At 45.9% G+C, this 288,358-nt stretch overlaps 2 protein-coding genes across 5 annotated transcripts in view; one reads left to right on the top strand and one right to left on the bottom strand.

Annotated features, from left to right (window-relative positions):
• The window catches only part of FBH1 (F-box DNA helicase 1), a 134,628-nt gene extending 116,251 nt beyond the window's left edge, over window positions 1-18,377 (top strand). For both annotated transcript variants that reach the window (XM_075345329.1, XM_075345330.1), the window contains exons 16-21: window positions 2,809-2,884; window positions 3,339-3,533; window positions 5,705-5,827; window positions 10,228-10,334; window positions 14,500-14,631; window positions 17,945-18,377. In XM_075345329.1, the coding sequence (XP_075201444.1) occupies window positions 2,809-2,884; window positions 3,339-3,533; window positions 5,705-5,827; window positions 10,228-10,334; window positions 14,500-14,631; window positions 17,945-18,115 (804 nt within the window). In that variant the 3' untranslated portion in view covers window positions 18,116-18,377. The remainder of the gene's footprint in view (window positions 1-2,808; window positions 2,885-3,338; window positions 3,534-5,704; window positions 5,828-10,227; window positions 10,335-14,499; window positions 14,632-17,944) is intronic.
• A 47,311-nt stretch (window positions 18,378-65,688) lies between these two features.
• IL15RA (interleukin 15 receptor subunit alpha) lies at window positions 65,689-191,380 on the bottom strand. 3 transcript variants are annotated; one of them, XM_075342601.1, is made up of 9 exons: window positions 191,142-191,215; window positions 146,127-146,212; window positions 102,783-102,977; window positions 100,146-100,205; window positions 98,103-98,312; window positions 90,288-90,464; window positions 81,839-81,883; window positions 81,680-81,749; window positions 65,689-67,738 (listed from the first exon to the last, which is right to left on the bottom strand). In XM_075342601.1, the coding sequence occupies exons 3-9, from the start codon at window positions 102,940-102,942 to the stop codon at window positions 67,621-67,623; spliced, it is 840 nt and encodes a 279-aa protein (XP_075198716.1). In that variant the 5' UTR covers window positions 102,943-102,977; window positions 146,127-146,212; window positions 191,142-191,215; the 3' UTR covers window positions 65,689-67,620. The 3 variants fall into 3 exon arrangements, with proteins under 3 accessions (XP_075198716.1, XP_075198715.1, XP_075198717.1); XM_075342600.1 differs by lacking the exon at window positions 146,127-146,212 and having other exon boundaries at window positions 191,142-191,380; XM_075342602.1 differs by lacking the exons at window positions 98,103-98,312; window positions 146,127-146,212 and having other exon boundaries at window positions 65,690-67,738; window positions 191,142-191,380.
• Window positions 191,381-288,358: the final 96,978 nt, after the last annotated feature.

Below are 288,358 nucleotides of genomic sequence, written 5' to 3'. Positions count from 1 at the left end.
GGTGGGGTTTGACCGCTCGGACCCATATCAGTCTGCAGAAAGGGAGACTTTTATCATAGAATGGAGCGGCAGTGCAAATAGGATCTTTGCTCCATTCATTAGCTATGGATCTTTATTTTTTTTGTTTTTTATGGGACCAGACACAACCCTTCTCAATCAAACACTTTTAAGCATATGGCTCAGAGTAACCATATTGATATTGGTAGAGTTGACACTTGATCCACAGAACAGATGTGTGTTGTGGCACGCACCTGTAATCCTAGCTATATTGGAAGGCATGGGCTGTTGGATCACTGGAGCTTCTTCAGCAGTTCTAATCTGTTCTATGTTATGCGTATCAAGTGTCAATTCTCCCATGGTGACTCTGAGCCATCTGCTTAAAAGTAATTGATTGAGGAGAGTTGTGCCTGCCCCCCCCCACCCCAGAAAAAGGCAAAAAGCAACTAAAGATATTCGTTATGGATCTGCAGAGTGCTGTGCTCAACGTTTTCCTGTACTTTTTGTATCTAGGATTAAAGTTCCCCAATCTTCTGGTCAGGTCCCAGCAATGAGACACCCACCAAAAGGCAAGTTATTACCTGTTCCGTGGATAGGTTTAACTTGTTTCCACTAGACAAACCTTTAAGAACAATGACAGCCATTCAGAAAGGAGAAACTATGGGGCTCATTTATGATGACTGGTGTTTTGTGAACCCATCTTGATGAAGACTCCATGACACAAATGTAGCAAATTATTTGAGGCCTGCACCTCTTAATGAATCTGACACATTCTTCAGCTGCCATGCACCAGCGTAAAGAAGTGTATGCCACACTTTGCTGATGAATATACCAAACCATGCCCCTTCTTGTAAGATCCGCCTGCTTTTATGGAAAGTTATTGAGGCAAAACTAAAAAATGCCAACACTGCACACCGCTCCTACTCCTTGGCTGTAAACTTACATTGGCTGAGTCTAAGGCCTTGTGTTCTCGTTGCGTTTTTTACCGCGGTTTTGCTGCATTATTTGCTGCAGAAAATGTTCATAACCTTGCAGCAGCCCTTCCCCAGTAAAACCTATGGTAAAAAAAATGCTGTGCCCACACTGTGGTTTTTTTCTTCTATAGGTTTTGCTGCTGAATTTCTGCAGCAAAATGAATGTGCATGTCACTTCTTTTCCGCAGGTACCTGTGTTTTTTGCCATAGATAATGGTAAAAAACCGCAAGGGAGCAACCTTTTTCGGGTGCGGTTTGCTGCGTTTTTTTACCGCAGGTGCGGTAATCTTTCAGAGGGTGCAGAATTTTCTGAAGAAAATTCCATTTTCTAGTGCGCACAGGGCCTTAAAGTGAAAGCTACCAATATGAGGTCTGACTGATACCATCATGATCATCTGATGTATTCCATCATTCACCCCATCTGACAAAGGGTTTGTGACCCAAAATATTGTGCTCACAAAAGGAAATATTCATAAATGATAAAATGTGGTGTGTCTGGGGGAGAAAAAACCCAATAAATATGTTTTATGGCAGGCCTGCTTATTTCTGAGTGTTATTCATCTGTCTTTAGGTTCTGAAGGTTAGAAGTGGTCGGCTTCACTGGACCTTGCACCTTAGCTCTATACGCTCTAGGAGTTGTGCTGCCTGTACACACAATACGCAACATCTTTCACCATATCAGTTTTACACCAGATTTTTGAGGGATTGGCCACTATTATGTGAAACCTGTTATTAGAATCATTCCCCACAACCAGGGCAGCATGAATCCGAGCCTGTACGATTGCAGCCAGGTATGTCCCCTGCGGCTTGCAGCAGCGAACTAGTCAGGTTTCTCTCCATTCCCATCCAGCTTTTCCAACTATATTTTCTCTAAAACCTTGCAGTAGTTTGGAGAAAGCATTTCTGAGATAGACATTCCAGGCTGCAATACCACAGTCATGGTCTAATTCTATCTATCAGTGACGACAGGTTTTCATCTATAGTTTTCTACCCATAGTGGAATAAGAGGACTGGTCTGGAGCACAGGCAACATTTAGACATTTCATATCTTTCAGCGAATGTTCTGATTCTATATAAAATGTTAAGATTTTATCTGCAAAATGGGAATAATTGAACAGTAATACCATCGAACCAAATGGCGATGATAAACCCATAACAAATTTTGTCATTTTGAATGTACAGTATGTCTTTTTCTTTTATTCTCTGATGCGATTTATAACTGTTATTTCTAGCAGTAGTGGAGCCTGCCATTTACTTCTGAATTACCGTATCACTTGTATAACATTCCGTAGTGTATTGATGCTTGAAATGGCCCAATGTCTAAAGGAAAAGTTAAAGGGCAGCTGTCAGCAGCATTTTACTCTCCAAACTATTTATATGTGCATGTAGCTCTTTCACAGACAAGCCCAGACAAACCTTTACATGGGTAGTCCATTCCGACATTACTGAGAAATCAGAATTTGATTTGATAGAGCTGAAGTCTCTGTCACTCCAGCTCTATTCCCTGACTATCGACTACACCTCCTTTTTCTTGACTAACAACTCATTTGCCTGAAGTCGCACAGCTAAGAGGCTGTAAATCAAAGAGGAGGAAGCAACGCTTGGCAGAGAATAGAGCTGTAGTGACAGAGGCTTCAGATGTACAGATAGCTCTTCAGACTTTGAATATCAATTCAAACGCTGATTTCTCAGTAAGGAGGAATGGACTGGCTCGATTTGTGTTTGAAAGAGCTACATGCACATATACATAGTTTGGGGTGGGGAAGGGGGGAAATCCTGCTGAGAAATTCATTTTAGGAAAAAAATATCAAGTTTCTCCTTTACAATTCTGTTTCAGGGACCAGAAAACTTTGGACTGAGTAAAATTCATGATATTTGGGTATTACTTCAACCTGAATCTGAGAGGCAGAGAAGTAAGTTTCCTCATCTGTTTTAGCCCTTTGTTTTACCATAATGTAGTATATAGAAGCAGCATTTATGCTTAGTGCAATCTCTAGGCCTCCTTCAGACATCAGTGTTTTTCATGTACGCAATAATGGTAGAAATCTCATCAGTGTTTTGGATCCGTGTGTCGTCAGAGTTTCATCTTCTATCTTTTCTAAATCTGCAAATGGATTATACCGTGTGATTTCCGTGATTTCCATACTTGTCAGTTCTGAAAGGTATCAATACCTGTCTCCATGATTTTTGCACAGACACACGATCTACAAAAAACAGATATGTGAATATTGCCATAGACTCTAATGGGTATTTATTCCACCCATGAAAATTACAGATAAAACATTTTACGTGAAATAGGGACATTTGAATGAGGCCTTACCAGAACAATTTTTGTAATGCAGGCTTAATTTTCCCTCCTTTCAATAGAACAGTTGTATATTAAAGACGGATTCATTGCGACATGGAAAAAAAAGGGGTTTTCAGCATTAAAGGAGTATGCAGTAAACTCTGAAGACCGAGAGCTGGAAGGCAAAATTTGTATTGTTGAGAAGTACAATCAACGAATACCAGAGTTGGTGAAGAGGATAGAAAGTTGTCATACTCCTGACACAAAAAATGCAGGTACGGGCTTTGAACCCCTGATAATAGAATTTATTTACTGATATGCTGGAACATCCCTTTAAGGCTCTGCTCAAACTGCATTATGGCTCCTGCTCAAAACAGATGCTATGCTAGTTGGGGTATATGACTGATCCACATGGCAACCATTAGACTTCATTGGCATACAGCAGTTTCGGTTGGGTTCCATTGTGGTTTCTATTATCCACTTTATAACGCTAAACACGTCCTTCTTTCCCAAGTCAGGAATGAACCATTTGGCCGGGCATGCACAGTACTATGTTCTCTTTGTAGTTGAATTCTTCAATAAAATGTCGCAGGAGTGCGTAAACCACCATCTACAGCACCATTTTATTGACGACACTATCTCTGTAAATATCACCAATTTGTTTCAGATGATATTCGCAGACAGCATCTTCAATAAAATAACACTAGGGTTGGCGGTATATGCCTGTGCTGACTCCGGCCCCATTTTAGTGAAGAATTCCCCTACAGCGTGAACATAGCATGTTGCATATACCGGCCATAGGGATGATGGCCGTGGCTCAAAATTTAAAAAAAAAAGTTGAGAAAATCAGCCAGGGGAGAAATAGATAAAAAAGATCCCACCCACAAAGTCCCGCCCCGATGCTAAATCATCGACACTCGTTCGTAGTATGGGTTCAATAGCTAGGTAACTGTAAGACTGGAACTGCTTGTGGTTTTGTTTTGGCTGCTGGCAGGTTTCAGTTAGACTTTGATCACAGAGCGGTTCAGGCTCCAAGCCAGCTTTACTGGGAATGGGTCCCAAACTAGGGAATGTATTCTAGGATGACTATTAACAGTTATTCCTTTAACATGCTCAGAATTCTAAGTTCTGTCCAGATCAGAGAAGTAGTACCATAAAGGAGAGACATTTGTGGCATATACCCAGGGTTCTAAGACTTAAAAGCAATTTGCACCAGGTTTTTTCTACCTCATCTGAGAGCATTATAAGGGCTTGTGCGCATGTTGCGTAAATGCATGCGTCTATGTAGATTGTGCATAATCCATCCGCACGTTGATTTTTTGAACGCAGCGATTTGGATTCTAAAATTTTGACCCAAATCCGTTAGTTCAAAAAAGCAGCGTGTTAATTAATTTGTGCGCTTTGGATGGTGCTCCCACTCTGTGTATGGGAGAGGCAGCATCCAGAGTGCATGAAATCGCCATCTATTCTGCAGACACACTGCATCCATTATGCAGTGTTTCTACAGCGATTAGAAGCGCACATATGATGTCAAATCGCTGCAGAAATTTCAGCATGTATGTGCGCACACAGCCTAATTTAGGAAAAATGACCCTGAGTCCAATGATGTATCACTGATCTAGTGGGTGCAGCAGTTATGGTGTAATCAGAGTTAGGCCTAAGCCACACGGCGAGAAAATCGGTGCGAGTGGAGTGCGATAAAACATCGCATTCCCCTCGGACCAATTCTAGCCTGTGTGACAGCACACATGAGCGATTATTTTCTCAGCCCTAATCGGACCGAGAAAACAATCGCAGCATGCTGCGATTGTAATCCGAGACTCTTTCTCTCGCACCCATTCAAGTGAATGGGGCGAGAGAAAAATCGCACTGCGCTCGCGGTGCACCGGTGTACTGCCAGTGCAATGCGAGAATGTCTATAGCCGGCTACACAGGCGAGAGGGAGAGAAATCCCTCCCTCCCCTCCTGAGTGCCGGCCCGCCCCCCGCAGCTGAGGTCTGCTCGCACGAACGGACCTCAGTTGCAAGGACACAAGCATGAGACTCGGCTCTGCTGTACTGCCAGCACGAGCCGAGTCTCATGCAAGGGGATCGCAGTAGTCCCCGTGTGGCCCCGGCCTTATTAGATGTAGTATGAAGCAGAGCTCAGAAAGCTAACCCCGCCCAACACCAAGCTCTATGTACACTGTCTATGACAGTGATTGCTTATCAGAGGAGAGGGCATGGTTGGACGACTTGGCACGAGGCAGCTAGTCAGAGCAATGATAATGTCCTAGTGATAAAACCTTCGCTGTAAGTAAACAGATTAATAAATGACGCATCGCTGAAATCTGTGTTTCAGCCTCTTACTCCTGCTGTGAAACCTGCTGACTACTTGTTGGCCGAGTGCATCGTGGTGAGTTAAATATATGGCATAAATATGTTACTTTTATAAAATTCTCTTTCAGATTATACTTTAGGAACTGTACATAAAGCTAAAGGAATGGAGTTTGATATTGTGAAAGTTACAGACGATTTTGCAAAAGTTCCTTGTGCCAGACACAATATGGAAAGGCTTCAGATTCCAATTTGTGAGTAACAATCTCGTCACTTGCCTTATTGAATACTAAGATTTTTGCCATCTATTACATGTTACTTCTTTTACTTAATACTGGGTGCATAAAATGTGATATAGATTACTGCTGCAAAGCAAAGTTAATGAAGACACATCAAATTTGTGTTTTGCTTTTTAGATGAACACCTTTTATGGGCCTGAAATATAAAATGTTTACTAATAATGTAAAGGCTTATTCCAATCTCTAAGATCCTACCCTGATGTGTAATAGCTTTAAAAATAATAATATTAGCAAATATCTCCAATTGGAAATGTAGTATAGTTCTCCTGATTAAGTATGTCTCTTACCTCATGTACAGGACATTGCAGCTTAGGTAGCCATGGTTACGACAACAAGCAACTAACTTACTATTTCAGTGGTCATAACCATGGATACACCAACTACATATTGGGATAGGATCTTGGATTTGGGAATACCCTTGTAATCTTTGTACAGACCTTATACTGCACATTTGTACCCACCACCATTGAGAAACACTATATAGAGAGCCTCTCCCAGTCTGAAAAGGAAACCATACAAAAAACAATAGATTGTACTCAACTGTATAATGTACATGGTTTTCTTTTAGGCTGTTCCTACACAGTGATTTGAAGTTATCCACTCTAAGATCACAGTGTTGAGCCATAACATCACAACTAATAATGATGCTGAATGTGTTTGCCATGTGGATGAAAGTTACCGTGACCTGATGATCGGCAGAAAACCCCACCCTGCTGCAATTCCACTCCACTTTATTCACACAAATTGGGCAGCACAGCATTTGTGACTTTAATGTTATCATAGTATCATAGTTTTTAAGGTTGAAGGGAGACTCTAAGTCCATCTAGTTCAACCCGTAGCCTAACATGTTGATCCAGAGGAAGGCAAAAAAAAAACCCAATGTGACAAACAAGTTATACAAGTTATACAAGTGGTTATAGTACCACAAGTTGCTGTGTAGCCCTATCCCTAAAGTTTAGACCTCTGCTGAATCTCTATAGTGATGACCTATTCCTAGGAATGGAACACCACCGATCGATCACGCGGTTTAGTGGTTGCTTCGCATACTGCAGATCAGCGCTATTCCAAGGAAGCAATAGCTCTACTCCATTCACTGATTTACATCTGGCCACTATCTGACCTGAAAATAGCTCATCATGGGGGTGCCAGACCCCCATCATTCTGATATTGATGACGTATCCTAGGAAAAGGGCATATCCTTTTGGCAGAAGACCCCTTTAAGAGAACAGTCTCATTATTGTCATACAACAGAGAACGTGCTCTGTGAGAGGAGAGTGCATGGATCTCTATTAAAGACCTAATGAAAAGTGACGTTATAGGCGGTGAAGTACTGTGAGGCTGATTAAATATCTTTGCTCTACAGCTGAATAGTTTGGATTTCAGGTCCTCTATAAATCATATTTCAAGGTTTCCTTTTTAATCATTGCTGAGTGACTATAGCCAGTATATGCAGTATATATACATGTGTATTTTATGTCATAGGAGTATAGTTTTGTGTGGGTTTTTTTTTTAATGTTTTTTTCTGAACTTCCTTCTTTTTTTTGTTCCTTAAGCCCGCTACACGCGCTTCAATATATCTCACAATCCGTCGTTGGGGTCAAGTTGTAAGTGACGCACATCCGGCATCGTTTGTGAGGTATCTGCGTGTGACATCTACGTGCGATCAGGATTGAACGCAAAACCGTTGATCGCAAACACATCGTATCTTTGTCTAGAATTGAGCGTTTTGTTGCACGAACCTAGTCAATTGAAACGTGTGACATCCCTCATACGATTTTGATGTCTGAGGCTATGTGCGCAGGTGTGCGCTCTGCACCGCAGCTTAAAAAAGGTCCGCTTCAGAGCGCAGCTGAAAAGCTGCGTTCTGAAGCGCCTCACAATGTCTGTCATTCACTAATCTCTGTCAGTCGGTCACTATCTCTGTCCCTCACTCTCTGTCCATGTCAGTCTATCCCCCTCTCTCATATACTCACCGATCCCCGATCCCCAGCGCTTCACGGCGTTCACACTGCTCCGGCGGCTTTTACTGTTTTGAAAAAGCCGGCCGCCCATTAAACAATCTCGTATTCCCTGCTATCCTTTCCCACCGGCGCCTATGATTGGTTACAGTGAGACACGCCCCCACGCTGAGTGACAGGTGTCACACTGCACCCAATCACAGCAGCCGGTGGGCGTGTCTATACTGTGTAGTGAAATAAATAATTAAATAATTAAAAAAAACGGCGTGCGGTCCCCCCCAATTTTAAAACCAGCCAGATAAAGTCATACGGCTGAAGGCTGGTATTCTCAGGATGGGGAGCTCCACGTTATGGGGAGCCCCCCAGCCTAACAATATCAGCCAACAGCCGCCCAGAATTGCCGCATACATTAGATGCGACAGTTCTGGGACTGTACCCGGCTCTTCCCAATTTGCCCTGGTGCGTTGGCAAATCGGGATAATAAGGAGTTATTGGCAGCCCATAGCTGACAATAAGTCCTAGATTAATCATGTCAGGCGTCTATGAGACACCCTCCATGATTAATCTGTAAATTACAGTAAATAAACACACACACCCGAAAAAATCCTTTATTAGAAATAAAAAACACAAACATATACCCTGGTTAACCACTTTAATCAGCCCCAAAAAGCCCTCCTTGTCCGGCGTAATCCAGGATGCTCCAGCGTCGCTTCCAGCGCTGCTGCATGGAGAGGTGACAGGAGCTGCAGAAGACACCGCCGCTCCGGTCACCTCCACACAGCAACTGAAGACAGCCGTGCGATCAGCTGAGCTGTCACTGAGGTTACCCGCTGTCACTGGATCCAGCGGTGGCCGCGGGTAACCTCAGTGACAGCTCAGCTGATCGCGCTACTCACCTCAGTTGCTGCGTGGAGGTGAGAGGAGCGGCGGTGAGTAGCGCGATCAGCTGAGCTGTCACTGAGGTTACCCGCGGCCACCGCTGGATCCAGTGACAGCGGGTAACCTCAGTGACAGCTCAGCCGATCGCGCGGCTGTCTTCAGTTGCTGTGTGGAAGTGACCGGAGCGGCTGTGTATTCTGCAGCTCCGGTCACCTCCATGCAGCAGCGCTGGAAGCGACGCTGGAGCATCCTGGATTACGCCGGACATGGAGGGCTTTTTTGGGCTGATTAAAGTGGTTAACCAGGGTATATTTTTGTGTTTTTTATTTCTAATAAAGGATTTTTTCGGGTGTGTGTGTGTTTATTTACTGTAACTTACAGATTAATCATGGAGGGTGTCTCATAGACGCCTGACAGGATTAATCTAGGACTTATTGTCAGCTATGGGCTGCCAATAACTCCTTATTACCCCGATTTGCCAACGCACCAGGGCAAATCGGGAAGAGCCGGGTACAGTCCCAGAACTGTCGCATCTAATGTATGCGGCAATTCTGGGCGGCTGTTGGCTGATATTGTTAGGCTGGGGGGCTCCCCATAACGTGGAGCTCCCCATCCTGAGAATACCAGCCTTCAGCCGTATGGCTTTATCTGGCTGGTTTTAAAATTGGGGGGGACCGCACGCCGTTTTTTTTAATTATTTAATTATTTATTTCACTACGCAGTATAGACACGCCCACCGGCTGCTGTGATTGGGTGCAGTGTGACACCTGTCACTCAGCGTGGGGGCGTGTCTCACTGTAACCAATCATAGGCGCCGGTGGGCGGGGAAAGCAGGGAATACGAGATTGTTTAATGGGCGGCCGGCTTTTTCAAAACAGTAAAAGCCGCCGGAGCAGTGTGAATGCCGTGCAGCGCCGGACATCGGGGATCGGTGAGTATACGAGAGAGGGCTGCTCAATTCAGTTACTCAGGAGTTTAGCGGTCACCGGTGAGCCCTTCACAGGTGACCGCTAATCAGGACGCGACACAGACAGAGCCGCAGCGTGACCATGAAGTCGGGTGAAGTTCACCCGAGTTCATTCTGACAGTGCGGCTCTGTCTGTGTCTGCTGTCAGCGGCCATGTAGCAGAGCTGAATGGCAGATGACATAGTTAAAACGCATCCCTACACATTACACACGCTTGTCAAGTCAATAAATAAAAAAAAAAAAAAAAAAAAGGTGCCCAATGCATACGTCACAGAACACATGATCTAAAGGATCGCACACAAAATTGATCAATTTAACATAGACTACTAACGCTCGTGTGACAGCAAATGAACGACCTACGTGCAATCTCATAAGATCCCGTATGCAACCTGGGCGTGTCACATCGCAAATGCGATTGTACAACTAATTGCAACGTGTAAAGCAGGCTTTAGATGCATGCTATACATTGGTGAATGTATATAATAGTTGCTTACACTTCTGTTTCTTAATATCATTAGTCAATGCACCATTTCTATGCTACTTTCTTTCAGCTACTGTACCAGACGATGAGTGGAATTTGCTCTACGTGGCTGTTACTCGAGCCAAGAAACACCTCACAATATCAAAGTCTATAGAGACTATTTTGACCTTAGCAGGAGTGAGTATGATATAAGAAAATAGGTTTACTTTACTTGTTCTTACCTGAGTACCACTTTATCCTCTATGAATTCAACTAATAGGTCTATGGAGATCCAATTGATGAGACCACCACTGATCACCAGAGCAGTGTCCTGGCTTTTGAATGGAGCAGTGGTGTCACTCCATTCACAGTCTACAGAACTAGACAAAATACCCAACTGCATATGTGCTGCATCGGGATCTCTTTTCTCGCAGTAATTACTACATCTCTGGGGTCCCACAGCCAAAACTTGCATTGATCTAGTACTATCACCTAGTTAGTGGATAAGTTATAGTTATTATAGTAACAACAAATTAAGGATGTGGAATAAATACACCTTTAGTTGCTATGTAAAGCTTGGTAATAGGGATGATCGAATACCTCAAATATTCGGCTTCGCGAATACCCGACGAATAGGTCACCGCTATGCGAATATTCGATGAGCAATGTAAGTCTATGGGAAACCCGAATAGTTCCGAATACTAGTTATTCGGGTTTCCCATAGACTTACATTGCGCATCGAATAGCGGCAACCTATTCGGCAAATATTCGTGAAGCCGAATATTTGAGGTATTCGATCATCCCTACTTGTTAACTTTTCTCTTGATTTTACCTTTTTTCACATTTGTCAAGCAATCGGACCATGGCATTTTCCACTAAACCCTTCCAGACATCTGCTGTACATCTACGAGGTTGAATGTTGGGATCCAGCGCCTTGGAAAATGAAACCTTCCTACCTGCTGGTTTTCCCTCTGTCTCCTCTCCCTCCTCTTCTTTGATTGAAAGCCCTGGTTTTATGGTGCAGAGAAAGGTGGAGATAGAAAACAAGCAAGTGGGAAGGGGCACTTAAATATTGGCTGTACCATGACGCACCGAGCGTCTAGACTTGGTTTGAACAGTTTTTCTGTGCAGTTAGTCGCTTTAAATATATGGCTGATACCTACCATAGTGATGTAAGATGGCATGAGAAAAAGTCATCATAAAATTGCATCAATAGAAACATAAAACAGGAAAAAGTCGTCAGAATGCAGCAAGACCAAAATGAGATAAAAATTGTCCTAAATGCTATTATTCACAAGATCCTCAGACAGAGCTTCTGAGATTGCCAAACAGAGGTGTTGCCCAACACATTTATACAACTCACACTGGTAACGCCCTCTGTTATTCAAAATGTGCCCTGGAGGCAGATTTCCTACAGATCAGTGTCCAACCCACAGCCAGGAACAGCTCATTTACACATTAAAAAACCTGGATTTCTCTGTGTGGAGTAACACATTATCGTTTTATTTTTTTTTTTAATTCTTTATTTATAAACAGACCCTTACAATACAAAGGCTGACAGACATAAGCCAAATGTGTATAACGTTGAGATCAAACACAAACCACACACAGGAACACTTAAACTGTCCCTCCCAACCGATGAGATGGGTCCATACAATTTTTAAATTTTAACATGAAAAGTTCCCTTAGAAGGAAAGAGAGCATAACCAAGAATCCCCTAACAGCGGAGGGAAGAGACCCCCCCCAGGGAGAGAAAGGAGGAAAGCTGACAAACATGTAAAGGAGAAAGGGAGGAAACAGCTAGGGAGGGGGCTGACTCCTTCAGGGGCAGAATTACACAAGCCCGAAAGGCCAAAGCCTATGAATCCGTGAACAGGTTAGCATAGTCATCCGAGTACTTAAATTGCAGCCAGGGGAATCAAGTCCTATAGAAGAGCTTGTATCTGTCGTAGAGCGAGAAGGTTTGATCTTCCATTTGTAGGAGATCATTAACCCTAGAGGCCAAAAGTGCCAGGACGGGGGGAGCATCAGAATTCCATTTTAAAGGGATGGACGACCTAGCCGCCATCACCAGGAAGTGCAACAATGAGTGTTTATAGGTGGTGATTGAGGACTCCGACAGTTGTAACAAAAACAGTTCCGGACCCAACACCTGAGTCATACCTGTCACTCGTCTGATTACTTCCCCCACACCAGGTCCAGAACCGCTGCAAGGCCTGACAGGACCAGAAAACCTTTACAAACTCCCCCGCGTCCGCACCACACCTCCAACAGCAGGGATACACTCCGGGGAACATCTTATGTAATCTGATTGGGACCCTATACAACCTTGCCAGCAGCCTAAATTTAGACTCCTGAAGCCTGGAGCTTATTGAGGTTTTGCCCTGTGCGCAACTTACAGGGTGAGTCCCAGATCGCTCTCCCACTGCAGCAGATACCCCGGGGGAGGGGCATCCTCCGGGTTGGCTAACATTACATATACCAGGGAAAGGAAGTGCTGCAACACCCCCCTCCCCCAGGCACAAATTCTCAAATTCCATAGGGTGGCTAACAAAATGGGCAAAATCAGGAAGGGAGCTAAGGAAATGCCGCAGTTGCATGGATCTCCATCCTCCCAATGGGACCGGCACTGAACAATCTTCAATGGCGCTCAGGGAAGGCTAATCTCCTCCCGTTCCCAAGTGGCAAGCTCAATACCCCCCCTCCCCAAAATCCACCAGTGAAAAACAGGATCTGATAGGCCAGGGCGGAAATCTGAGGAGCCAATTATAGGCGAAAGCAGAGAAGGCATCGGGATTAGCATCAAGGTATCATTTTATTCAGCTTCTGTGACCTACATGCCCAGATTCCTTTTAAGTCCAAGTGGGTGGTGGTGTTAGTTAGTTAGTTAGTTTTCACTGAGGAGGTGTACATCTTCGGCATGTATGAGTTGTCCAATCATATGCAGGCTGAAACGTACTAAAGAGAGAACACCCCCCTATCATAGCTTCATTTTCTTAGTGTGTGAGATGTACGGATACAGATCTGACCTTCTTGTTTCACTTCCTACATGATTAGAAAGTGCTGAGAATAGAGCTGTCACATTGGAAGAATTTGAGAGGTCGGCTTAATCCTGTACTCCCTTGACTCCTCTTCAGCTTTGCTCACTTTGACATCTTGAAAAATTCCAAGCAGTGATTAGACAAGAATGGCTTGCCATCAGTTGGGATTTGTCCCAGAAGCGGATATCCAGCATGCAAAGGAGAATCGCAGAAATCTTGAAAAATAATTGTCAACTCTATAAATATTGAGTCTTTCCATAAACGTGATTTGTCAATAAAAGCTTATGAAATGCTGATAATTGTACTTGTGTAACCAAAGAAACTACCAATTAAAAGATCTAAAAACCCAGAAGTAGAGAACTCTGAAAACCAAATTTAGTATCCATCTCAAAAAGTCTCAAACAGTCTAGCCACATCTGTATATACAATACAGTGGAACCTTGGTTTACGAGAACAATCCGTTCTTGGAGTGTGCTTGTAAACCAAGTTACTCGTCTAGCAAAGCAAAATTTCTCACAGGAAATAATGCAAGCTCAGACAATTTGTTCCACAACTTGTTCAATGTCCCATCCTGGTCCCCTATTGTGCCATTCCACACATGCACAAACACACACACGCGCGCGCACGCACACACACATATTATGCTCACCTTAGCTTCCGTTCCATAGCCGGCCTCATGGTTCTTGTAGTCCGCAGGTACAGGATGTGTTTCGAGTAACCATCACGACCGATGCTGGAGCTTCCGCTGCCAGCGCGCTGATGTCAAAGGCATAAGCCGCTTGCCTCTGACTGCTCAGCGCACTGCCTTTGAGAAGCGGCTGACAGTGGAAGTTCCTCCATCGTCGCGATGATTACCCCATACACATCCTGTACCGGCGAACTACATTAACCAGGAGGCCGGCGAGGGAACAGAAGGTAAGTAGAGCATAATGTGTGGAGTATAATGTGTGTGTGTGTGTGTGTGTGTTTTGTGTGTTTGTGCGGACTACAAGAGCGGGTCAGAGCGCAGTGAAAGTACGGAACCAGAAGTGTGTGCGGTGAGTATTTGCTCATACAGCAAAGATTGCTTGTAAACTGAGTTACAAATTTACAGCAAGCTTTGCTCGTATAGCGAAATACTCGCACACCAAGTTACTCCTAAACCGAGGTTCCACTGTACTGTACAAAAGGTTTAGCCAAGCGTGTAGAAAATGTTACAAATTGAGAATGCTTTCACCAATTGTTGTCAATGATTTGTATTACTTTGCATTGAATCGTTAACCCTTTGTTTGCTAGGTATTTTATTCAAGTGTGCTGACCTGTTTAACGTTTTCCTACTTTAGGAATATTCCCTAAAAGCAGAGCTGTCAAGTCAGATGTTGAAAGACGGCCCAGTACATTGTGTTTTGTCGCATTGTAAGAATTCCATCCCTGAACAGACTGTCCTGACTATGAGAAAATTGCCAATCACTTACGTAAGAAATTGCACCATTTCTAATTACTCATATACGCTGCTTTCCACAGATTATGTGATAAAGAAGTTCCATAACCCGTTTTTTAATTCCACAGATATTACATTTCCTCTGGAAATCTTTATTTGGTGAGGCACATTATTCCCCAGTACCGGATTAGGAGGGATCATTTTGTGCTATGTTCTGCCAATTCTTAACTTTGTCATCTTCCTTACTCCAGCTGAGAGAAAGCTGCTGGTTAGAAGGTCCCTGAAGAATAGGAACTATTCATAATCCTCAGTATTTCAGGCATTACAGGTGCCAGGCTTTAGATGGGCTTTACTACAAAAGGGTTAATTCAACGTCTAATTGTATAGATAATCCATCTTTTTATCACTTTAAGGGCTCACTAACACATCAGCTTTTTATTTTTAACATTACGATGGCTAGAGAATAAAATTCTGATGGTAAAATATGACACTTACTAAACACTGATAGAAATCATTCTTTTGGTCATGTACAAGAATCCCTGTCATCTGAATGAGCCCTTAGAGACAAATGGTTAAAGGGGTAGTTCAGCTCCTTAAAAGTATTTTCTAAATATCCATCCTTACACACTAAGCTTTTCTGTATTTATTTTTATTATACAATTCTGCATAGCTGTTTTTTTTTTTTGTTTTTTTTACTGTACCTCCATTGACATTTCATTAGAGAGAAGTCTCAAACGTGACGTCACAGAAGGCAAGGGCTGCACTCACTCTCCGAGGCATCCATCACCCCTCCTGGAACATTGCGGCATTGCAGTTACTTACTAGATTCTTGCATTGCCGTCCCCTCTGAAGATGTTCTAGATCCTGGGTGATGAATGCTGTTGGAGAGGCGAGTGCAGCGCCGGCACTCTGTTTCTATCACCCCTTTAATTGTAGGAGTATTTTTAAATATCTTACATTTTGTGTTTGTGTTTCAAACACAGTTTAATATTTAAAAAGAAGCAATAAAGTGTGTGTCTAAAGGTAGTCTAAGATGGCCGCTGAACACGTCATGGAATGAAGATATGTGCCACAGAGGTGGTTATCGTCTGTGATGTAAGCCTGAAAGCTAGCTACAGTACATATACTGTAGTACTGAGAGGGTTAATGGAGCTGACACGGGCCAAGTTTATGAGCAGTCAGAGAGATGAGTGAAATTGGCTGCTCACGTATTCCCACCCCGCTTTGTGATATACTGGACATAAGAAAGACCAGGTGAATTCATTAGTGTTTTTGTATGGAGTTACACACGTGGTCAAAATTGTTGGTACCCCTCGTTTAATGAAAGAAAATGTTAAATCAAAGTGTGTCCACTAATTACCATCACGTGTTTACAATCTTGTAATCAGTCAGTGGGTTTGTATATAGGGTTACAGATACTCACTGTGCTGTTTGGTGACATGGTATGTACCACACTCAACATGGACCAGTAGAAGCAAAGGAAAGAGTTGTCTCAGGAGATTAGAAAGAAAATTTATAGACAAGCATGTTAAAGGTTATAAGACCATCTCCAAGCAGCTTGATGTTCCTGTGACTACAGTTGCACATGTTATTCAGAAATGTAAAATCCATGGAACTGTAGCCAACCTCCCTGCACGTGGCTGCAGGAGGAAAAATGATGACAAATCAAAGAGACGGATAATACAAATGGTAACAAAAGAGCCCAGAAAAACTTCTAAAGAGATTAAAGGTGAACTTCAGGCTCAAGGAACATCAGTGTCAGATCGCACCATTCGTCGTTGTTTGAGCCAAAGTGGACTTCATGGGAGACTACCAAGGAGGACTCCATTGTTGAAAAAAAAAAACATAAAAAAAACAGACTGCATTTTGCCAAACTATATGTTGACAAGCCACAAAGCATCTGGGAGAATGTCATATGAACAGATGAGACACCAATGGAACTTTTTGGCAAGGCACTTCAACTCTATGTTCACAGACGGAAAAATGAAGCATATCAAGAAAAGAACACTGTCCCTACTGTGAAACATGGAGGAGGCTCTGTTATGTTCTGGGCCTGCTTTGCTGCATCTGGCACAGGGTGTCTTGAATCTGTGCACGATACAATGAAATCTGAAAACTATCAAGTGATCCTAGAGAGAAATGTGCTGCCCAGTGTGAGAAAGAAAGCTTGGTCTTAGTCACAGGTTATGGGTCTTGCAACAGGACAATGACCCAAAACACACAGCTAAAAACACCCATGAATGGCTAAGAAGAAAACATTGGACTATTCTGAAGTGACCTTCTATGAGCCCTGACCTAAATCCTATTGACCATCTTTGAAAAGAGCTGAAACATGCCGTCTGAAAAAAGCAACCTTCAAACATGGGACAACTGGAGCAGTTTGCTCTTGAGGAGAGGGCCAAAATACCTGTCCAGAGGTGCAGAAGTCTCATTGACAGCTACAGGAATCATTTGCAGTGATTGCCTCAAAAGGTTGTGCAAGAAAATATTAAGTCAAGGAAGGAACCCTCATTTCTGTCCAACACTATTTCATGAGTCTTATTTTTTATTAAATTCTGTGGAAGCAGAAAAGCACTGTCTGACTTTCATTTGTTCATTTTCAAAGATTTTTTTTATTTATTATTACTTTTGTCAGATTTAAGTTATTTTTGGGACCATTGTGGGTTTTTCTTTCATTAAACGAGGGGTGCCAACAATTTTGACCATGTGTGTGCAGACCTCCAGTGTTTGTCTCTGTTAAGGAATAAGAAAGAGCTGGACGTTCTTCTGTGCTGGAGAACCTGCACTATTGTATGGACTATTTGCTTTATGTTTTCACTTTGTGCCAGAGAAGGCTGTTTTGATTTGTTATCCAGAGCAGTTTATGGAGTCTATATAATCCATCCCGGACGTTTTACTAAAACACTTGCCTGTGCCTAGCTCAACACGCAACCAAGTGAGCCGTATCCCTATAATTGATATATAGATTAGATAGGCTTTCCAAGAACTTTTTTTTTTTTTTTTTAAATATATTTATTTACACCTATCCTACCATGAGTATAACGGTTGATACTGACTTTCTGTAAATTTAGCCACACATTTTACTTTTCATAATAGTCAGTAAAGTCAAATGGTGATCTTTGGAAGCACAACTTGTGTCACGGCCAATGCCATATTCCTATGTTGCCCTAGCCTTGAGAAGAAGAAAAAAATATTAGATGTGTTAGTTTAAAGGTAGATTTACATGTGGAGCTTTTTAGCCCCCCCTTTTTTTGGGGGGGGGGAGCTGATGCAAGTTTAACTAATAAGCACACATTCATCTTCATGTTTGATTTCATAAACAAGACTTTTTTTTTTTTTCTGTGCAGAGTGACAAAAGTGAAGATAACGGAGGCTACATCTGCCATGCTTGTGCCCTGCAAAGAGTCGGTCCAATAACACAACTGATGATCTCTCCCGAGATTTTGAGAAATATAGATGTTAAACTGGAGACGATTTCTCTGCCCGGGCACTATGCCGCCCTTCTCCAAGTCATTTAAATGAGTCGCTGGTGCTGGCAACCTCGCTAACGAATGACTTGGCAAAAATTGGCCATCTGCTATATGCTTTTTAACATTGCGCTTCATGTATTTGTTGTTTCTTCGGTCACGCCGTTGACTTACTCTATCATATAGGAAAAAATTATGTGGATAGTTAGTTATTTTGATAAAATTAAAAGTGTAAATTTATTTTTATAAGTCCTAATAACCTATCATTGCCATGCACAGCCTGTCTTACTAAATTTGATTAAAAACCTGAATTAAGCTGAATTTACTCATGTGGTATTTGTTAGGTTTTTTTTTTTTTTTGGTTTTTTTTTTTCATTTGTTTAACTTGTTTAATTGAAAGAAAAATGTGTAGAGCTAAAACTAAACCACTAAGTGATGGTATTACGCAATACAAGAGAAAGAATAGACAAATTGTATTACTTAAAGGGATCTGTCAGCAGGTTTTTACCATCTTTACTGAGAGCAGCATAATTTAGGACACATGAGCCTGATTACAGGTATGTGTCACTTATTAGGCTGTGTGCTGTAGTTTCAATACAATCAGTATTTTATTAGCAGGAAATTATCACTGCAAGACTAGGTCTCACCTGCAGACCAGTCAGGGTAATCTGTGTAATCCTGCGCCCACCAATGACTAGCAGTTTGCTGACAATGCAGTGTACAGTGGAAGCTGTCAGTCAGGTGTGGACGGTGTCCTACACAGCTCCGAAATCTTAGCACTGCTACATATGTATCAGGCAAACAAGGAGTCTATCAAAACTACACCAAGCAGCCCAGTAAGTGATACATCGCTAGAATCAGGCTTTCTTGCCCTATATTATGCAGCCCTTGGATTATAAAGCAAAAATCTGCCGACCGATTTCCTTTTAAAGCCGTGTGTATACGTTGAGTATTTGGTGAGTTCTTACCTAAGTTTTTGAAAGCCAAACCAGGAGTGGCACAATCAGAAGAAAAGTATAATGGAAACAAGGGCACCACCTCTGCATTTTACCTACTCCTGGTTTTGGCTTACAAATACTGATGTAAAAAAAAAAACCTCATCAAATACTCAGTGTGCACATGGCCTAACATTGAAGTCACACTTTTTTTTCCACTTCCTCCTATCTGCGCTGCTGAAATTTGTCCATGAAGGGATACAGGGGAGACATGATTTTTGCAGTTTATTTTCTAAGTGTTTCAAGGTTTTCCAACCTCATCTTCAGGAAAAAAACACATTACAACATAGTAAGGCATAGGAGTCTATAAAAGGATTCCTTGATTGAAAAACATGTCACCTAACATGACCACACTACACAGAGAGAGATCACAATCTTGTTAATAAAAACATATAAGGTGGCCATAAAATAACTTAAGGTGTTTGAAGCCGTGTGCAGACTGAGCCAGTGGACAGAATTGACTGAAAATTGGTATGTATGCTATTCAAGGCATGGGGAAACAGAAGGCATCTTAAAAAAAAAATCTTATACCAAAACTCCCTACCAGGTGAAAAAGAGGCACTGTACAGTGAGCGACCAGCCCAAAAACAGTGTGCCGATAATTGGAGATGTCACAATTGTTCCACAGACTAGCATAACTGTTCAATATGGCTGCCATCATGCATGGTGATCATGTTCATCCTATGAAGAACATGCTCGATTCTTGCGTGTAACATGTCTAATTGGATGCTGCGCACCTCCAAAATGATGCGGTCTTTGAGGTCAGCAAGGGTGTCAACATTTCCGTCATGAACTCGCTCTTTCAAGTGTCCCCACAACCAAAATCACAATGATTGAGATCATGGCGGTGGCCATACATTAGGAAAGGAGCAGCTCAAAATCCTGTCATCGAGAAAATGTGCACGCAGAACGTTCTTCACACAATTTGCAATGTGAGGGGCTGCTTTATCATGCATGAAGGTGGTCGTTTCCAGCATTGTCTGGTATCTCGTTGCTGTCACGGAACAGGTAGCAACCCCAGTTGAGTTGACCTCATTTCTTCATAAAAGAATGGTCCGAGGATGAATGATGAGGTGAAGCCACATAAGTTACCTTTGGTGAATGCAGTGGAACCCGGTCTACCGCATGCGGATTTTCAGTAGCCCATATGCAACAATTTTGTGTGTTCACCGTTCCATTCAGGTAAAAATGCGCTTTATTTCACCACAGAACATTCCATGGGCAATTGCCATCCACTTCCACTCTCGCCAGAAACATGAATGCAAATGTCATGTAGGTATCATTGTCACGAGGCAGAAGTTGTTGATGATGGCTAATTTTGTATGGGTATGCCCGCAAGATCTTTCAGAGATCTTTACACACTGTGCTGTACGAGAGCCCCAATTGCCGGGAAACACTGCGTGCACTGCTGTTCCCGGCAGGGTTGTTTGCTCCCTGTTCCACGATGGCAGTGGCAATGTCCTCCACAATATCTTTGCTTACCAGTTCTCGCCCACGCCGTGGCTGAACACTCAGTAACATTGTTGCCTCAAAACGTGTCATCATCTGTCTCTGTGAATTGACAGCCATTGGACCGCTACGTGTGAGAAAGTCTTTCAAACGATGAAAAGTAAAACATACCGCACTAACAGCGCACTATCCAGTAAAGAGACAGGATCTTGCAGACTGAGTTGCAAGGTGCGCTCACTGTACAGCTCCACTTTTTCACCTGGTGGGGAGTTTTGGTATAAGATTTTTTTAAGATGCCTTCCGTTTCCCCATACCTTGAATAGCATGCATACTAATTATCATCTAATTCTGTCCACTAGGTCAGTCTGCACATGGCTCCAAACACCTTATTTTATGGCCACCTTGTATATGCATATACAAAAGTTCAGTTTGTTCTGTGGCTTGCTAAATTCGAATCCATGACCATAGTGAAACGTGAATATCAGCGCGTTTATAACGAAGCACTACCACATAGGAATAACGTTACTCGGTGGGATATGCAGTTGAAGGAAACCGGCAGTTTGGTGGAGAAACCCGTTCTGATAGGCCATCAGTCAGTGATAATTCTGTAGAGGCCATTACGGGGTAGCTACCCAAGGAGCCCTAAAAATTCTGTGCGTGCGTGTGCTCGACAGTTATACCTAAGCAAGACTACAGTTCATAAGGTGTTAAAGAAACTTCTCTGTTTTACGGGGTACAAATTGCGGCTGTTGCATGCTATCAAACCGGTGAATAGACCCAGACGATGCGCATTTACTACAGATATGCTTCATGAGATCAACAATTATGCAAGATTTTTGCAGAAGATTGTGCTTAGCGATGAGGAGACCTTCCATATCTGTGGACATGTTCATCGCCATAGTGTCCGAATATGGGCTGCTGAACATCCTCATGCCTACATTCAGTACGAACGTAACACCCATAAAGTGAACATGTGGTGTGTCCTGATGCATAAGGTGATAGGCCCATTTTTTTTTCTTCTTGCGGAGCAGTCTGTGACGGCAAACACCTATCTTAACATGTTGGAATTGTATGCAGTGCCACAATTTCCAGAAGGTGTCATCTTTCAACAAGACGGCGCTCCTCCACACTACGCCACCATTGTTCGTGAGTGTCTGCATAGAACATTCCCCAAGCGGTGGATAGGCAGGGGTTCTGTCAAGTCATGGCCACCACAATCCTCGGATTTGACGCCCTTAGACTTTGACTTTTGGAGTTATGTGAAGCAACATGTGTACATTGAACGTATCAACGACATTAATCACTTAAAACAGAGAATCATAGATGTCATTCACTCTGTTACACCAGACGTCCTTACCTGTGTGTTGCAAGAACTTCAATATTATTTGGATGTATATAGGGCAACAAATGAAGCCCACATCGGACTGCACTGAATAGGTATGAAACTGGGAGTTTTCCTTTTATTTGGTGCAGAGTTCACATTTCTATCTTCTTTTGTTGCTTTCTTGTGACCGGTCAAAAGTACACCATCACTTTACGGACACACTATTTGCTACAGCAAATAGATAGGAAAGAGAATAACAGCAATGTAAGGATAATGATTAGATTACACAGAAGCCACTAAAACATATCCTGGATAAGAAAGAATGGTAAGAAGGGAAGGGAGAAGGGGACTACAAGGTCAATTTTTTTAATGGTGTTAGTTAAATCAGGAGAAAGATAATATGGTAGGGTCAGATCCACAACTACGACTCCAAACACGCTGTAATTTCTTAAGACATTTTCTTTGTCTGAAAAACAATCTCTGATAGGAAGTATAAGTATTTGAGTTTTATCCAGGTATTTATTCTAGGTGACCTTCTATCCATCCATATTGTTTTCTAAGCTAAAAACATTTTTTAAGGAATATATGATGAAAAGAAATGGCCCCACAATAGACAAATTAACTGCTCTCTAGGATGAGATTGCTCCATTATTGTAGGCATAAAAATTATTACCTTAGACCAATATTCAGATATGACAGAGCATGCCCACATTATGTGCCAGAAATCAGCAGGACAAAAAAAAGACCTTTGAAGCAATTTGGACTTGTGGTCTTACCCATGGTATCCATCCTTACAGGAGTGTGATTGATGAATGAAATATTTGTTTCTCCTGCAATACATAAGCTGATTAAACTATGAGATTCTATAAGATCATCACATATCTCTTCTGCGAGGGGCAGGATAAATTGTTTCCACTTATCTAGGGCAGTAAGAACAGGTTGAAATTGCATTTGATCCTCACGTCAGTGGCTCAGTTGGGTCTTACCGTGAGTTCTGTCTGAGGCTTTTCGTCGGTATCCTCCTATTTCACCCCTTCATGACATTTGATGCATCTATTTGTAGTTTTCCATCACATATGGGGTATCTCTGTACTCAGGAGACATTGGAGAAAAAAGTTTACAGTGCAATTTCTCCTGTTACCCTTATGAAAATAAGATAATTGGGGCAAAAGCAACATTTTTGTGAGAATAATGTGATTTTATTTTTCACGACTCAATGTTATAAAATTCTGTGAAACACCTGGGGTGTTCAAAGTGCTCCCCACACATCTAGTTAAAATCCTTGTGGAGTCTTTTTTCCCAAATTAGGTCACTTGTGGGTGGTGGAGTTTCACTGTTTAGGCACATCAGGAGCTCTTCAAACATGACATGGCGTTCACTATTGATTCCAGCCAGCTTTGCGTTCCAAAAGCCAAATGGTGCTCCTTCTCATTCGAGCCCTGCCGTGCGCCCAAACAGTAGTTTTCCACCACATATGGAATATTTCTGTACTCAGGAGAAACTGCACAACAAATATATGGTGCATAAAACCCAACAGCTGGGGGCTGGTGTGCTATATACAGCAATGCCACGTCATTACTGTGTAAAGAGAAATCACGGTCTCTTATGAACACAAGCCACGAGCTGGCTTTCCTAGGAGAACCGTGATAACTAACACAGGGGTCTTCAGCAGACACTTGGCTGTCATGGCAACACCTCTGCGTCATGTGATCACTGTAAGAGCACTGATGAGAGAGATCGACGTGCCCCCCCTGTGCTGCACACATTAAATATGGCTGGATTGACTTTTAACAGCTACGCTCCTCCCGTGCTTTTTTGAGGCATATAGTTGCTGAATATCATAGCCATCATCTGCCAGGAAATATGCAGACTCCACTTGCGAGGCCACATCAAAAGCAGGGAGCAGACTTATGACAGACAAATTACGTCATATGTCATTAAAGGGTTAAACAACCACCAGGATCCAGATTTTTTCACTGAAGGTATCTAGTGAAAGAGTATAACAGCACCATTATGACCAGACATTTATTTTAATATGCATAATCCTGATGACCGGTTCTTTTTAAGAAATCTAGTAGTGGAGGGGGTAGCAAGAGGGTCTCTTGTCAATATATAAATTGTGGGTTATGGTTACGAATACAAGCAAAGATATGTTAAAAATGCCGTCACTTCAAAGATATGATATAAAACCGTCACGTTGTGTGCCTTGACAGATACAAATGCATCTCAATAAATTAGAATATCATCAAAAAGTTAATTTATTTCAGTAATTCAATACAAAAAGGGAAACGCATATATTATATAGAGTCATTACAGAGTGATCTATTTCAAGTGTTTATTTCTGTTAATGTTGATGATTCCAATGTAATCCACACAAGGTCGCATGAAAATCCGGGCTCTGCTACATACTGAAGTCGCAGCCAGCGAACACATTAAAAAAGTGACTTCTTACTGTGGCTTTAGACAGAGACTGACTGAGATGCAGCTGAAAGCGGTGATGTCAGTTTATCTGCGGTCACAGCTAGAGTTTCCCACGGTACCCCACCTGTGACCACAGGTAAACTGACCTCAGTTGACCTCATTGAATGCAGTGATCTCACCTCAGGTGAACTCATTCAATCAGACCTGCATTTCCTGGCAGAAAACTGCTTTTTTTTTCCAGAGATGCAGATGTGGTGCTACAGTTTATACACTAAATTCCTGCACCAAATCTGCATCGGCTGGCAAAAAAACGCATGTAAGCACGATGCGGTTTTGATACGATATTGATGCATTTTTTGCCATAAGATGCAGATTTGGTGCATCAATTTGATGTATACATTTGAGCACCAAATCTGCATCTTTTGGCAAAACAACGCACAGGTGCGGTTTTCTACCAGGAGACGTAAATTTGGTGCAGACATTTCAGCACCAAAGTTTAATCTCCAGGCAGAAATCCCGATCAGCATCACTTAAATCTTACCTTTCTGGCGATGACCTCAAATATACAAATCGTGCAGGAACTGATGATATAGAGACTAGAACAGGTTCGATGATCACAGGACTTATAACCAGACTTCAATGAATGAAACAACAAGCTCCTAATAAAAAAAAAAAAAAAAGACACTAGGAGCCTCCTGGTAATCAATCTGTCCACACATACCTTTTCTAATATACAGATCGAATTCTTTCCAAAGGGCTCTCCTTCTCAGAAACCAATTCATTCAATTTCTTTACAGCCATGAAGGACCTTTACATTTTTTTCCCAGAAGTTGGTGCTTAAGAAATGTCAAATTATCTAAGTAAGAAGGGCACCACCCATAGGGATCTCTTGGTATACTAAATAGACAATATAGAAGAGAAGGAAAAAGTATGCTGTATTGCACATTATTGTATGCTGAACATATGGGACACTTGTCCATCTGAGCTCATATATCATTTCTCTATGCATTAATTCTTTTTACCAATGAGATTTACCTGTCTTGTCCAATAGAAGGAGAGGAAGGGTATGTGATTACACAATAGGGGGAGAGAGAGGGAACGTGATAACAACTATATTTAGAAAGGAGTGTTTCATTTTTGTACCTACTTATATGTATAATACTATTATTGTGACATCCTTTCTGGACGCCGGTCTGTTGGGGATTGATGCCTCTTTGGCTTTTTAATTGTTTTTAAAGTTGTCCAACTGTGTGCTCCTGTCGCTCTTTGAGCCAGGATTTGTCCACCTTGTGTATACAAATAAAGTTTTTTCACTTTTCTAATTTGTGTGGTGATCCCTGTACGGTATACCTCTTTTTCCTTTGCTTAAGAAATGTCATAACAGAAATGTACCACTGCATGGCCATGACAGTTGTACTAAGAGGGAGGCCATTCAAACTTTGGAGGACCTTTTGTGCCGCCCCCGCGATAGCCGACTGGCTACTCGGATCTGGATCCGCAGTGGCTCAAGGGGTCTCCGGACCTGAGGCGGGGTCGCGCGGCCGCTCGAAATGAAAAAAAAGGAAAAATATTTACAAAAGGGGTGGAAAAATTGAGTAATGTTTGTGATGCCACCCACGGGTCGTGGTAAAAGTGAGATACCACCGCTGCTGCGTTTGGGTGAGAGCGCCCAGGACCGATGGGATGGCAGCTTGTGATGTTAACCCCTCCGTGGGCAGGTGGAAGGTGTCCCGGGGCTCGGTGTTGGAAGGCTGGGGACCCGTTGGGAGTAAAGGGGCACAACCTACTCACACAGTCCAGAGATGCTGACACTGACAACGGGTAAACCAAAGTCCTGAATGCCCTGTAGCCTTTTTGTTTTAACACGCCGGGTCCGTGGCAGTACCGTGCCCCCTGTCACTACCCCCTGCGACCGGGGTTCCAGCTCCTTCCAGGCCAGGCCAACGTCTGGCACCTGGGACGGGTACAGGAGCCCAGCTCCGCAGCGTAACCTTTTCCTGTCACGGCTCACTGACTACTCTCTGACTACTCCTAGACACTTCTGGTCCTCCTACCATCCCTCCAACTGGGCGGCCCTATTCCTCTTAGGCTGCCCAATGGGTGTCTGGTAGGTGTGGTACAGAGTGTTCCTCAGGATTTGTGTATACCTGTTCTTAGCAACACCAAAGGGACAGGACCCGTAACCAAGGAGGTCGGGTACCATGCAGAAGGGCAGATTGCACGGCACCCTTGTGACGACCTGATAGGCCAGGGCGTCACACTTCTATCTAAACAATTCACCAAAGCCCCCAAGTAGGTTTTCACCCTCTGTTATGCCTAGATAATGAGTATAAGTCACTAACAGGGACCTACTATATAGATACAAGGAATACCACTTTCCAAATTATTAATTGCACGACACAGTGGCTTTATTCCAAAACATGTAAATTTTTATTATTACCAAAAATAACACACATGATAAAAATAAGCAAGGTATGCACAACCGAGGTGGATACCACCAAGGGACACGATTGTAAAGTTAATAGTAGCAAACATAGCACAGCTGCATAGACCTAGCATGCTAGATTAGTTGTCCACCATGCGCCTGAATTCAGGAAGGTACCCCATAGGCAGTAAATTGGTAACCTTCCTTGGTTACCAATTTACTGCCTATGGGGTACCTTCCTGAATTCAGGGGCATGGTGGACAACTAATCTAGCATGCTAGGTCTATGCAGCTGTGCTATGTTTACTACTATTAACTTTACAATCGTGTCCCTTGGTGGTATCCACCTCGGTTGTGCATACCTTGCTTATTTTTATCATGTGTGTTATTTTTGGTAATAATAAAAATTTACATCTTTTGGAATAAAGCCACTGTGTCGTGCAATTAATATGCCTAGATAATGAAGTTTCTCCCCTTGTCCTTTTGACCGGCAGTAGAAATATTTACCAGACTTGTGCTGGAGGACTTCGCTCGGGTATTCACCAGACACAAGTTTGACAGTTCGAGTCGCCAACAAAGAATAACCCTTAGAGACCTTGAAAAAATGGATGTAGTGTTCAAATCGGTGGACAAGTGGGGAAACATCACGATCTTGTCTACGTGCAAATAATAGAAAGAGGGCTTTCTCTAGCTTAGGCCTGTTTTTCACATGTCAGTGATTCTGGTACGTATGTGCTAGTTTGTATACGTACCAGAATCACGGACATACGCAGACCCATTATAATCAACTAGAAGGTGGCCCGATTCTAACGCATCGAGTATTCTAGAATTTATTGTGTAGTTAATGTATGATTTTTGTTATATATATAGATGTTGTGTGTAGTTGGCAAGTGTTTGTGTAGGGCGCTGTAAATGTTCTGGGTGTGGGGGGTGTATGAGAGCGGTGTTTGTGTGTTGCGTTGTTTGTAGAGCGTTGTGTGTGTAGTGCTGTGTGTATTGTGTGGTATGTGTGGGTGTGTGTGTGTGTTTTGGGGGGAGGTATGTTTTGTGCAGTGTGTGTGTGTTGGAGGATTAGTCCTGGGGAGAGAGGAGTATAATAGGAGGAGTAGTCCTGGGGAGAGGGGAGGATAATAGGAGTAGTCGTCCTGGGGGGAGAGGAGTATAATAGGAGGAGTAGTCCTGGGGAGAGAGGAGGATAATAGGAGGAGGAGTCCTGGGCAGAGAGGAGGATAATAGGAGGAGCAGTCCTGGGGAGAGAGGAGGATAATAGGTGGAGTAGCCCTGGAGGTGAGGAGTATAATAGGAGGGGTAGTCCTGGGTGGAGAGGAGGATAATAGGTGGAGTAGTCCTGGGGGGAGGTGTCTAATAGGTGGAGTAATCCTGGGGGGAGATGTCTAATAGATGGAGTAGTCCTGGGGGGAGGTGTATAGGTGCCCAATGTGCGGGGGGCATGGCCGAGCGGGCAAAGTGTGCCGGGGGCGTGGCCAAGCGGTCAAAATGTGCAGGGGGCGTGGCCAAGCGGGCACAGTGTGTGGGGGTCGTGGCCGGGCCAAGGCGAGCGGCCAATGCATGTAGGGGCGGGGCCGAACCGAGCAGCCAATGCGACGGTTGTCACTATAAGTTGTTTCACTGACTGTGTCTCCGTGCAGCATACACGCGTGTCCGTGATTGCCGCACGGAGACATGTCCATTTATTTCTGGCATCACTGATGTCCCATTAACCACACTATGGTGTGGTCTGTGAAACACGTACCAGAAAAACATGGACATTGAAAATAAAAAAAACATTTTTAGCTCACCTTCTCCAGTGCTGCTTGTCTCTGGCCTCTGCTGCCTTTGCTTCAGAGCTGGCTACTTATTCTCATACATATTCATGTATGCAGCCACAGCCAACCTGGAAGTAGCTGCAGCGGGGGCGGAAACACAGTAGAGCTGAAGAGTTCAGCACCACGGACAGCAGGAGCAGTGACAGGTGAGTATATCTCCATGCTCCATGTGCAATCATGGGATAACGGATCACGGATTGCACATGGACAACCCACATGTGCCATGAATCATGGCACACGGAGGGACATATGTGTTTTTTACACGTCAGTGAAAAAGTCTGTGTTTTTCACAGACGTGTGAAACGCCTTGGGGAAAGAGAGACGTACACTAAACTTGACTTTAACCCTAAGGCCTCCTTTTCTTGGCAGCTTCAGGCCAGTTTTGATAGGGTATGATAAGGACATCATTGACAAGAAAATGTTGAAGGGACTCATGGTTAAATTCCCGAGGGTGCCCACTCTGTACTTGCTCCCCAAAATATATGAAGATGCCATCATCCCCCTGAGCTGTCCAATCGTGTCTGGCATGGAGAGTTTGTGTGATTGAGTATGTAAATGCATAGATTACTATCCAAAACCGTTGGTGGAAACACTGCCCTCCTACGTCAAGGACATGACTGACATGCGCAATAGGATTGACAGCATCTTTATGGAATCTGATATGATTATTGTGGCCGCTAATATTAAATCTTTACAGACATATCCGCCACGTGGACGGCTTGGGGTGGTCTGCGTGTTCCTGGGGGCCAGTGTCCGAGACAGCCTGATGTGTGATTGCATACTTGAGCTACTCTGCTTTATCCTTACCCATAATTTCTTTATTTCTAAGAAAATGTTTTACCTGCAGAGGCACAGCACTGCGATAGGTGCAGCTTGTGTGCCCTCATATGCTAATCTCTTCCTTTGTTTCTGAGAGAGATACTTGTTTGGCGATGGGGCGGGTAGGCCACGGACTATGTGCAATACTGGCTCAGGTATATAGATGATCTTTTGATTTTTGAGCAGGGTACACCGGAGCAGCTTAACTATTTTATGAGCTGCCTTTTTGGACATATGCATTGAGGTGGACACCAATCATTTCATCCAGACTGACTTCTTCTGTAAATCTACAGTACTTCAGTCAATGCACTGTTACACGCTTCGTCAGCCCACAATATTTCCACTGTCCATGCTATCCTGGTCGGTCAGTTACTTAAGGTGAGGTGGATTTGTTCATCTGACTCCAAGTTTGAGGAACGAGCGACCGATTTGAAATAATGATTCAGAGAGAAGGGGTTATAGTAATCGAAGTATTAAAAAGGGCTACCAGAGAGCCATGAACAACCCCCGTTCTGAATTCCTTATGACCAGGAACAGAAATACTATCCGTGATTAAAGAATAAGATTTATTACTAGTGATGGGAAGACCCGGACTGTAAAAGTCCAGATCCGCTGGGTTTCAAAGGTACCTGAGTGCCATACGCGGGCCCAAGATTCCAGATATTGATCCAGATCTGGCACTCAGGAAATTAAAAAAAAAAAAATGAAAGGAAAAATATATAAAATAAGAATGAAGCAAGTGCTTCATACTTATAAAGGGTCTGGCGCTGCTGTACACTGCTCCTGTGGCCTCTCCTTCACTTCGTGAGCCGCTCATTGCTGGGCCGCTCATCCATATGCCCTGCTTTCCCTACCTACCGGCCATCCTGGCATCTGTAATTGGGTGCAGTCAGACAAGCCCCCAGCCTGTGTGACAGCATCTGACTGCAACCTATCACAGGCACTGTCTGCGGGTCAGTATTGCATTGCAAAACTAAATAAAAAATTGGCGTGGAGTCCCTTCATATTATGATACCCAGCACAGATAAAGCCTATGGCTACAGGTTGCAGCCCCCAGCCGTTCGTCTAAATTGGCTGTGTATCAAAATTAGAGCAACTGCGTGTGGCTTTTTTTCATTTTTTAATTATTTAAATAAATAATTTAAAAAACAGTGTGCGGCCCCCCATAATTTTGATACCCAGCCGTGATAAAGCCGAACAGCTGGGGGCTGGTATGCTCAGCGTGGGGAGTTCCATGGTTATTGGGATCCCCCCAGTCTAAAAATAGGAGCCTACAGCCACCCTTATTGTCGCATCCATTAGATGCGACATCTTGGTGCTTTACCCAATTTCCCTGGTGTGGTGGCAATTGGGGTAATAGGGGATAATGACAGTGCACAACTGTCATCAAGCCCAGAATTAGTGATGGGTAGGGGTCTATGAGACCACCCCATCACTTATCCTATAAGTAAAAAGAAATAAACATAAAATCTGATTTACACAAAAAAATAGAAATAAACACAAAAAGAGAAAAATCCTTTTTTTGAAATAAAATACAGCACCCTCTTTATTAACCCAAAAAAGACCATTTAAGTTCTGCCGTAATCCACATGATGTCCCACGACGGTCCTGGCTCTGCTACATCCGAGACTGGAGAGACCGAAAACATGTCCGATCTCTCCAGGCTCCGGAAAGCACTGACAAGGGGGACTCGGCTGGCAGCAGTGACGTCACTCAGTTCACCGGAGGTCATACCTGGTGGTCGTTCCCGCAGTCTCATAGAGCCCTACCCATGACTAATTCTGGGCTTGATAACAGTTGTGCACTGTCATTACTCCTTATTACCCCGATTGCCACTGCACCAGGGCAATTGGTAAGAGTCCTAGGCTGAGAATACCAGCCCTCAGCTGGTCTTTATCATGGCTGGGTATCAAAATTGGGGGGAACCTCACACCATTTTTTAAAATTATTTATTTTAATAATAATTTAAAAAAGCCACATGCAGTGCCTTTTATTTTGATACACAACCAAGATAGATGCACAGCTGTGGGCTGCAGCCTGTAGCCATGGCTTTATCTGTGCTGGGTACCATAATGTGGGAGACCGTATGCCAAATATTTTATTCATTTTTACTGTATGATACTGACCCACAGACAGCGTCTATGATTGGAAGCAGCAGATAGGCTGTCACTCATCATGGGGGGCGTCTGACTGCAACCAATCACAGATGCCGGTGGGCGGGGAAAGCAGTGCATATGCAGTGAAGGTAAGTTATCGGCCCCGGAAGTGAATGCTCTTTCGTAAGAGCAGTGTACAGGCGACTCGGGGCTTCAGTAAGTACAGTGCGCTTGCTCCCATCCCCCTATTCCTTCAACCAACATTTTTAATCTCCGTATTCTGGTTCCCCTAGACTTCTATGGGGACTGGAATCTGTCCCGGAACCAGATTTTAGAAAACAGATAACACGGACCCGCCGGTTCCAGTTATCTGCGAGTCCACTCATCACTACAACCTTCAATCACAAATGGCACAGTATGCGGTCCATACTGAACAAATATTGAGCTGTTTTAAAAACTGATCCCATTTTGAAGAATTTGATTTCTGAATTCCCTCTAATAACCATCAGATGTGCTAGAAACCTTAGGGCTGCTTCTCACTTGCGAGTTTCTCGCAGTAGAGCAATGCGAGAAAAACTCGCATTGGAATCGGACACATGTTAGTGAATGATTCAGCTCTCATCTGCGATTTTTTTTCTCAGTCCAAATCGGACTGAGAAAAAAATCGCAGCATGCTGCTTTTTTACGAGTTTCTCACACCATTTTTCTCAATGATTTCCTATGGAAGCGTGTTTAAAGAAGGATCACACACGCACATCAGCGTTCCTATTTGCGAGTGTGGCAGTAACTTTGCTCATTCATTATTCAACAGGTGATTGTGACAGCACATTTCCAAAGGTTAATTAAATGACATGCGTAATCTCTTTTAGCTAATTAAGATGTTGCAGGAAACTAGCATCGCAAACGCGACACACACGCGTCGCACACGCGAGCAAAAAGGATCGCAATTGCGTTGAAATCGGTCCTAACGTGAACTAAAATCAGCCGAGTTTTTTTCAGCCCAGTCGGACCGATTTTACTCGCATAGATGTGTTTCCAGCCTTAGAGATGTACTTGTCAGAAGCTATTACGCTCCCCGTTTACTTAATCCCTTTCACTCTAGAGGTCCTCTTGTCGGGTGCTATCCTTATGGCAACTGTCTGGCCTGCAGCAATGTCCTTTACTTTCATGGACAACATTGAACATCAAAGAGTATATATACCGTGTAGCACTTCTAATGTCATTTATTATGCCAAATGTGGTTGTTCTCTTATATATGGTAGATTAAGATACAAAGAATTGCCTGTGCGTGTGAGGGAACATGTGAGGTACAGTGGATTATCTTGCCTCTTTGAAGCCATTGCCTCGTCATTTTAAAGTGCACCATGGAAGTGACCCAAGGACTTTACTTGTCAGAGGTATTGATGTCAGTTGTGGCATGATGGCAGTGTAAAAAAAATTGCTTGTTCAGTGCAAGACCAGGTGGATAGTTACATTGGGCACCATGATTCCCCTGGGTCTCAATGAGACGCTGAGCTTTGATCCATTTCTGTAAACCATCACCACCTTGTTTTCCTTGGGGATTATCAGTCCCTTTTTATTGTTATATATGTTATTATTTATTATTTGTGTTATTTGTTTGCTGGCATGTTTGCCATATTATTTTGTGTTGTTAATTCGGTGCCATGTCAAGTTTTTCTTCACAGTTGGATATTTTATATGACCGTTTGTATTACCTGTGGACACAGGTCTCTGTAGCTACTTGAATGGATCAATTTAATATGAGATAGATCTTAAATGTCCGTTTCAGACAATATCCAAAGTTTCAACCATTGTGATTCCATTCATTTATCTGTGATAATTTTCCTGGATCTTCAGTAGTTATATATGACTTATCTTTTTTGTAGACAGAATGTATCTGACCAAGGTCCATTTACTCATACTAAGAACTCTGCACAGTGGTGCTCTTGTGTTCCCCACTGGGTTTCCCTTGTTTTCCCCACTGGGTTTCCCTTGTTTATCCTGGCCGCCTCTGTGATGTCTGCACACGCTCGGAAGCTATGGAGACATGTCCCTGCTCCCAAGCCTGCACGGACCTTACATAACTGCCGCAGGGAGCCTGGGATATGTGCTATCAGGGAACGCATGCCCCACATCTCTTGACTCTACTAGGGAGTTGCAGATGTGGGTCGGAAGAACGGTATATATCCTTGTCATTATCATGTGCATCCTCATTGCCCTTGATGAAACAATAATCTAACCCTGTGAAATGTACGTTGGAGTCATTCATCTGAAGGAGCCGCTGGGAGCTCTGCCGAGGCTGGGGGTTGTAGTCATGACACCCCCAACCAGCTCACTCCATGAAAAAGGGATAATGTGTGTAGAGGTGGTAGAATAATGCAAATGTGACAGTGTCATTTTAACGGCAATCGCAGTCATCGAATACTCACAGACCACCACCGGAAGTCACGTGATGTGATCACATGGATCCGATGATTGTTATAGTAGCACAGGGTCATGTGATGACTCCTGTAGCTCCCATGACTAAGGTCCTGTAAGAAGCAGCCGAGTACTGCAGCTTATAAGAGATGATAATTTCTCCTGGTCTTAGCCGTGCTACTCTGATCAGGAGAAATTAATTTGCGATCAGACTGCTGATCCTTATAGCCCCCTAAGGATACTAGTAAAATAAAAAAAGTTTATAAAAAAGTTTTGAAAAATTAAACAAAAAAAACTAAAAGTTCAATTCACCCCCCCATTCACCCCATTGAAAATCAAAGGGTTAAAAAATTAAAAAATATACACACATTTGGCATCGCCGCGTTCAGAAATGCCCGCTCTATCAAAATATAAAATCAATTAAAAAATAAGCCATCACTGAGCCATAGATCCCAAAAAATGAGAACCCTCTGGGTCACAGAAAATGGCGCAAAACGTGCGCCACTTTTTGTGGACAAACTTCTGATTTTTTTAAACCCTTAGATAAAAGTAAACCTATTCATATTTGGTGTCTATGAACTCGCACCGACCTGAGGCATCACACCAATACATCAGTTTTACCATATAGTGAACACCGAATAAAATATCTCAAAAACAATTGTGCAATCGCACGTTGTTTGCAATTTTTTCCACAATTGGAATTTTTTTTGCCATTTTCCAGTACACTATATGTTAAAACTCATGGTTTAATTTAAAAGTACTGCTCGTTCCGCAAAAAACAAGGCTTCACATGACCAGATTGAAAATAAAAATGTTACGGCTTTCGGAAGAAGGTAGGCGGAAAAAAAACGGAAAGCGCAAAATCGGCCGTTCGTGAAGGGGTTAAGTGGCTATTTGGTTTGCAGACTGTTTTTCATAATTCCATTCAGGATAGCTAATTCCAGTTACTATATATCATTAATTTTAGGACCCAGCCATGAACTGATCTATGTTGCAACTTGCCCCTGTGGACTTGTGTATGTAGGCATGACCTCAAGGGAATTGAGAATTCGTATTCAGGAACACATTCGGAATATTAAGACAGCAAAACGCTACTCTGGCAAAACGCTGCAAGACAAACACCCTAAGACCTAGTGCACACTGCATTTGTGCCGCGTTTTTGTGTGCAGTTTTGGTACCAAAACTGCATCCATTTCCCTCACTAGCATAGTCTATGAGATTTAAGTTTTTCTGTCCACAAAGATGCAGCATGTCAATTCTTTCTGCATTTTTGCCAGCGTTTTTGAGCCCTTCCAGACACAGATTTCACTTATAAAACACATTGGACAAAAAGGCGGAAAAACCACGTTTTTTTTATATGCATTTTTGCTGCGGGTGCGTTTTTGGGTCAAAAATGCGAAGTTTTGTTGTCACCACAAAGATGCATCGTGCGGACATAGCCTAAAGACCACTTTACACGCAACGACATTGCTAACGAGATGTCGTTGGGGGTCACGGAATTCGTGACGCACATCCGGCCTCGTTAGCGACGTTGTGGTGTGTGAAACACAGGATCAACCGTTAACGATCAAAAATACTCATCATATCATTGCTCGTTGACACGTTATTCTAATCTCAAATATCGTTGCTACTGCAGGTACGATCTTGTTCGTTGTTCCTGCGGTAGCACACATCCCTATGTGTGACATCGCAGGAACGAGGAACAACATCGTACCTGCGGCCACCGCCAATGAGGAAGGAAGGAGGTGGGCGGGATATTCCGGCCGCTCATCTCCGCCCCTCCGCTTCTATTGGGCAGCCGCTTAGGGACGCCGCACGAACCGCCCCCTTAGAAAGGAGGTGGTTCGCCGGCCACAGCGATGTCGCTAGGCAGGTAAGTATGTGTGACGGGTGTTAGCGATGTTGTGCGCCACGGACAGCGATTTGCCCGTGAAGCACAACCGACGGGGGCGGGTGCTTTCACCAGCGACATCGCTAGTGATGTTGCTGTGTGTAAAGTGGCCTTAACTCCTGGTCTCAAATGGGTTCAATAGATTGATCACAAATCTTCTTTAATTTTTCATTTTTTCTAGATTTTATTTTATTTGCTACTTTTATACATTTTCTATTTTTCATATTTTTTATATACATTTTTCTTAATATACATATTTTTATTTATTTTAAATGTCATTGTTCCATATTTTTCTTCTTCTGCTCGTTTAATTTTTCCATTTTATTTTATTTCTTTTTTCTTTTAACAGCTTTTTATTCACTATATGTAAACTATAAAAATACTTTTTCACTTCTAGTCTTTTCACATACACTTCTCATTCACTTGGTACACTGTATGCACTCAATAATTATCTACATGGCATATATTTCTTTTTCACATAATGACTTTTTCTTTTCTCTTTCTTTTTTTACATACTCATTTACTCTTGTTTATGCACATACACTGGCCATACCTGTTTTTAACTTTTATTTTCATTATTTTTCTTATTTACTTTTTGTGTTTTTATTCATTTTTCTTACTAATCTCAGCATACAGTCATGCTCGAAAGTGTTGGCACTGTTCCAGAAAATGAAGTATTTCTCCCAAGAAATTATTGCAATTGCACCTGTTTTGTTATTTACTTGTTTATTTCCTTTGTGTGTATTGCAACAACACAAAAAAGAGACTAAAATGGCAAATTCAAGATAATTTAACACAAAAACGAAAAAATGGGCCATAAAATTTGTTAAACCTCTCCAAAATTGTTGGTAATCATTTTTGTTTCAAGCAAGTGATGATCGTTTAGACTCACCTGTGGCAAGTAACAGATGTAGTAATATGAAAATCACACCTGAAACCAGATAAAAGGGGAGAAGTTTTTTCAATCTGTGCGTTTTGTGTGTGTGTTTGTGTGCCACACTAAGCATGGAGAGCAGAAAGAGGAGAAGAAAACTGTCTGAGTACTTAAGAACCAAAAGTGTTGAAAAATATCAACAATCCCAAGGTTACAATCCATCTCCAGAGATCTTGAAGTTCCTTTGTTCATGGTGCACAACATAATCGAGACATTTACAACCTATGGCAATGAGCTAATCTCTCTGGTCATGGATGGCAGAGAAAAATTGATAAAAAATTGCAATGCAGGATAGTCCGCATGGTGGATAAGCAGCCCCACTCAAGTTCCAAAGAAATTCAAGCTGTCCTGCAGGATCAGTGTCAGTGCGAACGATCCATCAACATTTGAATGACATGAAAAGCTATGGTAGGAGACACAGGAGGACACCAATGCTAGAATGAAGTTTGCCAAAACGTAGTACGTGTAAATTCAACAAGTTTATATAGACTACAGATCCTCTCGTCCCTCGGTGTCAGAGACATTGCCCTCTCCTGGATCTCCTGATATTTTTCCAACTACCCCTTTAGTGTCTCACATTCCCACACCACCTCCTCATCTGGCCCACTCTCTGTCGGGGTTACTGAAGGCTCTGTCCTGGGACCCTTTCCCTTCTCCATCTATATTTTTAGCCTCAAAGAAGTTATAAAGTCCCATGGCTTTAAGTACCAGCTATATGCTGATGACACTCAGATCTACTTCTCTGGCCCAGAGGTGACCACCCTGCTGTCCAGAATACCAGAGTGTCTATCAGCCATTTCCTCATTGTTCTCCTCTTGCTTCCTAAAACTCAATGTGGGCAAAACTGAATTATTCATCTTTGCCCCCTCTCACTTCTCTCCCATACCTGAATCATCTATTACAATAAATAATGCCACACTCTCCCCAGTACCCAAAGTCCGCTGCCTCGGAGTAACCCTTGAGTCTGCCTTGTCATTCATACCACCCATCCAATCTAACACCACCCCCTGCTCTCTACAACTCAAAAATATTTCCAGAATCTGTCCTTACCTCAATTCCCAATCTATGAAAATACTATTGCATGCCTTCATAGTCTCTTGCCTCAATTACTGCAGCATCATCCTCTGTGGCCTCTCTGCTAATACTCTCACACCTCTCCAGTCCATCCTTAACTCTGCTGCCCAACTGATTCACATCTCTCATTGCTATTCCACCACTTCTCCTCTATGCAAATTCCTTCATTGGCTCCTGATTCCCCAGCGTATTCAATTCAAGCTGCTAACACTAACCTACAAAGTTGTCCATAATCTGTCTCTTCCATATATCTCTAAACTAATCTCTCAATATTCTCCAAAATGTAATCTCTGCTCTTTCCAAGACCTCCTTCTCTCCTTCATCCAACCGTCTCCAAGATTTCTCTCAAGTATCCCCTTTCCTCTTGAATTCTGTGCCTCAACACGCCAGATTATCTACTACCCTTGCAAGCTTCAAATGGAATATGAAAACCCATCTCTTAGGCCTGAAACACACTTCCGCAAAAAACACGTGCGTGTCTCGCGTTCCTTTTTCGGGTCCGTGTTCTGTTTTGATGTCCGTTTCGCTGGTACGTGTGACATCCGTGTGATGGCGTATGCTTGCCATGCGTGCGTGTTGAATGTTCGTGTATGCGTGAGATACGTACATGTCATGTCCGTGTGCAGTCCTTGTGTCTTGAGCTGTTTCACCATTTATTAAAAAAAACCCAAAAAACACACGGACCGTACGGAAAACACACGTCCGTGTCACGAATGTGCAGACACGGACCCATTGACTTTAGCGGGTCCGTGTCTGCGTGATGCCGGTGAAACGTGGGCATGTCATCCGTGTTAAGAAACGCACACACGTACAAACCACACGGGCACACGTTCCGTGTGGCTTTACGTGTTTGTGCCTGTTACCATAGGGTAACATTGGTGTACGTGTGTTCGTGATGCCGGTACGTGTCAAAAAGTCCAAAACAAGTACCGGCGGCACGGATGTGTGTTGCAGGCCTTAAAAAATGCCTATAATCTGCAATGACCCTGCTGCCTCTTCACTACTGACATAGCTTCTGCCTCACCACCACTGGAACTGTCTCAATCCCCGCCACACCTACTGTCTCCTCCCCATTTTTCTATAGAATGTAAGCTGGCAAGAGCAGGCCCCTCTCCCCTCTCTACCAGTTTGTCTACTGTAACTTACAAGTGCATCTCAATAAATTAGAATATCAGCAAAAAGTTAATTTATTTCAGTACTTCAATAAAAAAAGGAAAATGCATATATTATATAGAGTCATATAAATGATATACATTATTGGAATAAATTCCAAATTAACCTTCAAATTAAAAATTCACTAATAAATAAATAAAATATCAAAACAACCTAGAGTGATCTATTTCAAGTGTTTATTTCTGTTAATGTTAATGTTGATGATTATGGCTTACAGCCAATGAAAACTCAAAAGTCATTATCTCAGAACATTAGAATATTATATAAGACAAACTGAAAAAATGATTTTAAACTCAGAAATGTTGCCCTACTGAAAAGTATGTACAGTAAATGCACCCAATACTTAGTCGGAGCTCCTTTTGCATGAATTATTACATCAATGTGGCGTGGCATGGAAGCAAACAGTCTGCGGCACTGCAGTGCTGAGGTGTTATGAAAGCCCAGGTTGATTTGATAGCAGCCTTCAGTTTGTCTGCATTGATAGATCTGGTGTCTCTCATCTTCCTCTTGACCATACTCCATAGATTCTCTATGGGGTTTAGGTCAGGCAAGTTTGCTGGCCAATCTAGCACAGTGATACTATGGTTATTAAACCAGGTATTGGTACTTCTGGCAATGTGGACAGGTGTTAAGTCCTGCTGGAAAATGACATTTCCATCTCCAAAAAGCTTATCAGCAGAGAGAAGCATGCAGTGCTCTAAAATTTACAGGTAGACGCCTATGCTGACTTTGGTCTTGATAAAACACAGTGGACCTATACCAGCAGATGACATGGCTCCCCAAACCATCAATGATTGTGGAAACGTCACACTAGACCTCAAGCAGCTTGGATTGTGGCCTCTCCACTTTTCCTCCAGACTCTGGGACCTTGATTTTCAAATGAAATGCAGAATTTACTTTCATCTGAAAACAACACCTTGGACCACTGAGCAACAGTCAAGTTCTTTTTCTCCTTGGCCAAGATAAGACGCTTCTGGAGTTGTCTATTGGTCATGAGTGGCTTGACACAAGGAATGTGACAGTTGTAGCCCATGTCCTGGATTTGTCTGTGTGTGGTGGCTCTTGAAGCACTGACTCCAGCAGCAGTCCACTCCTTGTAAATCTCCCCCAAATTTTTGAATGGCCTTTTCTTAAAAATCCAATCAATGCTGCGGTTATTCCAGTTACTTGTGCACCTTTTCCTACCACTCTTTTTCCTTTCACTCAACTTTCCATTCATATGCTTGGATACAGCACTCTGTGAACAGCCAGCTTCTTTAGCAATGACATTTTGCTTACCCTCCTTGTGAAATGTGTCTGTGACTGCCTTCTGTCAAGTCAACAGTCTTCCCCATGATTGTGTAGCCTACTGAACCAGAATAAGGGACCATTTTAAATGCTTAGGAAGCCTTTTCAGTTGTTTTAAATTTTTGAGATAATGACTTCTGGGTTTTCATTGGCTATAAGCCATGATCATCAGCATTAACAGAAATAAACACTTGAAATAGATTACTCTGTGTGTAATGACTCTATATAATATATGCATTTCCCTTTTTGTGAAATAACTGAAATAACTTAACTTTTTAATGATTATCATATCTGTATTTTGTATGTAACCACTTCCCATGAAATCAATGGTGCTTTATAAATAGTGATGGGCGGTCCCCCCGATGATCGGGAGCCTTCCCCGATCGTTTTGTAAAGATGGGGATCGAGATAACACGATCTTGCGTCCAATTACTAATCTCGGGCTTTACAGTTATGGGATGGGGTGGGGGTGGCTGTAAAATAAAGAATATAGTTAATAAACATTGTCATTATACTTACAGGTCCCGCGACACGTCCTGCAGACTCTGTCTCCAAGCCGCTTTTGCTTGATTATTGCTGTGCCCTCGGGTTAAAAGACCTTCCGTGACATCATAGCCATGTGACCAGTCAGGTATGAATATTGTATTATCTCGCTGGTTACAGACTGGTCACATGACTATGACCTCATCAAAGGTCCTGTCCTGTGAACTGAACTTTGATTGTCACTGTGCGAGTGTCGCATCGTGTCACGGCGCACAATCTCCTGACAGCAGCGGTGAGCTGCATATATTTCCATGCAGCTGAGGCGCTCCTGTCCTGAGAGTGTCAGTCTTTGCGGGGTTATACATTGCGAGACGCAAGTGCAAGCATACCTTCACTGTCAGCTCTACTACATCGCTCTGTACAGAGCGATGTAGGAGAGCTGACAATGATCTCTGCTTCTCACTGTGTCTGTACAGAGTGATGAAGCAGAGCTGACATTGCTGTACCTGTGAATTATGTCGGACTAATGATTTTTTTTATAATAAAGATGGAGTCTCTAAAGGTTTTTTTTACTGTTTACTAGAAATTCACAGTGGCCACGTCTAATTTGGCGTGACACCATGAATGTCGGGCTTATTACCATCTGAGAATACAAAGCTGCGGAAAATCCCAGCCCCCAGCTGCCTAGTTTTACCTGCCTGGCGATCAAAATACGGCGGGAGCCCACAAATTTTTTTTAAATTATTTTTTTAAATAATTAAAAAAAATAAAAATAAATTTATGGACGCTGGGTAATAAAGGGGTTAATACCAGATTTGTGTTCTCAGATGGTACTAAGCCCGAAATTCATGGTGTCACGCCAAATTAGACATGGCCACCATGAATTTCTAGTAAACAGTAAAAGAAAAAACACAACACATAGAATTTTTTTTTATTAGAAATAAAGCAAAAAAAAACATTTAGAGATTCCATCTTTATTTTAAAAAAAGCATTAGTCCAACGTAATCCATAGGGACAGCAATGCCAACTCTATTTCATCACTCTGTACAGACACAGTCTATACACAGTGAAAAGCAAAGAGCATTGTGAACTCTGCTACATCGCTCTGTACAGAGCAAGAAACAGGCTGACAGTGAGGGTATGATTCCACCTTCTTGATTCCAGGACCTTCAATAACGTCATAGTCATGTGACCAGTCTGTAAGCCAGTGTCTGTACAACTTTCACATCAGACTGGTCACATGGCTATGACGTCATTCAAGATACTTTAGGTGGTGCTTATCAGGGGCACAGCAATGATCGGACGCGAAAGCAGCGGCCGGGAGATAGCGGGTTTGTAGGACGCGTCGCGGGACCTGAAAGTATGATCATAATGTTTTTTAATTTTTTTTTTTTTTTTTTTACAGCCTCTGGACCTGATCTGGACCCGATCTGTAACACGAGCTTCCCAGGAAAGCTCGTGATCGGGATCACGTACACGATCACTATGTGATCGGTACTATCCCCAATCTTTACAGTTCGGGATCACTCATCACTATTTATAAATAAATAATAATAATGATATAGTCAGATAGCTAATTGCATTATACAAATCAAGTTAATTAAATTCCAAACACGTGACAATTGAAAATCGCCAGCCAACAAAAGAGAAAAGTGGAAAAACAGTGTAAGGAACATACATATATGTACGACTATTAATTGACTTGTCTTGATTTGATACGTGATTATTTGTATCTAACTTTTTCTAGCATTTAAACCATGTGGTAATATGTTCCAAGATTATAGATCCAGAAGACTTCTTGAGTTAATAGAAATCTCTTCACATCACCTCCTCTGGTGGAGCATGCAATTCTTTCAATTCCTGTGATTTCGAAACTACAGTGTTGAGTTATTAAGTGCTTGGAAGCATGAGAATTAATTCTGGCTGCACTGGAAAAAGAAATTATGTCTGTTATATGTTCTGAAACACGTACTTTTAGTCTTCGACTCATACAACCTACATACATCTTCATGCATAAATTGCAGTAATAATATATACATTTTGAGAGTTGCAATTGATGTACTGTTTTATACCATATTGTTGAGAATTATGAAAGCTGGAGAAATTGCATTTTATTCCAGCATATTTGCACATTCTGCATTGGGCATTCCCGAATTTATAAAAAAACATTGTGTTTTAAGCAAATACATTTTTTGGGGTGGGATTGAAATAAACTTGGGGAGTTTAAATTCCCTGTTGTAATGGTATAGAATGGGATCCTCAAATAAAATAGGTATATATATCAAAATCGATGATTTAATGTTGTAAAATTGTGCACTAAATGAAAGGGGCATTACCAATAAATTGAGTTGTGTATTAGTTTTGGTATAATCATTAGATAGTACTTCACTGTGTTTTTTCCCCTACTATGTGATCTGCACGATCAAGTGTCCATTGAGGATATCCCTATTTTTTTTTATTTAATTGCCGAATTGTGTAATTCCTTAGATAAATTATTGGGGTTACTACAATTTCTCTTGATTGTCGTGAATTCAACAAAAAAGGAATAGATTGTATTCTATTTCTGGGATGACTGCTTTGTACATGTAAAATAGAATTACCTGACAAATGCTTTGAAGATGAATAAGTTGAAATAAACTGATTGAGTTTGCCCTCAAGTTGCAAATCTAAAAAAGATATACTTCTCCGATTGCTCTGAAAATAAAAGATAAATTACAGTGATTGACATTAATATAATCAATGAATTTCAGAGGGATAGATTCATTACCGCTCCATAAGATGAGTATATCATCTATGAATCTACCATACCAGAAAATGGAGGAAGCAAAAGGGTTATCTGCATACAAATAACGATGTTCCCAATAGGACATAACTAGGTTGGCTTATGACGGGAAAAGAGTTAAGATATTTTTTGACCTCAGAACTGGAGAAAGTAGAAGGAATGATGTGGCCAATAGGTTGAAACAAAAAAGTTTGTTTGATCTGCACATTGAAATTAATCTGCTGCAAATGTGCCAAGAGGCGGTGATGAATGAGGTGAAATTGAGATGGAATTCAGGTGAAATTAAAAGGGTTCGAAATTCATCTAGTGATGAAATTCAGGCATTAAAGAGCTTAAAGAAAGATGAAACAATTATTATAAAAAAGCGGATAAAGAAGGTGAAATTGTAGTCCATAATAATGACAAGTATAAAGAAAATGCCCTTAGGTAGTTGAGTGATGGCAATGTATCTAAAAAATTAAAAGGTGATCCAAACAAAATTGCAGGATGCGGTGGATATAGGTGTTATTGATAACTACGTGAAAAAATTGTTAACAAATGAAAATCCTAGGACACCAGTATTATACTTGGTGCCTAAGGTCCATAAGTGTTAGGTCAATCCCCTGGGCAGACTGATTGCATTTGCTGTAAATTTAGTTTTCCAGCAGACTGCTATCTTATGTCGATGGCTATTGTGCAAAAACTTCCAAATTGCCTCAAAGATACAAGTGATTTTCTTACTAGAATGGAGGAGGTTGACCTTTCACACATGATTTTTTTTTGCTTGTTCCATGTTTCATATTTATACACCAACATACCAAATGAGAAAGCAATTAGTGCAGTCAGAAATAGGCTTGTGGAAGATCCGGGATTGAGCAATGCTAAGATAAATTTCATATTGTCCCTTCTTGAAATCGTCTTGAGTAGAAATGACTTTAAATTTGGCAAAGATTTTTACCTTCAGCTGCAGGGGACTTCGATGGGGATGCAGCTCCAGGTTTTGCTAATATTTTCATGGCAGAGTTTAAAAATAGTTTTATTTTTTCTAGTCAGAGGTGTGTGATTTTGATAAATATATGAACAAGTGTCACCCACTGATAACATTCACAATGGATAAAAATGCTGCATTTATTGAAACTACGAGCAATAAAAATTATTCAATGTAGTACCGAACTATTGGGAAATATAATTCCGTCACGTGTTATGGTTCCATTAATCTATATACCATATAGCGCTGAGGCACATGGATGGAAACAAATTTACCCCTTCATGTTGGCAGGATTACATATCTGTATGCAACTCCCTGATCTGTTCCGATTTTCCCTGGAGCTTGTATGCTTGGGACTGATCAAAGAATATTTTTCCTCATGAACTGCTCATTGATAAATTGTAAAAAAAAAATTGTGTGAAGTTGTCAAAAGAAAAGTTAAAGAATATAAAAATATAAAGAAACTATTTGGTGCTGTTTTATTTCCCCTTTTTTTAAGTTACATATACAGTTGGAGGAAGAACTGTTTGTTAATGACATTGTTCTGTGATAAGTTTAATTTATAAAGTGTTATTGAAGCCCATATATTTTGATAAAGTGATTGGACCGCTGCCAGCCACCTAAATAGCCAGGTAATCACCCTAAAGGGCAACACCTGGAGGAAGCCCAGCCGGCGCAGTCCATCGTAAGGCTACAGAGCAATCCTCCATTTGCATTGGACCGGCCCAGCCTGCTCCAGTCCCAGATTGGGCTGCTATGCTGTTATTTAAAATCTTGACAGCCCAGCAAGCCTCTGCCACCTATTGGGCACCTGGGCTGTCACTGATAGCATCCTTATGACACAGGGAGTGGCAGATTCCTGACAGTACCTAGATTTCCAGCTGGAATCAAACATCTCTCCTTAGGTCTGTCAATGAACAAGATATTGTAAGACCCTCCAAGAATCCTCAATCCTCTGTACCTTGTACTCCTTACATTGACTGACACAAGAGGAGGTGGAGACCAGGGAGATACTACCAAAGGGATGAACACCTTTAATAGAGATCTATGGAACACTTAGGGATGTGAAAAGAAGGGTGAAGTTGCAATCTAAAATCCAACGGATTGACCACTGACAGAATCTTGTAGGGACCAATAAACTTCCTACCCAACTCCGATCGTATTTTAAGTTTAATATCCTTTAATGACAACCAAACCTTATCGCTTACTTTAAAGGTAGGACCAGTCAAATGTTTTCTATCAGCTTTCTGTTTTTAATGAACCTGAGCAGCCCCAATATTCTTTTGAACCTCCCTCCAAACATCCACCAGTCGAGCATACAAAGCTAATGTTTAAAAATTCACCAAAAGGGTGATGAAAACTGGGGCGATTCCAGTGGGCTGATTGACTTGAATGTTAAAGGCAAACTCAGCAAGAAGTAAATATAAAGACCACTCGTCATGCTGAGCTGCAATAAAATGTGTACTTTCTGTCTGACCATTGGTTTCAGGGTGGTAGGCGGAGGAAAATGACAAGTCAATTCCCAGTTTCTTACAAGAGACACTAGCAATTTTAATATAAGTTGCACTCCCCTTTTTGACATGTAGCACCCCTGAGGCTTCAGGCGCCACAGGGTACTGCACCTGATTTTAGGTGCTGTGTTCATCCCGGATTCCTAGGTGACCACAACACCACAAACTACACATTGCAGACTTCTCGCCCCAATGGAGACTGGGACCAGGGTCAGGTCACAAAGGGGGTCACCACAGCGGTTGGGTCTATAGAATGCCACCGCACTTAGGGACTCCCGATCCACTGGATCAGGGACTCAGGGTCAGGGAGGAGGAGTCACCGGGGAGTGGGATGAGCCATAGAACAGTTAGTGACAGTTGTAGTAGGGAGTCAGGAGGGACTTCGGTGGAGAGAGGAGCTGAACTAGTGATGTTGGTGGGACATAGGAGTTACGGTCGCCGGTGGGATATGGTGTCACTTCCCCTGAGACCGGCGCAGTCGGGGTATAGAGCCCTAGGTTAGGGGAGGATTCAAGCTTGCCTAATAAATCTACCAGGAGAGAAGATTTCACGTTTCTTCTCCCACCACAGTGTCCGGGGCACAGCAGCACATAGAGCCTGGGAGGGAATTGAGACTTAGAGCCAGCCCACTACAGGTTTGCGCTGCCTGTGAACGGACTGGGACTTTTTACACAAAAGAAGGGGACCCCAAGTAGCTTCAAGCCACGGGGACCCACCAACAACAGAGTGCATAGAGGATGGGCCCACCAGTCACAAGAGTTCAGGATCGCCTGGAGCCCATCTTGGTGGAGACCAGCACCCCGTGGGCAGAAAGGACAATCAGTGAGTAAACAACTTGAACCGCAGCTCCTGTGTCGTCTGTTTACTTGCCGTCGTCCTGTGCCTCAGTGACACCGTCACTACGACCACCATCATTCTCCCTAGGGCCTAGCTCTGCTTGCGGAGAGCTGAAACATCTTAGCTGCGTCACACCATCAGACCTAGCAGTGAGAGAGACAACACAGCGGCGGCTCCCTCTCATAGCCGCATGCCGCAAGTGGTGTCACATAACTCCCATCATCATCCCCTTCTTTTATTAAAAGACACCGCCAGGGTCAGGGAGCCAGAACCCACCACCGCTGACGTCCCGGACTAGTCCGGCCCGGTTTCGAGTACCCTAAGACCCTGGAGTCAGACACAATATTAGGAGGAATTCAATGCAATCTCACAACATCACAAATAAACAACCTGAAGAGTGTTTCTGTATTAGGTAACCCTGACAAATGAGTAAAATAAGCCTGTTTACTGAATCAGTTGTCCACCACTCAAATAACCGTTTACCTACCAGACAGGTAAATCAGTGATGAAATTCATTGAGAGATAAATCCGTGGTCTTTCTGGAATTTGCAATGGAGCCAATTCCCAGGCTGACTGGTGATGACAGACTTTAGCACTTGCACAAACTTCACAAGTGGATACACATAATGGACAACCACCAAAAGAACCTAGCAATAGCTCTCTGCGTAGCCATGACTCCTGGATGCCCACTCAAGATGGAACCATGGAACTCTTGTGACAGACGCAATCTTAGGTACACCGGTACACATAATTTGGACTCAGGAGTGGTGAGAGGGACCAACGACTAGGCTTTACTGATCTCCACTTCCAACTTAGAATATTGCAGAAATTATAATGACCTTTGGGAGAATGGAGATTCTCGAGCAGAAACTGAATTAAAACTGCATCATGATGCATCAATCAGCCTTAACATTTTTGGCCTAAGACAAACGGCATGAAAATCGGAGTGAGTGGAATGCGATAAAACATCGCATTTCACTAGGACCAATATTAACCTATGTCAGCACCCATGAGCGATTATTTTCTCAGCCCTAATCGGACCGAGAAAATAGTCGCAGCATGCTGCGGGTGCAATGTGATCCTTGTTTCTCTCGCACCCATTCAAGTCTATGGGGCGAGAGAAAAATGTCACTGCACTCGCATTACACCGGTGTACTGCGAGTGCAGAGCGAGAATGGAAATAGTATAAAAGAAAGTGGAGAGTTTCTCTAAGTGGTTGGTAATTTTTCATGGCAGGAAAATTACATGTTGGCCACAGTGGACGTCTAGAGCCTGTACACCCACGTAACTGATCAGCATCCATGGTTGCTTTTGGCCAGATTTGGGGCAGGAATATGGTGTATAAATTTCAGCATCAACCTGCATCTCTTGGCAAAAAAAACCTTGGTTTTCTGCCAGGAACTGCAGGTTTGTGAACTCAGTTCACCTGAGGTGAGGTCAATGAGATCACCTGAGGTCAGTTTACCTGTGGTCACAGGTGGGCTACCATGGGAACCTCCAGCTGTGACCGCAAATAAACTGAGTGATGTCACCACTCACAGCTGCAGCTCAGTCTCAGCCTGAAGCCACAGCGTGCAGACATGGTCTGTGCCTGCGCGCTCTGACTTTAGTATGTAGCAGAGCTGGAATCATCGTGGAACCTCATGTGGATTATGTCTGAACTGGATGTTTGGAGTTAATAAATTGGAAAAGAGGGTGTTTTCTTGTATTTTATTTCAAATAAATGATGTTTATTTCTTTTCACTTACAGATTAGTAATGGTGAGATGCCTCCCATTACTAATCTAGGGCTTAGTAGCAGCTATGAACTGTCATTAACCCCTTATATTATCCCGATTGCCACCGCACCAGGGCAATTGGAATGAGCAGGGTAAAGTGCCAGGATTAAATAGAAAAATTTCCAGCGTCTCCAGAAGATAAAATAACAATTTCTTTATTGATGTAAAAATCTTCTTACCATCCGATAAAATGACATATGAGGACATATGGACATGTGGATAGAGGAGCTCTTTCCTACGCGTTTCACCCTGTGAAGGGCTTAATCATGGAATGCGTACAAAAGGTCTCAAAGCAAGTATTTAAATACAATGCACGTCAAGAAACAGATGGTTCAATTACATGGAACACACCCTTGACATTCAGTATAAACAGCATTGAATTTGAAACAATGTGAAAAAACAAAAAAGAAGAAAAAATTAGAAAATACAGAGACCAACACACAAAAAGGGAAAGAAATTAACTAATCACTCCCCTTATGTATGAATACAGACAGATCAGAACAAAAACGAAAGTATGAATGTAACAGTTAAAAACAAACTTTTGATGCTAAAGAAAGCCATGATATATTTGTATTGAGTACAAAAAGGTATTTCTTTATAATATAGTTGTATGCAGACAGAGAAAAACGCATCTGCGATATAATCTTAGCGTAGAGAGGAAAAGACAAAAAATATGCAGTATTTCTCTGCACATATCAAAAAATACCACTAAAAAGTTGAACACTCAAAGAGCCCTCTATTAGTGGGAGACATGAAAGACTGTAGATTTCAATAGATATTAAAAACTCAAATGAAAAAAAGAAAAATTCAGACAGCTGTTGTCAGAAGAAACTCACATGTTACCACGGTAGTGGGGAGAAAGATCGCTATGAGTACTGCATGATCAGATCCCTCCTCTTGTTCATACCATGCGGTATTCTGGTGCCTAATTTGTATATCCAGTAAGACTCTCTGTTGAGAATCTTTCTTTGATGGTCCCCTCCCCTAACAGGTTTATAAACCCTTTCAATGCCAGTGAATGTGAGAGAATCTAGGCACCTATTATGAGCCGTAATAAAGTGCCTGGAGACTGCTGAGACATTCACTGCAGAAGGATTTAGTGTGTCAGACATGTGTCTGCGTATCCGTTGCTTTAAAGGACAACTTGTGCAACCCACATACTGAATTGAACACAAAGTACACTCAATTAAATACACAACATTAGGGGTATTACAATTTATAAAGTCCCTAATGTTGTATGACAACCGGTATGTGTGGAAATGAATGATTTGCACTTCCTGACATGTTTGCAGGAAATGCAAAAATTGTGTCCACATCCATAAAACCCAATACAGGATAGCCAGTTTTTTGTATTACTTGAACCATTATTACTGATTACAAGACTGGGTGACAGCATGTTAGCTAAACTGGGCGCTCTCTTGGCCACAAAATTGATCTTATATTTTTCAAGTATGTGATTCAATAGATCATCCTGTGAAAGGATAGGTAGATGGTTTTGTATTATTCTTACAATGTCCCGAAATTGTGGGGAAAAATTAGTAGTGAAAGTCACCTGATAATTAGTTTTATATTTATTTTTATGGTGATTTTTGAAAAGATCAGATCTATCAATTTGATTCACTATTTTATGGGCTCTATTTAAACTCCAATTGGAGTAACCCCTGTCTTTTAATTTGGCTAGAGCTTTGTTGGTTTCATGTGGGAGGAGATCAGATCTGGAGCAGTTACCTTTCAGTCTGATCAGCTCTCCGATAGGAATGTTTTTTACCGTATGTGGGGGGTGACATGAACTGGCTAGGAGTATTGAGTTGGAATCAGTTTCCTTGTGATAGGGAAGAATATCAATTGTATTGTGGTTGCCGATCAAAGTGCCAGGATTGTCGCATCTAATGGAATTCTGGGTGGCTGCAGGCTGCTATTTTTAGGCAGAGGGGGCCTAATAATTATGGGTCTCCCCAGCCTAAGAGTACCAGCCCACAACTGTAGGCTTTATCAAAATAAGAGGGACCCTGTTACGGGGGGCTGTCTGATAATAACTTAAAGGAGTATCAGACAGTCAGGGTCCACCGTGCAAAGACTCTGCTGCAGACTATGGCAGAGTGCAATACCTCTGTTAACTCACAGAAGGAAATAATAAGTAAAGCAATTCCTCCCTTACTTGGAGGGTGTGTGGAATGATCTCTGTTAATAATCACAGAGACAAAGGCAATGTGTGCGAAATGGCACCTACCTAGGTCCGCTCTTCTAGTGGTGCAAAAGAGACGAACAGCAGCGTAAGCCGCACAAAGCTCCTACCTGCGTTCGCTCCACTAGTGTGCGAGGACACGAACCACTAGATATGGCACCTGCCTATGTCCGCTCCCCTAAGAGGTAAGGATACGGACAGCAGCCGAAGCTGTAAGGTATAAGAACGCTACCCTGCCGGTAGCGCTCACCTAGCATAGACAGAGGAATGCCTAGAGGAACGTGCACAGGGCGTCTACCCTCATGCATGAACCAAGAGGACTGAGCGCCATGCGGCGTGTGTCAGGGTCTTATATAGACTCTGTGCCTCATCCAAGATGGAGGACACCAGAGCCAATCCGCTGCCAGAACGACAAGAGTGACATCATGCTGGCCTATCACCGAGCAAGGCGTCACAAGCACATGACCAGCGACCAATCGGCATAGAAGGTGTCAGAGACATGTGACCTCGTGTCAGCGATGATGTCACCCGCACATGTGCAATGGCTCCAAGATAGGACTTAGTCTCCAGCGCTCGCACATGTGCAGTGGCAAGAAATCTGGACTTAGTCTCCAGTGCTCGCACATGTGCAGTAGCAAGAAATCTGGACTTAGTCTCCAGCGCTCGCACATGTGCAGTAGCAAGAAATCTGGACATAGTCTCCAGTGCTCGCAGCAACCGTAACAGTACCTCCCCCTCAAGGGCCCCCCTCCCGGCGACGCAGGTAATCGGCAACTAAGTCGGGAGCATGGACAGCCTCCTCAGGCTCCCAAGAGCGATGTTCCGGGCCATAGCCCTCCCAATCTATCAAGAAGAACCTGCGCCCTCTAACCATCTTAGAACCAACTATGGCTCGTACCTCATAGCTAGAGCGAGAAGAATCAGAAGCAGGAGAGTGCACTTCACGAGCGTGAGGTAAAATTGCCGGCTTTAGCAGTGAAACATGGAATTTGTCATGGATCCTAAGATGGACGGGTAACTTCAATTGGTAGACTACAGGATTTACCTGTCGAAGAACCTCATAAGGACCCAGGAAGCGAGGAGCAAATTTGACAGAGCTCACTCTAAGTTTCACGTTTTTTGCAGAGAGCCACACAAAGTCCCCTGGAGAAAAGACAGGAGCCGGGCGACGAAACCGATCGGACACCGTCTTCATATGGTCCTTAGCTGCTTGGATTGACTCTTGAGTCCGATCCCAAACCTCTCTGGCATTAGTTGCCCAGTCGGCCACAAGAGGAGGAGGTGCAGCAGCGGGAAACGGTACCGGTACCCTAGGGTGTTGCCCATTATTGAGTACGAACGGTGTCTGCCCAGTGGCCTCAGCCAGCGAATTGTTAAGGGCAAATTCTGCCCAGGGTAGGAGGGAGGACCAGTTATCGTGGTTCTCAGCAACAAAGTGTCGAAGGTATATAATCATGGATTGATTGGTACGCTCAACCAAACCATTGGTCTCCGGATGGTATGCCGAAGATAGATTCAACTCAATTTGCAGAAGGCTACAAAGATCTCGCCAGAAACGGGAAGCAAATTGCGGGCCTCTATCACAAATGATACGATCTGGCATCCCGTGAAGCCTAAAGACATGCTTGAGGAATAGTTTGGCTAGTACCCTGGAAGATGGGATTCTCGATAACGGTACGAGATGAACCATCCGGGAGAAATGGTCCGTAATGACCCACACAAATCTATGTCCCTGTGAACATGGAAGATCACCCACAAAGTCCATGCCTACCACTTCCCATGGTCTATCTGGCACTGGTAAAGGATGCAAGAGCCCAGCCGGTCTCTGCCGTAATGGACGGTTGCGAGCACACGAGTAGCAAGAACCGACATATCTCTTGACGTGGCTGGCTAAGTGTGGCCACCAATACCACCTCTCCAGTAACTCTCGTGTCCGCCTAATACCAAAATGCCCACCCACCTTTGAGGTGTGGGCCCATGACAGTATATCATTCTGTCGATCAGGCGGAACAAAGGTCTTGCCCGGTGGGATTTGGTCTAACGTCACAGGGGAGAGCGTATGAAAAACCCTGGAGGGAAGGATAAGACGAGGTTCGTCAATCTCTTCCTGGGTAGAAAGCATAGAGCGAGACAGGGCGTCTGCCTTGCTATTCTTACTCCCAGACAGATAGTTGATGGAGAAGTGAAAGCGGGAGAAAAACAAGGACCAGCGGGCTTGGCGAGGATTCAGACGCTGAGCGGTTTGTAAGTACGTCAGATTCTTATGGTCTGTATAGACCTGGAAAGGATGTTTCGCTCCTTCCAGCAAGTGACGCCACTCCTCCAAGGCTAATCTCAAGGCGAGCAGTTCCCTATCCCCAATGGTATAGTTTCTCTCTGCCGGTGAAAAGGTTTTAGCAAAGAAGAAACATGGCCTTTTTCTACCTGCACCGTTCTTTTGATACAAGACCGCACCAGCACCCACTGAAGAGGCATCAACCTCTAAGAGGAAGGGCTTACTCTCATCGGGTCTTTGAAGAACGGGAGCAGTTGAAAAGTGTCTTTTTACTGCCTCAAAAGCCTGAGATGTCTCAGTAGACCAGGCTTTGGGATTAGCACCTTTCTTAGTCAAGGCCACCAAAGGGGCCACCAAAGTAGAAAAATGGGGTATGAACTGCCTGTAATAATTTATGAATCCTAAGAAGCGTTGCACCGCCTTCAAGGAATGAGGTTCGGACCATTTCAGGACAGCAGAGAGCTTCGCAGGATCCATAGCCAGGCCCTCTTTTGAGATAATGTAACCCAAAAAAGGCAATGAGGACTGCTCGAATACACATTTCTCGAGTTTAGCAAACAATGAGTGCTCCCTTAAATGGGAAAGGACACGAACGACATCCTGACGATGAGTCTCCAGATCAGGAGAAAAAATCAGGATGTCGTCCAGATACACCACTACTGAGGATAACAGTAAATCCCTGAACACATCGTTTACGAAGTCCTGAAATACTGCGGGTGCATTACATAACCCAAAAGGCATGACGAGGTATTCATAGTGACCGTCTCGGGTGTTAAAAGCGGTCTTCCATTCGTCACCCTTTCGAATTCGTACCAAGTTATACGCACCCCGCAGATCCAACTTCGTAAAAACTTGAGCTCCTCTCAGTCTGTCAAAGAGCTCCGAAATTAAAGGTAATGGGTATTTGTTCTTTATTGTGATTGCGTTGAGACCCCTGTAATCTATGCAGGGACGCAAATCACCCTCTTTCTTCCGAACAAAGAAAAACCCAGCTCCCGCGGGAGAGACAGACTTACGAATGAACCCCTTCTCTAAACTCTCTCTTATATAGGTCGACATGGCCTCCGACTCAGGTATCGACAGGGGGTAAACCCTGCCTTTAGGTGGAACCGAACCTGGGATAAGGTCTATGGCACAGTCATACGGCCTATGGGGTGGAAGAACCTCAGCACCCTGTTTGGAGAACACGTCAGCCAAATCCAGATAGGGTGTAGGTATGGGAGAGAGATCAGTAGATGCAACCGCAATGACCTTAGCTGGTAAGGGAAGACATTGGGACTGACATTTCGAACCCCAACTAATAATGCTGTCAGACTCCCAGTCAATGTGAGGAGCATGAGTCCGAAGCCATGGAAGACCCAGAAGGACGTCGTCTATACCCTCAGGCAAAACAAGAAAAGAAATCTCCTCTATGTGACCCTGAGACAGGGAAAGGCGCAAGGGAACTGTCCTCAATGTAATGGAGTCAGACAACATAGTTCCATTAACAACACGGACAGGAATAGGCGCCTCTAACATGATAGAGGGAATATTGTGTCCCTTTACAAATCCTGAGGACACAAAAGTCCCGTCAGCTCCGGAATCCACAAAAGCCATAATAGGCCATGTATTCTCAGATAACGAGAGCTGACCTGGGATACAACACTTAGAGGGTGCAGAAGACGTCTCTAGTAACCCCCCTCTAATGGTTACTAGGCCAGGGAGTTTCCCTGACGACTAGGACACTTGTTGGCATAGTGCCCAGCCTGACGACATACGTAACATATAGGAGGACCAGACTTGCGTAGTCTGGAGGACGTATGACCTAACTCCATAGGAGTGGGAGATGTTTCAGATGCTGAGGAAGATGGTAGTGGACCCTCAACAACTGGAATAGCCCGAGGCTTAGGGCGTGAGGAAGAGACCTCGAGTCTACGTTCCTTATGGCGTACATCGATCCTCGTTGCTACTGTGATCAAGTCCTCCAGAGAAGCAGGGACCTCACGAGTAGCAAGAGCATCCTTGACATAGCCTGCCAACCCTCTCCAGAAGATAGGAATCAACACCTTCTCTGGCCAATCTAGTTCTGCCACCAGAGTTCTAAAAGCAATGGCATAAGAACTAGTGGATAACGAACCCTGAGATAGATCTAACAGTCTCAGAGCCGCATCATGGGTAACCTGCGGACCCATGAATACCGCCTTAAGAGCATCAAGAAAGTCTTGATGTCTCAGAGTAACCACATCAGAGCGCTCCCATAGGGGAGTCGCCCATTCTAAGGCTTTGTCCTGAAGTAAGGAGATGATAAAGCCTACTCTGGACCTCTCAGTAGAGAAGCGAGAAGAGTTGACCTCTAGGTGTATCTGACACTGACTAATGAAACCACGACATGATCTGGCATCGCCAGAATATCTGTTTGGCAGAGCAAGTCGAGGATCATGTGCAGATGTCACCATGGTCTGAGGTTTATCCTCTATACTCTTGAGCCGTGACTCAAGTACTTGTATGTAACGGTGTAACTGCTGATATTCTGCCATAACTGCCAGACCCTTGGCTCAGTCCTAATGTTACGGGGGGCTGTCTGATAATAACTTAAAGGAGTATCAGACAGTCAGGGTCCACCGTGCAAAGACTCTGCTGCAGACTATGGCAGAGTGCAATACCTCTGTTAACTCACAGAAGGAAATAATAAGTAAAGCAATTCCTCCCTTACTTGGAGGGTGTGTGGAATGATCTCTGTTAATAATCACAGAGACAAAGGCAATGTGTGCGAAATGGCACCTACCTAGGTCCGCTCTTCTAGTGGTGCAAAAGAGACGAACAGCAGCGTAAGCCGCACAAAGCTCCTACCTGCGTTCGCTCCACTAGTGTGCGAGGACACGAACCACTAGATATGGCACCTGCCTATGTCCGCTCCCCTAAGAGGTAAGGATACGGACAGCAGCCGAAGCTGTAAGGTATAAGAACGCTACCCTGCCGGTAGCGCTCACCTAGCATAGACAGAGGAATGCCTAGAGGAACGTGCACAGGGCGTCTACCCTCATGCATGAACCAAGAGGACTGAGCGCCATGCGGCGTGTGTCAGGGTCTTATATAGACTCTGTGCCTCATCCAAGATGGAGGACACCAGAGCCAATCCGCTGCCAGAACGACAAGAGTGACATCATGCTGGCCTATCACCGAGCAAGGCGTCACAAGCACATGACCAGCGACCAATCGGCATAGAAGGTGTCAGAGACATGTGACCTCGTGTCAGCGATGATGTCACCCGCACATGTGCAATGGCTCCAAGATAGGACTTAGTCTCCAGCGCTCGCACATGTGCAGTGGCAAGAAATCTGGACTTAGTCTCCAGTGCTCGCACATGTGCAGTAGCAAGAAATCTGGACTTAGTCTCCAGCGCTCGCACATGTGCAGTAGCAAGAAATCTGGACATAGTCTCCAGTGCTCGCAGCAACCGTAACAGACCCCATGCAGATTTTTTTGCAATTATGTATTGCAAAAAAATCTGCATGGGGTCCCTCTTATTTTGATACACAGCCAAGATAAGCACATGGCTGGGGGTTGTATGCTTTATTTCTGCTGGGTATCATAATACTGGGGACCCTGCACCAATTTTTAATGTATTTTTACACCACTATAGATACGCAGACAGCATGTGTGATTCTAAGCAATAAGACACACTGTCACACAGGATTGAGGCGCGGTCTGACAGCAACCAATCAAAAATGCCAGGACTGTTGGTGGACGTGGGAAGCAGTGAACATGTGTACGAGTTAAAGAGCGGCCCCGGAAGTAGTGTTACAACTGCACGGAGACACGGTAAGTATAATGTTCCTGCTTTATTCCCTATTTTCTTTCTTTTTCCTTTCATTTTTTTAACTACCTCGGTGGCCGAATATGGATATTTACACGGAGTTCCCTGGGTCGGTGCACAGATTTAGGTATTTGGTATGGATCCCGAATTTTACACTCCTGGTTCGCCCATCACTTTTACGAACAGTGAAACTATACTGTAGCAATCATTTACTACAGTATTATTATTGAATATAGTCAGGGTTAGTTTCTGTTACGGGCACTCAGTACTTTTTTTTCTACTGATGTCCATTTAGAAAGTTTCTTTTTTATTTTACCGAACTTTTTTACCTTTATGTCGACCGACACATAAAAATACCATGGCACCTGGAATGTGACAATGAAAAATCATTGCTTTGTCGTAAAGACCCAAAATGGGCACAGGCTTAAGGTGTTAAGTGACAAGTGCACTCCACAAGCGAACACCCATGTTGCATACAACTCAATCTGTCTGCTTATTTGATACAGAGAATGTTAATTTGTGGTTTTTAATTTGTTCATACATTTCCAAGAGGAGTAACAGGAACAGTACAACACAGAATTCTAGGAATCTCTGCCTGTGGGCTCAATTGCATAACAAGAACAGTTAATAGTGTCAGTGTTGCCTATAGGCAAGAACATTGATTCCGCCTTTCTTTTTGGAGCAGGGTAGAAAATCCAAGTGATTTGATTATTTTTATGCAATGCTGACACTTTATTCATGTGCTTGTTTGTTTTTTACAGTAATGCTTGAACGTTTATGAACCTTTCAGAATTTTACTTATCTCTGCAAAAATTTGAACTAAAACCAAATCAGATTTTCACACAAGTCCTAAATTAAATTAACCAAGTAAAAGAAAAGAGTAAAAAATATTACACCCTTTTAACCCTTTCCCTACATAAGACATACTATTATAATACAGTATATGTCAGGTCCTTTTCTTTGATGCATCTTTCCAGGCAAATAATAGCGGCGATATACAACCATTATCTGCCTCTAACAGCAGCGTCTGTAGCTGAGCTCCACCAGCTGCTTTCTCCAAAAAGGGACTCTGTCAGCACAGAATGACATTGCAGGTTAAAAAACCCCCACCTGTTAGATGTATACACGTGGTCAAAATTGTTGGTACCCCTCGTTTAATGAAAAAAACACCCACAATGGTCACAAAAATTACTTGAGTCTGACAAAAGTAATAATATATATAAAATCTATGAAAATGAAGAAATAAAAGTCAGACATTGCTTTTCAACCAAACTTTCACAGAATTTAAAAAAAAAACAAAAGAAACCTCATGAACAGGCCTGGAGAGAAATAATGGTACCCCTGAAAATAATGTGACAAAAGGGACATGTTAGAGCAAGGTGTGTCCACTAATTAGCATCACAAGTGTCTACAAACTTGTAATCAGCCAGTGGACCTGTATATAGGGCTACAGATACCATAGTGACAGGGTGTAAATCACACTCAACATGGACCAGAGGAAGCAAAGGAAAGAGTTGTCTCAGGAGATTAGAAAGAAAATTTATAGATAACCATGTTAAAGGTAAAGGTTATAAGACCATGTCCAAGCAGCTTGATGTTCCTGTGACTACGGTAGCACATATTATTCAGAAGTTTAAGATCCATGGGACTGTAGCCAACCTCTCTGCACGTAGCCGCAGGAGGAAAAATGATGACAAATTAAAGAGATGGATAATACGAATGGTAACCAAAGAGCCCAGAAAAACTTTAGAAATTAAAGGTGAACTTCAAGCTCAAGGAACATCAGTGTTAGATCACATCATCTGTCATTGTTTGAGCCATAGTGGACTTCATGGGAGACGACCAAGGAGGACACCATTGTTGAAAAAAAAAAAATCATAGAAAAGCCACACTAGAATTTTCCAAACTACAAGTTGACAAGCCACAAAGATTCTGGGAGAATGTCCTATGGACAGATGAGACAAAAATTGAACTTTTTGGCAAGGCACATCAGCCCTATGTTCACAGACGGAAAAATGAAGCATATCAAGAAAAGAACACTGTCCTGCTGTGAAACATGGAGGAGGCTCTGTTATGTTCTGTGGCTGCTTTGCTGCAACTGGCACAGGATGTCTTGAATCTGTGCAGAGTACAATGAAAACTCAAGACTATCAAGGGATTCTAGAGAGAAATGTACTGCCCAATGTCAGAAAGCTTGGTCTCAGTCGCAGGTCATGGGTCTTGCAACAGGGTAATGACCCAAAACACACAGCTAAAAACACCCAAGAATGGTTAAGAAGAAAACATTGGACATTGGACAACATTTTGGGGTTTTATTTCATTATACGAAAGGTACCAACAATTTTGACCACGTGCGTACCTATTGAAAATCTGATGAACACATCAAAGATTCATATAATTTCATAGATCAAAACAAACAGGAAAACGTCTCGCCTTGTGTTATAGAGATTACAAACTTCCAAAAACCCATTAGAAGTGGTTACTACAAGGGAAATGTTCTTAAAAAAGCCGTCGCATTAAGTTTTCTTTTTTAAGTGTGAGTGTATTAGCATACCCATCTACCACCACTTTCTCCTTGATCCAGCGCCGTTCTTCTCCATTCTGTTCTGAGTGACGTCACCGCTATTCAGACTATTTGGCTCACACTAAGCTGAGTTAGAAGTCTCTTTCATCTTTCAATTAGATATATTGTATACTGCAAATAATATAGTCACATAAACAGGCTCAGACTGGCCCACAGGGCAGCAGGTGTAGCCGGCACCCCAGTCAGAGCCACTAAATTCTCTTACTGACTCTCACTAGGCGTAAAATTTTGGTGTTAAACCCTGCCCACCTGAACAAACCCCAGGGTTTCAGACTGGGGTGAAAACATATTTAATAGGGATCCATTTAGGATCCAAAAGATCTGGCTTTATTTGGTGAACGGAGCCATGTGAACCGAATTACCAAAATTGCCCGTCACTACACCACAGGTACTGCACGGTGTGGTCACTACATGCTGAGAGTACAGTATATTATACCACAACATGGTTTCATAACGTCGCCTTCACAACCATACAAAAAATAAACCAGACCAACAACTGGAAAGCTGTTTATTTCCTTTATTTTCTTTTGAAAATAAGCTCTAAAAAAATATAACTATGTATACAAAACTGTTTTCAGAGTTAACATACTTAGTATTAAAATGTAAAAGCAAAAAATGTATCCTGTGTCCATTTTGGATATCAAAAAACAAAATCACACATGTCAAGTAAGAGCTAATAAAGACAAATAAAAACAAAGATAAAATATCCTGGAAGAGTTTGAACAAATGTTGAAGGTAATAAAGTGCATGTTTAGATAACACAGCTTAGGGTAGGTTCACTCAAGCATCTTCTGTAACTTGTTTCATAAGTGATGCTAAATATGTACACTGCATAAATATCCAACTGTATGCCTGTACAACTTTGTACATCTGTCATTAATTCCTTTAACAAAAACAAAGAAGGCGTTTTCCAAAAACGTTTAGTCAATTCTGCCTGTGAGCAGCACTATTGCAGTCCGCTAATCCACATCACGTGACCCCTGGGCTCTGTGACCTCTGGGATATGGTGATGTCAGGTCAACTTCCAGTTGACCTGACATCACCGAGGCGGCCCTAGTCTTCCTGAGTGACCGGACTGTGGGCGAGTTTCACTACTCACCACATCCAATCTGTATGAAGCCACAGTCACACTTAGATTTTGTCAAAGCATGGTAGCAACAACCATCGACACTTAGTCAATATTTACAAAGTTACTCAGCTTTCTATGCAGATTAAATAGGGTCCCAATGGTCGAGTTCGGATGCTGTTCATAATCTGGAAGAGCAGGGGCGAAGCTCCAGAATTGTTGCATCTCAATGGATGTACAACATCTGTGGCTGCTGTGGGCTATTATTTTTAGGCTGGGAAGGGCCCAATAACCATAGGACTCCCCAGCCTGATAATACCAGACCACAGCTGTGTGCTTTACCCTGGCTAGTTATCAAAAATAAGGGGACCCTACACCGTTATATTAAAAAAAAAGATTTATTCATTCCCATTCTATATTTGTTTGTGGGCAATTGTCGTGCTCTTACCCACATTTTGCTTCCTTTTTCATCCCCTTAGCCCTTACTACGACAATTTTCCAGCACAAAAGTTTGGGTCCCATTGACTTCTATGGAGTGTGGGGTCCGGGGTCAAGTCCAGGTACCGAACTGAACTTTTGAACATCCACGGGTCATCCTTTTTTCCGATCCAACCTTAGTGCATCTTTAGTACAATTGTTTAATTATATTAAATTTGTGTTTATTAGTTAAAGTTTATGTGTGTCATAAATAGTTTTACAACACCCCTTTTTCTTTGTCAATTCTTTATCAAAAATATTTATCAACAAATATTTATTATACCATTTTAACCTACTGTGTTTTCCTGAAAATAAGACATACACCAAAAATAAGCCCAAGCGTGATTTTACAGGATTTTTGGCGTATGCTTGAAATATAAGCCCTACTGCAAAAATAAGTCCTATTTACAATCAGGGCCCGCATTAGGAGGAGTGAAACGGCACAACTTCACAGGTTTCACCAACCTTTGTATTTCGAGGTTAAGCATGTTTAAGGACCTATGATGACTTAACAGTCATGTGACCAGAGGTCTCTTAATTGCAAGAGTCTAAAGCTGAAGAGGAGACATGCTGGTATGTATGTGCAGTATATGTGGATAGATAGATAGATAGATACATAGATAGATAGATAGTTTGTTCGTTCAAGAATAAATGTGAATTACAGTTCACGGGAAAAAAGACAACCCTTGAAAATAAGCCATAGCCCAGCTTTCAGTGCAAAAAATAATATAAAGCCCACTTTACACGTTGCAATTAGTTGTACAATCGCATTTGCGATGTGACACGCCCAGGTTGCATACGGGATCTATGAGATTTCACGTTGGTCGTTCATTTGCTGTCACACGAGCGTTAGTAGTCTATGTTAAATTGATCAATGTTATGTGCGATCCTTTAGATCATGTGATCTGTGACGTATGCATTGGGCACCTTTTTTTTTTTTTTATTTATTGACTTGCCAAGCGTGTGTAATGTGTAGGGATGTGTTTTTACTATGTCATCTGCCATTCAGCTCTGCTACATGGCCGCTGACAGCAGACACAGACAGCCATGTAGCAGAGCTGAATGGCAGATGACAGCAGACACAGAAAGAGCCGCACTGTCAGAATGAACTCGGGTGAACTTCACCCGACTTCATTGTCATGCTGCGGCTCTGTCTGTGTCGCGTCCTGATTAGCGGTCACCAGTGAAGGACTCACCGGTGACCGCTAATCTCCTAAATTACTGAAGTTAGCAGCCCTCTCTCATACTCACCAATCCCCGGCGCTGCACGGCATTCACACTGCTCCGGCGGCTTTTACTGTTTTGAAAAAGCCGGCCGCCCATTAAACAATTTCGTATTCCCTGCTTTCCCCGCCCACCCGCTGTCACTGGATACAGCGGTGGCCGCGGGTAACCTCAGTGACAGCAGCTGATCGCGCGGCTGTCTTCATTACCTGCGTGGAGGTGACCGGAGCGGCTGTGTCTGCTGCAGCTCCGGTGACCTCCATGCAGCAGCGCTGGAAGCGACGCTGGAGCATCCTGGATTACGCCGGACAAGGAGGGCTTTTTGGGGCTGATTAAAGTGGTGAACCAGGGTATATGTTTGTGTTTTTATTTCTAATAAAGGATTTTTTCGGGTGTGTGTGTTTATTTACTGTAATTTACAGATTAATCATGGAGGGTGTCTCATAGACGCCTGACATGATTAATCTAGGACTTATTGGCAGCTATGGGCTGCCAATAACTCCTTATTACCCCGATTTGCCAACGCACCAGGGTAAATCGGGAAGAGCCGGGTACAGTCCCAGAACTGTCGCATATAATGTATGCGGCAATTCTGGGCGGCTGTTGACTGATATTGTTAGGGTGGGGGGCTCCCCATAACGTGGAGCTCCCCATCCTGAGAATACCAGCCTTCAGCCGTATGGCTTTATCTGGCTGGTTTTAAAATTGGGGGGAACCGCACGCCGTTTTTTTTAATTATTTAATTATTTATTTCACTACACAGTATAGACACGCCCACCGGCTGCTGTGATTGGGTACAGTGTGACACCTGTCACTCAGCGTGGGGGCGTGTCTCACTGTAACCAATCATAGGCGCCGGTGGGCGGGGAAAGCAGGGAATACGAAATTGTTTAATGGGCGGCCGGCTTTTTCAAAACAGTAAAAGCCGCCGGAGCAGTGTGAACGCCGTGCAGCGCCGGGGATCGGGGATCGGTGAGTATATGAGAGAGGGGGATAGACTGACATGGACAGAGAGTGAGGGACAGAGATAGTGACCGACTGACAGAGATTAGTGACTGACAGACATTGTGGAGCGCTTCAGAACGCAGCTTTTCAGCTGCGCTCTGAAGCGGACCTTTTTTAAGCTGCGGTGCAGAGCGCACACCTGCGCACATAGCATCAGACACCAAAATCGTATGAGGGATGTCACACGTTACAATTGACTAGGTTCGTGCAACAAAACGCTCAATTCTAGAGAATGATACGATGTGTTTGCGATCAACGGTTTTGCGTTCAATCCTGATCGCAAGTAGATGTCACACGCAGATACCGCACAAACGATGCCGGATGTGCGTCACTTACAACTTGACCCCAACGACAGATTGTGAGATATATTGAAGCGTGTGTAGCGGGCTTAAGACTCTGACTTATATTACTGTAGTTTTTTAAATGCAGATCTGTTCTCAGATTTCACAATACACATTAGTAAATAAATCTCAGACCTGATCAGAGTAGACTTCATCCTTTGAAAATCCATGTCAGAAAGGATGTATAATCCGATTCCTGCATTAAAATGATCATTTCAGCCCATGTAGAGAGTTATAGAGCTGATAAGTCCAAATGTGTCAGTAAAAGGAGCCTCAACGATCGCTGCAGCTTCTACTGAGCAGTAAGATTGCTGCAGCATGAAGGACACTGAGGAGCTGTCAGTCAATCTAGGTGGGATGACACTGAGTTTATACTTTAAAAAAGGATTATACAGCCAGTCTGACATAAATAAAGTAAACACAACAGCTTCCTCATGTCAAAGCAATCTCTCTAATAATGTATATAGTTTATATTGTGTAATCTGATGACAGATCTGCTTTAAGGGCTTCTCATAGTTTTCTTAGTCTACTTTCACACTTGCGTTAGTCGCAATCCGCCGCTGTGGAAAACAGCACAATCCGTTAACGTCTTGTGCTCTTTCCCATAGACTTGTATGAGCGGCGGATTGCGACTATTGTGCCTGCGTTGCAACCGTCTGCCGACGCTGAGTCGTTATTTTGACTGAGCGCCAGCCGGATAGAATGCAGCATGTAGCTTTTTTTAGTGACGAATTGCATTGTTTCACACTGAGCATGCTCAGTGCTTGTGTGAAATCAATGTCCGGAGAATCTCTCTCCAGCGACGGCCAATCAGCTGATCGCCTGGCTTTTATAAAGATCAGCTGATCGGCCGGCGGCTGGCTTTTGTGTGCAATCAACCGATTGTTCAGCCGCCAGCTGATCGCTCACAAAAGCCGGCCGGATTTTGTGAGGAATCAGCTGATCGCTCGGCAGCCGGCTTTTGTCAGTGATCAGCTGGCGGCCGGCATTTATGAGTGATAAGCCGATCAGCCGGCGGCCGGCTTTTATGAGCAATCAACTGATCATTCGGCCGTCGGCCTATCAGCTGATCTTCATAAAAGCCGACGGCCGAATGATCAGGTGATCTTCATAAAAGCCTGCCGCCGGCTGATCAGCTGATCGCTCACAAAAGCCGGTCGGATTTTGTGAGGAATCAGCTGATCGCTCGGCAGCCGGCTTTTGTCAGTGATCAGCTGGCGGCCGGCATTTATGAGTGATAAGCCGATCAGCCGGCGGCCGGCTTTTATGAGCAATCAACTGATCATTCGGCCATCGGCCTATCAGCTGATCTTCATAAAAGCCGACGGCCGAATGATCAGGCGATCTTCATAAAAGCCTGCCGCCGGCTGATCAGCTGATCGCTCACAAAAGCTGGCCGCCCGGCGATCAGCTGATTGCTTTTGTGAGCGATCAGCTGATCAGCCGGCGGATGGCTTTTGTCAGCGATCAGCTGATCAGCTGACTTTTATGAGCGATCAGCTGATCACCCGGCGGCCGGCATTTATGAGCGATCAGCTGATCTTCATAAAAGCTGGTGGCCGACCGATCAGCTGATTTTCATAAAAGCCTGCCGCCAGCTGATCAGCTGATCGCTGATAAAAGCCGGCCAGCTTTTGTGAGCAATCAGCTGATCACCCGGCGGCCGGCTTTTGTGAGCAATCAGCTGATCGCCCAGCCAAACAGTACAAAAAAAACCCAAAACAATAAAAACCATCCATTTTTTTGCAGCATCAGTCACATCAGTTGTGCCACTATCTGCAACGCATCCATTGCATCAGTCACACAACTGATTGTGATGGATGCCGCACAATGCAAGTGTGAAAGTAGTCTAAGGCTATGTGCACACAGTGAGTTTTTTGCGGCGTATTTTGCGCGTTTTTTGGGTGCGTTTTTGGCCTCAAAACTGCATGACTTTGCTTCCCCAGCAAAGTCTATGAGTTTTCATTTTTGCTGTCCGCACACAACTTTTTTTTAAGCTACGTTTTTGAGCTTAAAAAAAAAAATGGACGTGTCAATTCTTTCCTGCGTTTTTCTGCGTTTCCTCCCCATGCAATGCATTGGAAAAACGCAGAAAAACGTAGAGATCAAAAACGCAGAAAAATGCAGCCAAAAACCGCGTTTTTTGCCGCGGGTGCGTTTTTGTGCATTTTTAGCAGCCAAAAACGCACAAAAACGCAGCGTCAAAAAACCACAGCGTGTGCACATAGCCTTATAGTTTTACTGTTATCTGCTGAGCTCTGGGTCATGACTTATATATTCACAATAGGTGTTATTCACAGCGTTCCCTGTCCCTTTCCTTCACAATGACCTTTGCCCAGATTTTCCAAAAATACAGGATGACTGACAGCTACAGCTAGTACTGAGCAGTGAGATTGCTGAGTCATGAGGGTCTAAATTAGTTTATTGCTACTGATGTCCATATGTCAACAGGAAAGTAGGAGTTGAATACAAGGCCTATAGCTAAAAAGTGTAGATAATTAACTTTTTTTTTAATTAGGGTTAACTTTCAGTCAGCACTGTAAGATATTAGATCCTAAGAGTGTGTTCTGAGCACACTGTTAGGATTTAGTTACCACATGACTTGTTATTTGGGATTTATATACCTGATTTATAAATCAATTTATGACTAAACATTCCCTTTCACAAAGAAATAGAATTGTCTTCTTTAAACCAATAATTATCTAGTTGTGTATACAGCTCCTATAAAGAAGTATTTGACTCCATGATTACAGCCTAAAGACACACTAACATTTGTCCCCTCTTGCTAACCTACAGAAAGAAGAAAGTGCAGAAGGAAGGGAGCACAATAGTATAGAGTTTGTGTTCTGAAATCATTGAGACTACATGTTCAAGAATAATTAATTTATTTTTAATGAATTAAAAAATGCTTGCAAAAGAGTGCACACACTGTCCATGCAGCATAATTCTAGAGGTAAGAAGAACTGAAATGCCTTTATCCACCAGTGTAATAAAACATGACTGTTTTTTATAATGTAGTATCATGATAGTATTATTAGTTTCGCCATTAATGCGTTCAGAATAAAGGGGCTGTGTTAATAGCATCACATTCCACCAAGGCCGCTTTTCAAAGATGGTCCCATAAAACAGACTTCAAAGGATGTGATTATTTTGCATGTGTCTCAACAGTGCATTTCTTTGAGATTCATGGGTCGACTGGACGGAACTTGAAATTGTTGGTATGTATGGTATCAACCCTTTCAAGAGGAATATAAAACAATGCAACAAATGTCATTACAGATAACTGTGAGCCGACTTTTTAGGCTACAATAACACTGATGTCCACACTTCTGTCTCTGCAGAGTCCATATATGTCTTCTATGTCATTTATGTCTTCTATGTAGAGTTGAGTCAATAATCCGGGTCCAGCGGATCACCGGCGGGTTGACAAAGAAGTCCGGATCCGATCCGGAATCCGGCCCCATATATGTCAATGGGGAGAGGAATCCGGGGAGGGGAGAAGGGGGAGGGGGAGGGAGAGCGGGAGGGGAGAAGGGGGAGGGGAAGGGGGAGAGGGAGGTGGAGGGGGGAGAGGGAGGGGGAGGGGGAGAGGGAGAGAGAGAGAGAGAAAAAAACCAAACAAACAAACAAAAAAAACGGATCCGGATCGTGCACCCGATATCCCGCGTCCGGATCGGACTCGGATCTGCCGCTCAAACCGCGCGCATCCAGATTTGGCTGATCCGGGTCCACTCAACACTACTCCTATGTCAAAAATTATTGCCTATGTGCAAATATTGTACTATATTAGGATGGCACTTGACACTTAATATTTCAAAGGAAATTTTCATCTGCCTAAGTTCATGCAGAGCTACAATTTGGTTCAATTAACACTTGTGGTTTTGTAGCTGGTTCACATTTTCCGAGATGTCCGGGAACGCATCAGGCCAGTCCTATGGAGAGATCTGTCCCCCATCTTTATTAGCTTCAGCCATCCATAGTCATGTATATAAATAATACATATACAGTCTTTCTTGGTGGTCTTCACCACAACATTATGTATGTGGGTGATATCAGTAATAAATATACCCACAAGTGCCCTTCTTAATGTTCTGTGCGCTTGATAGTTTAGTGCATTACAAAAAGGTTTGCTCCTCACTGTCTTTATTAGATGTATCTGAAGCAGGAGCTCGATCTTCACGCTTAATACTCTGCAGCTCTCTCTGGTCCGGCACGGTTTGCAATGCTTCTGGGCTGCAACAAGAAACAATGAGTATTAGGTTAAATACTGGTAACAGTTGGACAATGCCTCCATATCTCACACTGTGACCGGGTTCACGACTGTCTGACAAATCTTAAGATTTTCATTAAAAAAAGTCCAACTTCCATCTATTTTGTAATTCATATTCCATCCGTATGTCATCCCTGTTTCATCAGTGTCCATTTTTTTTATCTATATGGCATCCATTTTTATACATCTGCAATTAATAAAATTATCAAGACCAAATATTGTACAATTTTTTATGTTAATAACTGCAATGCATCTAGAAATATATGATACAATATAGGAACAGACTTGAATGGTCCAGTCTCAAAAACTATTGTGTGCTACCATTTTTTCATTTGGAGACCATGTGAAGAAGACAAATGGATAATCCTTATCACTGGCTGTGGGGCTCTCATGAATTGGCTAATTTGTGCGCTAATTATCTCATTTTTTAACATAGTTTGTATAGCAGTAATGCAGATCCAATATCATACAGTCAATTTTTACATATTATAGTATTTCAGAGTGCAGCTGTATTTTTTGGTTATATTGACTACTTGTTTCAGCTTGCACCTGTTCACAATTGTCTTATTCTTCAAGGTACTGGTCAGCTTTTTGATCCATGTGAAGAAAACTGTCATCTGATCTGTGCTATGGAATTATATTGGTTAAAGTGCTATTTTTCATGGACAGCAAATGTACATATATTACACTTGTCTGAATGATCCCTTAAGGTACCGTCACACATAGCGACGCTCCAGTGATCCCACCAGCGATCTGACCTGGCAGAGATCGCTGGAGTGTCACTACAAGGTTGCTGGTGAGCTGTCAAACAGGCAGATCTCCACAGCGATCAGAGATCAGCCTCCAGCCACCAGCGACCCGTGTAACGACGCTGTGCTTCGTAACCATAGTACACCTCAGGTTACTAAGCAAAGCGCTTCGCTTATAGTTACCCGATGTGTACCTTGGTTACGTGTGCAGGGAGCAGGGAGCTGGCTTCAAGAAGCTGCGGACGCTGGTAATGTAGGTATATATCGGGTAACCAAGCAAAGCCTTTGCTTGGTTACCCGATATTTACCTTGGTTACCAGCGTCCGCAGAAGCCGGCTCCCTTTTCCTGCACATTCAGTTTGTCGCTCTGTCGCTGTCACACACAGCGATGTGTGCTTCACAGCGGGAGAGCAACGACCAATAAATGGTCCCGGACATTCAGCAACAAAAGGCGACTTCACAGCAGGGGCCAGGTCGTTGCTGGATGTCACACACAGCGACATCGCTAGCAAGGTCTCTGCTACGTCTCAGAAAATGGCGACTTAGCAGCGACGTTGACGTCGCTGTCGTTGTGTGTGATATGACCATTAGACCAGCCTTTTTTAATATCTTCTTAAAACAAATGATTATTTCCTCTTACCTCCCACCTACAAATAAGATAGTATCTTGTATGTAAGTTTGATCAGCAGATAGTTTCAAATAAATAAAAAACTATCTTCAAGATGCAACAATTAAAATGTCCGTTGGGTGGTTTAGTCTCTCTAAAATGTTTACAGTGACAGAAATGGGACTTTAAAGAATGTCTGTCACCCAGAACATACATATAAGCTATCTACAATATTTTGTGAGGAATACAGCTCCTCACAACTGATTATCCAGACAATGCATTTTTTTTCCTGTTGGAATATGTTTAATGCAACAACTCCATTCCTGTCTATAAGTATTTAGCTGCTAGGTTTGTGTGCTGTTAATAAAGATAGAACAAAAAAAAGAGGTCACAGGAAGAGCATGTGACTGTATTCTGTTTTCTACCTTCCTGTGCTCTATGTGAGAGGATGCTTGCTGCAGAAGCTCCAGAGAGGGACACACAGAAATGATTACTTGCTGATTTACTAAGCTTCAAATTTGTTTCTGATTGTTCCTGAATAAAACAACCGTTACTGTGTTGCATGCTTGGAGAGTATCGTTGATAATCTGCTGCTAGTATTTCCACATGTTAATAAGGACACTCAGTGATCCTTTGTTGTGGCTGAGTTGTTGAGAGCACCACTCTTCCCACTATTGCATGAGGCTGCCTCCTTCTCTCTTGATTGACAGCATTCACTTGCTAGGAGCAAGCGCTGTCTTCCAAGAATATTGTTTAAAGTGAGTGAAGTCAAGAGCGCCACATAACACTCCACTGCGGATCAGTGCGCACATCTCCTCGGCAATGACAAATTGCTCTGACCATTTTTATTAACATATGGAATAAAGTTCATTTTCTAAATAACAGAGGCGACAATTTTATAAGTAAAGGTCCCATTTCTTACTGACTTTATGATCCTCACAAGGAAATATGCTTCGTTTAGAGAGTAACTAAACTCTCAGGGTTTTTCTTTAGGGATGATCGAATACCTCAAATATTCGGCTTCGCGAATATCTGACGAATAGGTCGCTGCTATGTGAATATTCGATGCGTAATGTAAGTCTATGGGAAGCCGAATAGTTCCAAATAGTTGTTATTCGGGTTTCCCATAGACTTACATTGCACATCGAATATTCGCGAATAGTCAAATAGCGGCGATCTATTCGGGAAATATTCGCGAAGCCGAATATTTGAGGTATTCGATCATCCCTATTTTTCTTTTATGTACAATAAAAAAGTGATATTGCGGTACCGAGTTAGAGGGAAAATTGTATGTAAATACTTTTATGGCCAAAAAAAGACAAATGTATCAAAATAAAAATTATATTTGCATGCTTGCAGAGCACAGAGGCTCTTCATCAAAATTACAAATGAATCATTGATACAAGAGCGCAGCATTTAAGAGATGTTAGAACTGGACATTTTGTCATGGGCTGTATGTGGGAATGCATCCTAAAGAACAGTTATTGTAAAACAACATTGGTTAGGATTTACGATAAAAAAATACAAAACATGGTACAAATAATGTATACGGTAACAAACAATTACAATAAACATTGTTACTACAGTATATAAACATAAGGAGAGAGGCCCGACCCTCAAGTTTACAATGTACGAGCAATGGAAAACAGTACAAGTAAGCCATGTCATGGAGCAGGCTGCACATAACGTGCATAAGACACTGTAAATGACGTTTACAGCCATGGGCAGTAAATACTCAACATGTTGGATTCACGTCAGTGATTCCAGTAACATTGAAGGAACATATTTGCAGTTACACAACAGCTTGATCACTATGTGCACTAGATTCTGTGATGGTGCGTCGATCCAGGAAAGTAGTCTGATTGCCGTATGTGGAGTCGTGAAGGAATTTTTCCCCTAATGTGGCACTTATTATCTAACCCATGGGGATTTTTGCCTTCCTCTGGATCAACATGTTAGGTTAGGTCATGGGTTGAACTCGATGGACCTAAGTTTACCTTCAACCTTAAACACTATGAAACTATTTTCTGCACCATCTGTGGACAAGTTAGACATGAATAAATTGTTTTTAGTGCCAAATCCTGCTGTATCGAGTGCTGCCAATAAGGTGGTTGTTTGACTGTCTTTTACGTGGTTGGAAAGACTAAACCTTAGCTAACAATGGGTTACTAGCACTGTGGACTAGTGTTTTCCAACATTGGTCTTCAAGTACCTCCTACAAATCCCATTTCTATAGTAATACAATGCAAATATTGTCAACAACTCAATGTGCCAAAGGTCTTCTTTCTATAGGATAACCTCAAATCATGAGGTGTTGGGGGCCACTTGAGCACTGGAGTTGGACAATCACCTGATATTCTGTATTCTGGTGGCATATTTCATGTATTGCTTCAGTACGTACACCATTGTAACCTGTAGACACAACACACAACACACTACAATGCTCTATGGATTACAGAAAAAGAAAGCGGAAGGACCTGAAGGCACGCAAAGTTAAAGGATGCAGAGGACCGATACAGGCAAAACAATTTGTGCCTAAAAGGCATTACAGAGTTGTTCTAAGATTACAACTGTCCATGTACGTCTGTGAGTTCAAGTTAGCAAAGATTTATGAAGACTGACTTATCGCATAGTTAGCAAATGTAAAAGAGTAAATCAGTCAGATAAATGTTATAAAATATAAAGAGGTGGACATACTATTGGTGCAAGTTGTACAGCTGCACAGGGGCCCAAGAGGTAAGGAGGACAATTAATACCTGCAAAGCAGGTGGAATTGTGCATTATGATGAGTTGTTGGGCTGCAAAGGACCCATTTACTGTTCATGTACACAGACACTTTTTTTTCTGTATCCGCCAATGAAAATGTGTATAGTTCAGTGTAGCGCCCCTGAAACCATCAGGGTGCTACAAAGTTCTGCATCCCTACAAGGATACAAGACCTACCCCCTTAGGTACCCAGAACCCCAGTGCCGGTACCAACAAAAACCCAGGTAATCCCAGTTTTTCCACAACAATTCCCCATACTATGGTACTTAGCTAGGGTGGGACCATGGATGGCCACCTACAGGTGGAGCCACCCCAGTCAACTAGTTAACCAGGTGGGAGGGGCAGACTGTGGAGAGTCAGGACACAGGAAGTCATTAGTTTAGTCTAGTCTAACTAAGTAAGAGTCTAGTGTTGACAGCAGAAGTGTGAAGGTGGAAGTGAAGTGACACCCTGACTCGGGTTAACGGTGACCTGGTACCCAGGAGAGGTGGTTGCCAGTGGAGTACTCCCGAAACTACGCTCCGACGGGGTAAAGAACCCTAGGACAGGAAAGAGCTTCAAGCCGACCTTTTAACACCTGCACAGCAAAGGGGACCATCAAGGACCTTGCTGACCCTAAAGAATCCAAAGACTCAGTAGCAAAGAGAGAAATGGGGACAGGACCAGAGACTCCAACCCCACAGGCTATCGTCAGGCGGACAGAGGTGGACAAACCACAAACCGGGGACCCCCAGTGTTCCATACCATGGGGACCCACTTACCAGAGACAGGTGCAGGGGAAGAAGGTACCAGAGAACCAGACTGGCACTGGGACGAAGGGACCTAGAGATGAAACAACCTGGCCTCGGGCAACCAGTTAACACCTTAAGGAACAGTGAGTAAAACCATTTGCACTGAATACCTGTCTGGATTCCTTCTTTCAATGCCCACTGCACCATACACCCGCTGGGGCAGCACCCTACTTTCGGAGGGACTACCATACTAGCTGCTCATACCATCAGCCCCAGTTGAGACATTCAGCAGCGGCGGCTCCCCATACTTAGCCGCAACACCGCAAGTGGCGTCATGAATAACTATATTCACAAAATCCCCTGTAAGTAGCCCCATTACAAAAAGGGCCCAGGGCATGGAACCGGGTAACGGCCACCATCGTGACATTCCCAATCGGGACACTGCCCGGAACAGAGTACCCCATATCCCTGGGTGCTACATTAGCATACTCTTTAAACATTTCTGCTAATGTTCTGCATTCACAGCTTGTGAAGTTTGGAATAGAATATGTTCTTGTCAGCCAGTATCGAGTCAAGTTTTGACAAGTCTCCAGGTAGCGACTGATCCTATTTTCTGTTCCTTCTTTCCTTCTAACTGGAGAAAGGTTTAATTTCTTATCGGGCCACCCTGATTAATTATATAGCTCTTAACTTCTTAACAATTTGTAATATCCATAATCACAGGTACTTCCTTAACCCAGTGGTTAGCACTGTAGTCTTGCAGCGCTGGGGTCCTGGGTTCAAATCCCACCAAGGACACCATCTGCAAGGAGTTTGTATGTTCTCCCCGTGTTTGCGTGGGTTTCCTCCGGGTTCTCCGGTTTCCTCCCACACTCCAAAGACATACAGATAGGGACTCTAGATTGTGAGCCCCAATGGGGACAGTGTTGCAAATGTATGTTAAGCGCTGTGGAATTAATAGCGCTATATAAATGAATAAAATGATGAATGAAATGAATGAACCCCTTCACCCCCTGAGCCTGTTTTTTACCATCCTGATCAGGCCAATTTTACAATTCTGACCAGTGTCACTTTATGTGGTAATAACTTTGTAACACTTCAACGGATCCCAGTAATTTGGAGACTGTTTTTTTCGTGACATATTGTACTTTAGAATAGTGAAACTTTAGTATATAGAGATTAGGGGTGCACAGCCTGACCAATAACTAACATGAGTGCAGCCTCTTGTGTGGAAAGCAAAGTTCAAGACAAAGGAAAGATCACACAAATTAGACGCGAACATCGAGTGAAACTTTAGGACAATATTTTTTGCATTTATTTGTGAAAATATCAGAAATTAGGGGAACATTTTGAAAATATTGCAATTTTCTAAATTTGAATTTTTATGTGCTTAAAGCAGTGAGTTATTTCACAGAAAAATAGTCAATAAATAACAACATTTGCCACATGTCTGCTTTACATCAGCACCATTTTTGAAACATAATTTTTTTGTTAGGAAATTAGAATGGTTAAAATTTTATCAGCAACTTCTAATTTTTCCAACAAAATTTAAGAAACCATTGTTTTAGGGATCACATCACATTTGAAGTGACTTTGAGAGGCCTAGATGAAAGAAAATACCCAAAAGTGACACCTTCTAAAAATTCCACCCTTCAAACTGCTCAAAAACACATCCAAGAAGTTTATTAACCCTTCAAGTGCTTCACAGGAACTAAAGCAATGTGGATACACGTACACGTTGCGACGTCGTTACCGGCGCCGGATGTGCGTCACTTTCGATTTGACCCCGACGATATCGCAGTAGCAATGTCGCAGCGTGCAAAGTACCCCTTAAGGAGTTGTGAATGTTGCAGAATAAAAAAATCCAAATGAGCCATTGTAGTGCTCATATATTGTGTCCAGATTGTGCTTCTGGAGACACACACCCCATATATTAAGCAGGCTTTCTGACTATAACAATGCAAACATGTGAACATTAACTGTGGTTTAGACACATTGTGGTGCTCAGAAGAGAGGGGGCATTTGGATTTTGCTGGATTTCTTTTTAGGGAATAGCCATAACATGTTTCTAGAGCCTTGTGCTACCCGCAATGTGGAAGCCCCTTATATTTCTGTTAACAGATTACGGACCTGAGTGGGGACTTGTTTTTTGTGGGTTGAGTTGAATGCTATTTGGTGGCAATTTGGGGTACAGAACAATTTGGATCAGTTCATATTTATTCTGTGCTCTATGCTAAGCACTTACATCAGGATTTCCATCTACACCTCCGAAATACGTGATTCAGGTGAAACCCCCAAGGGATCCATTCACTATAATGAGGTAGCAGAGTTATTCCAGACTCAGTTTGGCATCTGTTCTGCTGTCTCCTTCTTTTCAAGGTGCACAAAACTGTTACAAACCGCACTTTTGTGCACACCTAAAAAGACAAGTAAAAAGATGGACACTGGCTGGAAAATAGGCCAGAGGGGAGTTCAAAGTGACTCCTTCTACCTCACTTCAGTGAATTTTTAATTTGGAATTTTGTCTGAATAACATTTTTCAAAAATTTACACATAATCCCCTGAGTAAACCTTCAGCGTAGAGCGCAGGATAAATGTGAGCTGAGCCTTATAGCGATCTTTGGGTGACAGAGTAAACAAATCAACAGCAGTTGAAGAATTGACATTATTACTGTATTTTTTTGTTGTTCACCTTATGGTATAAGTGTGCAGCTTTATTCCTCAGGTGAGTACAATTAGAGTGATAGCAGATTTATATAATATTTTTAGGTTTGGCTACTATCACACTAAAAAATGCATTTTTACAAATGAAAGCTTTTTTGCTTTTGAGTCATGTGAGGAATTGTTTATTGTGGGATGAGTTGGGGAATTTCTATTGGCACCATTTTGGGCCACATATTTATTTTTTGATCACTTTCTATTCTGCTTTTTCTGAGGCAAAATCAAGAAGAAACAGCAATTCAGTAATTTTATTTTATTTTTTTTTTTAACGTCAGTGTTATAATAGTGGTAAAACGGATTTATTCTTTGGGTCAAGACGATACCACATTTATATTGTTTTTTATGTCTTGCCTTTTTTAAACCATAAAAAACAATGTTATAAAAAAAACCTGTTTTTGAATTGCCGTATTCTGAGAGCTGTAACCTTTTAATTTCTTCTCTGATTCAGCTGTATGGCAGCTTATTACTTTGCGGGACAAGATGACAATTTAAGTGATAGCATTTTTATTTACATATGACTTTTTATTGTGTTTTATTCCACTTTTTTGTCATCTCTATGATCAAAAGACAGTTATTAGTACTTTTTTTATGGTGTTCACAGAAAGGGTAAATTAATGTGACAGTTTTATAGATCAGATTGTTCTGGAAGTGGCGATACCAAATGTGTGTCCTTTTTTTGTTTATATTTGTGTTAACATAAATATACAGATTTCTTGATGTACTTTTTTTTGTTTATATTTATTTTTACATTTTTTAAAAAAATATTTTTTATTTTTTTTTACTTGTTTACTTAAGCTGATGTCACACACAGCGACAACGACAACGACGTCGCTGCTACGTCACCATTTTCTGTGACGTTGCAGCGACGTCCCGTCGCTGTCGCTGTGTGTGACATCCAGCAACGACCTGGCCCCTGCTGTGAGGTCGCCGGTCGTTGCTGAATGTCCAGCTTCATTTTTTCGTCGTCACTCTCCCGCTGTGACACACACATCGCTGTGTGTGACAGCGAGAGAGCGACGAAATGAAGCGAGCAGGAGCCGGCACTGGCAGCTGCGGTAAGCTGTAACCAGCGTAAACATCGGGTAACCAAGGGAAGTCCTTTCCCTGGTTACCCGATGTTTACGCTGGTTACCAGCCTCCGCTCTTACTGCCAGCGCCGGCTCCTGCACTGTGACATGTAGCTGCAGCACACATCGGGTTAATTAACCCGATGTGTACTGTACCTAGGAGAGCAAGGAGCCAGCGCTAAGCGCGGCTCCCTGCTCTCTGAACATGTAACACAGCGACGTTATGATCGCTGCTTCTGCTGTGTTTGACAGCTAAGCAGCGATCATAACAGCGACTTACAAGGTCGCTGTTACGTCACCGAAAATGGTGACGTAACAGCGACGTCGTTGTCGCTGTCGTTTAGTGTGAACCCAGCTTTAGTCCCTATATGGGACATTACCTTTTGTTCCTCTGATTGCTGGTATAATCTACTGCAATGCACCAGCATTGAAATACATTACACCTGTCAGTATTGTATTGACAGAAGCCTCTTAGACCATGCTCTTGGCATGGTTTAACAGGCTTGCAGTAAATGGCTGACCAGGAGGTTGTCATGATGACCTCGGGTTGCCATGGCAACGATTTAGCCCCTGTAATCATGTCCCTGAAGTCCCGATCAGGAGAGAGAGAGCACCCCCCCCTTCCAACCCTCAAAATGGTACTATTGATCGTAAAATTTAGGGGGTTAAACATGGGCAGCACGAAGATCATCCCTGGCTGTGACAGCAATAGCTCTCATGCTGAGCTCTCGGCGGTGATCGTGCAGGCACAGCTCTTGGGCCCGCGTGATAGCTATGACATACCTATACATCATCAGTTAGGAAACCCTATCTGACCATGATGTATAGGTATGTCAAATGTCGTGAAGTGGATAAACTCAGGAAATAATTTCTCCCTGATTGAATATATTATCTTAAAATGCATTGAAAAAATGCAGCGTTTTTGCAGTCAAGAGTACGCAGATTTGGTGCAGTAATTTCTACAACCAAATACTGAGCGTGCGCACATAGCCTTATAGTACCTGTAAGGTTGGAGTTGGAATGGTGTTATTACAATGTACACAGTCTCTCAATCAACTCTGTATGTATGCCTTCTTTTCAAGAAAATGTTCATCTGCCTAAAGACATTATGATATATTAGTAATTGTAAATTGTTCTCAATCAAGTGGACCTTCCTGAAATAGTGCCACTTCTTAAAAAGTGCCAAGCATAAAGTCACTGTCATCACAAACCACAAGAATCTAACTTATCTAAAATCAGTCTAGAGCATAAACCCTAGGCAAACATGTTGGCTTTATTCTTCTCTAGGTTTGAATTCTTGGTTAAATTTTGACCACATGCTAAAAATGTTAACGGAAAAGCTCTCTCCTGAAGTTTCTGTCTATCTTAGGCCTCCTTCACACATCCATTTTCACACGTACTGGAGACACGGACACACGTAGTCCCATTAAAATCAATGGGCTTGCGCACACGTCCGTCTTGTGACATGGACCATGTGTCCGTTTGGAGCACTTGCATGTTCTTGTGCTCCACACAGTGACATGTTTGTTTTCTGTTGGCAGCATGGTGTCACACAGACTACACACTGCTGTGATCCATGTGACATCAATGTGACATGTACCGCAGAAAACAGAAGCCACATAAATAAAGAATTTTTAAACTTACCTGTCTCCGGTGCCGCTGTCTCTGACACCTTTTGCTTTAGTTTTAGTCTACGACACTGCTGTTGCTTCCAGGCCCGCTCTTTATGCTCATTGCATATTCAGTGCACTCACTGCGAACCCGGAAGTAACAGCAGTGCCGCAGACAGCATAGCGGTAAGTATACCAGCTCATGCTTTCCGTGCGCTATCCGTATGTCACACGGATGGCACAGGGATAGCACATGTAAAACACACACACACGGACACAAGCACACACATACACACCTACACCACAGACTGCGAAAAACATTAGCGATTTGCACGGACATGTGAAGGAGGCCTTAAAATGAGAATTCTGAACAAGTTCCCATTCTAGTTGTGCCACCCCTGTGCCAGCAGCTGGCGCCGCTCGGATCCGGGGCCTATGGTACGGCTCGAGGGGTTCACCGGACCCGGGGGTCGTTAAGACACTGCAAATAAAAGGGGGGAGTATTTGTACGGGATTGATTGTAGATTGTCTGTGACACCACCAACGGTGTGTGGTGAAGTGGGACACCACCGCTGCTGTTGAGGGATACCCGGGGGGAAATGTAATGGCAGCTGGATGTTAACCCCTCCGTGGGTAGGGATGGTTGCCCTGGGGCCCAGTGTCTCTGTGCAGGGTATGGCGACGGCAGGGCCTTGCACGCCCAGATGGACCATGGGATAGTTGATTACTCACTATTGAATGAATCACACGAGTCTTTTGGTAAACCAAGGTGCTGGTGGTTGCTGTCCTTTCCTCTGCACTGTTTTGTGTGTTGTGGGCTGCCTGGTTTAGAACTCAGGAGTCCGGTCCCGGCTGTTTGTGTGCCTAAGGAGCCGTGCCCGCTGACGCTGACCCATGGGATCTATGGGCCCTGGCGGTTGCCCTATCCCTCTCTGTGGGTGGTTGTCTGATTTTGGGACTTTGGTTGGGACAGGACCTGTAATCCTGCCCTCAATTGGTTAATTAGCTAGGCCGCTGGTTTCGGTCTTGGCTTCAGGGTCCGAGTACCCCCTCTGTGCACGGTTTCCGGTCGGGTCTCCGTTGTCGGTACTGGTGGGCTACAACCCTTCTCCGGTCCTCCTCACATCTGCCGAGCCGTCCTCCCATCTCCTGATGATGGAGACCACCGTCTGCCACCTAGCCAAGGTACCAGGGCTCCGACCCTGGCACCGTTCAACTTGAACTTCCTCTGCTGGAGCTACACCTAGCTCCAGCCCACACTCCTCTCAACTTAAACTACCAACTTAATATTGTCTTAGACTCACTGTTTTCCCGCCCCGGGCTGTCTAGACCCCTAGGTGGGCGCTTCCTTACCGCCTGGTCCCGCCACTGGTGTGCCTGTCTTGCCCTAAGGCGGGGGGGTGACTAGGGTTTCAGGTCGGCTGCATGTTACCTAGGTGAGGGAAGGTGTTATGCAGAGGCATATGTGTGACTACCTGGTTTTGCCAGGGCGTCACATAGTTGTGTCCTCTATTTCTCTAAATCTTGTTGAAGAGATTCATATATCTCTACACTAAGCTCCTGACACTACTCCTATCCCAAAATTATTTGTCCTCAAACAATTTTGTCTGTGAGTTCCGATGATTCTGCACTATTAACCAGAAATTTCTGGTTCAGTATTGTACAGGATATGTGACTGCATATGAAATCTGTGCCCGAGCCAAACCCGTCTTGCTGGACTTCTGCAATCCTTACCTACTCCTAAAAGTCCAAGGAGCCATCTCTCCATGGACTTTATTATTGACCAGCCATCTTCCGAATGGAAGAATGTCATATGGGTGGTAGTTAACAAATTCAGAAAACTATTATTTTGTCACTCTGTTCAAGTTACCCAACTCCCAAACCTTAAGAAAGTCACTCAGTAAACACATTGTTTATCTACATCCAATTTTGGAAAACTGTATGTTGGAATTTTTTACCAATTAATGACCTCAGTTTATCTCAAAGTTTTGGAGGACAAATATTAAGTTGTCCTTTTCATCTGCCTACCACACAGAGACCAATGGTTGGCAATATCATCAATGCTATGACTCTAATCATCAGTCTGAGTTGATGGAACATCTTACATAGCTGAGTTTGGTAGTAAAAATCAATATTAAGTCCTTTGAAACCTCTCTGTTCTTCTGTAATCTTGGGTATCACGTTCGCTTAGGTTCTCTTTCAGCCTCCGAGATGGATAATCTAGTCTCTAGAGACCAATAAATCTGTGCAGAGGTTGAACCTTGCTTAGTCTGAGGTCAGAGAGAACCTGAGGAAACCACAGTATAAACAGTCCTCCTCTGCTAATAAGAGGTAGACGGATGGTAGACAGACAAGTTTTGGTGTTGAGGACAAGGTGTGCTTATTCACTAAATAAACAGCAAACTTAAGAACCCTTCTGTTAAGCTACAGCCTAAATTTATTGGTCCATAGGAAATAACTGAGATCATTATTCCAGTAGCATTCCTTTTGAAACTACCGCTTTACTTTCAGATAACCAATATATTCAACAAATCCCTAAAGGTGGCTTTACACACTGCAACATCGCAAACGACATCGCTGTAACGTCACCGGTTTTGTGACGTTACAGCGACCTCCCCAGCGACATTGCAGTGTGTGAAACACATCAGCGACCTGGCCCCTGCTGTGAAGTTGTGATCGCTACAAATCGTTCAGGACCATTCTTAGGTCCTTTGTTTCCCGCTGTGCAGCATGCATCGCTAGAAAGTTTCAGTGTGTAAAGGGGACTTTACAGCGACTTCCCTTTCAAAAAGCTGCTTTACAACATCCCCAACAACCAGCTAGGTCGCTCTGCAGGTCCGGATCGCTGTTGCGTCGTTGGGCAGGTCTGCCTGTTTGACAGCTCACCAAAGACTTTGTAGCGATCCCGGCCAGGTTGGGATCGCTGGTGGGATCGCTAGAAAGTTTCAGTGTGTAAACCCAGCTTAAGTAAAGCACACTGCTTGCTAGATCACCCTATTAGGAATCATTCTATTAGGAATCATCCTTCATCTGTGTTGGTTTATTGCAGTTTGACGTATTCCTGAACCACGCTATTTGATTAACTTCATGCTGTGAGCCTTGGCCCATAAAGCCAAAATATATCTGCAAAAAAGAAGAATGAGGAGACTTTATAGCTGTCTACAAATACAGTATCTCAAGGGCTGTGACACTGTGGAGGGATCAGCGCTATTCTTATTTGCACAAGGAAAGACTAGAAGCAATGGGATGAAACTCATTGAGAGGAGACAGATTAGATATTAGAAAAATATTTTTGACAGTGAGGGTGATCAACGAGTAATACAGGCTGCCACAAGAGATGGTGAGTCCCCTTCAATGGATATCTTCAAACAAAGGCTGGACAGACATCTGTCTGAGATTGTTTAGTGAATCCTGCATTGAGCAGGGATTTGGACTCGATGACCATAGAGGTCCTTTTCAACTCTAACAATCTATGATTCTATGATATGGATGTAACTGTGATGAGATGAATAATTTACACATTGATATGTTGGCAGGATATGTACAAAAGGACATGCTTAAGTGATACTTTAAAATTAAAATGTACTGATTAAGTGATGTATGACACTATTTATAAGCATCTTAGTAAGGATGAATTGATAAAGATGACCTACCGTCTCCTTCTGCAGTGCAAAATAAGGATGATTATTCCAACCAGGGGTATTATGACTATAATGGAGCTTACTGCGAACAGAACAGAAATACTTATTATAGACTTGCTCAAGACATACTGTATCCTATGAATAACTAAGTATACAACAAGTTTCCCTTACCTGCTGCTATTGTCTCAGTTTTCTGCCAAGTACTGTTTTGCTTATCTGCAAAATAATAAATATAAAATGAATGTAAATTATTATATAGAACTTATTCAACTTTATAGAGGATTTAATTTACAGATTAATGAAAACAAGTTTAAACTACTGCAATGCCTCCAATTGCCATGGAAAGATGTGTATGACTCGCTGAGGTCTCCTATGGCTGTAGCCAAAGACGTTCAAGCTCTTTAATGCAAAGACAGTCATAGTAATGTCCAAATGATCTCCACATATACCGTATGACTGTATGTGCATACAAACAAACAGAATGTTTAATAAAACTGCATATTCAGACTTTTTATGCTTTTTATAAATAAAAAAATGTTCCACAAATTATCCTTTTTTTGGGCAATGCCAAAGTTTATACACATGCAGTGTATATAGAAGAAATGATAAGTATTGACAATCAGTGGTTCTAACATCACCCCTTTTTCTGAAATAACAATAGCTTTTGTACTTGCAAACTGAAGAAGCAATAGTTTTGGTTTTATAACTATAAAAAATAAATTGTTTAACACTTTTCTGTGTAGTAGAAACAAGTTTGGTATTTGTTCTACAAGTGAATAGTCAATGACGAAGCACTAAGGCCCAGACAAGCAATAGGGACCGGGAAGCAATGGCGTCTTAAAAAGCCATTCAAAAGTTAACCATATTTTTGTGTGAGCAGTTTCAGATTTATTACATTAATTCTGTGCAAGAAGGGCTTTCCAGCACCAGTACAGTATAGATATAGAATAATGAACAGACTGGAGGAGGAATAGTTGGAGTAAATAGAGGAGGAGGAATAGTTGGAGTAAATGACAAGCAGTAGATGATGATGACACCAACTAGGTACTATATGATGATACGACTGTTATGCCGGTCACTCGTATGCCTTTTAAGCAGCACCCTACTCATTGTACATTTTGCTCTGCTCCTACCATACCTGACCATTGCTCTGAGTTGCCTTGTGCTTGTTGTGAGTTATTGGGGGGCATGGCCAAACTGCAGTAATTTGTATCCACTCTGTGCTGCAGAGATTTGTTTTACCAGCCTGTCACTTACTAGCAGGTGATATATCAGGCTACTACTTCTGTTAGAGGAGGTGTAATCACAACGTGAAAATCAGGACTAGAAGATGCAGGCTATCTATGTGGTGGCAACCCAGCTGCAGGGTCTGTCCGCTCTAATGTCTTTTCTTTCCCACCGCCTCTACCAAGTCTTGTCAACTGCCCCAGGACCATTAGCCTTCTCAAGGGATCTGCCTGTGGCCTTAGTTTCTAGTGGAACAGCTAAGCACCAGCTTCCACTTGAGTCCAGCAACAGCGGAGACCACAAGGAAAACCATCCATTAATCAGTGTCAGATACACTTCACGTATACTATTTCCCTTCAAACCAGACTAAGATAGAGTTTATGGTCTCTCTGCTATCTGGTCAAACTCTGGCCTGGGCAAATCCCATATGGGGGCATGGTGGTCCGGAAACCTGCAATGTTGAGAAGTTCCTGGAGATTTTCAGAGCGATATTCGAGGTTCTCCACCCTCCATTCCTTGCCCAAACTTTGGTTCCTAGCCTGCTAGCACCTTCTTTAAGCATTCCTCTATATTCTGTCTCCTGTTATCGACCTGGCTTGTTTACCCATCCTGTCTGACCTCTCTGATCCTGACCTTGGCTAAGTGTATCGAACCTGTGTTGTCTGCACTGACCTCGGATTGTCTAACCATGTCTTTGTCACAATGTGACTGCAGGATGGCGAGTCACTCTACAGTTCTCCAAATGTCATAAAATATGCTAGAACAACAGAGAGATTACAACTGGTCTCGGGCCTTTGTCGTAAATACTTTCTCTGAGTGTTAAATGATAACTTCAATGTTTTTACTGAATGGCACACTTGTGCTTGGGATTGCCAACAGGTCTCAGAACTCTGTCATAAATACTTCTCTCAAATGCAGGGATGCCACCCACCTGACCGCTATGATTATGATCCATTTTGGACATAAGAGCGCCATCTTCAGTAAATTGTGGATATCAGCAGGAATGTGAATGGTCCCCGAGAACTCAGGCAGTACTCTGATCGGATTGTCCTAATATGTAAAGATGATACAGGAATGTGCAAAATATGTATTATGTTTTAGTTTGTGGTTGCTATATAAAATGTGGCACGCAGAGATAGCTAGGCACATATCATCTTCTATCATCTCCCACCATTGTCTCCCTTCCTTTCCTGCTATTACTGTCTCATAGTTAAGTTTACCTTTTGTATCTCCTTGTAAATATTCTCTTTACAATGAATCCCCTTCATAACACCCAGTAGCTATTGTTCATAATTTCTGCTAATTGTCACAATGAATTCATCTAATTCTGCACCTACGCTTGAATAATGTCATGCCATGACCCTGGAATTGTTGACTCCGGTCTTTCCATACTCCACCCCCCCTTTCCCAATTTGTATCTAAAATGACTGCACAGACACCAATTTTTCTTTGGATAATTTTGGCCATAGCAGCCATTTATTAAACAAAATACATAACAAATAAAAACATTGCAATATGGTAGGGTCCTTGAAGCTACAAACCCTGGTGATTCCTACCAACCGAACCATAAACACCAACTTGCCCCCAGCCGTTACCCACACTGGCTCAGGAGCACCAAACGGTAAGGGTTAATCCTCCGTTAACCCCAACCACCCACAGGGACCCCGACATACCCCGTCGGGAATCCCCACAAAATCACCAGGTGACCAGCCATTCAGCCAATGAGGGGATCCATACCCAGATGGATTCCCAGAACCAATTTTTAACCAACTTCAAGGACCCACCAATAAAACCGCCACAGCGAGGGCACCTTGATAACCTTCAAGTGCCTGAGACCCCCCGCAACCGCAGAGCCCTCTCAATACCTCCTTGCAGGCCGAGGGCCCATAAATCAATCCCCACCACATTTAAGTGCACCCCGTCTGGCAACCAGAATTCCTCATCCGTCCTTTCCAACTCAACGTGCCTTATCGCAACTCCCCCATTACGAATAACAAACTTCGAAATCGCCCTATTCACTTTTGCCCACGCCTTGTTCAACCTATCGACCGACCGCGCTTTTCGCCAACACCTTCTCGCCACCATCTCTGACCAAACTATAGTTAGCCGTGGAAATGACACCCATAACTGCAATAAATCGTGCTTGATGTCTTTTATCAAAATTCGAAAAGGACGCACCCCCAGATCATTTCCCCCGACATGTAAAACCAAAACGTCGGGAGGCCTGTCTAAACGGGCATACCTATTCACCTCTTGCAATACCCTGTTCCACCCCAAACCCCTAACCCCCAACCAACGTACAAGAGCCATATCCCTTTCAAAACCTAGTTGTCTCCCGTCTCTTCTCGCATCCGCTCGCTGGGCTCCCCAGTACACATAAGAATGGCCCAGGATCCAAACCAGATACGGGGGGGGGTGTTTCTGTAATACAAAATGTACAAACAAACAACCATTCAGTTTCATTATTACCCAACTTGAAAAACACCCAGTCCACCCCCCCCCCTCGCAGCCGCAGCACCCCCTGCTCAGTTGCCGACGACCGCCTGTGGACGGACATACAACTTAAAACGCTGCGACTTCCACCTACCAATCCGCTTCACAGTCTCTTCCGGCAAACCACACATAGCGGCCTCTGTCGCTGCCCCAATGCGAAAAGAATGCGACGCAAACGACCTCGGATCTAACCCCAAAGACTTCAAACATGCCCTAAAAATACTTACAAATTGGTAACTAGATAAAAAAGACCCGTCCTCATGACACAACAAGGGGCCATCGACCTGCGGGCGAATCCTTCCAAAGTTCCCGAAACACTTGAGCGGGCACATCTCAGATGCCATAACCACACCCAAGCGAACTCGCCTACCCGCACCTCTTTGATCTGTCTTCGATTTCCGAATCCAGAATACGATCCCGCCTTCCACGGCGATAATATCACCATGACCCAGGCCCCCGGGAGAAGTCTTACTGGGTGTTACCAATTCCCCAATCCGCAACGCCCCAAAAAACGCCAAAGAAAACGCTAACCGGAACAAACTCACCTCAAACTGCGATATACAAACCCCTCGCAATGCTCTACCCAACTGCTCCAATAAGCTAAATGACACAGGCTGTCTACCATCCTGCGGCTTGCATCGTTTCCGAAATCCCTTCAAAGCTTGAACCACCCAAAAACTCTTAGTCAAATGCTGTAAACCCCGCAACCGAAAACCAAATGGCTAATGGCTAATCCCGCCATAAAGCGATTCACCTTCGCAAATGACCATCCTGTAACCGCTGCCTCCCCCAACCTTTCCAACAGTACTCCCAACTGATCTCTCTCAGCAGACCCACAGCCCTGCAACCACTGCTCCCAAAGACTCCACGCTGCCTGATACGCCGTCCATGTGGTACCCGACAGGGACGCCCGAATCAGTGGTCCTACTGCCTGAAGACCACGTTCCAAAGCTGTACCGGACACTCCAAGCCGCTGGCCTCTGCCTCTGGCGCGCAAACCCGGAACTGATCCCACTGAAAACGAGAGAGGGAATCGGCTATTAGGTTCTGAACACCTGGCACATGAGCTGCTGTAACATACGCATTGATTTGCAAGCAAACCAGCACCAGCTCCCGTAACACCCGAACAACTGGAGGAGAGGACGCCGAAAACTTGTTAATGACCAGCACCACCCCCATATTGTCACAATTAAAGTGAATCTTCTTGTTCGCCAACTGTTCCCTCCACAGATGAAGTGCCACCAATATCGGAAAAATTTCCAATAGCGCCACATTCCTCGTCAAGCCTTCATCAACCCACCTATCAGGCCACCGTTCCGCACACCACTGACCCTGAAAGAAAGCCCCAAAACTTGAGCTTCCCGCCGCATCAGTAAACAGCTCCAAATCAAAATTGTCCTTTACGTCCTCCATCAGCAGCGAACGACCGTTGTAATGCTCCAAAAACTGTCCCCAAACTGCTAAGTCCGCTCTGTGTTCCGCCGATAAACGAACGTAATGGTGCGGAGCAAGCACCCCCGCCGTGGCACCAGCAAATCGGCGCGAAAAAATTCGCCCCATTGGCATTACCCGACACGCAAAGTTAAGCTTTCCCAATAAAGACTGAACCTCCCTTAATTGCAATTTCTTCACACGCCGTGCCCTTGCCACTTCGTCTTTCAGCCCGTTGACCTTTTCCTCAGGAAGCCAAACTTCCCAAGCCACGGAATCGATGACAATACCAAGAAAACTTATGCAAGTCGTCGGCCCCGTCGTTTTCTCAGGTGCTAAAGGCACCCCAAAATAAGCCGAAACCCACTCCATTGCCGCTAAGATCCCGGCACACTGCGCCGAGTCAGCAGGACCTACACACAAAAAATCATCTAGGTAATGTACCACTGATGACAAACCCGAAACGTCCCGAACAACCCATTCCAAAACCGAACTAAAAGTCTCGAAAAATGCGCACGAAATCGAACACCCCATGGGCAAACAACGATCTACAAAATAGCCACCCTCCCAACAACAACCCAGCAGCCTAACACAATCCGGATGCACCGGCAAGAGCCAAAAAGCTGATTCAATATCCGTCTTAGCCATCAGCGCCCCCCTCCCACATCTCTTTACCCACTTTGTAGCCTCATCAAATGACGTATATACCACTGAGCACAGCTCAGTAGGTATTCCATCATTCACCGATCTGCCTCTTGGATGAGACAAATGGTGAATCAGCCGGAATTTCCCTGGTTCCTTTTTTGGCACCATCCCCCAGCGGCGACACCACCAAGTCGGGAAAAGGAAAGGCCCGGAACGGGCCCGCCATTCTCCCCAACGCCACCTCCTTCCTTAATTTTTCTGCCACAACCGCCGCATGCTGGTATGCAGAAACGAGATTCCTGGTTGCCCCCGGAACCTCAAAAACGGGGGCAGGAATCCTGAAACCCTCCCAAAAAACCCAACCGCAACACTTCTGCCTTTTCCCGATCCGGGTACCTATTTAGGTACGGAAGCATTGCGACTAACTTCACTGGCGTCAGACCCTTGGGTATTAGAGCCGCCGGGCTTGGGTTTCCCCTTCTTGAAGCATTTAGATGCTCCGTGGGATGTCCCGTTACAATGGGTGCATAGGTGCTTAAAACGGCACGTGGCCCCAAACTTACACTGCCCGTCGTTGAATTGCCAGCATATACCTGGCTTCTGCGATCCCGCCTGACCCTGCTGACCACTGGTCCCTTGATTTCCCGACTGGCCGGAAGTCCCGGCCCCGCCTTGAAAGGGCTGGCCATACCTAGCCGGTGCCATGACCCGCAACCATAACCCTATATCTTTTTGATCCCATCGTATAGATGGGCGTACGGCCTTCCTCTAACGAAATTGTTCGTCATACCGAAGCCACGTCTGCCCCCCGTACATCCTGTAGGCCTCACCTATCGAATCCATATAACAAAATAGATGAGAACAATTCTCCGGCGCCTTTTCGCCTATCACACTTGCCAAAATAGCGAAGGCTTGCAACCAATTAGTAAACGTCTGAGGGATCAAGCGCCACAGCCGCTTTTCCTCATCCTCTTTCTTATTATCCTCCTTTTTCCCTTTATCCAAATTAAATTTTGCCAAAGGAAGGAGGGAAAAGATCTCGACATATTCGTCCATCCAGATCTTTTCCCTCACCTCCTTCTTAAGGTGCAAACCTAAGGGGCCCTCAAAGCATACATAAACCTCTCCACGCAACCTATCATCTAAATGAATCCTGTCCTCCTTATCCTTTTCCGTCTGGACCGACACCGAAACCGGGGAAGAAATACCTGCAACCACGGACTCACTAACCCCCAGAATGGGCGGATTAACCCATGCCCCCACAGGTGCCGGGGGTTCCCTTGGCCCCCCAATTCGCTCCAGCAATGAACGCCCGCAACCTAACAGCTCTCCCAGCTCCCCACCCCCCGACGCATACCCTCCAACATCGAACGGTACCCCTGGACTTAACCCCGTCTGATCTACCCCTCCCCTTTCGTTCCGATCCCGGTTAAGCTGAGGAGACAGACACGACACAGAAGCATACTCACCGGGCTGCACTAGGGAAGAGGCCCCGCCAGCCGGACCGCCTGATTCCTGACGTCCATCCACACGATCCGCAACTTCTGGGCTCCTCCCACCGGATTCCCTGCTGTTAGCCCTTGCCGCCGCAAGGCCGGAAGACACCTCCAACCCTGTAATATGGGCCTGCCGTCTGTCCTGCCAGCCGTCCGCCCCAGAGAGCTGCCTGCGTTCCTCCACACCCTGCCAGTGCAGCTCCCCAGTGCTCCTCCAGGGGGCCCTGTCTTCAATCCGGGCCTCTGTTGCTGTAGGCCCTGCACTCCAGGCCCGGTGCACCACAGATACCAGCATCCGCGCTCCGCCCCCTCCGCTGGGGCCCGCCCGCTCCTCCAGTCTGTCCTGCTGACAAGGCTCAGGGCGCAGGGCAGGCACATCGCCCACACGCCCCGCCGCAGCGCCGACATCCACCGCTGACCGGGCGGTAGCAGACCCCGCCTCCAGCTCCAGCAGAGGCCTGCTGACTGCCGCTGGGCCCAGCCGCACAGTAGAATTCCTCCCAGGTCGGGGCGCACTGGACTTCTTTGCTCGCGGCGCCCGGCCTGGAGGTTCCCTGGAGGGGCTTCTGCAGCGACGCTGGGCCCCAGGAGGCAGGTCAGGAGAAAACCGCTGCGGCGGTTTAGACCTACGGGAGCGCCGCTCCTGCAGGGGGGAAGACCCTGCCGCCTCCAGCCTCCCGCCGATGATCCCTGCCACAGTATCCTGCAGCCACCCAGGGGGATGATTGCCGGCCGCCGCTCTAAGCCGCTCAAGGAGCTGATCCACCGATTCCATAGCAGGTAGGGTACAGGGACTGTCACTTCTGTCCCCAAGAGCGGGAAATGTGCCGCTCCTCCCCCATGGTCATTGTTTTATTTAAAAAACGGGCTCGCTCTCCCCCTCCCCTCATGACACCTTGACCTCCCCACCAATCAAGTGTCATGAGGGCCTCCGCAAATGCCCCGGGGGGAGGGGGGGCAATGCTCTGTCCCTTCTTTATACGCAACGTCTGCAGTCTCATGTCATCAATGGAGGTCAGGTATACAGAAGTCAGATTGGGACGAAAGGACCTAGGTGAGGTAAGTATAGTATTTTATTGTTGGAATTGATTGTTGGAATTTTCCTTTTAAACTTTAATTTTAACATGATGTCGGCAGTGACATCCCATAATTTCACAGGAAGCATAAGATTTGCCAGCAGGAGTGTTCCGTGACCACTCTGAGCCGGAAGAGATCAATTACCTGCCGATAAATACTTTGCCCCTTAGGAAATAAAGTCACAGATAATCGCTTTAACTCTGCTAGAAAAAAAATATACAGCATTTTAGTGCTTTAAAACATCAACTGACCTATAAGGTTTGTAGTTTGCACAGGAATTATGAAATGGGTTGCAGAGCTTTGTTTCCCTGTTGCCGTCACATCAGTATTTTCCATTACAGTCGCTTCTGTACTTGTTGAAGCAGTGGTTTTCTTGGTTACAGTCTTCACAGTCTCCTTGGGTAATAATGTTTGTGTAAATTGTAGTCCTGAAAAAATAGTTATATTCTTAAAGACTTATATGCACATCTGTCATCAAATAACTGGGGAATCTGAGTAATACAGTTTGATTAATGGATCAAAATTTTATTTATTCTCCAAGCATTGTAAAAGTTTGGATTTTTTTGTAATCTGCTTCATTACCTTACTTTGCTTCCTTTTAGTCTAAACTCTATGCTGCCATACCTTTTCAATGCACAGTTCAGTCTCTTTTACAAGCTCTTTTCAACTGCTGCTCAGCAATATTCAAACAGTGTGTATGGAAATTCCCCTGTCTAAGGGTACCGTCACACTAAGCGACGCAACCAGCGATCCCACCAGCGATCTGACCTGGCAGGGATCATTGGTGCATCGCTACATGGTTGCTGGTGAGCTGTCAATCAGGCAGATCTCCACAGCGATCAGAGATCAGCCACCAGCGACCTGTGTAATGACGCTGTGCTTCGTAACCATGGTACACATCGGGTTACTAAGCAAAGCGCTTTGCTTGGATACCCGATATGTACCTTGGTTACCTGCGTCCGCAGCTGCCAGAAGCCAGCTCCCTGCACACGTAACCATGGTACACATCGGGTTACTAAGCAAAGCGCCTTGCTTGGATACCCGATATGTACCTTGGTTACCAGCTTACCGCAGGCTGCCAGAAGCCGGCTCCCTGGTCCCTGCACATTCAGATCGTTGGCTCCCGCTGTCAAACACAGCGATGTGTGTTTCACAGCGGGAGAGCAACGTCCAAAAAAGGGTCCAGGACATTCAGCAACGACCGGCGACCTCACAGCAGGGGCCAGGTCATTGCTGGATGTCACACACAACGACATCGCTAGCAAGATCGCTGTTGCGTCACAAAAAACGTGACTCAGCAGCGATGTCACTAGCGATGTCGCTTAGTGAGACGTTGCCTTAAAATTCTCTGGGGCAGTGTAGAGGGAGAAAAGAAGAGGGCCAAGGACTGAACCTTGAGGGACTCCAACAGTGAGAGGAAGAGAAGATGTGGAGCCAGCAAATGATACACTGAACGAACGGACAGAAAGATAGGAAGAGAACCAGGAAAGAACAGTGTCCTTTAGGCCGATAGACTGGAGCATAGAGAGAAGGAGATGGTGGTCAACAATGTCGAAGGCGGCAGAGAGGTCAAGAAGGATAAGCAGAGAGTGGTCACCATTACGTTTTGCTGTCAAAAGGTCATTGGTCACTTTGACAAGGGCAGTTTCTGTTGAGTGTAAAGGGCGGAAGCCAGACTGTCACTGGTGGTGATCCCTTCCTTTCCTGGGTATGTGCATTATGTGATTTTATATATTTGACGTCAATGGCTGGTTCTCTTTGTGGGCATGCGGCTTTCACTATGTCCTTTTTCCTTGACATTTGACATCTTTTATTGGTATGCACTTGCACCTTATATTTTGTGGCATTATGTCTGCTAAAGAACTTTTTTTTGGCACTTGCCTAAGTAATGTTTGGTAACTGATAGCCCTTGGTCAGAAACTGCTTATATGGTCATCTACATGCCTGGGTATGGTTGGACTTTATTATTGTATACACTGCAATTGTCAGTTGAACAGAGCACTGATATCTTCCACTTACCCCGGCGTGTTGGTTATTTCTCATTATATCTCCATTTCCTCTCTCTCCCTCGACTAGAGGATCACATCATAGCCAGTACTCCTCTCCTCCACGGCTAATTGTTACCATTGGCAATATGCTTGCTAAGGAACTTTTTTGGCACTTGCCTAAGTAATTTTTGGTAACTGACAGCCCCTGGTCAGAAACTGGTTATATGATCCTCTACATACCTGGGTTATGGTTGGACTTCATTATTTTATACATTGCAATTGTCAGTTGAACAGGGTACTGATACTATCCACCTACCCCGGCATGTTGGTTATTCCTCATTATACCTTCATTACCTCTCTCTCCCACGACTAGAGGACCATACTATAGCCAGCACCCCTCTCCTCTACGGCTAATTTTTACCATTCCTTTATTGCCTTAACCATATGCCTCTCCCACGACTAGTAGAGATTGTGAACAGTAGATTCCATTACCATACTACACCTATTTTGGTGGTTTAATATAGTACCTTCACATGTTCACCTCTCCTATGGCTATTGACAACAATTATATTGTACAATTGTATCACAGTGTATGCCCCCCTTGATTCAGTGGTAGTTGTTTTTAACTTTCTCTTTATTGCTGTCTTGCGTTTGTCCTTTTTGATAATAAAAATTTCTATTTGCATATACACTCGATTGTTCTCCTTTTTTGTACGCTACTACGAGTGGTGCATATACTCCGCCAGCGCAAGTGTGCTGGCGGAGTATTTACCTTATGGCTCAATCTTTGAGAAATTGTCTCATAATACTGTAAAGGATCTAGAAGAGAGTGAGTGGACAGGTAGCGGGTGAGGCGAGAGTAGACCAGGCGCTCCAAGAGTTTGGAGATGAAGGGGAGATTGGAGACTGGTCTGTAGTTGCTTGTGCAGGATGGATCAAGAGAAGGTTTTTTTTAATAATGGAGTAATGATAAAGTGTTTGAGGGAGGAAGAGAAGATACCAGAAGAGAGAGAGAGATTGAAGATTTTAGTTAGGTGAGTGGTGACAACCGGAGAGAGGGACTGGAGTAGAGGTGAGGGGAAGGGATCAGTAGGGCAAGTGGTAGGACGAGAAGAGGATAGGAGCCTGGACACTTCCTCCTCTGTGACTGGGTCAAATGTGGAAAGTGAGCTGGATGGGATGTGGGGAGGGATGGGATTCACAACGCTTGGTGGCTGGGAGCTGATCTCTCGGCGGATGTTTTCTATTTTCTCTGTGAAATACGTGGCCAGGTCATCAGAATGAAGGTCTGTGACGAAGCTCTTGCAAAACGCGCGTCATAGGTTATCGGCCAGCGGCAGCAGCAGTGCTGAGGGCCATTGTTTTGCCATTATATTAGCTTTATATGATCTCAGCATTAATGGCACTGCTGCTGCTTAATCATTTGCTGCCACAAACATAAGGTTTTTCAGTTCCTGCACATAAGGTTTTTCAGTTCCTGCACTGAATCTTATATCTCGTTGGATCAGTTTTTGCCTTACAGCAATTTACTTTGCCTTATAATTTTCCACCTGGCACTTCTGATCCGGCGGGTTATCCTTATATCATGATACATATTTGTGTATATTATTTGACCGATTGTAGCATCATGTGTAAATGGGTATTTTACCTTGAACGTTAATATCATTACATGATTGTCTATATGTCCGCTGGTAGATATTGTTAAGTCATGGCATTGTAGTTAAACCCTCTATTCATTGCAGGTCATCTTATACATTTTTCTATTTGTAAATTAATTATTTGAAATTTTCTAAAGCAGCTATTTACTTGTTCTGAGAGCTCATATCTATATATATCATATACCTTATGTAATTATATCACATATAAGTGAGTCTCCATCTGTATCACACCGCCCTGTTGTGTTGATTTTAAATCACGTTTCTGTGTATGTCTCTTTGTGTTGCGGTCACAAATAAAATTAAATAAATATTTTTGTACTTTTGCAAAACTTTTGGGTATTTGCCTTTATTAATAATGGTTATATATCATTGACTAGGTCAGTTTTTCTTTGTATACTTGGTATGGTGACTTTGGTCATAGTGACTCTTTAATATGGTTATTAAGTCCTGTATTCTGTTGCATCTAATATACTGTGATAGGGGTCTGTATTTTGGGACTGAGGAGGGAGTGAAAGGTGTCAAAGAGCTTTTTTGGATTGTTGGCTAGTGAGGAAATAAGGGTGGTGTAGTAGGTCTGTTTGGCGAGCTGAAGGGAAGAGTTGTAGGTCCTTAACATGAACTTGTAGTGGATGAAGTTTTCTGGTGTGCGGGTTTTCCTCCATAGGCGTTCGGCACTCCTGGAGCATCGCTGAAGAAATAGAGTTTGGGATGTGAGCCAAGGCTGTTTTACTCTGTGTTTGGTCTTTCTGAAGGTGAAACAGATGAAACAGAAACATACCATACTAGTATATTGACCCCTAGACATTAAAACGTAATATAAGACCCTGTCTTATTTTTAGGGGAAACATAGGATATTACAAAAAATAATTACTTTCCAATGCCTGGATAATTTAAAAAGTTGAGTAATTCTTTCACTTCTTCCCAAAATCTGCTGTACGTGTATGATGCAAGTCGGGTGCAGGACGGTGTCTGAGCCCACCGCATACTCATCAGATAACGTGTTTGATACTCAGCCAGGATCTTCTTTCCACAGATTGGGGTAGGGAGTACCTCCATCCATGACTATTAACCTGTTAACTGCCACTGTTAATGTTAATCCACAAGACCATCAGACCACAACATGTTTGCGGAGCATTGATGATTTGCTATAGCCGGGCATCTGGTAAAGATTTTTAGTATATACCGAAATACTGAAGTTTTCCTGTATATAGTGTAGGCGATCAAGTGATCACAGATGCAATCCATGAGGGGACTAACAAATATAAGCAAAAAAAGGTTTGAAAAATTATAAAAAACAATAAAATAACAGTAAAATTTGAATCACCCGTCTTCTCTCTTAAAAATAAAAGTATAAAAAAATACACATTTGTAGTATCCCTATATTGATAAGTCAAATCTATCAAAATGTAAAATGAATCAATCCGATCAGTAAACACTGCTAACAGAAACTTAAAACAAAAACAAACGGAAAAACTGAGGGGGTTTTGGCCTCCATTGCTAAATAAAACTGAAATAAAAAGTGATCAAAGCATCTTATCTATCTGAATTTGGTATGAATAAAAACACCTGTTCTCCCCGCAAAAAACAAGCCCTCACACAGCTCTATCGGACAAAAAATAAAAACCTTACAGGTCTTGGAAATTTCAACATAAATCCCCCCAATTTTTTTTTTAATGTTCAAATCTTTTCATCACTAAAGTAATAAAAAAAAATAGACAAGTTTGGAATCTCCGTAATCTTACTGACCTGGAGAGTCTGATGCCAGGTCATGTTTACCACGCAGTGAGCACTGTAAAAGCAAAGCCCAAAATCTATTTCAGAATTGATTTTTTTCTTGCAATTTACCCCCGTTTTTTCCTATTTTCCACTACATTACATGGAAAAATGAATAGTGCCATTTAAAACTACAACTGTTACTGCATAAAAACTAGCACTCATATGTCTAAGTGGTCTAAAAAATAAAAAAGTTATGGTTCTTGGAAGAAAGGGGAAAAGTGAAAACAAAAATGAAAATTGACTGAAGAAGAAAGGGGTTAAAGAGGATCTTTCAATGGTTTTAGTATGATAAACTGGCTACATCATGGAATACTGGCTGCATAGCTGAATAAGACATATTTTACATTTTGTAATTTCTCATCCATGTTGCGTAGATATTAGTGCACAAAATTTAGATTCTATTTTATGCTAGTTCTTCTCTAGGAGTTTGTACTTTTTCCTATGTATGACATTAACCAATAAAAGCAGGAGTTGGAGGGAAACAAATAACTTGTCCCCTGAAGAGCTTAGAACAAGCTTTCTCTGTTGGAGACATATAACGCCACACAGCCTTGTTCTACTCCATGATCTCTGAACCAACTTTGCAGAGTAGAAAAGAGCAGTGTGTAATTACAAACACCTACAGCTTTCATCTCATGGCAGTCAGTGTGGGGGGAAAGGGAGTACAGAGGAGTTTGTCATTACAAACATGTCACACAGGGGAAAAAGTAAACACTCTCAAAAAAGAATCTCTGATAACACCCACTTAGCTTTAACAGAAATTAGAATCTAAACTTTACTAGCTAATAGATTTATAACAGAGATGAAAGTAAATAAAAAAAAGTTGTTTTATTCAGCTCTCCAGCCATGTGTGTTCATCAAATAACCAGGACATGTTTTCATATGCTAAGTAGAAAAAATGAAGTGTCATATAGTAGTAGAAACTTGTACAAGATATAGTAGAAAATCGTCTTACTTTTTATTTTAAAAATAATTAATTGAACTTGGCCCTTTAATTGTACATGATTATACAGTGGGTAAAAAAGGTGTTTAGTCAGCCACCAATTGTGCAAGTTCTCCCACTTAAAAAGATGAGCAAGGCCTGTAATTGACACCATAGGTAGACCACAACTATGAGAGACAAAATGAGAAAACAAATCCTGAAAATCACCTTGTCTGATTTGTCAAGATTTGTTTTGCAAATTATGGTGGAAAATAAGTATTTGGTCAATAACAAAAGTTCATCTCAATATTTTGTGATATATCCTTTGTTGGCAATGACGGAGGTTGGTGGTATGTTGGCCCATTCCTCCATGCAAATCTCCTCTAGAGCAGTGATGTTTTGGGCGTGTCGCTGGGCAACAAAGACTTTCAATTTCCTCCAAAGGTTTTCAATGGGGTTGAGATCTGGAGACTGGCTAGGCCACTCGAGGACCTTCATATGCTTCTTAAGAAGCCACTGCTTCATTGTCCTGGCAGTGTGTTATGGGATCATTATCAAGCTGAAAGATGCAGCCACGTTTCATCTTCAATGCCCTTGCTGATGGAAGGAGTTTTGCACTGAAAATTTCACGATACATGGCCCCATTCATTCTTTCATGTATACAGATCAGTCGTCCTAGTCTCTTTGCAGAGAAACAGCCTAAAGCATGATGTTGCCACCACCATTCTTCACAGTAGGTATGGTGTTCTTTGGATGCAACTCAGCATTCTGACTCCTACAAACACGACGAGTTGTGTTTCTACCAAACAAATATACTGTGGTTTCATCAGACCATATGACATTCTGCCAATACTCTTCTGGATATTTCAAATGCTCTTTAGGAAACTTCAGACGGGCCCAAACATGTTCTGGTTTAAGCAGGGGAACATATCTGGCACTGCAGGATCTGAATCCCTGGTGGCGTAGTGTGTTACTGATGATAGCCTTTGTTACAGTGGTCCCAGCTCTATGCATGTCATTCACTAGGTCAGCCGTGTGGTTCTGGGATTGTTGCCCACTGTTCTTGTGATTATTTTGACCCTACCGGGTGAGATCTTGCGTGGAGCCCCAGATCGAGGGAGATTATCAGTGGTCTTGCATGTCTTCCATTTTCTTATTATTGCTCCCACAGTTGATTTCATCACACCAAGCTGCTTGCCTATTGCAGTTTTCCCAGCCTGGTGCATGGCTACAATTTTGTTTCTGGTGTCTCTCGACAACTCTTTGGTTTTCACCATAGTGGAGTTTGGAGAGTGACTGTTTGAGTTTGTGGACAGATGGCTTTTATACTAAAAACAAGTTCAAACAGGTGCTATTACTACAAGTAATGAGTGGAGGACCGAGGAGCCTTTTAATGAAGAAGTTACAGATCTGTGAGAGCCAGAAATCTTGCATGTTTTTAGATTACTATATACTTATTTTCCACCATAATTTGCAAAAAAATCTTGCCAAATCAGACACAGTGATTTTCTGTATTTGTTTGCTCATTTTGTCTCTCATAGTTCTGGTTTAGACCATGTGGTCAATTACTGGCCTCTCTCATCTTTTTAAGTAGGAGAACTTGCACAATTAGTAGCTGATTAAATACTTTTTTCCCCCACTGTACATAGTTATATAATATGAAATATATTTAGATTCACCAGATGCATCCAGAAACTTATAGGCAGTATTTTATAGACTAACCTGTAGATAGTGTTCTTCCCGGTGCAGTGTGATAATTCACAGTGGAAAGACTGATCATGTGGGTACTTGTAGGTATTTGGGATGTTTGTGTAACTTTTCCCTGTGTAGAATGCGGTGTCTCAAGGATCTTGACTGTTGTAGTGGATAATATTGTTGTAAATCTTTCTACTGTTGTGGATGATGAAGTTGAAACATGACTTGCACTTGATACTAGAGAAAATGTTTCACATTATGAATAAAAGAGTTTTCAAACATCTGATCAGTTGGTTCCAGTTCAGTGTTAAACAACGAGGTCTCATAAATTGCAGATATAAAAAGGTTTTGCCTGCAATTTGCTGTAGAATTCAATGAAATTTATTTTTGCAGGAATAGTACCGTATTTTTTGGACTATAAGACACACTTTATTCCTCCAAATGTTGGATGGATTGGTGTATAAAGCAGGATGGATGGGGGTATACAGCAGGATGGATGGGGGTATATATCAGGATGGATGGAGGTATATATCAGGATGGATGGGGGTATATAGCAGGATGGATGGGGGTATATAGCAGGATGGTTGCGAGTATATAGCAGGATGGATGGGGGTACATAGCAGGATGGATGGGGTATATAGCAGAATGGTGGTATATAGCATGATGATGGATGGAGGTATATATCAGGATGGATGGGGGTATATAGCAGGATGGATGTGGGTTATATAACAGGATGGATGGGGGTATATAGCAGGATGGATGGGGGTATATAGATGGATGGGGATATATAGCAGGATGGCAGTATATAGCAGGATGGCAGTATATAGCAGGATAAGGGCATATACCAGGATGGCGCTATGTAGCAGGATGGAGGCTATACCACGATGGCGCTATGTAGCAGGATGGAAAGATATACCATGATGGCGGTATATAGCAGGATGGGAATAAATACCAGGATGGGGTACATATATACAAGCATGGGGATCATATATAAGGCAGGAGGATCGTTACTAGGATGGGGTACCTTAGTTAGAGAATTTGGGGACATTACTCCCATAACAGTGTCAGGAGCAGATCCTCGCCCCATAACAGTGTGTCATGACCACATTTTTTGCTTAAAATGTTATTTCCTATTTTCCTCCTCTAAAACCAGGGTGCGTCTTATGGTCCGGTGCATCTTATAGTCCGAAAAATATGATATATAACATAAAATGACAGTAAAACCTAAAGATCTGTATAGTTTGTTCTCAAAAAGGTTGTGGCGGCAGTTAAGGGTGCTTTACACGCTGCGACATCGCTAACAATATATCGTCGGGGTCACGGTGTTTGTGACGCACATCCAGCGCCGTTAGCGACATCGCAGCATGTGACACGTACGAGCGACTTTCAACGATCCCAAAAGTGGTAAAAATCGTTGGTTTTGGAGAGGTCGTTCTAAAACAAAATATTGTTGTTTGGGCACTAGCGATGTTGTTCCTCGTTCCTGCAGCATCACACATCGCTATGTGTGACGCCGCAGGAACGCCGAACATCTCCTTACCTGCGTCCACTGGCAATGCGGAAGCAAGGAGGTAGGCGGAATGTTACGTCCTGCTCATCTCCGCCCCTCCGCTTCTATTGGCCGGCCGCTTAGTGACGCCGCAGTGACGTCGCTATGACGCCGAACGCAACTCTCCCTTGAAGGAGGGATTGTTCGGCAGTCACAGCAACGTCGCTGACAAGGTATGTGTGTGTGTTGCTCCCGTAGCGATAATGTTCGCTACGGCAGCGATCACCACATATCGCACGTACGACGGGGGCGGGTGCTATCGCGTTCGACATCGCTAGCAAACGCTAGAGATGTCGCAGCATGTAAAGCACCCTAGAATTCAGGTTTAGCGGGGTTGTCCGGTGTTAAATTGTTGATCAGTGTTGATCGGACCTCTGGGACAAAAATGTTAACAATTTTTTTTATGCTTGTGTGAACGTAGCCTTTGTGTACAGACGTTTTTAGACATTTTAGCATAATTAATATGACTATAAGATAATCAGTTAAATATATATTTCTTTGCAGAATAGGAGAGTTTTTACCTGAAGTAGTTAATGAAGATATCGTACTGCTTGGTGTAGTAATAGGAAATAGAGGGTCCCCTAGATAAATTAATAAAATGACAGTTGGTTAAGATAGAATCACGGCAATGTGAACATTTCAGGTTTTCTTTCATTTATCCCTTCATTGCACCACTTTTGAACAGATCTGAAGCTCGGCATCTGCCACCATTAAGGCTTAGTTCACATGTCTGTTTAAAATGGAACAGGCAAATGAAATGTTTGAAACAAATGGAATTCATGTGCAGGCAGGGATCTGCTCTATCAGTTATGTAAAAAAATAGCAACAAAAAGAGGAATAAATATCTTCCAAAAATTAAGCATTACTTACAGCAAAGATGGGCTGCAGTTGTACATCGCCCAGGCCAAAAACTAGTACTCTAGTAGGATACAGCCAAACCCCACTAAGTGGAGGCATCACAGGTGCAGGAGGAGCAAATCACACAGACACTTCCAAAAAATGGAGCTGGTGATTGTTGGATGATAAAACTGCACACTGATGGCTTGCATAGAGTGCTGTTCACACATGCAGATACACAGTCACAAGCCCGCAGCCTATTAGGTGACACCCATACTATTAGATCAGGCGGGCTGCCAAGCCGTACTCCATCTTTGCACCATACAGGGACAGGAACTCTAATAAGCAAGGCCTAACAGAAAGGGGCCTGGGTGTATCCTGTACAAAAAAAATGAGGTTTTAGTTGGTATTATGGCCAGAATACGGAAGCCTACAACCCTCTTCTCTTCTTGTTAGGCCTTGCATATTAGAGTTCCTGTCCCTGTATGATACACAGTGGGGTACGGCTTGGCAGCCCGCCTGATCTAATAGTATGGGCGTCACCTAAAAGGCTGCGGGTTTGTGACTGTGCATCTGCATGTGTGAACAGCGCTCTATGCAAGCCATCGGTGAGCAGTTTTATCATCCAGCAATCGCCCCCTCCATTTTCTGGAAGTGTGTGTGTGATTTGCCTCTCCTGCACCTGTGATGCCTCCACTTAGTGGGGGCTTAGCTGTATCCTGCTAGAGTACTAGTTTTTGGCCTGGGTGATGTACAACTGCAGCCCTATCTTTGCTGTAATTAATATCAGTTATGTAAACAAGCAAACGGACCCCATTGATTATTGTAAGATCCAGCTGTATTCCATTTTTTAAAATGGAAGAAAAAGTTCTACTATTCTGGATTTTTTCTATTTCTGTTCTAAAAATCTGTCACAAACTAGAAGACAGCCAAACCACTAACAATCAATGGGTCCCCTCCACTTCCATGCATAAATGATGCACTTGTTCACTTTTGCACATGAGTTTCTTTTGTCTATTTCATAAAATGGAACAGACAAATAAAATGTGTCAATGGACATGGGGAAAAAAAAGCGTAGCTCTAAATAGCGATCTAAGGTGAATGTTTCTCCTCGTGGAGAGTGGCATACCTCACATGCCGGTGTAAAGAGACTTATATGCCATGCAATACTCTTCTGGGAAATTAAATATGCAAATAGCCTCCCAGGAAGGAACGCGACTTGATCTCTGGCACCAGCTACTGGATGTAACAATCTTAAAAGTCAATATCAACCCTTTAACGAGTCTTGGCACATGACTTAGGATAAGAAGCCAAACCAGAAACTCCATTTGCAGGAACTTGCTTTAGTACATTGCCTCTCCTCATTGCAAAGCAGGATATCTGATTTGGCTAGGTGAGAGGCCTCTGACTGGGTTTCTAAGGAGGAAAGTTCCTTGTGGGGAGTGACATGCCAGTGTAAGGAGACTTATAGACCATGTAATGCTCCTCTGAAAAGGAAGCTAAAAAAGAAACTCCATTTGTAGACACATGTTTTACAGTGCTGCCCCTCCTCAGTGCAAAGCAGGAAATCTGATTTGACTAGATGAGAGGCCTCTGACTGGGGCTGTAGAGGGAAATGTTTCTCCTTGTCGAGAGCGACATGCCAGTTTAAGGAGAATTATAGGCCATGCAATACTCTTCTGGGAAATTAAATATGCAAATAGCCTCTTCAAAAGGAACAAGACTTGATCTCTGGCACCACCTACTCGATGTAGCAATCCTAAAAGTCAATATTGACCACTTTAACAAGCCTTGTCACATGACTTAGAATAAGAAGCCAAACCAAAAACTCCATTGGCAGACACGTGTTTCAGGGTTTTACGTTCTGAAGAGACTATTTGAATATTTAATTTCCCAGAGGAGAATTGCATGGCCTAAAAGTCTCCTTAAACTGGCATGTCACTCTCCACAAGGAGAAGAGTTTGCCACCACAGCCCTGTCAGAGGTCTCATCTAGTCAAATTAGATCTCCTGCTTTGCACTGAGGAGGGGCAGCAGCGTAAATCATTTGTCTGAAAATAGGGTTTCTTTTTTAACTTCTTCTCCTGGGTCATGTGGAAAGGCTCCTTAAATGGTTGATATTGACTTTTAGGGTTGCTACAGCCAATAAGTGGCACCAGAAATCAAGTACTCTTCCTTCTGAAGAGGCTATTTGCATATACAGTAGCTCTAAATAGGCACAGAACAAAAACTTACAATGGGTCTTATCTATATGTAGTATATATAATATTACAAAAACTCTACAAGAAGAGCATATTTTTCTAAATCGTGAGCAGTACTTACTAATGCAGGAGATGTTGCTATATTTCCAGGATGTTTTATTAGTTTTAGCATCATGAAGACAAATGGCAAGATTTGAAGTACCAGCTTGACGCTTGTAGCCATCTTCACATATATACCTTAAGTGACTCTTCTCCTTATAGTTTCCTGAATATTTGTTCATCTTAGTGTTCTTCACTGTCTTTGGGTCACTGCAGACTAATTGGTGAGTAATAGAAATTATATATGTTTAGACGTACACAAAGACAACACAACAGTCTCTGTTCGGACAAGCACAATTTTTTACTGGCTTGGCTTGAATATGGTCATGTGAACATGTTTCCAAGTACTGTCCATATAAAAAACATACCTCATATAAAGTGGGTATAGAAAATATTCAGACCCCTTTAAATTTTTAACTCTTTGTTTCATTGCAGCCATTTGGTAAATTCAAAAAATGTTCATTTTTTTCTCATTAATGTACACTCTGCAACCCATCTTGACAGAAAAAACAACCCAGAAATGTAGACATTTTTTCAAATTTATTAAACAAGAAAAACTTAAATATCACATGGTCATAAGTATTCAGACCGTTTGCTCAGACACTCATATTTAAGTCACATGCTGTCCATTTCCTTGTGATCCTCCTTGAGATGGTTCTACTCCTTCACTGGAGTCCAGCTGTGTTAAATTAAACTGATAGGACTTGACTTGGAAAGGCACACACCTGTCTATATAAGACCTCACAGCTCACAGTGCATGTCGGAATAAATAAGAATCATGAGGTCAAAGGAACTGCCCAAAAAGCTCATAGACAGAATTGTGGCAAGGCACAGATCTGGCCAAGGTTACAAAAGAATTTCAGCAGTACTCAAGGTTCCTAAGAACACAGAGGCCTCTATAATCCTTAAATGGAAGACGTTTGGGACCACCAGAACTCTTCCTAGACCTGGCCGGCCAGCCAAACTGAGCAATTGTGGGAGAAGAGCCTTGGTGAGAGAGGTAAAGAAGAACCCCAAGATCACTGTGGCTGAGCTCCAGAGATGCAGTAGGGAGAAAGTTCCATAAAGTCAACTATCACTGCAGCCCTCCACCAGTCGGGCCTTTATGGCAGAGTGGCCTGACAGAAGCCTCTCCTCAGTGCAAGACATATGAAAGCCCGCATAGAGATTGCAAAAAAAAAACTACACGAAGGACTCCCAGATTATGAGAAATAAGATTCTCTGGTCTGATGAGATGAAGATAGAACTTTTTGGTGATAGTTCTAAGTGGTATGTGTGGAGAAAACCAGGCACTGCTCATCACTAGTGATGAGCGAGTATGCTTGTTACTACTCGGTACTCGCACGAGTATCACTGTACTCGGGCTACTCGGCGGGTACCGAGTAATTTTGCAATACTCGTGCTTTACTCGTGGTCTTCATCCCTGCATGTTGGCGCTCTTTTGAGAGCCAGCCCTCATGCAGGGATTGGCTGGCAGACCACTGCAATGCCACAGCCCTGTTAGTTGTGGAATTGCAGTGATTGGCCGGCCTGCACAGCGTGACCGAGCCTTTATACCGGCCGGCGCGCTGTGCTCTGTACACAGCCATCTCATATTCCCTGCTTTCCACGCCCACAGGCGCCTATGATTGGTTGCAGTGAGACACGCCCCCACGCTGAGTGACAGGTGTCACACTGCACCCAATCACAGCAGCCGGTGGGCGTGTCTATACTGTGCAGTAAAATAAATAAATAAATAATTAAAAAAAACGGCGTGCGGTTCCCCCCAATTTTAATACCAGCCAGATAAAGCCATACAGCTGAAGGCTGGTATTCTCAGGATGGGGAGCTCCACGTTATGGGGAGCCCCCCACCCTAACAATATCAGTCAGCAGCTGCCCAGAATTGCCGCATACATTATATGCGACAGTTCTGGGGCTGTACCCGGCTCTTCCCGATTTACCCTAGTGCGTTGGCAAATCGGGGTAATAAGGAGTTAATGGCAGCCCATAGCTGCCACTAAATCCTAGATTAATCATGTCAGGCGTCTCCCCGAGATTCCTTCCATGATTAATCTGTAAATTACAGTTAAAAAACACACACACCCGAAAAATCCTTTATTAGAAATAAAAAACACTAACAAAGTCCCTCATTACCAATTTATTAACCCCGACAAACCCTCCATGTCCGGCGTACTCCACGGACTCCGGCGTCGCGTCCAGCTCTGCTGCATGGAAGTGACAGGAGCTGCAGAAGACACCGCCGCTCCGGTCACCTCCACGCAGCTAATGAAGACAGCCGTGCGATCAGCTGAGCTGTCACTGAGGTTACCCGCTGTCACTGGATCCAGTGACGGCGGGTAACCTCAGTGACAGCTCAGCTGATCGCGCTACTCACCTCATTTGCTGCGTGGAAGTGACCGGAGCGGCGGTGTCTTCTGCAGCTCCTGTCACTTCCATGCAGCAGAGCTGGACGCGACGCTGGAGCATCCTGGATTACGCCGGACAAGGAGGGCTTTTTGGGGCTGATTAAAGTGGTGAACCAGGGTATATGTGTGTGTTTTTTATTTCTAATAAAGGATTTTTCGGGTGTGTGTGTTTATTTACTGTAATTTACAGATTAATCATGGAGGGTGTCTCATAGACGCCTGACATGATTAATCTAGGATTTAGTGGCAGCTATGGGCTGCCATTAACTCCTTATTACCCCGATTTGCCAAAGCACCAGGGCAAATCGGGAAGAGCCGGGTACAGCCCCAGAACTGTCGCATATAATGTATGCGGCAATTCTGGGCGGCTGCTGACTGATATTGTTAGGCTGGGGGGCTCCCCATAACGTGGAGCTCCCCATCCTGAGAATACCAGCCTTCAGCCGTATGGCTTTATCTGGCTGGCATTAAAATGGGGGGGGACCGCACGCCGTTTTTTTTTAATTATTTATTAATTTATTTTACTGCACAGTATAGACACGCCCACCGGCTGCTGTGATTGGGTGCAGTGTGACACCTGTCACTCAGCGTGGGGGCGTGTCTCACTGCAACCAATCATAGGCACCGGTGGGCGGGGAAAGCAGGGAATAGGAGATTGTTTAATGAGCGGCCGGCTTTTTCAAAATAGTAAAAGCCGCCGGTCACCTCCACGCAGCTAATGAAGGGAATAGCGCGATCAGCTGCTGTCAGTCAGGTAACTCCCGGCCACTGCTGGATCCAGCGGTGGCCGCGATTAACCTCAGTGACAGCAGCTGATCGCTATACTCACCTCAGTTGGTGCATGGAGCTGACTGGAGCGGCGGTGAGTAGCGCGATCAGCTGAGCTGTCACTGAGGTTACCCGCGGCCACCGCTGCATCCACCGCTGGATCCAGGTAACCTCAGTGACAGCTCAGCTGATCGCTATACTCATCTCATTAGCTGCGTGGAGGTGACCGGAGCGGCGGTGTATTCTGCAGCTCCTGTCACTTCCATGCAGCAGAGCTGGACGCGACGCTGGAGGACTGTGGAGTACGCCGGACATGGAGGGTTTGTCGGGGTTAATAAATTGGTAATGAGGGACTTTGTTAGTGTTTTTTATTTCTAATAAAGGATTTTTCGGGTGTGTGTGTTTTTTAACTGTAATTTACAGATTAATCATGGAAGGAATCTCGGGGAGACACCTGACATGATTAATCTAGGATTTAGTGGCAGCTATGGGCTGCCATTAACTCCTTATTACCCCGATTTGCCAACGCACCAGGGTAAATCGGGAAGAGCCGGGTACAGCCCCAGAACTGTCGCATCTAATGTATGCGGCAATTCTGGGCGGCTGTTGGCTGATATTGTTAGGGTGGGGGGCTCCCCATAACGTGGAGCTCCCCATCCTGAGAATACCAGCCTTCAGCCGTATGGCTTTATCTGGCTGGTATTAAAATTGGGGGGACCGCACGCCGTTTTTTTTAATTATTTAATTATTTATTTCACTGCACAGTATACACACACCGGCTGCTGTGATTGGTTGCAGTGAGACAGCTGTCACTCAGTGTGGGAGCGTGTCTCACTGCAACCAATCATAGGCGCCGAAAAGTAGGAAAGCAGGGAATAGGAGAATGATTAATGAGCGGCCGGCTTTTTCAAAAGAGGAAAAGCCACCGGAGTTTGAACAGCTGTGCAGCGCCGCGGCAGTGATCGGGGAACGGTAAGTAAGAGAGAGGGGGGGAACTGACCGACAGACTGTGAGAGGGGGACAGACAAGACAGAGAGAGACAGACCGACGGACTGAGGGAGATAGAATAAAAAAAAAAAATGACCGACATCGCTAGTAAAAAGCACAAAACGTGCGTTTTGGACATCGGAGTGCCACACAAGGTTTTCATGTAAAATCTTTCATGTATTAATCTCAAAAAGTAACATACACCAGCTCTATCTCACTATTGGGTATGTGCCCTTAACATTTCCGCCATGAAAATTCATTTTGGTGTCATTTTGGAAGGTTTTCTGGTGAGTCCGTAAAAATGGCGTAAAACTCGGACAAAATTGTTCACATCTGTGACTTTTGAGTGATAAATGCTTCAAGGGGTCTTCCCCATGCTGATGCCATGTCATTTGATCACTCTTCTGAGACTTTTGTGACATTTTTAGGGTTTCTACATGCTGCCGGGGGGTCATTTCACAAAAATACTCGGGTCTCCCATAGGATAACATTGGGCTCGGTGCTCGGGCCGAGTACACGAGTATCTTGGGAGGCTCGGCCCGAGCTTCGAGCACCCGAGCTTTTTAGTACTCGCTCATCACTACTCATCACCTGCACAATCCCAACAGTGAGACATGTTGGTGGCAGCATCATGTTATGGGGGTGTTTTTCAGCTGCAAGGACAGGACGACATTGAAGGAAAGATGAATGGGGCCAACTACAGAGATATCTTGGAAGAAAACCTCTTCCAGAGTGCTCTGGACCTCAGACTTTTCTGATGGTTCACCTTCCAACAAGAAAATGACCCTAAACATACAGCTAAAATAACAAAGGAGTGACTTCAGAACAACTCTGTGACCATTCTTGAGTGTCACAGCCAGAGCCCTGACCTAAACCCAATTGAGCATCTCTGGAGAGACCTGAAAATGGCTGTCCACCAACCGTCACCATCCAACCTGACGGAACTGGAGAGGATCTGCAAGGAAGAATGGCAGAGGATCCCCAAATCCAGGGGTGAAAAACTTGTTGCATCATTCCCAAGAAGACTCATGGCTGTACTAGTTCAAAAGGATGTTTCTACGCAATACTGAGCAAAGGGTCTGAATTCTTATGACCATGTGATATTTTAGTTTTTCTTGTTTAATAAATTTGCAAAAACGTCAACATTTCTGTTTTTTTCTGTCATGATGGGGTGCAGAGTGTACATTAATGGAAAAAAAAATAACTTTTTTAAATTTACTAATGAAACAAAGAGTAAAAAATTTAAAGGGGTCTGAATACTTGCCGCACCCACTGTAGATAGCGCACAAATATTTACAGGAATTATTTTATACACGGATGAACTGTACATGTGAAAAAAAAACAGCAGAATGCGCTAGTCTGATGCATTTTTTGGATGAGACTTATCTATAGACATCAATGGGTATACAAAAAATAAATTCATTTTTAACATTTCTCTGTGTTTACTGTAAGTGTTTTGGTGAATGATGTCCAATAAGCATTTTCCTATACAGGCCACACAAGGAAAATAAGGTACTGTATTACATGGCCTGACCTGCAAGATGTTCATCTCGGAGAAAAAGACTGCAAAACTGGCATCAGTTGTCAAATTGCTCTTACTGGAACAATACGGCCTCTTCCTTTCAGTTTTTATTCTATTGGTTTCATTACAGTCTAATAAAAGTGAAGAACTAATGCTGAAAAACATTACCCAATCTTTTATGCCCAGAATGACATGCAACAAAACAATGTTGGTATGAACAATGTAATTTACATTTATGTTTATTTCTTTATGTGCTTGAAAAATGATGTGTGTTGGGAAGCTGAAATGTTGCAACCTACATGGGTGAATAAAACTCCATATTTTATCATTAAGCCCCAGTGAGTAATGCCTCTATTTTTGTATTCTGCCCTAGGAGGGAAGACACCACTGATAATGACTGTGCTGATATTTTTATTTTCTATATGTAAATTCTTTAATGTACTGACAAAAATCACAACTGATATTCTGCCATCATATAAATTGCAGTCTATATTAAAAAAGAAAACTACAGAAAAGCAAAAACAATTGCTTTTTCTGTGAACAAAATATAATGTGGTTTTAAACTTGTGGCAGAAAACTATGAAATACAATTATCTGAACCAAGCTTTAGATTCACAGTAGACTTGTCTTCATGCTTTACAGTCCTTACAACACCTGTACCTAGTGTACATGGAAGTGAAATATATTTTGGATAATTGCATTGGGATCACCATTTTTTTACTGTCTACACATTATTTTTTAATGTGCTGTATGCATTAAATCACACATTGGGTTTTTTTTTTGTTTTTTTTTTTAAACATATTTTATTTGAAGTCAGCAAGCACATATCATCAACAGGATAACATGTTGTTACATTCCATAAAATGTCTCCGGATCGTACAATGCTTCTGTTACATCATTTTCTTTTTAATTGTCACAACAATTTCATCTCCATAGAATTATCTTAACAATAATTTACTTTAACTTAACAAACTAACATATTTGTTCAATTCAGTTGGTCCTTTGGATGCTCCCTACCTTCAGTGTCCCTATTGTCCCTGCAGTGTCTTGCAAACAATACCAAGACGTGTTCAAATGCTTTAATTAACTGGGTGATTTCAGTCTGTAAATCACACATTAATTAGACTGTTACAGTGCCTTGCGAAAGTGTTCGGCTCCCTTGAATTTTTTAACCTTTTGCCACATTTCAGACTTCAAACATAAAGATAAAAATTTTAATGTTATGGTGAATCCACCTGTGTCTAATCAAGTCTCTGTATAAATGCATCTGCTCTGTGATAGTCTCAGTGTTCTGTCTAAAGCGCAGATAGCATCATGAAAACCAAGGGACACAACAGGCAGGTCCGTGATACTGTTGTGGAAGAGTTTAAAACCAGATTTGGTTACAAAAAGATTTTCAAAACTTTAAACATCCCAAGGAGCACTGTGCAAGCAATCATATTGAAATGGAAGGCGTATCATACTACTGCAAATCTACCAAGACCCAGCCATCCATCCAAACTTTCATCTCAACCAAGGAGAAGACTGATCAGAGACATAGCCAAGAGGCCCATGATCACTCTGGATGAACTGCAGAGATCTAAAGCTGAGGTGGGAGAGTCTGTCCATAGGACAACAATCAGTCGTACACTGCACAAATCTGGCCTTTATGGAAGAGTGGGAAGGAGAAAGCCATTTCTCAAAGATACCCATGAAAAGTGTTGTTTAAAGTTTGCTACAAGCCACCTGGGACACACACCAAACATGTGGAAACAAAAATCGAACTATTTGGGCACAATACCAAACAATATGTTTGTCGTAAATGCAACACAGCTCATCACCCTGAACACACCATCCCCACTGTCAAACATGGTGGTGGCAACATCATGGTTTGGGCCTGCTTTTCTTCAGCAGGGACAGAGAAAATGGTTAAAATTGATGGGAAGATGGATGGAGACAAAGACAGGACCATTCTCAAAGAAAACCTGTTGGAGTCTGCAAAAGACCTGAGACTGCGATGGAAATTTGTCTTCCAACAAGACAATGATCCCAAATATAAAGCAAAATCTACAATGGAATGGTTCACAAATAAACATATCCAGGTGTTAGAATGGCCAAGTCAAAGTCCAGACCTGAATCTAATCGAGAATCTGTGGAAAGAGCTGAAAACTGCTGTTCACAAACGCTCTCCATCCAACCTCACTCAGCTCGAGCTGTTTGCAAAGGAAGAATGGGCAAGAATTTCAGTCCCTCAATGTGCAAAACTGATAGACACATACCCCAAGCGACTTGCAGCTGTAATCGCAGCAAAAGGTGGCGCTACAAAGTTTTAACTTAAAGGGGACGGATAATATTACACGCCACACTTTTCAGTTGTTTATTTTTTAAAAACATTTAAAATAAGCAATACATTTCGTTCATCTTCACAATTGTGTCCCTCTTGTTGTTGATTCTTCACCATAACATTAAAATTTTTATCTTTATGTTTGAAGCCTGAAATGTGGGAAAAGGTTAAAAAATGCAAGGGATCTGTGCTAATAAAGTGTTGCACCATCTGACAAGTTAACGGTTAGTAAGTTTTTATTTCAGAATGAAGCTGTGTTTTTTTCGGTATATTGAATTGTCTTGAATGGCTTGCATTTGTTTGCAGTTGTCTTATTCTGTTTAGAGATGCTGGTCAGTTTTTTTTTATATGTGCAGTACACTCCTTTCTGACTGATCCCTCCTCACCTCCCCACCTAGCCTAGGGAATTTATAAATTGAGCTGGATCCTGTCACCCCTTAACCACCCGGCGATTTTCTGTTTTAGTTTTTTCCTCCCCCTCATAAGCTTTTTATTTTTCCCATCAGTATAGCCGTATGAAGGCTTGTGTTTTGCCGGTCGAGTTGTAGTTTTGAGAGAAACTATTAATTTTACCATATAGTGTATAGGGGAAAAAACTGCAAGTGCAGTAAAATTGCAAAAAAGTGCAATCCCACAAATGTTTTTTCGGTGTTGTATTTACCATGTTCCCTACATGATATAACTGAACTGGCAATATGATTCCCCAAGCCAGTACGAGATTGTAGACACCAAACATGTATATATGTTTTATTAAATTGCTGAAAAGAAAAAAATCTGAATTGTGTCCTCCACCAAAAAAAGGCACTTTTGTCACCACTTTCCAAGAACCATAACATTCTTATTTTCGGGATTTAGGGCTGTGTGATGGCTTATGTTTTGCGCCCTGAGCTGACATTTTTAAATATAGCATTTTTGGGTAGATGCAATGTTATGATCACCTCTTATTGAATTTTATTGCAATGTTGCGCCGGCTCAAAAAAAGTAATTCTAGTGTTTTTAACTTTTTTTCGTTATGCTGTATACAAATCTGATTAATTTATTTTATATTATGCCGCTGTTAGAGGCACATTTTGGTTTATCAGATTAGCCAACATGTGCAGGAAAAGATGTGGTCTCAGCGTGCGAGCCTGGATCAAAGTCCCAGTATGTCAAAGGTCATGAAGGGGTTAAATTGTAGATTTTCAGCCCAGGTAGAAGCATAAACGGTTAGGGTCCCAATAAAGGGTTACGCCTTGTGGCTGGCTGTTGGCCTCTCATGAATTGACCAATTTGTGTGCTTAAAGGGCCCGTTACACGCGTCGATTTATCGTGCGTTCGCATGCGCGATCGCACCTGCCCCCATCGTTTGTGCGTTGTGTGTCGCACAAAGTCGGTAACCCCCATCACACATACTTACCTCCCAACGACCTGGCTGTGGGCAGCGAACATCCTCTTCCTGAAGGGCGAGGGACATTCGGCGTCACAGCGACGTCACACAGCGGCCGCCCAATAGAAGCGGAGGGTCGGAGATGAGCGGGACGTAACATCCCGCCCACCTCCTTCCTTACGCATTGCTGGTGGCCGCAGGTAAACTGCAGTTCTTCATTCCCGCAGTGTCTCACGGAGTGATGTGTGCTGCCTCAGGAACAATGAACAACCGGCACGTAGAAGGATGATCGATTTTTTGAAAATGAGCGACGTGTCAACGAGCAACGATAAGGTGAGTATTTTTGCTCCCTCACAGTCGCTTGTAGCTGTCACGCGCTACGATATGTCAAACGATGCCAGATGTGCGTCACTTACGACATGACCCCGACGACATATCGTTAGATATATTGTAGCGTGTAACGGGGCCTAAACATGTGCATTTTTTAACATATTTTCTATAAGAGTAATACAGTTCCAAATTCATATATTCAATGTTTGCATATTATAGAATTTCACAGTGCGCTTAATTTTTTTTGGTCACGTTTTTATCTATGTTAAAGGGAGGAAGGAGGAAAAAGAACCACGATCATGTAGCCATGTGGTTTGGTGTTTTGCCAATAACCTTCCTTTGTTCAATTTTATGTTAAAGGGGCTGTTTATGTTTATGATGAAAGTCTACAGTTACTCTATGTGACTGCAGACTCATGAATTGTCACAGCGCATGTTGTCAAGATTCTCTGGTGTCAGCGGCGAGAAAAGGAGGTTATGAAAGTGCAAGTATGTGATTTGTATACATGCAGTCACGTGCCTACTAGACATGCACTGCCTTGTGCAATACAAGTGAATTGAGCAAGGCCAGATACGCCTAGTTAGAATGTGGACAGATGTATGCATATCATATACTTCCACTTTTGTTGCCGATACAGGAAAATCCTGAAAATATGCAGTATGCCTACATAAAAATTTAGAAAACTGCAGTGTGATACTGTGATAGCAAACTTTCATTACAAATATGGACAAACCCTTTAAATATAACATTAAGCGCTGTAGCATACTCAATCCAAACAGCGTGTAATATACCTACTGTCAGGATTTAGCTCTGTTTGTTAGCATGAAATATATATACTGTCAGGATTTAGCTTTGCTTGCTAGATGCAGTAGTCATCCCATGACCACTCATATGAGATTTTCATACTAAGGGCTCATGCGCACATTGTGTAATTGCATGCATTTACGCTGCGTATTGCACTGCAGCGTAAATGCATGCGTCCTGCGTCCCCTGCGCAATCTATGTAGATTGTGCATGATACATGCACATGATGCTTTTATGAAGGCAGCGATTTGGGTGCTAAAAGTTTGACCCAAATCCGTGCATTCATAAAATGAGCATGTCAATTATTCCGTGCGCTATGGATGCAGCTCCCACTCTGTCTATAGTGGGGGCAGCAGCCATAGCGCATGAAATCAGCTTTTTTTAACAAAAATACTGAATTCATTATGCAGTGTTTCTGCAGCGATTTGACACACACTTGTGCTGTCAAATCGCTGCAGAGTATTCAGCAGTTATGTGTGCATGAGCCCTTAAGGTCACATGACAACTAACTTTTCTTCTTACTTCTCTCAGTGAAGCAGATGCTATGGTATTTCACTGAGCATTGAGAGAATTGGAAAGAGGAGCTCAGTGGCACATGACTGAAATCAAATCACACATGAAAAGTCAAATGATGACTACTCAAATGGCTGGAGTGGAGAGGGGGGCGCCAAACTGAATTCTTGCTCCGGTGTGCCAACAAACCTAGATCCAGCTCTGACTAAATTGTATGCTTATATCACTGGTGGACACAGAAAAAGGGCCCCTGTGCAAAAACAATATATGGGCCCTTTCAGATCAATAACTCATCAAAATGCACAATTCCAGCTGCTTTGAGGGTATAAATGGGCCCCCTGACCTGCTGCACAGGTTGCACTAATGATATATTTGGCCCTGGCTTATATGTATACAATTTAAAATACAAAAATGAAACCAAGTGACTAATGCCGGGTTCACATGATGTTTTAGGCACATGTCAATGGCTCCATTTGGCCTTGAAAAATGGAATTCAGACATATCCATCTATGGTACCATTGACTTTAATAAAGCAGACCGAGTCACTTTGTACTCTGTCTGACCTCACTTTTGGCAGTGTCCACTATTTTAAGGTGGGCATAAAAAAGCAATAGTAAAGATTACAGTCATAAACATAAACCTTAGCAATCAGCTTTACTTCTTGAAAATTACAAACAGCTTAATAAAATCTGCAGAAAGGTAACAAATTATGGCTAAATCATAAACCTGAAGGTGTGATGCCAACGGAGGGTTAATTAAAAAAGCCACACAAATTATTCAAATATACTAAAAAACAAAAGTCAGAACATGTAGACCCTTAAAATGTTGAAATTGCTGAGTTGATCAGTGGTGATGTAAGGTAGATTGAGCTAAGATACCAGTGGCGTAGCTACTGCTTTTGCCACCCGGGGCGGTCGTCAAATTTGCCGCCCCCCTCCGTTGGCTGTCGATAATCCAGAAACTTCAAAAATCCGGAAAACCATCAAAATATTTATTTTTCATGGAACTACAATCAAAGATCTAATTGTAGAATGCTGCTATTAGTCATAGACTTTCACCTTTTTACACACATGTAGGCCTATTATACACACACAGCTCTGCTGCATACATACAGACACACACAGCTCTGCTGCATACATACAGACACACACAGCTCTGCTGCATACATACAGACACACACAGCTCTGCTGCATACATACAGACACACACAGCTCTGGTGCATACATAGACACACAGCTCTGCTGCATACATACAGACACACACAGCTCTGCTGCATACATACAGACACACAGCTCTGCTGCATACATACAGACACACACAACTCTGCTGCATACAGACACACACAATTGAATACAGACACAGAACTCTGCAGCATACATACAGACACACACAACTCTGCAGCTGCTGCATATATATATATACATACAGGCACACAACTCTGCAGCTGCTGCATACATACAGACACACACAACTCTGTAGCTGCTGCATACATACAGACACACACAACTCTGTAGCTGCTGCATACATACAGACACACACAACTCTGTAGCTGCTGCATACATACAGACACACACAACTCTGTAGCTGCTGCATACATACAGACACACACAGCTCTGCTGCATACATACAGACACACACAGCTCTGCTGCATACATACAGACACACACAGCTCTGCTGCATACATACAGACACACACAGCTCTGTTGCATACATAGACACAGAGCTCTGCTGCATACATACAGACACACAGCTCTGCTGCATATTACAGACACACAGCTCTGCTGCATACATACAGACACACAGCTCTGCTGCATACATACAGACACACACAACTCTGCTGCATACACACAGACACACACAACTCTGCTGCATACATAAAGACACACACAACTCTGCTGCATACATACAGACAGACACACACACACAACTGCATACAGACAGACACAGAACTCTGCAGCATACATACAGACACACACAACTCTGCAGCTGCTGCATACATATATATACATACAGGCACACAACTCTGCAGCTGCTGCATACATACAGACACACACAACTCTGTAGCTGCTGCATACATACAGACACACACAACTCTGTAGCTGCTGCATACATACATACAGACACACAACTCTGTAGCTCCTGCATACATACAGACACACACAACTCTGTAGCTGCTGCATACATACAGACACACACAACTCTGTAGCTGCTGCATGCATACAGACACACACAACTCTGTAGCTGCTGCATACATGCATACATACAGACACATACAACTCTGCTACATACATACAGACACAACTCTGCAGCTGCTACATACATACAGACACACACAACTCTGCTACATACATACAGAAAAACACAATTCTGCAGCTGCTACATATACACACACAACTCTGTAGCTGCTGTATACATGCATACATACACACACAACTGTGCTGCACATATAGACACACACGCGGCTTTTGGGGGCCCGTACATGTGGCTGCTGCAGAGCTGAGGCTGCACAAAGCACAGGGAAGATGTAGCAGAGCTGAGCCTGCACTAAGCACAGGGCAGATGTAGAGGAGCTGAGCCTGCACCGAGCACAGGGCTGATGCAGAGGAGCTGAGCCTGCACCGAGCACAGGGCTGATGCAGAGGAGCTGAGCCTGCACCGAGCACAGGGCAGATGTAGCAGAACTGAGCCTGCACCGAGCACAGGGCAGATGTAGCAGAGCTGAGCCTGCACCGAGCACAGGGCAGATGTAGCAGAGCTGAGCCTGCACCGAGCACAGGGCAGATGTAGCAGAGCTGAGCCTGCACTGAGCACAGGGCAGATGTAGAAGAGGTGAGCCTGCACCGAGCACAGGGTAGATGTAGCAGAGCTGAGCCTGCACTGACACACGTGTCTCCTGTGGGCCCGCACACGCAGCTCCAGGAGGCGGGGAAAGCCCATACAGCTCACTGGGGCTCATAAACCGGGTGGCTGGGAGGGAGTATACTGGGAGGGAGTATACAGGGAGGGGAGGGAGGGTAGCACTTACCGCTCGGTCATGGAGGAGAGGGGGCCCACAAAGCGCAGGAAAAAAGAGCTGTGCTGGGGGTCGCTGGCTGGCACTGTGCCTCCTTCATCTGTGGACTGAGCAGGTCGCGCGGTAGCTCCGCCCACAGATGAAGTTCAAACCAGGAGGACGCTGTGGTCTGCGTGCCTTAAAGGGACGGCAGCCACAGTTTCCTGCCGAGGACTGCGGTCCCCGGAACTCGGCCTGGGGGCAGCAGAGCTGAAGTGGGCAAAATGCCGCTCCCCTGACACGTGCCGCCCGGGGCGGACCGCCCCCTCCGCCCCCCTTTGCTACGCCACTGTAAGATACTATAATAAAAAGATATAAAGTGAAGTTAAATAAAGCTCTGCCTCTGGATGCTTTACATCTAAAAGGTGCTTTACGCGCTGCAACATCGCTAACGATATATCGTCGGGGTCACGGTGTTTGTGACACACATCCAGCGTCATTGGCGACATCGCAGCACGTGACAGCTAGGAGCGATGATCAACGATCGCAAAAATGTCAAAAATCGTTGATCGCTGACAAGTCGCTACTTTTCATGGTGGTGCATGCCGCTGGTTTTTCGTCGTTCCTGCGGCATCACACATCGCTATGTGTAACACCGTAGGAACGACGAACATCTCCTTACCTGCGTCCACCGGCAATGAGGAAGGAAGGAGGTGGGCGGGATATTTCGCCCGCTCATCTCCGCCCCTCCGCTTCTATTGGACGGCTGCTGTGTGACGTCGCTGTGATGCTGTACGAACCGCCCCCCTTAGAAAGGAGGCGGTTCGCCGGCCACAGCGACATCGCAGGGAAGGTAAGTACATGTGTCGTGGGTGGAGGGGATGTGCTCGCCACGCTCGGGTCCGGGGCTTCTGCTTGAGTCCCCAGGTCCGGTCCACCGCTCGAGCCACCGAGCAGCAGCAGCAGAAGCCCCGGACCTGAGCGTGGTGAGCACGTTCCCTCCGCCCGTGACAACTTGGCGTCACGAAGAGGATAGAACCAATCTACTTACCAGTAGAGGTGCGCCTTGCAGGCTCCGCCGGCGGCGTCCTGCCGAAAAATTGAAAGCGTCGCCATCTTTGGCGCGAAAATCTCCCGCTCGAGCGTCTTCCCCGAGCAGGGAAGGCGCGAAAGTGAAGCCCCGCCCCCAACAAGCGGAAGTGCTAGAAAGTACTAAGGGGGACGGGAAAAAATGTCTGCGCCCGACAGAGCTGTTGGAGGAGCGGCGGTCGCAGCCACAGCAGCGCCCGTAGATGGAAACGGGATAGCCCATGCTCCGGCCGCAAGAGCGGGGGAGGCCGCGGGCCCAGCGGTCGCACAGGTGATGCCGTTCTCCCTGCCCTATGTGCCCGGTGCTACCTGGCTACCGCAGTACGATGGGAAGCCTGATGCTTTGCAGGTGTTCCGGTAAAAGATTAGCCTGGTCCTCGATTTGTATCCCTTGACTGACAGGCAACGGGCAGCGGTAGTGCTAGGGCAGCTAACCGGCGTGGCTGAGCAGGAGACGGAGACCTGGACCGACGCAGACCGGGCCTCAGTGACTACCATTTTCGAGAAATTGCAAATCGCTTTTGAGACCCGCACGGAAACGGAGCTTCGGATGCAGTTTTATCAGTGTCGACAGCGGCCTGCGGATAATATAAGAGACTATGCCCTGTGTCTGCAAACAGCTCTCCGTACGCTGAAGCGGATGGACACTATTAACGATGCGGACAGCAATAAGATGCTAGTAGAACAATTCCTGCAAGGGCTGGGGTCTGTGGAAGACCACAAGCAGCTACGGCTGTGGGCCCTAGAACACCCCAATCTGGACTTTGCAGTGCTGAAGGAGCGGGCCATCAAGGCCCTGCAGGCCCCAACGCCAGACGCTCCTGAGGCGGCCCCATGGCTTGCTGAAACCGCTCCCATTACGGTGGCACCTCCTCTCCCAGCTCTCCCGGCTCCTGCAGCGCCCGTCGGGATGATGGAGAAGCTAGCTGCCCAGGTCTGCCGCATGGATCGAGACCTAGCCAAGATCCTCGCCGCACTCCAGCTGCCGACGAGAGTCAAGCCCCCAGGGAGGATCCAGCTCGCCGACAGCCCGGAGGACGTCCCCTGGATGCAGCGGAGAAGGACCAATGACTCACGATATGGGCCTCCTATTTGTTACAGGTGCAGCAAGCCTGGCCACTACTCTAGGCGGTGCACGTTAAACGAGCAACCGCTGGGGCCAAGGGCCAATCCTCAGGAGTAGACGCCAACGGCCCCCCCGATTGGTGAGATCGGTACGTCGGAGCTCGCCCCATCATCCCCCTGGCACTGGACGGCATCCCGCTCATGGCCCTTTTGGACACAGGATCACAGGTAACCACTATACCATATACACTGTACCAGCAGTATTGGGGTACTGACTAACTTGCCCCCTCTGAGGATAGCCTGACCCTTGTCGCAGCCAATGGCCACCGCTAACCCAGGTGGGATACAAGCAAGTGACCCTGACTGTGGGACGTGCGGAGTTAAAGAATCAAGGGATGATTGTGGTGATGACTGAACCCAGTGATCATACCCCGAAAGTAATCTTAGGGACCAATGTGATGAAGCATTGTATGAGTGAGGTGGTGAATCTGTTGCAGCAGTTGGCCGACACAGCAGGAGGAGGCCGACAGAGGGCTGTGCAGCGTGAGATCCGGGCCCTTCTGTATCGGCAGCAAGTGAACTCAACTGGTGGAGAGATTGGTGGAGTGAGGGTGATGGATGTGGCCCCCTTGGTAGTGCCACCCCGAAGTGAGATGATGATTTGGTGCAGGGCAGCAGTAGGCCCCCAGGGGCGCGACTACCCAGCGATGGTGGAGCCCATGCCTTCCGAACTCTGGCCCACGGTGATGGCGGCCAGAGGGGTGGTTGACATCAAAAAGGGGAGAGTGCCTGTGAAAGTGCTGAATTGTGGAGAGGAGGAAGTCAGGCTACCCCGTTACGCTACCCTTGCCACGTTGCTCACCCTAGACCCTCACACCATTCACGAAGCCGTCCCTCCTACCTCAGCATCCCCTGCCAGTAGCTATACACCTCCAGAACAGTTAGAGGAGTGGTGCCAGGAATTACACGTAGGCACTGACGCCACACCCACGCATCATAAAGAGGGGGTATATAGGGTGGTACAAGAGTATGAACAGGTTTTCAGCAAACACCCATTAGATTTCGGGAGGATTAAGGAGGTTCAACACCATATCCCTACAGGCCTACATCCATCCATCAAAGAGAGGTATAGGCCCATTCCGCCAGCACACTATCAATGCGCCAAAGACATGTTGAGGAACATGATGGAGGCAGGGGTCATTCTGGATAGTTGCAGTCCCTGGGTAGCCCCACTGGTGCTGGTAAAGAAGAAGGACGGCACCATGCGAATGTGTGTGGATTACCGGAAGATCAACCAGATCACGCATAAAGATGCCTATCCTATACCCCATATCGAAGAGTCGCTAGCTGCGCTGAGAACTGCTAACTTCTTCTCTACCCTTGACCTTACCAGCGGGTACTGGCAGGTAGCGTTCACACCAGAGGACCGTGAGAAGACTGCATTCGCAACCCCCATGGGACACTGTGAGTTTAACAGTATGCCGTTCGGGCTGTGCATTGCCCCCGGAACCTTCCAACGGCTCATGGAGTGTTGCCTGGGACATCTCAATTTCGAAACGGTCCTACTGTACCTGGACGATGTGATCGTATACTCCCAGACGTACGAGGCCCACCTGGAACATCTGGCTGAAGTATTTGCGCCCCTAGCCAAGTATGGGATGAAACTGAAGCCCTCCAAGTGCCACCTGTTGAAGCCTAGGGTACAGTACCTCGGACACGTGGTGAGCGCAGAAGGTGTCGCCCCGGATCCCGAGAAGATCACTGCTATCCAGGACTGGCCAAGACCGACCACAGTGAGAGAGGTGAGACAGTTCCTGGGCCTGGTGGGCTACTACCGTCGCTTCATCAAGGGGTACACGAAGATGGCCGCCCCCATGCAAGACCTCCTCGTGGGACAGACCAAGGGTGTCAGGTCCCCTGGAACTCCGCTTGTGTGGGAAAAGAAGCATGAGGAGTCCTTTCACCTGTTGAAGACGGCCTTGACGGGAGAGGAAATCCTGGCGTACCCTGATTACAGCCTCCCATTCGTCCTCTACACCGATGCCAGCAACGTGGGCTTGGGAGCGGTCCTGTCCCAGGTCCAGGACGGGCGAGAAAAGGTGATTGCCTATGCCACCAGAAAACTCCGGCCCACGGAAAGGAACCTCGAAAATTACAGCTCCTTTAAGCTTGAGCTCTTGGCCCTGGTGTGAGCAATCACCGAGAGGTTCCGACATTATCTCGCAGCAGCAAAATAAACAGCCTACACGCACAATAATCCGTTAACTCACCTGGATACGGCCAAACTGGGTGCCCTGGAACAGCGGTGGGTGGCCAGGCTGTCTAATTATGACTTCACTATCAAATACAGAGCCGGCCGCAAGAACACCAACACGGATGCGTTGTCTCGGATGCCCCACCTGCCGGATGGGGGATCAGAAGACGATGACCTCGAAGAAATTGAGTTGCCCGCGTTCTATTGGCCACCGATCGAAAAGTTCCACGTCAAACAACAACAGGCGAACCTGGAACCGCTACCCAGCCAGGGGTGGCGAGAAGCCCAAGACCAAGTGCCTGCCGTCCAGTTGGTCAAGACCATGATTGAGCAAGGCTCCTCCGGAATGGATCCGGCAGCACCTCCTGAGGCCCAGCGGCTGTGGAAGGAGCAAGCCCGCCTGTACCTGCACAAGGGGAAGCTGTATCGAGGGCTGATCAACCTGAAGACTCATGAAAAGGTTCGTCAGCTGGTGGTCCCTCAGGTCAGCGTGCCCAAAGTTCTCCAGGCATATCATGATGGAGCTGGGCATTTCGGCTGGAAAAAGCTGGAGATGTTGCTGAGAGAGCGGTTCTATTGGAGTGGGATGTGGGAGTCTGTGGAGGCCTGGTGCCGAGAGTGCGGCCCCTGTGCGCTGAGAAGGAAGGATGAAGTCAGCCAAAGAGCCCCTCTACAGCCAATCGTCACCCACCAACCGCTGGAGTTGGTTGCCCTGGACCACGTTAAGCTCACACCCAGCCGGAATGGGTATACCTATGCCCTAACCATCGTAGACCACTACTCCAGATTCATGATGGTTGTTCCCGTCAAGGACCTGACCAGCCGTGCCGCAGCTAGGACCTTCCAGGCTTACTTCTGTCGACCGCACGGATACCCGGAGAGAGTGCTCACGGACCAGGGTTCAGCCTTTGAAGCAGAGGTGTTTCAAGAGTTCTGCCAATTGTACGGTTGTAAGAAGATTATGACCACACCATACCATGCCCAAACTAATGGGATGTGCGAAAAGATGAACCATCTAGTCCTGGATCTCCTCAAAGTGATACCGTTGGAAGAGCGGAACCTGTGGCCAGAAAAACTGCCCGACTTGGTCGACATGTACAACAACATCCCCAGTAGTTCTACCAAATGCACCCCGTCGTATCTGATGAGAGCCCGACCGGGCCGGCTGCCGGTGGACCTAGAAATGGGCTTGGAAGCTCCTCAAGCCCTCCCTTCGACTGCTGGCTGGGATACTCGGTGGCAAGTCCAATACCGACAAGTCCAGGTGTATGTGGAAAAGAATCTCGGTCAGAGCCGAGAGAAACAAGCGCAACGCTTCAATAAGCAAGCGTCAGCCGCCCCCTTTGGGCCGGGAGATGTCGTGCTGAAACGGAAGAGAAGGACCCATAAGCTGGATGACCAGTGGGAAAGGACCCCGTATGTCATACAGCCCACTGAGTGGGAGAATGAGAAGGCTTATGTGATCAGTCGCGACCAAGGGAAGACTGCCACTACGGTTTCCCGGGACCATCTGAAGAAATGTCCTCACCCCTTAAGAGTGACAGACGAAGTTCCGGTCCCTACGCCAAGCAGAGAAGAGGAAAAGAAGGTGATCCACGCAGTGATGGGTGATTTTCCAGCAGGCTGGCCTATGCAAAACGGTGATTGTTCCGGTGATAATGTTCCCACAACACGTGGAAGAAATTAAGATGGAAATGCCCGCCAGTGAGCCGCTCTAACAAGCGCCCAGGGATGCACCTATACCCTCTCCCCTTGGGTCTCCGCTTGCCATACCTGCCCCAAGGGAAGAGGAATTCACTGTTTCCTCCGTCCCCTTGCCCTCCACTGATGACATTGGGCCCAGAAGGTCCACACGTCCCAACCTAGGTCGACCCCCACTTAGGTACAGGGAAACTACCATTTAGGGGTGCCGTATGTTAAACGTGTAAATAGCTGAATGAATGAAAAATAATCCAACCGAAGCTTCATCTGATTATCTACGTGATTATCCCGGCCGTTGCCGGCAAGTTGTCCCCGGAGGGACCCTATGTGTTTTACAATATGCATGAGGAACTGCTCATGGACATGGCCGAGAACTAGCAGGCCACCCACGAACTAGTGGGCCTGTAAATAATGTTGTGGGATGGATACCGTTGCCGCCTCCGGAAAGGCAGATTGGAGGAAGGGCCCGCAGCAGAGGAGGCTGGGGCCCAGCCACCACCAGGACCGGTGGCCATCCTCCGGGGGTCAGGGGTCCCCCCTGGACGTGGGGTCCCCTGAAGTGACAGTCGGATGCGAGTTACCGTACCCGTTCCCGCTCGGGCAGCCTGAACCTGGACTGGGGTCAAGGGGTGCTGCCCACTTCTTAGGGGCAGCATCAGGGCTAGGTTGCTTGGGTGGGAGAGCGGAAGACATCCGTCCATCAGTATTAAAAATGTTTATATGTACAACGTTTGAAGTGACCTGAAAAGAAATGCTTGTGTTTTAAATGTTTACCGTTTTACCTGTTATTTATATTTTTACTGTTTTTGAACAAAAACAAAACCGGTGATGGACGGGCAGCCCGCGGACGGTCTGCATTTTACCAAGGGGGAATGTGACGCCCTGGACTAGCCAGGTAGTCACAGACATACCAACACACACACCCCCACCCTAGGCAGTTACAGCAGCCAAATACAAAACCCTTGTTGCCTCCCTCCAGAGTCTGATGTCCACACCAGGTGGGGTGGAGCCAGGCGGTTGGCCCCACCCACTGAGGAGTTCACAGGCCTGGAGGCGGGAAAAGTGTCAGTTCAGCCTAGGAGGTGAGAGAGGAGTGAACACTTGGGTGTCTGGGTTGGAGCCCAGACACTAACAGCAAGGTTGGCAGACGGTGGTGGCCGTCTGCAGGAGTTAGTGGAACTCCGCAGAGCTGTAAGGACCGGGGTCGGACGTCGGCCCGCCGGTACTGGACCGGGGAACGGAGTGAAGCTAAGCACACAGGCAGGGCCATCGGACCCCGACCAGGCTTGGAGCCGCCGTCAATAGTCAAATCCGAATGTGACAGGAACCGCAGGGGTTTCCCAACTACCAACTCCCGATTGAAGGCAACCGTCCACCCAGAGAGGATATACAGCCACCGCCACAGGCTAGAGATCCAAGAGCCAGTGCCAGCGGGCAAAATGGGCTCCTACGGCACCTATACGCCAGGGAGCGGACTACCGGTGGGCAACCACAGGAGTCAAGAACATTTTCAAAGGTGCAGGGAAAGACAGCCACCATCAGCCGTCCGGGGAGAGCACAACAACACTGCAGCCGGCTGTGGGACCCGTCCATCCGGCCGTTTTGGAGACTGGTTTGCCAGTGATTGTCTGAGTGAGTACACCAGTGCCGTCAGGCACCGCGCCGCACTGTCCCTGCAACCCTGCACCCCAGACATCCAGCCTCCCCGTTACACCATCGGGCCCCGGGATCACCAACCCCTGCCCACGGAGGGGACAACATCTCAGCTGCACCCTACCATCTCTCCCGGGATCCCCTTTACCAGCAGCGGTAGTGCCATTATCACCACGACCCGTGGGTGGCGTCACGAACAATTTCCCTAACCAAACCACCCCCCTTTTCACTCACGGGTGAGTAGCGTTGCTCGAGTCCCCGGGTCCGGTCCACCGCTCGAGCCACCGAGCAGCAGCAGCAGAAGCCCCGGACCCGAGCGTGGCGAGCGCGTCCCCTCCTCCCGCAACACCTCTCCGGAGGCGGCACGGAACGGAAAACCCGCCCATAAATTATTTACAAACCCACAAGTTCGTGGGAGGCCTGCTCTCGGCCATGTTGATGAGCAGTTTCTCATGTGGGCGGTAAAACACATAGAGTCCCTCCGGGGACAACTTGCCGGCAACGGCCGGGATAATCAACTGGTTGCTGATCAGGTGAAGCTTCGGATTGATTACATTCATTCAATGGAAAAACAAAGTGCTGAGGGTCCCAACGGGGACAACTTGGTTACAACGGTGGACCGCTGCCATTACTTGAGGTCACCCTCCTCATAGGCCTCCTCCAACTCAACATCCGGACGGCACGGTGTGGGAGGGGACTGGCTCCGAGCACTGCGGCGTACCCTCTGCTTGACATCCATGGCAAACCAGCCCCTCTCCCCGCAATGGCGGGTGTAAGTCACTAGGTCGCCCGGTTGTAAGTCGCGACCAGGGTGACCGGTTGGCAGGTGAAAGTTCACATATCGGCGGGCCACGGATATCTCGGCCTCCAGGCCCGGTTCGTACACGAAGCCGTACCCCCGCTGAGGATCAAACCTCCTCACCTGGCCTTCATACACCAGGCCCCGCACCCGAAAGGTGGCATTGCGGAGACTGTCCTTTTCTTTTATGACTTGCGCCAGCACTTCAGCCCTCTGCTGCTCCCTGGCGGCAATTTCACGGCCCAGCTGGCTCGGCTCCCTGTCCCGATAAGGGGCGTTTGCATGCCCCTGCGCGTGGATCGGGCCCCGCTGGACTGCGCCCACACCGGCTACAATCGGTACTCTCTTGTGGGGGTCCTGCGGTGACATGGTCTGGGCTGCTGCTTTGCAGCGACGACCCGGCGCAGCCTCAGCCGAGGCGTGGGATGCAGGGACAGCAGGCCTCACCTGCTGGGCCTTCCGGTTCATGGCTTCCACCTCTCCGGTAGCCGGACGGACTGCCGGGGTTGGGATGGTCTCGGGTGCGGCTGCTTCCGGGGCCGACGGCTTCTCTTCGCAGATCTTCCATGGCAGCGGGAGTGACGCAGGCCGTTCGCAAACAAAGCCTTCAGGCTGGTCCTCCAGGGCGGACGGACTGGGTTCCACTGCCGGTGTCGGGGACAGTGAGCCTAGTGGTGAAGCGGCAACAGCCGGTGCGGGTGGCGGGGGAGGCAGCAGGGTGAGCAGGTGCAGACCGGGCCCCTCGGCCGCAGCGACCGATCCTTCAGGGACACAGGGGCGTGGGTCGCTTACCCGCTCCTCCAACACTGCCTCCACCTCGCGTCTCCGCACGGCCGCCGCCACCTCCTCCATTTCGGCCACCCACCGCTCCATCAAAAACAGGACCTGGGCCTGCAGGTGGCAGCACATTTGCGCGGTCCGGGCCTCCACCCACGCCGATGTTCCTGGCGTGGGCTCCGGGATCTCTGCGTGGCTGGACGGGACGGACATGTCAGCGCTTGTGCTCCCAGGAACCGGATGTGTAGCAGAGTCCTGGCGTCCCTGCTTCTTATGCCCTCGGTTACATGAGGCAGGCCTTCACTCACCCCCCCTTGGTTCTTTCTAGCACGCCCTCTTTGGGGGCGGGGCTTTGCTTTTCGCGCCTTCTCTGCTCGGGGAAGACGCTCGAGCGGTAAATCTTCGCGCCAAAGATGGCGGCGCCTCAAATCTTTCGGCCGGACGCCGCCGGTGGGGACTACAAGGCGCACTTCTACCGGTGGGTAGATTGGTTCTATCCTGTTCGTGACGCCAAGTTGTCGCGGGCGGAGGGGACGCGCTTGCCTCGCTTGGGTCCGGGGCTTCTGCTGCTGCTGCTCGGTGGCTCGAGCGGTGGGCCGGACCCGGGGACTTGAGCAGCGCTCCTCACCCGTGAGTGAAAAGGGATGGTTTGTTTGGGGAGAGAGTTCGTGACGCCACCCACGGGACGTGGTGATGATGGCACCACCGCTGCTGGTGAAGGGGATCCCGGGAGAGATGGTAGGGAGCAGCTAGGATGTTGTCCCCTCCGTGGGTAGGGGTTGGTGATCCCGGGGCCCGGTGGTGTAACAGGTAGGCTGGATGGCTGGGGTGCAGGGTCAGCGCAGCGCGGTGCCGGACGGCACTGGTGTACTCACTCAGACAATCAATGACAGAGTCTCTGGTAAACCAAACGGCCGGATGGACGGGTCAGTGTTGTTGTGCTCTCCCCGAACGGCTGATGGTGGCTGTATTTCCCTGCACCTTTTAGAATGTTTTGACTCCTGTGGTTGCCCACCGGTAGTCCACTCCCCGGGGTATAGGTGCAGTAGGAGCCCGCTTTGCCCGCAGGCGCTGGCCCTTGGATCTCTAGCCTGTGGCGGTGGCTGTATATCCTCTCGGTGTGGACTGTTGCCTTCTGTCGGGTCTTGGTTGTTGGGAAACCCCTGGGGTTCCTGTCACACTCTGATTTGACTATTGTCGGCGGCTCCAAGCCTGGTCGGGGTCCGATGGCCCTGCCTGTGTGCTTAGCTTCACTCCACTCCCCGGTTCGGTACCGGTGGGCCACCGCCCAACCCCGATCCTACGGCTCTCCAGAGTTCCACTAACTCCTGCAGACGGCCACCACCGTCTGCCAACCTTGTTGTCAGTGCCTGGGCTCCGACCCAGACACTTGCAGTCACTGTCCTCTCACTTTCACCTCTCAAACTACTCTGACTGCTTTCCCGCCTCCAGGCCTGTGAACTCCTCGGTGGGTGGGGCCAACCGCCTGGCTCCGCCCCACCTGGTGTGAACATCAGACTCTGGAGGGAGGCAACAAGGGTTTTTGTCTGACTTTTGTAACTGTCTAGGGTGGGGGGTGTGTATGTTGGTATGTATGTGACTACCTGGCTAGTCCAGGGCGTCACACATGTGACGGGTGTAAGCAATGTTGTACGCCATTGGCAGCGTTTTGTCCCATGACGCACAACCGACGGGGGCGGGTACGCTCGCTAGCGATATTGATAGCGATATCGCAGTGTGTAAAGTGCCCTTAAGAGTCATTAAAGAACTTACAGTTAGGTCCAGAAATATTTGGACAGTGACACAAGTTTTGTTATTTTAGCTGTTTACAAAAACATGTTCAGAAATACAATTATATATATATAATATGGGCTGAAAGTGCACACTCCCAGCTGCAATATGAGAGTTTTCACATCCAAATCGGAGAAAGGGTTTAGGAATCATAGCTCTGTAATGCATAGCCTCCTCTTTTTAAAGGGACCAAAAGTAATTGGACAAGGGACTCTAAGGGCTGCAATTAGCTCTGAAGGCGTCTCCCTCGTTAACCTGTAATCAATGAAGTAGTTAAAAGGTCTGGGGTTGATTACAGGTGTGTGGTTTTGCATTTGGAAGCTGTTGCTGTGACCAGACAACATGCGGTCTAAGGAACTCTCAATTGAGGTGAAGCAGAACATCCTGAGGCTGAAAAAAAGAAAAAATCCATCAGAGAGATAGCAGACATGCTTGGAGTAGCAAAATCAACAGTCGGGTACATTCTGAGAAAAAAGGAATTGACTGGTGAGCTTGGGAACTCAAAAAGGCCTGGGCGTCCACGGATGACAACAGTGGTGGATGATCGCCGCATACTTTCTTTGGTGAAGAGGAACCCGTTCACAACATCAACTGAAGTCCAGAACACTCTCAGTGAAGTAGGTGTATCTGTCTCTAAGTCAACAGTAAAGAGAAGACTCCATGAAAGTAAATACAAATCGTTCACATCTAGATGCAAACCATTCATCAATTCCAAAAATAGACAGGCCAGAGTTAAATTTGCTGAAAAACACCTCATGAAGCCAGCTCAGTTCTGGAAAAGTATTCTATGGACAGATGAGACAAAGATCAACCTGTACCAGAATGATGGGAAGAAAAAAGTTTGGAGAAGAAAGGGAACGGCACATGACCCAAGGCACACCACATCCTCTGTAAAACATGGTGGAGGCAACGTGATGGCATGGGCATGCATGGCTTTCAATGGCACTGGGTCACTTGTGTTTATTGATGACATAACAGCAGACAAGAGTAGCCGGATGAATTCTGAAGTGTACCGGGATATACTTTCAGCCCAGATTCAGCCAAATGCCGCAAAGTTGATCGGACGGCGCTTCATAGTACAGATGGACAATGACCCCAAGCATACAGCCAAAGCTACCCAGGAGTTCATGAGTGCAAAAAAGTGGAACATTCTGCAATGGCCAAGTCAATCACCAGATCTTAACCCAATTGAGCATGCATTTCACTTGCTCAAATCCAGACTTAAGACGGAAAGACCCACAAACAAGCAAGACCTGAAGGCTGCGGCTGTAAAGGCCTGGCAAAGCATTAAGAAGGAGGAAACCCAGCGTTTGGTGATGTCCATGGGTTCCAGACTTAAGGCAGTGATTGCCTCCAAAGGATTCGCAACAAAATATTGAAAATAAAAATATTTTGTTTGGGTTTGGTTTATTTGTCCAATTACTTTTGACCTCCTAAAATGTGGAGTGTTTGTAAAGAAATGTGTACAATTCCTACAATTTCTATCAGATATTTTTGTTCAAACCTTCAAATTAAACGTTACAATCTGCACTTGAATTCTGTTGTAGAGGTTTCATTTCAAATCCAATGTGGTGGCATGCAGAGCCCAACTCGCGAAAATTGTGTCACTGTCCAAATATTTCTGGACCTAACTGTAGTTTAGTTTTTTATGCAAACTTTATATTTGTAGTTTCTCTAATGCCTGCTTTACACGGGTCGACCGATCGTGCGATTTCACGATCAATCGTACCCACCCCCGTCATTTGTGCGTCGCGGGCAAATCGTTGCCCGTGGTGCACAAAGTCGGTAACCCCCCATAACACATACTTACCTACTGGGCGACGTCGCTGTGGGCGGCGAACATCCTCTTCCTGTAGGGGGAGGGACGTTCGGCGTCACAGCGACGTCACACAGCTGCCGGCCAATAGAAGCGGAGGGGCGGAGATGAGCGGGACGTAAAATCCCTCCCACCTCCTTCCTTTTGCATTGCCGGCGGGAGCCGCGTGACGCAGGTAAGATGTGTTCATCGTTCCTGGGGTGTCACACACTGCGATGTGTGCTACCCGAGTACGATGAACAATCAGCGCCATTGAAAATAAACGATATTATGGAACTGTGCGATGCGTACACGACTCACGATTTGTGAGCGATTCTGCGTCGCTCAGAGGTGTTACACGAGATGACGTCGTGTACGATGCCAGATGTGTGTCACGAAATCCGTGACCCCGACAATGCATCGCACGATAGTTCGTCTCGTGTAAAGCACCCTTAAGAGCGGAGTATTCTTGTTTATGAGGGAGTCGGACATGATAGCTGTTGAATAAGAATTTGACTAACAGGTAACTAAGGTACATTGCCATAATTAAATTATGAACCTTATTGAATGTGATTTATAACACAATGACAAATGAGGCTCAATGTGGATAAATGGAAATGTATGTATCTGGGTTGTATTAATCTGCATTTGTTCTATATCTTAAGAAGAGCAAAATTGGGTGAGTCGGGTTAAAGGGAACCTGTCAGATGCAATATGCACACAGAACCACGAGCAGTTCTGTATGTATATTGCTAATCCCTACCTAACCGTCCTGTATACACTAGTATAGATAAAGAGATCTTTATAAAAAAGTATTTCTAAAGATCTTTTCCCTTATGCTAATGAGTGCAGGGACAAGTCCCAAGGGTGTTATATTCCCCGACTTGTCCATCCTCTTAGCATGTTAGCACGCCCACAGGGGTGTACTAACATGCTATTTAATGCAGCGTCACCAGATGTGTCCCACGTACCTGTGTTCATTGTGACCACGCTTCTGAATGCCGGGCACTTCCGGGTCATGCGCAATAGACCTCTCTGACGCGTACACCCAGTTTCATACTGCACATGACCGGAAGCGCCCGGCATTCAGAAGCAACGGTCACAAAGGACACAGGTAAGCGGGGCACCGCTCGTGTCGCTACATTGAATAGCTGGTTAATACGCCCTTTTGGGCGTGTTAACATGCTAAGAGAGCTGCTAGTCGGGGGATATAACGCCCTTGGGACTAGTCCCTGCGCTCATTAGCATAAGATAAAAGATCTTTAGAAATACTTTTTCTAAAGATCTCTTTATCTATGCTAGTGTATACAGGGATGGCTGGGCAATGCTTAGCAATATGCATACAGAACTGCTCTGGTTCTGGGTGCATATTGCATCTGACAGGTTCCTAATAAATAAACAGTATGCAAAGTAAATCCTCTGTGTCAAAGGCCCCATCCAAACATCTGTGTTTCATGTACATGTTCTGATTTTTTTTTTCCATGTGTAGAACGCATACTTGTATTCATATATCAGTAATTTTTCTTTATTTGTAGAGATGCAGTCCATGTAGTTCTCACTCTTTGTGTAATCCTCTGCCCATCACTGGTTAGCAACTTTCTGCCTATGCACAGTGTACACAGAAGGCTGCCAATCTGTAGTAGGTGCGGGTTAAAGAGCTCAGCATTCAGAGAACTGATAAACCTGCAGCAAACAAAGCAGTGATTTTATCACAATGATAAAACAACATACAGCCTAGTAAGTGACATATCTCTGGAATCAGGGCCTCTGCCCCTACATCATGCTGCTCTTGGATGGATTACATAGTAAAACCTTGGTGACTGATTCCCTTTAAGAGAAATGAATGTGTGAGACAGGGATATGCTTTTACTGCCTTACAAGAAATTAGCAATATTGTGGTTCATAAAAAGGATGACTTGGAGTTGGAAAAGGTACAAAGAGCAAATAACTTGGTAATAAGCATAAGCAGTCTTTTTTAGATAATATTAAATGAAATATAAATATATTTATTATGTTGTTAAGTTTTGCAAAAGAACACTCATCAAGGGGCACTCCCTTTTTCAGGAGAAAAACAGCTCTCGCATCCTCCTTCTCCTTTCTTTCGTGGAACAATGAATTGCAGTTGATGAATTGTGTCATAGTTCTTGGAAAAAATGTATTAGGAGAGCTAATATGATCCTACTATTAAAAAATGTTAGTCGGGTTTTTCATTAAGAAGACAAAATGTGTTATTATTTAAGTCAATTAATAGTTCTGTGGGATATGCTGGTGCTGTAGATGGCAGCCATCATTACTACGGTAGTAATAAACAGTTAGAAAAACATTGCTCCCAGTGCACCTCGTTATATGAGAAGAACACATAATCTGTTGGCAGGCAAAATGTGTTTTATGAAGGCAGCATAGCTCAATGAAGTATGCTTAAAATGAAGGGCTTGGGAAATAAAAGATTCCTCAGGCTATAATTTATCATACAAAATTGCACTGCAATAAAAGACTGACAATCTTTATATATATATATATATATATATATATATATATATATATAATATACTAGCTGTAGTACCCGGCGTTGTCCGGAATAGTAACTGTCTCTCTCCCACGCCTTTCTCTCTCTATCTGAGTCGCCCACCACAGTGCTGCAGCGGGACACTGCGGGGACTTCTGTGTAGGGACCCTTCTGGCAACAGGTATGTCAGGTTTACTTTCATAGGAGTCGTGACGCCACTCTCGGTTTTGCGGTCAGGGTGAGGGGGTGACCGCCACTGCAGTTTAGCGAGCCTCTGGGGCTGATGGTAATTGCAGTTAGATGGTGGGCCTCCCAAGAGTGAGGCTGGCCCCAGGGGCTCGGGTATATATGTGTGGAACCACAGGTCGCAGAAGAACTCACACACAGTCCAGAATATCTTTCACGGATTTTACTCACGTTCAGTTGTTCACTGTGAGGTAGCCCGGGCGATGCTGAGACAAACTGCAGGGAGAACCAGGTATCCTTCAGGCTGGACCAGGGATGACTGTCACTCGCCTTCCTAGCCCTTCTTGTTTGAGATGACCCCTGACTTGAAGTATTGCAGGAATATTCCAGGGAAGTCGCATCTGCCTTTTCTCCCCTTTCTGGCCCGTTTGCTGGCAGCGTGGACCAAGTAAAGATGGCTTCTTGCCCTGTCTCACTTATGGGCCCCCTTGTTGCTGCTGATGCTGTGGACTCTGTATTGGTTGGTGAGGCATATCCAGCACCCTCACCGGCAGGTTTAGCAGACCAAATAATTGGATTGCTGCTCTAGGGACCTGTTTCTCTGTGCGAGCCTGGTCTACCAGGAATCCCCGTACTCAATCACCTCGCTTCTTCCTGAGGTGTCTTTCAGGCTGACTGTGTAGGCAACCGTACTCCCCCGCCGACAGCCACCACAAGTGCAGGGTCTGACTAGAGACACCGCGCACATCCTCCTTCTGCGACTGCACACTGCGCTTCCTCACTTCAGACTGGTTCACTACTGCCTCCCCTCTGTGCCTGCCTGTTGTGAATGTCAGTTATGCTTTTGCTGCTGTGAGGCTCCCTCTTGTGGCCAGGAGAGGTTTGGTAGATACCAGGTGTGTTGAGCAATGGGCGTTTCCATTGCTAACTCTCTGCTTATTTAAACCCTGGTCTGATAGCAGGCTATGCCGGACGTCAGTTGTTCTTTGTACACCAGCCTGCTTCATCCTGCTCCAGACCACATCTACCCCAGATAAGTGCTTGGTTCTTTATTTGTTGTTTGGTTCTTTTTGCTCTTATCTGAGTTTGTCATTTGCTGTGGATGTTTTCAGTTTATTTGCATGCAGGATTTTCGCTCTCAGTTGCTTAGCAGGGAAGTTCCCTGCAGCTATGTTTGGAGTATTGCTCCTATTAGTCCATGTGTTTGTTGCTTCTTGAATTGTAATGATTCCTGCTTTCTGTTCAGTGGTATGACAAGAGCGCCTGGTATATGACGGCTTTTTGTACTATCAGGTTTTTGGATTTTTGCAGGGTTTTTCTCAGGCCACCATCTGTCCCTTTCCTATCCTGTCCTATTTAGTCAGTAGGGCCTCACCCTTCGCTAATCCTATCATCTATCTGTGTATTGTGTTTTCCTATATCACCGCAGTCTTTGAATGTGGGGGGCTTGCTATTCTTTATCTATTTTCTGAGGCAGAGAGTTAGTCATCTTTCCTTCCTTTAGGATAGCTAGTTCTCCGGCTGGGTTCGCGGTGCACAGGATGTTAGTCACCCCTCGGCTACTTCTAGTGTTGATGGTTAGTAAGGGATGGCGGCCAGATTAGTTGCCAATGCTCTTGTCACCTTTTCCCAATGATTTATGGTGGTCTTCCATGGTTCCGGATCATAACAGTACATCCGGCCAACAAATTTAAAGGGTACTCTTAAGGAAAAAAAAAAAAAAAAGTCTGCTGAAACTTATTTTTTTTTGGTGTTTTTCCTCTTTTTCTTGGTTTCCGTGGATGATTTATTTTTTCTAGCATGGATGAATTGGGTGAGCAAGTTGCTCATCTTGATGCTAAGGTTCGTCGTATAGAGTCTTATCTTGCACAGACTCCCCTTGCAGAGCCTAAGATTCCCGTTCCTGAATTTTTTTCGGGAGATAGGTCGAGATTTTGAGCTTCAAAATAATTGTAAATTATATTTTCACCTGCGCCCCTAAGTCCTCAGGGAATCCCGTACAGCAGGTTAAGATTGTCATCTCCCTGCTGCGTGGTGACCCTCAGGACTGGGCCTTCTCTTTGACGTCTGATGATCTGATTCTCAGTGATATGGATTCCTTTTTTCAGGCCTTGGGTTTATTATATGATGAACCCAATATTGCGGACCAAGCAGAAGAGGCCTTGTTGTCCTTAACTAAGGGTCTGGATTCTGCAGAAACATTTTGTCAGAAATTTCGAAAGTGGGCGGTCCTTACCAAATGGAATGATGACACGCTAGCGGCTCTTTTTCGGAAGGGTATTGCTGATACTGTGAACGATGTAATGGTGGGATTCCCCGTCCCTTCTGGTCTTGATGCCTCTATGACCTTAGCCATTCAGATTGATAGGCGGTTATGTGAGCGCAGAAGATACCTGCTGGTTTTGTGCCTGAGGAACAGCCTTTGGAGCCTATGGAGTGTGATAGGGGCCTTTCTAATGCTAGTCAGCAGGGGTTCAGACGGAAGAATAGACTGTGCTTCTATTGTGGAGACGCTTCTCATAATATCTCTGTCTGCCCTAAACGTGAAAGGAGATTGGCTACTTCTGTTACTGTGGGTTCTTTGCAACCAAAGTTTCTTTTGTCTGTCACATTGCTTTGCTCATTGTCTTCATTTTTTGCACTGGCCTTTGTGGACTCAGGGGCAGCGCTCAATTTGATGGATTTTGGGTTTGCTAGGGATTGTGGTTTCCCCATGATTCCTTGCAAACTCCTATTCCTTTAAGGGGCATTGATGCTACCCCTTTGGCAGAAAATAAACCCCAATTTTGGACCCAGGTGCCTATGAGAGTTGCACCAGCGCATCAAGAAACTTGTAATTTTTTAATATTGCATAATCTACAGGATATTTTGGTTCTGGGATTTCCGTGGTTGCAGACCCATAATCCAGTTCTTGACTGGAGATCCTTGTCGGTAGCTAGTTGGGGTTGTCAAGGTGTACATCAGAACCTTTCCGTGTCCGTCCACGTCTGCTCAGGCAGTTGATGTTCCAGCCTTCTTGTCTGATTTCCGTGATGTATTTAATGACCAGGAATCTGATTCATCTGCCCCCACACCGGGACTGTGACTGTGCCATTGAGCTGGTGCCGGGTTGTAAATTTCCCAAGAGGCAGATTTTCAACTTGTCTGTGCCCGAACATGATACCATGCGTCATACATCAGGGAATCATTGGAGAGGGGGAACATTCGGCCCTCTTCTTCTCCTTTGGGTGCCGGCTTCTTCTTTGTTGCTAAGAAAGATGGTTCGTTGAGGCCTTGTATTGATTACCGTCTTCTTAATAAAATTACGGTCAAATATCAGTACCCTTTGCCTCTGATGTCTGATCTGTTCTCTAGAGTGAAACGTGCCAAATGGTTTACGAAACTGGATCTGTAAGGGTGCGTATAATTTCATCCGTATTAAGGAGGGTGATGAATGGAAGACGGCTTTTAATACTCCTGAGGGGCATTTTGAGTACCTATTGATGCCTTTTGGGCTCACTAATGCCGCCTCCGTCTTCCAGGCCTTCATGAATGATATTTTCGGGACCTTATTGGTAAATTTTTGATTGTCTATTTGGATGACATCTTGATTTTTTCTGATGATTGGGACTCTCATGTTGGGAAAGTACGGGCTGTTTTTTCAGATACTTAACGATAATGCACTGTACGTTAAGGGGTCAAAGTGCCTCTTTGGGGTGCAAATGATTTCCTTTTTGGGCTTCATCTTGTCTCCCTCCGCTATCGAAATGGACCTGGTTAAGGTTCAGGCTATTTACGACTGGGTGCAACCGACTTCTCTAATATCCCTGCAGCAGTTTTTGGGGTTTGCTAATTTTTACCCTAAATTTATAGCCAATTTTTCTGCCATTGTCAAGCCTCTGACAGATTTGACCAAGAAGGGGGCTGATGCTGAGCATTGGACCCCAGAGGCGATTGTGGCCTTCCAGGAGCTTAAGAGGCGATTCACTTCTGCCCCAGTCCTGCAGCAACCTGATGTTTCTCGCCCATTTCAGGTTGAGATTGATGCCTCAGAAATCGGAGTAGGAGCTGTTCTGTCTCAACGAGACGCTACTTCGGGTAAACTTAAGCCCTGTGCCTTTTTCTCTCGGAAGTTTGCTCCTTCTGAATGGAATTATGATGTGGGGAACCGGGAATTATTGGCTATGAAGTAGGCATTTGAAGAGTGGAGACAATGGTTGGAGGGGGCTAGACATCAAGTTTGGTGCTTACGGACCACAAGAATCTTACCTATCTGGAATCTGCCAAGAGGTTGAATCCTCGGCTGGCCAGGTGGGCTTTGTTTTTTACCTGGTTTAATTTTGTTGTCTCTTTTTTGCCAGGCACCAAAAATGTTAAGGCCGATGCCCTTTCCAGGAGTTTCTGTGCTGACTCTTTGGAGATTGTCGAGCCGTCTACTATCCTGAATGATGATGTAGTTCTCTCGGCCATTTCGCCTGATCTGCGGTTGGCACTGGCGGAATTTCAGGGGGATAAACCTGAGAGATGTCCTACGGGGAAACTGTTTGTCCTGGACCAATGGAGAGACCGTGTTGTCTCTGAGGTTCATTGTTCTGTTTTGGCGGGTCATCCAGGCATTTTTGGTACTCAGGATCTTGTGAGCCGCTCTATTTGGTGGCCTTCCCTGTTCCGGGATGTCCGTAGTTTTGTGCAGTCGTGTGGAGTTTGTTCTAGGTCCAAGCCCTGTTGTTCACGTTCTAGTGGGCTATTATTGCCTTTGCCGGTACCTAAGAGACCTTGGACGCACATCTCTATGGATTTTATTTCAGAGCTTCCCGTCTCTCAGAAAATGACTGTGATTTGGGTGATCTGTGATAGATTTTCCAAGATGGTCCACTTGGTTCCCCTATCTAAGTTGCCGTCTTCATCAGAGTTGGTGCCTTTGTTTTTCCAACATGTTGTTCGTTTGCATGGTATTCCCGAAAACATTGTTTCTGACAGAGGGGTGCAGTTTGTATCCAGATTTTGGAGGATTTTTTGTTTTAAATTGGGTGTTCAGCTGTCTTTCTCCTCGGCGTTTCATCCTCAGACCAACGGTCAGACTGAAAGGGCTAACCAGACACTGGAGACCTATTTACGGTGTTTTGTTTCTCAATAAACAAGAGAACATATTAATTGTTCCAGTGTACATAAACATGAAAACCTACAGAGAAAACACTGAAACACATATTGTATAAACAATAATGTTTATTATTGAATCAATTGAATAGAAAAGGTTAAAAATTACAAAAATTAAGAAGAAAGAGAGGGGGAAAACAGTGATGATACAAAATGACCCCCAGTGGTCACCCAAGGCTTGTAATAAGGATGTAGGTACATAAAAGGTACAATCAATGCAAATAATGTTAGGTATACCTATGGAATAATGAAAACCGAATTAGTCCATATAGTCAAAAGATCATATAGAGCCGTGAATGTATGGAAAGTAAGGAGCATGAATAGTTGATCCTAAAAGGTCATAATTACCATTAATGGATATCTAGAAAATCTAGTAAATACTCCTGACTGTGACAAAGGGGCTATTTTAAGAGGATAAATTCAGTTTGCATGAGACCATACGTATACAATGACAGATTTATACAAAAGATGCTCAAAAAACTAGGACTGTAGAAAGAGTTCTTTATACTCCTATATGCAGGCTGGGCTAGTGGGTAAGATCATATCAAAAAAATTCGTTTTAATGATGTATAAAGCACAGTATGCACCCCCTGTCAGATGGAGCAGAGATGGAGCGTATCGCACATAGATAGGCTAGTGCCTAGAAGGATGGTACTTAAATATATGAGTACTGAATCATACCAACATATATATGAGCAATATAAGGAAATTCATGTGTTCATAAACACCTCATATGTGCTCCATCAGGCTGGAGGACCCACATCAACCAGCAGTGATATAGTCATTTAACATAGTTGCTGGCCTGTTAATAAATATATATATATATATAAGGATTCTATTTATTATCCATCAGTCCATTGAATACAGCATCGTTCAGTAGTAACAGAAAAAAAGTATGTTCAGCATGTCTATTTGACCAGGAAAAGGGATGTATATCATACAGGAATAGAAATATATATTACCAAGTTGGTATACATGGAGATGAAAATAGAATACCCAGTGCACTAAATGCTGCAATAGGGGGCTATAACTCCAGTTTGTAGGTATATCCCTGAAGTCACAACAAGGCAGTTGAGCTGCTGGAAATATCAAGCCTGGAGCATACCGAGGCATACACATAAGAATGCATAGAATGATAATCAATAAATTACTTACAAGCAGGAGACCACTGGGAGGCTTCCCAACGCGCGTTTCGCCATCTTTATCAAGGGAAACGTAAATATGTGTAGTGTAGGGTGCCTTTTAAAGAATGTGTGGCGTCCGGAGATACCACATGCACGGCCGTGCGGCGTCTGTCGTCACTTCCGGTCCCGGGACCGCGGCAGAGTAAAGCGCGATCCCGAGACAGGAAGCGGCAGCAGAGGTAGTAAGTATTGCGTGTAACAAGCGCATGCGCATAAGAAGTCCCTGGGAGACATGGATTAAGATGTCACTTGTAATAGCGTAAATCAAGGAGCATGTCGTTCTATTCACATGCTGTGTCCATGTCGCAAGGCATACTCTAAAAGGGTGAATTACCCGCACAGGCTCCTCCATATTATAGGAATAAACTATAAAGTAAAGAATAATTAAACAGCATGTATTATTCATGGCATGGACACAGTATGGAACTGGGAAACCCCCCAGTAGTGGCCACACACAATCATCATACATAAGGTGCAAATCATACAATAATGATAATATAAGAACATTGTAAAATATGTGAAGCATGTATTAGTAAGTGTGTATGTGTGGTGAAAAATGGTGGAAGGAGTAGTGATTAAAAACGTGATGTCAAATAAAGTAGATGAATGTAAAAGATAGCGGTATAAATAATATACCTAATAGGGTGAGATTATAACATATGTGACTAAAGAGTGAACAAAATGTAGACGTGTAAGGAAAAACCATAATGTAGAAGGGGGAGATTAGTGATTTGCAATGATATAGTGTGAAGTATGAGTGGGGAGGGGGGGGGGGGAAGGGGGGCAGGAAAGGGAGGGGAGAGGGAATGTGAATGTTTATGTGTGATGGGAGTAATGGGTGATATATGATGTGTAAAAAACATGCAGGGGACTGCACAGGAGACTCAACAGATCATCTTGATGGAATTGATTGAACACCGAGCCGTCCATGCGAGTTTGTCTCGTGTACTTGTTGAAGAATAAAAGGCATACAGATGTTAGAGAAATGGAACTTGATGACGAAATAACTAAAATGAACAAGAAAAAATAAAGACAAGTGAGAAAAACATGTTAAAAAACAAATTAAAAACAAATTAAAAATCCAGATGGGTCAAATTGGCTATATTGATAAAGGCTTGGGACAAATCTCATCACCCAGAAACCCAAATCTAACGTTCATAGGAAAGGGGAAAAGCTCATGGATTCATTAAGGCCTTTATCAATATAGCCAATTTGACCCATCTGGATTTTTAATTTGTTTTTAATTTGTTTTTTAACATGTTTTTCTCACTTGTCTTTATTTTTTCTTGTTCATTTTAGTTATTTCGCCATCAAGTAATGATTCCTGCTTTCTGTTCATTGGTATGACAAGAGCGCCTGGTATAGGACGGAGTTCAGATCTAGCGATCTGAGAGCTTTTTGTACTATCAGGGTTTTGGATTTTTGCAGGGTTTTTCTCTGGCCACCATCAGTCCCTTTCCTATCCTGTCCTATTTAGTCAGTAGGGCCTCACCTTTTGCTAATCCTATCATCTATCTGTGTATTGTGTTTTTCTATATCACCGCAGTCTTTGAATGTGGGGGGCTTGCTATTCTTTATCTATTTTCTTAGGCAGAGAGTTATTCATCTTTCCTTCTTTTAGGATAGCTAGTTCTCCGGCTGGGTTCGCGGTGCACAGGATGTTAGTTCTCTCCTCGGCTACTTCTAGTGTTTATGGTTAGTAAGGGGATGGCGGCCAGATTAGTTGCCAATGCTCTTGTCACCTTTTACCAATGATTTATGGTAGTCTTCCATGGTTCCGGATCATAACACCTGCCACTGCAACCTAGCAACCAGCTTCTCCACCGCACCCTATAAATGGAGGTGGAGGCCACGCCCCCTCCTGGGTCTGCCCAGGGGTCCCTTCAAGGTATGTGTGAGACCTGGTCACTATGTGTCTGTGTGTCCACACCCTATTCCAGCAATCACGATTACCTGTTTGCACTCACCCAGCGTGGGTGCAGTACTCAGTGATGCGTGACCAGGTCAGGGGCGCCACATATCCGGCCCTCTCTATCCATCCATCTCTATTTGTCCCTCTCTATCCATCCCTCTCTCTCTCTCAGTCTCTCTCCCTGTCCTTCCCTCCCCATGTCTGTGTACCGCCCCGCGGGCTCAGCCGGTTGCCGAGCCGCTCGGATCCGTGCTCGTACGGTGGGTGGCTCGAGCTCCTCACGGCCCCCGGGGTCACGTCGCTCTGCAAGGGGGTTGGCGCTACACGCAGGGACTTCGGTGGGGAGTTCCACAGCCGGGACCCAGACACCTGAGTATACTATTGGCAGGCCTGGTCACAGGTCTGCCCTTGAACTTGACTTCTCTCCTCCACTGTCAGACTACTCTCTAGAACTACTGCTTTTTCCCGCCTCCAGGCCAGTGAACTCCTCGGTGGGCGGAGCCAACTGCCTGGCTCCGCCCCCCTGGTGTGGACATCAAACCTGGAGGGTGGTGACAAGGTTTTGAAGTTTGGCTGCTGTCACCTTTTTAGGGAGGGGGTGTGTGTGCATGGGACTACCTGGGATGACCTGACTAGTCCAGGGCGTCACATTTGCCTCTCTCCCTGTCTTTCTGTCTCTATCTTTCTCTCTGACTGTTTCTCTCTGTCTGCGCCATTTTCTGCGACCTGTTGTGTTCTCTTTTTTTGGGATCTATGGCTCAGTGATGGCTTATTTTTTGCATCTTGAGCTGACGTTTTTAACCGTACCATTTTTGCGCAGATGCTACACTTTGATTGAATGCCATTGCATTTTGTGCAAAATTTGTGGCGACCAAAAAACATAATTTTGGCATTTGGAATTTTTTTTGCCGCTATGCCGTTTACCGATCATATTATTTGATTTTATATTTTCGATATATCAGGCATTTGTGAACGTGGCGATACCAGATGTGTGTATATTTTTATTTTTTTAATCCTTTAATTTTCAATGGGGCGAAAGGGGGTGATTTAAACGTTTAGGTTTTTTTATTTTTTTAATTTTTCAAAACATTTTTTTTTTTTTATTTAATTTTACTAGTCCCTATAGAGGTCTATAAGGGTAAGTTCACACAGTACGTTTTTCGAAGCGTTTTCGCGCATTTTTCGGGTGCATTTTTGCTCAGAAAACTGCATGACTTTGCTTCCCCAGCAAAGTCTATGAGTTTTCATTTTTGCTGTCTGCACACAGCGTTTTTTTTAGCTGCGTTTTTGTGGCACCCACAAAAACGCAGCATGTCAATTATTTTTGCGTTTTTTACTGCGTTTTCCACTCATTGAGTTCAATGAGATGTTCAAAAACGCATTGAAAAACGCAAATTGCAAATATAGCTGTGTTTTAGTGCGCTTCTATGACTAAAAACGCAGCTATAAACGCAAGTGGTGGGTAGTAAAGTGACATGTACAGGAAGAGGATTCCTTCTGTCAGTCAACACAGGAGCGTGAATCCTCCCGGTACCCGCCACCGCTGCTTCAATCTCCCGTCCTGTGCCATGTCCGCTCCCGTGCGGCACCATGTCCAGGCGGGAGATGATAGCAGCTGCAAAATCAAAAGTGAACAATAGAAAAAAAAAAGCCATACTCACCTGTCTGCAGACTCCTGACATGTCCGCTCCCAGCTCCTCTTCCCGGTACTGCCACCCCCGCTTCGGCTGTGTGCTGGCTCCCAGGCACGTCCGATGGCTGCAGGACCTGGCGGTGGATCACCTGATGCGGCACCTGACGCATCAGCTGATCGTAAGTCTCGCGGTGACACCGGCTTTTTACCGCCCGGCCGGCTATCAGCTGATGCCGTCAGGAGACTTCATCAGCTGATTAGCGGCAGCTCCTGCAGCGATCGGACAGGATCAGACTCCCGTCCGATCGCTCCAGGAGCTGCCAGTAATCAGCACATAAGTGAGTATTTTTTTTTGCACTGATGCATCAGCTAATTGTATAAAAGCCATTTATACAATCAGCTGATGTGTGATATGATTCAGGCCCTTGAACCTGACACATCATCTGATCGCTTTGCCTTCCAGCAAACCGCTCAGATGTTATAGGATCCGGATTGGACGGCGCGGGACCCTTGACCCAGGATTACTGTGGAGGGGGGTTCTTTATTTCAATAAAGATGGAGTCACTAATTGTGTTGTGTTTTATTTCTAATAAAAATATTTTTCTTTGTTGTGGTTTTTTTAATCTTTACTAGAAATTCATGGTGGCCATGTCTAATATTGGCATGACACCATGAATTTCGGGCTTAGGGCCAGCTGATAATATACAGCTAGCCCTAACCCCATTATTACCCAGCAAGCCACCCGTCACCAGGGCAGCTGGAAGAGTTGGATACAGCGCCAGAAGATGGCGTTTCTATGAAAGCGCCATTTTCTGGGGTGGCTGTGGACTGAAATTTGTAGCGGGGGTGCCCAGAAAGCTTGGGCACCCTGCACTGTGGATTCCAATCCCCAGCTGCTTAGTTGTACCTGGCTGGACTCAAAAATTGCCATTATTTTTTTTAATTATTTCATGAAATTCATGAAATAATTAAGAAAAAAAGGGTTTCCCTATATTTACCATATGTATATGGTTCCCAGCTGGATACAAATAGGCAGCTGGGGGTTGGGGGAAGCCCGTAGCTGCTTGCTATACAAAAATATGGTGAAGCCCACATCATTTTTTTGGGGGGCAAAAAACTCCTGCATACAGTCCTGGATGGAGGATGCTGAGCCTTGTAGTTCTGCAGCTGCTGTCTGCTCTCCTGTATATACTAGTGGATGGAGCATGCTGAGCCTTGTAGTTCTGCAGCTGTCTGCTCTCCTGCATACACTATTGGATGAAGAATGCTGAGCTTTGTAGTTCTGCAGCTGCTGTCTGCTCACCTGCATACACTATTGGATAGAGTATGCTGAGCCTTGTAGTTCTGCTCCCCCTGCCTTTTCCTCCTTCAAACAGTCCTGGATGGAGCATGCTGAGCCTTGTAGTTCTGCTCCCCCTGCCTCTCCCTCCAGCATACGGTCCTGGATGGAGCATGCTGAGCCTTATAGTTCTGCAGCTGTCTGCTCTCCTGCATACACTAGTGGAGAATGAAGAACATATTGAAGAAGGAAATGACATCAGACCTTTTTTCTTTTTTTTTTTTTCAACAATCTTTTATGGCATTGTTCACTGATAAAAACCGCATAAAAACACAGCTAAACGCAGCAAAAAACGCACCAAACTGCGGTAAAAACGCGTGCGTTTTTTGCTGCGTTTTTTGCCGCGGGTGCGTTTTTGTGCATTTTTTGCCACAAAATGCAGTGTGTGAACTTAGCTTAAGAATCAGCAGTCTGATCGCTTCCATATCTGCTGATCATAGCTACACAGCTGTGAACACCAGATATGCTCATCTCCTATCTCCCACAGCTCTCAGCTATGTGAGATAGGAAGTGAGTCATATGAGCTACAGGAGTCATCAGATGACCCTGTGCTACCATGACAACCATCAGATCCACGTGATCACATCATGTGACTTACGGTGTCGGGCGGTGAGTAACGGAATACCGCTACCGCTATTGAAATGCCGCTGTGACAGTTTCAGAGCGGCATTTAAGGGGTTAACAGATACGGTTGGATCGCGGAGTACCTGGCAGGCACACATGTCAGCTGTATAAATCAGCTAACAGGTGCACGACTCCCCACTGAGTGCCCACGGCAGCCGGGGGGGATTAACACTATGACCGCTAGGACGTAACTTTACTGCCCACAGTCGTTAAGGGGTTAAGAATATAGCTTACTCAGAAATTTGGTGATGTGTTCAATACTTATTTCATTACATTATTACATTTTCATTACACATACACACACACTATTTACACACACACTATACACAATATATATACACACACACACACACACACACACACACACACTGCTGTTATGCTGTTATTAACACTAAATAAACAACTTTAATTGGTAAATTATACCCCTATAATTACACCTGAACACAATTTTAATCTACACAATGAAAAACCAGGCTGCAGTCAATAGTAGAGGGGTATAGTGAAAAAAGAACAAAAACAAAAGAAAAGGCCCCATCAGAGGATAATACCTCTGAGGTGTTTGAGGTATTATCCTCAGACACCATCTACTCAGTACTCCAGGGAGGCATTTGCAGTTGTTGTTTACCCCCTGTGTCTTGTCCTCTGATGAAACCCTAGTACCTTTTGGGAAGAAACGTGTCGGGACTCCTTTTCTGGACATCTTTTTCATACATGTAATGATTTCATTGTTTACTGTGGCCCATGGTTATTAGTCATATGTGTTTATTTTTAATACACGTCGTGTTTTCTAGTACAGTGTAGGGTGTACTAGGGAGATTTAGGGATTCCCGTCGGTGAATGGGGGCGCCACAACCCTAGGGCATCATACCATCCATTGCTAGGTAGGGATAGACATTTAAGGGCTTATTAGGGCAGTGTATTTTCCCCACCTTTGCTTCTACATTGTTGTTGTCAGAAAGGACTCAATACTCTACTAGACTCTGATCTCTCTTTCAAGCCACACGTCCAAGCCCTCTTCACCTCCTGCCACCTCCAACTTAAAAATATTTCACGGATCCGAACACTCCTTTCCCAAGAAGCTGCAAAAACATTAGTACATGCCCTTATTATCTCCCGCCTGGATTATTGCAACCTCCTGCTCTGTGGCCTCCCTTCTAACAGTCTCGCACCCCTACAATCTATTCTAAACTATGCTGCCCGACTAATCCACCTGTCCCCCCGCTACTCCCCGACCTCTCCTCTCTGCCAATCCCTTCACTGGCTTTCCATTGCCCAACGACTCCACTTCAAAACCCTAACCATGACCTACAAAGCCATCCACAACCTGTCTCCTCCTTACATCTCTGACCTAGTATCCCGGTACTTACCTGCACGTAACCTTCGATCCTCACAAGATCTCCTTCTCTGCTCCCCTCTCATCTCCTCTTCCCACCATCGCATCCAAGATTTCTCCCGTGCCTCCCCCATACTCTGGAATGCTCTGCCTCAACACATCAGACTCTCGCCTACCTGGACAAGCTTCAAAAGGAACCTGAAGACCCACCTCTTCCGACAAGCCTACAACCTGCCGTAACCCTCAGTCTGATGCAGCGCCGCACAATCAGCTCTACCCTCACCTACTGTATCCTCACCTATCCCTTGTAGACTGTGAGCCCTCGCGGGCAGGGACCTCTATCCTCCTGTACCTGTCTGTGTCTTGTATTGTTTATGATTATTGTACTTGCCCTATTATGTATACCGCTTTCACATGTAAAGCGCCATGGAATTGATGGCGCTATAATAAATAATAATAATAATAATACCTACGTTAAAAATTATTGAGTATTTTCTGACCATAACGGCATTAGGTTTGGCATTTCGTACATAGTATTAGTGAGTAAATGTTGAGAAAGGTGTAATTATTTACTTACCACTATTTCCTTAAAGCTCTATCCTGGCAGTGCATGGCATTTGGAAAATACTGTAGCTTGCCTTCTTGACTGTACAGCAGTTTCACCTGGTAAAGTATAAAGACAACTCTCACCAAGTTGCTCAGAGTACATTTACAAGCCTGAAATATACACAGAAATATGAGAATTCAAACATTTGTGAAAACTCCATGCACTGCTCAGATAGGACTTAAAGAAAAACGAGCCCGAGTGTGACTAGCACCTACTATATATAGACACTGTCAAATTATATACTAAGGCTTCACAAGTAGTGTTGAGCGGACCCGAACTGTAAAAATCCGTATCCGCACGGTTTCAGCGTCCGATCGGGTCCAACCCGGACACGGGAATCCGGCTGCACGATCCGGATCCGGGATATATATATATATATTTTTTTCTCTCTCTCTCTCTTTCTCTCTTCTCTCCTCTCTCTCTCTCTCTCGTCCCGGATCCGCTCCCCATTCAGATACATGGGTCCGGATTCCGGATCGGATCCAAAGTTCGTTTTCAACCCGCGACGGATCCCCGGATTATTAGAAGTCCGCTCAACTTTATTCACAAGCTTTTCCCTCTGGGCCATCACTACGGATTCCAACATTTTTAAGTCTTTACCTTTTCTGCTAAGCCTATTAAAAGATTGAACTAAGTACAAAAGGATTCAGACTGGTGCAATCATAAAAAAGCTTTTGCAGCCATCTGTTTAACTATCATCCCAGTGAACCTCGCCAATGGCCAAGGGCCACCACATAATTTTAGAAGCATTGCCTATGCCAAGTTTCTATTTTGGATATTGTAACTGTAGTTTGTCCATATTACAAACGTATAACACTGTTCTTTCCACTGACCACAGTCAGTATAAGCAACTTATTGGTGAGATCAGGTAACTGGAGCACCCACACACAAAACTGGTGGAAACACAAACTCGGCGCAGATATTGTCCTTGGTGGGATTTGAACCCAGGCCTGCAGCGCTGCAGGGCTACAATGCTAACCACTGAGTAACCCAGGCCTGCAGCGCTGCAGGGCTACAGTACTAACCAGTGAGTAACCCAGGCGTGCAGCGCTGCAGGGCTAACCACTGAGTTACTTTGCTTGCTGAAGAAGGCTATATAGCAAGTGTAAAGGCCCCGTCACACGCAGCGATATCGATAACAACATCGCTAGTGAGCGTACTCGCCCCCATCGTTTGTGCATCACGGACAAAATCGCTGCCCGTGGCACACAATATCATTCGGAGCCGTCACACGGACTTACCTGCCTAGCGACATCGCTTTGGCCCTGCGTCACAGCGGCATCACTAAGCGGCCGCCCAATAGAAGCGGAGGGACAGAGATGAGCGGCCGTAACATCCTGCCCACCTCCTTCCTTCCTCATTGCCAGCAGCCGCAGGTAAGCTGTTGTCAGTCGTTCCCGGGGTGTCACACGTAGCGATGTGTGCTGCCTCGGGAACGAGGAACAACCTGCGTCCTCAACAATCAACGATCTTTTGAAAATGAACGACGTGTGAACGATGGACGATTAGGTAAGTATTTTCCATCGTTAAGGGTCGCTCGTTGGTGTCACACGCAACGACGTTGCTAACGATGCCGGATGTGCGTCACGGAATCCATGACCCCGGCGATATATCGTTAAATACGTCGTTGCGTGTGACGGGGCTGTAAGACAAGACTTCTACGGGCAGGTCTCTTTTTGCATCTTGCCATTGATTGTTTAACGTATTTTATGAAAAAAAGTTATGCTTTGGTCAGCACATTCTACGAGATATACAGTAACTTGTTTGTTTTTTTAGCAGAAGTAATGATTCAAGGATTTTTTTGTGTGAACCATTAAAGTTTTCTTGCCACCAATATCAATTTAATGACATGTTTACGTCATTCTAGGCTAAGGGCTTAAAGTGTTTCTGTCAAAACAAGCTGTGGTCTAAATGGTGCTAGTTTATGATTTACAACACAAAATTCCATAAATACATGGCTCATATCCATTTAAGCTATATAATTGCAGAAATTAGATTGGGACATAATAGGGCAGAAAAAACTCCAAAAAACGGATGTAAACTGGAGAACAAGGAGTACAAATGCACAAAAAAAAATATCTTAAATTAAAATTACAAATCTTTTTTTATTATATATAAAAATATGATAAAAACAGACAATAGAAAGATCCAAAGTAATAGGGGTGAAAAGGGGAAGGAAGGGTGAAAAAAGGGAGAAAGAAAGCCTTTTCCTGCCAAGAAAGATAGGGAAAAGGTTACAATGTGGCAAATATAGTCCATGTTACAAAATAATGACCATACCACCAGGGGGAGTTAGTGTAGAAACAAAAGAGGAATTCTGAGATCATGTCCACCCAAGCCTTGAGGACAATAAAGAGTCACAGATACTGTAATTATCATAATTGTCAACAAAGGCATGGGTATCAACAAAAAGACAGACTAAAGGCATAAAAGCACAATAGTGAAAACTTACTTCAACTGGTGGTAGTATAGATAGGAAAGGAGGACAGCAAATGAGGGGGGAGGACTTAATGTACGTTTCGCACAAGGAAGTTATTGCAGCTTCATCAGAGGAGGTGGAGGAGTTTTATGATTTTTTCTGATGTAGACATTTAGTTTAAAGGGAACCTGTCATGTAAAAAACCATGGAGTTAATCTGCAGGTTAATAGGGTTCTCACGCTGTGCAGCCACCGCGCAGGTTAACCACATTGAGTGCATTTTTTACATGTGTTTTTATCACATTTGACATTGTCATGTTTTAAATAAAACTACTCTGTTTTGGATACTTCCTGTTACCTAGCTTTGACATACGCTATTCATACAGTCACGTGTCCATTACATGCATGTTTAGTGCGTCAATGCTGTGGAAATGCACTAAATACACATATGCGGTTTTTTAACTGTAGATTGTCCTCATCTCATTCAATTCTACTGGGAAAATCTGCAAATGAAACGCATATTTATGGAAAGAGAAATTGACATGTTGCTGATTTAATAATCAAACTGCAAGCCAATTAACACAGTGTTAAAAAAACACAAAGGGGATAAGACTTCTATGGATCCTATCCACTTTACTGGAACTGTAAGAAGTCACATTTCCAATTTCCTCCTATGATAGAATCACTGACTGGGTGGATCAGGGAAATGCGGCAGATCTAATATATTTCAACTTCATCAAAGCATTTGATAAAGTATCTCATACTATCCTTATTGAAAAAATGACCATGCATGGGATTGGCAAGGTTACAGTTAGGTGATTTCATAACTGGTTCAGTGATCGTATTCAAAAAGTGGAAATAAATATTTGCACATCCATTTGGAAGAGTGTTTCAAGCGGGGTACCATATGGCTCTTGGCCCCAGTATTGTTCAACATTTTTATAAATGTTTTAAGGCCACTTCACACATAACGAGATCGCTAACGACATTGTTGCTACGTCACAGTTTCTGTGACGAAACGACTTCCCCAGCGACCTCGTTATGTTTGACATGTACCAACGATCCGCCCCCTGCTGTGAGATCGTTGGTTGTTGCTGACTGTCCTGGGCCATTTTTGGCTCGTTGGAGTCCTGCTGGGCAGGATGGATCTGTATGTTTGACACCTACCAATGATCTCGTTAACGACCTAGATGAGAACGTAATGTGTGACACGTAGGCGTGTAGTTGCATCACCTTTTCCGCGCCCCCCGCTGCATCGTTACTAACGTCGTTGGGAAAATGACTGTGCGACATCTCACCAACGATCTCACCAACGACTTAACAACGATCCGGAAACTGTGACGTAGTAATGATCTCGTTAACGATCTCGTTATGTGTGACTGGACCTTGGAACTGTAAATAAACTAATCTTATATGCAGACGATGCAAAGGTAGGATAGATAGCTAACACTAGAGTAGACACAAAAAGGATTCAGAAGGATCTTGATACGCTGGTACAATGGGTAGGGACTAAAAAAATGCTATTTAACAGGGAGAAATGCAAAATTCTACATCTGGGAAAAAAACCCCTAAAATAACATCTACAGAATGTGAGGAATAGAACTAAGCAACAGCATGTGTGAAAAAGACTTGGGTATACTAATAGATCCCAGACTGCACATGAGTCAACAGTGTGATGCAGCAGCGAAAAAGGCAGACCCAGATCTGGGATGTATTAAAGGGAATCTGTCAGCAGGTGTTTGCTACCTCATCTAATAGCAACATAATTATTCTATCAAAAAGTCAAAAATCACCAAAATACTAATCATGAAAACGTAGCCTAAAAAGCAAAGTGGACATGAAATTATGGAAATCTCATCCACTTTGCTGAAAATGTAATACACTGTTTTCTCCAGGAATATGCAGCATAAACACACTGTGGGAACTTATCTACTCCTTGTACATTCATGATTTCAAGCTGCACTAAAGATCTCATCTCACAGAATAGTGATATCATTGGTCCCACAAGAATAAAATGTCAATAACATAAGAAACTTTTACATAAATACGTTCAATTGTCACTCATTTTCTGATAGCTTACCAGAGAAGCTGCCATAACAATCATCCTACCATGACACTTCTGCTAATGTCATGCAACTTTATATAAATTACCCCATAGCTATTTTTGCAGACCTGAGTAACTTCTAATAAATACAGTAGGTGATGACAACATGCAATAAGTCATTTTTAGTCTTCTAAATAATGTAACTTGAGGGCTGTATGAATTACTGCAGCAATGCGACGTGGCATGGAAGGGATCAGCCTGTGGCACTGCTAAGGTGTTACGGAAGACCAGGTTGCTTTGTTAGCAGCCTTCAGCTCATCTGGATTGTTGGGTCTGGGGTCTCTCATCTTCCTCTTGACAATACCCCATAGATTCTCTATAGAGTTTAGGTCAGGCGAGTTTGCTGGCCAATCAAGCACAGTAATACTGTGGCTATTAAACCAGGTGTTGGCACTTTTGGCAGCGTGGACAGGTGCCAAGTCCTGCTGGAAAATGAAATTTCCATATCCAAAAAACTTGTTGGCCGAGGGAAGCATGAAGTGCTCTAAAATTTCCTGGTAGACTGCTGCATTGACTTTGGTCTTGATAAAACACAGTGGAGCTACACCAGCAGATGACATGGCTCCCCAAACAATCACTGATTGTGAAAACGTCACACTAGACCTCAAGCAGCTTGGATTGTGGCCTCTCCACTCTTCCTACAGACTCTGGGACCTTGATTTCCAAATGAAATGCAAAATTTACTTTCATCTGAAAACAACACCTTTTACCACTGAGCAACAGTCCAGTTCTTATCTACTTGACCCAGGTAAGACGCTTTTGGAGTTGTCTATTGGTCATGAGTGGCTTGACACAAGTAATGCGACACTTGTAGCCCATGTCCTGGATTTGTCTGTGTGTGGTGGCTCTTGAAGCACTGACGCCAGCAGGAGTCCACTCATTATGAATCTCTCCCCAAATTTTTTAATGACCTTTTCTTAACAATCCTATCAAGGCTGCGGTTATCCCGGGTGCTTGTGCACTTTTTCCTACCACTCTTTTTCCTTTCACTCAACTTTCCATTAATATGCTTGAATACAGCACTCTGTGAACAGCCAGCTTCTTTAGCAATGACCTTTCGTGACTTAGCCTCCTTGTGGAGTGTGTCAATGACTGCCTTCTGGACATCTGCCAAGTCAGCAGTCTTCCCCGTGATTGAGTAGCCTACTGAACCAGACTAAGGGAGCATTTTGTTCAAATCAAAGTTTAGAATAGAAGAAGATAATCAAACAATTGCACAGCGTGCGAAGGTGAGGATTATATATCCCAAGCTAGCTACTAAAAACATCACAGTTCCTTGACTACACCTGCGCCACTGGCGACCAAAAATAACAAGTACAATTCGTATGTCTGTGAAATAGGAAGAACAAGTTGAAAAATAAAGAGATAAAGAAGAGGAGGTGGAAGAAGAATTTAGAGACAGTAAAGACAACAGAAACGTGGGAAAGTAAGAGGAAAGGGGAAGGGTACAAAGGGTTCCCACCCGAATGAACATCCTACATCAAAACAACATTTTCAAGGCTAACCTTCCAGGTACAGAAATAAAAGAATGGAAAATTACCTACATACCTGACCCCCGTGAATCCATAGACCCATATCCGGTGAGTCCCTGAACATGATCCACGGGGCCCACGTAGCATCAACTTTGTCCTTGTTGCCTCGTGTCTGACCTATCAAGGTCTCCATCCTGAGGATCTCGTTGCACTCTGCTATGAATTCATCCCGTGATGGGATTCTAGTTTGCTTCCAATATCTTGGAATTAGGTTTCTGGCAGCTGTTAAAAAATGTCTTAATAAACCTTTCCTAAACCCTGAAGCAGAAACATTCCTGAGGGACAGGAGAGCTAACTCTTTTGTGGGCTGGATCTGCCTCAAGGATAGTTTATTGAGTAACTGGAAAATGCTCTCCCAGAATGATCTCACCGGGGGACTTGACCACCAGATATGAGTTAGGGTTCCCCTCTCATTTTGGCATCTCCAGCACACATCAGAGGCTTATGGAAAGTCAGCATGGATACTCATAGGACACCTATACCACCTAGATAGGATCGTGTAGCACCTCTCCTGTGATATCACATTCAGCGAAGTTTTACCAATAAAGAGAAGGATTTTGGTCTGCTCCTCAGCCGAGAATGACCTCCCCCACTCTCTCTCCCATTTCCCAAAGTACCCAGGCAAGCCGTCCCTCGCACCTCTGCATCTGAGAAACAAGTCATACAAGGTCGAAATGGTATGGCCTGGAGGATCCTTCTCTAGGCAAAGGGTCTCAAAGGCTGTGAGTGCCCTATAGATGTCTACCCTCCTAGCCATAGACACTATAAAACATTTCAGCTGTTCGAAGAAGAACCACATATCTTGAGATTTGTTGATATCTGAAGAGTAATTATGTAGGGGTTTAATACCTGTGTCTGAGATAAAGTCACGAATAATAGGATTGTCCCTCTTCCTTTTATGGAGGAATGTTGATCTATGGAAACCCGCCTGAAAATCTGAATTACTATGGACCGGTGTCAATGGGCCTGGAATGGAGGACACGTCAAGATATTTATTACCTCGGGACATAAAATTCCGCAATTGCTTAGTGATAAAGGGTACTGTGATAGAGCTGGAGCTGGGTGGTGCTCTGGTCCAAATAACTACCTTCGGATCAACATCAGATTGCGCGCTTTTGGCTTCCACCCATCTTTTCGTTTCCCCTGAGTTAAATAGATCCAGAACGCACGTCCCTAGAGAGGCGTAGCTATACAAAATGAGATTAAGGAGTCCAGTTCCTCCCATATCCCTTGATCTACTCAATATTTTGTGGGAAATATGTGGGCGTTTATGTGACCAGACAAATTTGGTTATGCTAGATTTCAGACGTGAGAAAAAAGAGGCCGTCAATACTAATGGGATGGTTTTGAAGTTATAAAGCAGCTTCGGTAACAGGTCCATTTTGATCGCATTTATCCTCCCAAACCATGAAAGCTGGAGTTTGTTCCAGTTATTGAGGTCTAATTCTAATTTCCTGGAAATGTGGTGGTGATTTGATTTAAAGAGGTCAAGGGGATCTGCCGTCAGTTTAATTCCTAGGTATGTCAATGAATCCAGCTGCCATTTGAAGGGGAGAGAGACTTTGAGCTGACTCACCAGCATTGGAGGAAGAGATATATTCAGTATTTCGGATTTATGAGTATTTATTTTAAAATTACTCAGAGATCCGAACCTCCGCAATTCAGCCATTATGTTGGGTAGACTAATGAGTGGAGAGGTAACGTACTGGAGCAGATCATCTGCGAATAAAGCTAATTTATGGTCCTGTTTGTGAAATGTAACCCCTTTAATTAATATATTGCTCCTCAATGCCACCGCCAGATGTTCCATGGTCAGAATATATAATAATGGGGAAAGGGGGCACCCTTGTCTTGTTCCATTACATATTGTAAAGGAATCTGAGAGGGAGCCATTTATTTTGATTCGTGTTGTGGGCGAAGAGTAAAGTGCTGAAAGGCTAAGTTCACACACTGCGTTTTTTTGACGCTGCGTTTTTGTGCGTTTTTGGCCGCTAAAAACGCACAAAAACGCACCCGCGTCAAAAAAACGCAGCCAAAAACGCATGCGTTTTTACCGCGATTTGGTGCGGTTTTGGCTGCGTTTTGCTGCGTTTTTCATCTCTGTGTTTTTCTGCGGTTTTCCAATGCATTGCATGGGGGGAAAACGCAGAAAAACGCAGGAGAGAATTGACATGTCCATTTTTTTTTAAGCTCAAAAACGCAGCTTAAAAAAACAGTTGTGTGCGGACAGCAAAATTGAAAACTCATAGACTTTGCTGGGGAAGCAAAGTCATGCAGTTTTGAGGCCAAAAACGCACCCGAAAAACGCGCAAAAACGCAGCGAAAAACGCACTGTGCGCACATAGCCTAACTCTGTTCATCATGTGTTCTCCCAACCCTATGTTTTTAAGGACCTGAAACATGAAACCCCAGTGCACCCTGTCAAACGCCTTCTCTGCATCTACCGACAGGATGCACATGGGGATCCTGTGACGTCTTGCGCCGTCAATCAGGGAGATGGCCCTCAGGGTGTTATCCCTGGCTTCTCTTCTGGGCACGAAACCCACCTGGTCTGGATTTACCAGTCTGGGAAGAAGGTCTCATAACCTATTTGATATCATTTTAGAATAAAGCTTGATACCTAGATTTATGAGCGAGATCGGTCTAGAGTTGCAACAAAGAGATGCGTCCTTCCCTGGTTTGGGTATAACTGTGATGTGGGCCATCAACGCTTGGGGAGGGAACGCACCCCTGCAGATATATATCTACAGACCGATAGGAACAGTGGATTTAGAAGTTCTGAATATTGTTTATAGAAACCCGCTGAGAACCCGTCTGGACCTGGGCTTTTCCCCGACTTCAAATCTGAGACTACCGCGTTGACCTCCTCCAGGGAGAAGTCCTCTTTCAGCTCCAGTAAGGTATCATTTGAGATGGAAGGGAGATTATGGGATTTCAGGTAAGCTTTAACATCATCTTGAGTCCCATATGTCGCTATGTGTCCCGATTGTCCCCTAATATCATAAAGCGCCTTGTAGTATGTGCGGAAGCCTGCTAAAATGTCCTGGTTGCTATGCAAATGACCACCACTTCCTGGGTCTTTTATGAAAGGGATGTAAGTATTCATGGAGTGGGGATGGAGGGCCCTTGCAAGAAGCTTCCCACTTCTATTGCCCAGTTGATAAAAGAGGCTTTTGAGACGTTCTCTTAAGCCCCAGGATTTTTGGTCTAATACCTCTAGTAATTTATGTCTGGTTGTAGAGAGTTGTGTGTAGGTTGTGGGAGATGAGTCCCATTTGTGTTTGGTTTCTAGTGAGGCAATCTGGTTAGATAACTGCGTTATTTCAATGGCTCTTTCTTTTTTCAGGCGGGTACCATGCGAGATCAAAATGCCCCTTAATACACATTTCAGTGATTCCCACTGGATTGCAGGAGAAGTGGTATCACATTCATGATCTCTAATAAAGTTATGAATTGACTGGGTAAGGTCTGCTTTGCATAACTGATCCTGTAATAGGTTCTCATTCAGTCGCCAGGTGAAATTTGATTTGACAGGAGGCCCTAACTGAATCGATAAGCAAATGGGAGCGTGGTCTGACCATAGTATATTACCTATGGTCGCTTCTACTGTCATGTCTAGGAGGGCATGAGAAATTTGGAAGGAGTCAATTCTGCTATAGACAGAATGGACCGAGGAATAGAAGCTGTAATCTTTGGTGTCCGGATGAAGAATCCTCCATATGTCCACCAATATCAGACCATGCATGTGCTTTTTGACCTTTTGTATGACTGAGGCCGGATAGGACGACTTACCCGAGGACGCATCGAGGGCCGGGTTCTAAGGGAGCATTTTAATGCTTAGAAAGCCTTTGCTAGTGTTTTGTGGTAATTAGTCTAATTTTCTGAGATAATGACTTTTGGGTCTTCATTGGCTGTAAGCCATAGTCAACAACATTAACAGAAATAAACAATTGAAATAGATCACTCTGTTTGTAGTGACTCTAATATATCAAAGCTGTGTGTGTGTGTGTGTGTGTGTGTGTGTGTCCACTAGCGGCATCCACACTGTCGCATTTAAAATCACTAAATTTTGCAAAGACACCCCATTTGACTCAGGTAATGTCATAGACTATGTTTTGAGGGGAAAATTTAACCCTGTGCTTTATGGTTATTCGTCAAAAACACCTACTTACATTAAAGTCAAGGGAGCTGGGAGCTACAGGTCATTAATAGTAGCTCTGATTGGTTGCTATAGGCAAAGAAGGACATTCTTAGTATAAGACAGCTTATGTGTGAGGTAATATGATATTGTTAGAGACAGACACACACAGACACACAGAGACAGAGACACAACCAGAGACAGAGACACAAACAGAGACAGAGACCAACACAAAGATGCACACAGAGACACAGAGACACACAGAGAGCCAGAGACACACACAGAGACAGACACATACACAGAGATAGACAAACAAAGAATCAGACAAACAGAGACACACAGAGACAGACACACCCAGGGACAGACACAGACACATAGAGACAGAGACACACAGAGACAGACACACAGAGATGGAGACACACAGAGAAAGACACACACCGAGCAGAGACACACACAGACAGACACACACAGAGACAGACACACACAGAGACAGACACACAGAGACAGAGACACACAGAGACACACAAACACACAGACAGAGACATGTAGACACGCACAGAGAGAGAAAGGCAGACAGAGAGGGAGAGAGAAAGACAGAGAGGAAGACAGACAGACAGAGAGAGTGAAAGAGTGGGAGAGAGGGGGAATGAGAGAGACAGAAAGACACTTAGATATTATCCTGGGCAACGCTGGGTACTACATTTAGTATAATATACAGTTCGGTCCAGAAATATTTGGACAGTGACACAAGTTTTGTTATTTTAGCAGTTTACAAAAACATGTTCAGAAATACAATTATATATATAATATGGGCTGAAAGTGCACACTCCCAGCTGCAATGTGAGAGTTTTCACATCCAAATCGGAGAAAGGGTTTAGGAATCATAGCTCTGTAATGCATAGCCTCCTCTTTTTCAAGGGACCAAAAGTAATTGGACAAGGGACTCTAAGGGCTGCAATTAACTCTGAAGGCATCTCCCTCGTTAATCTGTAATCAATGAAGTAGTTAAAAGGTCTGGGGTTGATTACAGGTGTGTAGTTTTGCATTTGGAAGCTGTTGCTGTGACCAGACAACATGCGGTTTAAGGAACTCTCAATTGAGGTGAAGCAGAACATCCTGAGGCTGAAAAAAAAGAAAAAATCCATCAGAGAGATAGCAGACATGCTTGGAGTAGCAAAATCAACAGTCGGGTACATTCTGAGAAAAAAGGAATTGACTGGTGAGCTTGGGAACTCAAAAAGGCCTGGGCGTCCACGGATGACAACAGTGGTGGATGATCGCCGCATACTTTCTTTGGTGAAGAAGAACCCGTTCACAACATCAACTGAAGTCCAGAACACTCTCAGTGAAGTAGGTGTATCTGTCTTTAAGTCAACAGTAAAGAGAAGCCTCCATGAAAGTAAATACAAAGGGTTCACATCTAGATGCAAACCATTCATCAATTCCAAAAATAGACAGGCCAGAGTTAAATTTGCTGAAAAACACCTCATGAAGCCAGCTCAGTTCTGGAAAAGTATTCTATGGACAGATGAGACAAAGATCAACCTGTACCAGAATGATGGGAAGAAAAAAGTTTGGAAAGAAAGGGAACGGCACATGATCCAAGGCACACCACATCCTCTGTAAAACATGGTGGAGGCAACGTGATGGCATGGGCATGCATGGCTTTCAATGGCACTGGGTCACTTGTGTTTATTGATGACATAACAGCAGACAAGAGTAGCCGGATGAATTCTGAAGTGTACCGGGATATACTTTCAGCCCAGATTCAGCCAAATGCCGCAAAGTTGATCGGACGGCGCTTCATAGTACAGATGGACAATGACCCCAAGCATACAGCCAAAGCTACCCAGGAGTTCATGAGTGCAAAAAAGTGGAACATTCTGCAATGGCCAAGTCAATCACCAGATCTGAACTCAATTGAGCATGCATTTCACTTGCTCAAATCCAGACTTAAGACGGAAAGACCCACAAACAAGCAAGACCTGAAGGCTGCGGCTGTAAAGGCCTGGCAAAGCATTAAGAAGGAGGAAACCCAGCGTTTGGTGATGTCCATGGGTTCCAGACTTAAGGCAGTGATTGCCTCCAAAGGATTCACAACAAAATATTGAAAATAAAAATATTTTGTTTGGATTTGGTTTATTTGTCCAATTACTTTTGACCTCCTAAAATGTGGAGTGTTTGTAAAGAAATGTGTACAATTCCTACAATTTCTATCAGATATTTGTGTTCAAACCTTCAAATTAAACGTTACAATCTGCACTTGAATTCTGTTGTAGAGATTTCATTTCAAATCCAATGTGGTGGCATGCAGAGCCCAACTCGCGAAAATTGTGTCACTGTCCAAATATTTCTGGACCTAACTGTATGCGTCTCCTTTTTCTATTGAATTGCTAAAATAAATTAACTTTTGCTGATATTCTAATTTATTGAGATGCACCTGTATCAGCCCAAAATCCAAGGGATAAGATGAAAATAAAAATATCTAAATATTGCAATGCTACGCAAAGGTATTTTATGACCTTGTGGGGACAAATTTTGTAAAATAAATGAAAATAAATAATATAAATAAATAAATAAAAATTAGCAGGTGAAGAAAATAAAATTTTACTAACCCCACCCATAAAAAAATTATCCAATATATAAATAATTGTTACAGAATGAGGAACAATTTTTTAAATTGACAGTTATTTACTTTAATTTTCTCCAATAATGTCAAGTATTAGCAAAAAAAAGAAGAAAATATTACAGTGACATAAAAATGAAAAATGACATGTATTTCTATGCAGCTGACATGCTCCTGCCAGGAGAGCCGGTGGCCGGTGAGATGCAATTGTCTTGCAGCCTTATGCACTGCCACTCCGGAACCTATGCGCTGCTGTGACGCCCTGGGCAAGCCAGGGGTCACAGGTCATCACACCACCACACCCTACACCCCAGTTAGGAACACCTAGGCTACCAAAATCCTTGTTGCCTTCCTCCAGGGGCTGATGTTCACACCAGGGGGTAGGCCAGGCGGTTGGCTCCGCCCACCGAGGAGTACACAGCCCTGGAGGCGGGAGGAACCTGGCAGTTGAAGCCAGACTAGAGTCTGAGGTAGAGTCAAGTGAGGGAAGTGAAAGTGAGAGGAAGCAAGATAGAGTTTGGAGGAGGAAGTGGAAGGAGTGGAGTGTGAGTCAGCTCAGGGGGAGCTTGAGTGAGGAAGGAGTAAACAGTGGAGTGGTAGAGGAGCTAAGTGAAGTGAAAGTGAAGTAGTAGTGGAGCAAAGAAGAAAAGAGTAAAGAGAGAGTAGAAAAGCCTGAAGTAGGTCCAGCTGTGTGCAGGACAGAGTCAGCAAGGTCAGCAACGGCGGTGATCGTCCGGAGGAGTGACCATTTGGAAGTTCCTGGAAGGACCGCGGGCGGGTGGTGGCCCGGCGGTCTGGAGCAGTGTACAAAGGACAGTCAGCACCAGGGCAGGGGCCTCTCGGACCCCAGCAAGGCTAGGAGCCGCTATAATTTGCCAAATCCGTCAGTGAAGGGGACGTCTGTCTCCCAACAACCAAGTCCTGATTGAAGGCAACAGCCCAACCATTACAGTAGAGACACCGCCACCGCCAGGGCACCAGTTTCTAAGGGCCAGCGCCTGCGGGCAAAGAGTAGAGCTCCTCCGGTCCAGCTTGAAGCCGGGGAGCGAGTTACCGGTGGGAACCCATCGAGACCATCAACAACATTAGGTGCAGGAAAAGGGACATCACCGTCACCTACTGGGGAAAGCAAGTGCAGCCGTCCGTGGGAACCGTCTTTCCAGTCGTGTGTTTTACCGAGAACTGTGTCAACGTCTCAGGCTGAGTGAGTACCACAGTGCCGCAAGGCACAGCGCTGCCCCCGCGTCCCTGCGCCCACCAAGCCCTGCATCTACCCACCTCAACACTGGGCCCCGGGATCACCAACCCCTACCCACGGAGGGGCAACACAACAACTTGCTGCTTCACACCATCACTCCGGGGATCCCCACACCGAGCAGCGGTGGTGCTAACAGATCACCACAACCGTGGGTGGCGTCACGGACAATAGACTATATCCCAAAACCCAATCCCCTTTCACTCACGGGCGAGGAGCGCCGCTCGAGAACCCCCGGGATCCGGCCCACCGCTCGAGCCACCACTGAGCAGCAGCAGCCGGACCCGAGCAGAGGGGGGAGCGCAGTGCTGACACCCTCCTCCCCGCCCGCGACAACTTGGCGTCACGAACAGGATCTTACCGCTCTGCCGTCTGGTAGAGGTGCGCCTTGTTACCGCCGGAGGTATCCGGCTGAAAAATTTCGGAAGTCGCCATCTTTGGCGCGAAAAGTTCCCGCTCGAGCGTCTTCTCGAGTAGTGGAGGCGCGAAGGCCAAAACTCCGCCCCCAAGAGAGGAGGGGCCAAAAACAGCTAAGGGGGACGCGATGGCGGCTGGCTGCATGTGAGAGCAGCTATAAAAGCAGGGACGCCAGGACTCTGCAGACATCTTGTTCCTGGGAAGAGCCGCCAGCAACATGTGGATGCCGTCCCGCGACACCGTAGCCCCCGCGCCAGGAACCGCGGCGTGGGTGGAAATCCGGACCGCGCAGCTCTACCTAAGGCTGCAGGTCAAGATGCAGCTCCTAATGGTGGAGTGGGAGGCCGACATGGCGGACGTTATAGCGGCCGTGCGGAGACGCGAGGAGGGAGCGGAGGAAGGGAGGGTGAGTGACCCACGCCCCGATGCCCTGGAAGGGCTGGTCATTGCGGCTGCGGGACCCGGTCCAAGCCCTCTCCCCCCGTTGCCTCCATCGCCACCCGTCTCGGAGGCTGTGACCCCGCCACTAGGCCTGCTACCACCGCAACCGGTAGCAATACCCAGCATCCCCGCCCAGGTGGGCCGACCTGTAGCCGGAGCCCGTAGTCGACCGGAGGTGTTGCCCTGAAAAGTTCCAAAAACTGAACCGGAGGCATCCCCTGAAAAGTCCCCCGAGCCGGAGCTGATGACCCGCTCCGAGCCGAAGGCCCAGCAGCGGAAAGCCCCTATGCCCATCCCCCACACCTCGGCCGAGGTAGCGCCGGGTTGTTGCTGTAAGGCAGCGCCCAAGGCCAAGACACCGCGGGACCCACCGCCCAGATTCCTGACAGTGGGCAACGTCCAGAATGTCCCGCGGGGCCCGACCCGTGCGCCGGAGCTCGCAGCAGCGCCATATTAAGATAGGGAGCCGGTACCATTGGGCCTAGAGATCAGTGAACGGGAGAGGAAGAAGGTCGAGCTGGTGGCCCGAGCGATAAGGGAGAAGGAGAATCTCCGCCAGGCCACGTTCCGTGTCCGGGGCCCGCTGTACGAGGGGCAGGTGAGGCGGTTTGATGTCCGCCGGGGCTATGGGTTTATTTATGAACCGGGCCTGGAGGCCGAAGTGTTTGTAGCCCGGCGGGATGTAAATGCCCACCTGCCTGAAGAGCATCCCGGCCGCAACCTAATGCCGGGAGACATTGTCCAGTATACCCGGCACTGTGGAGAGAGGGGGTGGTTTGCCCTGGATGTAAAACTGCGGGGCAGCCAGGAGAGCAGAGTGAGTCCTGCACCCCCTCCCTCGGATGAAGCTGAAAGTCCGGAGTAGGGCAGCGGATTCCCGCTGCAGCAGTCCCCGTTGGGACCATGTTTGTCTGAAGTTTTGTTTGAAAAAGTTGAAAAATGATAAGCAATGATTACCGAACAGTAACCTGATTGACCGTGATTGGAAAACCGGCCGTTGCCGGCACCGTTGTCCCCGTGGGGACCGTTTAAGTTGTTTTGCATGAGGAATTGCTCATGGACAAGCCCGAGAACTTGCAGGGCAACCACACACATTAGTGGCTTGTAAATAAGTTGTTTACCGTTGCCGTTTCCGCAATGCCGCCTCCGGAGAGGCAGGTTGGAGGGAGGGCCCTCAGCAGAGCAGGCTGGGGCCCAGCCACCACAGGAACCGGTGGCTACCCTCTGGAGGGGAAGGACAGATCCCGCTCGGGTAACTGGTGCTGGACTTGGGTCAAGGGGTGCTGCCTGGGTTTTAGGGGCAGCATCAGGGCCCGGTTGCTTGGGTGGGAGAGAGCGGAGACCGTAACCGTAAACCATTAGTAACGTTTAAGAAATGTGCCTCCCGTTGTGGGATGATGTTATAAATTGTTATGTTACCGTTTTACTTTTACATATTTTTCAGAAAATAATACCGGTGTTGGACGGGCAGCCCGCGGACGGTCTGCATTTTGCTAAGGGGGAATGTGACGCCCTGGGCAAGCCAGGGGTCACAGGTCATCACACCACCACACCCTACACCCCAGTTAGGAACACCTAGGCTACCAAAATCCTTGTTGCCTTCCTCCAGGGGCTGATGTTCACACCAGGGGGTGGGCCAGGTGGTTGGCTCCCCCCACCGAGGAGTACACAGCCCTGGAGGCGGGAGGAACCAGGCAGTTGAAGCCAGACTAGAGTCTGAGGTAGAGTCAAGTGAGGGAAGTGAAAGTGAGAGGAAGCAAGATAGAGTTTGGAGGAGGAAGTGGAAGGAGTGGAGTGTGAGTCAGCTCAGGGGGAGCTTGAGTGAGGAAGGAGTAAACAGTGGAGTGGTAGAGGAGCTAAGTGAAGTGAAAGTGAAGTAGTAGTGGAGCAAAGAAGAAAAGAGTAAAGAGAGAGTAGAAAAGCCTGAAGTAGGTCCAGCTGTGTGCAGGACAGAGTCAGCAAGGTCAGCAACGGCGGTGATCGTCCGGAGGGGTGACCGTTTGGAAGTTCCTGGAAGGACCGCGGACGGGTGGTGGCCCGGCGGTCTGGAGCAGTGTACAAAGGACAGTCAGCACCAGGGCAGGGGCCTCTCGGACCCCGTCAAGGCTAGGAGTCGCCATAATTTGCCAAATCCGTCAGTGAAGGGGACGTCTGTCTCCCAACAACCAAGTACCGATTGAAGGCAACAGCCCAACCATTACAGTAGAGACACCGCCACCGCCAGGGCACCAGTTTCTAAGGGCCAGCGCCTGCGGGCAAAGAGTAGAGCTCCTCCGGTCCAGCTTGAAGCCGGGGAGCGGGTTACCGGTGGGAACCCATCGAGACCATCAACAACATTAGGTGCAGGAAAAGGGACATCACCGTCACCTACTGGGGAAAGCAAGTGCAGCCGTCCGTGGGAACCGTCTTTCCAGCCGTGTGTTTTACCGAGAACTGTGTCAACGTCTCAGGCTGAGTGAGTACCACAGTGCCGCAAGGCACAGCGCTGCCCCCACGTCCCTGCGCCCACCAAGCCCTGCATCTACCCACCTCAACACTGGGCCCCGGGATCACCAACCCCTACCCACGGAGGGGCAACACAACAACTTGCTGCTTCACACCATCACTCCCGGGATCCCCACACCGAGCAGCGGTGGTGCTAACAGATCACCACAACCGTGGGTGGCGTCACGGACAATAGACTATATCCCAAAACCCAATCCCCTTTCACTCACGGGCGAGGAGCGCTGCTCGAGAACCCCCGGGATCCGGCCCACCGCTCGAGCCACCACTGAGCAGCAGCAGCCGGACCCGAGCAGAGGGGGGAGCGCAGTGCTGACACCCTCCTCCCCGCCCGCGACACTGCCACCCCAGAGCGAGCCATATGTGCGGCCACCCCAGAGCCGTATGCGCTGCCACCCCAGGGCTATATGTGAGGCCGTACGTGTGCCTCCCCAGAGCTCTATGCCACCCACCCCAGTAATGTGTATGCCCTCCTGAGTTGTATGCTACCCCAGTAACATCTATGCCCCCCAGTAACATGTATGCCCCCCAGTAATGTCTATACCCCCAGTCCCTCTTGTCATTTATATAATGTAGCCCCCAGCCCCTCCTGTGATGTGTGTGCCTGATTCTGCTTCCTGATGTGAGAGGCAAAAGGCACATCAGTGAGTGAGGAGGACAGAATAAATTACATGGGCAGCTTGTGCAGATACTGAGACTATTGTCAGCTGAGATAGCCAGGTTCTGCCCATAATTTTTATTGATGCTGAAAAGAAATCTCACTGTCTGTGCATGGCTGTTACTACCATAGCACTTACTGGATAAGCAGTAGGGCGCAGTACAGATTTCCCCTATTCCCCCATCACTTCAGAGAGATAATTGTTTATGCCCCTAATTTGTCTGCACACAGTATGAAAATGCTGAGCTGCTAATCAGGGGGATAGAGGAAGGATTTATGGCCACTGACCTGCCTTCAGTCCCATAACATTAAAGGGGATGTCCACTTTCAGTAAAGTAGTCCTAAAAGTGGGAAAATTACATACAATACACGCATCAGGTAGCCTTCATATTTTTACCCTCCCTTCTTAGGGTCCAGTACCAGCTTCCTGCTGCCACTATTGTCCCGATGTTGTGACTGACGCGGCAACATTATGTCACCATGTCGCCGTTCTAGTCAGCCAGTCACTGAGTTACAAGTAGAGATTGATGGCACACAACGAGTTCAGTGAGGGACTGGCTAGAGCAGTGACACATGCTATTGCCGTGTAGTCATTCCTCTAGTCACCGCAGCAGTTGTGGAAGCCGATGCTGGGCTTTGGGAAGGGTGTGGGGGAGAGTATCTGCTGAGTTTTTTATTTTTTCTACTTTACATACTTTAGGGACCATATTTGAAAATCGTCAATTCTTTTAAGAATGGCAAAACTAAGGGGGGCTTTACACGTTGCGACATCGCTACTGCGATCTCATCGGGGTCAAATTGAAAGTGACGCACATCCGGCGCTGGTAACGACGTTGCAACGTGTAAAGCCTAGAAGCACCGATAAACGATTGCAAAAGCGTCAAAAATCGGTGATCTGTGTAGTGTTGGTCATTTCTATAATTTTGCTGCAGCGACAGGTACGATGTTGTTCCTCGTTCCTGCGGCAGCACACATCACTGTGTATGAAGCCGCAGGAGCGAGGAACATCTCCTTACCCGCGTCCCGCCTGCAATGAGGAAGGAAGGAGGTGGACGGGATGTTTACGTCCTGCTCATCTCCGCACCTCCGCTTCTGCTGCTGTGTGACGTCGCTGTGACGCTGCACGACCCGCCCCCTTAGGAAGGAGGCGGGTCGCCGGCCAGAGCAACGTCGCAGGGCAGGTAAGTGTGTGTGAAGCTGCCATAGCGATAATGTTCGCTACGGCAGCTATCACAAGATATCGCAACTGCGAAGGGGGCGGGGACTATCGCGCTCGTCATCGCTACAATCGGCTAGCGATGTCTCAACGTGCAAAGCCCCCCCTAAGAATTTGTGGTCTGACTGGGAATACTATTCTTTATATGTCAATTCTGTGTGAGAAATTGTATAATTTAATTTTATGTGCATTACGCGTAGGGGTGTATTGCTATAGTGCAGTATTAGTCTGAGGCATAGTTCAAACGTCCACATATCACAGGCTGAGCATGTACTGCCCCTGAACCCATCAGGGCACTACTAGGTACTGCATCCTGACAAAGATGCAGGGCCTGCCCCCAGGGACCTGGAAAACCAGTGCCGGTACCACCAAAACACATAATATCCCCAGTTCCCACTCCCAATCATGGGTGACTGACTAGTCCGGGACCCAATAGATGGCCAACCAGAGGTGGAGCCAGTCCAGTCCACTAGACGATGACCAAGTGGGAGGAGACAGACAGAACGCCAAAGGAGTCCAGTGGTGACAGTTTAAAGGGACGGATGTGTCTCCAGACGGGCTCGTGTAGCAATGACCTAGGTGGCGTAGGAGAGCTGTTGCCAGTGAGGGTACAGCCAGGTAACCCTGGAACCAGAGCACCGACGGAGCCCAGGGCCCTAGGTCAAGCGACAGCTTCTGGCAACCTGACAAATACCTGCACAGTGAGGGGACCTTCAAGGACCTCACTGACCTAAGAATCCAGGGGCACCAGAAGTAAAGATTGAGCTAGGGACCGGAACAGAACACGACCCTACAGGGTTTACACTTCCTGCCGTACGGACGAGAGACTGCCGACAGACAGTAGGGGATCCACAGACGCTCCAAGCTATGGGGTTCCACCAACCAGTGAGAGATACCGGGGAAAGAGGCCACCAGGTACCACACCGGCACTGGAACAAAAGGGACCAGGGGTCTGAACCAGCCGTCCTCAGTGCCTCAGCCATTCACTCCCTGGGGCCCGGCCCTACTTGTGGAGGGCCTATCATCCAGGCTGCCATCACCATCAGCCCCAATGGTAACAGACTGTGCAGCGGCGGTTCCATTACCATAACCGCAACCTGCAAATGGCATCACAATATAAACTCTTTCATCTCCGCTGTATATAACCCCCTTTTAAAAAGCAACCCCCAGGGTCACGAATTGGGCATCGGCCATTACATAACCATGACACAGCATCCCCGTACATATATGGCCCAGGACCGAGTACCCCATAGCCCTGGGGCGTCACAAGCACACACTGCAAAGCACAGACTTGGCAAAAGATCCACTTTCCTGAACTTGGGGTGCTGTCCCACTGTCTCACTGGAAGTAGGGGTTATGTCCCGACTTCAGCTACATCTGTCTTTTCAGGGCACAGATAAAATATAATATAACAGTGAAGCAGGGAACCATCAGATCCCTCCTCCACCATTCAGTATGTGCAAAGACTGGAGATCCTGTCAGGACCCTGTGGTGCTTAGAATCCATTGTTTCGGAATGTTTTGTTGTTGTTATTACATTCCATTGTTACATGACCTGAAGATTCTGGTAGGGTATTCAGTCTCTGCATGGACTGAACAGTAGTGGAGATATCCAATGACAGCAGAGGCAAGGAGCAGGACACATGCAAGGTGTGTGTTGATGTAGCAAAGCTGTGTGTACAATGAGTGGACATCCTACTGTGTGCGGAGCCCATGAAAATGGTACCATACGGTGTGACTAACTGTCTTCACTAGGAGCAATATATCTGTGTGGGCGCATTTAGTGTAGGGTGAGGTAAGGGTACCGATCTACTATAAAATAAAAATTGCCATGGAACAGTTAGTGTCCCTTTTTCTTATCTTTCATAGTTGGGAGGTACGTCTATGGGACTGTGATTAACAGATGTCTTTATCCAGTCTTAAGATACGTTCATATGAATTTATTTTTGGCCTGTTTACTTTCAAAAGTGAGCCTTTGAGTTGTGAAAAAAATTACAGCATGTAGTCTGTTCCGACATACAGGCCAGACTAGTACACAGGAATAGCAGATAGTCCATATGGTGGACAAGTGCAGGAACTATGTGAGGGATCTGCATACCGTCAGTTAGTTTCTAAATTTGAGAACGATACTGGCCCAAGTTTTACAATGGTTATATGAATATAAAATAAAAAAGAGTAGTAGGTAAATTCGCCCTCTGACCCACAATAACTAGAATAACCCTCTAACTGCCAGTGATGACCCTTTAATAACTAGTTATTTGTGATGGGCGGAACTTCAGATACCCAGGATCGGCAAGTTCAACCAGGTTTAAAAAAAAACAGGTTCGAGCCCGGAATTAATCCTGGATATCTGACCGTGCGCCGAACCCCATATAAGTCTATGGGGACCTGAATCATGTGCTTTAAAACGGTGGTAGAAAGGGCAAGGAGGATTAGCACAGGTGCATTATACTTACCAGTCTATACATGGCTGTGACACTACTTCCGGAGCCACTCATACTACTTTGGAGCCGCTCATTACTCTCATGTATATTCACTGCTTCCCCCGCCCAACGACAGTCCTGGTATCTGTGATTGGTTACAGTCAAACAGCGCCCCCACCCTGTGTGACAGCGTGTCTCTGCTTGCAATCAAAGACGCTGTGTGAATGTTTATATTGGTGTAAAGATAAATAAGTAAATTAAAAAAAACTGGTGTCGTGTCCCCCCATATTATGATATATTATCAAAGACCTGAATCTCCTGATAGAAAACTGCATTTTTTTGCCAAGAGATGCAGATTTGGTGCTGAAATTTATATACCATATTGCTGCACCAAATCTTGCCTTTACACAATCTTTCATTCATATGTGAAATACCCTGTTTAGAGCAGTTTTTTTGAAATGCGTTTACACAAGTCATTTATGAAATTGGGCCAAAAAAAGACAATAAAACCATGGTTTCACAATTTGCCATAGTTTTGCAAAAGCAGAATAAACCACAGTGAAAGCATGTTTGTTTGTTATTTTAATGTTTTTGTCTAGCTCATAAAAATGCAACTTGACAAGCCACCCAGAAATTATCTGAGTTCATCTTGGGCTAGGGCCAGTGGAAGAAACTTAGGAGATGTACTCTCCCTGGGTAAGAAAGTGAAGAGGAGTGGTCATCAAAGCACTCACGTATATTACCTCTACCAAATTGAGCAGGTCTGGCTCCACTTTGCTGGCAGCACAGTTAGGCTGGGGCCACACGGGGATTACTGCGATCCCCGTGCATGAGACTCGGCTCGTGCTGGCAGTACAGCAGAGCCGAGTCTCATGCTTGTGTCCTTGCAACTGAGGTCCGTTCGTGCGAGCAGACCTCAGCTGCGGGGGGCGGGCCGGCTCTCAGGAGGGGGGGGAGGGATTTCTCTCCCTCTCTCCTGCGTAGTCAGCTATAGCCATTCTCGCATTGCACTGGCAGTACACCGGTGTACCGCGAGTGCAGTGCGATTTTTCTCTCGCCCCATTCACTTGAATGGGTGCGAGAGAAAGAGTCTCGGATTACAATCGCAGCATGCTGCGATTGTTTTCTCAGTCCGATTAGGGCTGAGAAAATAATCGCCCATGTGTGCTGACACACAGGCTAGAATTGGTCCGAGGGGAATGCGATGTTTTATAGCACTCCACTCGCACCGATTTTCTCGCCGTGTGGCTTAGCCCTTAGGGTATTTCCGCACGCTACGTTCTTGATTTGACAAAAAAAATGCACCCTCTGGCAGACTTGACAACTGTAAACATTATGTTTGACAAAAAAAAGTGGTGAAAACGCATGCATTTTTTATGTGTTTTCAATGTGTTTTTGATACATTTTTGTCAGTGCGTTTTTTAAAGAACAAACAAAATATAGGATAGGATAATTGATAGATAGCTAGAATAGATAGATAGAAAAAAATAGATAGAAAGAATAGATAGAAAGAGTATATAGAATAGATAATAAGAAAGAACATATAGAATAGATAAAAAGAAATAACAGAATAGCTCGATAGAGTCATAGCTAGCTTGGACAGCTGTTTTTTTCTATTTTTTTGGGTAAAAAAATGACGTAGGGTCCCCCCCATTGTTCATATCCAGCACAGGAACAGCAGCAGTTGTGGGCTACAACCCTCAGCTGTCTGCTGTACCTTTGCTGGTTATGAAAAATAGAGGGGATCTCACACTTCTTTTTAATTATTTGATTTATTTAAAAAAAATATATAAAATAACGTGGGGTCCCTCCCATTTTTCTAAAGCCAACCAAGGTGCAGCAGACAACTGGGTGCTAATATTATTAGAGTGGGAAGGCCCATTGTTATTTGGCCATTTCCAGCCACAGCCGCCCCAGAAGTGGCGCATATCCATAAGAGTTCTGGCGCTGGACCCAGCTCTTCCTGTTGCCCTGGTGTGGTGGCAATTGGGGTAATAAGGAGTTAATGGCAGCCCACTGCAGCCACTAAGTCCTAGATTAGTGATGGCAGTCATCTACTAGACCCTGCCCCCATCACTGATCTGTAAGTGAAAGTAAATGCATTCACCCCAAAATCCTTATTTAGAATAAAATACAAAAACCACCCTCTTTCACCACTATATTAACCCCAACACACCCTGCAGGTCTGAAGTAATCCACACGAGGTCCCACAGTGATTCAGCTCTGCTACATCCCTGTCCTGTCACAGCGAGCACAATAGAGCATGACTGTCTGCTGACAGCAGACAGAGACAGAGCCGCACGATGAGAATGAACTCTGGTGAACCTCTGATGTTAGTGCCGCCACAAAGGCAGTAGTGCAGTGCCCGCAGTTGTGATGTCAGTGGTTCACCCGAGTTCATTTTTATTGCATTGCTCTGTCTCTGTGTTGCGGCCTGATTTGCGGTCATAGGTGAAGGACTCTAGCTGTGACCACAAATCACCTGAGTGACGGCACCACTGATCGCGCTGCTCACGTTAGTCACTTGGATGATTTGCTGTCACAGGTGGAGAACTCCAGCTGTGGCAGCAGCTAACCTGAGTGATGTCACCGCTGATAGCACGATTCACTTCAGTTGCTGCGTGGAGCTCACAGCAGGCAGTCTTGTTCTATGGTGCTTGCTGTGAGTGTCAGATGTAGCAGTGCTGGAAGTGTCATGGGACCTCGTGTGGATTCCTTCGGACCTGGAGGGGTGTTTGGGGGGTTAATAAAATGGTGAAAGAGGGTGTCATTTTTGTCTCTTATTTCAAGTAAAGGATTTTTCGGTATTTGTGTTTATTTATTTTCACTTACAGATTAGTGATGAGGGGGTGTCTCATAGACGCATACCATCACTAATCTAGGACTTAGTAGCAGCTATGGGCTGCCATTAACTCCTTATTACCCTGATTTCCACAGCACCAGGGCAATTGGGACGAGCCACGTAAATTCCCAGCAATTCCAAGAGGCTGCTGGCTGATATTTTTAGGCTGGGAGGCTTCCAATAATATGGGTCTCCCCAGCGTGAGAATACCAGCCACTAGCTGTGAGGCTTTATCTCTGCTGGGTATCAAAATGGAGGGGCACAGCATGCCAGTTTTTTTTAATTATTTATTTATTTTACTGTATGATATAGACCAGCCCAGCTGTGATTGGTTGCAGTCAGACAGCTGTCACTCAGCGTGGGGGCGGGTTTGATTGCAACCAATCATAGGTGCCGGTGGGTGGGGGAAGCAGTGAATATGAAATGAGCCTAAGGCTATATGCGCACGTAGCGTTCTGCCCTGCAGAAATTTCTGCAGCGATTTGAACAGCACACGTGAGCTTCAAATCGCTGCAGAAAGAGTCCGTAATGAAAAAAACAAAAGTCGATTCCATGCGCTCTGAGTGCAGCCCCTCCCATAGACAGAGCAGGAGATGCATGCAGAGCGCAGGAAAGAAGAAACATGTCACTTCTTAGAAGGCGCGCTTCGGGCAGCAGCCGAAGCGCTGCGCTCTAATACGCCACGTGCACACGTCTCCTGCATAATCTTCATAGATTATGCTGGGGACGCAGGACACATGCAGTTACGCTGCGGTGCAGATCGCTGCGTAACTGCATGGAAATACGCAACGTGCGCACATAGTCTAATGAATGGCTGGCATTTTCAGAAACAGGAGAGGTCACAGTAGCAGTGTAACAGCGGCGACGGTGATCAGTGATTATGAAGCAGAGAGAGGCAGAGAGGCAGACAGAGACAGAGAGACAATGGAAAAAAGTTGTTGACCTACGTTTTTGATGACAAGTCTTGAGCCAAAACGCAACAAAAACGTGATGCAAACGACAGCTAACATTTTGGTTGCGTTTTGGACACACCTCATTCATTTGAATGGGTGACAAAACGTGACCAAAATGCGAAAGGAATGAACATGATGCTTTTTTTTAGGCAAAGATTTTGACAAATATTTGTCAAACAAAACGCTGCCTAAAAAAAGCAGCGTGCGGATGGAAATTTTGATTTCTCCTAGACTTTGCTGGGGAAGCAAAATGCATCCATTTTGTCATTGACACAGTTTAAAACGATTTAAAAAGATTGCAGTTTAAAACGCAACTAAAATGCAAGAAAAAAAACGCAATGTGCAAACAGACCCTTACAATCCCTTGGGACAAGAGCTAGACACGGGCATTTGACAACTAGTGGATCATATCTCCCATATAGTGTACAGTGGCTCAGGACACAGCAAACACCAAGGGGGCAAGTAAGTCCATTTCTTGCTGCCTTGATTTTTCTCCTCTTCTGGCCACGAGACAATCTTAAATCTCATGACCAGCTGAGGGAGTATTCTCCGGTCGTGATGTCTGTGTTACCAAACCCCTTATACTATAAATAAACACACGGACTGCATGCGACTTGGTTCAAAATGGCCACAGCAGCCTTTTATTGCCTATTGTTCACAAACTAAACACCTTAGGGACGCCGTCCAACGGGCGACCCAAAACAACACACAGATAACAATAGACAATGCCAATTACATGACCCTCCCGGGGGCAGGCCCAGTCCATAACTACTACTCCCCTTGCCCCTGGCCGCAACACACCGACCCAGAGACGAGGTGCCAATCACCCACGGATTGACACCCCCCCACTTTGGCAGAACCCCGTGCCTGCCACATCCCGGAACCGAGAGCCACCATACCGAGACAATGACTCCCGGTCCAGTTACCAGTCACTTCCAACCTCTGGACCAGACCTACCCCCACCGCCGCTGTGACAAATAGCATCCCAACATCCCAAACCACGTCCCCCAGATGACAACCCAAAAAGGGAGGGTGGGCGGGGATCTCTTGGCGTCCGGAAGAAGAAGAGAGGTAACCCCCTCCTCTCCCAGACTAACCCTTTCCCTACTCCTCCTCTTCCTCCCAAGCTAAAACCACCCCTTAATGCCATATTAGGCCTGCCAAGCAAACTGTCCCTATGAACCCCATCACTCCCTAACTCCCCCTTGGTCATGTCGCCCCTCCTCCCCAAGGGGGGATCCATGGCTGTCTTGACCAGCTGAGGGAGTATTCTCCGGTCGTGATGTCTGTGTTACCAAACCCCTTATACTATAAATAAACACACGGACTGCATGCGACTTGGTTCAAAATGGCCACAGCAGCCTTTTATTGCCTATTGTTCACAAACTAAACACCTTAGGGACGCCGTCCAACGGGCGACCCAAAACAACACACAGATAACAATAGACAATGCCAATTACATGACCCTCCCGGGGGCAGGCCCAGTCCATAACTACTACTCCCCTTGCCCCTGGCCGCAACACACCGACCCAGAGACGAGGTGCCAATCACCCACGGATTGACACCCCCCCACTTTGGCAGAACTCCGTGCCTGCCACATCCCGGAACCGAGAGGCACCATACCGAGACAATGACTCCCGGTTCAGTTACCAGTCACTTCCAACCTCTGGACCAGACCTACCCCCACCGCCACAGGACAGACCACGTGACACCTTACGTGGCCTGGACCCGCCACACACCAAAAGCTCGCTCAACACCATCCTGCAGGCCCAATGCCCATAAATCCACTCCAATGTCATTGAGGTGCACTCCGTCACCCCTCCGAAACCGCCAATCTGCCGGCTCCAACTCCCTGTGCCTCACCACAATCCCACCGTTCCTGATCACAAACCTGGCAACCACCCGATTCACCTGGGCCCTGGCCTTATTGACCTTTTCCACCGACCGAGCCCCCCTCCATGACAACCTGGTCACTATGTCTGACCACACGACAATCAAACCCGGGTACTGCTTCCACAACCGCAGTAAGTCAATCTTTATATCCCGGATCAGATCCCGTGACGCCCGGACTCCCAGATCATTACCTCCCACGTGCAATACCAGCACATCCGGAGGCCGGTCAACCTTACAATAACGACCAAATTCTGGGACCACCCTGCCCCACTCCATGCCCCGAACGCCGATCCACCGAACAGTCGCCTGCCCACGATCCAGCCCTAGCTGCCGACCATTCGGGCGAACCGCCGCCCGCCGAGCACCCCAGAACACGAAGGAATGCCCCAGAATCCAGATTAGGCACATCCCTACAACAAAGAAAGACAACGAAAACAGAAATTAAAAACCAATAACATCAGCACCATCAACGCCTCTCAGAAAAAACCCATTTTACCTCCGTCCTCTAACACTTGTACATTACCCCCTCTTTTTTTTTTTTTTTTTACATATAAAAACCACTTCCAAACCGCCAAACCACCTGTACCTAGACCAAAGTTACCATAATGCTACAACAGCTGCGGCCTCACATACCGCCGAAAACAAGAAGATTCCCATCTACCAATACGCTTTACCACCTCATCTCCAAGCCCCCAACGAGCGGCCTCCGTAGCTGCCCCTATCCGAAAGGAATGCAACCCGAAATCCTCCGGGCGCTCCCCCACATTCCGCAAACTCCGCCGCAGAACCGCTACAAACTGGAACCTTGATAAAAAGGACCCATCCACGTGCCGCAAAAATGGGCCCGGTAAACCCCCCCTTATGGCCATGAATTGCTCCACCAAACGTACTGGGCACAACTCCTCCCCCGGGACCGCGTATAACACCACCAACCTACCCTGACCCAGCTGATCCGTTTTCGACCGACTAATACGGCACTCCACCTGATCACCGCCCACTCGTACATCCTCAAGCAGCAACCCGCCGCCTGTCACCCTGGACGGGCTTACCAACTCACCGATCCGGAAAGCCCCATAAAAAGCAAGACCGAAAGCTGTTGTAAACAAAACAGTCTCGTAAACCGACTCACAAATGCCGCTCAGGCCCCCCACCAACCGCCTCAACAAACCAAACGATACGGGACGCCTCTTGTCCCTTTCCCGCACACCGCGGCGGAACCCCCGCAAGGCCCGTCGAACCCGAAAATCCTGCGAAACATCTTGTTCCCCTCTCATTTTTAACCAAAACGCCACCGCCGCCACCCGATGTGCCACGGCCGACGCCGATCGCCCGGCCGAGAAATCCACACTCACCAACGCCAGTAATGCCACCAAGTAATCCACGCTTACCCCATCAAACATCCGACCCAGCAACTCCTCCCATTCAGCCCACACCTTAGCATATCGGCACCAAGTCACCTCAGTCACCGAATTCCGAATCAATTCTGAGATCACCGCCTCACCAGATTCCATAAATCCACGGGACACTCCACTCCGACTTCGTCCGCCCAAGGCAGTAGCGCCCGAAACCTGCTGAACTGAAAACGAGACAAAGCGTCAGCCACCTCATTGTCAACTCCTGGAACGTGCTTTGCCACCACCTGTACATTCAGCTGCAGACATCTCAACACTAAATGCCGCAAAAACACCACCACTGGCTCCGACTTAGCCGACAAGTTGTTAATAGCAAACACCACCGCCTGGTTATCACAATGGAAGCAAACCTTCCTCCCGGCAAAACGCGACCCCCACAGCTCCACTGCTACCACGATAGGAAATAGCTCCAACAGAGCCAAATTCCTGACCAAACCGCTCTCCCGCCACGTCTGTGGCCACCGACCCACACACCAGTGACCTCGAAACACGGCCCCAAACCCTGCCGACCCAGCCGCATCGGTGAACAGCTGTAACGCCCCGTTAGATGCCACCTTCTCCATCACCAGGGCCCGGCCATTGAAACACTGCAAAAATTGATCCCATACCAAAAGATCGTCCTTGATCGCCTTCGTGATTCGCACGAAATGTGTCGGCGACCGCACACCCGCCGTCGCCGTTGCCAAACGTCTCGCAAAAACTCTCCCCTTCGGCATAATCCTGCAAGCGAAATTCAATTTCCCAAGCAAGGACTGCACCACCTTAAGCCGCACCTTCTTTGCCGCCTTCACCCCTGCCACCGCGGCCCTCAAATCACGAACCTTCTCCTCCGGCAACCTACATTCCATGGCAATAGAATCAATCTCAATCCCCAAAAAACGCATCACAGGCGCCGGGCCTTCCGTCTTATCGGGGGCCAAGGGAATTCCGAAGCTGTCTGAAACTTTCTGCAACGCAAATAACAACCCCGCACAAACCATTGAACCCGCCGGCCCCACACAAAGAAAATCGTCCAAATAGTGAATAATGGACGTAAGCCCAGACACATCCCGAACCACCCACTCTACAAACGAACTAAATGCCTCAAAATACGAACACGAAATTGAACAACCCATTGGCAAACAGCGATCAACATAATAACTGCCATCCCACCAGCAACCTAACAAATGCTGACTATCTGGATGAACCGGTAACAACCGAAACGCCGCTTCCACATCAGCCTTTGCCATCAACGCACCCCGACCCGCAGCCCTGACCAGGTCCAACGCCTTGTCGAACGACACATAATATACCGCCGCTAACTCCGGTGCAATGCCATCATTCACCGATAACCCCTCTGGGTAAGACAAATGATGGATAAGCCGAAATTTGTTCAGCTCTTTCTTTGGCACAACCCCCAACGGCGAAACCACCAACTTCGAACACGGCGGGGCGTCATAAGGACCGCCCATTCTGCCCAAAACCACCTCCTTTCTCAGCTTCTCATCCACCACATCCGCATGATCCCGAGCAGAACGTAAATTACGGTACGGCGGGGGCGATGGACTAACAGCCGACGGGATACGGAAACCGTCAGAAAAACCAAACCATAACAACGCCGCTGCCTCGCCGTCCGGATACCTATTTAAAAAGGGGGCCATCACTTCTACCTTCACCGGCGTCATCCCTTTTTCCAACCCCGTCACCCGCTTTTCCTTTCCCCTTTTTAAAGCACTTGGACAAGCTATGTCCTCCCCCACAACCTGAGCATTCATGCTTAAACCGGCATGCCGCTCCAAACCTGCACTGCCCCTCATTATATTGCCAACAGAAACCTTTTTTCTGACTTGCCGGGGACCCGGCCCCCGGTCCCCCGGCACCCCCCCGAAAGGGCTGAGTCGGTGCCGACATCAGTCGCATCCATAAGGAAATATCCTTATGGTCCCATCGCATATCCGGCCGCAACACCTTCCGCTGCCGGAATTGCTCGTCGTAACGCAGCCACGCCAGCTCGCCATAAACCCGATAAGCCTCCCCTATCGCATCCATGTAACCAAACAAGGCCGAACAATGCTCCGACTCCTTTTCCCCGACCACGCTCGCCAAAATCGCAAACGCTTGCAACCAGTTTGCAAAAGTCCGAGGAATAAGCCTATAACGGCGCTTTTCCTCCTCGTCCTTCTCCTTTTTGGAGTCGCTCGGCTTAACCCTATCCAAATTAAATTTCTCCAGGGGAAGCAGAGAAAAAATCTCCACATATTCCCCTTTCCAAATTTTTTCCCGCACCTCCTTCTTTAAATGAGCCCCCAGCGGGCCCTCAAAACAAACATAAACTTCGCTTTTAGCCCTATCATCTAGGCGCACCACCTCATCCTCCTTCTCCTTTTCTTTTTCCTTTGCCCCCTCCGCCGCACTCCCCCCTGCGCCCCCCCCCTTCCGCCGCGCCCGCTCCGTCCCCCCTCCCACCGCCGCCGCCCCCCGACCTGTCGTCCCCACCCACGCCGGCGCCGGCGCCTGCGCCGCCCCCCCCCCCAGCCCCGGCAACCGCCGCCAACCCCTGCAACAGCCCCAACAACTGGCTCCACACTGCTACACCGCCGGGCGCTGCCGTGTCCACAGCCGCCCTCCCGCCCCCGACACTCCCCGCCAGCGCAGCCCCTACTGCCCCCGCTGCCGTCTCACCCAACCGCGGCTCAGCGTCCCCCGATACCGCAGCCTCGCTGTCCTCCGTCTGCCGACCATCCGACTCTTCCGACAGCACGACCTCCTCATCCTCGCCGCTGACATCTTCTTCCATCCGACATCCGGGGGGCGCCGCCGCGGCAACCCCCCCACCACGGCCGCCAAACCGGGCCGCCGCGTGGGCAGTGCCGTCCCCGCTCCATCTCTTGCCCTGGGGCGACAGCCCAGGAGACCGTCCTGTCCCCCGCGCCGGCACCCCAGGCCTCGACCTCTTGCGCCCGCGCCCACCCCCTCGCCGACTGCCAGGGGACTCTGGACGCGGACTGATGGACGCCCGGCTCTGGATCACAGCCGTCGCCGCCTCTGGCCCTCCTGGGCCACTGCAGGCCTCCTGCCGCTGGGTCCTCCCGCTCCCACGGGACACCGCCACATCCGGGGGCTGCACAGCGGTCCTGAGTGACCGGGCGGTCGCCGCATGGCTCACGCCGTCACCCCTGCTCACTGCCGCGCCAGGGTCAGGCACCACAGACCTCCCCCTGGCGCTGGACCTACCGCTGCCTGCAGCCCCTCGGTCCCCCCGCCGACTGCAGGGGGAACTGCTGGCCTCCATCCCTCGCCGAGCGCGCTCCCGACCTGGAGCCGCTGCTGTCACTGGAAATCCAGCCCGGAGGCCGGGACCGGAAGTAGGCCCCACGCTGGCCACTCCCACCTCCCGACCACCGCGGCTGGAACGCAGATTCCTCCCGCTGCTGCTGGGAGCAGCAGCCGGACTGCGCTGCTGCTCGGCCCGCTGCGGAGGGTCCCTGGAGGGGCTCTGGCATCTCCTCCTCGCCCCCCCCCCCCGCACCCGGGGAATACCTGCGGGGGGGCCGCGACTGGCGCACACCACGGCTGGGGGAGCGAAAGGCAAGCGCCGACGGGTTAACCCCGGCAGCCCTGATGTGGGTCTGCACTGCCAGGGGCCCGTGCGCTGCAATGGCTGCTGTAATCAGGCGCTGAAGTTCCTGGAGATCAGCCATGGTGACTCGTGCTGCTGATCTCTTGGCGTCCGGAAGAAGAAGAGGAGGTAACCCCCTCCTCTCCCAGACTAACCCTTTCCCTACTCCTCCTCTTCCTCCCAAGCTAAAACCACCCCTTAATGCCATATTAGGCCTGCCAAGCAAACTGTCCCTATTAACCCCATCACTCCCTAACTCCCCCTTGGTCATGTCGCCCCTCCTCCCCAAGGGGGGATCCATGGCTGTCTTACTCTGTGTAGCCCATTAGCTATTTGGTTAGTAAGAGGGGACCTGTGGGCACCTAGCTTATATAATTCAGATAATATTTATTTAGTTAGCTTTGATTTGTAAGCTCCAATAAGAAAAGATGTACCATCCCAATAATGTATGGCTTGACATACTTAGACTACTTTCCCAGAAGGAGCCGTTGATGAGTTTTTGATGTTGCAAAATTTCTCCACCTATTATGTAAATTAGGTTACTTGCATTTTTCATTGTACTTTTTATTGCGGTTTTTTTACTTGCATTTTTGACTCTTTTTTTTACTTTTTTTGTCTCTTTTTGCTATTTAATGCTTTTAATAAAGCTCGTTTGCTTTTGATACATCCTGGTATTTGGCTTTGGCAGCTCCGGAACTGAACATCCTTCTGCTTCCGCCGGGACTGAGAAAAACTGCTTGGCCGATCAATTGATGAGCTATCCTCAGGGGTACTTTGCACACTACGCAGTGGGGTCAAATCGAAAGTGACACACATCCGGCGTTGCTGTCGATATCGGAGTGTGTAAATCGTTTTTGATACGATTAACGAACGCAAAAGCATCGAAATCGTATCATCGGTGTAGCGTCGGTCATTTCCATAATTTCGGAAGGACCGATGTTACGATGTTGTTCCTCGTTCCTGTGACAGCACACATCACTGTGTGTGAAGCCGCAGGAGCGAGTAACATCTCCTACCTGTGTCCTGTGGCTCACGCCGGCTATGCGGAAGGAAGGAGGTGGGCGGGATGTTTACGTCCCGCTCATCTCTGCCCCTCCACTTCTATTGGCCGCCTGCCGTGTGACGTCGCTATGACACCGCACGACCCGCCCCCTTAGGAAGGAGGCGGGTCACCGGCTAGAGAGACGTCGCAGGGCAGTTAAGTCCATGTGAAGCTGCCGTAGCGATAATGTTCGCTACGGCAGCTATCACAAGATATCGCAGCTCCGACGGGGGCGGGGACTGTCGCGCTCGGCATCGGAAGCATCGGCTTGTGATATCGTAGTGTGCAAAGTACCCCTAATGATAGGCCATCAGTGTTAAAGTAGTGCCCAACCTCTTTATATGGCTGCTTAATACACAACTTATTCAGCATTTTATATGCTATTTAGAAAATTGCAGCATTTTAAATCTTCTCTGTTGTTTTTTCAAGATAAAGAAAAATTAGCTACAGCATGCTGCAACCACCGAGACAAGTTAAAAAATGAAACTCTTTGTATCAAAGATTGTTTAATAATTTATTATAAACTTTAAGTACCCGTGGCTGTAACAATTTTTTTTTCAAAGAAAAAAAAAGACACAAAAAATACTGTGAAACGCTCTGTCTAAATAAGTCTGAAGCCTCACAGGGATTACTGCAATCCCCTCACACGATACTCGGCTCACGCTGGCAGTACAGCAGAGCCGAGTGTCATGCATGTGTCCCTGCGACTGAGGTCCGACTGTGCGAACGAACCTCAGCTGAGTTGGGCGGGCCGGAACTGCGGAGGGGCGGGCTAGCAATGTGGAGGGGCAGGCCGGCACGGAGGAGGGGAGGGAGAGATTTATCTCCCTCTCTCCTCCGTTGCTGGCTATTGCCATTCTCGCCCTGCACTCGTGGTACACCGGAGTACCGCGAGTGCAGTGCGATTTTTCTTTCGCCCCATACACTTGAATGGGTGCGAGAGAAAAGAGTCTCGCATTACAATCGCAGCATGCTGCGATTGTTTTCTCGATCCGATTAGGGCTGAGAAAATTATTGCTCATGTGCGCTGACACACAGGATAATATTGGTCCGAGTGGAATGTGATGTTTTATCGCACTCCACTCACACCGCTGTGTGGCTTAGGCCTAAGGGGTACTTTGCACGTTGCGACATCGCTACTGCGATGTCGTTGGGGTCAAATCGAAAGTGACGCACATCCGGCGCCAGTAACGACGTCGCAACGTGTAAAGCCTAGAAGCACCGATAAACGATCGCAGAAGCGTCGAAAATCGGTGATCTGTGTAGTGTCGGTCATTTCCATAATTTTGCTGTAGCGACAGGTACGATGTTGTTCCTCGTTCCTGCGGCAGCACACATCGCTGTGTGTGAAGCCGCAGGAGCGAGAAACATCTCCTTACCTGCATCCTGCCTGCAATAAGGAAGGAAGGAGGTGGGCGGGATGTTTACGTCCCGCTCATCTCCGCCCCTCCGCTTCTATTGGCCGCCTGCCGTGTGACGTCACTGTGACGCCGGACGACCCGCCCCCTTAGGAAGGAGGCGAGTTGCCGGCCAGAGCGACATCGCAGGGCAGGTAAGTGCATGTGAAGCTGCCGTAGCGATAATGTTCGCTACGGCAGCTATCACAAGAGATCGCATCTGCAACGGGGGCGGGGATTATCGCGCTCGGCATCGCTACAATCGGCTAGTGATGTCGCAGCGTGCAAAGTACCCCTAAAGCTAAGACAAATCCAGCAATACCTTTACATGGCCAGTCCAGATCTCCATTTTAAAAAAAATCAACATATGAATTGATATGCTATGAGGCTGAAGTTCTGAAGCCTCTTCCACTCCAGCTCTATTCTCCACCCAGTGCTGCCTCCTCCTGCTTATATACAAATAGAAAAATTGGAGTCTAAGGCTATGTGCCCACGGCAGCTTGCTTCTGCGGATTTTGCCGCGGAAAACCTGCGGATTTATCTGGATTTTCCAGATAAATCCGCAGGTTTCAGCATGTACAGACACTCCCCATGTTATCCTATGGAACATGTGGAGTGTCTGTGTCCACGCTGCGGAATGTGCGGTTGCGGAATATACTGCGGATATCCCGCAGCCACACATAACTGCATGTCAATTATTCCTGCGGCATTACCTGCGGAAATCCCCTGCCTTGGTCCCATACTTACCTGCCTTGATAGCAGACACCTGGTCATTTTGCCTCAGTGCACAGGAGCAGGAAGGAGGAGGTGGGGGGGCCTGCACGAGCTCCAGTCATGTGACAGCCGGAGCTAGTTCAGGCCCGCCCACCTTCTCCTTCACAATGTAAACACGTCCGGAGACGGAGAGAAGTGCTGCGTGATGGAGGTATGAACGCCCCGATCACTCAACACTTGTTCTGCATTGAGGATGCAGTGCCGAAGCCATGGTACTGTATCCTCAATGCAGAATGCCCGCACCATATCCGCAGGACATTCCGCAAATAAACCGCAGCATGGAAACAGACAAAGTTGTACTGCGGTTTTCTGGGAGAGCCTGCGGAATGTCCTGCGGATATAACCGCAGGACACTTTCCCCCATGGGCACATAGCCTTGGGCGTTCTGTATAGGATGGTTAAAGCCACTGGATTCATTTTAGGATATTTTAAACCAAAACAGAAGACATTGTTTTAAACCAAAGACTACACATTTTTCAATTTGTTGTACACTGCTCAAAAAAATTAAAGGGAACACTCAAATAACACATCCTAGATCTGAATGAATTAAATATTTGTGATGCCCTGGACTAGCCAGGGGGTCACAGACACAACACCACACACACCCCTTCCCTGGACAGGTGACAACAGTCACACTAAAATCCTTGTTGCCACCCTCCAGGGTCTGATCTCCACACCAGGTGGGGCGAAGCCAGGCGGTTGGCCCCGCCCACCGAGGAGTTCACAGGCCTGGAGGCGGGAAAACACAACAGTTCTGTTCAGTTGAGTTCTGTGGAGTTGAGGAGGAGAGAGAGACACACACAGGCGGACCTGAGTCCAGGCCCGCCAGTGGAACTGCTAGTGTCTGGGTCGGAACCCAGGCACTTCCAGCAAGGTCGGCAGACGTTAGTGGCCATCTGCAGGAGTTGGTGTACGGTCGGTGGAACCGTAGGACCGGGGTCGGGCAGTGGCCCGCCAGTACCGAACCGGGGAGCTGATTGGATACCAAGCACCAGGCAAGGTAGTCAGATCCCGACTAGGCTATAAGCCGCCCTGATAGTCAAATTTACTGACTTCGGTCTGGACTTCAGGAGTTCATTCCCACCCAAGTCCCGATTGAAGGCAACAGCCCAACCATCCAGGATAAGTGCCACCGCCAAAGGCAAGAGATCCAAAGGGCCAGCGTCTGCGGGCAAACGGGCTCCTACGACACTTACACGCCGGGGAGTGGACTACCAGTGTCCAGGCACAGGAGTCAATATCTACATAACACAGGTGCAGGGAAACGACAGCCATCACCAACCTGTCCAGGAGAACACTGCAGCCGGCTGCGGGCCCCGTCCATCCTGCCGTTTGGTTTACCATAGACTCCGTTATCTTGTGTCAGAGTGAGTACACCAGTGCCGTCAGGCACCGCACCGCGCTGCACCGCAACACTGCGCCCTGCACCCCAGCCCTCACCTTCTCGCGGGCTCATGGGACATCACCCCTGCCCACGGAGGGGTTAACACTGAGCTGCATAACACCATCCCTGGGAGGTCTAGTCAACGGCAGCGGTGGTGTCCACCATACAATCACCACATCCCGTGGGTGGCGTCACAAACTTTATCAATTCCCCCAAACAATCACCCAAACCCCTGCGTGCACCGCCACTACTCCTTTCAGAGCGACGTGACCCCCGGGTCCATGAGAGGCTCCAGCCACCCACCGTACGAGCACGGAACCGAGCGGCTCGGCGGCCGCAGCCGAGGCCGCGGGCGGTACATATTCACATTGAATACTTTGTTCTGTACAAAGTTGAATGTGCCGACAATAAAATCAGATAAAAATCATCAATGGAAATGAACTATTTTAACCAATGGACGACTGGATTTGAAGACACACACAAAATGAAAGTGGAAATAAGTCAAAATGAAAATCAAAACAAGACAAAATTAAAGTGCAAACAAGTCAAAATGAGGCTCAGTATTGTGTGTGGCCTCCACGTGCCTGTATGACCTCCCTACAATGCCTGGGCATGCTCCTGATGAGGTTGCGGATGGTCTCCTAAGGGATCTCCTCCCACACCTGGACTAAAGCATCCACAACTCCTGGACAGTCTGTGGTGCAATGTGCCGTTGGTGAATGGAGCGAGATATTATGTTCCAGATGTGCTCATTTGGATTCAGGTCTGGGGAGTGGGCGGGTCAGACCATAGCTTCAATGCCTTCATCTTGTAGGAAATGCTGACACACTACAGCCACATGAGGTCTGGCATTGTCCTGCATTAGGATGAACCCAGGGTCAACGACACCAGCATATGGTCTCACAAGAAGTCTGACAATCTCATATCAGTACCTAATGGCAATCAGGCTACCTCTGGCAAGCACATGGAGGACTGTGCACCCCCCCCCCCCCAAGAAATGCCACCCCACACCATTACTGACCCACTGCCAAACCGGTCATGCTGAAGGATGTTGCACGCATCAGATTGCTCTCCACGGTGTCTCCAGACTCGTCACGTCTGTCACATGTGCTCAGTGTGAATCTGCTTTCATCTGTGAAGAGCAAAGGGCGCCAGTGGAAAATTTGTCAATGCTGGTGTACTGTGGCAAATGCCAAGCGACCTGCACAGTGTTGGGCAGTGAGCACAACCCCCATCTGTGGACGTCGGACCCTCATGTCATCCTCATGAAGTCGGTTTCTGACTGTTTGTGCAGACACCTGCACATTTTTGTGGCCTGCTGGAGGTCATTTTTCAGGGCTCTGGCAGTGCTCCTCCTGTTCCTCCTTGCACGAAGGTAGCGGTCCTGCTGCTGGGTTGTAGCCCTCCTATGGCCCCCTGCATGTCTACTGGTATACTGGCCTGTCTCCTGGTAGCACCTCCATCCTCTGGACACTACGCTGACAGACACAGCAAACCTTCTTGCCACAGCTCACATTGATGTGCCATACTGGATAAGCTTGCCTACCTGTGCCATTTGTGTGGGTTGTAGAGTCCATCTCATGCTACCACGAGTGTGAAGGCACAACCAACATTCAAAAGTGACCAGAACATCAGCCAAAAAGCATTGGTACTGAGATGTGGTCTGTGGTCCCCACCTGCAGAAATGCTCCTTTATGGAGTGTGTCTTGATAATTGGCAACAATTTCCATCTGATGTCTATTCGATTTACACAACAACATGTGAAATTGTTTGTCAGGTTTGCTTCCTAAGTGGACAGTTCTATTTCACAGAAGTTTAATTAACTTGGATTTATATTCGGTTGGTTAAGCGTTCCCTTTAATTTTTTGAGCAGTGTATATACTCTACCCCAGACTCATCTAACAATCCGGATAGGCGTGGCGTCAGTATTAGTATTGCTGGGTCATAGCTCACAAGGTGAACAATTTTTATTCCTTATCCATTTTAACTACCTATAGTATATTAACTACATGAGCTCCCAGGTCTATCTGATCGTTTTCACCATACTAACCTCCTTCTGATTGAGTGACATGAGTGACAACCTCTCTGCTGTGCAACTTAAGGCAAAGGAGCAATCAGTCAAGCAAGAGGAGGAATGGTTGGGTGGGGAATAGAGCTGGAGTGGCATAGGCTTCAAAATTACAATAGCTCTGTAGCCTGATTTGCGTATAAATTTAAGAACTAACTTCTTCTTTTTACTCAGATACATTTTTTATTAAACATTTTTTGCATATACAGGAAAAAAGAAAAATCAAACAAGTAGAAAACCAAAACAACTCCCTTCTCTCCTCTCCCCCCTCCCCTGTACACCCAGACGATCCATCAATCAGGACAAATATTCATTTACATTTTCACGAACATTTACATTTATGCCAGGGCATCAAACATATTGCGAAAGCCATAGATATATCCCAATCACCCCAAACCTTTAATCTGAGTCTGAACAGCAACAGTGGCTCACCCTCTGACATTTAAAATACCATAAGAACCCATTCCATCATCTTACCCATCTGTACTTCATATGCTGCTGGGAATACTTAGGGGTACTTTGCACGTTGCGACATCGCTAGCATCGGCTAGCGATGCCGAGCGCGATAGTACCTGCCCCCGTTGCACATGCGATTGTGGAGCCCCAGGACCTGGTCGCCACAGCAGAATTGCCCCTCCAAAGGGTTAATGCTGAGCCTGGAGGTAATTGGGAGGTCTATTGGCCAGTAAGTTTAACATCCAACGCAGTTCTCCCTCAGGCCAGCAGGGGGAGCTCTGAACCTGGAGTTCCAGGGAGCATTCCTTAAGTCTGGCCTGAGGGAGGAGTTAGTGTCCAGTCTGTAGAGAGAAGTCAGAGCAAGCAGACGCCGGGTAGTGCTGTCCTGTGGAACTGGGGCCTAGAGCTGGAGCAGCTTGGCCCAGTGAAACAGGAGGAGCAGAGAGGCACAGAATAGACTTGGACATCGGAGTCTGTGGCCACCAGGGCCTAAAATACTCCCTGGTAGCCGAATCCGAAGGGCAGGAGAGCTGCAAGCACCTGGCCCATAAACAGCCCGAAGGTACAGCTGCATCATCAGGGCCCGGTGTGGACTCCAGCAGAGAAGCACCAGAGAGGGTCTGTGCAGCCTGCCACAGAGGGAAAGGGACGTACCATCGGTCCCAGCAGAAAGACGGCCATTGCTAAACCCAGAGAGCAGGGTCCTATCACAGTAAGAAAAGGAACAGGAGTAGGCCTCATACTCAGCTGGCCAAAACGACATCTCAGTTACTTCCAGGCCGGCCGGAGCACTCTACCACCTGTAACGGTCTCCCAGGACTAACCGTTTGTGAAGTAAAAGAGGAGAAGGTAATGAGACTGTTGTTTATGCCTATTTCTTTCATTGCCTGTCGGCCCTGCACCGTGTTATCCACACAACACCATAGACTCTCACGACCACCAACAGTGTCCCCGGGGCACCGCTCCACCTGTGGGGAGCAGTACCACCATTGCTGCCATATCATCACCCCGGAGGCCTTCACAGCAGCGGCGGCTTAATAGCCGCATACCACAGGTGGCGTCACGAACACAAACCCCAAGTCACCAGCCATATTTAACTGACACCCACCAGGGCCACGGAGTCGGGCCCCGCCACCACTGACTACCTCCGGACTAGTCCGGCCCGGCACCGGGTGTCCCATAGCCCTGGGGTGAGCGAGTCACGATATCTTGTGATAGCTGCCATTGCGAACATTATCGCTACGGCAGCTTCACACGCACTTACCTGCCCTGCGACGTCGCTATGGCCGGCGACCCGCCTCCTTCCTAAGGGGGCGGGTTATGCGGCGTCACAGCGACGTCACACGGCAGGCGGCCAATAGAAGCGGAGGGGCGGAGATGAGCGGGACGTAAATATCCCGCCCACCTCCTTCCTTCCGCATAGCCGGTGGAGGCAGGTAAGGAGATGTTCTAGGCTCCTGCGACTTCACACACAGTGATGTGTGCTGCCGCAGGAACGAGGAACAACATCGTATCTCCTATTGGTGCGACATTATGAAAATGACCGACGCTACACAGATCACCGATTTTCGACACTTTTGCGATTATTCATCGGCGCATCTAGGCTTTACACGTTGCGATGTCATTACCAGTGCTGGATGTGCGTCACTTTCGATTTGACCCCGACGATATCGCAGTAGCGATGTCGCAGCGTGCAAAGTACCCCTTCGAGTAAGCCTACTAACAAAGATCTTGCCTACATCAATGGCACCAGGTTTGGAGTATCAAGCCAGGGAGCCCAGAGATCCTCAAATTTCTTGTACGCCTTTCTTTTCTGATACACATATTTTTCTAACTTGAGAATATTATTGACATTGTTAATCACTCAGTTCTCTAATACCCGATATTGTGTAGTATTTTTTCAGTAAGAAGCTTTAGTTTTCTGTGCCTAGTACAATATGCAAGCAATGGAAATCATGTGATTTTCCTGAATGAGATGCTCCGCCGTATACCCAAAAATACACCTCAGGGGTCCTCGGTCAACTTGACAATCATATACGGAGTCTATGACATCTAGAACACAGGGGTTCTCGGTCAACTTGACAATCATATACGGAGTCTATGACATCTAGAACACCCGTCCAATAAATCTTTAGTCACGGGGAATTCCACATAAGATGTATCAGATCTGCATCTGCCGCCAAGCACTGACTTAGTACCAGAGGAATGGCTATGTATAGATGTTGCTGGACTTATTTTTGAAAGTGTACCATGCGCATATAAATAGTTTGTGGAGAGTGAGGATGTGTCTCGCTCCCATCCTAAGCCGTGGAAAAGGAGAATAAACCAAGATACAGCCGTCTCTAACATCACCCATGGGAGCAAGGAAGAAAAAGAATACTGCAGCGGTGCCCAGCTCTGACCCACCATCGTCACAGGAAAGCATGGATCATTTTTTAGTCAGACACAGCCGGGCAGGAGAGGAATGTCGGGAACAGACCGCAGCAGACACTATGACGCCGGCGACAGGGTGAGAGGAGAAGGAGGATCCTGAAGTGCCGACAAACAAGATCGTGGCGACAGGCATACCGGAGGGGAGATCTGGAGCCGAGGGGACACATGTGAGTGGAGACTGTTCCGGGACCTTGTGGCAAGATGGCGCCGGGACACAGAGCAGGGAGAAGCTGGAAGCCGCAGCCACAGGGAACGCGGTGAGGTCGAATGAGGGAGTGACTGGACAGGTCGGGGGCCCAGAGGCATGGAGCGCGACTTAAAAAGGAAAGGGCCAAGAAAATAGCAGGCCTCCTCCAAACAATTAATACATGCGAGAAGGCACACAAAGCTCACCCCTCCCCAGACATGCTAGCCCAACTGATCAAGGCCAGAGAAGACCTCCAAGGTATTTTGGATACCAAATTCCTAAGTTTTAAAAAACAATTTAAAAGATTGCTATACTGCCATTGCGATAAGTGTGGCCGCCCTTTGGCGTATCTCCTTCACCCACGTAACCATACTCTGTATATCCCTAAATTAAAATCAAAAGGCAACACAGATACACATGACCCTTCTGAGATACTGAACATATTGAGAGAGTATTATTCGGGACTGTACAACATACAAGGGACATTTGCAGACATGGCCCCACAGGACTTACAACATCGTATCGATTCCTACGTCATGGAAACCTCCCTCCCAACCCTAAACACAGAAGAAACAACACAATTAGATGAAATTTTTTCGGAGGAAGAGATAGATGCAGTCAATAAACACACACCAGCTGGAAAGAGCCCGGGCCCTGACGGCTTCTCCCCCGCATTCTATAAGAGCTTTCGAGAAAGGATCACCCCCCTTATCACTAAAGTATTCAACTCGGTGTCTGAGGACTCCCCATTCACCCCACAAACTCTTGAAGCCCATATTACAGTGATCCTGAAGCCAGGGAAGGATGCAACGGTGGTCTCCAATTACAGACCCACATCACTGATAAACATTGATATGAAATTATTCGCCAAACTTTTGGCAGACAGACTGGCCCCCCTGCTTCCATCTCTGGATCATACGGATCAAGTGGGGTTCGTTAAAGGGAGAGAGGCTCGGGACAACATAAATAAAACAATCATATTAATAGCACAGGCTATTTCTAGAGCTGAACCAGTGGGGCTCCTTTCTGTAGACGCAGAAAATGCGTTCGACCGCGTACACTGCGGGTTTATGAGGTCTGCATTAATGCAGATAGGTATGGGTCGGAAATTCCTCGGCAGGGTTATAGCTCTGTACACCTGCCCCTCGGCCCGCATCAAAGCCAATGGTTCCCTCTGAGATTAGGAACGGCACCCGTCAGGGGTGTCCACTGTCCCCTTTATTATATATAATAATTATGGAACACCCCCCCTCCACCCCCCCCCCGTTTGACAACCCTGACTTCCCCCCGGGATGTTTGGTGGAGGGATTTTTGTGATGGAACAGAAGGTCAGATATCAGAATGGGTAACATACTGAGGGAGGGATAACTCCCATCCTTTGAGGATATACAAATTCAATCCCCCTCACTGGATGGAATATGTACAACTATGGCCATTCGTAAATTCCAAATATGGGGGGGAACGGTCTTCCAATTCGAACACCCATTCCTAAGGGAGACACCACCCACACATCAGATCTCATTAATAAGTAATCTATTAAATCGGCAAGAGTCTGAGGACCCCAACTATATCGGTGCGTGGGAGAGGGAATTGGGATATGACTTAACGGAGGAAGACAAACAAAAGGCATATCTATTTTTCCACAAAATATCAGTAGCAAGTAGCGCCCAAGAAAAAAGCTATAAGTTACTGACAAGGTGGTACCAATGCCCCACTAAAATCCACAAGGCATTCCCTTCGGTATCAGATCGGTGTTGGAGGTGCGATAGGGAACAGGGAACCATGGTGCACATATGGTGGGAATGTCAGGGATTGGTTCCATTTTGGACAAAGGTATTTCAGATATATAACCGAATGACGGAGTCACATGTCACACCGTCATTTAAAACCGCAATTCTTTCAATCCTTCCTGGATCCATTGGACAGCAGAAAAAGAGCCTGTTGCGTTTCTGTCTGATGGCGGCATGGGCAGTCATCCCAAGGCACTAGCGATTGACGATGCGACCTAGCATGACAGAACGGCTGTCGGAATTCTCCCATATATTTCATATGGAGGAACTCTCGTCAGAGCTTACAGACTCACATGAAAAATTTGTAAGGTTGTGGCAACCTTGGATATTTTTTAAGGAAATAGCAGATTTTTCTAATATGTTTTGGTAGCAGTACCAGGTCCCTTGCTTTTCCCTGTCATTGTCTTTAGTTCTTTCTCTTCTTCTTTGTTCTTCCTTAACTTCAATTCTTTGATTCTTATGCATTAAGTTGAAATAAATCATTATGCTTCAGTGAAACAGATACAGCTGGAATAACAGTAGACCCTGAAGTAGAGTTCGGTGCTAATGCCACATATACAGTTGAAATAATACAGGGCAGAATTGATATGAATACATAAGAGTATGAAACGTATATATGCTGTGTTCGTTACCATTGTAATACTTCTCTATACTACCCTTTTTTTGCCTTCTGTATTTCACAAAACTATTCTTAATAAACACTGATTGATTATAAATAGTTTGTAGTGTGAAATCCTTCTGGCAGATTCACTTTAATATTATATGTGTACTATTTTTGTTTTTATTTTCTTTGTTTTTTGTATGCTTATCAGCAACATGAAAACACAATTCCACTAAATAGAATAAATTGAAATACTATGTCTCCAGAATGACAAAAGTTTGAGAACACTAAATAGAAGTAATGAACCTAGTAATAGCACAAGATAGCATGATAATGGAGCAATACATAATCCATTAACTTCTACTGCAGGCTAAAAATAACACAACAATTAAAGTTACATTCCAAATTTGAAACTGTGCCTCTTACCGTGGTTACTTTCAGTTGCAGGCAACAACTGCAGGGAAATCAAGATCATCAGGAGCGAAGTTCTGAGTTTTGTGGTCAGGGCCACGGCCATCAGACACAGCAACACGCCTGGTTGGTAGCCTGCAGCACTCTACAGAGGGCAAACCACATGGGGCTACACGGCTACACATGTGCACTTCTCTTTGCTGGTTGCAACCAGACCTTCTCTCCAGAAGGCATGCTTTACTGTCTTTCGAGCCATGGAGTCTGTAACTCAAAGCTTCCTGATATGCGTTGGAATTACTTTCACTTTCATTTAAAATAGGCAGCTGGATACAGCATGGCTGTGTAGCCTGTCACATAGGAGATACAGATACGCCTTGGTCTGAAATTCCTACATAACAAATTGTACATGACTTTTTAGTTGTTTTTTTTTTTTTTATTATAAAGCCATTATATTACGTACCCTTTTTAAAAATTAGGATAGGAAAGTACAAGACATATGGTTACACAAAACCTAATAATGAAAACTATACTGGAATAAAGGACACAAGACAAAAATTGGAGCTAAATGGTCGTGATGCCTTTATTAAGGGGTTACTTAAATAAATCAACTTTGAATAAATATTCATCCATAAATAATAATTCCATTACCCTTGTGATAAACCAGCTTCTAACAAATCCACCCCCCCTTTTGAATGGGGAGGGTAATTGTCCCCACTAATCAAGGCATATGACAAGCGCAAACATAAATGGGAGGGCGGGAGGGCTTTTTCTTGAATTTTCCTCACAGGAATACTGAAAACACCTGAGGTGGGGCTTAAATACCTGGCTTCCACATACCAAGAAGACCACCAATCAGCAAATAGGTTCAAAAATGGCGCGCAGTGGCTCTAACTAATCAGACCCAGCCACCCGCGTTACCAGGGCTGCTAAACCTAAATTAATCTCTACAACCCCTAAAAGAGCAGAAAAAGGAAAAGGGGGGGGGACACACAGGTTTGTGAAACCATGTCGCCCCTGGATTAAAGACTCTGGAGGCTACTATTCTTATTATTCCCTTAGAACCTGCATATTTGCCGCTTTTTATACTTCTTTCATTACCCATTCCCACCATCCTAAAAGTTAAAGCACCACTCCAGTGTTTTTTTTTTTACTTCATCACTGAGTGGTGCTTTAAATGTAAGTCCCCTGCCCCTAGTGTTATACTCAATTGCCACCGTCTTCATCTTTTCCCAATGTCGGTTTTCGATGATTTGTGACCTGTGAGCAGCAGCTCCAGTCTTTCATGGAGTGAGCTGGAGCTCACAAATCAATGTAACTCTTCATTCTGGCCTCAGACTTACATTGAGAGCTTGTGAAATAACGTCTGACTTTTAGCCAATCAAAAGCTATGAGCACAAGATGGTGCCGCGGGAATGGAGGAACGCTGTAAAAAGGTGAAGACGCTAAAGAGTGAGTACAAAAAACGGATGCACACTTTGATTTTAAACATTATCAACATTAACCCAGATCATGGTCTGAGTAAGAACACTACAGAGAATGTAAAAAAATAAAAATACAATTTTATTAATTTATAATATTAAAATAATTCCAATATAAGGCAAAGGTGGCTAAATAAAGGAAAGAGAATGTACATAATGATGCACAAGAAGAGTACAAGTTGTATCGTAAAAATGTAGCTAGTAAACAGACTTGGTTAGATCTCAATTCTCACTGTAACTTGACATGCAATAGCTGTAAAAAAATATACTGAGGGCAAAAGATGAGTGCTTAAACAATACAATAGGATATAATAGTAAAAGGTAGAATAGATTTTATAGTGATTGCCCATTTCAGTAGCAGTCAAAAAAAATTAGCAGATACTATATATATTGCAATATGCCTTTGTTAAAGTTCTATGGAAGTACTAAGTTCTATGAAAATAAACTGATAAGATTAAATAGAGAATAGTATCACTGGTCTTAAAACTTGAAAGTCACAGTGCCTATATAGAAGTGTCAGTGCATACATTTAATGTGGTGAATAAGAATAACAAATCAGGACTTCCATCTTCGTCGGCATAGTGTCTTTCTCTTATAGCTACTTAACAAGTTAACAGCATATACCTTATAAGTGAAATGTAAAACATCAAATTTATTAAATTATGATTAAAAATTACCCCAAAAAAAAACACATGCTGTGATGCTAGTCACTACTTACAGGTAGTGTGAGGTAAATCCGGAGATATGACGATAAATCATGATATTCAAGTATGTCAGGAAGCCCTCTCCTGGTGTCACCCCCCCTTTCCTTCACACAACTGGTTTAGCAACAAATCCCATGGCCATGTCCTGTGATATGGAAATTAGGTGGCTTTAGGACAATGGACACAGGATGACTCCCTGCCGTCACCCTGTAGTAGGAGCTGCTAGCTAGTTAGCAAGGCTATGGAAATAGCCAGACAGAACGACTCCAGTAAAAAATGGTTCATATCTCGCAAGCCATATTTCCGATAAATATGGCAACCATAAAAATGGTGTCTCCGCATGTGGACGATGCCGGCACCCCCTTTTTATGGGAGCAGGACATTGGGAAATGCCCCAGGCGTGATATCAGCCAATGGGGAACTGGCAGACAGGTCATGAGTCCCCTCGTTCTGTAGCTAAATTCATAACTGTCACAATGAGAGCATTGGCGTCTGCCTACGACGCTCCCAGGCAAAGTTATGGCCAATATCCCCTTTGCTGGATAATTCTGATCCATGCAGGGGGAGTGGCAGTGCTTCCCTGTGAGGTCACTAAGGTAGGAGGGGACCTGGTTTGCCCAGGTTGATAACCCTACTTCGGCCATTTTCCAGTGTTCTTCTGCTCGGGGGCCTGGTTGGGAAAGACCTGTGAGGGAGTTCCTGGAAACCTGGTCTACAGCGCCCCCCTGTGGCCAGACGCAACAAGGTAACTGCTGGAACTGTGTATGCCTGTTTGTAACCCATGCTTTGATTGTAACTGTACTCTGACATAACTGTATATTCTGTAGATTCCCTATTGTATATATTGTAGTTTCTAGTGTGCTTTAGGCTGATTAAATTATATAATTAATCTTGGGCTGTTCTGTTATCTCGATCTTGAATCCCACGTCTGTGTGTTCGGCTAATAGTTACCGTAAATCGGTTGGTGGCAGCGAGTTGTGCCAAGGATTATTGTGGGGAGGCCAGTGAGATTCAGGGAGGTTTTATATATTCCGCCCGCGGAGGTCGGGGGAATATATACCCTACTCTCACCGGGGACCCTTCAATAATCGGCATAAGTAGTATAGCGGCCTCCTTGCTTATTGTCGGGCAATTCCATAATTGGCCTGACTATAAGAGGGGCGCTAGAGAGCGCGTCACGTGCTCTGTCTGTCGGTCGGGAGGTATAAAGGAGGGGTGACCCCCACTTGTTACCCCCCGATTGTGACGTACTGGTAGCCAGCGCGGGGGATTTCTGAGTGACCCCCCCGGTGGTTTGTGACATATTGGTGGCATAGCGGTGGGATCGAGATAATAGTGTGTGTGAGTGTGAGACCCATACTCCCAGACACTAAAGACTGCCTGCAGCAGCTGTGGCTGCTGGGGTCTTCAGACTAGCTCAACACTAGAGTGTCAGAGTGCAGATACTGTAAGGTGTGTGGAGGCATCAGGTGTCAGTTCTGTGTCAGTGACCAAAAGTCTGCAAGAATGGCTGATGGCACCAGGAGCAGAGCTATGCAACTGGCCAATGCTAAGGCAGGAGCCGAAGAGAGGGAGGACGGTGCTGTGGACAGCAATGAGGAGGTTGCCCACGAGTCCTCCAGGAGCTCGACGCCAGAAAACCGTTCTGCCGAGGACATTGCGCAACCTGGCACTGCTGGACAAGATGAGGAGGAGCTCACCCAAGGTTCCTCAACGAGCCAGATGCCAGCCCTCCGCTCTGAAAGGGACAGTGAATCGCCTAGCTCTGCAGCGTGCCGCAGATCACCACGTGCCATTCCACCGAGCCTGGGAGGCTCGGATAGCCTTCTTCAAATGGCTATGGCCCTTCTCCAGGCTGGAGACCAGAAGGGCTACAAGGAACTCCTGGCAGAGCGCAGGGCAGAGCGGCACGCAGAGCGTGAGGCTGCGGAGCGAGAGCGGCAGGCAGCGCGTGAAGAGCGAGAGCGACAGGCAGACCGTGACTACCAGCTGCAGCTAGCTCAGCTCCGGCCCTCATCAGCCACATGTGACCTTCGAGACACCAAACTTCCAAAGGTCCGTGTTGAGGACTTCCCAGTGCTGGAGAAGGATGGAGACTTGGACTCTTTCTTGACTGCTTTTGAACGGACTTGCTTGCAGCACCATCTGGACAAGGACCAGTGGGCCAAATACCTGACCCCCCGTTTAAGGGGTAAGGCCCTGGATGTCCTTGGGGACTTGCCTGCTGAGGCAGATCAGGGCTACGACACCATCAAGCGGGCCCTGATCCAACAGTACAACCTCACTCCAGAGTCCTACCGCAAGAAGTTCCGGAGCCTACAGAAGGGACCAAAGGACTCCTGGGCTGACCACCGGCGGGCACTTGCCCGAGCTGCCGACCACTGGACCCAAGGCCTGCAGCTTTCCACCGGACCGGAGATCCTGGACTTGTTCATCACGGAGCAACTCTTGTGGAACTGCCCTGAGGATCTCCGCCAGTTCATCCGAGACCAGAAGCCAAAGGGGTCCACGGCTACAGCTGCCCTTGCCGATGACTACACCAACAACCGGGCCCCTGAGGCCAGGAGAGCGGCCACCAGCAGCACCTGGAGAGGGGGTAAGATGAATTCTGCGACTGCCCCACCTGCCCCTAGACTGCAGGGGGTGTCCCCCTCAACTCCCCTCTCCAGGCCCGTGGCGGAACCAAGACGGTGCCACCAGTGCAACCTACCTGGACACTTCAAGGCCATGTGCCCTCAGCGTCCCAAGGCCCCGGCTCCGTCCCCGTCCCAAGGGCCGCCCAAGGTGTATTGTGTGGGTGGGGGTGGTGGTAGGTCCCTGGACAGCTTCCAACCTGTCACCGTCGGCCGGTCTGTGACCATAGGACTGCGAGACAGCGCCTCGGAGGTGACTCTGGTGCGGCCTGAGATGGTGTCCCCCCAAGACTTGATCCCTGGAAAAACCCTCGCTGTCTCCGGGATTGGAGGCACTGACCCGGCGCTGCCTGTTGCTGACATTTATGTGGACTGGGGCGCAGGGCGGGGGGTGAGGGAGGTGGGGGTAACTGATCGGATCCCTGCAAACGTGCTACTTGGGACAGATTTGGGGCAGATAACCTCCCAGTTTGGGCCCCCCCCAAGGGCTGAACCTTCAGCCAGTACTGACATGACTCCTGACAATGTTAATGTGTTATCTATGAATGATGTAAGGGAGGAGGGAGTGAACTCTGATATTTCTGCTTGCACAGACACCATAGACACACACGCAGCTGCAGCTGTGACAGGAGGGGAGGGGGTCAGAGAAAGGTGTGACAATGCCTCTACAAGTAACCAGCCTGTGAGCTGGGATCTGTTGCCCTCTGCAGGGATAAGCAGAGAGCAGGGTGCTGCAGGGGGAGGACCAGTGTGGGGGGTGGGGGCTACCACAGCAAATGTGGGGTCCCCAGAGATTTCACAGCGGGGTTCTGTTGCTGCAGGAGGGGAACAGGCAGGTGAGATTGGGGCCGGTCCAGGAGCGGAAGTGCTCCCAGGTAAGATCTCGGTGCATGGTTCCCCCACAACCGGGGTGTCAGGAAGCCAGGTAGGTCTGCCTGAACCGGCGACTTGGTCAGGAACGGAGGAGGAGCAGGCACGACCCACGGTCGCAGCGGCTGTGACCGCTGTCACCCGCAGTGGGAGTGCTGGAAGCCAAGGGGCCTCCCGGAGGTCCGATAGCTCTTCCCCTTCTGACCAAGTGGCAGCCGAGTCAGGTGGAGGCCAGGACACAGGTCCCGGGGTACTGACTGAAGATGTGACAGTCTCGTCGATTCTGGCCACATCTAGTCAGGGGTTTCAGGCAGCGTTAGAAGCTGACGACAGCCTGAAAGCTCTTAAGGAGCAGGCGGCACAGCCTCCCTCGGACTCGGACCCGGAGCGAGTGGTCTGGGACCAAGGACGGCTGTACCGGGCCACGGTCCAGCAGGGTTCACCGGAGGCGTGGCCCAGGGACCGACAGTTGGTGGTACCCTATCCGTTCCGGACGGAGTTGTTGCGGATCGCACATGAGATTCCGATGGCCGGACACCTAGGGATCGCTAAGACCAAGGCCAGGTTAAACCAGCATTTCTACTGGCCAAAAATGGGGGCCGATGTGGCTGCCTACTGCCGTTCGTGTGAAACCTGTCAGAGAGTGGGGAAGGCGGGGCCACGCCCCAAAGCCCCACTAGTATCTCTGCCAATCATCGATGAGCCTTTCAGGAGGGTGGCTGTGGATCTGGTCGGCCCGCTGGCCATCCCCAGCAGCTCCGGGAAACGCTTCCTACTGACGGTAGTGGACTATGCCACCCGGTACCCAGAAGCAGTGGCCTTGTCGTCCATTCGGGCTGACAAGGTGGCCACCGCATTGCTGGAGATTTTCTCCCGAGTGGGTTTTCCCCAGGAAATGCTCACTGACCGGGGGACCCAATTCATGTCCCAGCTGATGGAGGCCCTCTGTAAGCAAGTCCAGGTGCGACATCTGGTGGCCAGCCCGTACCATCCACAGACTAATGGCCTGTGCGAGCGGTTTAATGGCACCTTAAAGCAGATGCTTAAGATGTTGGTCGACTCCCATGGGCGTGACTGGGAGCGGTATCTCCCACACCTGTTATTTGCTTACCGGGAGGTTCCACAGGCCTCAACAGGATTCTCACCGTTTGAGCTCCTGTACGGGCGACGTGTGCGGGGCCCCCTGGCTCTGGTGAAAGAGGCTTGGGAAGGGGATTTGGCCACCCCTGGAGTGTCGGTTATCGAGTATGTCATGCGCTTCCGGGACAAAATGCAGGCCTTGACGCAACTGGTACACGACAATATGGCTCAAGCCCAGGCCGATCAGAAGCGTTGGTACGACCAGAACGCTTGTGAGAGGACCTACCAAGTGGGTCAAAAGGTGTGGGTACTGGTCCCCGTACCACAGGACAAGCTTCAGGCAGCCTGGGAAGGCCCATACCTCGTGTACCAGCAGCTCAACCCTGTAACGTACCTGGTCACCCTGGACCCTGCCCGTGGAAGGCGGAAGCCCTTCCATGTGAACATGATGAAGGCACATCATGAGCGGGAGGCATGTGCGCTCCCAGTGTGCAACCTGCCCGAGGAGGGAGAAGCGGAAACCCTCTTGGATATGCTAGCCCAGGTTAGGGCAGGCGGATCCATTGAGGATGTGGAGGTTGGCCACCAGCTCTTGGAAGACCAACGGTCCCAGCTGTGGGCCACCCTCCTCCCCTTCCGGGGGTTGTTTACCAACCAGACCGGAAGGACTGACTTGGCTGTCCATCACGTGGACACTGGGGATCATCCCCCGATCCGGCGTTCAGCATATCGGGTCTCCCTGGAGGTGCAGCAACACATGCGCCAGGAGATTGACGAGATGCTGAAGCTGGGGGTGATCCAGGCATCCAACAGCGCTTGGGCCTCGCCTGTAGTCCTCGTCCCTAAGAAGGACCGAACCACTCGGTTCTGCGTGGACTACAGGGGGCTCAATGCGGTCACGGTCGCCGATGCGTACCCAATGCCACGCATCGATGACCTGCTCGATCAGTTGGCCGGGGCTCAGTACCTGACCATCATGGATCTGAGCCGGGGATATTGGCAGATCCCCCTGACTCGCAAGGCCAGGGAACGCTCTGCCTTTATTACCCCATTTGGACTGTACGAGTCCACGGTGATGCCATTCGGGATGAGGAATGCCCCTGCCACTTTCCAGCGGATGGTCAACACCCTGCTCAAGGGACTTGAAGGGTACGCGGCCGCGTACCTGGATGACATTGCCGTCTTCAGTCCCACCTGGGAGGACCACCTAGAGCATCTAGCACAGGTGCTCAGGCGGATCCACCGGGCAGGTTTGACCATCAAGCCGGGAAAGTGTCAGCTGGCCATGAGCGAGGTCCAGTACCTCGGTCACCGGGTAGGCGGGAGAACACTGAAGCCCGAGCCTGAGAAAGTGGAGGCCATCGCATCCTGGCCCACCCCCAGGACCAAGAAGCAGGTGATGTCCTTCTTGGGGACCGCTGGGTACTATAGGAGGTTTGTTCCATGCTATAGTAGCCTGGCAAAGCCCTTGACGGACCTCACCAAGAAGAAGCTGCCCTCTGCAGTCGATTGGACAATGGACTGCGAGACAGCCTTCCGGGCCCTAAAGGACGCCCTGTCCAGCCCGCCCGTGCTACAGGCAGCCGACTTCACGCGGCCGTTTGTAGTACAGACCGACGCCAGTGACTTCGGCCTCGGTGCGGTGCTCAGCCAGGTGGACTCTGCGAGCCAAGAGCACCCAGTCTTGTACCTGAGCAGGAAGCTGTTACCAAGGGAAGTTGCCTATTCCACGATGGAGAAGGAGTGCCTGGCCATAGTGTGGGCCCTGCAGCGTCTGCAACCCTATCTATACGGGCGCCACTTCATCGTGGAGACGGACCACAATCCCCTCAGCTGGTTGCACACCGTCTCTGGGACGAATGGGCGATTGTTGCGATGGAGCCTTGCGCTCCAGCAATACAACTTCACCATTCGCCACAAAAGGGGCCGTGACCACGGTAACGCAGACGGGCTGTCCCGACAAGGAGAGGTCGCGGACGGGCGCACGGGGGAACACCGGAGTGTGCTGCCCCCTAGCGCCCTCAAAAGGGGGGAGGTGTGAGGTAAATCCGGAGATATGACGATAAATCATGATATTCAAGTATGTCAGGAAGCCCTCTCCTGGTGTCACCCCCCCTTTCCTTCACACAACTGGTTTAGCAACAAATCCCATGGCCATGTCCTGTGATATGGAAATTAGGTGGCTTTAGGACAATGGACACAGGATGACTCCCTGCCGTCACCCTGTAGTAGGAGCTGCTAGCTAGTTAGCAAGGCTATGGAAATAGCCAGACAGAACGACTCCAGTAAAAAATGGTTCATATCTCGCAAGCCATATTTCCGATAAATATGGCAACCATAAAAATGGTGTCTCCGCATGTGGACGATGCCGGCACCCCCTTTTTATGGGAGCAGGACATTGGGAAATGCCCCAGGCGTGATATCAGCCAATGGGGAACTGGCAGACAGGTCATGAGTCCCCTCGTTCTGTAGCTAAATTCATAACTGTCACAATGAGAGCATTGGCGTCTGCCTACGACGCTCCCAGGCAAAGTTATGGCCAATATCCCCTTTGCTGGATAATTCTGATCCATGCAGGGGGAGTGGCAGTGCTTCCCTGTGAGGTCACTAAGGTAGGAGGGGACCTGGATTGCCCAGGTTGATAACCCTACTTCGGCCATTTTCCAGTGTTCTTCTGCTCGGGGGCCTGGTTGGGAAAGACCTGTGAGGGAGTTCCTGGAAACCTGGTCTACAGCGCCCCCCTGTGGCCAGACGCAACAAGGTAACTGCTGGAACTGTGTATGCCTGTTTGTAACCCATGCTTTGATTGTAACTGTACTCTGACATAACTGTATATTCTGTAGATTCCCTATTGTATATATTGTAGTTTCTAGTGTGCTTTAGGCTGATTAAATTATATAATTAATCTTGGGCTGTTCTGTTATCTCGATCTTGAATCCCACGTCTGTGTGTTCGGCTAATAGTTACCGTAAATCGGTTGGTGGCAGCGAGTTGTGCCAAGGATTATTGTGGGGAGGCCAGTGAGATTCAGGGAGGTTTTATATATTCCGCCCGCGGAGGTCGGGGGAATATATACCCTACTCTCACCGGGGACCCTTCAATAATCGGCATAAGTAGTATAGCGGCCTCCTTGCTTATTGTCGGGCAATTCCATAATTGGCCTGACTATAAGAGGGGCGCTAGAGAGCGCGTCACGTGCTCTGTCTGTCGGTCGGGAGGTATAAAGGAGGGGTGACCCCCACTTGTTACCCCCCGATTGTGACGTACTGGTAGCCAGCGCGGGGGATTTCTGAGTGACCCCCCCGGTGGTTTGTGACAGGTAGTATAGACGGAAGAGTAGTTAGACAAGCCGGGGTCAGGTAACAGGAAGACACGTCAGGACACCAGGAGTAAACAGAAGTGCAGTCAAGTCACAGGCCAAGGGTTAGAATTCCAGGAGCGTATGTATAGATTCAGGGAGCAGATAGAGACGTGGTCAGGGAGCGATCCAAGATCCAAAGCCAGGAGGTAACGACAAAAAAGGGAGTGGGCAGAGAGGAGTCAAATAACGGTCTGGGGTCAAGAAACTTAGATCAGAACACAGTACAAACACAAGCCAAGAGCACAACTGCAGAACCAGAGAGTATGACTGGCAAGGTTTTGGGAGAGCATGCTCAGTAATGAAACAGAGCAATTACCAAGAAGATGGAACACGTGAGTAAAAGCACCTCCCAGAACCTCCATGGATTCCTGTGCTGTCAAACAAACTGCCAGTAAGTACTCAGAAAAACACAGCAGAGCATCTCTAAATATGCAAAATGCTTTACACCAAGGAAACATGTCACTGTCGGCTCTGTAGTTCAGGAAAGCGCAGCAGAGCATCACCTGTGTGCAAGATGATCCACATAGAGGAATCATGACAACAACACATAAAACTGTTGGGTTACTTATCTGATAACACCACAAAGTCTGGGCTACAACAGCTGGTACAAAGACATTTTGTTAACTCCATTTTTCAACATAAGTATGTACAGGATCTCCTCATACTTAACCAACCGAACTTTCAGCGTCTCCCACTCTCACACCACTTCCTTATCTCACCCCCTATCTGTCGGGGTCCCCCAAGGTTCAGTTCGTGTACCCCTGCTGTTCTCCATTTACACCTTCAGCCTGGGACAGCTCATAGAGTCCCACAGCTTTCAGTATCATCTCTACGCTGATGATACGCAGATCTACCTCTCTAGACCTGACATCACCACCCTACTAACCAGAATCCCACAATGTCTGTCTGCTATTTCATCCATTTTCTCTGCTCGATTCCTAAAACTGAACATGGACAAAACAAAATTCATTGTATTTCCTCCTCCTCACTCAACCCCCCCACCTGACATATCCATCAATGTCAATGGCTGCTCACTTTCCCCAGTGTCACATGCTCGCTGCCTGGGAGTAATCCTAGACTCTGATCTTTCTTTCAAGCCACACATCCAAGCCCTCTTCACCTCCTGCCGCCTCCAACTCAAAAATATTTCTCGGATCCGTACATTCCTTTCCCAAGACGCTACAAAAACCCTAGTAAATGATCTTATTATGTCCCGCCTGGATTATTGCAACCTCCTGCTCTGTGGCCTCCCTTCTAACAGTCTGCACCCCTACAATCTATTCTATACTATGCTGCCCGGCTAATCCACCTGTCACCCCGCTACACCCCGACCTCTCCTCTCTGCCAATCCCTTCACTGGCTTTCCATTGCCCAACGACTTCAGTTCAAAACACTAACCATGGCATACAAAGCCATCCACAACCTGTCTCCTCCCTACATCTGTGACCTAGTCTCCCGGTACTTATCTGCACGTAACCTTCGATCCTCACAAGATCTCCTTCCCTACTCCCCTCTCATCTCCTCTTCCCACCATCGCATCCAAGATTTCTCCTGTGCCTTCCCCATACTCTGGAATGCTCTGACACAACACATCAGACTCTCGCCTACCTTGACAAGCTTCAAAAGGAACCTGAAGACCCACCTCTTCCGATGAGCCTACAACCTGCCGTAACCCTCAGTCTGATATAGCGCCGCACAACTAGTTCTACCCTAACCTACTGTATCCTCACATATCCCCTGTAGACTGTGAGCCCTCGTGGTCAGGGACCTCTATACTCCTGTACCAGTCTGTGCCTTGTATTGTTTATGATTATTGTACTTGTCCCTATTATGTATACCCCTTTCACATGTAAAGCGCCATGGAATTCATGGCGCTATAATAATAAATAATAATGATAATATATATATATATATATATATATATATATATATATAAATATATGTATATATATTGTTAGGACCAGGAGGACGGGTAGGCCCAGGAGGTGGATCCACTGGGCTGAACACCTCACCGAGGGCAAGGTGCCCGGTAGCCGAAGCACTACGGGTAGCAGGACAGTCCGTTCAGAGGAGTGGGTGTAGAAGTCCCTGGGATCACGGAGTCTCTGAAGGTAGTCCGGGTGACGGAGCGCAGGTTCGGAGGCCGAGATAATGTCAGGCAGGGTCCGGAACCAGCAGAACGGGGGGGTCGGTCACCACACAGATCCAGGAATCGGAGACGGTAGGGAGTGAGAAGATGGCGGACACTCCGTTCGGGGTTCTGGAACCGTCAGGACCGGTAGGCGGGACAGGAGCGGCTCTACAAGAGAGATAGGTGAGTACGAGACGAGCACAAGGAGACCTGACTCCTAGCTTAGCAAACACGAAGAACAGGCCCCGCCCACTTGGAAAAGAACCCCCTATATACCCTGTACCTGCCTCTTCAATATCCTGTTGGAGGACGCTGGCCCTTTAAGAAAAGGTCAATGACCGCGCGCGCGCCCTAATGCGCATGCGCGAGGCCCGGGTGCCAGAAGCCAGAGCAGGATGCGGTGTACAGGAGGCAGGAGTGCCGGGCCGGATCAGGACAGCAGACGGGCGCCGGGACCGGGGACCGGGTTGCCTGGAGGACGCAGGTGAGGGAGCATGGAGGCTGAGGAGCGGGGGACCGGGGAGCGTGGCACGGGAGCGGGGAAGCAAGGTCCGGGAGCGGGGGAGCGTGGCAGAGGAGCCGGGGAGCGTGGCAGAGGAGCCGGGGAGCGTGGCAGGGGAGCCGGGGAGCATGGCACGGGCACCGGGGAGCGTGACATATATATATATATATATATATTCTCTTTAAATCTTTTCATCATTACTTTGTAAGAGAAAATAAATAAACACAAGCACCAAAAGAATCCTATATTTGAAATAAAATATGAAAAAACACCCTTTTTCACCTCTTTATTAACCCCCAAAACACCCAAATCCGATGTAATCCTCATGAGGTCCCTCAATGATCCCAGACCTGCTACATTGTGCAGTCACAGCACACGGGCACAGAACATTATCACCCACTTTGTCTGTATGCATAGACTGAGCAGCGGCTGTGAATAGTGATGTTACTAAGTTTATGTGCGGTCACAGCTGGAGGTTCCCATCATTCTCCACTTGTTAAAGCAGGAAAACTTACCTCAGGTGAACTAACTGACACCACTTCAGGTAAACAGCTCAATCAGATCTGCATCTTGTGGCAGAAAACTACATTTTTTTTGCCAAGAGATACAGAGTTGGTGCTGAAACCTATATGAAATGTCTGCACGACATTTCTACACTAAATTTGCATCTCCTGGCAGAAAACCCAACCGAAACGACGTCAAAACCTTTTTTGTGCATTTTTTTGCCAAGAGATGCAGATTTGGTGCTGAAATTTATATATACATAATTATATCATTATATATGATGTAATATATATAATTATATACTGTATTTAAATAATTTGTGATTCTTTTGTAATTTATATTATCAGCTGCGGGAAATGCCACCTTCAGTATGTTGGCTGTACTAGCCGTCCTTTACACACCCATATTGCTGAACATTATTATGATATCCGTAACCACAATACTAGAAATCTTTCTGGAGCCTCATATCATTTTTTTAGGTCCATCATGGTGATGTAAATAATTTTAAGGTACATGCTCGGAAACATATTAAATCTAACAATATGGGGGGAGATCGCATACAGATGTCACATCAACAAGAAGCATTTACAATTTTGTGTATGAATACTAGACATCCCACAGGTTTAAACAAACAAACTGATCTTTGGTACATTTATTGAGTCTATTTTCTTTTGTTGCATAGTCAACACCATTAAAATTTTCATATTTAATTGTATTGACTGTGTCATTTCCTTTCTTAGCTCTTTCATAGGCTATTTATTCCCTTTTAGTCTGACTTCTCCTTATGATTATGACTAAGGACTGAGTGTCTGAAATGCGTAAACTATAGGAGTTTTTATACTCATCATGTTTCTTAATTACTAAGGAATAAAGATGACTTTTTAATCTTCCTCAAATTTTTGTTTGTAAGGACGCTTTCATGCCGGATTTCTTCCCTGTTTTGGCTCAAATTCCTGCACCAAATCTGCATCTCCTGGCAAAAAAACCCATCAATATCCCATTAAAATTGCATCGCATGTAGATGCGTTTTTTTGCCATGTAGATTTGCCTTTCATTGTAATTATTTTAATACAGTGGTACCTCGCTTAACGAGTAACCTACTTAACAAGAATTTCGCTTAACAAGCAAAGCTTTCTGTAAATTTGTAACCCGCTTTACGAGAAAGCTTTGCTGGACGAGCAAAATCCTCACCTCACACACTTCCGGTTCCATACATCCACCGTGCTCTAACCCGCACTTGCAGTCCACACAAACACACACATGTACGCACAAACACACACAAACACACACGCACGCACACACATACAGTATTATGCTCACCTTACCTTCCGTTCCACCGCCGGCCTCATGGTTCTTTTAGTTCCCGGGTACATTGCGGCGAACTACAAGTACCATGAGGCCGGCGGTGGAACGGAAGGTAAGGTGAGCATATAAAATGTGTACCTTCCATTTCATCACCGGTCTCCTGGGTCCTGTAGTGTGCCGCTCTGCTCCGCTCTACTCCAGGCATCCAGGCATCCATAGCGACGAAGCAGGAACTTCCTGGTTCCTGTCACCGCTACTCAAAGGCAGCGCGCTGGCCAATCAGAGGCAAGCGGCTCTGCCTTTGACGTCAGCGCTCTGGCAGGAAGTTCCGCCCTCGTCGTTATGGTTACCCGATACACGGCCCGCACCGGAGAAAAGCAAGTCCCAGGAGACCGGCGATGGAACGGAAGGTAAGGTGAGCATATAATATGTGCGTGTGCATATGTGCTTGTGTGTGTTTGTGTGAGTTTGTGTGTGTTTGTACATGTTTGTGTGCGTTTGTGCATGTGTGGAATGATAGAATAGGGGACCAGGATGGGACATTTAACACATTGTGGAACAAATTGTCTGCATTGCAATGATTTCCTATGGGAAATCTTGCTCTGCTGAACGAGTAACTTGATTAACAAGCACAGTCCCAGAACGGATTGTTCTCGTTAAGCAAGGTTCCACTCTATTATAAATTGATAAAATTGTATTTTAATTTTATTACTGAAACTATGATCTGAGTTAATATTGATAAAGGTATATTCAGCTACATTGTAAGAGATTGCTACTAATGTGTGGACATTAAGTTGATTATTTAACTTTTAAGCACCACCTAACTGGTGAACAAAATAACAAAATGCTGCAGTGGTTGTTTAAAGCTGTTGTCCACTACTTGTTCAACCCCTTCTAAGTTCCCATAAAAATAAAAAAACTTGTACTCACCTCCGATTCCGGCGCAATTCCAGCAATGTCGAAACTCATGTTCCCAAGGCCTACATGACATTGCTATGACACAGAAGCCCCGTAAACAATCAGCACTGGCTTCCTTTTTCCTTTTGCCTTCGGACGTTTAAGTAATTAACAGGAAGTAAAAGCTGCTGCTGCCTCTCACTTCCTGTTAATTAAAGGTGCCGATAAGGAAGTTGCCGCTGATGTGTCATAACAATGTCACTTGGGTCTCGGAAACGCAAGTTCCGACTTGCTGTAACCATGCTGGCACCGGAGGTGAGTACAGGCTTTGTTATTTTTATGGAGGTGAACATGAGAAATGAGAAGGGGTTGTCCAAGTAGTAGACAACATGTGGATAAGGCTGGGTTCACTCATTGTGAGGGAGGCTCTGCATTTTATATAGCTAGGAAAATTAACCAAATGTAACCCCTAAGTGACAGAGCCAGTTTTGACCTTTAATAACCAACCCCAAACCGACCCTCCACGGGTTCGGACTTTACCCAAACCCCAATGGAAGTCACTGATTGGCAGTTTTAGTCTCCACCCACATGCAGCCAGCCATAAGCATAATATTTCCAGGGGAGGGTGGGCTGGAAATATAATTTCAAATATGCCAGTTTAATGCCCATACATTGGGCCCAGTTTGTGCTTCTGGCAACTTTTCCCCCTGTAAACTGATAATTCTCCCCACTACCATAATGCCAAACATGTGGCCATGTACTGCTGTTTAGGCACAGTGGGGCTCAGAAGGTGAGGTATTTGGATTTGGGAGTGCAGATTTCACTGGATATTATTTGAGAGGTGGGAGCTATCTTGCCTTCTCAAAGTCTTTGTTCTACAAGAATTGTGGGAACCCCTTATATTTCCAATGATAGATGATGAACCCGATTGGACACCAGAGCTGTATGCTGCCTCACCCCCACTAGAGCTGTATGGGTCCCTCACCAGAGCTGTATGCACCACACCCCCACCAGAGCTGTATGGACCCACCACCAGAGCTGTATGCCCCCCACCCCCACCACAGCTGTATGGGTCCCCCACCAGAGTTGTATACTCTCTACCCCCACCAGAGCTGTATGGACCTGCCACCTGAGGGGTATGCCCCCTCCCTCACCTGACCTGTATGCTGCCCCACCAGAGCTGTATTCCAACCCCAGAGTTTTATGCCCTTGTACCCCAGTAATGTGCATGCCCTCCAATAATGTGTACGCTCACCCAGAAATGTCTATGCTCCCAGCCTCCCCTGTAAAGTATATACAGTAGTCTCAGTGTGCACAGTGCAGCCATGTCCATAAGTTACCGCCATCACGCGGTGCGGCCTACAGAGCCACATGCTCACAAGGAGCTGGATGGGAGACAAGTAAGGAAGGTGAGTGTGGCTCACTGCCAGCTTCCCCATATTAAAAATATCTGTAATGTGTCTGTGTGTGTGTTAAAAAATATACTCTTAAATATATTTTTCGTCAAATACGTAAAGGCCGCATGAAAGAAAGAACTTCCAAAGATGTAAAAAATAAATGTATTTTATCTATTTAAAAATGGTTGCCAGGGTTCAGTTACAGAAAGGAAAAATAATATACGTTGAAAGCTTACGCAAAGAGTTCATTTAGTCCATAATGATCAATGGGAAGTCTTTACCCATCTTTCTTTGGCTCCTGAATGGCAATGCAGGGGATGTCTTCTCTTAGCGTATCTTCATCTTTGCAGCCTCGAGTCTTCTCACAGCAGGCAGTGTGGGGAGCGACCAGTAGCCCCCTCCATCGTGCATTATATACCAGCTGTTCAGACCATATAGGGCATTCTAGTGTAACACAGTTGAATATAGTTCCATATTACGTAACCTTCTGGAAACTTCGGAAAGCTTCGGGAAGGATTCAAATATATCCCTCCATGCTCATCACTCAAGTATATTCAATATGGGCATATTTATCCCTTATAAACTTTATTAATAACCTATGCCCTCCAACATGAACAGAACTATGAACGTATATGTCTTACTATGAAATATTTGATAACTTGATGTATTAATTTCAATCATTTTACAATTCCCCCTTGAAGTGGGTGGAGCAACCTCGAAAATTAATTAATACATCATTTAAACAACAAATCTTCTTTCCTTATTTGGCGATAATGGATTAGTATCAATAATAATGATGAATAATAATTAATTTGCATTATTCATGTTGTAAGTTCAATAATATAATATTGTGGATTCCTGTTATGACAGGCTGTGACTGATCAATCATATAAAAATGTATATAACTATACTTCGCTAGACCTAAAAAGAAATGCAAAAACCAAATCCGGTCACCATATGATGTCCTCTGAGCTGATGTCTTCTTATCTCCGATGTAATCCGGCATAAACACAGTCTCTTAGAAATAAATCCTTTGATAAAAAATGAATGGTTACCAATTCATACAGTCCCATATTGTTTATCATTGTTAGATCACAGTCCATAAACTTTATTTTTTTTTTTGCAAAGTCCATAGCCAATGTTGATAAACCACAGTTCATGAATGTAGAAGAATAGCCAAAAGTCTTTGATGTCTGTGCAGTGTGATTTACACTAGTCACCTTTCATGCTGCCTGTTGTCAAATAACCCAGGAACAGATGTTAAGACGTTCTTGGTCAGCACGACAGGGGTTAACTTTAACACGTCATTGCTCTTCTTAGTAACTTTAGGGAGGTCTTAATGCTCAGACCATGTGTCATTGTCCATCTTGGAACCATAGGAGCACTATGTTTGAGATGCAAGCACGGTAAGTGTATTTTGCATGTTACACAGTCTTATTTGAGACGTTACCTTTTGGACCTTTTTGCAGAATCCCTTTTAACTTTAGGAAAAATATAAAGTCGTTTTATCTTCTATAATCTTGATTGAAGACTTCCTTCCCTACCTAAATACCAAATATGGCAATAACTATCACTAATAAATGTCACAGCGTATCATAACTCTAATACTATAATACCATGTCATTATTATTATCGTAGAAGTATTAATATAATTGATACTCAGAATGATAAAATACTGCATAATGGTATAGACAATAGTATTTTCTTGTAATGACCTTTTTTATCATTGGTGCATTACCCTTCCAAACCCATAGGTGGCAATGTGTTGAATGTGACCAAAATATAATGTAAAATATGAAACAATATAATGTGTACCTATAACATGTATCATATTATAAATATGAAAGGCAACAATGTGGCTTATTAGTTAGATCATTTGTAAATTATAAACCAAAGCAAATAACCTTTTAGAAAAGACTGGATGATACCATCAAAACACAACAATACCCATTATAAATTATTATTGATTAAAAATATAATATATATTATTTGTAAATATAGGAAGGTAAACCTAGATGTACCTTAATCTTCCATCTTTATTACTCTAATTTAATTTATTTGATTTGTCTATTATTTATTAAATAACCTACTATAAGGAAATGTGTAACTATAAGTAATGCTTCATCCTTATTGTGTTAACATACTAATATAAAAATAATGTATTACCAGAAAGTAAACAATTGTATATATGATGAAGGAAGTATCTTTTCTTCCAAAAAAAGTGGAACTTTTCCCTTTTAATATGATTCATATTTAATAAAGTAATATTCTTATATTAGATATTACTGAACTAAATATTGAAGTGTTTTCTCAATTGAGATATTTAAAATCTGAAGAAAAAATAAAAATTGTAGAATTTAGATTTTGATTAAAAATGTGAATATTAAATAATAATTAATATAAAAAATAGGAATAAAAAGAAAAATGAAAATCGGAATAAAAATAAAACTTGAAATAAAAATAAGGCCTTCTATGTATATAACACCTATGTCTTTAATAATACATAACCTTAATGTTACCAGATAACCTTAATATTACCAGTATCTTATAAAATTACCAAACCTATCAATAACCAATAAAAATAATTAAGTCATGTAACCTTGCAAATAATACACTTCTCTTAGTATATAAATGCATTATGATATACTTTAAATATATTTTTTTTTTCCCAATTCTTCCTTTGTACTTAAAATATTAATTATTAAAGTATCCTGTAAACACATATTTATCAAATATAAATGTGTGTGATTGAGACCAAACCTCTCCCTTTCAATATCATGAAATATGATATTATAAAAATTAATATGTTTAGATTAAATTAATTCAAATCTGTGTTGTAAATCTTCAAGACCATTTATAAATATCACTTCCATATTTGAAAAGAAAAATGATTTCCAATCTATGTACCAATAAAAAAAGTGACTAACACGAAAGACATAAAAAAAATCAAAACGTTATAACCTTATTCTAGAATGTAACTATTCAGAATAAACCCTTAATAAAAAATCCTAATATCTCTATACTAAAGAAATATGTCTAAGAATAATATATTTATATATATATATTCGGTATAAATTCCTTCATTTTATACTTATGTACTATAACTTATTATCTAAAAGTATACATACATATAATATAATATAATATAATATAATATAACCTCGAAGTTAAAACCAAAATTCCCTTTTTTTTTTTTTTTTTCCTGGATCCAAGTACTCTGACTGAGCATTTGCAGCTGCTCAAACAATCAATCATTCATAGACACATCTATGCACACAAGACTGTAACATATACTTTCACATAAAAACATTGACGGACACAAATCCCTGTATTCCCAATTATTCTATGCGCATTTCAAAGATTATGTTACTAATTTGAAGTACTTCTCGAAAAAACAAATTCCAATGAATTACAGACTGTACATATGACCATGGAACAAACATTTATTTTTTTTTAGCTTTAGTACCAAGTCACATGCTTTGGTCACGTGCAAGGAACACCATTCCAAGACAGCAAGCAGTTTTATACCACTCCAAAGCTCAGATTACATTTCTAATAACTCTAAAGAAGATATATATTCATTAAAGAAACATTAAAGTAATAGTTCTCTGGCAATTGGTACCTGAGGAAATAATAATATTAATCGTGCTTTCGCGATTAATCTTACCCAATAAAATATATGTTACCTGATTGAGGACAAGAACATATGTATAAATAAAAAGTTAATACTTCATCAATCTGCTTTACTGATAAATTCTGAGGGAAATAAAAGAATAAAATTATTATCATATTTATGATAAAAATGAAACACTTTGAATCTGTTACTTTCTCTTATTGTTTTATTTTAAATATTATTATTCATATACAGAGATCAAATTATTATTTATAACATTAAACTATCATTTGACTAAATGAAAATATGACCTTGATTTACTATCACTACTTTTAATATATATATATATATATATATATCTATATATATATATATGTATATATATATATATATATATGTATTGATTCACTGTATATGAATAAGCACATTTGTCAAACAATAAAATTAATTTACCCAGAAATCCACTTTATTTAACTGAAGACCATACCTAATTTTTTCTTCAAAGATTCGATTTATTAGATTCCCTTTGAACTTATAGGAATCTCGGAACTTATGTAATTCAAGGCTTTCTCTTATATGAGAGAGAATGTCCCTCTCTGAAAGACCCCCCAGCTGTTGCTGGCTATCAAATCCTATCCCAGGGAGAGGATCTCCACAAGACACCTGTTTCTGGTTTTCAAAGCTTTTACTCATCATTTGTCTGGGATCCTCAATCCCAGTGATCGATCCCGTCACTGGTGACAAGGGTTTTTCCTGTGGAAAAAGACTTTTAGATGACAGAAATTGGGGTGGATTGTATGGTTTATAACACGTATGCATCTTCCTCCGAATTGCATATACCCTGTCACAGAAATATCTGGATCTGGGAGACACTGTTGGTTTTTCACGGAAACTCTCCCTTTTTTGTGTTGGTTTTTCAGAATTAATTAATTTCTGTTTTGATTGACTTTGGCGATTTCTAACAAAATCGATAAATGTCGTACATTCGAATAGGGACTTTTTATTTAATGCCACTGCACAGGCGGCATTGTCAAGGAAATTAAATTTCTTGATGAATAAACGTATCATTCCATCCAATCCGACATTTGGAATAACCGCCCTATACAAACGTTCAAAAACGGACATAAATGAGAACGTACTCTCATTTTGTTCAATTTGTAATTCCTTCAACATCTCATAGTTTGGATCAGATTCATTCCTTGTACAGAATATGAGATTTTTCAGCCTTATGATATCGTTATCATTTGAACAATCAAATGTCTCATTGTCAGAAAACTTTTTCAAAGCCAATTGTCTAAAGAAATGCTGAGGTAACCACATACGGAATAACTGATTCGTCTCACTATTGGTTAAGTTTAACTTCTCGATGGAACTTTCAAATATCTCTGAATTTCTGCAAACATGTATTTTAGGATTATATGCGGGAATTAATTTGCATATATCCAATAAATTTTTTCTAAGTGTAATCCCTAACTTAGCCTGTTCTATTTTTAGAAACTGATCGTCGCCATTTTCTCTCTCCACGTGTCCTTCTCTGACGGCTTTCTGCCTGTGTCCCATTCTGGCTCCTCCCCCTTCTGGCTTCACTACGTCATTTCCTGCTTCTTTCTCAGTATCTTGAAAGGCACCTTGATTAGGTAACACGTGTCTGTCGCCATTATCAAAATTCTGATTTACAAAATTACAGTCTAAATCATCTGACTGATCATTTACAACATTACAGTCAGAATTCACAATATCACTGACTGACATTCCAAGTTCTAAGCAGTCTTTGGATTTCTCTGTCACTGACTCTCCTGACAATTCAGGTTGTCTATTTCCACCATTTTTACACTTTTCTACGATTAACCTGTGAAAATCATAGACTAAATGACAGACATTTCTGATTTTCTGTTTCTCTCTATTAAAAGACCTTATACATTCTATACGTGAATTCTCAAGTTCACACTCCTCATAAAAGCGTAACCAAATCTCTTCTACATTAGAAATATCTGGATAAGTGAACTGAAGTTTACTTTGCTTAACATATGAAGAGATAAAATCCATTTTCTTACCTGAAATGATCAGATGATCTGATGGATGATCCTGTAAGACTTGATTCACCTTGTTCAGCACGTCCAATACTTCTTATGGACTGACTTTATCTTTCTTGCTCAAAAATACGTCAAAAGTTAACTTCTGTAACTTTGTAAAGACTTTAAAGTTCATTAAAAAAAACATTCATGCAATCTTGACTTATACGTATTTCCTAGGTTCTGCGTGATTTTTTATAAATTGTCGATTCCTGATCCTTTGCAGGAGATACTGGACTTCGACCCCCCTTATGCAAAGTGAAGGAACAACAAAAACGTAAAAAATTACGAATGGGTGGCTCACCAAATGTTAAAAAATATACTCTTAAATATATTTTTCGTCAAATACGTAAAGGCCGCATGAAAGAAAGAACTTCCAAAGATGTAAAAAATAAATGTATTTTATCTATTTAAAAATGGTTGCCAGGGTTCAGTTACAGAAAGGAAAAATAATATACGTTGAAAGCTTACGCAAAGAGTTCATTTAGTCCATAATGATCAATGGGAAGTCTTTACCCATCTTTCTTTGGCTCCTGAATGGCAATGCAGGGGATGTCTTCTCTTAGCGTATCTTCATCTTTGCAGCCTCGAGTCTTCTCACAGCAGGCAGTGTGGGGAGCGACCAGTAGCCCCCTCCATCGTGCATTATATACCAGCTGTTCAGACCATATAGGGCATTCTAGTGTAACACAGTTGAATATAGTTCCATATTACGTAACCTTCTGGAAACTTCGGAAAGCTTCGGGAAGGATTCAAATATATCCCTCCATGCTCATCACTCAAGTATATTCAATATGGGCATATTTATCCCTTATAAACTTTATTAATAACCTATGCCCTCCAACATGAACAGAACTATGAACGTATATGTCTTACTATGAAATATTTGATAACTTGATGTATTAATTTCAATCATTTTACAGTGTGAACATGTATGATGTGTGTCTATTTTTGTGTGTATATGACTGTGTATATGTTTATATTTATTTTTGTGAATTTGTCTTCAAATATATATATGTACATATGCCTGTATGTGTACGTATCTATGTATGTGAGTGTCTACGTGTGCATGGGGCCCAGTGAGGCTCTTCGCCCGGGGCCCACTAAAATCTGGAGTCGGTCTTTGCTATGTGATACAGTGACACTGGAAAAAAAGGGTTTCTAATGCCAGTGCCTTTTACATGCCAGTTACTAACATTAAGAATGCTTAAAAATTATCAGTACCTCAGAGGGCTGTACGTAGTCACTCTCACTTGTATCCAATCCAGATAGAAAAAGGCGGCAATCACCGTATCTTCATTCGTGGATTTTTCTTTTACATGTGGTTCAGGTACAGTATAGGGGGGGTAAGGAGAGGCAAATGGGGTAGGGCCTACCCCATTTGCTTCTCCTCACCTCCCCCTATGCTGTACCTGAACCACATGTAAAAGAAAAATCCACGAATGAAGATGTGGCGCCCCTGAATATATCAGGGTGCCACAGGGTACTGCAATCGTTACCCAGGGTGCAGGGCCTCCCCCCCATGGTTCCAGGTTCCCAATCACCGGTGTCGCACCATCAGCATCACAAATCCCAATCACACCTCACATCAAACCTGTCAGACACACCAGTGGGATTGGCTAAACTGAAATAGGGCCACCCACCTAGGGGTCAGGCAGACTGGTGGGAGGGAGGAAGTCAGTAGAGTTTTTAGAGTAGCACTCAAAGAGTGAGGAGCTGGGATTATAGCTCCCGAGGAGCGAGACCAAGGTTGGGTCACAGATGGTGGTCCGGGACCACAGGAGTCGGGGACCGGTGGCAGTGACATTGGAGAGGGTGCATCGGACATAGTCTAGGAGGACTGTCGGAATCAGGACCCCAAAAGAACTGACCAGTACCAAGCACGGCGAGGTACAGGACCCTAGATCAGGGAAGAGCTTCAGGTACCTTGATAATTAACCTGTGGAGGATAGTCTTGTTATGAACTTTCCCCAAGAGCTCAGAGATTGAAGGCATCAGCACAACACGGGGGATAGGGTTTTCCAGATAAACAAACCAACTGAAATCCCAAGTGCCAGCCATCAAGAGAACAGCTGTCATACAGACGGGTAGCGGGGTCCCAACAGCTTCACGCCAAGGGGCCACAACGGACACTAAAATTTGTGCACGGAGGTAAAGGCCCGGGCTATCAAACGACACCGGTGGGAGAAGACACCTGGACGGGCTCCCCTGAAATGACTGTGAATGCACAGAGATTCTGGTTCATCTATAGTGTGAGTGTTTGCATTATATCTCTATTCAGCACCACGACTACCGACAGTGAGTGCTCTGTTCCCCTGCACCCAGCGCTCCCAATAATCCCATCAAAACCCCAGAGGCCGGGGCCTTCCCTACCTGCGAAGGGACTGACACCTTGCTGCCCCACACCATCTGCCCCGGTACTCCCATTAGCAGCGGCATTACTCCCCTTACCGCAACCCACAGGTGGCGTCACAAACTTCTCCCCTGTAAATATCCCCTTTTCAAGGATCGGAGTGTTAGCCAAGCCCAGGTCCGGACCCCTCGAGCCATGACTACTCCGGATTAGAGCACCCCGGTCTGCGCCGGGGCTGCACAAAGATACGGTGATTGCTGCCCTTTTCTATCCTGGATTGGATCTTAGTACTTGGACTGTTCGTTTGGATGGTGCACCCGTACTTTCTGTGGTCTGGAAATGATCCTTGCATAGCGACCAATCAGGAGGATTAGCAGTGCCCGGTGAACCTTTTTGTTTTCTCACTCTTACTTGTGTGAGGGTGGCAGGGGGCCGTAGTCGTGGGCAAGGGTGAGCCCTTGCTGCCAGGCAGCACTTCTCTTCTGGGCTGCACCCCTGCCACCTCCACAGTGCAATAAGGGATGCCACAACCCTACTTTTTTAGGGTTAAGTCAGACACGAAATCTAATATAATATTTAACACTTTTTTACTGAATAACTCACACAGTTTCTGTGGAAAAAAAAATCACTGTGGACACATAGCTTCAAAGTTACAGGCTGGTTATGGTTTGGTTTCTTTTCACGTTTTCCTGCACACTGATTTCTCCTGCACATCTCTCCGGCTACAATAGCACTGTCTGTTTCCCCCAGCAACACCACAGCAGCAGCTAATAAATTCATGGAGTCCCACATGGATCTAATTGCGTCCCCTCCCACAGGGATTCGTTTCACCACTGGACGGAGTTCCTTCACCACTGTCTTTATGCCAACATGTTCGCCCAGGACTATGTTACCTCACATAAAGACCTATTGGAGTCAGTCGCTTCCCAGAAGTAACACTAGAGACAAAAACCACTGCTTCTGGAGATAGGCAGTACTCTACATCTGACTCTGGCTTCTTTTCCCACTTTCTCCGGACTTCCTTTTGTGATCCTGAGTCTGGCCAAATTCACGCTGGACTTCACTCACACTACCTAACAAAGATACAGCTTATGCACTCTACTCACTCTTGTCCCTAGCTGACTAAAACCAGGAAGTTCTTACTGCCTTATTCCCTACTGTGGGATGGCTTCTTCCCTTTTAACCCCTTCATGACTGGGCAATTTTCTGTTTTTCGTTTTTGTTTTTTGGTCCCCTTCTTCTGAGAGGCGTAACTTTTTTATTTTTCCTTCAATCTTGCCATATGAGGGCATGTTATTTTGTAGGACGAGTTGTACTTTTAAATGAAACCATGAATTTTACCATATAGTGTACTGGAAAATAGCAAAAAAAATTCCAATTGTCGTGATTTTTCAAAAAAGGTGCAATTGCACAATTGTTTTGGGGGTATTTTATTCATTGTGTTCACTATATGGTCAAACTGCTGTGTTGGTATGATGCCCTAATTCAGTACAAGTTCGTAGATACCAAACATGTATAGGATTACTTTTATGTAAGGGGTTTAAAAACCCATTTTTCAAAATATGGGGCTCCGTGATGGCTTATTTTTTGTGTCTCAAGTTGACATTTTTAACAGTACCATTTTTATGCAGATGATACTTTTTGATCGCCTGCTATTGCATTTTGTGCAAAATTTGCGACGACAATGAAACACAATCTTGGGGTATGGAATTTTTTTTGCCACTATGCCATTTACCAATCAACTTAATTGATTTTACACTTTGATTGATCGGGCATTTCTGAACTCAGCGATACCAAATGTGTGTATATTTTTTATTTTTTTATCGTTTAATTTTCAATGGGGCAAATGAGGCGTGATTTGAACTTTTATTTTTTTTACTTTTTATTTATTTATTTATTTATTTTTTATTTTACTAGTTCCCTAGGGGGCTATAAGGATCAGCAGTCTGATCACTCATTTATTTCTGTTAATCAGAGCTGTAGAGCTCTGATCAGCAGAAATGCAGCGCTCCCGTTAGAGCTGCTGCTCTGTCGGCTCTAACAGGATCTACGTCATGATAGTGACAGGAGTCATCACATGACCCGACGCTACCATGGCAACCATCATTTCCCTGTGATGACATCACGGGTCCTCCGATGGCAGCGGGAAAGGCGATTTCCCCGCCACAGCCATTTAAATCGTGCTGTCACATTTTAACAGTGCAATCTAAAGGGTTAACCTGCACCTGTTAGCCGCACATGTCTGTTGTTTAAATCAGCAGACATGTTAAGGGATTAGCTGATGGTGATTACTCCGACATGATTTAGAATGTACCGGTATGTCGTAGGTCGTGAAGGGTTAACTTTCTCAGCTCTGCCACTTCACCTCAGCCCTAAGCTCTCCTCTACAGCTGAGGCACTGGTGACACCTAGTGATGGCTGGTAAACAGTACACCCAAAAGCACACACGTAAATAACATTTCACATAACTATACATATATTTCGATGGGCTACTGATAAATCTTTGGCTTTGTGATTTTTTTGTTTCTATGGTAAAAAATGTTACATCATATGAAAGCCTTATGTGTCTAATATATGTTTTCAAAATTTTTTGTTTGTTGCTTATGGCAACAGTTCTCTACGAATGCGAGAAAACAAAATGTTGGAGTCTAATGCGATATTCACAGCAACTGAGAGAAGAGGAGGGATAAAATTCTTGTTTCTGCAAGGAACGTCCGCAAAGGATATTCATGGTGATATGTCGCAGACAATCGGGGATCAATGCCCTTCATATTCCACAGTTAAGAACTGGATTGCCAAACTTAAAATGAGCCACTTCAGCATCAATGATGAGAAACGCCCTGGACGACCGAGAGTGGTTGTTGTTCCGGAGAGCGTTGATGCTGTGCACAACCTCATACTGGAGAATTGATGAATTTCAGCTAAAGCAATAGCAGACATCATGAGGATTTCCAGTGAACGTGTTTGTGTCATTATCCATGAACATTTGGACATGAGGAAGCTATCTGCAAAGTGGGTCCCCAAATGTTTGGCAACAGATCAGAGAAGTATGCGAGTGAAAACTTCCCAGTCCATTTGTCAGCGTTTCCGGACTGATAAGAACTTCCTGGATTGACTGGTCACTATGGATGAGACCTGGATTTATTTGTATGACCCTGAAAACAAGGATCAGTCAAAAGAGTGGAGGCACAGTGGTTCTCCTCATCCAAAGAAATTCAGGGTACAAAAATCAGCTGTCGCGGGCGGGGAGGACGCCACTGCGCTGCGCTCACTAACGCTCGGGTCCGGCGCTGCTGCGAGGGCTGCTTAGTGGCTCAAGCGGTGGGCCGGATCCGGGGACTCGAGCGGCGCTCCTCGCCCGTGAGTGAAAGGGGTGGTTGGTTTGGGGGATTTAGTCCGTGACGCCACCCACGGGTCGTGGTGAAGATAGGCACCACCGCTGCTGATGACGGGGATCCCGGGAGCGATGGTAAGGAGCAGCTGGGATGTTGTTTTCCCCCTCCGTGGGTAGAGGTCGGTGGTCCCGGGGCCCGATGATGTGACGGGGAGGCAGGGCTGGTGAGGTGCAGGGTTGTAGGGACAGCACGGCGCAGTGCCGGATGGCACGGGTGTACTCACTTAGCAAGAAAGGTACAAAGTCCTCGGTAAACCAAACGGCTGGATGGACGGGTCCCACCCGCAGCTGGCTGCAGTGTCTCTCCCCGGACAGGTGATGGTGGCTGTCTTTCCCTGCACCTTGATGTTCTCCTTCTGACTACTATGGATTCCCAACGGTAGTCCGCTCCCCGGTGTATGGGTACCGGAGGAGCCCGTTTGCCCGCAGGCGCTGGCCCTTGGGTCTCTAGCCTTAGGCGGTAGCTGTATACCCTCACGGTGTGGGCTGTTGCCTTCAATCGGGACTTTTGCTGTTGTGAAACCCCTGGGGTTCCAGTCACATTCGAATCTGACTATTGTCAGCGGCTCCAAGCCTGGTCGGGGTCCGATGGCCCTGCCTGTGTGTGCTGGCTTCACTTCGCTCCCCGGTCGGTACCGGCGGGCCGCCGCCCGTCCCCGGTCCTACAGTTCCACGTTGCTCCACCATTCCTGCAGACAGCCTCCACCGTCTGCCAACCTTGCTGTCAGTGCCTTGGCCACAAACCCAGACACCCAAGTGCTTGCTCCTCTCACTTCAAACTCCAACTTCTAACTGACACTTTTCCCACCTCCAGGCCTGTGAACTCCTCGGTGGGTGGGGCCAACCACTTGGCTCCTCCCCACCTGGTGTGGACATCAGACACTGGAGGGAGGCAACAAGGGTTTTTGTTTGGCTGGTGTTCCTGTCTAATGGGGGTGTGGGGGTGTTTGAGTGTTATCTGTGATGACCTGGCTAGGCCAAGGTGCCACACAGCCACTAAGGTGATTGCATCTGTGTTCTGAGATAAGGAGGGCATGCTGCTAGTGGACTACCTACAAAAGGGTTCCACCACTAATGCAAGATATTACATTGAACTTTTGGACCAATTTAAGGCAGCTCTGAAGGCCAAAGGGTCCGGCAAGCTGTCCAAAGGAATCTTGTTCCTGCAAGACAATGTCGCGGGCGGGGAGGAGGTTGTCAGCACACCGCGCTCACCCCTTCTGCTCGGGTCCGGCAGCTGCTCAGTGGTGGCTCGAGCTGTGGGCCGGATCCCAGGGTTTCTCGAGCGACACTCCTCGCCCGTGAGTGAAAGGGGATTTGTGGTTGGGTGTGGGGGATTGTTATAGTTCGTGACGCCACCCACGGTTGTGGTGATTTCACCACCGCTGCTCAATTCGGGGGTCCCGGGAATGGTGATGCGGAGCAGCCAGGTGTTGTGTTGCCCCTCCGTGGGTAGGGGTTGGTGATCCCGGGGCCCGGTGGTGGAGAAGGAGGTGCGGGGCCTGGTGGGCGCAGGGACGCGGGGGCAGCGCTGTGCCTTGCGGCACTGTAGTACTCACTCAACCTGAGACTTGGACACAGTTTGTACGGTAAACCAAACGGCTGGTAGGACGGTCCCACAGACGGCTGCACCTGCACTCCCGGTAGTTGACGGTGATGTCCCTCTTCCTTGCACCTATGTTTGACTGATGGTAGCGGTGGATTCCCTCCGGTTACCCGCTCCCCGACTACAATCTGGGCCGGAGGAGCTCTACACTTTGCCCGCAGGCGCTGGCCCTGAGAAACTGGTGCCGTGGCGGTGGCGGTGTCTCTCTGCTTCAGGTTGGGCTGTTGCCTTCAATTGGGACTTGGTTGTTGGGGGATCTACGTCCCCTTCACTGACGGATTCGGCAAATTTGGCGACTCCTAGCCTTGCCAGGGTCTGAGAGGCCCCTGCCCTGGTGCTGACTGTCCTTCGGAACACTGCTCCAGACCACCGGGCACACAGCCAACGGGGTCCTTCCAGGAACTTCCAAACGGTCCCCCTCCAGACAGTCACCGCCGTCGCTGACCTTGCTGTTCTGGCCCTACACAAAGCTGGACCCTTCAGGCTTTCCTTCCTTCTTGTCACCTCACTGTTGTTTACTCCTGCCCTGCCCGGGGCTATCTGTTGTTTACTCAAGCTCGTCCCTGAGCTGACTGCCTGGTACTTCCCGCCTCCAGAGCTGTGATCTCCTTGGTGGGCGGAGCCAACCGCCTGGCCCACCCCCTGGTGTGAATCATCAGCATCTGGAGGGCGGCAACAAGGATTTCTGGTTAGCTGTGATGTGCCTACCTGGAGTGTGGGGTGTGGTGGTGTTGTGACCTGTGACCCCTGGCTTGCCCAGGGCGACACATTCCCCCTTAGCAAAATGCAGACCGTCCGCGGGCTGCCGTCCTACACCGGCTTTATTTTTCTGAAAAAGGGGTAACAAGGTTAAGCAAACATGAATAACATTTTTAATAACTTCTTCCCAAGACGGGAGGCACATTTACTTTTAACGTTGCAACGGTTTACGGTTACGGTTTCCGCTCTCTCCCACCCAAGCAACCTGGCCCTGATGCTGCCCCTAAAGCCCAGGCAGCACCCCTTGACCCACAGTCCAGCACACGGTACCCGAGCGGGATCTGTCCTTCCCTCCAGAGGGTAGCCACCGGTTCCTTTGGTGGCTGGGCCCCAGCCTGCTCTGCTCAGGGCCCTCCCTCCAACCTGCCTCTCGGAGGCGGCATTGCGGAAAACGGTAACGGTAACCAACATATTTACAAGCCACTAACGTCTGTGGTTGCCCTGCAAGTTCACGGGCTTGTCCATGGATAGTTCCCATGCATTTTTAAACGGTCCCCTCGGGGACAACGGTGCCGGCTCCAGCCGGTTGCAATTCACAGCAGACAATCAGGTAAACTTCGGTTAATTTTCATTTTCCTTATCATTCTTTCCAAAACTTTTAAACAAACAACAACTAACAACCACTCCTGCACTTTGCGGACCCCTTCTACTCATAGAACGGTCTCCCTGTACCTAAGTGGGGGTCTACCTAGGTTGGACCGGGTGGACCTTCGGGGCCCAGTGTCAGTGTTGCTAGACAGTGGGGTAGAGGGAACAATCGGTTCCTCCTCCCTGCTATAGTGTGGAGCAGGCGGAGGCGTAGGGGGACTGGGTACAGGTTCGTCCCTGGGCACTGGCACTGGTTCTGGCTCACGGTTAACCGCTTCCACTACTTCTTCATCCACGGGTTGTGGGAACAGTATCACTGGAAGTATCACCGCGCCGTTCTGTGTAGGCCAGTTTGCTGGGAAGTCGCCCATCACAGTGTGGATTACCTCTGCCGCCTTTTCCACTGCTGGAAGAACCGGTACTTCAGCCTCTGCTTTCAACGCTGGGGGGCATTTTTTTAGATGGTCCCGAGAAACGGTGGCCAGGGTGCCCCCTTGGTCACGACTGATCTGGTAGGTCTTCCCATCGTCCCACTCTGTGGGTTGTACGACGTAAAGGACTTGCTCCCACTGGTCATCCAGTTTGTGGGCTTTTCTCTTCCGTTTCAGCACCACATCTCCTGGCTGGAAAGGACCTGCGGGCGCCTTCTGATTGAACCGGTGCTCTTGCTGTTCTCGACTCCGACTGAGGTTTTTCTCCACATACTCCTGGATTTGCCGGTACTGGGCCCTCCTCCGACTTTCCCACTCTGCCGTTGAAGGGAGTGCTTCCGGGGCCTCCAACCCCATCTCCAGGTCCACCGGCAGGCGGCCAGGACGAGCCCTCATCAGATACACTGGGGTACACTTCGTCGAGCTGGACGGGATATTATTGTACATGTCGACCAAGTCGGGTAACTTTTCTGGCCACATGTTCCGTTCTTCCAGCGGTAGTGTCTTGAGGAGCCCCAGGACCAAGTGGTTCATTTTCTCGCACATGCCGTTGGTTTGGGCGTGGTAGGGAGTGGTCCGGATCTTCTTGCAGCCGTACAACTGGCAGAATTCGTGAAACACTTCTGCTTCAAAAGCCGGGCCTTGGTCAGTCAGCACCTTCTCGGGGTACCCATGGGGTCGGCAAAAATAGGCCTGGAACGCTCGAGCAGCGGTTCGACCAGTCAGGTCCTTAACGGGGACTACCACCATAAATCTTGAGTAGTGATCTACCATGGTCAATGCGTAGGTGTACCCACTTCGGCTAGGGGTGAGTTTGACATGGTCTAGGGCGACCAGCTCCAGCGGCTGATGGGTGACTATGGGGTGTAACGGTGCCCTCTGGCTATTCTCGTCCTTTCTTCTCAGCGTACAAGGACCGCACTCTCGGCACCAGGCTTCCACCGATTCACGCATCCCACTCCGATAGAACCGCTCCCTCAACAGCATCTCCAGCTTCTTCCACCCGAAGTGGCCAGCACCATCATGGTATGCCTGTAGGACAGTAGCGACATCAGCTTGAGGAACGATTAACTGGCATATTTTCTCATGGGTCTTCGGGTTGATCAGCTCACGGTATAGCCTCCCTTGGTGTAGGTAGAGCCGTTTCCGTTCTTTCCACAGGCGTTGGGCTTCGGCTGGAGCGGCAGGGTCTATCCCCATAGCACCTTGTTCCACCAGGGTCTTGACAAGGCGGACAGCCGGCGCTTGGTCCTGGGCGTCTTGCCACTCTTGACTGGGTCGCGGGTCCAGATCCACCTTTTGCTGACATACTTGTACCCTCTCAGTAGGCGGCTGGTGAAACGCGGGCAACTCAATCTCCTCGAGGTCGTCATCCTCGCACCCCTCTTCTGACAAATGGGGCATCCGGGAGAGTGCATCTGCATTGATGTTGACACGACCAGCTCGGTACTTTATGGTGAAATCATAGTTGGCTAACCGGGCTACCCACCGCTGCTCCAGCGCGCCCAACTTGGCCGTGTTCAGGTGAGTCAGCGGATTGTTGTCCGTGAATGCGGTGAATTTTGCTGCCGCCAAATAGTGACGGAACCGCTCCATGATAGCCCACACCAACGCCAGTAGCTCGAGCTTGAAGGAGCTATAGTTCTCAGGGTTCCTTTCGGTCGGCCGGAGTTTTCGGCTGGCATAGGCAATCACCTTCTCCTTTCCCTCCTGGACCTAGGATAGGACCGCTCCTATCCCCACGTTACTGGCGTCCGTGTGGAGGATGAATGGGCGCCCATAGTCAGGGTACGCCAGGACCTCTTCTCCGGTCAGGGCCGCCTTCAACTGGCAAAAGGACTCCTCATGCTTGTCCTCCCACAACAGTGGGGCTCCGATGGGTCTACCACCTTTGGTCTGTCCCACGAGGAGATCTTGCATGGGGGCAGCCATCTTCGTGTACCCCTTTATAAAGCGCCGATAGTACCCCACCAGACCCAGAAACTGCCTTACCTCCCTCACTGTAGTTGGTCTCGGCCAGCTTTGGATGGCAGTGATCTTCTCAGGGTCGGGGGCGACACTATCCGCACTCACCACATGCCCTAGGTACTGCACCCTGGGTTTCAGCAGATGGCATTTTGAGGGCTTCAACTTCATCCCGTACTTGGCAAGGGACGCGAACACCTCGGCCAGGTGCTCCAGATGGGCCTCATACGTCTGGGAATAAACAATCACATCATCCAAATACAGCAGGACGGTCTCGAAGTTTAAATGTCCCAAACAGCATAACATCAACCGTTGAAAGGTCCCAGGGGCATTGCACAGCCCAAACGGCATGCTATTGAATTCGCAGAGTCCCATCGGGGTGGTGAAGGCGGTCTTCTCCCGGTCCTCTGGAGCCATGGCCACTTGCCAGTACCCGCTGGTGAGGTCAAGGGTCGAGAAGTAGTTTGCAGTCCTCAGTGCGGCCAAAGACTCTTCAATACGCGGTAATGGATAGGCATCTTTATGGGTTATCTGGTTGATCTTCCGGTAGTCCACACACATCCGCATGGTACCATCCTTCTTCTTGACCAGTACCAACGGAGCGGCCCAGGGACTACAACTGTCCCGAATAACCCCCGCCTCCTTCATATTCCTCAACATGTCCTTGGCACACTGGTAATGTGCAGGGGGAATAGGTCTGTACCTCTCTTTGACAGGGGGATGTTCACCTGTTGGAATGTGGTGTTGGACCCCCTTGATCTGCCCGAAGTCTAGGGGGTGCTTACTGAAAACCTGTTCGTACTCCTGCACCACCCTGTGTACCCCTGCCCTGTGATGTGTAGGGGTATCATCAGTGCCTACATGTAGCTGTTGGTGCCACTCGCTTATGTCCCCCTGGGGTGGGGGAGTGTTGGTGGCAGGTTGGAGTGTGGATGGACTGGCTTCATGGATAGTGTGAGGGTCCAGGGTAAGCAGCTTGGCAATGGTGGCATACCGGGGAAGCCTGACTTCTTCCTCCCCACAGTTCAACACTCTCACAGGCACTCTCCCTTTCTTCACATCCACCACCCCTCGGGCGGCCATTACAGTGGGCCAGTGCTTGGAAGGCATGGGCTCCATCATTGCGGGGTAGTCACGCCCCTGAGGCCCTACTGCTGCCCTACACCAGATCATCATCTCACTCCTAGGGGGCACAGTCAATGGAGCAACATCCATCACTCTCACTCCACCAATCTCCCCTCCTGTTGAGCTTACATGCTGGCGGTACATCAGGGCACGGATTTCACGCTGCACAGCCCTCTGCCGGCTCCCCGCCGCTGTGGCGGCCAGCTGTTGCAATAGGGTCAACACATCAGCCATGCAGTGTTCCATCACATTGGTTCCCAGCACTATCTTCGGGTTATGATCACTAGGTTCATTCATGATCACAATCATACCCTGGTGTTGTAGTTCAGCTTGCCCCACTGTCATAGCCACTTGTTTATACCCCACCTGGTCAATGGAAGTCCATTAGTGGCTATCAACGTTATGCTATTGTCTGGGGGCGCCAGCTCGTCTACGGCCCAATACCGCTGGTACAACTTGTACAGTATAGTAGTTACCTGTGATCCAGTGTCCAAGAGAGCCATCACTGGTATGCCGTCCACAGCCACGGGGATGATAGGGCGGGCCCCGATATATTGGTCTCGCCAGTCCGGGGGGCCACGATGTTCTACTCCTGAGGATTGGCCCGGGGCCCCAGGGGTTGCTCGTTTAACGGGCACTGTCGGTAGTAATGGCCCGGCTTACGGCACTTGTAGCAGATTGGAGGTCTGCTCCGCGGGTTGTTAGCACTTCTCTGCTGCATCCAGGGAACATCCTCGGGACTGTCGGCAAGCTGTATCTGCGCTGGAGGCTGAGATCTGGTCAAAGGTTGCAGTGCAGCAAGGATTTTGGCAAGGTCTCCGTCCATGCGACGGACCTGGGCTGCCAACTCTTCGACTGTGCTGCTCGGGGCTGCAGGCATTACAGAGGTTGGCTTGGCTGAGGCCGCCACAACAGGAGCTGTCTCGACGGGCCACGGGGCGGGTTCCAGAACTTCAGCAGCTGGGGGCTGTAGTGCTTTGATAGCCCGCTCTTTTAACACAGCAAAGTCCACATCAGGATGTTCCAGGGCCCACAGTCGGAGTTGTTTACGATCCTCAGGGGACCTCATCCCCTGCGCAAATTGCTCCACCAGCATCTTGTTGCTATCCGCCTCAGTAATAGAGTTCACCCGCTTCAGCGTGCGGAGGGTGGTCTGCAGACGTAGAGCATAGTCCCGAATGCTATCCCCGGCTCGTTGCCGGCACTGGTAAAACTGCATCCTCAGCTCGGCTTCAGTCCGGGTCTCGAAGGCAGTCTGTAGCTTCTCAAAGATGGTGGCTACAGAGAGCCGGTCCCCCTCGGCCCAGGTCTCCGCTTCCTGCTCCGCCGCACCGGTTAGCTGGCCTAGCACTATCGCCGCTCGTTGCTTATCAGTCAGGGGGTACAGCTCCAGCAACGGGTTAAGCTTTTTCCGGAAGGCCTGTAGGGCATCCGGTTTCCCATCATACTGCGGTAGCCAGGCAGCTCCGGGCGCATAGGGCAAGGAAAACGGCATGACCTGAGCGAGCGCGGGGGCCGCGGCACCTCCCGCCGGTACAACCGGGACTTGGGCAGGCCCATTCCCATCCGCGGGTGCCGCTGCGGCTGCGACCACCGCTCCTCCGGCGGCTCCGTCGGGCGCAGACATCTTGTTTTCGTCCCCCTTAGCTCTTTCCGGCCCCTCCTCTCTCGGGGCGGGGTTTTGGCCTTCGCGCCTCTACTGCTCGAGAAGACGCTCGAGCGGGAACTTTTCGCGCCAAAGATGGCGGCTTCTGCAATTTTTCTGCCGGATACCTCCGGCGGTAACAAGGCGCACCTCTACCAGACGGCAGAGCGGTAAGATCCTGTTCGTGACGCCAATTTGTCGCGGGCGGGGAGGAGGGTGTCAGCACACCGCGCTCACCCCTTCTGCTGGGGTCTGGCAGCTGCTCAGTGGTGGCTCGAGCTGTGGGCCGGATCCCAGGGTTTCTCGAGCGACACTCCTCGCCCGTGAGTGAAAGGGGTTTTGTGGTTGGGTGTGGGGGATTGTTATAGTTCGTGACGCCACCCACGGTTGTGGTGATTTCACCACCGCTGCTCAATTCGGGGGTCCCGGGGATGGTGATGCGGAGCAGCCAGGTGTTGTGTTGCCCCTTCGTGGGTAGGGGTTGGTGATCCCTGGGCCCGGTGGTGGAGAAGGAGGTGCGGGGCCTGGTGGGCGCAGGGACGCGGGGGCAGCGCTGTGCCTTGCGGCACTGTAGTACTCACTCAACCTGAGACTTGGACACAGTTTGTACGGTAAACCAAACGGCTGGTAGGACGGTCCCACAGACGGCTGCACCTGCACTCCCGGTAGTTGACGGTGATGTCCCTCTTCCTTGCACCTATGTTTGACTGATGGTAGCGGTGGATTCCCTCCGGTTACCCGCTCCCCGACTACAATCTGGGCCGGAGGAGCTCTACACTTTGCCCGCAGGCGCTGGCCCTGAGAAACTGGTGCCGTGGCGGTGGCGGTGTCTCTCTGCTTCAGGTTGGGCTGTTGCCTTCAATCGGGACTTGGTTGTTGGGGGATCTACGTCCCCTTCACTGACAGATTCGGCAAATTTGGCGACTCCTAGCCTTGCCAGGGTCCGAGAGGCCCCTGCCCTGGTGCTGACTGTCCTTCGGAACACTGCTCCAGACCACCGGGCACACAACCAACGGGGTCCTTCCAGGAACTTCCAAACGGTCCCCCTCCAGACAGTCACCGCCGTCGCTGACCTTGCTGTTCTGGCCCTACACAAAGCTGGACCCTTCAGGCTTTCCTTCCTTCTTGTCACCTCACTGTTGTTTACTCCTGCCCTGCCCGGGGCTATCTGTTGTTTACTCAAGCTCGTCCCTGAGCTGACTGCCTGGTACTTCCCGCCTCCAGAGCTGTGATCTCCTTGGTGGGCGGAGCCAACCGCCTGGCCCACCCCCTGGTGTGAATCATCAGCCTCTGGAGGAAGGCAACAAGGATTTCTTGTTAGCTGTGATGTGCCTACCTGGAGTGTGGGGTGTGGTGGTGTTGTGACCTGTGACCCCTGGCTTGCCCAGGGCGACACAACAACACCTCTGCTCACACTGCACAAGCGACCACGGCAAAACTGGCAGAGGTGGGCTTCCAGTTGGTTGACCACCCACCTTATTCACTAGATCTAGCTCCCTCCGACTATCATCTGTTTTCAAACCTGAACAAACACCTCAAGGGTACCAAATTTGACACCATTTCTGATACCATGGCTGCTACGGATGCCTGGTTTGAGGCATAACCGAAATCCTTCTTTTTGCTAGACTTACAGAACTTGGAATACCGATGTAAGAAGTGTGCTGACATCAGTGGAGAGTTTGTAGTATAAATGTAAAGTTTCATCATCCTATCTCGTTTCTTTCTGGGTAAAGAAAAAGACTTATCAGCAGTCCCTTGTAACCATGACGTCTTCAGGGGGGTTCCAGGGCACCAGACACCCTTTTACATTTGTTTATTTAAAAAAATAAAATAATTTTTACCTAAGTGTTTCTCTAAAATATGGTTCAAATGTTTAGACAGGTACATATAATATACCAACATTTTCTATATATTAAAAGGGCTGCTGTGCTGCCAATCATTGGGGTCCTAGAGGCATTCCGTGAGTAGTCAAAAGCCTGCTCTAAAATGCAAATGACTGAAATGTTTGAGCAGTCTTCTACTGTAACTATAAGAGGGATATGTTATAGCACACTTTAACATAATTGCAATGTTAAAGGCAATAAAAATATTATGTTAAGAATAATGGTCGTACTTCGTAAGAGTGAATGTACAGCATCCATTGTTTGCATGACAATGTTTATTTTGTTTCAGTTCATTGATTTTCTTAAACGTGATGTGACGTTAAATATGTTTCTGCTTGACGAATATTTTACACTACAGTAATACTTAAAGTTGTGATTATTTTTATTAATCACTAGGTCTTGGCAGCTTGAGGACCCATCAAAAGCCTCCATATTGCTTTGAAGGATTAAACTTTTCTTTTGTTTAATAGTAAAACTCCTGGGAAAAAACAATTCCACTAGGCAGATCCCAGGGCTAAGGACAGAGGCAGATCTACAGTATATTGCTTTAGGTGGTAGAGCAGCATAAAGTGCTATAAATTAAAGATCTTTGCTTTCACTGATATAAAGCTTATCTTCAGGAACTAACGTAACCCCAAAAAGTAATACTAATTTGTTCTGGTCAAAGTGAACTTTCAAGCTCTCTAGAAATGTTACATACAGTAAGAAGGAAGGATATTTGGATGCTAATGTCAGTGATTTGGAGGTTTCTCCTGAAAACAGCTCCCAGCTAAACTTTCAATTGCAATCACACAGTCCTTCCTAAGAACATGAAGAACAAGTGTGCCTTCCAGAGCAAGAGGTTACCATGATAGCAGAAGGGAAGGAGCGCCAATTGAATTCTGGAGCAAAATTTTGGATGACCTAGATTGTGGATGCCATGTTGCATTTGAAGACCCCCTGATATGCCAAAACAACAGAAGCCTCACACAAGTGACCCTATTTTGAAATTCATGTATTAATATTATTATTTATTATTAAAGCACCATTTATTCCATGGCACTTTACATGTGAAAAGGGGTACACATAGTAGGGACAAGTACAATAATCATGAAGAAAACAAGGCACAGACTGGTACAGGAGGAAAGAGGACTCTGCCCGCGATGGCTCACAGTCTACAAGGGATGGGTGAGGATTCCATAGGTGAAGGTAGAGATGGTTACGTGGCGCTATATCAGACTGAGGGTTACGGCAGGTTGTAGCCTTGTTGGAAGAAGTGGGTCTTTAGGTTCCTTTTGAAGCTTGTCAAGGTAGGAGAGAGTCTGATATGTTGTGGCAGAACATTCCAGAGTATGGGGGATGCACGGCAGAAATCTTGGATGCGATGGTGGGACAAGAAGATGAGAGGGGAGTAGAAAAGGAGATCTTGTGAGGATTAACGGTTACATGCGGGTAAGTAGCGGGAGACTAGGTCATAGAAGCAGGGAAGAGACAGGTTGTAGATAGCTTTGTAGGTCATGGTTAGAGTTTTGAACTGGAGTCATTGGGCAATAGGACGCCAGTGAAGGGATTGGCAGAGAGGAGAGGTCGGGGAGTAGCGGGGGACAGGTGGATTAGTAGGGCAGCATAGTTTAGAATAGATTGTAAGCGCTTAACGGTAGAGGTAGAGGTAAAAGCGCCGGCACGAGATTATGGGCAGGTAAAAGCCAGGGAAGGAGTCTTGCGAGGATAATTTGCATATTCCCAGTGCCTTCTGGGATAAGTGAAGAGTCACCGCGAGCTCAAGGAGAACCGGGTTTTGGCCGTTACAGCTGGAAGGAAGACTTCTGAAAACTGCGCGCCTAGCGGCGTGCGAATTTTAGCCTGTCTTCTTCATTGTGAGCGTGAGTGAGCAAAGTGTGAGCAAAAGTAAGTGTGAGTAGAATTGTTTGTATTTAGTTGTTTAATTACTTAACATTTGTTTAGTGCTATCCCCATTAGAAAATGTGCTCCACTATTGCTAATGCGATCCAGTGTACATCTTGTCTCATGTATGCAGTCCTTAAAAAGCCGTTCGAGGGTGCATACTGTTGTTCGAGATGTGCGCAAGTTGCACATTTGGAAGCCCAGATACTGGATCTAAATGAGCAGCTGGCAACTCTGAGATGCATTAGCAATATGGAAAGGAGTTTGCTGCTCACTGAGCAGCAGCTTGCTGGGTCAGATGTGGGGGAGGATCGTAGTAGGGAGCGGCAGGACGGTGAGGTAGGTAGCTGGGTGACAGTTAGAAAGGGGGGTAAAGGGAAAAGTGCTAGGAAGGCTATTCCTGAACTGACACACCCCAATAGGTTTGCAAACTTGGCAGATGAGGGGGATGTCATTACAGGGGTAGTATTGCTGCAGCAAGGCATGACCTCTGAACGCCAGAGGAGTGTCTGCTCCAGTATGGGGGGAATAGGAGTGCAGGGCAGGCAAGACAGGTACTGGTAGTGGGGACTCAATTATTAGGGGGACAGATAGGGCAATCTGTCACAAAGACAGGGATCGCCGAACAGTGTGTTGTCTTCCTGGCGCTCGAGTTTGGCACATCGCTGATCGGGTTGACAGATTACTGGGAGGGGCTGGGGAGGACCCAGCGGTCATTGTACACATTGGCACAAATGACAAAGTTAGAGGTAGGTGGAAGGTCCTTAAAGATGATTTCAGGGAATTAGGTTGTAAGCTTAAAGCATGGACCTCAAAGGTGGTATTTTCGGAAATACTACCTGTGCCACGAGCCACACCAGAGAGGCAAAGGGAGATCAGGGAGGTTAACAGGTGGCTCAGGAATTGGTGTAGGAAAGAGGGTTTTGGGTTCCTGGAGAATTGGGCCGACTTTTCAGTTGGCTACAGATTCTATGCTAGGGATGGGCTGCATCTTAATGGGGAGGGTGCAGCTCTGCTGGGGCAGAAAATGGCTAGAAGGTTGGAGGAGTGTTTAAACTAGGAATGGGGGGCGAGGGTATTCACTTTATAGAAGGGGAATGTAGTGCAGATAGTGACCAGGGCACAAGTAATGAAATTGGGGGTGGTACGGGGGGAAGGGTTAGGACAGTTAATACAGTAAGCAGGAATACAGGTACAGAGTCATACGTAACGTGCATGTACACTAATGCCCGAAGCCTCACAAATAAGGTGGAGGAATTAGAATTAATATTGTTGGAAGAAAATTATGATATAGTGGGGATATCAGAGACATGGCTGGATGAGAGCTATGACTGGGCTGTTAATTTACAGGGTTATAGCCTATTCAGGAATGACCGTACAAATAAGCGAGGGGGAGGTGTGTGTCAATATGTAAAATCATCCTTAAAACCCATCCTGCGTGACAACATATGTGAGGGTACTGAGAATGTAGAGTCCCTATGGGTGGAGATAAAGGGGGGAGAATGAATAATAAAATACTGATAGGGGTGTGTTATAAGACGCCGAATATTATGGAAGAGGTAGAGAATCTCCTCATAAAGCAAATTGATAAAGCAGCGAGTCTCGGAGAGGTAATTATTATGGGGGACTTTAACTATCCTGCTATAAATTGGGGAACAGAAACTTGCAGTTCCAGCAAAGGAAATAGATTTTTGATAACAATGAAAGATAATTACCTTTCACAAATGGTACAGGACCCCACAAGAGGGGGAGCACTACTAGACCTTGTACTAACCAATAGGCCAGACCGCATATCAAATATACAAGTTGGGGGTTACTTGGGGAATAGTGATCACAAAATAATAAGTTTTCATGTATTCTTTAGTAAGATGTCTAGTAGAGGGGCTACAAGGACACTAAACTTCAGGAAAGCAAATTTTAAACTGTTGAGAGATGATCTTAGTGCAATAAACTGGGATGATGTACTAAGTAATAAAAGTACACAAAGCAAATGGGAGACTTTTATGAGCATCCTGAATAGGGCTTGTGCAGAAAATATACCCTATGGGATCAAACATGCTAGAAATAGGAGGAAACCCCTATGGCTAAATAGAGCTGTAAGGGAAGCAATAAAAGAAAAACAGAAAGCCTTAAAAGAATTAAAGAGGGTAGGTAGTGATGAGGCATTATATAATTATAGAAAATTAAATAAAATATGTAAAAAGCAAATTAAGTTAACTAAGTTTGAGACAGAGAGACTCATTGCGAGAGAAAGTAAAAATAATCCTAAAATATTCTTTAACTACATAAACAGTAAAAAACTGAAAAGCGATAGTGTTGGCCCCCTTAAAAATAGTCTTGGTGAAATGGTGGAAGGGGATGAGGGTAAAGCCAACCTGCTGAATGACTTTTTTTCTTCGGTTTTTACACAAGAAAAGGCCATGGCAGATGACATGACCAGTGATACCATAAATTCACCATTGAATATTACCTGCTTAACCAAGCAGGAAGTACGCCGCCGCCTCGAAATCACTAAGGTTGACAAATCTCCGGGCCCGGATGGCATACACCCCAGAGTACTACAGGAATTGAGTTCTGTGATAGATAGACCATTATTTTTAATCTTCACAGATTCCTTAATAACAGGGTCGGTACCGCAGGACTGGCGCATAGCAAATGTGGTGCCAATATTCAAAAAGGGGACAAAAACTGAGCCGGGAAATTATAGGCCGGTAAGTTTAACCTCTACGGTTGGTAAAATCCTTGAGGGTTTCTTGAGAGATGCTATACTGGAGTATCTCAAGAAAAATAACCTTATGACAGAGTATCAACATGGGTTTATGAGGGATCGATCCTGTCAAACTAATTTGATCAGCTTTAGTGATGAGCGAGCATGCTTGTCACTACTCGGTACTCGCACGAGTATCACTGTACTCGGGCTGCTCGGCGGGGACCGAGTAATCTCGCGATACTCGTGCTTTACTCGTGGTCTTCATTTCTGCATGTTGGCGCTCTTTTGAGAGCCAGCCCTCATGCAGGGATTGGCTGGCAGACCACTGCAATGCCACAGCCCTGTTAGTTGTGGAATTGCAGTGATTGGCCGGCCTGCACAGCGTCACCGAGCCTTTATATAGGCCGGCGCGCTGTGCTCTGCTCACAGCTATTCTGACAGTGAGTGTAGGGAGAGTGTCGCTGATTCAGGGAAAGCTTTGCGGCCCTTTATAGCTTTTTCAGTTGCAGGGCTGCAAACAGTGTGACCAAAAGTCCTTCTCAGGACTATTCTAGTTGTATACAGGCAGGCAGGGTATAGCCAGGTCGGCGTACAGTAGCAGAGTCCTTCTCAGGACTATTGTTGCTATATACAGGCAGGGTATAGCCAGGTCTGAATACAGGCTAGTGACCAAAAGAGTCCTTGTCAGGACTATTGTAGCAGTATACAGGCAGGCAGGCAGGCAGGGTAGTGGTGACCGTATACCAGCCTTCATATCTGGGGCTGGTGTACACAGTGTAAAACAGTCCAGATAGTGTCTGACTTGTCTGTACTGTAATTGTCGCTCCCCAAAAAAACCTGTTAGGTTATTATTGCGTCCGTGCTTGGTTTTTAAAACCGCACGTGTGTGCCTGTTGGTGGCAGCGTACAGGTGCACTGGTGTGCGTTTTTACCAAACTATTATATAACGCACAAGTGTAGTCGTGTATAATACACGTCAGTCAGCAGTGGCTGATAGTGTCAGAGTTCTTAATTTTTGCTCCTAAAACCTGTGTTAGGTTATTATTGCGTCCGTGCTTGGTTTTTAAAACCGCACGTGTGTGCCTGTTGGTGGCAGCGTACAGGTGCACTGGTGTGCGTTTTTACCAAACTATTATATAACGCACAAGTGTAGTGTATAATACACGTCAGTCAGCAGTGGCTGATAGTGTCAGAGTTCTTAATTTTTGCTCCTAAAACCTGTGTTAGGTTATTATTGCGTCCGTGCTTGGTTTTTAAAACCGCACGTGTGTGCCTGTTGGTGGCAGCGTACAGGTGCACTGGTGTGCGTTTTTACCAAACTATTATATAACGCACAAGTGTAGTGTATAATACACGTCAGTCAGCAGTGGCTGATAGTGTCAGAGTTCTTAATTTTTGCTCCTAAAACCTGTGTTAGGTTATTATTGCGTCCGTGCTTGGTTTTTAAAACCGCACGTGTGTGCCTGTTGGTGGCAGCGTACAGGTGCACTGGTGTGCGTTTTTACCAAACTATTATATAACGCACAAGTGTAGTGTATAATACACGTCAGTCAGCAGTGGCTGATAGTGTCAGAGTTCTTAATTTTTGCTCCTAAAACCTGTGTTAGGTTATTATTGCGTCCGTGCTTGGTTTTTAAAACCGCACGTGTGTGCCTGTTGGTGGCAGCGTACAGGTGCACTGGTGTGCGTTTTTACCAAACTATTATATAACGTACAAGTGTAGTGTATAATACACGTCAGTCAGCAGTGGCTGATAGTGTCAGAGTTCTTAATTTTTGCTCCTAAAACCTGTGTTAGGTTATTATTGCGTCCGTGCTTGGTTTTTAAAACCGCACGTGTGTGCCTGTTGGTGGCAGCGTACAGGTGCACTGGTGTGCGTTTTTACCAAACTATTATATAACGTACAAGTGTAGTGTATAATACACGTCAGTCAGCAGTGGCTGATAGTGTCAGAGTTCTTAATTTTTGCTCCTAAAACCTGTGTTAGGTTCTTAGTGCGTCCGTGCTTGCATTTAAAAACCGCACGTGTGTGCCTGTCGGTGGCAGCGTACAGGTGCACTTGTGTGCAATTTCCAGAAACTTTGATATAACGCACAAGTAGTGAATATACACGTCAGCAGTGCACAGCATTGCAAAATGCGCAAGGGCATTGGCAAGGAACAAGGAAGTGGACGTGATGGTGGTGCAGGCAGAGGCCGAGGTCGTGGGCAAGCTCTAATTTCGCCACAACAAAGGGCCACATCTAGTCGCTCGCACGTCCTGTCCCAAATTCTTGGGGACCGCAGCAGTACACCGCTCTTGAACCAAGACCAGTGTCAACAGGTTGTTAGTTGGATAGCGGATAATGCTTCCAGTCAGATTGGCACCACCACAAACACTCTGTCTTCCACACGGTCAAGTGTCAGTAGCCGTGATACTGCACCGCACATTTCTGAACCTGATCCTCCTTCCTACCACCAGGCTGAGTACACGTCCTCCTCGGACATTAATGATCCCACACTTGGACACTCGGAAGAGCTGTTCACGTTTCCATTCACACATTCTGGCCTCTCGCCAGCTCATATTGAAGTGGGTCATGAGGAGATCGTCTGTACAGATGGCCAAATATTTGAGCAGCCACGTTCTCACGAAGTTGGCAACGTGTCTCAACAAGTGGTGGACGATGATGAGACACAATTGTCAGCAAGTCAGGAGGAGGAGCAGGGTGCGGAAGAGGAAGACGACGTGGTGGATGATCCAGTAACTGACCCAACCTGGCAGGAGGATATGCAGAGCGAGGACAGCAGTGCACAGGGGGAGGGAGGCGTAGCATCACAACAGGCAGTAAGAAGCAGGGTGGTGGCCCCAGGCAGAAGTCAGGCAACCGTTCCCCGGAACAACACGACGACACAAGGTGCCTGTACAAATGTTAGGTCTTCACGAGTCTGGCAGTTTTTTAAGTTGGATCCAGATGATTCAAAAAAGGCCATTTGCAACACCTGCCGTGCCAGCATCAGTAGGGGTACCAAAACTAGCAGCCTGACCACCACCAGCATGATCAGGCACATGTCAGCCAAGCACCCGACTTTGTGGGAAGTACAACAGAGTCGAGGAGCAGTGCTTGCTGATGTCACTGCTACGTCTTCGCTGGTTGTGCATGCGAGCCAATCCTCTGTCCATGCTGCCTGCGAACAAGCCTCCTCCAGTCCTGCACCTGCAGTTGCCTACGCAGAAAGAACACCATCATCAAGCACGTCCTTGTCCCAGCGCAGCGTTCAGTTATCCATTCAGCAAACCTTTGAACGCAGGCGCAAATACACTGCCAACACCCCACATGCCACAGTTCTAAATGCTAACATTTCGCGACTGCTTGCGCTGGAAATGTTGCCTTTTAGGCTGGTGGAGACAGAAGCATTCCGTGACCTGATGGCGGCAGCTGTCCCACGTTACTCGGTCCCCAGCCGCCACTATTTCTCCCGGTGTGCCGTCCCCGCGTTGCATAACCACGTGTCACAAAACATCACACGTGCCCTGAACAACGCTGTTTCACCCAAGGTCCACCTAACCACAGACACGTGGACAAGTGCTTGTGGGCAAGGCCGCTACATCTCGTTGACGGCACACTGGGTTAATATTGTGGAAGCTGGGACCCAGTCTGAGCGAGGGACGGAACACGTCCTTCCCACACCAAGGTTTGCAGGCCCTACCTCAGTCAGTGTTTCACCCACACTCTACAGCTCCGGAATGTCATGCTCTTCAGCCTCCTCCTCCTCCTGCGCATCCTCATCCACTGTGCCCTCCACACCAGTCACAAGCTGGAAGCACTGCAGCACTGCCTCGGCGAAGCGGCAACAGGCTGTGCTGAAGCTAATCTGCATAGGTGACAAACCCCACAATGCAGAAGAGCTGTGGACAGCTCTGAAACAGCAGGCAGATCACTGGCTCACACCTCTGAACCTAAAGCCAGGAAAGGTCGTTTGTGACAATGGCCGGAACCTGGTGGCGGCTTTGAGGCGAGGCCAGCTGACACATGTTCCATGCGTGGCCCATGTGCTCAACCTCGTGGTTCAGCGGTTTATAAAGTCATACCCAGAGCTGTCTGATCTGCTGGTAAAAGTTCGCCGCCTGTCTGCACATTTTCGAAAGTCACCTACTGCTTCAGCCGGCCTTGCCGGCTTTCAGCGCCGTTTGCATCTTCCGGCTCACAGACTGGTGTGTGATGTCCCCACGCGTTGGAATTCAACTCTGCACATGTTGGTCAGGATATGTGAGCAGAAGAGGGCAGTTGTTGAGTACCTGCATCACCTAAGCCGTCGGGAAATGGGTCAAACTCCACACATAACACCTGAGGAGTGGAGATGGATGTCAGACCTATGTACCATCCTCCAAAACTTTGAGGACTCCACCAAGATGGTGAGTGGTGATGACGCCATTATTAGCGTCACCATACCGCTACTCTGCCTTCTAAAACGGTCCCTGCTGAAAAACAAACATGATGCATTGCAGGCGGAGCGCGATGAGTTGCAGCAAGAAACAGTAGTGGGTGTGGGTGATAACACACTGCCCAGCCTCGTCTCATCACAACGTGCAGTGGAGGACTATGACGAGGAGGAGGATGAAGACATGGAGCAACTCTCCGGCCAAATTGAGGATATGACATGCACACCAGTCATATCCTCGATTCAGCGTGGCTGGCCAGAGGACAGGGTAGATGAGGAGGAGGAGGAGGAGGAGGAGGAGGAGGAGGACAGCATGTTCAGTCATCTTGTTGGTCAGGCTACTGAAGTCCTGGCTGTTAAGAGTCTGGCGCACATGGCTGACTTTATGGTAAGCTGCCTGTCTCGTGACCCTCGCGTTAAGAACATCTTGGCCGACAATCATTACTGGTTGGTAACACTGTTAGACCCACGCTACAAGGAGAACTTTTTGTCTCTTATTCCCGTGGAGGAGAGGTCAACCAAAATGCAGCAGTTTCGGAAGGCCATACTCACGGAAGTAGGCAAAGCATTCCCCTCACAAAACGCTAGCGGCATAGGTCAGGAATCAGTGGACAACCGAGGCGTACAGCCGAGAGAGGCACAAGTCCAATCCGCCAGAGGTAGGGGAACAGTCTTTAAGATGTGGGACAGTTTTCTCAGCCCCTCACGTACCACAGCCCCTGAGGTGCGGGGTAGTGCCACAAGAAATCCTAAGTTTGCCCAGATGCTGAAGGAGTACCTTGCAGATCGAACAACTGTACTCCGACATTCCTCTGTGCCTTACAATTATTGGGTATCCAAGCTGGACACGTGGCATGAATTGGCTCTCTACGCCTTGGAAGTCCTGGCCTGCCCTGCTGCTAGCGTTTTGTCAGAGCGTGTTTTTAGTGCCGCAGGTGGAATCATTACAGATAAACGCACCCGCCTGTCAACTGAAAATGCTGACAGGCTGACTCTGATAAAGATGAACAAGGGTTGGATTGGGCCAGACTTCACCACACCACCAGCAAATGAGAGCGGAATTTAAAGTTTGCCATGTACCTCCACTCACCCATGGGTACACTTCTCGACTTTGGATAATCGCTGGACTGCTCCTCCTTCTCCTCATGCGCCATCATGATGACCGTTACAATAGTTAGGTCTTTGTTTCAGGTATACCCCCAGTGGTAAATTTTTTCGCCCATTCTTTGCAGAATGGACATTACAACGACAGGAGACCCGCTCCTTTGCAATGGGAACAATGTTTTGAGGCCCTCATGCACGTCTCTACCCAGGGACAACGTGGAGCCTCCCAATTTTTGGCTGCCCTGCCTAAGGGCTATACTGAAATACACCCACTTCCTTAAAATGGACACTTAATGTTTTGAGGCCCTCATGCACGTCTCTACCCAGGGACAATGTGGAGCCTCCCAATTTTTGGCTGCCCTGGCAAAGGGCTATACTGAAATACACCCACTTCCTTAAAATGGACACTTAATGTTTTGAGGCCCTCATGCACGTCTCTACCCAGGGACAATGTGGAGCCTCCCAATTTTTGGCTGCCCTGCCTAAGGGCTATACTGAAATACACCCACTTCCTTAAAATGGACACTTAATGTTTTGAGGCCATCATGCACGTCTCTACCCAGGGACAATGTGGAGCCTCCCAATTTTTGGCTGCCCTGGCAAAGGGCTATACTGAAATACACCCACTTCCTTAAAATGGACACTTAATGTTTTGAGGCCCTCATGCACGTCTCTACCCAGGGACAATGTGGAGCCTCCCAATTTTTGGCTGCCCTGGCAAAGGGCTATACTGAAATAGACCCACTTCCTTACAATGGGCACTTCAGGTTTACAGGCCATAATGCACGGCTCTATCCAGGGACAATGTGGAGCCTCCCAATTTTTGGCTGCCCTGGCAAAGGGCTATACTGAAATACACCCACTTCCTTAAAATGGACACTTAATGTTTTGAGGCCCTCATGCACGTCTCTACCCAGGGACAATGTGGAGCCTCCCAATTTTTGGCTGCCCTGCCTAAGGGCTATACTGAAATACACCCACTTCCTTAAAATGGACACTTAATGTTTTGAGGCCATCATGCACGTCTCTACCCAGGGACAATGTGGAGCCTCCCAATTTTTGGCTGCCCTGGCAAAGGGCTATACTGAAATACACCCACTTCCTTAAAATGGACACTTAATGTTTTGAGGCCCTCATGCACGTCTCTACCCAGGGACAATGTGGAGCCTCCCAATTTTTGGCTGCCCTGCCTAAGGGCTATACTGAAATACACCCACTTCCTTAAAATGGACACTTAATGTTTTGAGGCCATCATGCACGTCTCTACCCAGGGACAATGTGGAGCCTCCCAATTTTTGGCTGCCCTGGCAAAGGGCTATACTGAAATAGACCCACTTCCTTACAATGGGCACTTCAGGTTTACAGGCCATAATGCACGGCTCTATCCAGGGACAATGTGGAGCCTCCCAATTTTTGGCTGCCCTGCCTAAGGGCTATACTGAAATACACCCACTTCCTTAAAATGGACACTTAATGTTTTGAGGCCATCATGCACGTCTCTACCCAGGGACAACGTGGAGCCTCCCAATTTTTGGCTGCCCTGGCAAAGGGCTATACTGAAATAGACCCACTTCCTTACAATGGGCACTTCAGGTTTAAAGGCCATCATGCACGTCTCTATCCAGGGACAATGTGGAGCCTCCCAATTTTTGGCTGCCCTGCCTAAGGGCTATACTATAATACACCCACTTCCTGACAATGGACACTTAATGTTTTGAGGCCCTCATGCACGTCTGTATGCAGGGGCATTGGTGAACCTCACAATTTTGGACTGCCCTGGCAAAGGAAAATACTACAAAGACTCACTTCCTCAAAATGGGCACATTAGACTCAAGAGGCCTTCATGTACGTCTCTTCTCAGGGACATCGGAGTGCCACACAATGTTTTCACTTAAAATCTTTCATGTATTAATCTCAAAAAGTAACATACACCAGATCTATCTCACTATTGGGTATGTGCCCTTAACATTTCCGCCATGAAAAATCATTTTGGGGTCATTTTGGAAGGTTTTCTGGTGAGTCCGTAAAAATGGCGTAAAACGCGGACAAAATTGTTCACAGCTGTGACTTTTGAGTGATAAATGCTTCAAGGGGTCTTCCCCATGCTGTTGCCATGTCATTTGAGCACTCTTCTGAGACTTTTGTGCCATTTTTAGGGTTTCTCCATGCTGCCGGGAGGTCATTTCACAAAAATACTCGGGTCTCCCATAGGATAACATTGGGCTCGTTGCTCGGGCCGAGTACACGAGTATCTTGGGAGGCTCGGCCCGAGCTTCGAGCACCCGAGCTTTTTAGTACTCGCTCATCACTAATCAGCTTCTATGAAGAGGTAAGTTCAAGCCTGGACCAGGGAAATGCAGTGGATGTTGTGTATATGGACTTTTCAAAAGCTTTTGATACGGTGCCACACAAAAGGTTGGTACATAAAATGAGAATAATGGGGATAGGGGAAAATATGTGTAACTGGGTTAAAAACTGGCTCAGTGATAGGAAACAAAGGGTGGTTATTAACCCCTTAACGACCGCGGGCCGTAAAATTACGTCCTAAATGACATAATGTTACTGCCCGCGGTCCTCCGGCGGCAGCATGCCGCGATCGGCACACATCTCAGCTGATTTTCACAGCTGAGATGTGTGCCTGCTAGGCACGAGCAGAATCGTTATCTGCTCGTGCCGATTAACCCCTTATATGGCGCTGTCAATATATGACAGCGCCATTATAAGCGCGATTGCGGTAATATTTTCCTTACCGCCCGATACCGGAAGTCACGTGACGCAATCACGTGACTCCCGATAGTTGTCATGGTAGCACAGGGTCATGTGATGACTCCTGTACTACACCTGACTTGGTTTCACTTTCGCTGTGCCCGGGGCACAGCAAAAGAGAAAGACAGCGTATCTGCTGTTTACAGCCTTGCAGCTGTGATCAGCAGATACTGCAGAGCGATCGGAATGCTGATCGCAATAGCCCCCTAGGGGGACTAGTAAAATAAAAAAAAAAGTTAAAAAATAAGTTTTAAAAAATTAAAAAAAAACAAAAAAACCTAAAAGTTCAAATCACCCCCCATTCGCCCCATTGAAAATTAAAGGGTTAAAAAAATAAAAAATATACACACATTTGGTATCGCCGCGTTCAGAAACGCCCGATCTATCAAAATATAAAATCAATTAATCTGATCAGTAAACGGCGTAGCGGCAAAAAAATTCCAAACGCCAAAACGACGTTTTTTTGTCGCCACAACTTTTGCGCAAAATGCAATAAGAGGCGATCAAAACGTAGCATCTGCGCAAAAATGGTACCGTTAAAAACGTCAGCTCGAGACGCAAAAAATAAGCCGTCATTGAGCCTAAGATCCCGAAAAATGAGAACGCTACGGGTCACGGAATAGGGCGTAAAACGTGCGCCACTTTTTTCGGACAAACTTCCGATTTTTTTTTAACCCCTTATATAAAAGTAAACCTATACATGTTTGGTGTCTACGAACTCGCACTGACTTGAGGCATCACACCCACACATCAGTTTTACCATATAGTGAACACAGTGAATAAAATATCTCAAAAACCATAGTGCTATCGCACTTTTTTTGCAATTTTTCAGCATTTGGAATTTTTTTGCCATTTTCTAGTACACAATATGGTAAAACTGATGGTTTCATTTAAAAGTACAGCTCGTTCCGCAAAAAATGAGCCCTCACATGACCATATTGACTGAAAAATAAAAAAGCTACGTCTCTCAGAAAAAGAATGGCGAAAAAAAAAAACGGAAAGCGAAAAATCGGCCGGTCGTGAAGGGGTTAATGGTACGTACTCGGACTGAGTCTCAGTTCATAGTGGGGTACCACAGGGGTCAGTATTGGGCCCGCTTCTTTTCAACATATTTATAAATGACCTTGTTGGGGGGATGCGGAGTAGAATTTCAATATTTGCAGATGATACTAAACTCTGCAGGGTAATCAATACAGAGGAGGATAATTTTATATTACAGGGAGATTTATGTAAATTGGAGGATTGGGCTGAGAAGTGGCAATTGAAGTTTAATGTAGATAAATGTAAGGTCATGCACTTGGGTAGAGGAAATAACATTTATGATTATGTACTTAATTGTAGAACACTGGGTAAAACAGACACAGAAAAAGACGGGTGTATGGGTGGATGGTAAACTTAACTTTAGTGGACAGTGTCAGGCAACTGCTGCCAGGGCTAATAAAATTATGGGATGTATTAAAAGAGGTATAAGTGTTCATGAAAAATATATAGTTCTACCTCTCTACAAGTCACTAGTGCGACCGCACTTAGAATACTGTGTACAATTCTGGTCACCGATATATAAGAAGGACATAGCTGAACTGGAGAGGGTGCAGAGAAGACCAAGATTATTAGAGGAATGGGTGGGCTGCAATACCAAGACAGGTTATTAAACTTGGGGTTATTTAGTTTGGAAAAACGAAGGCTTAGGGGGGATCTAATCACAATGCATAAATATATGAGGGGACAGTACAGAGACCTTTCCAAAGATCTTTTTACACCTATGCCTGCGACTGGAACACGGGGGCATCCGCTACGTCTTGAGGAAAGAAGGTTTAATCATAATCACAGACGAGGATTCTTTACTGTACGAGCAGTCAGACTGTGGAACTCTCTGCCGCATGATGTTGTAATGAGTGATTCACTACTAACATTTAAGCAGAGCCTGGATGCCTTTCTTGAAAAATTTAATATTACCAGTTATGTATATTAGATTTTATGACAGGGTATTGATCCAGGGAACTAGTCTGATTGCCGGATGTGGAGTCAGGAAGGAAATTTTTTCCCCATTGGAACTTGTTTGCCACATTGGGTTTTTTTTTCCTTCCTCTGGATCAACATGTTAGGCTACAGGTTGAACTAGATGGACTTAGAGTCTCCCTTCAACCTTAGAAACTATGATACTATGATACTATGATACTTGGATGACGCTGGTGATGACATTCACAGCGCCGATCATAATCTCGCGCCTGCGCAATAACATGACCGGCGCTCACGATTTTAAAACAGTATTCAGTCCCGCGATAGTGCCACTGCGCATGCGCGAGACTTCAGGAGCACTTTGGAACATGAGGGCGGCGGCCTCATCTATGTAACTGAACACTGGGGGATGGCGAACAGCAACAAGAGGAGAGATAACGGACAAAATACAGCCCGCCCCCGTGGCCAGCCTAGGAGCTGCAGAAGGGGATTCTTTTAGTTTAATATTGAAAATTCTGGTGACAGGTTCCCTTAAAGTGTCTTTATTTAGAGGTTATTTGATATGTGTTGTTTCTGTGTGATATTGATGTGCTATTGCTGGATATCTGTTTTTTTTAAAGGGATTCTATCAGCAGGTTTTTGCTACCTCATCTGAGCGCAACATGATGTAGGCAAAGAGACTCTGAATCCAACAAAGTAGCATTTAGATTACTGGTTGCAGCAGTTGTTCAGTTGTGATGTGACGCCCCTGACTCAATCAGGGTGTCACAAGGAACTGCACCCCTTTCTCTTATGGTGCAGAACTCACCCTCCATGGTTCTGGGTTCCTACACACTGGTATTGCTTCCATCAGCACTCAAATCCTATCCATACCTCACACCATACCCTGTCATGCACACCAGTGGGTGGTCTAGCTTGAAAAGGGCCACCCGCCTAGGGGTCAGGCAGACTAGTGGGAGGGAGGAAGTCAGTCGAGTAGTAGCTCCCAAAGAGTGAGGAGCTGGGAGTAGCAGCTCCCTGGAGTTTTAGAGTAGCCCTCCGAAAGGGAGGAGCTGAGGGAGTTGTAGCTCCATGTGTGACCTTGGTTGGGTTGCAGACAGTGGTCTGGGACCAGATGAGTTGGAGACCCGGTCGTAGAGTATTGGAAAAAGGAGTACTGACTTAGTTTTGGAGAATGGTCGGCACCGGAAAGTCCTGTAACCGGACCGGTACCGAGCACGGCGGGGTACAGGATCCTAGATCGGGGAGTAGCTTCATGCAACAAGATAATTCACCTGTGGAGGATAGTCTCTTTATGAACTTTCAACCAAGAGCTCAGAGATCGAAGGCACCAACACAACAAGGGGGATAGGGCTTTCCAGCTTATGCGGCCCACTGAAATCCCGTGTCAGCTATCGAGAGAACAGCTCCAATATTTCAACATAGGGAGCGGGACCCTGACAGCTTCAGGCCAAAGGGTCACTTAGGAACATCTACAAAATTGTGCGTGGAGGCAAGGCAAGCTCCGGACCACTGAGCAGTACCAGTGGGGACGGATACCCAGATGAGCTCCCCTGAGTGGCAGCGGCACCCAGAGACTCAGTTTACTTCTGTGTCAGAGTCTGCTTAATGACTGCGCCAACATCCACACAGCCTGAGTGAGTACACTGCACACCCTGCATCCTACCTGCCCGCATAGCCTGCACAACGCTATCCACCACTTATCTCCAGAGTTCCGGGGTCTCCCCTACCCATGAAGGGATCACCATCTCGCTGCCCCACTCCATCTCCCCCGGGTACTCCCATCGGCAGCGGCGGTACTCCCCTTACCACGAACCATGGGTGGCGTCACAAACTCTCCCTTGTAAATAACCCCCCCTTTACATTTGAAGTGGCCGCAAGCCCCCGGGTCTGGAGACCCTCGAGCCACAGCAACCCTGGATCCGAGCAGTTCGACTGCTGCAGGGATGGCACAGTGACATAATCAGATTTTTTATATTTAGCAATGTGGCAAAGCTGAGTGATCTTCAACATCCCCACCAGGCTCTCAATAGAGATTGTACATTGACAATGAGGTGTCAATCACAGGAGGGGGCGTCCCGGACTGCTGTGTGGGTGACTTTGTAGTTAGAGCAATGAGAAGGGTCCTGCTATTTAAAAAAACATAAATAAACAACAGATCTAACTGTGATAAGGCAGGCATCCTTGAATTTTCTGTGTTAACAGTTGCAGGGTGCTGGCTTCAGCTTGCATAGCACAAACCTGCTATCAGATTCCCTTGAATTTTAAATTTCTCACTTATAAAGTATGGATATTTGTTTAACCCCTTCACCCCCGGCCACTAAAACACCCTAATGACCGGGCCATTTTTTGCAATTCTGACCAGTGTCACTTTGACAGGTTATAACTCTGGAACGCTTCAACGGATCCTGGCGATTCTGAGATTGTTTTTTCGTGACATATTGTACTTCATGTCAGTTGTAAATTTAGGCCGATATTTTTTGCGTTTATTTGTGAAAATTTAGGAAATTTGGCGAAAATTTTGAAAATTTCGCAATTTTCAAACTTTGAAAATTTATGCCCATAAATCTGAGAGATATGTCACACAAAATAGTTACTAAATAACATTTCCCACTTGTGTACTTTACATCAGCGCAATTTTCGAAACAAATTTTTTTTCCGTTAGGAAGTTAGAAGGGGTCAAAGGTCATCAGCAATTTCTCATTTTTCCAACAAAATTTACAAAATAATTTTTTTTAGGAACCACATTACATTTGAGGTGACTTTGAGAGGCCTAGGTGACAGAAAATACCCAAAAGTGACCCCATTCTAAAAACTACACCCCTCACACTGCTCAAAACCACATCCAATAAGTTTATTAACCCTTTAGGTGCTTCACAGGAACCAAAGCAATGTGGAAGGAAAAAATGAAAATTTTACTTTTTAACACAAAAATGTTACTTTAGCCATAAAATTTTCATTTTTACAAGGGAGAAAAGAGAAAGTACACAATACAATTTATTGTGCATGTTCTCCTGAGTACGCTGATACCCCATATGTGGTAAAAATCAATTGTTTGGGCGCACGGCAGAGCTCGGAAGGGAAGGAGCGCCATTTGAATTTTTGAACGCAAAATTAGCTGCACTCATTAGCGGACGCCATGTCGGGTTTGAAGACCCCCTGAGGTGCCTAAACAATGGAGCTCCCCCACAAGTGACCCCATTTTGGAAACTAGAGCCCTCAAATAATTTTTCTAGATGTTTGGTGAGCACTTTGAACACCTGGGGGCTTCACAGAAGTTTATAGCGTTGAGCCGTGAAAAGAAAAAAATTTTTTTTTACAACAAAACGGTTGCTTCAACTAGGTAGCTTTTTTTTTCACAAGGGTAACAGGAAAAAATGCACCATAAAATGTATTGTGCATTTTCTCCTGAATACGCAGATACCTCATATGTGGTGGAAATCAAATCTTTGGACACACGGCAGTGCTCGGAAGGCAAGGAGCGCCATTTGAATTTTTGAGTGCAAAATTAGCTGCACTCATTAGCGGACGCCATGTGGGGTATGAAGACCCCCTGAGGTGCCTAAACAATGGAGCTCCCCCACAAGTGACCCCATTTTGGAAACTAGAGCCCTCAAATAATTTTTCTAGATGTTTGGTGAGCACTTTGAACACCTGGGGGCTTCACAGAAGTTTATAGCGTTGAGCCGTGAAAAGAAAAAAATTTTTTTTTACAACAAAACGGTTGCTTCAACTAGGTAGCTTTTTTTTTCACAAGGGTAACAGGAAAAAATGCACCATAAAATGTATTGTGCATTTTCTCCTGAGTACGCAGATACCTCATATGTGGTGGAAATCAAATGTTTGGACACACAGCAGTGCTCGGAAGGCAAGGAGCGCCATTTGAATTTTTGAGTGCAAAATTAGCTGCACCTGTTAGCGGACGCCATGTCGGGTTTGAAGACCCCCTGAGGTGCCTAAACAATGGAGCTCCCCCACAAGTGACCCCATTTTGGAAACTAGAGCCCTCAAATAATTTTTCTAGATGTTTGGTGAGCACTTTGAACACCTGGGGGCTTCACAGAAGTTTATAGCGTTGAGCCGTGAAAAGAAAAAAAATCTTTTTTACAACAAAACGGTTGCTTCAACTAGGTAGCTTTTTTTTTCACAAGGGTAACAGGAAAAAATGCACCATAAAATGTATTGTGCATTTTCTCCTGAATACGCAGATACCTCATATGTGGTGGAAATCAAATCTTTGGACACACGGCAGTGCTCGGAAGGCAAGGAGCGCCATTTGAATTTTTGAGTGCAAAATTAGCTGCACTCATTAGCGGACGCCATGTGGGGTATGAAGACCCCCTGAGGTGCCTAAACAATGGAGCTCCCCCACAAGTGACCCCATTTTGGAAACTAGAGCCCTCAAATAATTTTTCTAGATGTTTGGTGAGCACTTTGAACACCTGGGGGCTTCACAGAAGTTTATAGCGTTGAGCCGTGAAAAGAAAAAAAATTTTTTTTACAACAAAACGGTTGCTTCAACTAGGTAGCTTTTTTTTTCACAAGGGTAACAGGAAAAAATGCACCATAAAATGTATTGTGCATTTTCTCCTGAGTACGCAGATACCTCATATGTGGTGGAAATCAAATGTTTGGACACACAGCAGTGCTCGGAAGGCAAGGAGCGCCATTTGAATTTTTGAGTGCAAAATTAGCTGCACCTGTTAGCGGACGCCATGTCGGGTTTGAAGACCCCCTGAGGTGCCTAAACAATGGAGCTCCCCCACAAGTGACCCCATTTTGGAAACTAGAGCCCTCAAATAATTTTTCTAGATGTTTGGTGAGCACTTTGAACACCTGGGGGCTTCACAGAAGTTTATAGCGTTGAGCCGTGAAAAGAAAAAAAATTTTTTTTACAACAAAACAGTTGCTTCAACTAGGTAGCTTTTTTTTTCACAAGGGTAACAGGAAAAAATGCACCATAAAATGTATTGTGCATTTTCTCCTGAATACGCAGATACCTCATATGTGGTGGAAATCAAATCTTTGGACACACGGCAGTGCTCGGAAGGCAAGGAGCGCCATTTGAATTTTTGAGTGCAAAATTAGCTGCACTCATTAGCGGACGCCATGTGGGGTATGAAGACCCCCTGAGGTGCCTAAACAATGGAGCTCCCCCACAAGTCACCCCATTTTGGAAACTAGAGCCCTCAAATAATTTTTCTAGATGTTTGGTGAGCACTTTGAACACCTGGGGGCTTCACAGAAGTTTATATCGTTGAGCCGTGAAAAGAATTTTTTTTTTTTTACCACAAAACGGTTTCTTCAACTAGGTAGCTTTTTTTTTCACAAGGCTATCAGGAAAAAATGCACCATAAAATGTATTGTGCATTTTCTCCTGAGTACGCAGATACCTCATATGTGGTGGAAAGTAATTGTTTGGGAGCATGGCGGGGTTCAGAAGAGAAGGAGCGCCATTTGACAGCAAAATTGGTTGGAATCATTAGCGGACGCCATGTCACGTTTGGAGACCCCCTATGGTGCCTAAACAGTGGAGCTCCCCCACAAGTGACACCATTTTGGAAACTAGAGCCCTCAAATAATTTTTCTAGATGTTTGGTGAGCACTTTGAACACCTGGGGGCTTCACAGAAGTTTATAGCGTTGAGCCGTGAAAAGAAATTTTTTTTTTTTTACCACAAAACGGTTGCTTCAACTAGGTAGCTTTTTTTTTCACAAGGGTAACAGGAAAAAATGCACCATAAAACGTATTGTGCAATTTCTCCTGAGTACGCAGATACCTCATATGTGGTGGAAAGTAAGGGTATGTGCGCACGTTGCTTTTACCTGCTTTTTACCTGCTTTTTTGCTGCTTTTTCTTCTGCGCTGTTTAATGCCAAAATGGATGTGTTCTTCTATTCAAGCAAAGTCTATGGGAATTTGGGTTTCTTGTTCACACTATGTTGTTCAAAATGCTGCCTTTTTGTGGCAGAACTTTGGTCAAAAACTCAGCTTTGCAGTGCAAAACCCAAATGGCAAAAACAATTGACATGTTGCTTCTTTGAAAAGCTGAGTTTTTGACCAAAGTTCTGCCTCAAAAAGGCAGCATTTTGAACAACATAGTGTGAACAAGAAACCCAAATTCCCATAGACTTTGCTTGAATAGAAGAACACATCCATGTTGGCATTAAACAGCGCAGAAGAAAAAGCAGCAAAAAAGCAGGTAAAAAGCAGGTAAAAAGCAACGTGCGCACATACCCTAATTGTTTGAGCGCATGGCGGGGCTCAGAAGAGAAGGAGCGCCATTTGACTTTTCAAACGCACAGACGCAGTGCACTGATCGGTCGCTGCAGGACGCACATTCGGATGCGATAAAAAAAGCGTCGGGGATACGTAAAAAAAAAAAAGTCACGCCAAAAATTGACCATGGATGCAGATACGTTATGTGCATCCCTAATCAGCGCTCGGCGGGACGCACGGACGGATGTGATACAAAAAGCGTCGTGAATACGGAAAAAAGTCACGCCAAAAATTGACCATGGATGCCGATCCGTTATGTGCATCCCTGATCAGCGCTTGGCGGGACGCACGGACGGATGCGATACAAAAAGCGTCGTGAATACGGAAAAAAGTCACGCCAAAAATTGACCACGGATGCCGATCCGTTATGTGCATCCCTGATCAGCGCTTGGCGGGACGCACGGACGGATGCGATACAAAAAGCGTCGGGGATACGGAAAAAAGTCACGCCGAAAATTGAGCAGGGATGCCGATCCGTTATCTGCGTTCCTGATCAGCGCTTGGCGGGACGCACGGACGGATGCGATACAAAAAGCGTCGGGGATACGGAAAAAAAAGTCACGCCAAAAATTGAGCAGGGATGCCGATCCGTTATCTGCATCCCTGATCAGCGCTTGGCAGGACGCACGGACGGATGAGGTGTAAAAATGGACAGGGGATACGGAAAAAAAAAAAAGTTATACTCACAGTACCCACAGGACTAGCAGGAGGATCACTGACCAGAAGAGCTGCAGAGGAACAGATGGCAGAGAGATGGACAGCTTTACAGGAGCAGCAGGCAGATCAGCAGAATGCCCAGGAAGGACCCAGCGATGGACGCAGATGTGATCAGGCCGGTGAAGACAGGTAAGAGGACGTCGGGGGAGAGCAGAGGGGGACAGGGGGGGTGAGAGCAGAGGGGGGGTGAGAGCAGAGGGGGGGTGAGAGCAGAGGGGGGGCTGAGAGCAGAGGGGGGGCTGAGAGCAGAGGGGGGGGGAGCAGAGGGGGAGGGGGTAGAGCAGAGGGGGAGACCGGAGAGGGAGCTGCAGAAGCAGAACAGAGATAATGGGGGAGGCAGTCAGAAAGCGGGGGGAGCAGATCGGGATGGGGGGGGGGGGTTGGGGGGAGCAGATCGCGGGGGGGGGCACGGCAGGGGCTATCACGGCAGCGCGCAGGGGCACCACGGGAGCGCGCACGGGCTGCAAAGTGAGCACAGTACTCACGTGCAGCAGCGCGGCGGCGGCAGCAGCGGCGGCGGTGGCGTGGTACCACATGTACCAGCCACTGCACGCTGCAGACATGTTGGGGGAGGGCTCGCAGCGGCAGGGGGCATATCGCAGCAGGGAGGCAGATGGCAGCAGGGGGCAGATTGCGGCAGGAGGCAGATCGCAGCAGTGGGGCACATCATGGCAGAGGACAGATCGCAGCAGGAAGCAGATTGCAGCAGGGGGGCACATTGTGGCAGGGGGGCAGATCGCAGCAGAGGGGCAGATCGTGGCGGGGAGCAGATCGGGGGGACACATCGGCAGGGGGCAGGGCCATCACAGGAGCGCGCAGGGGCTATCAGGCGCGCAATACTCAAGTGGGGCAGGAGCGGCGATCGGGCGGCGGCAGCAGCGTTGTGTGGTACTACAAGTACCAGCCAGTGCACGCCGCAAACATGCTGGGGGAGGGCTTCCCAAACCAACACAGGCCTGGGGAGGGCGGCCACCGGCAGATCAGACCGCCCCACTGCACACTGATTGGAGCGATTGCGCGTCATAGCACGATCGCTCCAATCAGTGCTGCAGGGGCTGGGGGCGGCATGTTTGAGGTCCACCTATGATATGCTGCAGCAGCTGCGGCATCTCATAGCTGGATCTCACAGGATCGCACTAATTCGGGCATTATTTTTGCCGAAATTAGTGCGATCGATGTGGTTGGCGGTTCAGATTTGAACAGCCAATCACATCGATCGTCGATAGGGGGTGGCGATGCCGCCCCCCCTGGGGTCAAGCAAAGGTCCCCTGCTGTAAGAAACAGCAGGGGACATCATTTGAAAGCCGTTGCTATGGCCACGGCAATCAAATGAAGTTTAGGCCGTAAAATTACGTCCCTGGTCGTTAAGTCACGTTAAAATAGGACGTAATTTTACGGCCCGCGGTCGTGAAGGGGTTAAACATTAGCAGCTCTTTTTTTTATTAACTAATATTTATTTCTCCCAAATCACCTTTTAAAGAACCACTCCCCGTAACTTTTTTATTCATTTAGTGTGTGTACTTGTATGTAATATAGTGTGAGCATGATAATATACTCTAACGCCACTGTCTCCGGGTTACAGCACCATTCTTCTCTGCTTCTCACTGAAGTCACCACTTTTCAGACTGGCTGGGTCATGCTGCACTCTGCGTAACTTGGAAGCCACTACTACAATGAAAGCCTATGGAGCGTCAGTATAAGGCTCCATTAACTCTCATTCTAATATTGACTTCTGGTTCATGCATACACCGTGTGCAGAATTATTAGGCAAGTTGTATTTAAGAGGATTTTTTTATTATTGATCAACAACTATGTTCTCAATCAACCCAAAAGACTCATAAATATCAAAGTTTAATATTTTTGGAAGTTCAAGTGGTTTTTTTTAGATTTGGCTATCTTAGAAGGATATCTATTTGTGCAGGTAACTATTACTGTGCAGAATTATTAGGCAACTTAATAAAAAACAAATATATTCCGATCTCATTTGTTTATTTTCACCAGGTAAACCAAAATAACTGCACAAAATTTAGAAATAAACATTTCTGACATGCAAAAACAAAATCCCAAAAAATTAGTGACCAATATAGCCACCTTTCTTTATGATGACACTCAACAGCCTACCATCCATAGATTCTGTCAGTTGCTTGATATGTTTACAATCAAGATTGCGTGCACCAGCCACCACAGCCTCCCAGACACTGTTCCGAGAGGTGTACTGTTTTCCCTCCCTGTAGATCTCACATTTTATTAGGGACCACAGGTTCTCTATGGGGTTCAGATCAGGTGAACAAGTGGGCCATGTCATTATTTTTTCATCTTTTAGACCTTTACTGGCCAGTCATGCTGTGGAGTAGTTGGATGCATGTGATGGAGCATTTTCCTTCATGAAAATCATGTTTTTCTTGAACGATACCGACTTCTTCCTGTACCACTGCTTGAGGAAGTTGTCTTCCAGAAACTGGCAGTAGGTTTGGGAGTTGAGCTTCACTCCATCATCAACCCGAAAAGGTCCCACAAGTTCATCTTTGATGATATCAGCCCATACCAGTACCCACCTCCACCTTGCTGGCGTCTGAGTCGGAGTGGAGCTCTCTGCCCTTTACTGATCCAGCCTCTGGCCAATCCATCTGGCCCATCAAGAGTCACTCTCATTTCATCAGTCCATAAAACCATTGAAAAATCAGTTTTAAGATATTTCTTGGCCCAGTCTTGACGTTTTATCTTATGTTTCTTGTTCAAAGGTGGTCGTTTTTTAGCCTTCCTTACCTTGGCCATGTCCCTGAGTATGGCACACCTTGGGCTTTTTGATACTCCAGTAATGCTGCAGCTCTGAAATATGGCCAAACTAGTGGCAAATGGCATCTTGGCAGCTTCACACTTGATTTTCCTCAATTCATGGGCAGTTATTTTGCGCCTTTGTTGCCCAACACTCCTCTTGCGACCCTGTTGGCTATTTGCCATGAAACTCTTGATTGTCCGGTGATCACGCTTCAAAAGTTTGGCAATTTCAAGACTGCTGCATCCCTCTGCAAGACATCTCACAATTTTGGACTTTTCAGAGCCCGTCAAATCTCTCTTCTGAGAGGAAAGGAAGGGAAGTTGCCTAATAATTAAGCACACCTAATATAGGGTGTTGATGTCATGATCATACAAGACCCATACATACCCATACAAATAACACTGAGACAGACTACAGAGTATAGGTTGGAAAGAATTGGCCATTTGTTTATTATTAAGGGTTACCAAATAAACAAGTATAAAAACCATAACCAAACATTACCGTATAATAAACCAAAACCAATATTCAAAAAGCTAATTACCATAATCCACCCAGAGCCTCCGGGTGATTTTTTCCCATACGGACACTAATGCCTCATTAGTGTCCCCCCCACCCGGCCAACAAGCCAATTCTCCATCATACTCTGTAGGCCCAGGTTGAAAATATCGATCCCAATATCAGATAAATGTACCCGTCTGCCCTATAGATGCCGTGCTCAAAACCTTCCAAGTCCATATGCCTAAAGGAAGACTGCCCAATAGAAATTAAAAATTTAGATAACACCCTATTAATTCTCTTCCTAATCCTCTCCATAAATGAAAATGGAGATCCACACCAAACCAATCTGGGGATAATCTCAGAAAACACCAACGCTGCCGTAGGAAAGATATTTTTAACCAAAATAATGTCTCTTTTTACTCGAGCAAGAAAATCAAGAGTTCTTATTCTTCCCACATCATTCCCTCCTACATGAAAGATTAATAAATCAGGAGATGGGTAATACGCAGTATTCCTTCTCAGCATAGCTAAAAGATGCTCCCATTTCATGCCCCGGCTGCTAAGCCAAAAAATGTTAACCTGTTCAAGTCCAAAAGTAAGATTCTCAGTATAAGGGTATGTGCGCACGTTGCTTTTTACCTGCTTTTTACCTGCTTTTTTGCTGCTTTTTCTTCTGCGCTGTTTAATGCCAAAATGGATGTGTTATTCTATTCAAGCAAAGTCTATGGGAATTTGGGTTTCTTGTTCACACTATGTTGTTCAAAATGCTGCCTTTTTGAGGCAGAACTTTGGTCAAAAACTCAGCTTTTCAAAGAAGCAACATGTCAATTGTTTTTGCCATTTGGGTTTTGCACTGCAAAGCTGAGTTTTTCACCAAAGTTCTGCCACAAAAAGGCAGCATTTTGAACAACATAGTGTGAACAAGAAACCCAAATTCCCATAGACTTTGCTTGAATAGAAGAACACATCCATTTTGGCATTAAACAGCGCAGAAGAAAAAGCAGCAAAAAAGCAGGTAAAAAGCAGGTAAAAAGCAACGTGCGCACATACCCTAAGTCCGAGCAGCAGCACGTTTCTGGGCCCAGTAAATAAACGAGTGGCCAATAATCCAAACAGTCAGTGGCTCTGGAAATAAAAATAATTAAGTAAGCAAAAGCTGAGGCCTTACATACAGTTTGTACCATCCAGATGTCCATCTCCCCAACTTCATAATTTTTCCCTTAGGTAATCCTAAATTGGCTGCCACCGTGGCAGCCCCAATTCTAAAGGAATGGGATGATATTTTCAAATTATTCTTTCCAAGGAATGACAAGCAACTTTTTAAAATTGAGTTAAACTGGAATTTTGTCGCTGGCTTGCCAGAGCTATAAATGAATAATGCTCCCGACACCGGGGGGCGAACACTTAGCCACTGCCGAAGGTTAGAAACTGGACATACGTGTGAATCAGGAATGCATAAAAGTTTAATTAAATGACCCTTCTTAAATTGATCGGTTTTAGAGCTACTAACAGAAATAAAACAATGAGATCTAAAAACCTTCACGTCCTCAACCAATAACCCACCAACCGCCTTTTTACTATGAGCCACCAATTCCGAAATCCGCAGTGCAGCGAAAAAAGCAATAACAAAAGCGGCTCTAAACAAAAAAGTCTCAAAAGCATCCCTACAAACAGACTCCAATGCAACCCATAGCTCTTCTAACAACTCCATCGAGAGAGGCCGTCTACTGTCACCCTGAACTGATCCTTTCTTAAGCCCTTTAAAAAACTGCCTAATAGAAAAAAACGAGAACAGCGACTGAAAACCCCAGATTTTTAGAAAGAATGAGATACCTGACAAAGCTTTATGCAAAGCCGAATGGCTACTCCCTCCCGTCAGTTCAGAGTGTATGTAAGTCCAAACAGAAGACAACTCACCCCTGTAACAATCCAAACCTCTAGCATCACAAAACTGCTTCCATTTATTCCATGCAGCAGCATAAGCTGCCCATGTATTTGGAGCTAGGGAATTCTTTATACAACCCGAGATCAAATCCCTAGAATCTGAAAATAGTGCTCTGGACAAGCCACTTCTACCTGTCCCTTCTTTTCTCCTTTTCTCAGCCCGGACAACCGCTGTAAAAAAGATAGAGAAGAAAACCCAGTCCGCTCCTGAGTCAATACTGCTTTCAACCAAATGTTAGTTCTCAAACATTGAAAAACAATTTGCCTCAGCACCCTGGCTGACCAAAGACATTTGGATGACAGCGTATTAACCGCAAAAACAAGACCTTTACTGCTGGACCAAAGACATATCCTTTTGTTAGCAAGGACCTCGCCCCAAAGAGATACGACTACAAAAACTGCAAATAACTCCAAAACTAGCTTTCTCTTTGTCAAACCAACAGCTAGCCATTCTTTTGGCCAGGCATCAGCAGACCAGGCATTGCCTAAAGAAACTAAAAACCCAAGAGAAGCATCTGCAAAAATTCGAAGACCTAAAACTCCTCAGACGAACAGAACTGATCCTGCAGGCAGCTAATCCCATTGAACTCGCCTAAAAATCTCTTCCAGACTAACAAGCCCTCCCTCATTTCCGCAGATACCCGGATATGTGCCATAGGAGAACTTAACCCCTTGATACTGTCATATAGCCTGCGGCAAAACACCCTTCCCATGGGAATAATACGAAGTGCAAAATTAAGCGATCCTAACAACGACTGCAATTCTCTAAGGGTGACCTTTTTCTTTGACCCAATATTATCAATTAAATCCTGCAGCTGCCTCAATTAATCAGCTGGCAGGCTGCACTCAAGCAAAGCTGAATCAATTGTAATACCCAAAAAATCCAGCTTCTGGCAGGGGGATACTGTCTTTTCGCCGGCCACAGGAACCCCAAAATGGTTCATAAACATCAAAAACTTCTGCAACAGCTCCATACACAAATCAGAATCCCTGTGGCCCACGAACAAAAAATCATCCAAGTAGTGCAGGATCCCGCCAGCCGGCACTGAATCCTGCACTACCCAATGTAAAAATGACGAAAAGCTTTCAAAATAAAAACATGATAATGCAAACCCCATTGGCAGACACTTATCAAAGAAAAAACCCCATTAAAATAAAACCCCAACGAGTTGAAACCAGATGGATGAACCGGCAATAATCGGAACGCTGATTTTATGTCAGACTTTGCCAGCAGAGCTCCGCGACCAAACCGTCGAAGGAGCTCTACTGCCATATCAAACGATGCATACTTTACCGATGCATCCCTGGCATCAACTTCGTCATTCAGAGACCCTCCCTGTGGAAAAGACAAATGGTGTATAACCCTAAAACTGCCAGACGCCTTCTTTGGCACTATTCCCAAGGGTGAAATTCGGAAATTAGAAAACGGAGGGGAAGAGAATGGGCCCGCCAATCTGTCCAAAAGCAATTCCTTTGAAATGTGCTCAGAGACAGCTTGAATATGCGGCCTAATAGAAGGTAAATTCCGAACCACTACACAACCCTGACCCAAAAAAGGCGGTACGAAAAACCCATGCTCAAAGCCATTAGTTATTATGCTGGCTTTCAGCTTGTCTGGAAACCGTTTTAGCCACGGGAGCATTTTTCCCAACCTCACCAGAGTCTGTGCTTTTGAGAAAAAGCTCCCGCGGATTATTTGACTGCTGACCTGCTGCTACACTACGCTTAAAACACCTCGCCATGGGATGGGAACCTCCACAATTAGAGCATTCGTGCTTAAACCTGCAGTTGTTCAGCCACTTACAAGCCGATTCATTAAAAGCAAAGCAGACTCCTTTCTTCAACTGCAGATTAGGAGCCTGCTTTGCAGCTGTGTTCCTCTGTGGTAACATTAGATTTAACCATAATCCTACATCCTTCTCCCCCCACTTCATACTAGCATGAACTGCCATTTTTTGCCTAAATGACTCGTCATAAACGAGCCATGCAATTCCCCCGAAATTCCGGTAGGCTTCCAATATCGCATCAATATGCTGGAACAGCCCACTGCAATCTCCAGGGAACCGCTCACCCAAAACTGAAGCATAGATTGCGAACGCCTGCAGCCAGTTGTGAAAGGACTTGTACACCTTTTTTTTTATCATTGTCCAACTCACCCCTGACCTCAGACCCCGCAATCCGCGCAGGCAACAGTGAAAATACATCTACATATTCTTTTTTCCAAATCTTTTCCTTTACAGCTCCAGTCAAATGGAACCCCAAAGGAGAAGATTGACATGTTAATGCCTCTTTGTAACAGGTTTGTGGAATACCCTGAACAAGCTCCTGTGAATCTACAGGCAGCACTGGCTGGGGGGTAGCTAACCTAGCACCAGTCTGCACAAACTCTGAACATATACTATAAATAAAATCCCTAACGCTATCTACACTAGCTGTATTAGAAAAAGGGGAATGTGAAAAGGAAGTCTCACCATTCCTGCAGTCCCGGTTCACCCTCCTGCTGCTGGCATCTGATGGCTGGGAGGCAGCGACCGATGATACCGGGGCGGCAGGCCCAGGAACCCCGCAGGCCTCGCCGCTATCGCTCGCGGAATCCTCAGAGGTCCAGGCCTGTAGCGCCGCCGCTGCAATGGAGCTCTTTTGCAGCAGCGACGGCTTGCTACGGCCCGCGACAACCTCCTCTCCGGCACCATGGACAGCGGCAGCCCGACCCACGACCTCCGTCACCGCCGTCGCCTCTGGATGACGCGGCCTCCGGAAGTCTCGTGCTGCTGCCGCAAAGTCCCGCGAGACCGATGACACAGCTCGACCGGATCTCGCGCGACCGCTGCCGCTGCTTCCGCTTCTTCCGGATCTCCGCTCAGCCTCTTGCCTCTGCGATGCCACCGCCGCCGCTGCTTTCTTCCGGACTTCCGCAGGTGCCGCTCCAGCCTTGCCGCTCCTGGACCTCCTCTCCAACCCCGGTGGTGAGTACGCCTCCTTCCTTTTTCTCGACCTCCGAGCCATGCCGACGCCTTCTTCCATCGCCGCGACCGGGACCGCTGCCGCCGACTCCGACACTTCTCCCCTCTCCCGCAGCTCCGATTCTTCAGCGCCACCTTCCCCCAGACAGGCACGCATCCACTGGACTCCGTCTTCCTCGCCGGCCCTCTGGATCAGCTGCTGAAGTAAGGATTCCATGGCAAATTCTTCTTTGATCTTCAGCTGTGAATGGCACAGCTGCCAAAAAACCCACTCTTTTATAGGGAAAAACCTTCCCGCACAAAATGTAAATAACCAATAAATATCCACCAGACACCCGCGCGGTGTGTTAATTGGCCAAAGCCATACACCCGCGTTACTAGGCAGAAAAATTACCTCAGATCCTCACAAAATATTATAAACATCCGCGCAGTGTTCTGATTGGGCACAGGCCACACACCCGTGTTACTAGGTAAAAAATACCTCAGGGCCTGTATGATCATGTTAATCCCCCAGCTAGTTGCTATGGGATTTTTCATTACACCACACCCCTTCTCATTACAGAGATGCACATCACCTGATTTACTTAATTGGTTGTTGGCTCTCAAGCCTATACAGGTTGGAGTAGGACAATATGTATAAAAAGTATCATGTGATCAAAATACTCATTTGCCTAATAATTCTGCACACAGTGTAGTGCATAGAACGAGCCAGCTAGTCAGAATTGCGTCCCAGAGAAGCAGAGAAGAATGGTACTGGATATTATTACACTCACATTACCTTACATGCAGATACACATACATTTAATGAATAAAGAAGTTACTGGGAGTGTTTTTTTTAACTGCCAGAATCACATTCCGCAAAACTTGAAATAAAGCAATGTAAAAAACCATTTAGCACTGATGGCCTTATCTGACATGTAAACAGCAGGTTTTCTTGTGTAGAAAATGTTTGTGTGGCCACTAAGAATGTGAATCATGTTGTGATTTTCCACTATATAAATAGATATTAAGTTCACATTGCTTGTGTATTGGTAATGGGAGAATGGTTTTGCAGAAACTATGCAACCATTAACAATATGTAAACAATTTGTGATAAATTTCCAAAAGTACAGCAGAAAGAGGCTGTGATTTTTCATGAAATGGGTTGTTAGCAGCTGTACCTCAATCTCACGAATTCTATTTATATGTCTGAAATGCTAAATGAGACCCAAGCCTAAGGATGAGCCGCTCCACTCATGAGCCATTGTATTGTGCTCCCCCTGGTTCAAATTGCCAGCCCCTGCTGCTACACTGCCTCTTTTCATACTGAGCCCCTTCCCTTCACATTACCCCTCTCTATACTGTGTCCCCTTTATACTGCCCAGTCTCTATACTGTATGTACTCTCATCACACTTTTCCCCCTCTTCATACTGTCCCCGCTATACTGTGCTCTCACACTGTCCTCCCTTGCTGCACACTTTCTGTACTGTTTCCCTTGCTGCACCCTCACACAATGTTTCTCCCACTCTGCCCAGATTCAATACTGTGCCCCCTTCTCACAGTTTCCCCACTATATTATTCCCCCACATATTACCCCACACTGCCACCTCTCTATACTGTCCACCCCGCAGTGCCTAGTCTTCATACTGTCCCCAAACACTGCCCAGTTTAACACTGCTCTCCCTTCTTGAAACTCCCTGCATCTTTGGCTCCATTGGAGACCTTACTTCACCGCCACCTTCTACTCCTCTGTGGCGCATTCACGATATCAACATCCCAGGGCATGAATCTGGAGTACAATACTAATGGTTTTCACATTATCCTACTTGAAGGCTTCAGTAAAATATTTAGGCTAAATTGCACTAATTACGTTGACCCTTATGTTTTTAATATGTAAGTACAGTATACTAATCTTATATTTCTATTTTTTGTCTTGATTTTAATTTCACTGGAGAAGGTCCAGTTAATCTGTAAGCAACTGCAATTATTAAATAAAGTGTTAAACTGCTCAAAAAGGTATTAATTTTATTAAATAACGCTCAACATTAAAAAGGAATTGCAAACATATTAACCCCTTCACGACCGCGGGCCGTAAAATTACGTCCTATTTTAACGTGACTTAACGACCAGGGACGTAATTTTACGGCCTAAACTTCATTTGATTGCCGTGGCCATAGCAACGGCTTTCAAATGATGTCCCCTGCTGTTTCTTACAGCAGGGGACCTTTGCTTGACCCCAGGGGGGGCGGCATCGCCACCCCCTATCGACGATCGATGTGATTGGCTGTTCAAATCTGAACCGCCAACCACATCGATCGCACTAATTTCGGCAAAAATAATGCCCGAATTAGTGCGATCCTGTGAGATCCAGCTATGAGATGCCGCAGCTGCTGCAGCATATCATAGGTGGACCTCAAACATGCCGCCCCCAGCCCCTGCAGCACTGATTGGAGCGATCGTGCTATGACGTGCAATCGCTCCAATCAGTGTGCAGTGGGGCGGTCTGATCTGCCGGTGGCCGCCCTCCCCAGGCCTGTGCTGCTCTGGGGACCCTCCCCCAACATGGCTGCAGCGTGGAGTGGCTGGTACTTTTGGTACCACGCCACCGCTGCTGCCGCCGCAGACGCCGCCTCTGCTGTCACCGCGCCAGCTCCAAAGGTAAGTATTGCGCTCCGGCGATGGCCCCTGCGCGCTCCCGTGAAGGCCCCTGCCCGTGCCCCCCCCCCCGATCTGCCCCCCTACGCCCCGATCTGCCCCCCTACGCCCCGATCTGCCCCCCCCCCGGCATCCCGATCTGCTACCACCGCTGCTGCTGCAAAGTGAGTACTGTGCTCACTTTGCAGCCCGTGCGCGCTCCCGTGGTGCCCCTGCGCGCTGCCGTGATAGCCCCTGCCGTGCCCCCCCCGCGATCTGCTCCCCCCAACCACCCCCCCCCCCCCCCCCGACATCCCGATCCGCTCCCCCTGCGATCTGACTGCCTCCCCCATTATTTCTATTCTGCTTCTGCAGCTCCCTCTCCGGTCTCCCCCTCTGCTCTCCCCCCCTCCCCCTCTGCTCTCCCCCTCTGCTCTCCCCCTCTGCTCTCCCCCCCTCCCCCTCTGCTCTCCCCCTCTGCTCTCCCCCTCTGCTCTCCCCCCCTCCCCCTCTGCTCTCCCCCTCTGCTCTCCCCCCTCCCCCTCTGCTCTCACCCCCCCCTCTCCCCCTCTGCTCTCCCCCGACGTCCTCTTACCTGTCTTCACCGGCCTGATCACATCTGCGTCCATCGCTGGGTCCTTCCTGGGCATTCTGCTGATCTGCCTGCTGCTCCTGTAAAGCTGTCCATCTCTCTGCCATCTGTTCCTCTGCAGCTCTTCTGGTCAGTGATCCTCCTGCTAGTCCTCTGGGTACTGTGAGTATAACTTTTTTTTTTTTTTCCGTATCCCCTGTCCATTTTTACACCTCATCCGTCCGTGCGTCCCGCCAAGCGCTGATCAGGGATGCAGATAACGGATCGGCATCCCTGCTCAATTTTTGGCGTGACTTTTTTTTCCGTATCCCCGACGCTTTTTGTATCGCATCCGTCCGTGCGTCCCGCCGAGCGCTGATTAGGGATGCAGATAACGGATCGGCATCCCTGCTCAATTTTTGGCGTGACTTTTTTCCGTATTCGCGACGCTTTTTGTATCGCATCCGTCCGTGCGTCCCGCCGAGCGCAGATCAGGGATGCAGATAACGGATCGGCATCCCTGCTCAATTTTTGGCGTGACTTTTTTTTCCGTATCCCCGACGCTTTTTGTATCGCATCCGTCCGTGCGTCCCGCCGAGCGCTGATTAGGGATGCAGATAACGGATCGGCATCCCTGCTCAATTTTTGGCGTGACTTTTTTCCGTATCCCCGACGCTTTTTGTATCGCGTCCGTCCGTGCGTCCCGCCGAGCGCTGATCAGGGATGCAGATAACGGATCGGCATCCCTGCTCAATTTTTGGCGTGACTTTTTTCCGTATTCGCGACGCTTTTTGTATCGCATCCGTCCGTGCGTCCCGCCGAGCGCAGATCAGGGATGCAGATAACGGATCGGCATCCCTGCTCAATTTTTGGCGTGACTTTTTTTTCCGTATCCCCGACGCTTTTTGTATCGCATCCGTCCGTGCGTCCCGCCAAGCGCTGATCAGGGATGCACATAACGTATCTGCATCCATGGTCAATTTTTGGCGTGACTTTTTTTTTTTACGTATCCCCGACGCTTTTTTTTATCGCATCCGACCGTGCGTCCTGCAGCGGCCGATCAGTGCACTGCGTTTGAAAAGTCAAATGGCGCTCCTTCTCTTCTGAGCCCCGCCATGCGCTCAAACAATTACTTTCCACCACATATGAGGTATCTGCGTACTCAGGAGAAAATGCACAATACATTTTATGGTGCATTTTTTCCTGTTACCCTTGTGAAAAAAAGCTACCTAGTTGAAGCAACCATTTTGTGGTAAAAAAAAAAAAAAATTCTTTTCACGGCTCAACGCTATAAACTTCTGTGAAGCCCCCAGGTGTTCAAAGTGCTCACCAAACATCTAGAAAAAATATTTGAGGGCTCTAGTTTCCAAAATGGTGTCACTTGTGGGGGAGCTCCACTGTTTAGGCACCATAGGGGGTCTCCAAACGTGACATGGCGTCCGCTAATGATTCCAACCAATTTTGCTGTCAAATGGCGCTCCTTCTCTTCTTAGCCCCGCCATGCGCCCAAACAATTACTTTCCACCACATATGAGGTATCTGCGTACTCAGGAGAAAATGCACAATACATTTTATGGTGCATTTTTTCCTGATAGCCTTGTGAAAAAAAAAGCTACCTAGTTGAAGCAACCGTTTTGTGGTAAAAAAATTTTTTTTTCTTTTCACGGCTCAACGCTATAAACTTCTGTGAAGCCCCCAGGTGTTCAAAGTGCTCACCAAACATCTAGAAAAATTATTTGAGGGCTCTAGTTTCCAAAATGGTGTCACTTGTGGGGGAGCTCCACTGTTTAGGCACCATAGGGGGTCTCCAAACGTGACATGGTGTCCGCTAATGATTCCAACCAATTTTGCTGTCAAATGGCGCTCCTTCTCTTCTGAGCCCCGCCATGCGCCCAAACAATTACTTTCCACCACATATGAGGTATCTGCGTACTCAGGAGAAAATGCACAATACATTTTATGGTGCATTTTTTCCTGTTACCCTTGTGAAAAAAAAAGCTACCTAGTTGAAGCAACCGTTTTGTGGTAAAAAAAATTTTTTTTCTTTTCACGGCTCAACGCTATAAACTTTTGTGAAGCCCCCAGGGGTTCAAAGTGCTCACCAAACATCTAGAAAAATTATTTGAGGCCTCTAGTTTCCAAAATGGGGTCACTTGTGGGGGAGCTCCATTGTTTAGGCACCTCAGGGGGTCTTCAAACCCGACATGGCGTCCGCTAACAGGTGCAGCTAATTTTGCACTCAAAAATTCAAATGGCGCTCCTTGCCTTCCGAGCACTGCTGTGTGTCCAAACATTTGATTTCCACCACATATGAGGTATCTGCGTACTCAGGAGAAAATGCACAATACATTTTATGGTGCATTTTTTCCTGTTACCCTTGTGAAAAAAAAAGCTACCTAGTTGAAGCAACCGTTTTGTGGTAAAAAAAATTTTTTTTCTTTTCACGGCTCAACGCTATAAACTTTTGTGAAGCCCCCAGGGGTTCAAAGTGCTCACCAAACATCTAGAAAAATTATTTGAGGCCTCTAGTTTCCAAAATGGGGTCACTTGTGGGGGAGCTCCATTGTTTAGGCACCTCAGGGGGTCTTCAAACCCGACATGGCGTCCGCTAACAGGTGCAGCTAATTTTGCACTCAAAAATTCAAATGGCGCTCCTTGCCTTCCGAGCACTGCTGTGTGTCCAAACATTTGATTTCCACCACATATGAGGTATCTGCGTACTCAGGAGAAAATGCACAATACATTTTATGGTGCATTTTTTCCTGTTACCCTTGTGAAAAAAAAAGCTACCTAGTTGAAGCAACCGTTTTGTGGTAAAAATTTTTTTTTTTCTTTTCACGGCTCAACGCTATAAACTTTTGTGAAGCCCCCAGGGGTTCAAAGTGCTCACCAAACATCTAGAAAAATTATTTGAGGCCTCTAGTTTCCAAAATGGGGTCACTTATGGGGGAGCTCCATTGTTTAGGCACCTCAGGGGGTCTTCAAACCCGACATGGCGTCCGCTAATGAGTGCAGCTAATTTTGCGTTCAAAAATTCAAATGGCGCTCCTTCCCTTCCGAGCTCTGCCGTGCGCCCAAACAATTGATTTTTACCACATATGGGGTATCAGCGTACTCAGGAGAACATGCACAATAAATTGTATTGTGTACTTTCTCTTTTCTCCCTTGTAAAAATGAAAATTTTATGGCTAAAGTAACATTTTTGTGTTAAAAAGTAAAATTTTCATTTTTTCCTTCCACATTGCTTTGGTTCCTGTGAAGCACCTAAAGGGTTAATAATCTTATTGGATGTGGTTTTGAGCAGTGTGAGGGGTGTAGTTTTTAGAATGGGGTCACTTTTGGGTATTTTCTGTCACCTCGGCCTCTCAAAGTCACTTCAAATGTGATGTGGTCCCTAAAAAAATTATTTTGTAAATTTTGTTGGAAAAATGAGAATTTGCTGATGACCTTTGACCCCTTCTAACTTCCTAACGGAAAAAAAATTTGTTTCGAAAATTGCGCTGATGTAAAGTAGACATGTGGGAAATGTTATTTAGTAACTATTTTGTGTGACATATCTCTCAGATTTATGGGCATAAATTTTCAAAGTTTGAAATTTGCGAAATTTTCAAAATTTTCGCCAAATTTCCTAAATTTTCACAAATAAACGCAAAAAATATCGGCCTAAATTTACCACTGACATGAAGTACAATATGTCACGAAAAAACAATGTCAGAATCGCCAGGATCCGTTGAAGCGTTCCAGAGTTATAACCTGTCAAAGTGACACTGGTCAGAATTGCAAAAAATGGCCCGGTCATTAGGGTGTTTTAGTGGCCGGGGGTGAAGGGGTTAAAGGCACCATAAGAAAAGGCAGCAAATGGAAAAATGGAGGACCAATAGAGGTTATAAATACTTTGTTCGCATAAATGCATATGGGTAAAAACAGTCACATCACAAAATGTGTACCACTATTATACGTAACATAAAGCTAATGTATTCAAATGCCCCATCGATATTCTACGGTAGACCAAGTGGCCATGTCACACTGAGGGGGTATTAAATAGTGTGAGTACCTCTACAAAAAGATCAATGCAGGCAAAAACAGCTACATCTAAATAAAATGCACAGTGGTTATGATAACAAAAAAAAGCAATATAAAAACTCCCTATATATGTTATTAGGTGCTTAAGGGGGCTTTACACGCAATGATATCGCTAACAATATGTTGTCAAGGTCACGGAAATCGTGAAGCACATCCGGCGTCGTTAGCGACGTCGTTGCGTGTGACACCTATGAGCGAGTGTTAACGATCAAAAATACTCACCTAATCGTTGATCATTGACATGTCGTTCATTTTCAAAAAATCGTTGCTGGTGCTGGACGCAGGTTGTTCGTCGTTCCTGAGGCAGCACACATCGCCACGTGTGACACCCCAGGAACGACGAACAACACCGTACCTGCGTCCTCCGGCAACGAGGTGGGCGTGACTTTCATGCGGCTGCTCTCCGCCCCTCCGCTTCCATTGGACGCCTGCCGTGTGACGTCGCTGTGACGCTACACGAATCGCCCCCTTAGAAAAGAGGCTGTTTGCCGGCCACAGCGACGTCGTTAGGAAGGTAAGTATGTGTGACGGGTACTAGCGATATTGTGCGCCATGGGCATCGATTTGCCCATGACGCACAAACGATGGGGGCGGGTGCTTTCATGGGCAACATTGCTAGCGATGTCGCTGCGTGTAAATCAGCCTTTAGTCATCCTGTAATGGAGGTGAAAAATGCAAGCTTAGATATACAGGGAGACAGCATCCCCATAAGAAGAATGTCACAAAATGCAGAGCAGAGAGATCTGCCAGTAGAGGAGAAATCACCCACAGAACAGAGTCCCCAACGTATGTATAACAATGTTAAGAGATAATATTGCTTCTTCAGGGGCAGGAGTTAGTTGCACATGTCAAGGAAAATCTTTAAATACTGTGCTTCCATCGCATGAACGCCACTCACCTGTGATGTCATTTGGAATGGCGCATGTGTGCCCCATCTGCCTGTATCCCAGGCCCGCCACCACGGCAGTCATGCCCGGTCCACGTATGTGTAGGAGTGGGGGACGCGTCACCATGATTCCCGAATATGCACAAATGCTGATGAAATGCCGGGTGGCAGACAAGAGAAGATGCACATGGAGCACATGTGCACATTGACATGACAACTAATAAAAAAAAGTTTTTATAAAAAAATGGGATAGTTAATCCAAAGGAATAGGTGGTGATTGGCTTTACAAATAAGGAGCAAAACTATGCATCATTATACACGTATCTGCAATGAAGATGTTCTGAAGGCGGTCCTCTTCTTCCTGGGGCCCAGCTGGTTGTGCAAACTTATACTTGAGCTGCTCCGCTTTGTCCTTATCTATAATTTTTTGGTTTTTAAGGATATTTTTTACCTGCAGAGGCGCGGCACTGGGATGGGAGCGGCCTGTGCACCCTCATATGCTAATCTTTACCTAGGATTTTGTGAGAGATATAGGTTTAGCAACAGGGGTGGGCAGACTGCGGACCACGTGTAGCGCTGGCTCAGGTATATAGATGACCTTTTGATTTTTTGGCAGTGCACGGCAGAGCAGCTTGAATTCCTTATTGGCTAATTAAGCGTGAACCTATATAACATTAAATTAAAATACAAATATGGCACCAAAAATATTGACTTCCTGGATATCTGCATAGAGATGGATGCTAATCCTTTCATGCAGACTGATGTTTTTTGGAAGTTACTGCGGTGAATGCTTTGTTGCACGTTTAATCAGCCCATAATGCTTTCACTTTCAGAGCCGTCCCAGTTGGCCAGTTCCTCAGGATCAGATGGTGTTGTTCATCCAACACTAAGTTTGAGGATTTTGCCAACCCCAAGATATGCGGTTCTGAGAAAGAGGGTATAGTAATAGAAGTATCAAAAGGGGCTAACTCAGAGACAAAATTACTCCCCATACTGATCTTAGCAATATGCTTGTCAAAAGCCATTATTTTCCCCTGATTACCCAACCCATTTTGCTCAGGTGGCAGCGCTACCCCCGTTTTTTTCAATATGCGCATGCACTCCCATAGCGCCTTCTCTCCTCCTGGCGTCTCATTGGCATATGCGCATGCCCAGGAACCATGGTGACACATCCCCGCTCTGCTCCCGAGCATGTGCAGACAGGCCATAACTGCCATGGTGGCAGGCCTGAGAAACAAGCAGACAGGAAGTGCATGTGCCACTCCAATTGACATCACTGGTGAGCGGCGTTCCTGCCACGGAAGTGCAGTATTTAAAGATCTTCATTGGCATATGCACTTAACTCCTCCCTATGATGAAGGAATATTACCTCCTAAAATTGTGAAAAGCACGTTGAGGATTCTGTTCTGTGGAGGATTTTGTGTCGGGCAGGGGCACGCAGACCACGGCAGGGGAGGCTACTCGAGGTGCTCGGATCGTGGATCGTGGCTGTGGCTCGAGTGGCAGCCGGATCTAAGACTCGTGCAGCAGCCTGCTGCCCACAACTGTGTAAAAAGGGGGTATTTACAGGGGAGAGAGTTTGTCAGTGACGCCACCCGTGGGTTGCGGTGAGTGGTTGGTGACACCGCCGCTGCCTTTGTGTGGGACGCCCAGGGCTGATGGAGTGGGGCAGCAAGATAGTATCCCCTCCATGGGTAGGGGAGGTGTTGTCCCGGGGCCCAGGTGTAAGTGGTGTGCAGTGCTGGGAAGCCGTCTGCAGGCTGGACAGGATGACACCGGTGTACTCACTGTTCAGAAATAAACCACTCAAAGTCCAAGTAGTAAACCAAGTGCCGGATACTGGTAGCCTCCGGAAAGGTGTGCTCGGGTCCCGCACACCGGTTGACAGGACAGGGGCCCTTCCTCCTGCACTTCAGTGTTTTGTCCTGTGTGTTGACTAGTCCACATGAAATGGGTTAAGTCCGCTCTCAGTGTCTTTGCTATGGGAGCTGTGGCCCGCGAGATCTGACCCTTGGCATTTTTGCAGGCACTTGCAGACGCCCTATCCCCCGCGTTGGGCTTCCGTCTTGCTCTATCTGGGCTACTGGTGGGACAAGACGTGGAATCTTGTCCCCTGCTGGCTAATTGATAAGGTGCTTGAAGCGGTCCTCGCCCTAGGGTCCACGCACCCCGACTGTGCACGACCTCCGGACCTTGTTCCCGCTGTCGGCACCAGCGGGCTACAACCCTGCCACAGTCCACTTAAGGTCTCCAGCGACCGGATCTCCGTCGCATGTGGCCCTGCTCTGCCGTCTGCCACCTAGTCAGCTCAGGTAGTCTGGTAGTCCGGGAGCTACAACCCCCGACTACCACTTCACTCCTCTCACTTCCTCTGCTCAACTCTTACTGTCGTGTTCCCTCCCCTGACACCTCAGAACCCCTAGGTGGGCGTCACCATCTGCCTGGCCCCGTCCACTGGTGTGTCCCTATTGTCCTTGGGGGGGTGATGACTAGGCTTTGTGGCTGGTGTTTGTACCAGTGTGTGGGTTGTGTTGGTAGATAAGGAGGGGACAGTCCTGCATCTGTAGGATGGATACAGTCTCCTGTGACAACCTGGTTTTGCCAGGGCATCACAATTTCTTCTCTTCTGGCAGACCTCTCTGCACTGCATTTTGTGACATTATTCTTATGGGGATGCTGCCTCCCTGTATATCTAAGCTTGCATTTTTCACCTCCATTGCAGGATGACTATTTAAGCACCTCATGACATATATACAGTGTTTTTATGTTGCTTTTTTTTTATTATCATAAGCACTGTGCACTTTATTCTGATGTACAGTAACAGTGCCTGCATTTTTCTTTTGTAGAGGCGCTCACCCTATTTAATAGCCACTTAGGGGTACTTTGCATGTTGCGACATCGCTACTGCAATATCGTCGGGGTCAAATCGAAAGTGACGCACATCCGGCGCCGGTAACGACGTTGCAACGTGTAAAGCCTAGAAGCACCGATAAACGATCGCAAAAGCGTTGTAAATCGGTGATCTGTGTAGTGACGGTCATTTACATCATTTTGCTGCAGCGACAGGTACGATGTTGTTCCTCGTTCCCGCGGCAGCACATATCGCTGTGTATGAAGCCGCAGGAGCGAGGAACATCTCCTTACCTGCGTCCCGCCTGCAATGATGAAGGAAGAAGGTGGGCGGGATGTTTTCGTCCTGCTCATCTCCACCCCTCCGCTTCTGTTGGCCGCCTGTTGTGTGACGTCGCTGTGACGCCGCACGACCCGCCCTCTTAGGAAGGAGGCGGGTCGCCGGCCAGAGCGACGTCGCAGGGCAGGTAAGTGCGTGTGAAGCTGCCGTAGTGATAATGTTCGCTACGGCAGCTATCACATGAGATCGCATGTGCGACGGGGGCGGGGACTATCGCGCTCGGCATCGCTACAATCGGCTAGCGATGTCGCAGCGTGCAAAGTACCCCTTAGTGTGACATGACCACTTGGTCTATCGTAGAATATACTGTAGATGGGGCATTTAAATACTATACCTTTATGTTACTAGTAGTGGTGCACTCTTTTTGACTACCTCTTACTGTATTTTATTGCAATGTTGCATCGGCGAATAAAAACGTAATTCTAAAGCTTCTAACTGTTTTTTTTTGTTACACGCTTTACCAATCAGATTAATTTATTTTATATTTTGATAGATCGGGCATTTCTGAATACAGCAATACCAAATATCTGTGTTTTCTTAACTGTTTTATTTTCAATGTGGCAAAAGGGGGGTGATTTGAACTTTTTTTTAATTTTTTTCATAATTTTAAAAACTTTTTTCCTACTTTTTATTGTATTTACAAGTCCCCTTAGGGGACCTGATGCTGCGATCATCCAATAGCTTGTGCTATACAGGGAAGTGCATAAGAACTGCTCTATATAGCAGAAATCATGATCTCCTATAAGACATGTATGGCAGCCAAAGGAGCACCCCTGATGAGCATTTCGCGTCCTTCCTCTGAGGAGTCGGGGGACAATCTGACACAATTTGATAATTGTGATATCTCTGACTACAACAAAAGTTTCCTTTGCACTGCAATTACAGCCACATCTCTGTGATTTCTTTGCATATTTTCTAAAAGTACTAAGATTTTATCTTTGTTATCAGAATTCTTCTTTTCAAACTATGCTTTTGAGTGGTTACTCTAGGACTGCACCTACTTGTTAACCCGTCTGTTCCTTTTCTAACAGTGCATTCTTTCACTAATCCTTGTAGGATTTTCAATCCACAGTATATTTATACTAAAGTGATTAGTGTCTGCGAAATAATATTAACAACTTAATTATTTCTTTGATATTCTGTATATAGTGCGTGCAGAAAAACTTTATTAGAAATTTATTATAGCCGAATTTATAAATGAGATGCTCATGTGTCGTATTTGCCTTACTGACATTTTCGATTAAAAAAGAAAAAAACTTAATCTTGTCATTTTTGCTCAATAAAGATATATAATATTAAACTCCTTGTCTACTACTCTTATATTTATATTGGTTTGTGATAAAGAAAGGAGAGCCTTCTATATATATATATGGGCTATGAGACACGCATTGCTGTATTAGCTTGACAAAGGCCAGATTTGTACTAGGGGGCGAAATGTTGTTGTTTCTGTATTTGTGATGCCACAATAAAGCAAGATTACCATCATTGAATGCAGAAGACGCCTTCTACATGGCAGCAGCTCGTGTCCTGTCTAGAAAGCGAATGTCCACCTGCCAGTTCTCACATGTAAGGACCTGCTTTTGTCTGTGTTTTCAATGTAAACATTTTAAATTTATATATATACTTTTTCATCTCTCTGGTCATTCATCACTTTTGTTACTTCTTACTCAGAAACTTATGTTTAATAAAACATAGATATGCAACTTTATATTTTGTGTTTCTCTTCCGACTCCACCCCTGAAACCTTACACAATTTAACCGCCAGTCTTAGAAAAACTCCACTTCTGCAATACATCCTCACTAATCCTACATTAACAGTTCCCATCAAACACCATTTGCTTTTGGATTAGCCTATAGGAGAGGAGCTAGTGCTGCTACAGAGAGACATTTTCTGCAGGGCAGAACCTGTGACAGGAACAGACCTCAGGTCTGAGGAGCAGCAGAGCCACATGCTAATGGTGACCTGTAACAGGAGAGGAGACTAAAGCGTGCTTTACATGCTGCGATCTCGCTAGCGAGATCGCAAGTGATCGTACCCGCCCCCGTCAGTTGTGCGACACGGGCAAATCGCTGCCTGTGGCACACAACCTCGCTTACACCCATCACACGGACTTACCTGCCGTGCGACGTCGCTCTGGCAGGCAAACTGCCTCCTTTCTAAGGGGGCGGTTCGTGCGGCGTCACAGTGACGTCACACGGCAGGCGTCCAATAGAAGCGGAGGGGCAGAGATAAGCAGGACGTAACATCCCGCCCACCTCCTTCCCTCCGCATTGCCGGTGGAGGCAGGTAAGGAGATGTTTGTCGCTCCTGCAGTGTCACACACAGCGATGTGTGCTGCCGCAGGAACAAGGAACAACATCGCTAATAAGTAGAAAACGATTTTTTGTGTAGGACGACCTCTCTGCGGCAAACGATTTTGACCGCTTTTGCGATCGTTTAAGGACGCTCATAAGTGTCATACACTGTGATATCGTTAATGACGCCGGATGTGCGTCACAAACACTGTGACCCCGATGATAATTCATTAATGATATCGTAGTGTGTAAAGCCCGCTTAAGAGCCATGAAAGTGAGATTCTGACCAGAAAAATGAGCTATTTGCAATACAGAGAGACTGGAGTTGGGTCTGAAACCACTGAGTAAGTAAGTGACAGAGAGACTGATCCCTATGGGAGACGCTCAGCGGTATTGCCCTTAATGGCTTATAGCTCAAGAAGGGACGGGCCTAGCAGACATAGTACGCTAGTCGAATAGAGAGTCCTGGGCGGCACATCCAGAAGCGCCAGGAGGTCTGGTCCAGCCATATAGGCACAATCTCTACGAGAGAGGAATATGATGCAGAGCCACAAAGAGGATGCAGTGACTCTAGAGGACTGAGATGTCAGGTTGACTTGGTGGTGGTGAATTGCTCTGTCCTATGTGGAAGTGTGAGGACATATGAGAATGGACACGCTGCAGGAATATGTCTGGAGTTACTCTTTAATGCATATGAAACCCCCTTAAAGCAATGTGCCCGCTTTCATGTGTATAGCGTTAACATCAGCCATCTGTTCAGTAAAGACTTTGTCATTCTAACAGAGTGATGGCTTCCTTTCCTAAGTGAAGCAACAATTGGTCCTGGCAAGCCAACGCTAACAGCAACATGCGGCCTGCACGGGCATACCTCTCACACTACACAAACTCACACACCAAGCCAGGACCACATCTTTCATATAGCTTACCGGGGTGCGGTAGACGATTACCTCGCCCATGACTACCACCCAGGGTCACGTTGCACTTTCAGTAGATAAGAACATTTTTGTTATCCAAACTGACAAAGTGTGTCATGGCATCTTCATCACTCAATGTGTAATGTGAAATTGGCCGTGCATTGCGCTGACTAAACTGTATGGGAACAAAATGATTGTTCATACAGCATGCACATTCTCAGTGGCACATGACCTGTGTAAATTCACCTCTATAGAACTATTCCTTCTTCTTTACTTGTCTTCTATAGGTGAATGTTATACGATATATGGAGATGAATAGGTCTATGCTATATAATGCTTTACGCCTCTGTACAAGCTTCGCACACATGGCTGACTTGTGCTAATATCATATGATGAAATAAAGCTACATTCCCACAATGTAAACAGTATTAGGTAGCTACCACATGGATTAGCAAAACTGCAGAAGATGTAGTCAAGAAATATAATTAGAGCCATAGCTACAGACATTTATTAATTAGCTAATGATAACTGACAATTTCGTGATAATTTATGAGCTCACATCTGGCAACCAATGTTCCTTTCTTTGAATAGTGACTTCATTTGATTCCTTTGAATCCCGCTGTTTGATTTGGAAAAATTCCATAAATCCTAAGGAAATAGCTGTAGGCTTGTAAAATGGGAGTTCTGAGATTATATGAAAGCTTGCATTGATTTATCCAACAATACTTCTATTGTTTGTAGCTGGTTATTTATTCCCATCTTCATATATGGGTAATGTCAGATAGTGTTTGTAAAATTAGCAGTTGCTCTTTAGATATTAAAAGATAAGGTATTAGAGGAAACTGGCATCTTTTACATTCTACCTCTTCCATGGGCAGTATGCATATGATGCCTGGCTGCATGATTTCAGCCATGTATGTTTAAAGGGAACCAATCACCAGGATTTTTGTATATAACTTAAAGCCAGTGCTATACTGGCACTATCAGGCTGATTCTATACATACCTTTAGTGGTCAGCTCGGATGTTTAGGTTTTCAAACCCAAAAAAACAAAGTTTATAAAATCGGCAGCTTCTTGAGTGACAGCAGCTGAGGATTACATAACATCTGGGGGGTTTGTCAGAGTTATCCCCTCCCCCTGTTAGAATTAGCATAAGTATTTTACAAATGATTCACTTTTTCCCTTGGAGGATCTGTGTGAGGTCATACCCATGTGACCAGAAGGTACCCACTCTTGACCTGGTCCCCAAAAAGGAGCAAGGAAAATTGAGACTTATTCATGATTTAACCTATCCTCCTAGGGACTTGGGCAGCAATGGAAGATCATAAGATAACACAGCCATGTCATTTACATCTTTTGATGTGGCAGTTCAGTGGAAGCATTGCTTTGGAAAAGGGGCAATGCTGGTGTAGTCCGATATTGTATCGGCTTTTCATTTATTACCTGTTCACCCTTCATGTTATCATTTCCTAGGTTGTTACTTAGACAGTTTCTTTTTTATCGACATGTGTCTGTGTGAAGCCCCACAGGTGTTGTGTCGGTGCATTACCTTCAGGGACTACACGTGGATGGAACAGTCTGGTCACAGGTAGGGAACCTTCTTTTAGGATTGTCGTGACGCCTTTCTCGGTATTGCGGTCAGGGTGACCGCCACTGCAGATTAAGGGGTGCCTGGGGCTGATGGTGGGTGCACTCAGTTGTAGTGGCCTCCCGAGAGTGAGGCAAGCCCCTGGGCCCTGTGTAGGTGTGTGGCACCACAAGTCGCAGAATGACTCACACGCACAAGCAGAATGTCTTTCAGGGGTTTTACTCACATTAGGTGGCAGGGTGAGTAACCCGGGCGTAGCTGGAATAAACCAGGCTGGAACCAGGAATCCTTCTGCCTGGCTGATGAGGGTGACTACCAACTCGCCTTCCTTAGCCCTTTGTGTTTTTGTGGTGACCCCGACTTGAAGTACCTACGGGGGTACCCCAGGGAAGTTGCTGCTGCCTGTTCTCCCCTCGTTTCGGCCCGTTTGCTTGTAGCCTGGACCAGGTCACTCCGGCTGCTTGCCTCCTGTGAACTATGGGCCCTCTCTTTGCTACGTGGCTGCGGACTCTGTGGTGTTGTCTTGGGGGTCTGAAGTGCCCCCTCAGGCAGGTTTGGAAGAAGAGAGGTGAATCTATCTCTGCACTAGGACCTGTTACCCTTGCGGGCCTGGTACCTCCCTGGCAGTCCCCTTACTCTGCCACCCCTTTGCTCTCTCTCTAGCCTTGGGTGGATTTCGGGCGGCACTACCAGGTGACCGATCTCCCCCGTCGGTAGTCACTGCGCGGACGCTGTTAGACTGCAACAGCTCCAGGGTCTGCTCCTCACGTCTGCTCTTCCTGAGCTGCACACTAAACTGGCTCACTGCTTCTCCTCTCCTGTTCTTGCCTACGTCACCTAGCAACCAGGCTCTCTACCACACCCCTTGAGTGGATATGGAGGCCACACCCCCTCCTGGAATCTCTCAGGAGTCCTCCCAAAGGTAGATGTGTGAGACCTGATTACTATGCGCCTGTGTAGTCACACCTCGGTCAGCCTTCTGGATCACCTGTATTGTACTGCTCCCAGCATGGGTGCAGTACTCAGTGGTGCCTGACCAGGTCAGCAGCACCACAGCTTCCAATGGGATGTTCTATGACATGTCATTATTTTGAAGATTGTGCGTTGTTTCTTGAATGGGTGGTTCAGTTTGGTTCGGGACACCAGTTGTCCAATACTTGGACAATTTTTTGTTCACAGGTCCTGGTGACAACATTACATGCACATACCTGTTGCACATTTTCCGGCATTTGAAGGGGTACAAAGGTGTTCCTGTTGTTAATGAAGAAACAGAAGGCCTCACAATGAAACATTCCTTCTTGGGGATTGAGCTCAACACCATCTTCATGGTTTTTTGCCTTCTGAACGAGAAAATATGGAGAACCGTGTCCCTCATTGGGCCACTCATGGCAGCCAAGAAGGTGAAGTTGAGGAATGTGCAGTGGCTATTAAGCATTTTGGTTTTCACTTGCCGTATTATGCCTGTAGATTGTTTTTTTTCTAGACGGCTGTCTTTAGTGACACGCGGTGTGCACAGACCAGATTTTTTTGGGATTACACAAGAAATAAGGGAAGACTTGTTGATGTGGTATACATTTTTTTAAATAATTTAACAATAGGATAATGTGCCAGGAGAATGAGTTCTCTAGTGTCGATATGTAGCTCTTTAGAGATGCGGCAGGCAACTCTGGTTTTGGGGCAGTCTTGGATTCTTCATGATGCCAATCTTTTTGGTCGCCTGGGTGGCTTGCTTCTAGTTTAATAAATACACTACTGCTCCAAAAGAAGTGGATGGAGTGGGGTCATACATTACTTTATAGAGTAAAAAAAAAATGGCAATTGTCAGATGGGCTGGTTCCTACCCTGGGCTACTCTGACACTTCGTATCTCCCAATATCTTCAGCAGCACAACGTGGAGAAGGGAAGGGGCAAGCTAAGTGCTGGATCACAGGCTACTGCATTGCATTATGGAACTTGTAGTAATAGCCCAAAATAAGCCTGGGGAAAGTAAGGGATCGATGTAAACATCAGAGTTGCAGTTGGCAGACACCAAGTGATGCTATCTGCATGATAAAAGGTTTATATTACTATAATTAGAGTATGGATGCCTTTACTGGCACATACTAGTACACTTAATAAATAAAAAATGAAATGAATTAGGGAAGTGGATAACTTGTTTAAGCCATGGTAACCAGACACTGTAAAGGGTACTTTACACGCTGCGATATCGGTACCGATATCACTAGCGAGGGTACCCGCCCCCGTCGGTTGTGTGTCACAGACAAATCGCTGCCCGTGGCGCACAATATCGCTAACACCCATCACACGGACTTACCTTCCCTGCAATGTCGCTGTAGCCGGCGACCTGCCTCCTTTCTAAGGGGGCAGTACGTGCGGCGTCACAGCAACGTCATACGGCAGCCGTCCAATAGAAGCGGGGGGGGGGCAGAGATGAGCGGGACGAACATCCCACCCACCTCCTTCCTTCCTCATTATGGCCGGCCGCAGGTACGAGGTTGTTGCTTGTTCCTGCGGTGTCACACATAGCGATGTGTGCTGTCGCAGGAACGACAAACAACCTCGCTACTGAACGATGTCTCACATACCAATGATTTTTGCCTCTTTTGCGATCGTTTAAGGTCGCTCATACGTGTTACACGCTGCGACGTCGCTAACGACGCCGGATGTGCGTCACAAACACCGTGACCCGGACGATATATCGTTAGCAATGTTGCAGAGTGTAAATGGCCCTTAAGTCTTTGCTTGTAAATATCACCTGTATTGCAACTGTATCTATATATTGTACATTTCTTTTAAGTCTAGTGCCACTCTTACAGCGAATTAAATATATAAATTAATCCGAGCAGTCTTGTATTGTGATCAAGTGACCCAAGTTATTCCATCTTCATGTCATACTTAGCTACCACAAGGCAGATTTCTGGCCCAATATACTCTCGTATGGACCAAGCGTATATTAGACGAAGGAACTGGTGTCAATCTTCCAGAAGTGGATAACCCGTACAGAGTGAGCAGTTCTGGCTCTTGTTCAGGGTTTTGGGAGAGAGGTAGTGTTCATTGGACTCAACCAACTTCCTTGACCCTCTAACAGTTCTAGGCCACTCAGTAAGCCACCATCCGGATTGGTGCCCCTGTACCTTGTTCAGGTGATGAGGGGGTGCAGCCATTGAGGGGACTCAGCGTAAAAGGAGGTGTCTTTGTAACCCCAGGAATAGGTGTGTCTGTGGAACCCCAGGAACAGGGATATGTCACATACTGTTTTTAAAAAATATGAAAAAATTTAAAAAAAACTGAAAAGTTCAAATCATTATCCTTTTGTCCCAATAAAAATAAAGATAACACTGGGGACACATTTTTTTTTTGGTGCCTGAGGTATTGGGCTTGATTTTAGGTGTATTCAGTCCTGTGAATCGGAATATGTCATTCATTGTTTTGCAGCAGCTCTACTTTTTGAGATTATGTACAGTTGCCCACAAAGGAATTTGGTGATTTTTTTCCTTAACAGGGGAATTAATTATGGAATCAAAGATGGCCTGTAGAGTATGTGACAAATACTTGAATACTTATTAAATGTAAAGCGCATTTATATAAGTTATAAGTATTATGGTATTAGTCAAATACATAAATTACCAACATAACTGATCATCTGTGATTCTATATCGACCAAGCGAATGGTGGCTACTCATAGACAGTTCTCAGCAGAGCGTAAAATGTGTGCTTTTACTCAATGGGAACAAATATGGATCAATCCCAGTAGGTCAGTCAACTAAGATGAGTGAAGAGCAAAACACAATTGTTCTGATCCTACATGAAATATCATACCACGATCAGTAGTAGCCAGTCTGTGTGGATCTAAAGATAGTGACTATTCTCCTGGTACAGCAGAGAGAATACACTAAGTATCCCTGTTTCATCTGTCTCCAGGATAGTAGATCAAAAACTGAGCACTGGGTGAGAAAACAGTGGCTTCTGAGAACACATAGCAGTAGGAGAATAGAATGTAATGCAGAACCATTGATCAACAGGAGTAAGCTCATTTTACCACCACTGCACAATAAATTAGGTTTAATTAAGCCGTTTGTAATGTCTCTAATCAAAGAGGGAAAATATTTCGACTACACCTGCAAGAAACTTCCAGCTCTGACCATTAAGAAGCTAAAGGCAGGTATTTTTGACGTTCCTCAAATCAGAGGACTCATGAAAGATCCTCACATCAACGATTCATTGAAAGATGTTGAAGTAGATTCATGGTCTTCTTTCAGAATGATTGTGCCGAATTTTCTTTTGAACTACTGTATAAAGCAGATAATTACTGTGAACTGGTTGAAAGAATACTATTTTGTTTCCATCACCTTGACTGTACAATGAGTATCAAGGCGCATTGTTTTCCACAGCCACTTGGATTGTTTCCCAGAAAACCTTGGTAACCTAAGGGTATCTTCACACTTTAGCGACTCTCCAGCGATCCCACCAGCGATCTGACTTGGTCAGGATCGCTGGTGCGTCGCTACATAGTCGCTGGTGAGCTGTCAATCAGACAGATCTCACCAGCGACCAGTGACCAGCCCCCAGCCAGCAGCGACGCGTTGAAGCGATGCTGCGCTTGGTAACTAAGGTAAATATCGGGGAACCAAGCGCTTGGTTACCCGATATTTACCTTGGCTACCAGTGCACACCGCTTAGCGCTGGCTCCCTGCATTCCTAGCCAGAGTACACATCGGGTTAATAAGCAAACCGCTTTGCTTATTTACCCGATGTGTATTCCGGCTACTTGTGCAGGGAGCAGGGAGCCGGCACTGACAGCGTGAGAGCGGCGGACGCTAGTTACCAAGGTAAATATCGGGTAACCAAGCAAAGGGCTTCGCTTGGTTACCCGATATTTACCTTGGTTACAGCTTACCGCAGGCTGACAGACGCCGGCTCTTTGCTCCCTGCACATTCAGATCGTTGCTCTCTCGCTGTCAAACACAGCGATGTGTGCTTCACAGCGGGAGAGCAACGTCCAAAAAATGAACCAGCACTGTGTGTAACGAGCAGCGATCTCACAGCAGGGGCCAGATCGCTGCTCAGTGTCACAGACAGCGAGATCGCTAATTAGGTCACTGGTGCATCACAAAAAACGTGACTCAGCAGCGATCTCGCTAGCGATCTTGCTATGTGAGAAGTACCCCTAAGTGAAGAGCGAGGTGAACGATTCCACCAAGATTTAAAACTAACATGATGGCGGATTACTGCTAGCCTATTCAAAGAGATTGCCCTCAACACAAGTAATCTTTAAAGCCCTGCTTTTGCGAGGTATCTCTAGTAAATAAACAGTTTATCTATGACAACTTTCTACGCATACTTAATTCTTATTTTGAGAAGTAAATTATTTCTAAATAAAATAAATCTACATGTATGAATTTGTTTTAATATCCAAGAAGGCAAAAATAATAATTTTTAGTAGATGTTCAATTGGTTGTATACATATACAAGTGCAACTCAAATTAGAATATCATAAAAAAGTTAATTTATTTCAGAAATTCAATACAAAAAGTGAAACGCATATATACTATAGAGTCATTACAAACAGAGTGATCTATTTCAAGTGTTTATTTCTGTTAATGTTGATGATTATGGCTTACAGCCAATGAAAACCCAAAAGTCATTATCTCAAAAAATTAGAATAATTACCACAAAACACCTGCAAAAGCTTCCTAAGTGTTTAAAATGGTCCATTAGTCTGGTTCAGTAGGCTACATATCTTGGGGAAGACTGCTGACTTGACAGAAGGCAGTCATTGACACACTCCACAAGGAGGGTAAGCCACAAAAGGTCATTGCTAAAGAAGCTGCCTGTTCACAGAGTGCTGTATCCAAGCATATTAATGGAAAGTTGAATGGAAGAAAAAAGTGTGTTAAAAAAAAGGTGCACAAGAACTGGGATAACTGCAGCCTTGATTGGATTGTTAACAAAAGGCCATTCAAAAATTTGGGGGAGATTCACAAGAAGTGAACTGCTGCTGGAGTCAGTGATTCAAGAGCCACCACACACAGACAAATCCAGGACATAGGCTACAACTGTCGCATTCCTTGTGTCAGGCCACTCATGACCAATAGACAACGCCAGAAGCGTCTTACCTGGGCCAAGGAGAAAAAGAACTGGACTGTTGCTCAGTGGTCAAAGGTGTTGTTTTCAGATGAAAGTAAATTTTGCATTACAGTTGGAAATCAAGGTCCCAGAGTCTGGAGGAAGAGTGGAGAGGCCACAATCTAAGCTGCTTGAGGTCTAGTGTGAAGTTTCCACAATCAGTGATGGTTTGGGGAGCCATGTCATCTGCTGGTGTAGATCCACTGTGTTTTGTCAAGACCAAAGTCACTGCAGCCGTCTACCAGGAAATTTTAGAGCACTTCATGCTTCTCTCTGCCAACAAGATTTTTGGAGATCGAAATTTCATTTTCCAGCAGGACTTGGCACCTGTCCACACTGCCAAAAATACCAATAACTTCTTTAATAACCACAGAATCACTGTGCTTGATTATCCAGCAAACTCGCTTGACCTAAACCCCATAGAGAATCTTTGGGGTATTGTCAAGAGGAAGGTGAGAGACACAAGGTCCAACAATGCAGGCGAGCTGAAGGCTGTTATCAAAGCAACCTGGGCCTCCATAACACCTCAGTAGTGTCACAGGCTAATCACTTCAGTAGGCACCAACATTTCTGAGTTTAAAATAATTTTTTCAGTTGGTCTTATAGAATATTCAACTTTCTGAAATAATGACTTTTGGGATTTCATTGGCTATAAGCCATAATCATCAACATTAACAGAAATAAACACTTGAAATAGATCACTCTGTAATGACTCTATATAATATATGCATTTCGCTTTTTGTATTGAATTACTTAAATAAATTAACTTTTGAGGATATTCTAATTTATTGAGATGCACCTGTACATAGGGTATATTAAATCTCCTTAGCTGATGGGAGAAAAATAAGAGCAACTAAAGAATCAGCAACAAAAACTCACCTAGAAACAGGTTAAATATTTCAGACACTAATTTTCTTGTACCCTGGTGTAATAATTATAATAAAAAACATATGTGGTATCCCTGCGTTCAGAAACATTTAATCTATCAAACTATACAAATAATCAATACAATTGGTAAACACTGTAAACAATAAAAATTAAAGAACTCCAAAATTACGTTTTCTTGGTCACTGCAGTTTCCCAAACAAGCGATCAAAATGTCATATCTATCTCAAAATGATATAAAGAAAAATGTATCGCTGCACAAACAATCTTTTTACAGAGCTCCATCGACCAAAAAATGAAAACATTACATAACTCCCTTGGAAGAGGAATGATCTCCTATAGCTACTCTATAATAAACCAACCATTACATAATCATAAACTAAAAACCATGGAACAATGTGAAGCTGAGCCAGGGATTACACTGAGTTGCTGGCATTACTGTCATGATAACATTTCGAAAGGAAGCAACCAAGTACCTTAGCCTCTTTCACAGAACATATCATGTTCTAACCTTTCTACATAACATTTACCCGGGAGTCTCTAATAAATGCTTTAGAGGATATGAATCCTTGGTCAGTTTAATACATATCTGGTGGATCAGCCCAATAGTTAAAGAGCTATGGAAGGAAGTGGTTAAATTAATAACCAGGGCAATAGGCCACGGGGTCTTGCTGACACCCATGGTATTGCTACTTGGAGATAAATCATCTGGGATGAATAATAAAACATATCGCCTCATCAGCTTTATTACAATATCAACAAGAATTCATATGGCGAGTCAATTGAGATCCCCCTCTATATCTCTTGCTCTTGTTAAAAATCACATTCATCTAATTATGCTATATAAGAAAATAGAAGCTACTAGAAGTGACAAAAGAGCAATTTCTAATGACCTAGGATTCTTGGATCCTAAGTAAGACTTATTCAGATTTCTCCAGTTATGGCTCTAGGAAGAAGGGGAGGAAAATATGAAAACTCAAATACGAAAATTTGCGGGATCTGGAAGGGGTTAAACCTGAAAGTCTACACATCAATTATGTTTCAGATGTATCATTCTTAATAAGAAATAGTAACTATCCAGATATTTCTAGACCTATTTGTATATTTGGGGTGGGGGAGGTCTACAACCAGTAGTGATCATGTGCTAAATGAATGGTTCGTGATAGTCAGACTGGAAGATTACCTAACCCTTTAGTAGAGTGTCAGGAAAGCAACCAAAATCAAATTAAATAAAAGAGTGATAGGAAACAGGAATTTGAATGACATTGTGAGTAAAAAGTCTCAAAAAACATGTGGAAGCTGATATATGAAGAGAACACAACACAACAAAGCTTTCTTATAGAATATTTTATTACGTTATGACACTATTACATGACAAGGATGTACCAACATTAGACTGAAAAATAAATTGATCAAGTATTATAAAACACAGAGAAATAGTACACTTCACTGGATGCTGAATTATGGTCATGTGCTTAAAGTGTAATTGTTGTTTTAGGTGAACTTGCAGCAGAATATCAGTGTCTGCCTTTAACTCCCACTCCCCTCTCCATGAAATTTTAGTAGTACCAACTGCCACCTCCTATTTCAGTAATGTGTAAAGCCCACTTTACACGTTGCAATTAGTTGTACAATCGCATTTGCGATGTGACACGCCCAGGTTGCATACGGGATCTTATGAGATTGCACGTTGGTCGTTCATTTGCTGTCACACGTGCGTTAGTAGTCTATGTTAAATTGGTCAATTTTGTGTGCGATCCTTTAGATCATGTGTTCTGTGACGTATGCATTGGGCACCTTTTTTTTTTTTTTTTTATTTATTGACTTGCCAAGCGTGTGTAATGTGTAGGGATGTGTTTTTACTATGTCATCTGCCATTCAGCTCTGCTACATGGCCGCTAACAGCAGACACAGACAGCCATGTAGCAGAGCTGAATGGCAGATGACAGCAGACACAGACAGAGCCGCACTGTCAGAATGAACTCGGGTGAACTTCACCCGACTTCACGGTCATGCTGCGGCTCTGTCTGTGCCGCGTCCTGATTAGCGGTCACCTGTGAAGGACTCACCAGTGACCGCTAATCTCCTAAGTTACTGAAGTTAGCAGCCCTCTCTCATACTCACCAATCCCCGATCCCCGGCACTGCACGGCGTTCACACTTCTCCGGCGGCTTTTACTGTTTTGAAAAAGCCGGCCGCCCATTAAACAATTTCGTATTCCCTGCTTTCCCCGCCCACCGGCGCCTATGATTGGTTACAGTGAGACACGCCCCCACTCTGAGTGACAGGTGTCACACTGCACCCAATCACAGCAGCCGGTGGGCGGGTCTATACTGTGTAGTGAAATAAATAATTAAATAATTAAAAAAAACGGTGTGCGGTTCCCCCCAATTTTAAAACCAGCCAGATAAAGCCATACGGCTGAAGGCTGGTATTCTCAGGATGGGGAGCTCCACGTTATGGGGAGCCCCCCAGCCTAACAATATCAGCCAACAGCCGCCCAGAATTGCCGCATACATTAGATGCGACAGTTCTGGGACTGTACCCGGCTCTTCCCGATTTGCCCTGGTGCATTGGCAAATCGGGGTAATAAGGAGTTATTGGCAGCCCATAGCTGCCAATAAGTCCTAGATTAATCATTGCAGGCATCTATGAGACACCCTCCATGATTAATCTGTAAATTACAGTAAATAAACACACACACCCGAAAAAATCCTTTATTAGAAATAAAAAACACAAACATATACCCTGGTTCACCACTTTAATCAGCCCCAAAAAGCCCTCCATGTCCGGCGTAATCCAGGATGCTCCAGCGTCGCTTCCAGCGCTGCTGCATGGAGGTGACCGGAGCTGCAGAAGACACAGCCGCTCCGGTCACCTCCACGCAGGTAATGAAGACAGCCGCGCGATCAGCTGCTGTCACTGAGGTTACCCGCTGTCACTGGATCCAGCGGTGGCCGCGGGTAACCTCAGTGACAGCTCAGGTGATCGCGCTACTCACCTCAGTTGCTGCGTGGAGGTGATAGGAGCGGCGGTGAGTAGCGCGATCAGCTGAGCTGTCAGTGAGGTTACCCGCGGCCACCGCTGGATCCAGTGACAGCGGGTAACCTCAGTGACAGCAGCTGATCGCGCGGCTGTCTTCATTACCTGCGTGGAGGTGACCGGAGCGGCGGTGTCTTCTGCAGCTCCGGTCACCTCCATGCAGCAGCGCTGGAAGCGACGCTGGAGCATCCTGGATTACGCCGGACATGGAGGGCTTTTTGGGGCTGATTAAAGTGGTGAACCAGGGTATATGTTTGTGTTTTTTATTTCTAATAAAGGATTTTTTCGGGTGTGTGTGTTTATTTACTGTAATTTACAGATTAATCATGGAGGGTGTCTCATAGACGCCTGACATGATTAATCTAGGACTTATTGGCAGCTATGGGCTGCCAATAACTCCTTATTACCCCGATTTGCCAACGCACCAGGGGAAATCGGGAAGAGCCGGGTACAGTCCCAGAACTGTCGCATATAATGTATGCGGCAATTCTGGGCGGCTGTTGGCTGATATTGTTAGGCTGGGGGGCTCCCCATAACGTGGAGCTCCCCATCCTGAGAATACCAGCCTTCAGCCGTATGGCTTTATCTGGCTGGTTTTAAAATTGGGGGGAACCGCACGCCGTTTTTTTTAATTATTTAATTATTTATTTCACTACACAGTATAGACCCGCCCACCGGCTGCTGTGATTGGGTGCAGTGTGACACCTGTCACTCAGCGTGGGGGCGTGTCTCACTGTAACCAATCATAGGCGCCGGTGGGCGGGGAAAGCAGGGAATACGAGATTGTTTAATGGGCGGCCGGCTTTTTCAAAACAGTAAAAGCCGCCGGAGCAGTGTGAACGCAGTGCAGCGCCGGGGATCGGGGATCGGTGAGTATATGAGAGAGGGGGATAGACTGACATGGACAGAGAGTGAGGGACAGAGATAGTGACCGACTGACAGAGATTAGTGAATGACAGACATTGTGAGGCGCTTCAGAACGCAGCTTTTCAGCTGCGCTCTGAAGCGGACCTTTTTTAAGCTGCGGTGCAGAGCGCACACCTGCGCACATAGCATCAGACACCAAAATCGTATGAGGGATGTCACACGTTACAATTGACTAGGTTCGTGCAACAAAACGCTCAATTCTAGAGAATGATACGATGTGTTTGCGATCAACGGTTTTGCGTTCAATCCTGATCGCAAGTAGATGTCACACGCAGATACCTCACAAACGATGCCGGATGTGCGTCACTTACAACTTGACCCCAACGACGGATTGTGAGATATATTGAAGCGTGTGTAGCGGGCTTTAGTCTGTATTCACTGAAGACACAGATTACCTGTGAATTTAGAATATTGAGAATGAAAATTCAGTCCAGGTGGAGATAAAAAATAATTTATCTGATAAAATATATTACACCAAACTAAAATCTGTACATTGGCGCTATCACTAAATGGTGACAATGCAACAGTGTAAAGTGTCTGCATATACCTAAGTTTAGGGTAAAAGAAATAGTAGGGAAAATAGTAAATGATACCTTCTGCACAAACAGCTCCTTAGCCTCTGTTGTACTTTTGACCTAGCTAGTCTTAAGCACCATCACACAACTTTGAGCCTTACTTTATCACAGACAGTAAAAAAGGACCCACAGCTCAGACCGAACCCTCCTCTCACTGCTATTCTTATTCATCAGGTTAGTGCTTAGGAGCATTTATTACCTGGTGGCATTAATCCCTTATGGCGTTAAGATACACTGCAATGAACTGAGTGTATTGAACATCTGTGCAGAAGGTATTGTTTACTATTCTGCATATTTTTTTTAATTTAAAATATATTACACAATTTCTTGTCTTCATGTTTATTATTGATTTATGAAAGGAAAAAAATTAAAGGATGGTTACTCTTTAAGGCATGTTTCACACGTCTGTATATTTAACGCATGTGTGTGACGGTCCGTAGGGAAGGACAGTATGTTTGTCGGTGTGTATGTTCTCCATATGCTGTTCATGTGCTATAGTATCTGTTTGACATTCGGATAGCACACGGACAACATGAACTTGTGTACTTACCTGTCTCTGTAGCTGCTGTCTCCCCTACTGCTGTTCATTCCGGGTCCGCTGCGAGTGCAGTGAATATGCATGAGCTTAATGAGCAGGACCCGGAAGCTACAGCAGCACTGCAGACAGCAGTACGGGAAACATAAAGTATAAAGAAACATTTTTTTAAGGGACAGGTGTTTTCTTCGATACATGTCACACTGATGTCACACAGATCACATCAGTGTGCGGTCCGTGTGACACCTATGCTGCCAACAGAAAACAGACATGTCGCCGTGTTGAGCACACAGACACATGTGTGCTCCACATGGACAAACGGTCTGTGTAAAAACACGGACGTGTGTACAAACCCATTGAATTTAATGGGTCTACATGGGTCCAGTGTCTGACTGGCTACCGGAGGAATCTCCAGTAATGCCAGGCCTGGATTCAGTTACCTGCTTTGCACTCCGGAGGTCTCAGATGCAGCCTTATCTGATCTCAGAGTTTGCAGGACTGCACCGCGAGCGCCGAGTGATTGATTCCCCGGCGATTGCAGTTCAGTTCATAACAGCTGCGGACAGGCATATGCCCTTGGAAAAAGCCACGGCAAAACGCGTCAGGGTGTCTCATTGGTAAGGTTTTATTAATATGTAGCAATGTGGTATAATCATCTATTGGCATTTTGCAGTTTAGTTACTTT

The sequence above is a fragment of the Anomaloglossus baeobatrachus genome, chromosome 4 (assembly GCF_048569485.1).
Source record: "Anomaloglossus baeobatrachus isolate aAnoBae1 chromosome 4, aAnoBae1.hap1, whole genome shotgun sequence".
NCBI lineage: Eukaryota > Metazoa > Chordata > Amphibia > Anura > Aromobatidae > Anomaloglossus > Anomaloglossus baeobatrachus.
Note: the sequence above shows the minus strand (reverse complement) of the source record. Positions and strands in the feature narration are given on the sequence as shown.

Excerpts from the sequence above, each read along its gene's own strand:
- IL15RA (XM_075342600.1), bottom strand. The coding sequence starts at position 191,232 with ATGGCCGTGGCCCTGACCACAAAACTCAGAACTTCGCTCCTGATGATC. Across the intron at positions 100,206-102,782 it reads TAGCAACATCTCCTGCATTA|GGGACCCTCTATTTCCTATT; the intron begins GTAAGTACTGCT and ends TAATTTATCTAG. Across the intron at positions 81,884-90,287 it reads GCAAACTACAAACCTTATAG|ATAAGCAAAACAGTACTTGG; the intron begins GTCAGTTGATGT and ends ATTATTTTGCAG.